Source organism: Drosophila kikkawai, chromosome 3R, assembly GCF_030179895.1.
Source record: "Drosophila kikkawai strain 14028-0561.14 chromosome 3R, DkikHiC1v2, whole genome shotgun sequence".
Lineage (NCBI taxonomy): Eukaryota > Metazoa > Arthropoda > Insecta > Diptera > Drosophilidae > Drosophila > Drosophila kikkawai.
In genome coordinates, this window is record NC_091731.1 from 36,800,242 (window position 1) to 37,048,853 (window position 248,612).

A 248,612-nucleotide genomic window follows, 5' to 3' on the forward strand; every position below is an offset into this window, starting at 1 on the left:
AGTCTCTTGGTGGATTTTAATTAAACAAATATAATATTTTTGTACGATTTAAAAGCTTTTGTGTGGGTTTTGTTCAAGTATTTGGTTTCCAACTGTTCGGCGATATTAAATTTCCAACTTTTCAAGGAGCCTCTTGAAAGCCTTGCTCAAGTATCACTTTTCCTGCGGTCTGGCCGAGTATAATTGATGATTTATTTCAATCAATATTGAATGTAAGCAAATTTCGGGGCATAATGGGTTAAGGCTTATGGCCGCTGCCACGCACATTTATCATGTGCTCGCCATTTCTTTATTTTTTTTCTTCTTTTTTGTTACGACAAATTCCAAAGTCAAAGTCAAAAGGGGGTGCCCCAAATAAACCCGAATGGAATGTGGAGTGGGGCTGGCAAGGCCATTCCGTGTGTGCCATAAAGCACTCTGAGCCTGTGCGACCCGCCTCTGGTAGCCCAAAAAAATTCCAAGCCTTTTTCCCTGCCAGTCTGCGAGCCTGCGACACGTGCAAGTCGAGTTCGAAGTTGAAGTTTGAATTGATTGCGTGCCAGTTGTGGCAATGCTGCCGCTGCCGATTGGGGGCGTTCCAAGAGGCGTATCTCTGTGGGCGTGGCCGCCTCGATAACAAATGCCGCTCGCTTGGCTCTTGTGCTGTGTGCGTATTGTAATTAAAATGACGAAAGCAGCAGCACCAAAGTTTTAATAAACTGCCAAAATAAATACGAAAAGGAGAGCGAGAGAGTGCGAGCGAAAGGGAATCGAATAAACAAAGACTGAAAAAGTTGTAAGCGGATTGCAGGGGATAGAAGGTGGAGAAGAGGCCCCAGGATGAAGGACGCAGGAGCAGGGGCAACATAAGTACTTTGTATTAATAACAGAACCCGGCAAGGACTGAGGCAAGAGTTGCGGCATCCGCAAATAACTGGAATTGAAACTGGAGTGCCTGGGAGGGAAAAAGCCGAGCAGGAAAAACACTGAGGGAAATATTATTGTTATTACAAGAAACCTGTGAGTGCAAAATAAATAAAACAAATATATAAATAATATACGTTATTAACTCTACTATCGTTCCTCTTAAAATATTTATTTAAATGGGTAATCAATTCTGTAGAATATTTAATTTATATAGCTGTATTTCAATCAAGAAATCAGGAGCCACCTTTACCCCTTGTTTTATTTATCGTCTTATTTATGACTTTATCAAAAGAAGACAGAAAACCATAAATACTAAATACTCTTTGTTTATTTTTCTCGCCGTGCTGGCATAATTTTTCATCATGGCGTGAAGAGCAAACTGTTTACATTTGTTTTCCTCACTCAGGATTCAGGACACAGGACAGGCAGAGGCGATGCCTGGGGCAACATGTTCATTATGCCAACGGGCAGCAGCTGAGACGACCTTGTTTTCACAGGTGCGGCTCATTAAATCACCACCGGTAATCAGTGAGTATTTTCCGAAAAAGGCTACGCGGGTTAAGGTTAACCTCTCGACTCCCTGCCCCACCAACACTTTGGTGTCAATCACAGTTGGCTTAATTAACATCGTTGGCCCGCCATTGTGGAACAGATTTCAGCGCATAAATTCAAATCAGTCTGCAAACTTTGGCCATAAAATGCCGGGAGAGGCACTCCGAACTAAACATAACATTTACTACATAGCGGGGGCTTTAGAGTGCTCGCGATAATAATAATAAGAATAACAACAATAATCATTTTGCATGATTTACGAGTGCAGCTGGCAGACCTCTGCTGCTGTTCGTTCAATGGCCATAAATTCTCATCAATAAATCAAATGTAAAAGCGTGGCTGCCGCGATGCATGAACCGGTGTTGGTACCTCTTAGTGGGGGATATAAGTTAGATAAACGATAACCACAGTTTCAGGAATATATAATTCTCATTTAAATATTTTTCTATTCTTAAAAAAATAAATAATAGAGGTTCGCCTTGAGCAATTTAGTCAACAGGAAATACTTTGAACCCAACACAGGGTATTTCATGGTCTGCCAGTTCTTCCCCAGCTTGAGTGTGTTGTGTGTGTTGTGTTTTGTGCGTGTTTTGTGTGTGTTTCTATGCGGGTGAGAAGTGTGGCAAGTGACATGTGTCACTCCATAATAATCGCATTTGCATGGAGCCATGAGCGGCAGCCATGAATATCCAAACAGAAACTTAACTACATAGAAGCTCTTCGCTGATGGGCTTTGAAGATCTTAGACCTAATCACGTTTCGGGTTCAAGTGGGGGCTATTGGGTTTTATTTTTTTCTCTGGGGTATCGATTTCGTTTTTCGATATCCTAGGGATACTTACAGCTAGACACTCGTACGATTAAGTATACGCATAGTTGATTGCTTAGTCTCGGGGACGCGCTGATAATACTTACAGGTTTGCAGAGAGGGGTCGGTCGTAGGAGTAGGGGTACCAGGACCTGGAAGGTTGCAGGGAGTCACAGGATTGGGAATAGGAACCTAGAGCAGCTCCGTCTCCATCTGTGCGGCCTCCACGGTCTCCACAATGGTGGCCGTGGCCGCCGTGACCGAATCTCATGGGACGTAGCGCGTGGTCAGCGCTCCATCGTCGTCGTCGTCCACCCGCAGGCCGCCGCATCCGCAACATCCGCCGGCACAGCAGGCGAGGCTCAGGCAGCCGCCTCTTGGTCAAATTGCGGACACCTGTTCCAGTTCTGCGCTGGAGCGACCCGAGTTCATCACCACCACATTCTTGGCGGCATAATCCGTGATGAAACGGTCGCTGTTCCGCGGATGAATATTGCCCACGTCCTGGGCGCAGCACCAGGGATTGCGCATGGTCAGGATGCGTTTGAAGGCGTCACGGAACTCCTTGTTGAAGATCGAGTAGATGATCGGATTGAAGGCCGAGTTCGAGTAGCCCAGCCAGGTGAGGATCTTGAAGGTCTGTCCCCCAATGCAGGTCTTGCAGAAGGCGGCCGTTATGTTGACGCAGAAGAAGGGCACCCAGCAGATGAGGAACACGCCCATGATGACGCCCACCGTCACAGCGGCCTTGTGATCGGACACATGATATGGCGAACTATGATGCAGATTCCTGACCTTGAACTTCTTGGGAGTGTTCTTGGGTCGACGGATGCTCTTGTAGCGCTGCTTCTCGGCCACCTCGCCGGGCCGGGTCACCGCCTTGATGGACTTGACATGCTTCTGGGCATAGCAGTAAAGCCTGGAGAAGGATTTTACAGGAATTTAAGGTTTAAATCTTTATTAAAAAGTATTTAAAATATATGTTTAATAATGATTCAATAATTACAAGGCTAAAGGTTTTAGTTTGCAGCTATTTAAATACCATAATTCCATATCTATATCATGTCTACAGTTGTCTCCTGTGCAAGCCCAATTAATGGCAATTATTTTGTCACCTAATTGAATGGCTTGTCGTGATTTTGCTGTCAGCTTTGGTTGATAACTGGCTACCAGTTACCGGGGCTTTGTAGTTACTGGTTACTGCTTGTAATTGATATGATAATTATTCACTGGGGCCACTTGGCATGTCAATTAGATGCGATCTGTGCTCACCCGCCGCCAACAAAGGCTCCAGGGAAGCGAACGCAACCTACAAACTATCGCATATCCCATCTTCCACTCGAGTTGTTGTTGCTCTCAAAGTCCTTGCCCTGCGGCAGCCAACAAATAAAGAGGAGAGGAGGCATATGTGCCTGGTAAGAGTATTTGTTGGCCAATGGCCAATGGGCACATAAAAAGGATAACACGACCTAAGCAGGCCCAGGCACAAATTATGACGATAAAAGTATATTTATTCTGTAATTTAACCGAAATTTGATAGAAAATTCCAATGCCCACCGCCGGGGGATCCATTTGTGCGGACACAGAAGGACGTGGCAGGAGGCGGGGTCCTGGCCAATGGCTGCAAATCTCGTTAAGCTAAAATGGCAACGTGCCGCTGGGCGAAACGTTGATGAGCAGCTATCGCTATCCTGTTGCTGTGTGCGGGTGTGAGTGTGAGTGGCAGTGTGTCCTTGCCTAGTCCCTTTGCACACGCCCAAGTCTTTTTCCTCGCCGCTCCTGGGGATTACTTAGACGGACACTAATGCGTGCGCTTATTTGCTCAACCCAACGGAGAACCCCAACCCCATCACGAAACCCTCAATCCTCGAGCCTCCTTCCTGTCTTTCTCTCGTGCCTGGGGGCCATTTCGGAGCACGAAGTCCTTGTGGCATTTTTCTGATATATTCAGCATTGCGATAGCGCAGCTAACTTCGTCAGTTTTTACAACATTTTATTATTTACTTTTTACTACTTCTGCCTCGGTGGCTCTCACCATTTGTTTTGCTTTCCGTTGGTAATGCCCTATCGGGTAAGGGTACTTTAAATGCAGAGAGGTGTTTGGTAATCCGAATATGAAAATTATGTAAAATTAAATTAAAGTATCTTGCTACGTAAGTATAATTTTTAATGTTAATTGAGATTGATCTTAAGGCAGTTTTGCCTTTATAAATATAATATCTTAACTGCATCTAAATTATGGAATTGAAAACTATTTTTTTCTATCCCTTTTATAAAAAGGTTCAAGTTTATTTTATAAAATGCATCTTAAATATTTCACCTAAATTATAATTAAACTTTTTCAAATCTTTCGCTGATATTTTTACATATAAACATAACTATGTAGTTCCTAAATAAACTCAAACTTCCTTAAACTCTATTTTCTTTACCCTAAACTCTCTGCAACATTTAGGATATATAACCTTTGAGATATATGTATGTATGTAAATAATCTTGCATTTATTCTGCTTCCTGTATTTTTTCTTTTATTTTTTGTAAGCGCATAAAAACATTTGAGTTCACGCTTTGTTTTCATTTGTAAAGATTTCGGGCAAAACTTTTGGTTTGCCTGAAGGAAGTTTTCCTGCCTTGTGGTTTCTCTATGGGCAAACATAACGAAAACCCTGGGCTATTTGTATCTACATAATTGCAGGCTGAAGGCGTTTTGGAAAATATCTTTCCTTCTTTTATGCATTTCATGTTTTATGCACAGCGAAACTTTTGCCGCAATCTGGGAAGAGTTTCTACATGGTGTAGGATAACAAAATAAATGCACAAAAAAAAAACAACAAATGGGGACAAGTCTTAGTCAGCTTACTAAAATAATAACAGGAAAGTTGTATTTAAAAATAAAATGGTACAAGAGCCTTAAAAAGCAACAAGAAGTCAGGAAAATAAAATTTAAAGAAAGAGTACAACAATAAAAAGAGCTAAAAGTTAGTCCCAAATTTCTTATATTCACTTACCGACAGTAGATGCCAATCATGACCACGCAGGGAAAGTAGAAGCTGATGCAGCTGGACACCACGGCATAGGTGGGCGTCAGGTCCAGGGCGCACGTTGGATACTTCTTGCCGTTGTCCTCGAAGATCAGCGGCTGGTCCGGCCGATGGATGCCCAAAGAGATGGGCACGAAGGAGACGAAGGCGGCCAGCAGCCAAATTGCCGCGATGGTGATGACGGCCACGCGTCGCGTCACCCATCGGCCATATCTGCAAAAAGGGAACAAGAACAGGAGGCGTCACACAGGGTTAAGCGAAAGGGTTTCATCAATTTGCGGCCGAGGAAGCGGAAATACACGCGCCGCCATGCTGGGTAGCCCCCGTTGTCTCCCACACGTTCTGCTAATGCCGCTGCCCTTTTGCCCTTGTGAAAACGTGAAAAGCCACAGGCCACACTCGAGAAAAGTTTTCCCTTTACTTGTGATATTTTACCAAGCATTTTGTGCAGCTTTTAAAAACTCTCGTTTAATTAAATTTAAACTTTGACTACTAAGAACTGAAGTATTTATTTAATATTTAATAATAGTTACAGTCCTAGAAAGATGATGCATATGGGAAATGTGACAAGCTAGTTAACTGATATACTATGTTACTAATATTTAAGGGTATTCTATATAGTTTCTTAAAATTTAATTGCACGGTAATATACTTTGAACACTTACTACTTTCTATTTAAATAAAAAATTTACAAAAACAAAGAGCTTAATTGATTTTCTTTAAAATAACATTAACATATAAAGACCCTGTTTTATGCATTTAAATGATAATTTTTGGAAAAATCAAAGCTTTAGAAGTCTATAACTAAGCCAAAAATGCATTAATATTAATTCCCAGGGCATTTTTGTGTTTGTTTTTAAAAGGATAATAAATCTGCTTACTGAATTTAATTTTCTTTTTAAAAAAATTTTTTGTAAATTTTTTACACTTTTGACGATGTAACCCCTTATAAAATTTTGAAAAAAATTGCTAAAAAATTTGTTTCCCCCGGACATGCCTCAAATGATTCGTCTGCTTATGCTGATTAAGAATATATATGATTTATAGGGTCGGAAATGACTCCTTCATTGTGTTTCGAGCTTTTCACTGAATTTATAATACCTGATAAGGGTAGCTTAGGAGTCACATAATTAATAATTTATATAAATATTCATAATTTTTCTGTGTGTAAAACAGCTGTGGCAACACGTTTGATATAGGGAGATGGGAAACTGAAAACAGGGAACTGGCTGCTGGGAACAGGGACTGAAGCCGTGGATAACATGAACATGGGACCGTGTTGCGATGTCCTGATATGCTGATGTCCTGATTGTGGCTTAGCATGTTGCTGGCAATCCCTCAGCGGCTCCAGCAGCCATTAGACAACATCATTTTCGGGGTGTGTGCGCGACAAGTGTTAAGGTCCGCCCCAGCACAGGGAGTCCGAGTCCTGTAGCCGGGATCAGGTAGATGCTCCCGGACTCGAAACCGAGTTCGGGTCAGTCAGCATGTCATTAATTACTCGACAAATCGCCCAAAACCCCGAGAACAAGCCACACATACGCATTGCGGCGATGGCGAATGCCAATGGCATATGCAAATCATTCTCGCTCGCCCTTTTCCAGCACTTCGATTTCGCTTTTTCGGGCAGGAAATGAGCAGTCTGCACAAAACCCAAAAACCAAAAAACCCCAAAAACCAAGGAGTGTGGGCAAAGGGATCCGGATCCGGATGAGGGTCTGGGTCTGGGTGCCATATGCCGCATCATTTTGGCTTGTGCAGGAAATCAAACAGAATAATTCAATTTCAATACAAAGACGCACTCGCTGACGCTTACTCAAGGACGGCGGCGGCGGTGGCGGAACGACGACGACGACAAAGCGGAAACGGAAGTTTATGTAATTGTATTCACATACAAATTCAATTTCGTTTTCGGCACGAAAATTGATTTCCATGTGACGAAAGCCCAAGCAGTCTCCCCAGGCACCTAACCGCCGATGCCAATGGCCAACCTGTCAAGAGTGTTGCAGAGTAAGGATACTCTAGTTTATTTAGCTAGATTTTTTATGAATATTTGAGAAAATATTTAAGATTTAGATGATAACTTTTTGTTCTGTAAATTAAATACAATTTTATTTTGAATAAAGAGAAGAGAGTCATGTATGTGTATTTCAATGTATCCCCTAGAATTCCCTCTATGTTAAACCCACTTTGTGTGTTTGTTGTGCCACAAAACTGAGGTGAAAACCGAGCAAAGCCAAGTACTGAGTACCATCACTGCCAGACCTCACCTGGATCCCTATGGCCCGCACACTAATTCAGTGTCTTAGAGTGGCTGAGGTAGCGCTTTGATATATGCACATAAACCTGCAGCCATTAGGTGACACACGATTTCCTGGCACAAGAACGAGGACCTCCACTCGGCCTGAAGCACCATAGCACTGGCGGAGCCAATCAGCCATCGATGGGCTAATTGAAATCGTGTGTGAGGGTGTTCCAGGTGGCTGAAGCAGCAGGAGAGTGAGGCGAGGAGACCAAGCCAAGTGTGTGCCAGGAACAGGCATTTGCTCTGGCTCTTGCTCTTGGTCTTCCTCTTGCTTCGAACCGAAGGACATTTGCATTTAACGCTGGAAGCTTGACTGGCTGCGTGGCATGCGGTGGCTTTTGTGTTTGTCCCACATGCACTCAAGAAATTACCACAAGGCACGCACAATGATCCTTCCGCAGGGGCTCCCCGGAATCCTCCTCATTTCATCCCCGTACCGCCTTCTTTGTGGCCATCATTTGCATAGTTTGAGTTGCTTCTTTCGCTCTTTATCCTGCTCCTGCCACGTCAGCTTGGCCGCCAGCTTGTTTGTATTTTGTTTTTTTTTTTGTTTTTTTTTATTTCAGTGGTCCTGGTCTTGCCTCCTTCTGGGTCCTGGCAAATTTGATGACTCTTTATGAGCGTTTTCGTTACTGTCATTGCTAGCACGTGCTTGCTGCACCGTGATCCAAAAGGTGACGCCAGTTACTGAGGAGGACTCCTCTTCCCTTCGATTTATACCTGAGTCCTGATAGCTGCCCTCCTTTTGGTCGCTAAGCCGGTGATTATCTTGTCAGCAAAAGGACGTAAGTATTAAAGTCTGACGGAGAAGAGTCTGTACTTTGAAGCTCTTTAAACTGTGACATATTTTTTAATATTTTCAAAGACCTTTCAGTGTTGAGAGAGAGTATTTTTCAGACAAAGCTGAAAACCTATTTGTTCCCTAACAAGATTTCACTTTCCTTCTTTACAACCGTCTGGGAGTAATAGAAAATACTTCTTCCTTACATTTCATTGATTTATCCTCAATAATCCCCAATCTAGTTTCAATCTTTGCGCAATAAAAGCATCACAGGTATCCCCTGCGATTTGGGGTTACAACCCCATAGTTTTGAGTTTGAAATATCCTCGACCACGACCAAGACACCATTGCAAAATACAATTACACAAATATTCCCAAGTGCGTCATTGTAGCTGGAAACCGAAAAGGTTTTGTGCGGTGTGCGTTTAAGTGTGGCAGCTCCTACCCCCAAAACGACGCAAAAAAACGAACCCCCGAAAAACCTCGTCCTGTCGCCTGCGGCAAACTTTCATTGTTCTTTCAGTTTTTATTGCAGTTTAAAATGAATTTCACATATGTGCCTGACAGTTACGATGATGACAGGCGCCAAAGTCAACCGACAATGCCAGGAGAACGCGAAATAAAAAAAACAACAGCAGCTAAAGCAACTTTGAGGCATCAACTTGTCACATAAAGTACGCCAAAATTTCTCATCTTCTGGGTTCTGGGGTTCAGGACGTCGCTTCATCTTCACTTTGTCTGCTACTAATTAAATTTGCACGCGCTTTTTATCCAAATTGTTTTTGCCAATTTCCAGCGCCACCTCCCCACAGGAAAATCCACGGCGAGCGCAATTAAATTAAACGCCTGCAATTATTCTAAAACGCTAAGAAAATATACTGAATCAGCGATTCTCTCTGCCTTGAGACAGCTCCTAGATGAATGGGCCTTGGGGGTGTCCTTTGGGTAGGCGCAGGGTCCTTCTATGTGGGAGTCGAGTGGGCGTTATCCTAATGAGACGCCGGCAAGGAATGCGCCACGCTGCTGCCTCCACTTTGACATGCAAATAAATCAGATTTACATAAAGAGCGCGTCTGGTGTTGGACCAAGGATAGCGATATATATATTCTAGACATAGAAAGACACTCAGAGAAAATACCAGAAATAGTCCGAGAGGGAGAGTAAACCAAAAGAGCCAGAATTCAGGTGAAAAAAGTATTGATAAATATTTAAAACCAACATTTCCTTTAAGAAAATTCCCTCAATTTCTCTCAGTGCATGACCAACAGCTACCATTTCTCAGGCACAAAAGGTGGCCAACTGTGCGCTGAGTTATCCTGCAGTCAAGTTGCCGTTGGCGTGGCTCCTTGAGATTCAAATTCAGACTCAGACTCAGGTTCAAATCCTTCTCACCCAGATTCAGGCACAGCCTCAGTCCCCGAGAGAAGATGGTGAGGTGTGAGCGACAGCTTGACATTTGAAGTGTAGGTAGGTTGGTAGGTACCTTGCCCTGGCCCAAGGTGCAAATGCAAAACGGATCCAGGTGGCTAAACTCAATTTCACAACGTCGCTGACGGAACTTGGCCGGCGGCGGCTAAGGGTCTGAGGTCTGAGTGTCTATGCAAATGTCATTAACCCAAGGGCTCAAATTAATATTGGACAACATTAGGACGGTCTTAATCAGCGTTTGAATTGCACAATTTACATCAAGAGTAAAGCTATTATTGAATTTGGATGAGGGATAAGGCAAGTTAGATAGATTTTTTAAGTACTTAATGAAGAAAATGTTGTAGAAATAGGGAGGTTGAGAGAGCAACAAGGACCAAGCTTAGTTTATAGTTTTTGTCATGTAATATAAATAATTTTAATATATTTTGTATATATTTAAAGCTTTTCCAATCGCAAAGGAAGATTGTTACTGACTATCTTCTAGTTTTTAACAATTTTGCAGTCCAAATACCCAAACCTATTGCTTTGTTCAGAGGTCAGTTTCTCTAATAAATATTCCCTGATATTGTAAAAACATATTCCTATCCAAGTAGAGGACCTCTCAATGCATCAAGCAATCAATCAAGCAATTTGTGTCATTCACCGCGTCATCAACCTTTCGATGTCAACTCTGTCTGATGCTTTGCCCTCGCTCTCCCTTTCTACTACTCGTAAACTGCAACCTGGTGAAAAATCTATGCCCTTCCTTACTTAATTTCACTTTCAATTCCATCTATGTTTGTACCGCCCCCTTTTCCCTGGTCGAAGGACAAACGGAATTCAAAATCAGGGAAAAATGTTCCATGAAAATTGTCAGGACAGGACTGCTCCGCCTCCTCCTTCCCAGACCCCCGCCAGGGGGAGCTCATTTAAATCCTTTTGCCGTGGCATACAAAATTGTGCAATCTGAATTTTCAGCTCGCTTCGGCATCAACTTGCCACATCAATGGAGCGTTATATGCTCGCCAACTCGTTACGTGAACCGAGCCACACAAAAGATACACAGATAGAGAGATAGATGGATTGCCGGAGGGAAGGATTGGGATGGGAGGGAAGCTGGGATGCTGTTAAATTCAGAGAATGGCGGGGGGAGGAGAGATACAAATGTCGCACAGCATTTTTCATAAGCGAATAAGCCACCCCAGGTGGCAACAGGAAAGGCAACAAAACAGTTACGGGATGGTGGTGCCTGAAATAAAAAAAAAAATATATATTTTTCTACTTTTGGCTTTTGGCTGAAAATAGCATCAAAGGATTTATTATGGCTCTTTCATGGCGCATGGCGCTGTGGTGGTGGGGTTAGGTCTCTGCCAACTGTCTCGATTTGCCATAGTTGCCTCCTGTTGCCTCTTAGCTGGCGAGGACCCTACATAACCCCGCCCCATCCCAAACGCTTCCTGCAATCATTTCGTCGGGTTGCTCCCCAACTGAGCCAGCACCGACCCCTGGTGGCTGTCAGCGACTTGACCAACGTCATTTTTAACTCAGCTCTGGGACACTCAGAGAAATGTTGTGTAAATAGAGTTAAAGGGTTGTAAAAAAGCAATTAGAAGTTTTTGAAAGAGTGCTACATCTTAGGGAGAAAATATTCCTCAATTTTAAAACCTCTTTTTATAAGCCTTTACATAAAATTCCCTTACTTGCAACTACTAAATTTTATTTCCAGTGCCTACACACACGTCAAAATAACAAAAGTCTAGAGCAAAGTAGAGACAAAGGCTCACCCACTCAGAAATGAAGGAATTCAGCTGTGGCTGCTGACACATAATAAATTTTTGCGTTTGTTCTTGGCCGCAAATGTAATATTCGTATGCCAAAAAAATGTTTGCTGGCCAACAGAAGCCACCAGCTAGCAGTACTTGTGCGGTTGGTCGTCTGAGGCATTGTTGAAAATTTAATTAACACACAATTGTTGTGGTCCAGACGGACCGAAGTGAAGGAGAAGGGAGGCTTTGGAAACTGAAGAGGGACTGGGCACTTGATAAACTAGTTTCAAGTTCTGCCGAATGCCTCCTTTGTGCGAATCGCTCGCTTGCCGTTGGAAATCAATTTGGGCTGCCAACAGGCAGCACAACTGCTGACTGCTGACTACAAAGCTGGCTAACATGGCAGGCTGACAGGCAGCATTTTAGGGCCCGACGGCAGCAGGACAAGCTCATTGTCGTTGACAAACACACAGACTCCTACACTGTGAATACACCTGAGGCAGCAGGATTTGATTGTCTCCGAGGCTTCCTGCCAGGATAGCGCCGGGGATAGCAGCTGGAGGAACGTGCCGGATGCGCAAGGTAGATTGAACGACGATAATGGAACATTGGGTCTACCCACAGCCGGTCTGAGAGATGAAGTCATTTTCAGCGAGGTGACACCAATACCTGCCAGCAGGTTAGCTTATATATTTAAAGGGAGCTAGGGAATAAATTAGGGGTTCTAAATTTATTGGGTATTACAACTAATTTGAGTGGGTTTTACAAATTTTAAAGGAAGAAGAATAAGGTGAAAGTTAAGAGAAGCCTTTAGGAAAAGAAGGAGAAATTTAACATCACATGGTATACGAAATGTTTTAAATACTATGCAATAGCTAACAAGATTCAAGCTGTAATATATCCTTTAATTTTATCAATTTAAAGTTAGCCCCTCCTTTGTTTATTCTACTTTTTTCTACAATTTTCTATTATCTAGAGAAATCATAAAAGATTCCAAAAGATTGTGCAAGAAACTGCCAACTAGTAACATTTTCTATAGCAACTCAATTATGGAGAACCCCCTCTCTCTCTTCCCTTTGTTGTCCAAACTGCCCTTACTGCCACTTTTCTCCACTTTTCACCAGCTGGTAATGACACTTCTTTTGTTACTTATTTTCTTGGCCTCACCCGAAGAGCATGACTTGGCTGAACTTAGTTTGGCCCGCAAAACCACAGCTGAAATGCTGATCCAAAAGTGCTTAGTGCCAACTTGAAGATGAACTCGCAAGATGAAGTGCCAAGAGAAAAAGGAAAAAAAGTAGAGGGGCCCTCGTAATGCCACATAAATCTGTTACTAATGAAACAATTATGAGCCTCGATTAATGAGCGTCAGTGCCATAAACAACTCGAGTGCTGGAAACGGTGGTACAAAACGTGACGGGCATGACAACGCGGCGTATGAGTAACGTCCATACACACACACACACGGCGTATGAGTAACGTGCATACAAAGCACCTGCGATGGTGGCCAGCCCCCCCTTGAATCCAAACGAACATTAATGAATCGATTTTACCCGGATTCTGACAGCCCGGACAATTAGTTATCGATGGGATATTTTATGCAGGTGACACAATCACTCACCTGAGCGGATCCTTGATGTGTATGTAGCGGTCCATCGAGATGGCGCACAGGTTGAGTATCGACGCCGTCGAGCACATGACATCAAAGGCCACCCAAGTATCACAAAATTGCGCTCCGAAGATCCAATATCCTGCAGGAAAGAGGCGATTCAAAAAGAAACGAAAGGGAGTGTGAGTGAAACGAGGCTTTGATTGCTTGTTTAAAATACTTAATAAGTACTTTCTGTCTGGACGTGGCGGAAATTGCCATGTTGCGGCCGGACGGAAAAAAGTTGTTTCATTTGCACGAATCCAACAGGGGGGTAGGACAAGCGGAAAAGCAACTAGTGTTGCTTTCTGTGATTTTTTAGCTATTTTTTGTGGAGTTTTTAGAGACTTTTTACCTTTGAATTAAGATATTTACATAGAGATTTCATTGCTTAAAGAGCTTATTACCAATAATTTATGGTTTAATAATTAAATTTTCCTATGAATAACAAATAAATACTTAAGAGAACATATAAATTATTTTTGTTTAGTTTGAAACATTTTAAATGAACTACATCTTTTATTAAAATATTTCTAGCCTTGTATTCTTGTCTTATTTAATTTTTCTTAACTTATTTTAGCTCTAACTTATATTCTCGTATTATTCTAGCTAGTTAAGCCATCTTTTTTAAGGACAACACTGAAAGCAAGGGCAACGACAACGAGTGACACAGCAAGCATATTCTTGTTTTTATTTATTCACGACGTAAATTGAGTTTAAATGATTTCATAAATTCATTTCCGTTTCCTGGGCGCTCTGCCTTGCAGCACTCTTGCCGCCATGTGAGCCATTTAAATTTCATTCTCTGGCCGAAAGTGAAAACAAATAATTTATTTTCACGGGCTGCCTGGTAAAAATTTCATACATAAGTGCGTTGCAAGTCGATTGATGTCCTGTGCGTGACCAGAAGCGGATGTCCTTTGAATTTCAGCATACACACATGAATTCAATCACTGATTTGCCACATAAAAAGCTTATTTATTTATTTATTCCTGGCTGGCTTTCGACCGATGATTTGGGGGCCGGGATAAGAATATGCATATCATGCTCGTTGCGGCTTTCAGGCCAGTTAATCAAGCGTGTGCCAGGATACGGGATACGGCACTTAAATGGCGCAGGAAATGCCAACGCAACTGGTCAAAGCAAATCCGATTGGATACGATCTGAACCCAGCTCCAGGCCGACAGCCGGATATGGCAGGACATCAGAAGGTTGGGTCATTAGGATTTCAAATGTAATAACAGCCAGTCAGCATTAATGGCTGGACTGGGACTTAAGTTAGATGTATTTATTTATAGTAAATATAAATATAAATAATATAAATAAATTCTAATATTATTTATATTATTAATTATTTAATTTTAGACTACAATATTTCCCATCTTTCATCCTAAAATTAAACCAAATAATGACTTAAACAAAACAAAGAATTCATATTCACTGCATTTATTGTAACGCCACTTGAAATGTTTCATCGTATCTTTGGAAATTCCCAAAAAATGCTCTGCATTCTGTCAGCACGTCACTCAGTTTCTATTTCGCCTGCCAATGTCGATGGTCTTTCCATAACTCCTCGGTTGTCAAATACTTTCAAGAGCTTTGTTCTGAGCAATGCATTAGATTTGCAAATGGTTGCGGAAATACCGAATTTGCACTCCACACGAAATCCGTTTGGAGATTCGGAGCGGGACTGAGCCGGAATCCTCAGCATTTTGGCCAAAAATGTGCTCATGGCCCCGAAAAAAGCATTTTTCGGGAGGTGTGTGTGTGTGGAAGTGGGGGCCGTGGGGTGTTATTCAAGTCAGCAAATAATTCATGCCGCTTTCAATACACACCGAACATATACATATGTGTGCATGTACATTGCTGCTGGCCAAAAAGAAGTATGCTTTATATGTATATGTTTTTCGTGATTCCTCCGGCTGCTGGCAGCATCTGTCGGTTCTCGCCACTCGCCTTCGTCCTTGTGCTCCCTCTCCTGTTGTTGTTTGAATTTGTCCAATTGCGTACGATGTTTATTTGCTGATTTGCCTGTCTTCGAGCGTGCTAAATGTTGCCTTGGCGAAAATAATTTGCCTCCGTGTGAGTGTGTGTGGGTGTGCTGGTGTTAGCCTTAGCGTGGGTGTTGGCCCCCAGAGGCTGGCATCTGTTTGTCTTGAGCAGCTGAGCATTTTTATTTATTTTTTCACACTTTTGCTAACGCGGCGGCAGCACCGTCGTCGCTCGTCTCAGATTCGAGTGCCAATGTCGTTTATTATTTTCACACATGCTGGCGGGCAGGGGGAGTGGGTGGAGTCAGGGGAGCAGGCGGAGTTTTCTTTTAAAGGATTTTAGATCATTTTTTAAACATTTTAAACATTGTATCAGAAAATTGAAAAGTATTTAAAGGGATACCAGGAAATATCTTTTAGAGAGTCAAATAATTTATGTTGGGATTGGGTTTATTTATAATATTTTCTAAGAACGAAATACCCAATAAAAGACCCCCTAGTCCCCCTTAAAAATTTCCTGCAGTACGCCCCTGTTCACCCTGGTTGACATACTTGTGTCGCCTCATCATCTCCTACCTCCTGTCCTGTCCTTACCACCCTCTCTCCCATCTCACCGCATCTCATCTCTCACCGCATCGCTTTGGATTCCGCTCACATTTTCCGACTCCCATATCTGCTTCTTTTGTTTGATGTTTATGATTTTCCACTTTTTTGCAGCGTGCGTGCGGGAGTCCTTACACACATTGATGCCAGCTGCATGTTTCCTCAGCCGGAACACGCTGTTGTTGTTGCTGCTGCTGTTGCTGGCTCTGAACGAGCGAACGAGCGAACCCCCAATTACCCTCGACCTCTCGGTTACCCATAAGGGCAAAGTTTTGCCGCCTTTCGCCTAATTTGCCTCTTATTTACTTAGCCCGAGTTTCCTCCCATCTCCGTTGGTGGAATTAATAAAATGCAAGCAAGGAGACGGTCGAGTCCTTGCAGCTGAAGCCTCCTTCTTCACCCGCCAGCTACAAGGATAACTCGAGGAATGGCTAATGGAAAATAATCAGAATGTGTGGTTGCACTCGGGATCTGCATGTTAGCCGCCGCCGTCACTGGCACTCGCAGAGCCGGAATAAAATGAAATTCCTGTTTGGCCTGACTATAACCATTTGTCCAACGATGTGGGTGACACGAGGGATGCTCAGAAAGTTGTGTTTTTTAAGTTTAAAGTTTAATATTTATAAAAGCAACTAACTCATCAATATTACATGTGCCTAAGGGTTTTTATTTTTCAGTTCTTTAAATCATTATTAAATATATATATTTTTCAAAATATATAAATATCCTGAGAAACCCCACGAAAAACCCTCGATCCTTATATACATATAGCGCAGGAGGAAATCTTGTGCAATCACAATGGACCCCATCATCAGGGAGAGAACTCGGGAACACTCGAAAAAGTCGGGAAAACTCGGTAAACTCGAAAGGCTGAAGCCAGAAGCTCTTGGGGAACTCGTGCGTCGCCTCCTTGTGCAGCTGACACTTTAAAAGGCATTGACAAAGCCACATAAAATCCGGCTTTAAGCGCTGCCAGGCATGTCGAATGAGCTCGAGTGGGTTCCGCCGCCATCGCCGAGTGGCGCGGAGGACCCTTCGTCCTTAGTGCTGGCACAGCCTGCAGCATTTTACATAAATTTCAGCGCCAATTTCAATTGCAATTTCCCATTACCCAGGCTCAGAGTTTCCCAGAGGAATACATATAGGAAATGAGAATTCTCAACCTCAGAAAATCCTAAATAATATCAATATCAAGTGGAAATAACTCGGTCACATTCAAGATATTATTTATGATATTTAGAGAACATATATTCAATTTTAAATATTATTTATACCATTTCTTAGAGCTTCTTAGATCTAACATGTATGTATCGTTTATATTTATTTTCTTCTCACCCAGCAAATCGTTGACTCCGGCAAAGGTCATCACCAGCGAGGCCACAAAGAGATCCGCTATGGCCAGGGAGGCCAGGAAGAGGTTGCCGATGCGTCGCAGGCTCCGCTCCGTGTAGATGGCCAGGCAGACGAGGATGTTGCCGGCCACCGAGAGGAATATCAGCACCGAGAGGAAGATGCCTGCGGCGAGTCCAAGTCAAATGTCACACCAATCGCGGTCCACTTCCTCGACGGGTCATGGGGTATCATGTGGTAAAGCATACTTATGTGGGCAGGACACAACGAACAGCGAGTGTGCGATGGGTGGGGTGTGCCGGTGAGTGAGTGTGTGTGCGTGTGGGCGGAAAGTGGCGTTTGTCACATGCAACATGCAGTTTTACGGATAATTGCCGCGTGTGTTGTTGTGACTCTGTACATGGTACATGATGCAGTAGATGCAGTGGATGCAGTGAGGATGAGGTGGACACTGCTGTGCCCTCTGCTATGGCGTACATTCAACGACATTTACTTTACCAACAACTACAATTGACACAAGTGACAGCGGCTCCGGTTCCTCACCAACTATTGTATCCATTTCAGAGGCGTTTGTCCAGCTGCTCTCATTGTAGAACGATGTCAGCTGCAAGGAGGAGAGAAAGGAACTCTTAGAAGATGGCAAAATAGTATATAAGAATTCCATAGAAATGCATATTAATGTCTGTGTCAAGCCAAGCAAAAATATCATTGAATTGTGGAAGTGATTGGTTATTTTATTATACATTTATAGAAGGTTTCATCTCTTAGAATAAATAAATTAATAAATATTTAAGGTTCCAAATTGTTTCTTCTCAAACATTTGTTAACCCATTCGAACTCTATTCAAAAACCCTTTGTGGTTAGACCCCCTTCCTTTGATCTAAATCTAATCAAATTTTTGGAAAACCTTCCACAAATTTAATTAACTGGCATCTTGCTGGCATTCTTGGATGTTCACTCCCAACTCCATTTATTATTTCGTCTTGACTCTTGCCTGCTGCCGACACGCATGTCCTGGCCACACACACACACTCCGAAAAAACTATCAATCATTTGTGGCATCTGTGGCCAGAATCCACTTGGCAGGGCTGTTCTGCGGCATTATTCATAATTAAAATTGACAAAATTTTCAAGAAAATTGCCAGGGTTCGTAATGAAATTAATTTGTTTGGCTTAAGCGCCTGCCATCATCCCGCAGAATGTGTCTCTCTATCTTTCTGTTTGTGGAAACTTTGAGTAGGCATTTGTCTTGCGGTTTCTTTGGCAGACATGTTGGCATTCCGGCGGTTGCCTTTCCCTTAACATAAGCCAAACTATTTGCCTGATTTAACCACACACACCACCGCCACACCACGACCTTGAGCTGTGCAAGTGAATTTATTAATTAATAAATAGGAAAAAACAGAAAGGCATCCTTTCACCAATAAAAAGCAGACTCGAAACCGCTGACGAATGCAATTAATTAATTCAAAAATGAAACTGCCGAAGTTGCATTAATATTTTCACTCCCTCACCAGAGCCACTTTGCCATAAAGTTTGTTTAATTAAATTTCTGTTGGCTGCACATAAGCGGCTTATTAACTTTAAAGTTGTTAATTGTCTGAAATGGAAACAACTTCCTTTTAATCGCCTCAACTGCGGCTGCAAGTGTAGCATTCTTTTGGGCTGAGCGGGCCACGGGGCGTATGCTTAATACCCTGGCATAAGCCAGATAACTTATTTATGTTAAGGTTATGGCAAACATCGGAACGCTGGCCATTAACTAAATTGCGTAAATATTTAACCGGATCGCCGGCAACTAGCTTACAGCAATATAAACGCACTGAGGTGCGATTATTCATTCATAAACATGAAACTCGATTGATTGGCCCGGCCAGAGGATGGGGTTGACTCCAAATGGAATCGAAATGGATCGTAAACGGGGCAGTAAACAAAATTAATTGAGGCTCCGCCGCATTACGATGGACAGTAAAAGACACTTAAGATTATAAAAATTACATCGAAATGCCTTTTCTCTCGTGTCAAGTGAATTTTCATTAAAAATCCCCGCCGGCAGCTGCACAGATTCTGCTTCACTGACATTATTTCGCGATGTTAATGTTTATGTCCATGTTGCTTCCATTGGCGCAGTGTCATTAAAAAGCAGTTAACAGCCAGGATGTGGCAGCGGAAGTGGAAGTCGATGGTGAAGTCGATGTGGAAGTGGCAGTGAGTCAGCGATGTCATAATGAATTCTCAATTTCCCAAAGCCCCGCAAGTAGGTGACCCTTTGCCAGGCCAAGCCCCAACTTTATGCATTAAGAATTACATTAAATTAAATGAACAGCCAACAGCTGCTAGCTTTAATTATTTCTGGCATTTATTCTGCTCTCAATTTCATGCCACATTTTCTTTTAATTGATGGTAAAGCAAAGGAATAATAATATTTTAATTTTAAATTATAATTAAAGACTATATTGATAGTTTTTATAGTTTAACAAAGTATTTAAGTCTCCTTAAATTCATTCTTACATCCCATAACTTGGTTACTCTTACTTAGAGATTTTAATTCACTTGAAATAAACTTTGCCACATAAGTTTTTAAGAGAAGCTCCCTCACACTTTCCACTTCGATACCTTTCCTTCTATTTCCCAGACTGCCCACTTAAGCCTCAACTGAGCTCCCTTGGACTGCAATCCCCATCCTGAGAGCCATAAGTGAGAATTTAGATGTTCTTTCACGGAACAGCGCGCAAAGAGAAAGCATAAACAAAGCATCTGCCAAGTGTGTGCTAAAAGAAGTTTAAACCAAAGAAAGGGGGGTGGAGAGACAGCCAGCTACTGCATTTAATTGGCAATAAAAGTGGACAACAAATGCTGCTGGACAACGACAAAGGAAGCCAGGCAGGCTGGCCAGAAAGGAAGCACGAACAGGGCTGGGAGAAGAGCCTTTCGTTCTGTTTGCAGAGTTAAATGGGACAATGCGTTGATTAAACGTCAACACACACAGACTAACACACACAACAACAACAGCTGGAGGAGGTCCTGCAATAATAAGGCGCAAAACCTGTTGTCTGAATGGCTACAAAAGGCGCAATGCCTGCCCACCTGTCCGAATGTCCTGTCTGTCCTTTGTCTGGCCTCCATTCGGTCTGCCTCACTGTCTCTTTCTCTCTGTCGCTGTCGCTGTCTCTGTCTCTGTCTCTGTGTCCCTGTCTGCGTGGGCGGAAGTAGTGTGATTTACAAGTGGAGGAGCGACAAGCCTGAATAATAGGCGAACTCGCACACTTTACTTTACAGTGTCATTCCAAGCACTTCCGCCTCTGGCAAAAACAGGACCTGCTAGCTACAGGATTACTTCGAGTGGGCGCAACAGCACAGTTGTTAATTAAATGCCCTGTACAATTACTAGACCGAAAACACATTCTAACAATGGTCCTGCCAGAGGAGGACTGGCTGGGGGAAAACATAATTTTCATCGTTCCGCCTTTGTTTCACTTCAAAGAGCATTTATGCAGGAATAATGCGATTCTCTTCTGTCAAACCTTATAGAAATTTGCAATTCATACACGGAAAACAATAGTATTTTACTAAAATTAATTTAACTTTTTTTTCCTAAAAGATAAGATAATTTCTACCTGTAATAAATTTTCCAAATTTATACTACAACTGTTTTAAAAACTGTTTATTACATTCAAATCATCATCATAAAATATACCATGAACCATTTTAACATTTTCCGAACAAGTTATTTATTTTCCATATATTTTTCGCTCAGAAACATAATAAATTTTCAATTTCCTTGCACTTTGAACTTTGCCACGCTCGAGTTTCGAGGCGCATTGAACCCAGAAAACCAACTAAACTCGCTGCTTAGCATACATTTAAATTTGCACAGCCAACAGGCAATGCTTGGGGCGGGGCTTGGGCAAGATATACATATAGTATGCATATATAAATCCAGGAACGATAATAGCAGAGCCTAGACTGCTGATTTATGCGCTGAGCAAATATTTATTGTTTGCTTTTTGTGAAACTTTCTCGGAAACTTAAAGTTTTTGCTCGTGCCTCGTTAGGCAACAACGTCGGCGGAAGGGCAAGGGGGAAAGCCAAGGAAAGTGTGGAAAAATAAAGGAAATTGCAAGAGGGAGCGAACGACGACAGCTCCCAAGGTGACGAGTGATGTGGCAATAGAACACTTGAGCAGATGCTAACTGCAATGACAATTGCGAAAAGTCTACGCCCCGGCTATCTGCCAGCTCTGGGCCACCATTGTCGAGCTGTCAATGCCCCGCCGACAATTGCAGGTTCCCATGTCGCCTTTCTCCTTCTTGGCCTTCACGATGATGCAGGACTCTAGCCATTCCAAGGAGCCGTGGAACAGATCCTGCAGACAGCTGTCAACAAGGCAGCTGAGCTCGAGTGTGTATATGTGCGCATTGTTGAAATTTCGGCTTAATTAAACGAAGCTGAAAGTCAAGAATTTGCAGCTGCCCAAGGAAAGGGTGTGGAGGCTCCTTACACATATGGATTTTTCCAGAGGAGAGTAAAGGAAAGGATTTTAAAATTAATAACGGAGATATTCTGTTGTGAAAGAAATAATAATATAATTATAGGAATACTGAAACAGGTTTAAATAATGTTTCAGAGCTACAAAAATTATTCTCTTTAACTTATTTATTATATTTTATGGAAATGCCCATATATGTTTTTATGCCCACTTACACATATGTCTGCCTATTAAAATCTACGGCATTTACAGACTACGAGAACTCGTGTATTCGTCCTCGTATGTAATGTTCTGGCATTAAATGCAACAGAGCGCCTGATGGCTCGGAAAAGTGTGTGGCATTAAGTAGGGATTTTGGCTCCTTCAGTTGAGCGGCTCCGCCAAAATGAGCAGCGACCTCAATTATGAATGAACTAATTAGATTCCCTGCCTGGCGCCTGATGGATGAAACATAGCAAGTTTTGGCTTCCTGCCCCTCGAGCAGGGTTTTCACACTTGGGGCGAGAGACTGGCATTTTTCAGAGACACGCTCCTGTCGAATTTGTCGACGGATAAATAATTAAAATAGCCCCAAGAAGGAGGCAGGGAATGGACTACGGCTAGTCCGTGTCCTTGGCCACTTGCTGCGGCAAATTGCTATTAAAAATTCATTTTATTTGGGTCATGTGCCACATCCTGGGGAAATTCTCTTAGTTGATTGCTTTCTCGCATCGCTACTTTATTAAAGATCGTTAAGCCATTAATTACAAGTGGACTTTTGGCATTTAAGCCGATGGAAAAATGTAAATATGGTGGTGTCTTATCAATATTTTGATACCACCTTAGCTAAAGGTGTTTCACGGGTTCAGTGCTTGGCTTAATCATGAAGTTCCCTCTGTATTCCCCTTTTGGTATGCTAATTAGCCAAGCCCTCTCCGTATTTGTCTCCAATTCTCCAGAGTGCCAGTGTGTGTCTTGGACAGGGAAGTCAAATGTGGCGGCTGCTGTTTGCCTTATCCTTGCTACTCCATTGCCTGCCAATTTTCGACAGGGGAACCCGAACCGGCGATTGTTTGTTTTGGCAACAGATTGCCATGTTGATTTGCCTCCGGCTCGGACTGTCAACGTTGGGATAATTAGCTGCAACAGGAGATGACAGCGTCACAAGAGGAGGAGCAGTGGGAGGACTGCGGAGCCTTTTAAGCTGATTGTAAATGCAGTCTCCATCATTCACTGCTGAAGCTCTCTCCTGGTTAATCTCTATGCTGGCTCTACTCTGGCATCGATTTTATACTTTTACCGTTTCCCTTTACACTGTTTTTTTTCTCTTTGAGATTTTCCGTGGAAAACTTGCCAAGTGAACGATGTCACTGGGTTGTGTGTGTGCTCAACACACACATGCCGTTAACTCGCACAAGTGTCGTCGGCACACAAACACTCTGCCAGGCAGACACACACACATATGGCACAAGAGAGTGTAAATACAGATACATCAATGCAACTGCTGCACTTGTTTCAATTGAAAAAACTGGAGAAAAATGGCAACGAGAATGGGAGATAAGGGTGGCAGAACCATATCTCATGGATTTTTCTTAGCCGTGTCAAGTTGCCAGAGGCAAAGGCACAGTGGTTTCAATGGCACCAGGATTCTAGATTCTATATTCCGCCATCATCCTAAGGAGTCTCTGCAGAGTCTGTTACAAGCTGAGAAAATCCTCTGAGGATGAGATTGAAATGATGTTCTGAAATCTGTATCTATAAGTCTCAGGAAAGTCAAAGGTACATACTTTTCTTATTAGTAATATTTATTATAATTTAATTTATATTTATTATAATACTTTAGCATTGGAAAAGTATTAATATTTTCGCTAATTTTTCACAGTGCCAGCCGTGGAAAGCTCAGATGCCGGCGCAATAAAAATGTAGTCAGTCGATTATCTTGATTGTGTTTTGGCAATAGCTGGCAAAGTTGCACACTCGGCGCGGATGATTGACATGACCCCAGGACAGAATGGGACAGGACCTCCCACTACTCCATGTAGGTATATGGTTGTGGCCCCATTAAATTGACTTGTCACGAGTAATCGCTGTGCACTTTTGTGTCATTGCCGCAGAGTCACTGATATGCCAAGGGCCTCAGCTCGGGCTACAGCCATAAAAAATGGCTGCGAAAAGGACCAAAAGGACCAAGAACAGCACCCAGCTCTAGGGTATAAAAACAGGGTTTATGGTCAATCAGCAGCGGGCGGGCCTTTTGACGAATCCGCAGCCAAAGCCGCATCCGAATCCGAAACCCTTTGATTGCCCATCGAAAATCCTTAGCCTCATTCACCTGGCCGTAAAATGAAGGGGTAAAATGGAGTAAAAACCAAATGTAGACAGGATAAAAATCTGGAAAATTCAGCTATTTTCATTTGCTTTGCTACCTTTTCTACCTCGATTCTCCCTTCTTTTTTTCTTGCAATTAAATGGGCAACACCTAGACAAACACATTGTGGCTGCTGTGGCCAAAGATTAATGTGGAATGTCGGGATGCAGGTCTCTGTCCTGTCCCTCCTGGGTTTGTGGTTCCTCCATGTGTGCATATATATACTGTCCTATTCGCGACCCGAATCCAGCTCATTTGTACTGCGGCCAGACCCGTGATTATGGCAGCCAGCTGTCACACACATTTAATTAGGCGAAATTGCTGACATTTATCCAGCGTGTGTGTGCTGCCAGTTTTTGTGTTGTTTTCTAATTGAAAATTGCAGCGTAAGGAAGCTTTTCGGTTACTAAGCTGTCTAAAATTATAATTCTTCACAAATTTATGAGGAAAATTAAATACTTGTTGCATTTTTTTCGTTAAAAAGCTAAACCTGTCTAAAGAATTTTAATTAAATCTTTGCGTGGCAAGAATAAAACTTAAAGTTGAGACTGTAAATACTTGCGAAACAAAGTTGTTTCAGTTAGGGCAGCACATACACTGGAAGATTAATTGCTTTAAATATTTTTAAATAATATAATAGATTCTTTAATAATATTCAAAACTATTTCAATAACTCAAAATCGTACGCTCTATAACATATAAATTTTGGGACTATAATTTATCAGATTTAAACCGATTTAAAGAATTTGTCAGAAGTATAAAAAGTGTGTTTTAAATAAAATACACTTGTAAAGTTCGTTTATTTTAAAACCCAGTAAACTTAACTAATTATATTATAAGTAGTAAATACAATTACCAGACTTTACTGAGTTTCCTAAACAATTAAATAACAGTCTCAACTTTACTAATCTCTTATTTTAGACACATTTAATATTATTTACAGATAAACTTGTTTATCTTTGCTCAAATACTTTTAAAACAAACTTTCCCAACAAATTGTTTATTTGTTTCGTATTATTTAAGGATATATAAATGTTCCAAAACTTGATTTCTTCATGTACAAATACTTGTTAAACAAAGTTAGCCATGAAAATGTTGCATATATGTAGGTACATATCGTTGTTCCCCCCGAGGGGCATGAGTGAGAAATGGCTCTGATTTCACTCAAATGAATTGTTTGGCTTAGTGCCCCTGCCCCCTGCCCCCTGCAGCCGCCGCAAGCCATTACACCCGGCCTGATAGGCCCGATTTCAATTGGTCAGACCACATGGCTATCGATAGCTATCGGGCCGCGCCCTGTTGCGCCCTTCGCTGTCCACTGATTTGGACAAATTGCTGGCGGAAATTTGCACAAATTCCAAAAGGATATCTGGCCAAGGGCGTGTGCTTGTGTGTGTGTGTGTCTGTGTGCGGCGGAACAACAATAGGGGCGATTTGTTGAATGGAAAGCGCAATCCCATAGTCCGCAATCCGCAGCAATAACAAATAATGCTATTAATATTTTATTATTATTGCTATGCAAAGTCTGCGAACAATGGCAAAGTTTTTCCATGCCACGGCTTTTGGGGCAATAGAAAATGCGGAATTCCATCTAAGAACGCGAAAGCACAATGGATCTCTCTCCCTCTCTCGCACTCTAGCGACAAAAAACGAACATAAACCCCCGAACTTTTTTTATGCATGCACATTTTCCGTGCAAGATTTGTCGAGTGCAGATTAATAATTCAATTAGATTGCACAACCCGGCGTATGCGTGATGCATTATGCAAATGTCGGGGGAGGGTGGGAGAAAGAATGAGAATTCCTATCCCCTACCCCAACCCCCCGAAAAACAATTTGTTGCTGACACACACACACAGAAGACCGAGGACAAGTGTCAGTGTCAACTTGCGGTTAGCTCACAGCAATTGAGCCCCCGTCTCAAGTTGTCTTTATCAACTAAGTGGCTTTGGGGAAAATAAACTCGGATCAGATCTACATACATAAGTACTAAATTATCAAGTCAATAGTTGTGTTTATTAGGAAATGTTTATAAATAATATGTCAGCAATAATTAGGCAATAGGCAATCTACTTCAACTTCTTAGAAAATTCTCTTTAATATAAGAAACTATAATTGAATTTATAATATTCATTTATTTTATTTACTTATTTATTTCGTCTAAGAGGAAAAAGCTAAAAGCTTCATGATTTGTCTAAAAAATTACTATTTAAAATATCGATAAGTGAGAATTAAAAGGTTATACCTTTCTAACATAGTCAATCCTTTTTAAGAAAGAATAAAAAAGTACAAAAAGTAAAGAAACTCCTTTGTATTGATTAGTTCTGATTGTTTTAAACCTCTTTAAATGCTTTTAAATATTTTTATAGTTATACAAAAGTTTTATAAATAATTCCTAATTAAGACTTCTTGTATACTGTGTTATTTTGTGCGATATAATTTTACTATATACTTTAGTTTTATACCCCACTTAAATCCCATTTTAAGTTCCACCTCATGTTCAACTGGCAATTAGCCAAGTTTGATAGATGACAGGACTCTCGAATTGACCCAATTACGTTAGCATTAGCTGGGACAGGGTAAATCACAGTAAATGCCGTCGCTCAACTGTTTATAAATTAGTTGAAAATCTATTTATGCGGAAAATGTGCGGAGCATAAACATGTTGACAACGTGATCCTGCGATAAATGTCGGCTGCCCCTCCTCCATATCCTTCTCGTTTGCCAACTTACGTGATACTCATTATTTACATTCGATTGAAAGTTAAACGTGCGAACAGATGAGCACAACTTTGTCGTTCAAACACACACACTCATTCACTAACACACACCCACCCGCACAACAAGTATTTAGATCTATATCTCATCCCCACCACACACAGACGAGCACGAGTATCCTCATATCCTTTGCTGCCGCCAAACCAAGCACGTAAATTGCTCGTTCTCTTACCCCCAAAAAAATACAACAAATAAAAACGAAGATGTGAAAAAAGGGATAAACTTTTGGTTTTTCGGTATACATCCTTGACGCTGGAGTTGCCTGGCAGGACGCTTTTTGAAAACTGGATTATGCATCGATGAAGGTGCGTGGCGCGTGAGAGTTCTATGAAACTTTCTCCATGTGCTGGCTGCCTGCTAATGAGGCTCACATTCATTTTCATTTACCAGCTGAAAATAAATTAAAAGGAATGCCAGCCAGAGCAGGAAACTTTGTCGAACGAACTGCCAGTCCTTTGTTATAATTTAAACTTTGTATTAAATAATATAAATGCGAGTGTGATGTGTGATGATAATTGTGTGTGTTAATCACCTCGGCTCAGGCCAGCACAGGGAAAGTTTTAGAGTTTAATAGATCATGATGGCAGGCAGCTGGCTCAGCCCTTTGCCTTTTGTCTTTGCCTGTCTTTGTCTTGACAATTCATTAGGCACAATCTGACGCTGGATTGCGTATACGCCCCATAAACCAGCGGAGCCAGCACGACAATGTTCGGGAAATATGCCAGCACGTAATAAAAATGGCATGTTCATAAAGGCCGGGCCAAGCCATCGTTATTACCCGATCGGAGGCACAGACATTGTAAATTATAGTGCCAGCGAAATGTCTACCTGAAGTCACACAGCAAAAAACCGTGTCCTGAAACGTATTGGTAGTGAGAGACATGAAAAAATAACCTACACTGAGAAGTTGAAATGAAAATAAGGTAATATCAAAAGAATTACAAATATATAGCTCTAATAACCTTCCACAAATTGTAATCAAAAAATTTAATTTAAACTTTCATTATGTTAAAGAATAAATTCAAATAATCATTTATTTTCAATGTCATAACACCCGAAACATCAAAGATTTGATCTCTGCAACATTGCTAATGCCTTTATTTTAATAAAATCCATTTCCTTTTACACCTTTTCCCCCAGTGCAGCGTATTTTACGAGCTGCGCATCGGACATAAAGCCAAAGCCAAAGGCAAAGCCCAATGAAAGCCTCGTTGGCAGCCACATAAATACAATCGACCCGCCGGGTCCTCATCCACTCACCGTTGTGCCATCATAGCCATTCGTCAGCAGTTGGATGTCGATTTCAATGTCCAGGTTGTCCACTTTGGCGGTGGTCAGCTGCAGCGGCAGGTGATCGGCGTCCAGCAGCGTGGCATTGGAGGGCACAGAGAAGAGGCTGCTACTGTTGCCGCCATTGCGGTGGCTTCCATCGTTTGACCCGTTCCTGCTGCCGATCCCTATGATGATGCTGTTGCTGCTGCTACTGCTGGGAGTGGTGGGGCTGGAGGAGTTGCTGTCGCCGAGGAGCGGACTGGCCACCACGGAAACCACTCCCGCACTGGCGGCGGTTAGGGCGAGGGCAGCTATCGCCCTCATTGCGTTCGTCATTAGGAATGGGAATGGGTGCAGTGGAATGGGTTGGGTTGGGTTGGGGTTTCCTGGACTAGAGGAGGTGCTGGGTGCTGGGATGGGTCTCGTTGCCCGTTGGACTGTGCTGCCTGTGCGATGTGTGTGCGATTCTCAGCGACGAAGAATTAGCATTCCGCTAATAGACTGGGGGAGTGCCTCCCTAGGACTCGAGGACGACTCGCTTCCTCCCGAGCCAAAGTCATGTCCAGCCATCAAACTGGCCAAGTCACTGGTTACTTCACTTTGGATTCTTTCTGGTTTTTCGTATCCGTTTCGCACTCGGCTCACTCACTCACGACGCACTCACGCATGGACGCACGGTCGTCCGTTCTTGGCGAGAACTCTCGATCGGCACACCGGACACTCTCGGACTGGGTTATCATCGGGTGGGCTCCAAGCCCGTGACTAACTGTTGGTTTCTGGCTCTAAGAGTTGCCCAGTGGCTGCCGCCGTTGCCGAACCGTGCGAACTGAAGGCTGAACGTCGACTGTCCCGATACGCACGAGTGCCGTCGGTCCGCAAACCATTCGTCAAGCAAGCCGGACCCGGAGCCGTAGCCAAAGCCGGAGCCGAGCATCTATTCAACAGGATGCGGAGTATACCAGGCGGAATACCTGCGCCGCGCATCTCGGAGAGCGCCAGAGAGCCAGAATGAGCGGCAAGCACCTGTTGTTCCACTAACGCGTTTCTGCAGCAACTAGCGAGCGTTTTCTGTGCGACTTTAGGCGCATGCTGTTTCTGCGCGATTTTAAACGCCTGCTGTTTGTTCAGTGCAAGCGTTTTCCTCGCGACTCTGAATGCTAGCTCTTTTACAGTGAAAAGAAATTTCTATTTTGAATAAAATCTGAATGAAAGCGACTCGAAATTTTTCACTAATTTTACAAATATAATATTGGAGTTTCGGTTTTTCATACTTTTACAATTTTACCAGGTTTTTCAACCCTTTACACCCTTTAGAATGTAAAGTCATTTCAGAAAGCAAGGAATTTAAATTTTTAGTTGTAATAGGTAAAATAATTAAGAAATTTGTAGAATTTTTTACATTTTTTTAAATATTTTAACTGCCAAATTTGAATTTGAATTTAACTGCCAAATTTGAATTTGAATTTAACGACGATCAGTTTCAGTGTGACCAGGTGCACTTGTAAAATATCACCTAAATTTGGATTCAAAAGGTTTGAGTCTCCGCTTACTTGCGCCGGCTCCTAAATGGTTCGAAACTTGGACTGCTGGTTTCTGTTCGCCTGTTACCCCAATTTGGGAAACGGGCAATTTGCATGGAAATGTTCGGAAATTTGGATGGGCTGCTGTAGGGATGTTGTTGTAAAAAGGTTGTTGTTGCCATCAAGCTGTTGTTGTCGGCAACAAATAGGTATAAATGCATAAAAATGGAATATAACAGTTTATACCAATTATTTTTTTTTGCCCAAAAGTTTTTATAACAGTTTATACCAGTTTTCAGTTGCTTGCTGCTGGTTTCTGTTCGCCTGTTACCCCAGTTTGGAAAGCGGCCAAATTTTAGAAATTTTGCTCACTTGCATCAGTGATACTCATCTCCATCAGTAATGCTCATCTAGCTATATTGCAATATTGGGAGGCTATAAAATCGGGCTTAATGGCAGTGATGCTCATCTGGCTATATCGCAATATTGGGAGGCTATAAAATCAGACTTTGCATCAGTGATGCTCATGTAGCTATTTTGTAATATTGGGAGGCAATATATCAGGCTTAATGGCAGTGATGCTCATCTAGCTATATTTCTTTATTGGGACAAAATAGATAGATGAGCATCACTGATGCAAAGTCAGTTTCAGTGTGCCCAGGTGCATTTAAGCAACATTTTAGCCAAAAAATTTACAATATGGTCACATCTGGTTTGAGTCTTCGCTTACTCCAAGATCAATGGTTCGAAACTTGGACTTTTTATAACAGTTTATACCAGTTTTCAGTTGCTTGCTGCTGGTTTCTGTTCGCCTGGTATCCCAGTTTGGGAAACGGCCAATTTGTATGGAAAATTTCAGAAATTTGGATGGGCTGCTGTAGGGATGTTGTTGTAAAAAGGTTGTTGTTCCCATCAAGCTGTTGTTGTCGACAACAAATAGGTATAAATGCATAAAATGAAATATAACAGTTTATACCAATTATTAATTTTGCCCAAAAGTTTTTATAACAGTTTATACCAGATTTCAGTTGCTTGCTGCTGGTTTCTGTTCGCCTGTTACCCCAGTTTGGGAAACGGCCAAATTGGATGGAAATTTTTTGCTCACTTGCATCAGTGATGCTCATCTGTATCAGTGATGCTCATCTAGCTATATTGCAATATTGGGAGGCTAGAAATTGGGCTTTGCATCAGTGATGCTCGTTTAGCTATATTTCAATACTGGGAGAAAATAGCTAGATGAGCATCACTGCCAGTGAGATGCCTATAATTTATTAAAAACCCTCATAACTCGGCCAAAAACGCATGAAATTCAATTCGGAAAGCTGTTCTGAGTTGCCATTTCTATGCTTAACAAAACTGCATACTAGGTTTCATGCATTTTTGGCCGAGTTGTGTGGTTCACATTTTTATAGGTAAGTATTTTAGCAAAACTGAGTATGCAGTTTTGTTAAGCATAGAAAAGGCAACTCAGAACAGCTTTCCAAATTGAATTTCATGCGTTTTTGGCCGAGTTATGAGGGTTTTTCTCATTTTTTGTTGATATTTTTTATAAATTATAGGTAAGTATTTTAGCAAAACTGGGTATGCAGTTTTGTTAAGCTTAGAAAGGACAACTCAGAACAGCTTTCAGAATTCAATTTCATGCGTTTTTGGCCGAGTTATGAGTTATATAGCAAAATAGCTAGATGAGCATCACTGGCAGTTAGTGGCAAAATTAAAAAAAATAAAGCATACTTTTGGGGATTTCTATTAAAAACATGACATCTTTTAGGCGGAAGTTCAAACTGAATCTCACTTGGTCCAGTGATTGTCAAACTGTAAAAGTGGAGTTGCATTCATCCCCGCCCAAAAGTATGCCTTACTTTATATTTTAATCAGACTTAAAAATTCAGCCCAAAAGATGCCAAGAAAAATATGTGGACCTGCATTCATCCCCGCCCAAAAGTATACCTTACTTTATTTATTTTTTTATCAAAGACTAAAAAGGTCAGCCCAAAAGATGCCACAAAAATTACCAAATAATATTTTAAAAATGCCTAAAAGTATGCAATTAAAAAAACTTTTTGATTTGTACCCGGAAAATAAAAGAAAAATTAGGAAAACGCCTTTTAAAGCGGCAATAAAACTAAGAAAATAATTAAAATACACTTATGAGGGTTTTTTATAAATTATAGGCATCTCACTAACTGCCAGTGATGCTCATTTCATTGTTCTTATATAGGAAAAATAAAATAAAACAAAATAATATAAAATAATGTATTTCATTGTTTTCCGGAGAATCCAGACTGCTCAGAACAGAGTAGCCAGAATTATCACTGGCTGCGAGTGGTACGTCCGCAACTCCACCCTGCGCAAGGACTTGAAGCTTCCCCTGGTGATGGAAGAAATCAGCATGCACTCAAGTCGCTACCATGACAGACTGGCGCAGCATCGAAACTGGCTGGCCAATAGGCTGACTTCAGGGATAAACCCCAGAAGACTGAGGAGGAAGTACCCTGGAGACCTCATTTTTCGGTCGCCTGGGGCCAGAAGTAGACGACCTACAATGTGATGTTTCTGCTATTTTGTAATTATGAAAATGCTAACCAATAAGGTTGCCGGCGCGCCCGCTTTAGGGCTGAATTAACAGACACTAAGGACACAAAGGGGTAAACAGTACTCCCCGTATGCCTTAATAAATAATAGGAAAAAAAAAAAAAAAAAAAAAAGATCGAATAAAATAAAGTATTTTAAAATTAAAATGTTGCTTGTTGTGTTCGTTGCTGTTGTTGTAAAAGTAGCCGGCAGACCTGACTGCCGGTGCTCTCTCCTTATCCCTGATTCCTGATCCCTGTTTCTCCATTCCCATCCCTTATCCACCATCCTTTTGCGTGTGTCGTTGGTCCTTTCCCTTGGTTCTTGTCCGGGGTGGGTGGTACTGATGACTAGGAGCGATGGCGATGGCAATGACGATGGAAAGTCTGTAATTGAAATGAGAAAAATAGCAAATTAAAAACTAAAAAAGGCATAACTCTGTCAAAAATGCCTTTACTTGCATTCGGAAAGCGGTGTTATGTTAGTTTTTATAAGGTTAACAAATCTGCATACTTAGTTAAAAATTCAAAATTTTATCAAATTTTGAGAATTTTTATGATGTAACCCCTTATAAAATTTTCAAAAAATTGATTAAAAATTTTGTTCTTCCGGACTCAACCAGAAAGATGCGCCTGTTAATGCTGATCAAGAATATATATGGTTTATGGGGTCGGAAATGACTCCTTCAATGCGTAATGAGCTTCGGACTGGAAATAAAATACCCTGCAAGGATATAAAAATTATAGCTTATTTGTTTTTCAACGTATGTTTATCTACTCTCAGATATAAGCTTTTTTTATTATTCTAGAATTTTGGTATAAATTTTATAAAAATCGGACAACTATATCATATAGCTGCCATAGAAGCGATCGGTAAATGTATAAAATAGGTAAAGCCTGGAATGTAAAACTGAAACTGTCAAACTGTAAACATAATAAGTATACATAGGTAAAATTTAATGAAACTCTGTTTTGTGAGTGTTTTCAGCATTTAAATCTATAATATAAACATCGAAACCAATCTGCAAGGGTATACAAACTTCGGCGTGCCGAAGTTAGCTTCCTTTTTCGTTTTTATATGCATTATTAGCGGTGGAGAAAAATACGATTGCCTCAACTGCATGCAAATGAAGTGCAATTGCTTCGACAAATTGCTGCTGAAAGCAGTACGAGCTGCAGTCTGATTTATTTTTTCAATTACGACACCCGGGACACAGAGGGTAATCTCCATTCGATCAACTTAACTGAAGTATTGTCTGGACTCATTGTGCACAGAGCCAACAGTTAAGTAAGTTCTCCACAGAAAGTTCTCCAAATTAAAGAAAACTGAAATCCATTTTATACATTTCCAAAATTTATATTGAACTTTCAACTAAGTTATTTAAAATTTGGTATACGCTATCGTTTATTTTGGCACAGTTTTCTATTTGTCTATAAGGTAAACCCTCAGAACCACATGGTCCTAAGCAGCCAGTCAATGTGCCTGGCCACGTCCGTGTAGATCACCGGCTTTGTCAGGTCGCATCCCTTACTCGTCCTCTGTCCAGAGGAAACCACTCCGCGAAGCATCCATATATCCTGCTCCTCCAGCATTAGGCCTCCGCCGGAGTCGCCGCTGCAGGGACCAGAAGCCTTGGCATTGCTGGCGCAGATGGTGTTCGAGGTGACGAAGCGCACGTTCTCGAAGGTGAGGTTGCCCCGGCACTCCGTTTGCGTGATGATGTCCGTGCTCGTCATCTTGGCCAACCGCGTGTTCTTGTTGCCATGCTCGTCCTCGCCCCAGCCGGCGACGTACGATTTGTGACCAGAGGGAAGGTCCAGCAGGTAGTTATCGTTCCACAAACAGATGGGTTTAATGTAATCCGTAAATCTAAAAGGATATTTCAATAAGGAATCCTTGAAGGAGAAGTCAATGGTTACTTACTGAACTTGATTAGTCAGCTGCAGCAACGCCAGATCGGCGTCCGTAAAAGTATTGACATCGTATTGCTGGTGCAGCACCAGCTCAGATACTCCTTGCAACTCCCCGGGCGAGAATATGTCAAGGCTATTCCGACCCAGGGAGACCACGGTGCGGTCTGCTGACAGACTCTTGCTCCCGAAGCGGAAGCAATGCGCCGCCGATATCACCGTTCTGGCCGAGATCAGGGTGCCGCCGCAGGTGAAGCTGTACTCATTGCCGATCCGCTCCAACAGGGCCACCATCCAGGGGAACTGACCCTGCTGAACCACCTCGCCGAAGTGGATGAAGGCCGTCTGGATGGGTTTCTCCCGCCCGCAGACCGTTCTCAGCTGGCCAATGGTCTGGGGAGCATTATTTACCCGGCGGATCGTCGGTGGGTTGGTTGAAGTCATAGGCTGCGTGGGCTGTGGCAGAGGCTGGGGGCGTGGCGGTTGTGGGGGTGTCTGCTGAGGGCGCGGTATAGGACTTGGAAGCTGCTGGGGTCTTTGAGGCAATGGCTGCGGACGCTGTGCGGGCTCAGGATTAAGATTAATCGGGGGTCTCTGTCGAAATGGAATATCCTGGGGCCGGGCTGATAGTGGAACCGACGTTCGCAAGGTGCGGGACAAATACAACTTAACGCTCGGTGGATTGTCTGCAAAGGAATAAATTATAAATATATAATTTATATAAAGAATTTTCATAATTTGTTTATTATTTATTTTAAATCAAAACACTTTATTTCAAAGCTGTGTGATTCATAGAATTATGAATTATCATTAAAAAAATATTTTTAAAATCCAATAAATTCTAGCATCAACTCGGATGGTTAGGTCTACTTTTCTACTACTACTACTACTTTACTTACACTGATTAGCCTGACATAGAGTTTCTCCATTGACGGCGACCTTTATCAGCTTGGGCACCACCCCCGGCGTGGGGAAGTCAACGCGGTAGTTGATGAGCTCACCGTTCCTCAGGCGGTAACTCAGGGACTCCTCGTTCTCCAAGAAGTTTAACTCTCCCGAGTAGGTCTGGAAATAGCAGATATGCAGATACACTGGTCAGGGGGCAGGTCAAGCGATGGATGATTCGATGCCGAAGCTGAACCCAGAGGCCATTAATAATTCCGGCCGACGTCATGGGGCAGATACCGCGACACCATAAATACGTAAACATAGCTCAACTGGTAAAACCGCAGCTCTGCCAGAGCAATAATAACAATACTAAAGTCGCAGCTGAGCTATGGCGCTAAACCGGTCCCGCAACTTTGGGGAAATCTTGGGGAGATCGGAGCACAGAGAACAGAGAACTGAGAACGAAGTGAATCGCGATCCGAGGGTGAGGAGAAGGGGTTTTCCCCAGGCGGCGCTCTGTCTTATCAGAAATGCAATTCCCATGGAAATCGATTCACAAGCCCTAGTCGACACGGGAAATCTCGCTTCCAATCTGAGAGTGAGGTCAATGCATGATAACGCTCGATGACATAACATAGATTGGAGCTGGGATGCCTTACCGGGGGCCTCCCTCGCTGGGAGAACTCCACGCTCACGACATTCTCCACTAAGGAGGAGTCTAGAACCACCTGGATGTGTCCAATGTACTGGCCCTGGTACTCCAGGTACTCGAAGATTTTGGGACATGCGATGTACGGTAGGTTTTGACCGAAGACCGAGAGGCTTTGCAGAACGAGGGCGAGGATCAGGAAGCAGAGGCCGCGATCGCGAGGGCACATGGCGATGAATAAATATTAATAAACAACTATATTCAACTATAAACAATAAATGCGATGCAGGCGAGGACAAGCGAGCTCCCAGAAACCGAACACGGCGAGAGTCGAGCGATGAATGATTAGCCAATGCCAATTAGTTTCCGATCTGGCTGAATAGTCTCTGATCGCGGCGAGACAAAGCTCGTGGCTGGCTCTCCCAACCTGATTAGAGCTAGTTAACTCGGTTACAAGCATTTACTAATTCGGGGAGGGGAGGAAGGTCTAGTCAGCTCAAACTGAGGTAATCAATGAAATAAACTATTTGTACAGGAATGTCTCCTTATGTTTAAATCGTCTTATTATTAAGTAAATATTAAATCTAATTTCTGTAGCAAACCCTCTAATATTTATTTTGGCACAATATTCAAGTGATGCCTCAGAACCACATGGTCTTCAGTAGCCAGTCAATGTGCCTGGCCACGTCCGTGTAGATCACCGGCTTTGTCAGGTCGCATCCCTTGCTCGTCTTCTGTCCAGAGGAAACCACTCCGCGAAGCATCCATATATCCTGCTCCTCCAGCATTAGGCCTCCGCCGGAGTCGCCGCTGCAGGGACCAGAAGCCTTGGCATTGCTGGCGCAGATGGTGTTCGAGGTGACGAAGCGCACGTTCTCGAAGGTGAGGTTGCCCCGGCACTCTGTCTGCGTGATGATGTCCGTGCTCGTCATCTTGGCCAGCCGCGTGTTCTTGTTGCCATGCTCGTCCTCGCCCCAGCCAGCCACATACGATTTGTGACCTGAGGGAAGGTCCAGCAGGTAATTATCGTTCCACAAACAGATGGGTTTAATGTAATCCGTAAATCTGAAAGGATATTGCTCGATTTTATTAGCTGTTGATAAGGAATCCTTGAAGGATAAATCGATGGTTACTTACTGAACTTGGTTAGTCAGCTGCAGCAGCGCCAAGTCCGCGTCCGTATGGGTGTTGACATCGTATTGGTGGTGCAGCACCAGCTCAGATACTCCTTTCAAATCCCCGGGCGAGAATATGTCCAGGCTATTCCGACCCAGGGAGACCACGGTGCGAGCTGCTGACAGACTCTTGCTCCCGAAGCGGAAGCAATGCGCCGCCGATATCACCGTTCTGGCCGAGATCAGGGTACCGCCGCAGGTGAAGCTGTACTCATTCCCGATGCGCTCCAACAGGGCCACCATCCAGGGGAACTGACCCTGCTGCACCACCTCGCCAAAGTGGATGAAGGCCGTTTGGATGGGCTTCTCTCGCCCGCAGACCGTTCTCAGCTGGCCAATGGTTTGGGGAGCATTATTTACCCGGCGGATCGTCGGTGGGTTGGTTGATGTCATAGGCTGCGTGAGCTGTGGCAGAGGCTGGGGACGCGGCTGCTGGGTAGGCGGCAACAGAGGGGGCGGCGTGACAGCTGGGAGCAGCCGAGGACTATCGAAAACTGGTATCCCCTGGGGCCTTGGAAGGGGTTGAGCGGCAAGCGGAATGATTGTGCTCACCGTGTGCGTCAAGAAGATCTGTAGGCTAGGTGGATCATCTGGAATTAAATTGATATTAAACATAGAAGATCAAAGTGTTTTGGTTAGCTCCCAATCTTCTTCTCACACGGTGAAGCCTGGCAAATGGTTTCTCCGTTGACGACAATCCCTGTAAGTTTGGGCACCACGTCCGGCAGGGGAAATTTGATTAGGAAGTTGACTTTCTCGTTGTTTTGCAGTTGATGCATCACAGTGGCCTCGTTCCCCATTAACTTAATTTCTCCCGGGTCTCCCTGCAAGAAAAATAAGATTAAACGGAAAATATTACAACTGAGATCTAAATGAGAGAGCACTGCAAACCGGACTGGGGAATGTCTTACATCGGCGCTAACATCCGGCTGGGAGAACTCAACCTGCACGAGATTCGCCTTGGAGCCGTCTAGGACCACGGACACCCGTCCTGTGATCTGATGGTCGATCTTCCGGTATTCAAAGTTGTCAGGACAGGCCACAGGTGGCAGGTCTTGGCCGAAGCCACAGCAGAACGACAGAATGAGAGTGACCAGGAAGCAGAAATATCGGCGCATGGCGCTAGCACAGCCCATGAATATTTATTAAAAAGTAACAACAAATTGCGATGCAATCGCGTGTATTTTTCTCAAGAAAAACCGCACTCGGCGAGAGTCGAGCGACGAATGACTTACTACAGTTAAATCCAATTAATTTCCGATCCAGTCGAGTTGGTTCTCCCAATCTGATTGAGCTAGTAACGCGGCTTCAAGCATACTCTAGGTTGGGATTGAGATCTTTACTCTTTACTTTTGACCAAATGCAATTATTATAAAATTTTAATTTAAATATTACTAGGGACAACGTAGAAGCCGAATTTGGTAAATTATTTAAAGTAATTAGCAGTCAACTAAGTAATAGTACTTAGTTATTATCTTATATATTGCTCTCAATGATTAATAAAACCACTTGGAATAACCCTGAGATGTCAGAAAAAAATCCTTACTAAGCTTCGAGCTCATGTAGCTTATAGTTTCTCAGAAATGTCGAAACCCTGCTCGCAGTTGTTTCTGTAAATTTAAGGATCGAAAACAGTAAAACAAATTTAAGACTGCTTTATTTATTGCGTCATATATTGTGCTGCCTTAGCCTAGTGTTGGTGCCACAAATTTCCCGCTTATGTGCTGACAAAGGTGCTTCGTACTTCCAGCTAGCTCCTGCTATTTTGTTTGCTAATTGCTGTCCAAGGTGTCCTCTGCCTTGTCCTCGGCCTTTAGCGACTTTTTTGTATGGAGGCCCAGGGTTCGGATGGCCAATGAGAAAGGGGGATCATCTACAAGGATAAAATACAATATATTCACTAGCTGATCCCTTGAAACTTTGCTCACAAATACTTATTTCTTTTCGAAAGCATAGTTCATTTGTGTAAAATGTTTCACAAATTAACAGGACACTAGATTCTGTTCGCTCTACTTACACGGCACTCCTTGGCAAATAATTTCTCCGTTGACAGTTATTTTCAGCAGCTTGGGCAGGACGTCTGTTGCATTTAAGTCCATTTGCATGTTGATTTTTTCCTTTTTCTGTAACTTTTCCTCTACAGTTGGAACGCTGTCAGATAACTTGATTTCTCCCACTGATTTCTAATTAATGAAAAAATGTTTAATTCAAGATCCGATTAAGCAAACCGGACTGGCGAAAGTCTTACCACAGCACCCACACCCCGCTCAGTGAGCTCGACCGTCACAGTGTTATCGGACCCATTCAGGACCACGGACACTTGTCCCACGTACCGATCGTTGACTTTCAGGTAGGCAAAGTTATCAGGACAAGCCACAGGAGGCAGCTCTTGGCCGAAACCATAGCAGAATGCCAGAATGAGAGAGACAGGAAGCAGAGATTGCGGTCCATGGTGAGCAGAGTATTTTCTCTAGGGAAACCGCACTCGACAAGAGTCGAGCTATGAATGATTTAGTTAAATAATATTTCTTTTCAATCTTGTCGAGACAAAGCTTTTGCTTGGCTCTCCCAACCTGATCCCAGCTGAGCTTGTAACTCGGTTACAAGCACACTTTAACTTTTCACTTTCAATTCCAAACAAATAAATTAAATAAAATGCAATTTTCAAATCGACTAGTTTCTTTCAAAAAGGTTTTTAAATTTTTTAAAATGCATTATTAAAAAAATTACAACAAAATTTCAGTGTGTAGTGATTCTCCTCTTAATTCCCCTCAATGATTAATGAAACCACTTGGAATTACCCACGGCGCAGTAACCTGTTCAGAGGCTGCGATGGGATTCTCTAATCCTAATCCCGCTCCAGACTCAGTCCCACATGTTCCGGCGCACCCAGTCGATGTGCTTGGCCACATCAGTGAAGACAGAGGGCCTGGCCAGGTCGCAGGTGGTTCTCTCCTTGTTCAGCGCTCCGCCGGCAATGACGCCGCGCAGCACGAAAACGCCGCCCTCTCGGAGCATCAGGGGGCCGCCGCCGTCGGTGCTGCAGGGTCCGGTGCCCGCCTTCTGGGCACAGAGCGTGCTCGGTTGGAACAGAGGACCGGGTGGCAGCTGCCGGTGGCAGTTGACCTCGGACACAATGTTCATATCGGCCAGCTTGGCAATGTCCGAGTTTCCCGTACCAGACTCATCCGGACCCCATCCCGCCACGTAAGTCTTCTCGCCCTGGGGCAAGTCCATCCTGTTGGCGGTGCTCCACAGGCAGATGGGTACTATATAGTCGTTAAGGCTGCAAAGGATTAGGCTATCATTAAGAGGCTCTGACCAAGATACTATCCCAGGGATAAAACTCACGGCACAGGTGTCTCCAGTCTCACCAGGACGAGATCCGCCTCCGTATACTGCTCGTATTTGTACTTGTCGTGGATTAGCAGCTGGGCAACTCTGCGGAACTCGCCATCCGAGAGCAGGTCCAGGCTATTCCGGCCCAGCGAAACGGCTGTGCTGCTGGCGGGCAGATCCCGGAAGCCCGGAATCCGGAAGCAGTGGGCCGCTGACAGCACCGTGGAGGCGCCAATCAAGGAGCCGCCGCAAAAGAAGATTGGTCCGTTGCTCTCCCGCCGCTCGAACATTCCCACCAGCCAAGGCATCTGACCTCGCTGCAGACGCGTTCCCTGAAAGACCAGCGGCGTGGTGGTGGCCCGTTCCCGGCCGCACTGGATAGTCGCGCTGCTGGATGGAGCCTGCTGCGAGACCAGGGTCTCTCGGTTATGGACTTCAGGGTGAATTGTTGTTGGTATCGCTGACGGCTGTCTGCTTTGAGGTCTGCCTGGAACTGGGGCCGCCGGCTGATTGGGCCTGGACGGGCTATTGGCTGGACTAGGCTGGAAGTGTCTACCAGGTTCGAAGAGAGTATCATTAAGGGTCAGGGACACGTTGCTCGGGCTTCCCATCCATTCCCAGTCATCGTTATTGTTGGTAGATGGTTGGGAGGGTTGCCTGGTGGGGGTCCTAGTCGGGAAGCTCTGTTCCCAGTCACCTGTATTAATGATATGCGTGGGGGGGTCTATAACTGGTCTATCCCAATTACGGGGAATTCCACCAAACTGGGTCGGCACGGTCAGCACGTGCACCAGGGTTATACCCGTTCTTGGCTTGGGATCTGCAAGATAAAAGTCCCACTCAGAAATGGATACATAATCACCAAATCAGCAAGCTACTTACACTCTGAAGCACTGCAAATCTCCTCGCCATTAATTTTAATCCTGGTGATCTTTGGCGGCGATATCGAAAGCGGAAAGTTCACACGGTAGATCACTGGCTGGTTCCGTTGCACTTTTTGCCTGATCGTATTGTCGTCATCCACCATGACTATATGCCCAACATATTTCGACTTAAAGAATAATCGTTAAATTAGTTACATACATGAGAAAAGCTGACAATTACATTAGTTAAATACCACAATTTCGAGAGCTCAAAGCTCTCTCTCCCCCTGAGACTTGTTTTGCGCCAACCTTTGTTTATTATTTTTTTACTGGGAAATAACATCCGGAAGCTGATAAGGCCAAAGCCAGCTGCACTGCCCCATCAGATGGGAAATTTCCCAACCACAAAGGAAAAACTTACAAAGTCATGATATCCCTGCTGCGAGAACTCCAGATGGAGCTGGTGGTTCATTAGGTTCGGATCCAGACGCACTGATACCAGGCCAATGTACTCGCCTTGATAGCTCTCGTACATAAAATTCGGGAAACAGCCATTCGGAGGCAACTGACTCAAGGCCGGAGAGACCAGGAGAAACGCCAGTAGCAGGGGAAGAGCCGTCACCACCAACAGCTGAGGTCGCCGCATTGCAACTGAGCGGGCACTGCAGTTGTCCAAACTATATGAATAGTATTTTACGATCTCGATTGAGAACCTCACTCAGTGAGCACCGACTCGCGAATGATCCAAGTCCAAATTCGATCCAAGTCGCTCGTCAGTGGTGGAAATCGAAGCCAATCTCTAAACGTGGGTTTTGAGAGCGTCAATAAAAGTATTTTTACGTTTTCAGCACTCAGTTATGCAAGCATCTCACTCCTACGGCGTCTAGAATTCCATGGGGATTTCGCCTCGATGGATGTATCATTTTTAATAGCAAATTGCTACGGCGATGAGTTAATATATCTACGTTGCTTGCATTCATTTCTTAAATACTTAGAAACAGGCTTAAGGAAATTATTAAGGAACCTCTCTGAGTGCTTGGAAATCCCTTGAGTCCTTTTGCCTTTTTGAATACTTTTTAAGAGCTTGGGCGTCCCTTCTACTAAATAATTCTAAGGATTTTAGCCTTGAAATTTTGAAATTATAAAACAAATAAAAAAATGCAGCTTTCGCTATTTGCAGTTCCCTGGTTACTTGTCTTGTTTGTGATGTATTTAGGCTCCTTGGCATTGGTGCCGCCAGGAGCAGGAGCAGGCACATGCTCCGCTGCCCCGTTCTAACATCCTCCAAAAAGGCTCGCCAACATATGCGGATTTTTTCTTTAAGATGAGACTCTTTATAAACTCGATTATTTAAAAATATTTATTTCTATAAATATTTGTTCTATTATATCTATATTTTTTTTGATTAGTGAAACCACTTGGAATTGTCCAGAGTCTGGGATGGGATTCTCTAATGCTAATCCCGCTCCAGACTCAGTCCCACATGTTCCGGCGCACCCAGTCGATGTGCTTGGCCACATCGGTGAAGACAGAGGGCCTGGCCAGGTCGCAGGTGTTTCTCTCCATGTCGACTACTCCCCCGGCAATGACGCCGCGCAGCACGAAAACGCCGCCCTCGCGGAGCATCAGGGGGCCGCCGCCGTCGGTGCTGCAGGGTCCGGTGCCCGCCTTCTGGGCACAGAGCGTGCTCGGTTGGAACAGAGGACCGGGTGGCAGCTGCCGGTGGCAGTTGGCCTCGGACACAATGTTCATATCGGCCAGCTTGGCAATGTCCGAGTTTCCCGTACCAGACTCATCCGGACCCCATCCCGCCACGTAAGTCTTCTCGCCCTGGGGCAAGTCCATCCTGTTGGCGGTGCTCCACAGGCAGATGGGTACTATATAGTCGTTAAGGCTGCAAAGGATTAGGCTATCATTAAGTGGCTCTGACTAAGATACTATCCCAGGGATAAAACTCACGGCACAGGTGTCTCCAGTCTCACCAGTGCGAGATCCGCCTCCGTATACTGCTCGTATTTGTACTTGTCGTGGATTAGCAGCTGGGCAACTCTGCGGAACTCGCCATCCGAGAGCAGGTTCAGGCTATTCCGGCCCAGCGAAACGGCCGTGCTGCTGGCGGGCAGATCCCGGAAGCCCGGAATGCGGAAGCAGTGGGCCGCTGACAGCACCGTGGAGGCGCCAATCAAGGAGCCGCCGCAAAAGAAGATTGGTCCGTTGCTCTCCCGCCGCTCGAACATTCCCACCAGCCATGGCATCTGGCCTCGCTGCAGACGCGTTCCCTGAAAGACCAGCGGCGTGGTGGTGGCCCGTTCCCGGCCGCACTGGATGGACGCGCTTCTGGTTGGAGCTTGCTGTGAGACCAGGGTCTCTCGGTTATGGACTTCGGGGGGACTTGTTGTTGTTATCCAGCGCTCCGACGGCTGTCTGCTTTGAGGTCTGCCTGGAAGTGGAGCCGCCGGCTGATTGGGCCTGGACAGGCTACTGCCTAGACTAGGTTGGAAGTCTCTACCAGGTCCGAAGAGGGTATCATTAAGGGTCAGGGACACGTTGCTCGGGCTTCCCATCCATTCCCAGTCATCGTTTTTATGGGCAGACGGTTGGGAGGGTGGTGTGGGGGTCCTGGTCGGGTAGTTCCGTTCCCAGTCACCAGTAAAAGTGGTACGTGCTTGGGAGGGTTGCCGGTTGGGGTTAGGCATTATTAGCGTGTGCGTCATGGTTATGCCCGTTCTTGGCTTGGGATCTGCAAGATAAAAGTCCCACTGAGAAATGGACACATAATCACCAAATCAGGAAGCTACTTACACTTTAAACCACTGCAAAGCTCCTCGCCATTCATTTCAATGCTGGTGATCTTTGGCGGTGATCTCGGGAGTGGAAAGTCTACGCGGTAAAGCACCGGCTTTTCCCGCAGCACATTGCTAACGGATGTGTCCGTGCCATCCGCCAGGACTATATTCCCAACATTTTGCGACTGAAAAAAGAATCAGTAGATTAATTAGCAATATATGGGAGAAACTGTCCTTTACAATTATTTAATAATATTATTTAGAAAGCTCAAAGCTCTCTCTCTTTCTCTCCCTGAAACTTGTTTTGCGCCTTTATTTACCATTTTTCGTACAGGGAAATAACATTCGTAAGCTGATAAAGCCAGCTACAATGTCCCATCTATGGAAAAAGAAAAAAACTTACAAAATTATGATATCCCGGCTGCGAGAACTCTAGATGGATATCGTGGTATTCCTGCACCGGATCGAGACGCACTGAAACCAGACCAATGAACTGGCCTTGATAGCCCCGGTACACAAAATTCAAGAAACAGGCATTCGGAGGCAACTGACCCAAGGCTGGAGAGACCAGGAGAAACGCCAGAAGCAGGGGAAGAGCCGTCACCACCAACAGCTGAGGTCGCCGCATTGCAACTGAGCGGGCACTGCAGTTGTCCAAACTATATGAATAGTATTTTACGATCTCGATTGAGAACCTCACTCAGTGAGCACCGACTCGCGAATGATCCAAGTCCAAATCCGATCCAAGTCGCTCGTCAGTGGTGGCAATCGAAGCTAAACTCTAACAGCGGGCTTTGAGAGCGCCAGCAGCACTCAGCACTCAGTTATGCAAGCATCTCACTCCTACAACATCTGGAATTCCATGGGGATTTCGCCTCGATGGATCATTTACATTTTTAATAGCAAATTGTGGGGGTAATGAGTTAATATATCTTTTTTGCATGCATTAATTCTTTAGATATTTAGAAAAAAGCTGAACGAAATTGTTTAGGAACTTCGCTCAATGCTTAGAAAATACTTAAGTCCTTTGGCTTTTTTAAATACTTTTTAAGAGCTTGCTCCAAGATATTTATGTGGTTTTTGACCTTGAAATTTGTTGAATTTAAAATTATAAAACAAATTGAAAACTGCACGGTTAATGCGGATTTTATTATGCTGTCTTAGCCTAGTTTGGTTTCACAACTTTCCTGCTTAAAGGTGCTATTAATGTCCTGCTTTTGTGCTTATTTATTGGTGCTCTCTATGTCCTGCTTATGTGCTTGGTGCATGTCCTATGTGTTTCTTAATCTTCCATTGTATCCCCTATGCTCTCGCGATAGTCCTGGATAACACCCTGTAGCGAGGTCTCCGTAAGCAGGCGCTCCTCCGTGTACTCCTCCAGGGCCTGTTCCATGCAGCGAACTGCCGTGGACTGGCTTTTCTCCAGCTGACAGGATGCAGACCAGCGTTCATCAAGGTCCTGTGGTGCCAGCATGAGTCCTCTGAGAGCATCTCTTATTGCGTTCCGGCACTTCTTGGCCCTGAGTTTGGAACACCCCTCGCTAGCCTCAATCAACTGATTCGCTGGACTCTGCAGACTGTCGAGGGTCTTGGCCAGGTCTAGGTTAAATCGGATCTGGAGCCAAATAAACTCCCCAGCGCAGCTTCGCAGTCGAGAACCGTAGCGTTTGTTCACCTCTTCGGTGACGGTGACAGCTTCCGCAGTGTGAAGACCTTCCGTGGACTCCATCACCTTCCGCACTTGGTCCGCCGCCCAAAAACGCCACTCCTCCTGGTGCCTGAAAAGCCTGACAATCACCTTCTGCTGCTTTCCGATGGCGCTGAGACTCGTCTCCAGTTTGGGCAGGGCCAGACTCAGGCCAGTCAGAGTGTCCAGTGCCTCCTGCAAGGCTTGCCTTCTCCTCTTCTTGGAGGTATTGGGCAGATCGGACAGAATCCCTCTCACGGAATTCTCAAGCTTCTCCCGAAGTGTGGTAATCGCTTTGGCATTCTCGTTCTGCAGGTCACTGGTTGGTTGGATTATCAGGTAGCCACTTTCGCTCAGAGATTCCGATTCCGGTTGCGGTTCTATTTCTGCAGTTCCCTGGTTTCCTGACTCGAATGTTATGTGCTTAGGCTCCTTGGCATTGGTACCGCCTAGAGCTAGGAGCAGGAGCAGCCACATGCTCCGCAGCATCGCTCCAACCGCCTCCTAGGAGGCTCGGCTACGTACTGATATTTATTTGAATTTTTTCCATAAGATGAGACTTGTTGGAAACTCGATTATTTGTAAATATTTGTTACCGCAAACATTGGTTCATTGATGTTCAATTGCCTGCCTATTGAACATCATCACCTGAACCAATGTGGTAATGTGACATGTGGTAAGTGTGTAATTATAAAAAAATAATTTTTTAGTAATAAAATATGTATAAGCTATTAGCTCCCTTAATTTTATTATAACATATACAAAAATGCTCTAATTAATTAAAGAAATTCTTTGAGAGTGTTTAACTTTAAATTCTTTAAAAACAAAAAAAAAACAAAAGCAATGGTAAATCTCACAAAATATAAACTCTTTTAACCCTTTCCATTAACCAATTACTTCTCCAAAATAGCATTAGACACAGTCTACGTACTCCATGATAATGACTCTAGATGTCTTTTATTGTTTCCAGGAACTGATCAAATAAATACTTACAAACTCCTGGCGGGTATTTAAAACTTTTTTGCTAATTCTGATTAGACAATTTGTGTTAAGCGTGTTAATATTTTTTCCCTCCAAACCTCAGGGAGTCATCCATCAAAGCTTGAGAAATAATTGAGAAAGAAATATATGAGTCGCAAACCCGTTTCGCCAGAAATCACCATACAATGGAACGCACGCGTCTTGGTTTGTGCAAAGTGGGAGGTGTATCTTTAATCTAAATGCTTGCATATACAGTCCGGACTATCCGATATTGTCATAAATCCACTCGAGATGCTTGGCCAGGTCGCAGTACAGCACATACTGGGTTAGCTTGCAGGAGCCGGAGGGATCACGCTCCCCGGAGGACACTATACCGCGCAGCATCCACCGGCTGCCGCGGCGCACCATCAGTCCGCCGCCAGAGTCGCCCAGACATGGCCCTGATCCATCCATGTTGCCGGCACACAGCGTTCGATCCGTGACAGCCGTCGCCCGCCACGTGCTAGCACAGTCCGTGGCGCTGGCAATGCGAGCCTCCACAACCCGGGGGTACTTGGTGGGCAGGTTGCCCGCCTCGTCGGTGCCCCAGCCGGCGATGCTGCCGTAAGTGGCCACCGTGGTGCTTGCCTCCGCCGTCCACAGGCAAATGGGTCCAATGATGTCGTTGAACCTGCAAAAAAGATAATATTTAAGCATTATTGAAAATATTCACAAACTTTGAACATGCGCTCGCTGGGCATTGGGTGAGTAATTAATTATCACCTTTTTGTCAGCAGTTTGCACACATTAAATTGGAATGCTAATTCCAGATAAATTAGAAATAACTACGTATTACTTCATAGTCACTCTTTAAAATTAATAAAGTTACTTTATTTATGCTTTTTATTTACATTCTAATCATCGCAACAATTATTCAGCTTGCGCAACATAATATTTCTGCATAGAAACCTTTATTTCAGCTAAAGAAATCGTGTAAAGAGCTTAAAAAAATTGTGTAATTTATTTATTTATTATTTTACTACCACTTTGAGCATAATATTACCGCCAAGTATGATTAAATAAAAGCAAAACCTCGAATAGGTAATTTTATCAGAATGAAAATGTGGCTTTTTACTCATAAACTAAACTCAAAATTAAAGTCCAACACGGCCACAGGTCGTATACGCAATTTGTCTTTCGAAAGACTTCTTAGCCTTGCAGAAATAATTCAGAATTATTTTAATTTTAAAAAAATCTAAAACTTTTTTAAAAATATAAAAAAAATCAAGCAATATACTCACACAACTGGCCGCACCATGGTGACCAAGGCAATGTCCGCATCGGAAAGCACCCGTGTATTATACTCCGGATGCCAGACCATCTTGCGCACATTCCGCATCTCCGCTCCATCCTCGGCGTAGTCCAGCAGATCATACCGTCCCAGGCCAATGACCACCCGCGTCTCGGACATCTTGTGGACACAGTGAGCGGCGGTGATGACGATGCTGGCCGAAAGCAGGGAACCGCCGCACTTAAATTCCAGCGACGGGGTCTTGTGGAAGATGGCCGTCAGCCAGGGATAACGCCCGCGTGGAAACTCCTGGCCATTGTGAATGAATGGAGTAGTGCTGCCCTCCTCTCCGCAGATCTCACCTGCCGAGGGCGGTCGGGGATTGAAGCGAACCGATGGAGGAGCCGCAGGAGGAGTGGCAGAAGGAGCAGCCACAGTGGGCGGAGAAGGTGGCGACGGAGCAGCACTTGGAATGCTGGCCACTGGCTCTAGTGGTGGTGGGGGTGCCGGTGCCGTGGCCGCTGTTACTGGTCTCCTGCTGGCTGGAATGTTGTTCACTGGCGTCTGCCAAAACACCTGCGTTGGTAGCCTCCTAGTGCCAGTGAAGCTGGACCAGACATCATTGCTGCTGCCGCCGTTGGAAGGGAAGAATATGCTCTGTATATCCACATCGAAGCCATCTCTGGGAAAGGGAGTGAATCCCGAAGAACTGGTGGGCAGAGGAGCCAGCGATCCACTGATCTGGATCTCGTAGAATCTATTGAAGAAACTATTCGGGGGACCATCTGAAATTAATCTCAAAAGTATTTAAAAACGATTTAAAAATACATAAATTTTAAATAATGATAAATTATTAAATCATTTCTCAATTATTATTAAAAGGAAAAAATTGTTATACAACCAAAAACTTGATTGATTGATTGCTTGCCACTCCTTTTCACTCTTATTTTAAAAGACTTCATTAAAATGTTTAATTTTAAATAGAATTGCGTACGGAATTCTATTATTAATATCAAATAATTGTTTCACAGAATTTATGGAAGAAGATCAACTAAATCTTTGAGATTTGACAAAGAAAAACAAATAAATAATTAAAAAAGAGAAGCTGATAGATTTCAAGTTCTATTTAAATACAAAATTCCAGTTAATCTTTGTTTACATTTATCTGTCTACTCTCTTTTTCATATATGTTTATATATGTACATACACATAAATTTGGCTCAAAGTTGCTATTTTTGGCTCTCTACTCACATTCGCTGGCCGAGCAGAGCAGCTGGTCGTTGTAGAAGAGACGTGACAGCTTGGGCAGCAGGCCAGTGGTGGGGTCCGGTCTCAGGTGGAGCCGGAATCGGGAGGGTCCGTCGCCAGACCGAGCCGTGTTCTCATCCGGGTAGGGGCTTAGACCGCCCACGGCGGAGGCCTGTGGAAGGCAGAGAAGCAGGGAGAAGCAAAGTGGTTGGATAAGTTGTCCATACGGCGGGTAGGTAGTTCGCGGCCAGGTCGTACATCATGATCACCCCGCTGCGTGAGGCGCAGATCGATGCGGTTGCGACCCCGCGTCAAGCCCGGCAGCGTCACCTCGCCCTGGAGGCCACTGAAGGCATCATTCACATACTGGAAGTACTGCGGGCAGGTGTTCTCCGGCAGCAGCTGGCCACTGGCCAAGGCGATCAGCGAGACGAAGAGTAGTGCCCACGCCGGAAATGACATGCCTTTCCGGAATCTTGAATCCGCACGCTACGAGTGACGGCAGTTAAATGAAGCCGCCACCACCAAGTGGATCCGCTCGAGAACCACGCAGAGAGTCTCAACGGGCGGCGGAGGCTGACTCACTGAGAGCGCAAACTGGAAATTCCGCATCGTGCAGAGCCAATAAGACACGGCTTCCAGCAAAACAAATAGAAGTTATAAATGGAGACTGAGCTACTCATTATGCTTAAGAAAGAAACTAAATTTTTTGTATTTCTAAGAGATTTCAGTAAATGATAAATCCTAAGAGGCATACCTTTCAATCAGGGAACAATTTTTAAGAAAAGGAAACTGCAAACCATTATTGTTTATTTATTTAAATAATTAAAAAATTAAGAACATTATTTTTAATTATTTTTAAAACAATTTCTAAGCTCATAAGCTGATATAGCCTAATATACCCACTTATTTATTAGCGTTAATCCCGCTCAGCTGCTTTTTGAGTGGAAAATAAAAACCCCCCACAGATAATAAACGTGGGAATCGCTATATAAACAAAACAAATCAATAATATACATCTCTTATTGCTCTCCGATACAGACTGAGATCTTGTCTTAATTTCTCTCTGATTTCTATGAATTAATATGATTTCAAATTCCCAGACTGGCTCACGATCTTGGAAAAGCTGGAAGACGAAATCACTCAACAACTGATAAGCCAGCTCGCTCTTGAGTGAAAGATTAAATTATAAATTATAATATAAAAAGGTATCTACAGCTTTTTAAATACTTGATGAATTCTCTTTGGGTGTCTCGAATAAAAGAGCAGCAAGAGAGAAAGGAAAACCCATTATTAGGCAACTAAATAAAACTATAAATACAAACATAAACAAAAGCTCTGATAACCTAATTGTAGTTTCTTAAATATATAATATTTCAATAAGAAACCGATAGGGCGTAGTAAAATTGCAATTAAAGCTTGTAAAACATGACTATTAATTATTATAATAATTATGCAAAAAGCCGGTATTCGAAACTAGTAGCGTTTATTGGGAAAATTCTCCGGACATCTTGAACTGGTTGTTGGAGACAATCGATTCCACAATTCAATTCAATTGACCGATAAGAATATCTATTATAAATTCGTCTTTCTCGTCTCCCCGATCATCACCCTCAGTTATCTCCAAGAACACATCCTAATATACCATGTTCTGCTGTATCCAGTCGAGATGCATGGAAATATCGCAATAGATGACATACTGGCTGAGATCGCAGCTTCCTCCCTTACTCGGCGATAGGGAAACGATGCCCCGCATGACCCAACGATTATTCCGCAGGACCATTAACGCTGATCCAGAGTCACCGAAGCAGGGACCGTGCGACCTCGTGTTCCCAGCACAGACCGTCTTTCGCGTGATAAAGTCCTGGGCCTTTTTCATCTTCTTCAGGCACGTGTCCCTTGGCACCAGCTGCACACTCACCGCCTTAGGGAAGCGTGTCTTTACACCGGTCTCATCGTATCCCCAACCGGCCACCGATCCAGTGTCACCCTCGTTTGCCGGCACCCGCATCCCGGAGCTCCACAGGCAGAGAGGTTGGATATACCTGGTGTACTCCGTCACCTGCTTCAGCACCAGCAGACCCACATCCGAGTCTGGGAGGGGATTGCCGTTGTATAGTGGGGCAGTGAGCACATCTGACACAGCCACCAAGTTGGCGTGGCTCTCCGGGTTCTCGAAGCGGTCGTGCCGACCCAGGTACACCCACAGCTTGCTGGAGTTCTTGCCGTGGATGCAGTGGGCTGCCGTGATCACGGTCTTTTTGGAGATGACGGACACCACACATTTGTAGCTGACCGTAGAGCCGCCTTCGTAGAGTGCCGCCAGCCAGGGGTATTGTCCTCGGGTAACAAGTTCGCCCCCGAACACGGCTGCCGCAAAGCCCTCCACGCCGCACTCGCTGTAATCGGTATCTTGGACGTGGGGAGTAATTTCAGGCTGGAGCTTGGGTTTCGCAGGCTGGGGCAAGAAGGGATTCGACTGGGGGTATGGCGTTGTATTTGGCACCGACTTCTGGATTATTGCTGGCCCTGGCTCATACTTCTGGCGTATGGGCGAGGTGGTGGACATGGACTGGCGTCGGGTCATCGTGCTCGAGGGGGCATCATCTGTAAGAGGAGAGGAGGAGAGATGCTTTAGATCAGAGAAATAATGAGAAAATCTTGGATTACTCACACTCTGCGTTGGAGCAAAGCACCTGATCGTTGAGCTCCAATCGGATTAACTTGGGCAGCTCGTTGCCAAAGTCCTGGAAGTCCACAAACACCTGACCCCGCTCCCCATTGTGTATGTTCTCGAAGGCCTCATCCTTGCTGGGATAGGGCTTCAGGCTGCTGACAGTGTGTGCCTGGAAAGCACAGTAAGGGTCAAATCTGGAACGGGCTTATCCGCCTTTCTCATTTACCTGCCCCGTTCCATGGGCATTAAACATGACCTCCCAGGAAAAGCTGTTGATTCCGGCTCGCGGGGCCGTGAAGAGTCCATAATACTCCCCGTTGCCGCGGCGGTAGTAAGAGAAGTAGCTCTCACAGTTGTGACTAGGTACCTCCAGCGCCTCCACACTGAGGAGACAAAGGCCGAGAAGCAAGGTCAAGAAACGGATAGCCATTGCGCGTTCTAGCACCGTTGCTGATGGAGGCCGAACGAGAACTGAGGCCGGAATGCAGTCGGCTCGACGCTCGCCTGATCTCTCGCCAGATTGCGGAACAGCCCCATTGATAGATTCCGGGCTTTGCCCGCTCGCTGTTCCAGGTGAGCTGCTGCTGATCGCGAGAGAAAACGCTGGGCTTATCAGCGGGCAGGGGAATCGATTGGCAAACCCAGCCGGGCCAGAATCTGGTTTATACAGATAGCGAATTCTCTTCTCATCGGAAAGCGCTCTTTCGAACACAAGCATATGGGGTTGCAGCTGAGCATATCTTTTATTTTTATTCACAGAAATCCCAAATGTTAATTAAGCTGGAACTGAACGCGAATCGATCTTGTCGAGACCCAATACTGCTGTAAGCCATGCTTCTTAGTACTAAACATAGTAAATACTGGTAAATAATATAGTAAATAATAGTCATTTCTACAATATTGCTCTCATCAACTTAATGTCATTACATCATTTTCTCACAGCACAATATTCTGCTGGATCCAGTCGAGATGCGTGGAAACATCGCAGTATATTACATAACTGCTTAGGTCGCAGTTTTCGCCGTCACTTGGCGATAGGGAAACGATTCCTCGCATGACCCAGCGGTTATTCCGTAGGACAATAAGCGCTGCTCCAAAGCAAGGACCCTGCGACTCCGAGTTTCCAGCACAGATCGTAAGTCGCAGTCTTGGACTCTCGCTCACCCGCTTAAGAATGTGATCTACCAGTTGAATTGATAGATCCCCGTTTTGGAGGCTTGGAAGATTCCAATCCATTGCCCACTCTGCAGCTGTCGGTAAGTGAATGCCGAGCAATTTTGATTCGGTACTTCCAGCGCCAACCGCTGCCAGATCCGATAATAGCAGAGCCTGGAGGCGAACTGAGCTTAGACCCGAAGATCCATTTCTGATTACTAGTTCTAAATATGTTCCGAGAGAGTAAAGAACACATTAAATATATAGAATTTAACTGATTAAGTTCTCTTAGTTTCAAAAAATAAAAAAATTGCTTTGATTTCAAGAGATGTTTGGGTGTGTTGGGGGAATTTAATTTTTTTCGGCTTTCTTTTAGTTAGTAAAAATACTTTATAGGTCCTCTTATCGGCACAACTTTTAATAATATAATGCAAGGTGATGCTTTATGCGAATGTATTTGTATGGAAAGTGAGGCAAACTTTTCCTTTTCCCGCCCAAAAAATAACCAAAACAAAAAGAAATAAGGAGGCAAATGCCCCTAACTTGGCGACACCCGCAACTCAATTTTCTTTGCATTGTGGCCGCGTGCTTCCCATTTTCCATTTCCCTGCCGCCTGCCTTCTTCAACTTTTATAATCAGTTCCAAGTTTGTTAAGCTTTGTAATAATTTGTTGAGATTTGGCGCGAAATTTTCGCTTCTTTTTTCTTGCTGCACATATATTTTTGCCAGGCAAATTGTTGTTTGCGAGAAGGCTCAAGTTTTTGGCTTGGCAGGAGGCACTTTGACACCCCGTCGGAAGTCGGTGGCGTCAACAATCGGAGGCCAAGTGGCTAGTGGCATGAGGCAGTGCGTCTCCGGCCTAATTGGAGCGCCACTTCAACGTGAGGAAAATCGAATCGAACCAAATTAGGCAGAGTTAATGGGGAAAGCAGCGGAACTAGGTCAATATTACAGGCCTACAATAAATATTGGGGAGGAAAATATTAATTTTTTTACATTTTTAAACTTATTTTCTAAGAAAATGCCAGAATCCCTCCTAGAAAATAATTATTTACAATTTATAAATATTATAACTTTAATTTGTTTTTACACATTTCGAATTTAAATAAAAACTTTTCCTCGAAACACAAATTAAATTTAAATTTCAAATAAATTTCTTTCGATTTGAAATTAAATACCGAATCGAAACCAACGCTAGGTCCGCCGGATCACCTTAAATTGGTCACAGGTGCAGATGCCGCGGAATCGGGAAAAGACGAAAGCCAGCGACTCGCCGCACGCCTTGAGCAGCTTCATCTTGAGGGCGTGGGTGTAGCCAGTGCGCAGGGAGCACTGCAGCTCATCGTGCCAGGAGTTCTCCACAGACTCCTCCACGCAGAGCGTATGGAAGACATTGAGCTGCTGTAGCGAGCGCTCCATACGCGCAGTGTGGCACAGGGCCAAAAGCTGGACGTAGGGCCGGAACTTGACCCAACGCCGGCAGTCCTGGATCTCCACCTCGGTGCCCAGGTCGATTATCATCAGGTGGCACTCGTGGTCATGGATGGCCTGCAGCAACTGCAGCTCCATAGGATTCCCCTTGAACTTCTCCTTTAGCTCCGCGCTGATAGTGAAGCCCAGCTCATGGCTGGGGGTCTGCATGGTCCAGGGAAAGCGCCGATTGGCGAACTGATAGGCCAGCCTCTGGCGGCGCTCCTGCTGCATCCTTAACTGGTCCACCTGCTGGTCGATGGGCAGTATGGCCTGGGAACCATGGCACATGTAGTCTGTCTGAGCTTCCACCTCCTGGGCAGCCAGGCACTCCTCCTCCGGTTCCTTAGCGCCGCAACGCACCTCGTGCGGAGGATCATAGCCAGGATAGCCCACCTGGGCCAGGTAGGCGTGCCACTTTAAGCGGGGAAAGGGCTCTTGGGGCACGAAATGCTCCTCCGGCTTACTGGCAATAATACGACAGCGATTGTTGTCCAGGATCAGCGGCCACAGGCCGTCGAAGAAGGAGCCATCCAGGGTGCGGCTGTCCTTGAACGACTCGGTCTGGAGCTCATGGCATTTCACACGATGATCGCTCATGGCGGCGGCCATTGGGAATTTGTATTCTATTAATTTAGCCCGCTTAGGGAGGCAATCCAAGGGGAGACGAGGGAGCTGGCTTCCAATCAAATGCTCAGTCGATTTCACTTCTCAGCTGACGAGTCACAGACGGCCTCCTGAGGCTTGAACACTTTTAGAAACAAGTCTTAACACTTGCAGAAAATTTACAAAGAAAATGTGGGTTTTTGGAAAAGAAATACATATTTAATACGAGTGTTAAAAATAGTTAAGTACTTGTTGGAGAATTATTGTATTTTTCTTATTAAAATTGACTCTAAGCAACCTGCTCTTATTCCCTAAGAATTTCAATTACTTTAATAAATGGATTAATAATTAGAAATCCTAAAATTTAAAAGATTTCCCTCACTGTATGAGCCACAATTTCGTTTTTATTATCAACACATAAATCAGGTACCTTCCCGAGGCCCCTTATATGGCAGGTTCCCTGAGCCTTTTCCTAGACATTAACTTGTTTGTTTGCCTGCGCCACTTGTACCTCAATTTATGCGCACTCACAGAGGCAATAACGGCGAGAACGGCAGGTATTTTCATCATCAGATGAATCGCAGGGAATCAGCATCACATTTTATGGCATTCCCAGCCGTAGGTAGCCGCCGATCGCCATCATTTTATGGTGGATTCGATTTTACGAAAGGAATGCAGCAGGCGCAACAGCTTCAGAGCCATCTCGTTCCCGTCCTCCATATATATGTATATTTTGGTTGGTCCAAATCGGAGGGCGATGCGATGGCTGTGACAACGGCGACGAGTTTTCGGGCTCATTAGCTTTTATGGCTCTGATTTTATTGCTGTCGCGACGGCGGGGCACAGCTTTAATTTTTCCACAGCGAAAATTGTTGCCTATCGCCAGGAGGCGAACGTCTCTAATCAAAAAGGGAAGCTGCCACAGTGGTTCAAGTAAAATATATTTATTACAATTACAATATAGAAACATTCATACTGTTTTATTATTAAATTAAAATTTTTTAACATCTGTTCTAAGTACTCCTAACCCCACATTACATTATTGACTTTGAAAATGTTATCCTCTTAAACCTCGAAGCACTGTTCAAGGGTTCGGTGTCCTGGTTTTCCGCATGTGTGCAAAAAATTTTCATAAATCAATTGTGCGTGCTGCTCCTTCAACACAAAAAAAGGTTTGATTTTAGATTTATGCAAGCCCAACAAAAAAAAAGGAATATAAAGACAACTGAGTGACGAATGCTTATTTTACGCTTCGATGTTTAGCAAACTTATTGCAAATTTGATTTGCCCTTTTGCAGTGTGAAGATTTGATTTGTATTTTAATTCGGATTCGAGCTGCCAGCTGCCTAAATGCCCCTAAAAGATTTATGGCAGCTGTCTTGGCTGAAGCTGAAAATTTAAGCTGCAAAAATATATACGAACTTTAAGTGACCCAAAAGCAGTGTTTACATTTTCTTTCTTTTTATATTTTGTTTATTTTTTTGTTGGCCTATTAAAACGCGACAACTTTTTTGCGGGGCCTTCAAGCAGGACCTCTTCTATATATATATATATGCGTGATGTACTATATAAAAATTTATGTGTATATTTATTGTATTTTATTGAGGGCACTTAAGCAACGACAGACTGTAAGGGAATACCGCGAGTGCAAAAACCAAGGGAAAAACCAAAAGAAAAGGCAGGAAAAAAGCCCTGGAAAAAGCGACAAGCAACAGAAGAAAAGCCAGGGGACAAAAAAAGATGGAAAGAAAAAGAAACTAAGGACAGCTGAGACGCTTATTGACATAAAAGCCAATCATTTTCAAATGGCTTTAAGCATTCGACAAATGGAGAAAAGCAGCAGCCGCACAACATCAAACGGACAAAATAAACACAAGTTAAAGTAGATATTTTGTTCGTATATTTTGTTGTTTTTGTCTATTCCTTTTTATTTTTGACAGCCTCATCCTCAAAATAAACCGCTGAAACTTTTCCAGTGAGTGCACTTTGACCCCGTTCGCGGTTCGAGGTTTTCCCTCTATGAATAATCACTCTGAGGCCATTTTTTTATATTTTTCTGCTAGTCTCAAGCGGAATGCTTAAAAAGCGGCGATGAGGTCTCTTCAGGAGCAGTTGAAGTGTAAGTATCAGTCATAAATTTATGGCTAAAGCGCAGGAGGCGTGATTGATGTAGACGCCTTCCTGCCATCAATCATCGAAAGATTCGGGCTACAAGCTTTCCTTCTCCTTTTTGGAAATCAGTAACTCACATTTTCAGATTTATGAAACTGCAGTTAGCAAGTCAAATATATTCTATATATATTTTCTGTATAATATTTCAAAGGATAAACCAAATAAATTTAGAAATAAACCCCAGGCAAGTTCTTGTTATTTTTAAATATTTATACTTTCATTTTTCTGCACTTTTTCCTGGGTCAAAGCTTAAAATCTGTAAAATATATTGACTGTAAGCAACTTGTAGAGGGAAAACACTGACTTATGAATTTTAGCTGCCGAAAAGGCCAAGCTTTTGGGCCATTGATAAATAGGCTCACAACGCCATATACATATGTCGTGAACTTGTATATTCAGTTCTTGTTATTTTAGGCCTGAGAATGGACAACGTTCTGAGGACATAAATTGCGTGGGACACGCATGGACCTCGATCTCATTGAAATTTCTCCAGAGGGTGTGAGTACAGGCACCCTTAACTCGGCTCAAGGCCAGGAATTCATAAGGAAAACAAGAGCCACGAACAAAGCGACATGGCTCTAAGGAGATTCCTTGGGTCGGGGCAAACCTGGACTGGTTTACAAATGAGACTGCCACCTTAAATGGCAAAGCGAGGGCGGCACGCACTCGTACACAGAGAGAAAAGTATAACAGTATATTTTTAAACTGTGTACAAAAAATTTTCATATAAAAATATAAATAAATATCCTTTTAAAGAATTAAAATATTTCCTGTCTTCTTGAAGGCTATTCTGATTTTAGCCAGTATAAATAATAAATAAATATATAATACACCAACAATATTCTTAAGGTTTTTAACTTTTAAGGCCAAAAAAAATCTCTAAGTGCTTCTCTGCCAGCCATAGGTTTGTGGGCGTGATGAATTTCTGGCTGGTCCTGGCATTAATTCCATTTAATTATTATGACACTGGAGGGCAGCGCAAAACAGGCTTCAATCATAATAACACCTTGAGTGTTGAGTGCTGGCAACCCAGTCCCCGTCGTACGCCCAAACCCACTCCAAGTCCCAAAACCAATCCCAGTCCCAGTCCCAAGACCCCCACAGCTGCTCTAATCCATTCTAATGGCTAGTGTTCGGGCACAGCGATTTGCGAACATTTGTCATACGCCATGTGGGCGCTTCTTGGTCGTACTACGCGGCGTATGCGCAACGTGCTCGAAGGGGAAAGTTTTTGCCGCAAGTTGAGCAAAGTTTTTGCAGCTGCAGTCGAGCGGGAAAAGCGCCGACTAGGACAACATCGCTTTCACGCTTGTCCTGCCAAGTGAAACCAATTTGCGCATTTTGTCTGCCTAGCCAGCCAGGACGTCTTGTGGATCTAGTCCCAGCATCCTTGCATGTTGCATTGCCGCATCCTGCAGGCATTTCCCTTTACCCCTGCACTTGACATTCAATTTTAGCCCCGGAGCCGGAACAGCCCACAGTCTAATGATTGCAATGGCAAATCGAAATTTGCCCAGTGTCTGGCCCAGCTGCTGATTATTCCTTTGTGGCCATCCAGCGTGTACTCTGGCCTGCAGACGATACGGGGGATACAAAGATCAGGACAGCCTCATAAAGGACTCACTTTATGGACTCACTTTGTGGGTTTCACTTGGCTTATTGGCAGAGTCTTAGGTCTTAGCCAAAGGCATTGTCATTGATGGGAAGGAAGCTATTTTGAGCTCTCTGAGGTATATGAGTACATTTAGCTAATTTGAAAGTCTAAATAATAATTTGATAAGCTTTCATGAATTTAGCAAGTTATTATACCAACATTTAAGCTCAAAAATCATTATTTGGCAGCCATTAACGCCTTAACTCAACACTTAAACTCTTTGTCTGCCTGAGGGAAAATTTCATATTGCTTGTACTTAAATAGAATTTCTCGTCTGGTCATAATTTAAAATACAAATTCCAGCTGCCTGGCATTGTTTTGCGGTCGTCCTTTGTCCATTTTCCATCCTCTCCCTTACTCCCTCTCGATTTGTGTGTGTGTGTGTGTGTGTTGGTCGTAAATCAATATTTAAACTGTGTTCGCTCGCTTAGTCTTGGCCTGATGCTGCTTCGGCTGCTCCAGCTTCAGCCGTCGTTTTAAAAATAAAAACCCAAACTCATTCAACTCGTTCAACGACTCAATAAATGTTGCAAATGTGCGCTGTGTTCTCCCGGCATTTATTTATACAGCAGGGAAAGGAAATTGGAAAGGGATGGAGGAGAAAACACTGGGAAAATAAAGCTATGGAGACTGAGAAAATCAGTGGGACATTATAAAAAATATCTATTAAATATTAAACATTAAGTTTAACATTTAAAACATTTTTAAGCTTGAAGAAAACTAGAATCTAGTTAGGTCTTTCCTTTAATTCCATGAATATGCTTTCCCTTATAGAATAAAAAATATGTAGACTTGCGTATTAAACTCCTCGTTCGGTCAAGTGTGCAGCAATTTGCCATTTTATCTACGGAGGCAACATGAAAACATTTCAAAGCTACACTATTTGTCCTTATTTCGTTGGCTCTGCGCTCTCTCTCTGGCCATGTCACAGTCAGTGATATTTGTTATTTGTTTGCTAAACGAAATGTTATATACATATACACGGGCGTGTACAAGGCTGGCCAAAGTTGTCATTAGTCATGCTTTGCTGCACGTCCACACACACACTCATGCCACTCTCCTTGGCTGGCCAACGCTGCGTATACTCGATGTGCCCCCGTCGCACGCATTTCACATCCGCCCCATCGTACACAACTCAACTTATCGATTATGGCATAACTTGGCCGCACCATAACTTTATTCATAATGTTGCCCTAACCCTTTACCTTTGCTTTGGGGTTGGGGTTGAACTCCAAACTTAACGCACAATTCATGCAAAGTCTATTAAAATGCAAACGTTTCTGTTAATTACGGCAAATTTCAGTTGCTCAAGTCCTTGAGGGAAATTAGCGAGCAACTTTTCAAATATCGACGGCAACAATAACAAGAAAGTTTTGTGCCTTCGGTTTCCCTCCTCGGTTTTCCCCCTAGTTTTTCCCCAGATTTTCTCTTCTTCCCCCCGGAAATCACTCGCCAGTTAACAGCCCTAAACGTTTTATTACCATCAGCGCGCAGCATGGGTTGCAGAGGGAAAACTCGCGGCCACTTCGCTGGGGAAAACCCTCAGAATAAACTGCACTTGACGTAGATTTTTTTTTAGTTTTCTGAAAAAATCAACAGTGGTTTTGGTTATTTATTCTTAGATGAATATTTATGACAGACACTCCTTTGAGTAAGGCTTAAAATAATGCCATTTCAAGTATGCTCTTGAAGGAAAATGATTAATTATTCACACAAAACAGAGCAACATCGCAAGCAATATTGGTAATTGAAGTGCCAATGGATTAATCGTTTGGATACATACTGCCGGCACTTGGCCAGGCTGCACGCCAGCCATTAGAACCTTCGAGGTTGACATAAACACGGACACGGATGTACACCGCCATCTTGGCCATATTTACGCACCTAATCAATATGGCCCAGGGGGCGGAAACACTTGTTTGCTCGCTCCCTTCATAGTGTTTGCCCAGCTGGCACGAGTTCGCGAATCGCCTCAAGCCGTACTCTTACCATAAATAATTGGGCAACCTAATTAGGACGACTTTAATGTGAAAACAACTGCTCTTTCAGCTTTAAGGCTGAATAAAGCACAGATAAGGCTAATAGGGGAGAGATACCACAAAAACCAAGAAAACAAACCAAGATATATAAAGGTCAAAATGCAGACTCTCCTTTTTTGGGGCGGGCACTCAAAGGCAAATGCAAATAAATCGGATTTCCACAACAACGGCAGCAAAGTGAAAGAGAAGAAATAAAAACAAAAACAGAAAACTGGAAACTAACCAGAGACCAGGACGAGTGCCGCCACCAAGAACAGGACACTGAATCACAACTGGCCCACGGGCAAGAGCTTGATTTGTGCCTAATGCGGTGTGGGAAAGAATACATCCTGAGAAAAAATATTAAAATTGAGATTTAGGGATTATAGACTGGCTAATGAAGTTTACAAGAAAATATATAAAAATATTAAAACAATAACGAAATGCAAGACAGTGATTACTGCCTATTAAAGCTCTCACAATAAAATCTGTAAATATTTAAATAAATTTCTTTTCAAACTCAATCTAGCCATTATGTCTGGTCATTTGTCCTTTTGCAAGTGTAGACCTTCAGAAGGGGTCCTGGTTCAGCTAGGCTGGCCTTAACAGATTGAAACAATAAACTCGAAATTGCCCCAGCAGACGAGGAGAAGACAGAGGGGGCTCCAAGACCCCGGATTCGGATTTGGGCTCGGGTTGAGAGTTATCTGCTGTAAGTTGAGCCGATAACTTTATGCGCACAATTCCATTTGATTGATGAGATTTATGCTCGCTACGCCCACCGTTCACGTATTTTGATTTTATTTTTATTTAGTCGTCTTATTTTATCTCCCCTTTTGTAGCTTGTTGCTTGTTGTCTGGAGCCTGGCTGTTGCTTCTTTTATTTTATTTCCTCAAAAGAAATCAGAGGCAAACAAAAACATTTAAAGCCGCTCAAACGGGATGCCGAAATTCCCTTATTTTATTCCTTCTGGCTGGGCGGACAGTAAGTCAAGTGGATTTATTGTCACAGAAATGTAATCCGCATCTTTGTTTGTTTCATTTTTAATTGGCTTCCATCGGCAGCAGGATTGAGCCACTTTCATTAACTGTGGCAACTGCACAGAGTGCCCTCAGCCTGATAATGATTTCCCTGATTGAGTGCAATGCTCTCAAGGATTAAGATATTTCAGCGAGAGACTCAGCCGTAGAGTGGTCGAAAAAATTCGAGGAAGTGCGTATGTAAGCTGCTTTTACGGCACTTAAGATAATTCCTTATATGACCTTTTAAGAGTTAATACAAACAAAAAACACATTTAATGAATTTAGAGCTCTTAGTTCTTGTATATTTCAATAAATTTTTGATTTGACTTTAGTTTTGCTAAAGAAAACCTTTACCCAAGTCAATTTATAAACCAATTCCAAGCTCTTAACTTCAACTCGCACATAATATTTTCACCTTTGCTTTATATTTCATAGCTGAGTCATATAGCTGAGGTCCATTTCCCACCCGCAAAAATGAAGAAAGGCATAAATTCGTGCCACCTTCCGATGTCGGGACATTTCAGAAGGCGCCGTTCCCTACAAGAATTCCACTTCTTGAGTGCTTTCTGGTTAAGCTGCTGCATCCGTTCTGACGCTGTGCTCCTGTCATCGCTCCGGATTCATTTCCAGCATTCCGAGATGCACTCGCCAAAGGACTCACTGCTCCTGGTCGGAAATTGCCCGTATCGTTGATTCATTTGATCGCTTTGCAAGGCAAATGGGCTGCACGAACCAAGCGGGAGTCCTTCGGCGCAGGACTTACGGTCATTAATATGCATGTTTATTGGATGGGGATGGAGGTGGAAGCCACCTGCTGAGGAGCGCAAATAACAAGGGGCTTTACTTCTTCTGAAGCATCGGCATTAGCCACCTTCCGCTTGTAGCATACTTTTCAGCGCCCGGCAGCAACGAGAAAAGTTCCCCGGCGACGCCATTTTAAATGGCTGTCAAATATTCGCATGCAACGTCAAGTAAAATATAAATAAAAGATGGAAAACAAGGGCACACAGACGTCCGTGTTCCCAGTTCAGGAATTTTTGTAAGAAATTTTTGGTATAACATACTAAATAAACATAAGCATAACCTGTATATAAATTCAAAGAGTTTCTTTGTTTAGTTTAAAAATTTACATTATTTATTGAAAAATTCTTTTGAAAAATGTTTCCCTTATAAATATAATTGTTATCAACACATTTCTTTATATATAAAATATATATTCATTATGTAGAGATTGCGGTTGCATTCTGAGCACAAGGTTTCTTTTCCCTTATCACAAATATATTCATATTAAATCTCACAGTAGCTCTTGTCGATGGAGAGTCGTCTGCCAGAAAAGATTATATAGAAAAATCACTGAGCACTCTTTAAAATTATTATTATTGTTTACTCACATCCCGAATTTTGGCAGAGCGTCTCCCCATTTACCTCCAAATGTACCAGCTTGGGCAGTTCCGTGGTGATATTCACGAAACGCACAAAAGCCTGTGCCCTCTGGCCATTATAAATGTTTCTGGCTGCTCCCTCCCTGCTGGGATACGGCATCATAGACTCCATGTGTAGCTTGCAAAGTTTAGAAATATTAAAATATATATTTTTAAAGTGATTTTAAGGAAATGTTTCTTGAGTTACATTACGGTTTCCATGGCAAACGAAAGCCGCTGCCCAGGTTATATGATAAACACCGGTCTTGGGAGCTGTGAAAATTCCTATGTAGCCCCTTCTTCCTCCTTCCTCCGTGGAATATGTGAAGTAATCTCCACAATTGTGCCTTGGAATGAGCAAATTCACAGCTGAGCCCAGAGAAAGGCCGAGGCAGATCAGCAGCGAGGTGATTAAACGCATATTTCAAAGACGACTAAAACTGATAGTCGCTCACAGAACTCGACAGGCTGTGAAGCTATTCTTATCAGAATATTTTGTGTACTATAAAGCAGCGATGGGCACGCAGTGGCTCAATTTGCTCACGCTGCTCAAACCGTTATCTTTTTTCGGAGGCGCCAGCATGTCGCACAATTGCAGACGCACAAGTGCAGTGCTCGCGACCAGCAAACCGTGAAGATTTACAAAAACAACCACACTGACCTTTGGCGCAGGTAGCGAGCCCATCGCCGCGATCCCGAGTTTGCAACAACAAAACACAAGCGACCCGAACTCGCACATCGTCCCAAAAACAAGAACAATGTTAAAGGGAATTGTGCGGCTAGCGTTGACTTCTGCACTAAAGAAAAAAGATTGGATTTTTTTTGCAGTCGTTTTTCTTAGGCGGACATAAATGCACGCAAAAATGGCTGAAGATATTGATCTACTCAAAAAGTTTTTGTCAGTGTATTTTCTCGGCTCGCACATTCTGTGTGTCGCGTGGGTGCGACGCTTCGCGACGCTGGGGGTTGTTCTTGTTTTTTTTTTTTTCAGCGAGCTGCTGCTCAAACCGTTAGATCTCGTGCCCATCGCTGCTATAAAGACAGCAAAATAATGGAAAAAAAAATAATAACAAAATAATAGTCATTAAAAATATAATATATACAAATATAATTAAAAATATATTTTATATACGACTTTCTTATATATTTTTATCAATATTCCATAGCCATTTTCTATATCTCTAAAGAACTAAAAAATGGCGATTTAAAATCTGAGAACACAAAACTCTTAGCCTGTTCAGGCCATGCCAGAGTATTTTTCGAAGGTGAATTTCATTTTCCTGCTGCTCTCATTTGTTGTCTGTCGTCTACGTCGTCGTCGTTGCCTTTTGTCGTCGTTCAAATTACATTTTTCATTTTGTTTTTTTCTTTGCCATGGCCTTACCCTTTGTCTGCTCATAAATCCTGCATTGTCATGCAAAAGTGCAGCAAATTAATTTGTCTTACCCATCAACGTCCTCATCAAATAGGGGACTCCCCTGGTTTTCAACTCAAGCAGGAGTCGGGAAAAATTCCTGTTTTAGGCGTCTTTAAAATCAGCTTACGCTGCTTTGACGCTCACTTTGAGTGGCCTCTTTCCAGGTCATAAAACACAAGACCCAAAACGAGGATACTCGACGACTCCCACAGCCAGGATAACGATCCTTGGACATTGGGCTGCAATGCAAAGTCCGCCTCCGTACTCCGTCCTCCTGTACTCGAAGCGCATTCGGCTGTTGACATCCCCAATATAAGTTATCAACATGAGAGACCCAAACACTTACGCCCAACGACCGACGACACACAACACTAAGCTACTTTTAATGTTTAGACACAAACACAAGCACGGGCACAAGGACGACAGCAAGTACAATCACGCACAGGGACACGGCTGCACTGGAACACTGAAGATACATTTTAGGGGGTTTTTCGTTAGAATTTATTCTTTTTAATTGTGCTGTAATATTTTTTTTTTGATTTGCAGATAGATCTCCTGAAAATATTACCCAATTTTCGTAGTTTAAGTTGGGAAATTTAAATATATTCTCCAAATATTTAAATTATCCCATTTAAATATTTTTTGTTGGAGGAATGATTAATACTAAAACCTTTATATTTTATTTTATTAATTTTTTGAAACCCTTTTAATGAATTTAAAACTAATCTTTCCATTAATAAGACATTAAAAATGTTAAAAAAAAACCAAAGCTTTTCTTTCACTGTTCCGAGGTTTTGGCATGAAGTTAATAAAAGTTCTACGACATTTTGACCTGGAAAATATTGCAAAAATAAAATGGCTGCCAGGCTGTTGCTTCAGCAGCGTTTTCCTTTACCCTTCGTCTGGACGCAGCAGCCTGCCTTGCCGCAGGTTTTCCAGCTGTGGTTTTCCAGCTGTGCCGACAGCAGTCTGAAACGGCTGAAGCGCCTGAAAGCATGCTTTAAATAGTGGCATAGTAAAATATTTACTTTGGGTGCAAAAAAAGGTTGCGGGGGGTGGTGATGGGTGGGAGGGTTAAGGGAAAACAAACTTTGCTCTTGCCCCGGCAAAATGAAAAGCGGGGCCAGCAAAAAATTCATTAAAAGGGATAACGACTCGACATAGTTGTTGCCTGGCTGCTGTCCCTGTCTCTGCGTGTGTGTGTGTGTTAAAGGATTAAGGATTTTGGCTGGAATTTTTTAGTGCAATTTAATTACAGATTATGTGAAGCAGCAGAATTCTATGCCGACCGACCTTCCTTGGACTGTCGCAGCTGCGGTGGCCACTCAACATAGCATTTTGCCCTAATTAAATGCCTCAATATGCTCGATTTAATTTCCACATTTAATTGCTTTAATTGGAGATTTACAACATCAACAATAACAGCAACAACGGCTGCCTGTATTATGCTTTGTGGCTTTGGCCGGCGATTCATTAAACACTTTTGAGCCGGCTTAATGAATTAGTTAAGCGGCAATTGCACATCAGCCATTGCCATGGCCATCATCATTATTGCATTTATCGGATGTTTGTCGCTGCTGTGGAATTTCCATTTGCACATACATATATATATTTATATGTATATATGTTAAAGGACTCTCAATACAATTGCAAAATCCAATTAAACATTTTAGCCGTGTGCTTTGCTTTGATTTTTGGTGGCCAGAAAACAAACTTGCTCTGATTTGTGGTTTTGATTTATGACTTGCTTGGGCATTATTAACAATTTTGAAAGGTTATCAATAAATATGATTTGTTCATTTCAAAATATATATTTTCATTGTTCTCTTATTTATTATTTATTCAAAACTTGACCCTCCTTCTTGGAACTATTGTTGGTAAAACAGGAATCACTTCGCGGCGTGAGTTGTCAATATGTGTGATTAGCTTAGTGGCCCCAATTCCACGAGTTGATGTGACCTTAAATCCCCCTGTAGAAATACAGATATATTATCATAGAATATCCCTTCCGATCCCTAGTTATACTCACATCCCGGATTGCTGCACAGCGTTTCGTTGTTGATCTGGAGATCTACGAGCTTCGGCAGCTCCTCAGAGATGTTCTTAAATCGCGCTATGAGCTGGGCACGTCGTCCGCTGTTAATATTATGTATGGCCTCCATCCGGTTGGGATAATGCTCTAACGAGGCTACAGGATTTTCGGTAATCGAGCCATGCCACAAGAAGGTTACATTCCAGGAGATCCTATGGAGGCCAGCCTTGGGAGCGGTAAAAAGGCCGATATAATTCCCATCTTCGATGCCGTATGTGAAATAATCAGAGCAATTGTGCTCTGGCAAAACGATGCCAGAAACTGAGACCAACAGCAGCAGCAGCTCCAAACCGCAGATCAGATAGGGTTTCGTCATGGCGAAAAAATCAAGATGCAGAGACGACGGAGACTGGTCAGGGACTGAGGCTCTTGGAGATAAGCAATACAATATATTTGCCACTGTGAGGTGCGGATATTTTATATATAATTCTTTGAACTCTGAATAATAAATAATACAAATCACATTTTTCTACGAAACAGTAAAGCATCATTTAAAAATTTAAAGAACTGTTAATCTTTTGTCATATACATTTTTTCCTGGAAATATTTTTATATTTGAATCGATTGTTATTATTTAATACTCTATTCTAATATTTCCTTATCTCAAAGAGTGTATAGTAAAATGCAAAAAGTCCTGCCTTGACACAGTGCTTAAGCCGCCGGACAACAAGTGGAGGCTAATTCATTTACAATATTGCGCATACGCCACGTGGCTGCTGGCAGGCAAATTAAATTATGCATTGGCAAAGCGGAAACGGAAGACGACAGGCGCTGGGAGAGTAGTAAACGTCAGTCCCGACAAAGGGCGCCAAGGCCATCGAGCAAACTTTGTAATTAATCAAAGTGCAACTCTCGGCCACCGCAACAACGCGCCCAGCATCGATGCATCCATCCGCAGGGAACAACAAGAGCAATAACAACAAAACAGACTCGAGTTTAAGCAGCCTTTAAAGTGAATCATTAACCTTATTACCTGGCTTTGGCCAGGGTTCTCGGCGTAGGAGAAACGCCTTGATGCTGCGCCTGCATAATTTCATTTTAAATGCAAACTTAACAACTTTTTACAAGTCAAGCATGTTAATGCGCTTGTTTATGTTTCCCTGCTCTGCCCTTCCGCTGTCTCATTAACGTCAACTTAATTTGCTTGCCGTATAAATTTAATTTCGTTCGCTTGGATATTAAATTATGCTAGGGCAGGGTTCAAAAAAGGGGGCAGAAATTCTTTGCCAAGTTCTGGACATATTTTCTTGGAATTTTCTCTATTAAATTAGCCTTAGCTTTTGTTTTCTATGCATTTGAAAAGTTTGTTTAATTGCTTTTACAATCGACACGGTTTTTGTTTTGTTTTGTTTTGTTAGAAATATAAGCCATTATTCGATTGGAGGCCACTCCATTGTCTTCACCCAAAAATTGGCTTTGTATTCCGACAGAGTTCATGTCAAAAACGAAGCCTTTTATTATTCCATAAGTCTAGCAGCCTTTGTGTTTGGTTTTGGGGGTCTTTTGAAAATTTGCTAAGAGGAAATACAAGGTAAATAAATAAATAATTAATTGTGGAGCTCTTTGTCTCTACTTTTTAGTTTAAGAAACAATATAATAAAATATATCCCCTGATTTCTGATTGAATAAATATATTAGTAGTCAAAGCTAGGGATGTATATGGAAAGAAAAAGATCAAGAGATCATTAACATTAAAAAATCGATCCAGTATCTTTATTTTTGCCAATGCATCAATGTCTAAATACCTCCCATTACTGACCAATTCATGAAACTTCTAGCTAACATTACCCCAAAAGCAGACCATACAGAGCAAGCTGGAAACTCTACCACTAATTGACCGCCCCATTCGGTGGCCATATATCCATCTATCTATCCCATATCGTGCGTTAGCTTTTCAGGGGTAAACAACACTAAAGTGTCTGCATCAACATGGAACATCCGCATCAGCATCTGCTGCAACCCGTATCTGCACTTCAGGCCACAGCAGCAGCAGCGGCAGCAGCGGCAGCAAATTGCAAGTTAACTGGGCCCAAAAGCCCGCACATTTTCGGCTGGCTAATTGCCAAACCCGGCTAGTAGGTAAGAGGAAAGGTAGAAAGGCAGGGGGATTAAGCGTTGGGAACCACACGGGGCCACGGCAAAGCGGAGTTAAATTGTTGTTTACCTGCAGCTGATGGCGTTGGGAAAATTTCAACCATTCAAGAGCAATCAACTGGGAGGCAAATGGATGGAAGCAGGAAGGAAGCGCCTTTGATATTTTTACACTTTTGGTGAGGGTAAGGTAAGGAGAATGTTTCAATATAAATAAGAAAGCAATCACGATCAATATATAAAATGTATATAATACAAATTATAAAAGGGTTCAAGGAGAGTTTACAGTTTTGATTTTTACAATTCAATTGTCTTTACTTGCAAACCTTTGAAGATATCTTTAATATTATTAAATATCGTATAAATATCGTACCTTTTCCACCACTGACACACAACTTAAGAACAAACTGAGAAAAACAAATAACAAAGAAGAAAACTGCACTCTGTTGGCCAACTTCTGGACTTGAGACCTGATTGATGCCGCCATGCTTGAGCTGGAGCTACGAGCTGCGAAGGAAATCTTAATTAAACTATTTGCCCGAGCGGAGAGCGAGTAGGATCTGGCATTGGCTGCTGGCGCGTAATCTAATTAGCTTTGTCTACTCCTCTGGGCCGGCAGCCAGCCAGGCAATTGACTCTAATGGCTGCACTTGACTTGGTCCACTCGCTGGGCTCCTTTATGGCCACATGCACTTGGCTCGAGAGCCATTTATTTTGATTACCACGCGCTCTTCGTGTGGGGAATCGCTTTCCGTTATTTTTTTTTTTTGGCAGTTTGTGGGAAATTAAAATAAATTAACAAATAAAAGTCTGGCCTCAAGTCGGGTTCGGGTTTAGCAACCTGTCTCGCCAATTGAAGGCCATAAATAAACGCCTCCCCCATTCGGCGGCACCTGATGCTGACTTCAATTACACGTAATAAATTACAAAGGAATATGAGACAGCGATGCTGGCTGGCTCTGCCTTTTCCTTCCTGCACATAATTAAGTGGATTTTAATGAGACTCGGCGGGCCAGAGGTGGCGTATGAAATCCCTGCCCAAAAGCTAGCTCCAAAATGTTTGCCAGCATTTTTTGATTTGCGGCTGCTTGGGAAATTTTGTAAAAGTTAACAGAGATTTCTTATCAACAAAAAAACGTCAACTAGATTTTCAATTAACTAGGTTTTCAATTAAATTACTTGGCTTTTCTTGAGATGCTTATCGAGCGAATAATTACACTTAAAGAAAGATACCTTTTATAGGTCTCTAAAAGAGGTAATCAAGATGTAACTTACCTTTCTTGTTCAACTTTTATACTCCGCTGACTCCAACTGTAATTGAAGCCACAAGAAAAATGCTAACGAATTGCCTAACCCAGTGTTATTAACCTCCCACCCAGCCGCCTTGAATAAATGTGCCTTCCCTTGGCCTGACTTTCGAATTAGTTTATTATGACGGCTACTTCAGGACATTGTTTCGCGGCGCTTCTCCTTGTTCTTCGATTTACTACGCTTGGCTGCCTGCTGTGGTGGCTTCTCCACCTCCTTCTTCTCCTCCAGAATCCGCTGGAACAGCAGTGCACTGGTCTGGCCATCCAACTGGCGAGGACTCTTCACAGTTGCGGTGGCAAAACTCCCAGAATCCAGAGCATCCCAATGGCGCTGTGTGGCCGGAACACTGAGCTTATCGAGCAGCCGCTGGGCCAGCTGGGGAATTATGGGCTGCAGCACAATGCCGCAGCGACGCAAAGCGTCCATTGTCATGGCGATTATGGTCTCCAAACGTGCCTCATTTCCGCCACCAGGCGTCCCGCTCTTGAGCAGCCACGGCTTGGAGCTCTCGAAGAAGTTGTTGGCCGCGTGAAGAGTCGCCATAACGGTGTCGGCCACCAAGTGGAAGTGATTGCAGTCATAGTGCGTGGCGCAGCGATCTGCGAAACCAAAAACAAGCAAGTATTGAAAACACTTTGGGAAAATCTAGAAAGCTTTAAAAACTATTAAGTTATTAATTAATTAAAAAGGGAATAAAAACCCCACTAAACATAATAAAAGAAATAATCTAAAATGACTCTCAACCTTTTAAATATTTTTAAAATAATTTCTTTCATAATTTTAAAAGATTTCCTTTGAATTATAACTTCTTTTTCGTTTTCCGTATAACTTTAAATTGCTCTTAAATTGCGTCAAGTGCACAGAAACACAATATACGAAATGAAGGCTTCACTTTGCACTTGGAGCAGCTACAAGCTCCGACGGCTTGGCCACACTCTCGAGTGCACTTGCATCTCGGTGATTGGCCGGAAGTGCTTCGGGCAGATGCGGATGCCAGTGCAAATGCAGATTATAAACCATCTCAATCTCAAGCCATCTCGTAGATGGCTGGCGCCACTTCAGCCCTCGAGCCTGACTGCTTAAATATTAAAATGACAAAGCAGCTGCTGGTGGATGCTGCTGTTGCTCCTGCTGCTTCTGCACTCCACTGCGCTCCACTGCCCCTCAATCCAATCGCATCCACTCCACTCCCTCACTCAAAGAGAGAGAGAGAGGGATCCACTCACCTGACAGCTGCAGCAGCTGCTCCTGCAGTCGTTTGGCAGAATCCAGGCTTTGGAGCAGATCCGCCAAGTGCTCGTCGTGGACTGATGGATAGATTTGGCGGGGATTCAACGACTTGGCACAGGCTCGCGATAGCAAATTGCCCAGGGTATCCGCCAGCTCCGAGTTGAGGATGCGCTGGGCCTTGACATGGCTGTAGTCTGTAAGTAAAGAGACAGCTTGTCAGGATTTTTTGTTTTGTATCCCAGAAACGAGATCTAAGAAAGTATATAAAAAATTAAGAGGATACCAGGGCGTATGAGTGATATTTGCTTATTTTTCCGGTCCTATTAACTACTTACAAATTCGCCTGGTCATTAAGGGGATTAGCAGGGAAGACACAGAATCAAGGAGAGGAGAAAGGACCTAAAGCTGGGCCAAGATTAAATCGGAATAACTTAACAACAAAAACAGCAACCAGCTGGTGCTGAGGAAAACTCCTTGTAGCTTGAGTTTTCCCATTTTCTTGGCCACAACAAAATGAAGCTGCAGGTGGCTTTTGTGGCAGCAGCAAAGCAAAGCCGAACACGAAAGGATTTAAGCTTCGCTAATAGTTGCACAATCTTTGGCCCTAAAGGGAAATTGAACCGAATGAAGGGGATAGGGATAGTGTAAAGGATAATGGAGTGTCTCGGCGAAGGACTTGGACTTGATTTCCAGCATAATAAGCATAAAGATGAAGTCTAACCAAAGAGGGAAACTTGAAAAGAGTTAACTAGATAAACGCTGAACAATTCTTCCTTACTTGGGGATTTATACATCCTTAAAAATTATAATAATATTATTGTTATGCTTTTATGGAAATATTAAAATTAATTTAATTTAGAGCCCTTTTAGTTTCTGAGTTTTATGCTTTACTTTATGCCCTAATTGAAATGCAACCCATCAAAATGTAATCAAAAACTATGACAATCGACCCTCTGAATTGCACTGCAGACTTTTGGTAATTAAAACCGGAACACTCTACCTGCAAGGACAATAATCGTATAATTGCTGCTGGCCAGCTACTGTTTGCTGGTCGAAATTCAGCCATTTGATGGTCGAATTTCGGATTTTGTAGTGGGTAACAAAAACCCAAAATGGCTATAATTGCCAGCACACACACACACACCTTGTGTGCCTTGGCAACTTTACCCATTTTCCCTGTTCGGGAAAATGAGGTTTCCTTTCTCTTACCTTCCCCCTCCCTGGGGAAATTCCAAAAAAAAAAAAAGGAATGCCAGCCTGCAACATTAATTTGTTGCGCAAATGAAAGAAGCAAGGCAGCAGGAAAGGAAAAGGAAAGTTTCCCCCGCTTGTCAACTGAAACCAAATGAAAGAGTGTGTCGAGTTGAGTTTCATTTTCATTTGCATTTTCATTGCGTTGAATTCGCATGCATAGACGTTAGTTTCCTTCAGCCAAAAATCAAATTCGTGTCAAGCAACTGAAAGGGGGAATTTTGGTATGGGACAAGGAGTAAAAAGGGAACTACCTATTAATTTCTAAGAAATATGTAACTACTTATTCGGAATATATAAAATAAATATTAAATGCTGTAAATACTGTAAAAACTTTCTAAATTCCAATAAATAACTTACCTCCCTCTACAATTTCCAAATCATTCCATCAACAAATGAAAACCAAACGAAAAGACTTTGAAGAGGTAACCATCAAGTCCAGTGGCCAACTTTTTTTATGGACTCAACGAGAAACCGATTGGCAGCCTTTTCATTTTGAATGCATTGGAATTTTGATGGCACTGCAAACGTTCGACTCCCGGACTGCCTGACTGGCTGCCTGGGCCGTGGGTTTGAAAATCCAAAATGCAAAATGCGAATTGCATCAAACTTTATTAGCTGCCATTCGCTGCCAAATCGAGTATTGCGTTCTAATGAAATTGTTCAAGGAGGCCGCCCGCAACACGTGTTGTGTTTCAACCTGCCTTAGTTCCTCCGCAGTCCGTACTCGGTTCCGGATCCGGATCCGGGCAACTCTTAACTGCTTACGTGTGCAACTACAAATTGCAGCGAATGCAGCAAAAGTTGCTGACGGGGGGCCACCAGGAAGCCGTGTACAACACTTGCCACTCTGCCTTTAAAGCACACAAATGTTGCACATGTGGCCACGTGGCCGGAGTCGAATGGGATGCAGGTGGGGATCAGTGCTACCAAGATTCTAAGCCAAAAACAAGCAGTTAAATTGAATTTAATTTCATTTAACAAAAATACAAATTAATAGGAATTTAAAAACCCAAAATAACACTATTAAACTACTTATAATCTCAGTTAGAAAATCTTTTAAAATAACCAAAAATAAACTTAGTTATTAGCCCAAAATCGACAGCACTGTTGGACTTAGGGAGAGTTCCTTCTCCTGCCCTCAGACGAATACCACTCTGCTCTTCCTGGCTGTATTATAAATAATACTTTTTTACGTGCCCCGAGAGCTGCACTTCGAATGCACAGGCTGTTGCCTGTTGGCTGCACCTTAAATAACTCGGGCAACTTGTCGCTGCTCCAGTTTGCCATCTATGGCCTGCGGAACTTTGACACAGTTTTTCTCGTATTTTTCCAGCAAAACTTGGCTTTAAGTGTGGAGGTGTATGTGGATATTGGATGTGGAGGTGGGGCACAAGTGTTGCCATCAAATATTTAACAAGTCTCTCTCTCTCTCCCTTACTGTATGCAATCGGAGACAGGCAAATTTGCCCTGGCAACAACCCCAGTCAGTGTGGGTTATGTGCCCAGAAAAACACTAATTTCTTGTCTGCCCTTTAACGGAATTAGTAGCCAGATTGGATTGGATACCTTCAGAGCCTAAGAGGTGTGAAAAAGATGAGGTTAAATAAGTGTTAAAGGGGCCATCAGAGGACAGAGAAAGGAGCACTTTAATTGTGGCAAGGATGTTGCGATCCTCCGTAGCGATAATGGATATGGCCGTGTCTGCAATTCGTACGATGTAATTCGAGTAGAACGCCATTCGGACATTTAATGACCTGCTCCTTATAGGGCGGTGTCAGTATGAGATTTGTTACCTTATATAAAATTAAGCTTTCCGAACTAAATTTCATGCTTATTTAAAGAATTTACATTTTCCTGCCTTCTTGAAGTATAATTATGGGAAGTAAAGCCCTCCTTATTGATATCAATGCATTTTTGGGCTTAGTTATGATAGATGATTGTTTCGATGCCATGACAAACTGCATACAAATTTCGGCTTCTCGAAGTTACTTTATTTTCTTGTTTTAAATTTAAATTTTACGTTAATTCCTAGAATAGATTAAGCTCGTCTGTGAACTTGCTGATGGCTGACCCTCTTCCGATAAGCAGTGAATCGCTCAGAAATTCTCCGCTTTCAATCTCAGTTCACATCGAGCCTCTACCACTGACACTTCTTGAAAATGTCGATCGCTCTGCTGGTTTGCTTTCTCATTGGCTTGAACGTAGCTCTTGCCGTGGGAAAACCAGAAAACAATTGCAACTATTTCCGATATAGCGTCACGGACCACGGTAGAAACCATATAGGCATCTTTACAGCCGACAAAGCAAACATCAAGAGCTTTTATTGGCAGGCAAAGTTCTCGGTACACGGCGCTCACAAGGTATTATAAAGAAAAACATACCAAAATAACTGTATAACTAAGATAAAATTGTATCAAAAGGATCAAGTAGATCAAATCGATCCGTTTCCTTCTACTCGGGAACTGGCTGACGACATTAAGGCAGGAAGGAAGGCTGAGGTGTCTGTGCGCTTCCAGAACATTGAGAACAATGAGCTGCCCAAGTTGATCTTCTTCGCGCTGAATGGAAAAACCCTGTGCAGAGACACGGGATGTGAGTAAAAGCTATACGCTTTTTATTTTATAAATTCATTATATATATCCATTTACCGCAGATGAGGCCCCGGTAACCACAATAACCGTGGGACGAAGAATGTCTTTCCAGCCTAAGGAGACGCGCACCCCCCGCCCTTTGGAAATCTTTTAAAATAATTATTCAATGCTTTAATATTCTTTAATATTATTGAATTGTACGTAACGTAAAATGTACAGCGCCTGCAGTTACTTTTACTAACAATATAGTGAGAAAAATAAACATGTAACACACGAAAATGTAATATTTGTGTTTTTAAATTTATTGCAAATACAATGAAGAAAATTCCCTCAACAAAATGCACAGAATTTACCAACAAGTATTTAAGGTATTCACAATCAATTTTTGAAACATATCTTGTAGTGTACAAAACAGGACGAAATAGCCTTCTCGGTCTATAAGGACCTACCAACTATGATCATTCCGTAAAGGTGGTTCTTTAAGACGCTAGGTTCGAGGGTGCGCATTCTCGCTGTGCTCGGGTCCAGCTCGTCGGATGGGGCGGGGTTTTTTTCTCCCCTAGCTATCTTTGTTTATAACACAAATCATATAATGCGCGAGAGAAACTAAATGAATCGGGCTCTAAAGTGGTAATGGAACAAATCAAATAAAGTACGGAATCCGCGCCGCCGCGCGTAATCACCAATAAGAAAGGGAATCCTGCTCGATTAGGGATCACAGGTGTTATGTGTCCCGTTTCACTACCCACCCAACCTTGACAACATATCTAAATTTGGCTGTTGCCCCAAAATTAAAGTAAAATTTACCTTTACTTCCTCTTAATAAATCTTGGCATGAGTACTCGACGAACGGAGATAATAATAATTTAAGCGACCATGTTTATGTTCATAAGAGTACAAAAAGGTTTCATTTTAATGTCATATTCCCTTAACACAAACAACTAACAGCTATATTTACATGAAACATTAATTCAATACGAGGTAATTTTGTCAATGACTAAGTAATTAATTGGGCGGAACATCTCATCTCAAATCATCTTACATATATATATATATTATAATAGTATACGCATATAAACGCTTACAAATACTCACAATAGCTCTTACTCTCACCGATGTATCATTGGGCCCAAGATGACTCCGATGTAGTTGCTGTATAATTAGGAATTTAGGTTACATATATATATATATATATAGAGAGAGAAAGATATTTCAACAACTTCCCAATTTCATATTGCTTAGTCTTACATATTAATTTCTTTAAATAATTTATGCGCTAATTCATAGTTTAGAAAAAGAAACAAAGTTTAATACAAATCAGAATCTTCTAATTAATTTTTTGTAAGAATTTTATAATGAATCTAACAAGAACAAAACAAAAGAGAATATATATAGATATTTAATTCAGGTTGTCGAAACAATCACATCGCTCGGCCGCTGCAAGGCGTTTTAGTTGTAACTCATTTATTCTTTCTTAGCTCTTATGCCTCCAAAACTCCTACGCAAAAGTTTGACTGGTGCAATATGAATTGGGTTTAGGGGTTAGTTACGTAATACTGTGTAACACTGCTGCATCTGCTCGCCGTTTTAAGCTGGTTTCGGGGTCTAAATTCCGTTTTGGAGCTGAATTCCATCGATCTTTTGAGCCTCCCAGACCCTTTTCCTAGGCGTAGATAAGGAGCGGCTGCCTCGGCCACTTGACCGCGATCTTGGTTACGTAATCCCTCAGTCCAAGTGTCGGTAGCGGGGTGTACGCGGCTATAGCCAAGTTAGAGAGAGTGATGAAAAGCGCTGTCTAAGCCCTCTGGCCTAAACTAACAGCCGATGCCTGAATAAAATCAAATTAGAATTTGGACGGCACCTATTTCTGAGACATACCTTCGGCACAGCAACTAGCACTTTTCACTCTGATAGTTCCAATAATATTTCCTTTTATTAATCAGTTTATAAACTTTCATATAACATTATATAATTGAAAGTCGATCACACGTGTATGTTGAAAACCACTCGCCACGAAAATATATAATGACTTCTATATGGTGTTTATAGCTCGCCGAATATAAATGGAATGATTTCAAGTGAACCTTTTTATATTATGCTTAAACTCCCAAAAAAAAAGCGGTTTTAGCTTAAAGCTTTGATATAGCGGTGAAATCGGGTGATGTTCTTGCATTCTTTCATTCCACCTGTTCAAGTGCAAGTGCATTAGCGAGGGTAGTTATAATAGTTTGCTAGCTTAATTGTACCTAAACAGAAGCGTTACCTTAAGTTTTGTTTTTCCAAAAGGTGGATACTACAACCACAGATAATGGAACAAGACCAATTCGCAGGGGCATTATCTGAAAATTTGAAGACTCTAATTGTTTGTTTTCCTGGTTTGCATATCTTTAAGATGGTAAACACCCAGCTTTTTGCCTTCCACGTCAACCAATTCATAATAAAACGGACTTCTCTTCTTTTGAACTTTAGCTGGTATAAAAACTGGAGCTAACTTTGAGCTAAATTTCTTACTGGCATTGCTCTGTGTAAAGTTCCTGGCAAAGACGTCATCGCCTATCTGAAATTGTACATTTCGACTTCGAAGATTGTATTGCCTAGCGTTTAGTTCGTGTGATTTAGTCATGTTACTCTTGGCTTCTTGTCTTGCTAGTTTTATCATATCTGGGTATTCTAGGCTAATGTCATTGCTAAGCAGATCCAAGTTACGCAGCAACGCATAATCTTTTCCATTGAGTATCATGTTTTGGCCAAACGTAAGAAAATAGGGAGAGTAACCCGTGCTTCGGTGCAACGCAGCTCGAAGTGCACCACTGATAGCGTTCAAATTGACGTCCCAGTTGGTGTGATCATTTCCGATGTAAGCGCGAATTGCAGCCAAAACTGATCGGTTTAGTCTTTCACTCGCATTGGCTTGTGGCGAATATATTGCTGTGCACTTATGTGTTATGCCAAAACTAGTTAAAAATGCCTCAAAGTAACTGGACTTAAATTGGGAACCGTTATCCGTTAAGACAATTTCAGGCACCCCAAAGGTGTAAAATATAGAGCTCTGTAGGTAGTCACATATTTTAGGGGAGGTAAATCTCTTGAGTGGGCAGAGAAAGTGAAATTTCGTGCAGTGATCTACAATTATCAGTAATCCAATGTATCCATTCTTTGTACGCGGGTACGGACCTAGAAGATCCATATATAAACATTGAAAAGGACGATCGGATGTCATTGGTCGGCCCATAGGTGGCTTTAGAATCCTATTCGGATTTTTAGTGGATCGACAAATATGACAACTGGAAATGTATTCACGGATTTGGCTAACCATTCGTGGCCAAAACAAATAGCGTTTTACCTTTTCGACTGTTTTACCCATTCCACAGTGTGCTGAGCTTTGCGCATCATGTGCCTCCTGTAGTACTTCTGGAACGAGGGCAGATGGTACCCAAAGTTTCCAAGACTCGTGTTGTTCGTCACTGTGACTATTAAACTCGGTTCTCTTATACACGTATCCATCCTCTACCTTTAAATCATTAAATCTTTGTTGGTTTTCTTTTATTCGCTCAATCAAGTTTAGGTATTCTAATGATTTAAAATGACTAGACTGTAGATCAATAATTGGGCCACTCGCAACAATTGCATCTAAGCCAGGCTGTTCTTGACGGGACAAAGCATCTGCAACTACGTTTTCTGAGGCTCTGCGATGTGTAATCGAAAAGTCGAATGATTGTAGTTTCATGGACCACCTTGCAAGCCTTCCTGAAAGATCTTTTTGCCTCATCAGCCACTGTAACGCGGCATGATCAGTCACCACCAGGAAGTTCTGTCCTTCTATATACGGACGAAACTTTTTAATCCCTTTTATAACTGCAAGACATTCCAACTCACTAACCGTGTAGTTTCTCTGGGCTTTTGTTAATTTTTCCGACATGTATGCGATGGGCAATTCTACTCCATCTCGAGCCTGCGCCAAGACACAACCAATACCATAAGTGCTGGCATCGCAAAGCAAAATAAATTGCTTCGAAAAGTCTGGAGTAATCAAAATTGGAGCTGAGGTCAGACAAGCTTTCAATAGATTAAAGGCCTTTTCAGCATCTTCAGTCCATACTAGTGCCTTTTTAGATTTTAATAATTCAGTCAGAGGAAAGCTTACTGTCGCATAATTTTCAACAAATCGCCGATACCAACCGGATAACCCTAAAAATCTTCGTAGCTGCTTTATAGATATAGGTACTGGAAACTCATTAATCGCAATTATTTTCCCAGGATCCGTAAGAATTTGGCCCTCTCGAATTATAAATCCCAAATACTTGATTTCGCGCATACAAAATTTTGACTTTTCGACGTTTATAGTCAAATTGGCTTTCTTTAAACAAAGAGCAATCTCTTGGAGGGTAATCAAATGCGACTCAAAATCTTCGGAAAGAACAAGCAGGTCGTCTAAATAAACGAAAACTCGAGTTCTTAAATGTGCAGGAATGACCTGATCCATTAGTCGACAAAGAGTTTGGGGAGCGTTGCAAAGACCGAATGGCATCGTTTTGTATTGATAGAGAGGCCTGTTTGGCACAGTGAAAGCTGTATATTGACGGGATGGTTCGTCGAGGGGTATCTGCCAAAACGCATGCTTCATATCTAAACCAGTTATATATTTAGCTGCAGGAAGTCGACTTAAAATTCCATCAATATGAGGTAGCGGATATGCATCCTTTTTAGTAACCTTATTGACCTCTCGCGAATCTAAACAGAGCCTGTTCTTTTCCCCTTTCCTCACCAATACGCAATTACTGCTCCATGGGCTTGTAGACTCTTCAATGACGTCTAGCGACAACATATGGTCAACCTCAGCAAACATAAGCTTCTCTATAGCAGGAGAAACTGGCCAATGTCTCTGCTTGATGGGACAAGCTGTTCCTACATCAATTTTGTGTTGAATCAAATTTGTTCTGCCTAATCCTTCCTTAGCAAATGACGGAAATACTTCAACGACAGCATCTAAACAACGTTGTTGGTCCTTGGACAAAATATGCCACTTTGGCAGTTCCTTTTCAGGGCTCTCTCCGCCAACATCCAATTCAGAAACCTGATTTTCAATAGAAATGTTCTTGTCTAACCCAAATTTACGCCAAAAGTCTATTCCCAGGTATATTTCTTGTTTCAGATCCGGAATAATGAAAAGTTCTAACACATCCGTTTTCTGCCTATATTTTACTTCCGTTACTAATTTCCCTACCACTTTACTTTGGGCTCCATTTGCAGTTCGAATACTTCCAGCACATTTCTTTGTTTTGCCTAATGCTAAGAGTTCGAGTGCTGCCTTGCCTCCCGCACAACTTAAAGTTGCTCCTGAGTCTAGAAGGGCATTATATTTCTTTCCTTCGATGCAAACTTCAGTATAGAGTCTATCATCGGACTTGGACAAAATTGCGGATATTATCTTTCCTCGGTCGGATCGTATAGTTTTCCAGTGCTTTCTCAAACGTTTTGTGGACCTCTTAGGACTCGGACTAATCTTAGATATAATAGATTCTGCGAATAACTTTTCCTTAAGCTTGTTATAATTATCTAACCTAATATGAAGAGGTATTGTGGAATAGTGTCGTTTTAAACCTTCTTCAGACTGTCCTCTTGTACTCTCTTCAATCGGTTTTTCCTGACGACTTCCAGATACAACTGGATCTATTAGTTTTTCGGACATGTCTGCTTTTTGTCGAGTGACATGCCCGGTGGTCGGTTTCCCAACGGGTTACATCTCGGACATCGAGGCTTTCGAATATCCTTAGCGCCACACCCAAAACAAAATATAGCCAGCGGCTCTAAGCAATCATCAAATCGATGCCCAGATTTTTCACAATTCCAACAGACCAGATTAAATGGTTTGTGCTGAATGGCTAAGATCTCTTGGTCAGATAGGTTCTGATCAGCTTGGTTTTGACCTTCATAGGAATCAGTTAGCTCATTTATATAGGAACGGAGAGTTCGAGGCTTATAGGCTTTAATCTCATTGTAAAATTGTTCATGTTTACGGACTTCAACACGTAATTGTGACCTATTTAGAATTCGTAAGTGAAGTAGCTCGTGATGCAAACTTGGTTTACCATTTCTTATTAATAAATCCACTAATTGGCTTTCGGACATGCCTTGATGAAGCCGGTCAGCTAGGTCTTCTATTGCATATTGATAGTCATCAAAAGATTCATTTTCGCCCTGTCGTCTCTTCCTTATCTTTTCCCAAATGTCAAGATCAGTTTCCGCTTCCTCAAAACGTTTACGAAATTCTATACAAAATATATTCCAAGTAAAATTGGTATGGTTGCGGTGAAATTTCCAAAACCAATCACTTGCCTTATTAGCAAATAAAAGATGCAAGTGATCACAGAGAAGCTGATAATCGTTATTCAAGTTCTGTTCCGTCAAAGATCGTATCCTATAAATAAAATCTTCCATTCGCATACAATTCCTAGAACCATCAAATTTTATTCGCCAATTTTGAATTATATTCGCAGCTTTTTCTGGAGATATTTGTGCATTCGATCGATTTCGGGAACTACTGGTACCTGAATGGTTACCTGAGGCAGAAACTGGTATACTATTTCTAGTATCGCGATCTCCAAAAGGAATAGAAGCTGGTATCTCGGATATTCCGTTTCTGTCTCGATTTCTCAGCGATGAATTACTACGAGTTAAATTCAAAACAGCCAATTGTTTGCTAATAGTCTCCTCAATATTGTTCGTTAAGATCTCAAGCATATCATCCATCATATTAGCTTGTTGAACGCTTAACGTTTGTTGAATATACCTCACTATTTCCGCCTGTGATTTAGGTGAATTAACCCCATCTTCCTCAGTTCGTAACTCTTCCAACTGTCGGGTTTTAGATCGAGTAGACACGCCTATTTTTGAACTAAAAGGTCTTCCTCTACCTCGATTTCTAGTGTGAATTCTTGCTCTTACTGGATTACTTCCTTCTTGAATTCCACCTGCAGTCTCCTCGTTTCCTGAAGCCACGTCTCCAGTTTGATCTCTTATTTCTGCTGCTAATGTGTTGTTATCATAACTTAGTTGTGAAAGAATACACCCTGTAGCACATATTGGACACGCGGGTGTAACTTTGATTAATTCAACTATACAGTTCTTATGAAACCGGTGCTGACACGGAGCGCTAGCAGCTAAATCATTAAGCAAAAGTACTTCGTTACAAATAGCGCAAAATGGATCGACTTGCTGGATTATCGCGTCGATATTTTCGTCACTATGCCCAATAACCATTTTGGTTTTTATTAATTTAATTTATTATCTTTAATTTAATTTAATCATCTCCTAATGTCCGTCTTTCCTCATCCACAGATTCTAAAAATCAAGCCAAGTATCCTCTTCTTTTAGGTTATTCTATTGCAGTTAGTTGAAGGTTGAAATTTGTTCGCGAAACTACTCAAATTACTGGACAATGTCTAAAGACACTCTAGAACATTGTATTTCCTAAGCACTTAGAGTTTGCTTTCTATAAGACTTCCTTTAAAGAAATAACTATTAATAAATTGATTTTGGCCAGCCTAGATCTATTAGGGTCGATCAATCCGAGCACCGAATTGCAATCGCTATATCCACTAACTGAGGTAGCTAGAATCCGCCATCAACAATAATTTGTTGTTCTTTATGGAATGTGGTTATGGCCAGGTAAAGTGTATGTATTTTTTTAGAGCTTAAATGGGACGAAAAAATATCCTTTCAGCCCCACGTTGGGCGCCAGAATGTGTAGTGTACAAAACAGGACGAAATAGCCTTCTCGGTCTATAAGGACCTACCAACTATGATCATTCCGTAAAGGTGGTTCTTTAAGACGCTAGGTTCGAGGGTGCGCATTCTCGCTGTGCTCGGGTCCAGCTCGTCGGATGGGGCGGGGTTTTTTTCTCCCCTAGCTATCTTTGTTTATAACACAAATCATATAATGCGCGAGAGAAACTAAATGAATCGGGCTCTAAAGTGGTAATGGAACAAATCAAATAAAGTACGGAATCCGCGCCGCCGCGCGTAATCACCAATAAGAAAGGGAATCCTGCTCGATTAGGGATCACAGGTGTTATGTGTCCCGTTTCACTACCCACCCAACCTTGACAACATATCTAAATTTGGCTGTTGCCCCAAAATTAAAGTAAAATTTACCTTTACTTCCTCTTAATAAATCTTGGCATGAGTACTCGACGAACGGAGATAATAATAATTTAAGCGACCATGTTTATGTTCATAAGAGTACAAAAAGGTTTCATTTTAATGTCATATTCCCTTAACACAAACAACTAACAGCTATATTTACATGAAACATTAATTCAATACGAGGTAATTTTGTCAATGACTAAGTAATTAATTGGGCGGAACATCTCATCTCAAATCATCTTACATATATATATATATTATAATAGTATACGCATATAAACGCTTACAAATACTCACAATAGCTCTTACTCTCACCGATGTATCATTGGGCCCAAGATGACTCCGATGTAGTTGCTGTATAATTAGGAATTTAGGTTACATATATATATATATATATAGAGAGAGAAAGATATTTCAACAACTTCCCAATTTCATATTGCTTAGTCTTACATATTAATTTCTTTAAATAATTTATGCGCTAATTCATAGTTTAGAAAAAGAAACAAAGTTTAATACAAATCAGAATCTTCTAATTAATTTTTTGTAAGAATTTTATAATGAATCTAACAAGAACAAAACAAAAGAGAATATATATAGATATTTAATTCAGGTTGTCGAAACAATCACATCGCTCGGCCGCTGCAAGGCGTTTTAGTTGTAACTCATTTATTCTTTCTTAGCTCTTATGCCTCCAAAACTCCTACGCAAAAGTTTGACTGGTGCAATATGAATTGGGTTTAGGGGTTAGTTACGTAATACTGTGTAACACTGCTGCATCTGCTCGCCGTTTTAAGCTGGTTTCGGGGTCTAAATTCCGTTTTGGAGCTGAATTCCATCGATCTTTTGAGCCTCCCAGACCCTTTTCCTAGGCGTAGATAAGGAGCGGCTGCCTCGGCCACTTGACCGCGATCTTGGTTACGTAATCCCTCAGTCCAAGTGTCGGTAGCGGGGTGTACGCGGCTATAGCCAAGTTAGAGAGAGTGATGAAAAGCGCTGTCTAAGCCCTCTGGCCTAAACTAACAGCCGATGCCTGAATAAAATCAAATTAGAATTTGGACGGCACCTATTTCTGAGACATACCTTCGGCACAGCAACTAGCACTTTTCACTCTGATAGTTCCAATAATATTTCCTTTTATTAATCAGTTTATAAACTTTCATATAACATTATATAATTGAAAGTCGATCACACGTGTATGTTGAAAACCACTCGCCACGAAAATATATAATGACTTCTATATGGTGTTTATAGCTCGCCGAATATAAATGGAATGATTTCAAGTGAACCTTTTTATATTATGCTTAAACTCCCAAAAAAAAAGCGGTTTTAGCTTAAAGCTTTGATATAGCGGTGAAATCGGGTGATGTTCTTGCATTCTTTCATTCCACCTGTTCAAGTGCAAGTGCATTAGCGAGGGTAGTTATAATAGTTTGCTAGCTTAATTGTACCTAAACAGAAGCGTTACCTTAAGTTTTGTTTTTCCAAAAGGTGGATACTACAATCTCAATGTGTTTCAATGTCCGCAGCCAATATTGCTACCGGAAATTCAACAACTTTACTGCCATGTTGCCCAGGATGACGCTATTGTAAGTCCATAGAAGGAAGCAAGAGAAGTGAGTGCAACAAAAATAATAGTTTTAGCAGAAGAAAATAGAAAATAATACTTGACACACCCAAGATTAGTACTGACTTAAGCTAATTTCTAACGAAAATCTTTATCAATTCAAAAAATGCCAAAAAAGTGATATAGCTAACACAGTATTTACTATATTATATTTCCATAATGAAAAAAATATATATAAAGTAAATAAATAAGGTTATTTGTTTTTTGGATTTTTTAATAAATTATACATTGCAGATAAAATCGCATTGAAAATCGTCTTTATTCACAAATCAACAAGCGCAGTTAATATTTCTTATCAAAATAATCTGAATCATAACTAATAAAGCGAATAAAGAATGTTTGTTTCTTGGAATTAACTTCATAAAGACATCAAACCGCATTAAAGATGTACTTCAAAATGTATAAGGTTTTCATTAAATATATTTATTAAAAATGTATTATTTATTAAATATGACAATCAATTTTAAAAGAATTTAGCTTTTAGTTTAATTGTTTTTGTCTAAATATATATTATAGTCCGTAAACAATTAAAAAAAAATAGTTTAAAATTAAAGCTTCCTGTTTTTATACCCTTGCAGGGTATTATAATTTCAGTCAGAAGTTTGCAACGCAGTGAAGGAGACGTTTCCGACCCTATAAAGTATATATATTCTTGATCAGCATCAACAGGGGAATATTTTTAGATATGTCAGGAAGAAATCGTTTTTTTGGCCATTTTTGCAAAATTTTATAAGGGGTTACATCATTAAAATTGTTGATTTTGATAAAAAATGGAATTTTCAAAATTTTTAAATGAAGTATGCAGATTTATTAACTGTAGAAAATCTTACACAGAACAGTTTTCCGATTTAAAATTAATGTTCTTTTGGCCGAGTTATGATATTTTTAATTTTAAAAAAATCAAGAAGTTTTTTGATATAAAAAATCCGATTTTATAATACAAAATAATATTTTTTTAAGTCAAGGAATCATTTCCGACCCCATAAACCATATATATTATTGATCAGCATCAACAGGGGAATCTTTCTGGACATGTCCGGAAGAAATCGATTTTTTGGTCATTTTTGCAAAATTTTAAAAGGGGTTACATCATTAAAATTTTTGATTTTGATAAAAAATTGAATTTTCAAAATTTTTAAATGAAGTATGCAGATTTATTAACTGTAGAAAATCTTGCACAGAACAGTTTTCCGATTTAAAATTAATGTTCTTTTGGCCGAGCTATGATATTTTTAATTAAAAAAAAATCAAGAAGTTTTTTAATATAAAAAATCCGATTTTATAATACAAAATAATATTTTTTTATTATTATTATTATTATATTCTTGATCAGCATCAACATGCGAATCTTTCTAGACATGTCCGAAAGAAATCGATTTTTTTTGCCATTTTTGCGAAATTTGATAAGGGGTTACATCATTAAAATGAGGAAAAATGGCAAAAATTTTGATTTCTTAAAATTTTAAATTGGTTATGCAGTTTTTTTAAATTAATAACAACTAACACAAAACTGCTTTCCGAATCGAAATTAATGCATTTTTGGCTTAGTTATGATATATTTTAATTGTTTCCTGCAAGGGTATACAAACTTTGGCTGGCCAAAGTTAGCTTTCTTTCTTGTTCTATATCCAATATATATTCTTTGTATGTAATTTCCTTTTCTAATCAAACCAGCTTGACCTCGAGTTTGTTAAAAGCTTTTTATGGTAAGAAAAATATCTAATAATGATAACTACAACTATTTGAAAGGATCAACTTTTCTTGAAAACCCATATAATATAGAAATAAGAACCTATAAGTGTTGTTTCCTGTTTACTCAGAGAAAGACTACAACTGGCAAGCGTTTCCGTTGGAAGAACAACAACTATGGCCATCCTGGGAGACAAGTTTAAGTATTCAAATTTCTTAAATTGAGTGACGCCCCTAGGGAAGTTGATTGCATCTCAAGGCACCCCCAGGTCTCTCAACTTTTTTTGCGATCCAAGAACCGCAGGATGTTGCAGGTCCTGCCTTTACTATTCCTGCTATTCCCGTGCCCCCAGGCTGCCATGTTCGACAAAGTCGAAATGCAATTTCTGTGTTAGCGGAAGTTTGCGGCCTGTAATGAAAACTTGAGCATTTAATGGCGTTATGACGAGCGGATGTCACACAAAATCGAATTTGGTGGCAACTATAAGTGATTTTTCCACCTAAAAACGAACCAAATGGCCGGCCGTTGGACGCGAATTAAAGAAAATAAATCATTCATGGCTCGTCCCGAAATGAAATATATGCAAAATGTGCTTGTAATTTAATAATGCGACGCACTGTATTTTTTCGTTTTCCATTTTTGCTGCTGGCAGGCTCAAATGCAATAAAAAATGCAATTAAATTAGCCACAAGGCGGGGGGCATATAAAAAAAATATATATAATAAAAAAAGAATAAAAACATCAACAAGCGCAAATTGAATAAAGGCAAAAACGTAAAAAGCAGCCGCCTGGCGTCTGGGAAAATCCATTGCGGAAAAGGCAAAGAGTCAGCAATAATTGGAAATTAAATTTTAAGAGCTGGCAAGAGGGGTAGTTGCACACATACATCATACATACATACATACATTTATACATAAGCAATTTATGTAAATTGGAAAAAGCTGGGGAAAGTCAATCCAAAATGCAGCCAAAGGTGACAGTTGGCGGAGTGTATTAATTGCTTTTAATAGTCCCAAAATATAGATGGGAGTCAGGGATGGCTGAAAATATTTATAAACCGATACTGAATCGATATTTTATGCGAATGTCGATTTATAAATCGATGTTAAAAATATTATGGAAAATTTTGTGGTTAATTTTATATTGTGTTTAGTGTATCAGGCTAATATAATCAGAAAAAGAGGCAAATAAATAAAATAAAATATTTTCCGATTATTTAACGATAAATGCGATATTTTTCTATTATTACTTTTTTTATATATTATATTTAATGTATGCTTGTTGAAAACACATAAGTTTTGAGTTCTTTACAAACGTCCAAGTCCAAATCTTTTTTAAAGTTGAATTTTTCTGACATTTTTCTATAATATTTCTCTAAAATATATCAAAGCCTACGATATTTTCGATTGAAGACGATATTTTTGCACATATATATCGGTCTTTTCCCCTTGACATATGAATGCACATCCCTAATGGGAATCCCACATCCTTCAAGCCCATACCAAAGACCAACCTTATGATATATCTGTGACCAGACAATCCAGGGGGGATAGAACTTGGCACAACTGTTTTTCCCAGGACGTATGCAAATTCCAGAGATTCGTCGTCGTCTTCTCAATGCGAAAACTTTGCGTGGCAAATAAACAAAAGTCAGGCTGGGCTGTGCTCCCAGACCAGATGAAAACTTTGTTCCCCTTTTTCGGTTCAGTTGGGGCATAAAATTGAAATGCAAATTTAAAGCAAAAGGTAAAACTAACGACCAGGCAAACCTCGGAACAGTTTCGGTTGATAATTTGATGGAAAAACTATTTGAATAACCGCAGGGTTGGCTCCTCCCCCCTTGGAACCAATGCAGCCACAAAGTGAACAAGCCACAGAGACACGACATCAAAGGTAGAATTTTCACTCACTGCCATCGCTGTGGGCCACGCCCTCGCGTAGTAGGAAGTATCTCAATCCCTCCATGGTGTACTGCTGCGATGCCTGGACAGGGTCTACCACATTGTGCCTGCTCTTTGACATCTTCTGACCGTCCACCGTCCAGTGCGAGTGCACATACAGTTGATGCGGTGGCTCCAAATCTGCGGCTAGCAGGAAGGCCGGCCAGTAAATGCCATGAAACTTGAGGATATCCTTGCCAATCACCTGCTGTGCGGGCGGCCACTGAGCAGAGAACTAAAAGGGAGGAGCAGAGAGATTACAGGATAAGTTGCCACAGGAGCAGGCACAAGTCATACTAACACCCTCATCCGGATAGCCCAGGGAGCTCAGGTAGTTAACCAAGGCATCCAGCCACACGTACACCGTCTGTGTATCGTCATCGGGCACTGGAATGGCCCAGTGAACACGATTCGAGGGCCTTGAAACCGACACATCCGGCAGCGGTTCACTGAGAGTGTCCAGCAGGATCTTCTCGAACTTTGCCGGGCGTATGCGTGCCTCCTCCTTGACCCAGTGACGCACATCATCCTGGAATTGCGACAAACGAAACATGTAGTTGGTCTCCTCGGTCCACTCGACGGGGTGGCCCGATTCCAGGGAGTACCGCGTGCCGGAGGCCTCATCCAAGCGCAGTTGGGAGTCGGTGAGGAAGGTCTCGTCGGAGACGCAGTACCAGCCGCTGTAGGCCGCCGAGTAGATGTGTCCACGGGAGTTTAAGGTGCGCTAGGGAATCGCAATAAACATAAAGTTGATACAAACGAAACTAAAGGAGGAATATGACTAATCTCACCCAGAAATGGGCCACCGCCCGCTTGTGTCGCTGCTCTGTGGTGCGTATAAAGTCATCCGTCTGGATGTTGGCACTCCGGAAGACCTCCCGATACCGTTCCGATATCTGGTCGCAGTATGTGGCCACTGGTATTCCATGAACCTGCGCCGCCTGCTGGATCTTGGTGCCGTGCTCGTCGGTTCCCGTGCAGAGACGCACCTGGCTCTCTGGTTGTCTCAAACGCTGGTAGCGACAGTGGGCATCGGCTATCACCGCCGAGTACAGGTGGCCTATGTGTGGGGCTAATAATAAGCAGGAATATCTTTTATAATTAATTATCTAATATATGTAATGTGCTTCTCACCAGCATTTACGTAAAAAATAGGCGTTGTCACGTAGTGCGAACTGCTGTGACGTATGCCCAAGTATCCCAGGCACTTGATTCTTCGTATTAACATGGCTCTTAAAGTTGTATTAATATAGAAAATAAGAGTTATTTACATAAACTTAAAAACAAAACACCGGTTCTGGTGGGCAGTGTGACCGTTTTCCACTTGCTACAACAGCTGTTGTTGCTATAAACAGCTGTTTTGCTATAAAATGCTCGTACAGTGTGGCAACTTCTATGTGAAAAGTCATTTAAGTGTGACCAAACTGAGTTTGTTTGGCGGAAAATTTTAAAATTAAACATTTTAATTAAAGAAAGTTCTGTTTACGTTATTTGCAACATAATCTGCTCATCCATATTTTCAGCAATACAAACCAGGTTCGAATACCCCTGAAATAATTTTTTTAAAAATAATACACAAGTACTCAATTTTAAATTTTAATCTGTAGTTTTTATTAAACTTTTTTTCTTTAGGGAATAAAAAATATAAAATTCCTTCGACAACAGCGTGCCAAAAAGGGTGCGCGCGTGTCTCATTGAATGGCTGCCAGAAAAAATGCTATGGAACTTCTTTTTGTGTGTGTTTGCCTCTGTACAACGTCCGACCGATCGCGCTGGTTAGGAATATACATGATACAATTTTGGACAAAATACCAGGAGCGGACTGTATAATGCTAGAGTCTTACGAGCGAAACATAAATCGTGTTAAACTAAGTAGAATACAAACGGGAGCTGCTGAAGAACTAAGGTTATTACGATAAATCAGCAGGCGGGCCACAGGTAGTCGCTGATACAAAAAGTAATATATTTTATAATATTAATTGAATTATTATTCGAACCTTTTCTTTGTAATCATTTTCTAGCAATTTCTGTGGCACTCCTGCTTTGTGTGCTCCGATTTTCTAGGCAAAAAAAATTTACATTTGCTTAAAACTTACAACTTAGGGTGTTAAATAATAAATATACAATTACGATTTGTGGTTGCTGTTCGGTAATTTCATTGGGGAGTGATGCTTGGTTTCCTTCTCTAAATATATAATATATATGTGTGTTTATATAAGCATTGTTTTTAGCGGTTATTAATTCGTAGCTTCAATCAAACATAAATATACGCCCCTCGAGCTCTTTCTACATTAAAATAGTTTTCTTCTTATACACATTCGTGGTTAAACTTAGCTTTAAGTTTAATAATCTTGTACATTAATAATATGTAGAGATATTTATTATGATTCCGTATGAAATATATATTTACAATCTAACACAAAAGCCCCTGTAAGTTAATCGTTCGCCTAAGCACAACAAGTGTTATATATGTGTATATTTATCAGCTTAGCTTAGTTAATTAGGCGTTGAGTTTATATATAGAATCTGTTCGGAGCCCAAGTGATATCTACGTAATGTAACATATTAAATATACAATTAATTCCATCTTCTCTGCCCTCCCGAATACTGACATCGTCGAGTTTCTCTGTTGCCTTCGTTGCCATATGCTCTTTGTCTTAGATATTTAGGATACATATACTCGTAGAATATAATATCAACTGTTTTCAACTGTTTTATCTTAACTGCTTAAGAAGTATATTTTGGGGACTACATTAAACGAAAAAGTATATCACGATTGGACCAAAACATATACATAGATCGAAATAACTTTCCATCTTTCGTTAACTACAAGTGTTTCACATTTCACAATTCCAGGTGTGTGTGTTTTGGGGTTGCGATTCTAGGGAGAGTAATCTCAGGGCAATGTCTTTTAAGATTTTCATTCTTTTTAGAATACAAATTGAAATCCTATTTTAAAAACAACAAAAGGATCATTATATAAAGTTGGCTTCACAAGAAAAATCTGAGTTTTTCACTTAGTTTTTGCCAAGTTTGTCATACAAATTGAATACTATTTTTTATTATTTTAATAAAAGTTTTTTTAAAATGTTTTAAAAATGTGCTTACACTTGAATAACTGTAAAAAACTACGTGTTGTTTGTGAAATTGATTTAAGGATTCAACTTTTAACTATTTTGTAAATTATTATATCAATAATTATTATGAAAAAGTCATGATTTTTCCTCTGGCAACAATATCAGTAAAAAAACAGTATCAAAAGTGCTGCATGTAATGTACTGAGACTAAAATATACTAAAAATCAAATATAGAAAAATGTTGATCAATAAAATTTTCAATTTTTAAACAAGATTGCAATATAAATTAAAGAAAATAAATTAATTTAATATTTTTCAAATTTTTACGATATTATTTTAATATTTATAATATCGAAAAAAAATATTATAAAATATTAAATTAATTTATTCATTATAATTAATATTCTAAAAAATCCTTAAAATATTAATTTATTGCAACATTAAAATCTCCATGTATGGTTCAAATTTGGTGTCTTAAATCAATGCAGTATATAACAATATAAACTTTTCTTTTGATTCCGATACATTGCCCATAAGATTACTCTCTTTTTTGGAACAACAACCCCTAGATTCTCGCTCTGAGTATGCAGATTTCTTACTGGACGCCCAGCGTTCCTTTTCGTCTTATACCATTTTCTAATTTAAGTACTTGCGACACCTTTTGGAGCCGCATGAGCAGGGTATTTTCTCCTCCTCGAAGGGGAATTTGTAGTCGTAGGTAAGCTCCTCGCCCTGGACAATGCGGCGCAGGGCAAATATGATGATGTGCTTGTGTCCGAGTATGTCCACCACCTTGGAGTAGCAATTTGGCTGCAAAAAAATAGAGATTTAAGGATCCTTTTTCACAAACATAGAATGAAGTAATTACTTACCTCACAGGAGTGATTGATAAAGCGGGCCGCATTGCCGCGCATGGTGGCATCCACCACCAGATTGTCATCGATCTTGAACATGTAGCAGCCAATGCCGCGGCCATCATAGTAGCGTTCCCTCTTGTCCGTTAGCGTGGACCGAATGAGTTCGCCGGCATATTCAATGACCATTTCACCTGCAAAGAAAACTGGTTTTATAACCTGTCTGGTTAAGTTTTAAATATATATTCCTACCAGCTTCAATATCCTTGGTGCAGTAGAGACCACGTCCATGGATGTGCGAGCGAAAGACGCCAACATAATCCTTGTAGGTCTCCTTCAGAGTCCTGTACTTCATGGCCATGGGTAGATTGCTGCCAGTTCCTCGCCTGAAAACCATAAATTAATAAACCTTTTTCCCAAAAGAAAACTCTCTCAGGACTCACCTAGGCACCAGTTCATTGTCCGACGGCTGGACAAACACCTGGATGGGCTGCTTGCGATGCCGGGAAGCCAGCCAGCTGAACATGTCGTACTCGCTGCGATTGGCATAAGGCTCACAGCGAGCACACTCGAAGGCATTCTCCTGCAGCTCCAGTTCCTGGTCCGAGCCATAGTCGAGCAGGCTGTGGTGGGAATCGCCGCCGCCAGCAGCAGCACCAGCCGAAGCTGTCCTGGCACTGACACCGCCTCCGCCTCCACCAGTGCTGCCTCCACCAATGCTGGCCGCTATGGAAACGTTACCATTCCGCTTGTGATACTTGGGCGTATACTTGGAGCACTTCTCCACGCCCGGCAGCTGTTCAATCAGATACTTGAGGGCGTTGGTCTTCAGGCCAATCATTTGAATGCCGCCCATATCCGCCAGAGGACCCTCCGGCAGTGGAGTGAGGCCATGGGCTCGCCTGGCCACCTGCACCGCCTCAAACACCTTCTCCCAGATCTCCGCTATGGAACTGGACTTGTAGGTGAAGCCATCTTCACTTTGGATCTCGTACAGAAGATGGGGGCCACTGATCTTCCTGGGCTCTCGAACAGGTGGCGGTGGCGGCGGCACTTCGGGAGCAGCTAACGTGGGTGGCGGCACCATACTCGCTCCCTTTTCAGGCTCCATTTCCTGCTTCCGCCTGAGCTTGAGCTCCAGCTCCACACCATTCTGCAGTTGCTTGAGCTCCAGAACTTGGGCATCGGCCATTTCGTTGATGTAGCTGGCAGCCGCTTCCACGGCAGCCGTTTCCAAGGGCCCACCCTCGTCGAACTCTGGGGCAGCTGTGGTGGCCAGGACATCCTCCACCATCTGCTGATAGCCCGCTGTGCTGGCCTCCACCACTTCCATTGTGGTGGCCGTGGTTATGGAGTCCGCACAGTCATCGTTGGTCAAGTTGTCGAGAATCTTGCTAATCTTATCCTTCACTGCCGGCTCTTCGCTGTCGGACATCTCGTGATCGTTGCACGCCGAGGTGGCCATCTTCAAGCTAAAGTCATCCTCCTCTTCGTCCTCCTCGTCGTCGTCTTCCTCATCTTCCTCATCGAGCTCCTCATCGAGATCATCTTCTCCGTGGTTGTTGTAGGCATCCGTTTCCATGGCCTCCATGGCCTGGAAGCTGTGCTTCTCCAAATGCATACTGTAGCCATTGGCCAGCTGCTGAGTCAGCTGCTCCCGCTGCTGCTGCTGCAAAAGCAGCTGCTCTGTCTTGGCGTCGGCCGGTGAGTGCTTCTCGTACAGTCCCTCCGTATAGATGGACTCGGTGGCCGGTTGCTCCTCCAGAATAGTATCCATGTGGGCAACTACAGGCACAATGCTTTCCAGGCCCGGCACAGACTTTAGTTCCGTCTCGTAAACGGGTGAGGGAGACGAGGCTGCCTTCAGTTGAGCGTAACACTTGGAGGCAGCACTGGGAGTGGTGACCTGGTGCGGGATTACCTGCTGCTCAAGAGGCTTGGGCGGCGGTGTGGGTGAGGGAACCACGGGACAGTCGTTGGCCAGAGGAGCTGGCTCCTGACGCTGCTGCATAGGCAGAACTCGGTTGGTGGGCCGCGTCGTGGAGCTGCTGCTGCTGGTTGGTGGCGGCTGTTGCTGCAGAGGATTCACCACATTGGTGGGAAGGACACTGTTGCAGTTGCTACTACTTCCTGTGTTGCTGGTGGGGAAGTGCTGCACCTGCACGCGACTCAGCAGATCCTGTTGAGGCTGCTGCTGCTGCTGCTCTTCTATGACGAACTGCGTCTGATTCTGCAGGACTGGCACTGGCGTTGCCTCGGCAATGCTTATGATCGGCATGGAGGGCTGGACTTGCACTTGTTGCTGCTGCTGTTGCTGGAGATGCAGTGTTTGTTGCGGCTGCTGCGGAATGTGGAGCAGCTGCGCTGTGGCCTGCGTTGGCTGCTGCTGCTGCTGCTGTGGTTGGGTTGGAATACGCTGCTGCTGCTGAACAATCTTGGGCACCTGTTGACTGCTGATCACCACGGCAGGATGTTGCAGCTGCTGTTGCTGCTGCTGCTGCAACATCGCCTGGGTCTTGGGCGTGGGCTTCATCAGCTTGGGCTTCACCTCCAGCTTGTGTATGGGTCGAATCATGTTTGTTTTCTTTTGCAGCGGCTTCGAGGCAATGCTGGGCGGTGCTCCGCAATTGGTTCCAGTTCCTCCCGCTGCCCCCGCAGTTGCCTTCATGCCCTTCATCTGCTGCTGCTGCTGAGTCACCTGCTTGAGGCCGGAGGCACTTTTCATTTGGGCCATGCTGGTGGGCAGCACCTTGTTGACCACCACCTGTGGCTGTGGCGGCACCTTGGACATGCCCGCCGCCTTGGCCTGGGCATTCGTCCGCTTCAGTTGCGTCGTCACCGGCGGAATCTTGGCCGTGACGACCATAGGTGAGCTGTAATCCATCGAGGCAGAGGAAGCTGCCGATGAACTGGGCACTGAAGTCTGGAACTGGAAGTTGGCATTTTGGAGCAGCTGCTGCGTGGTGGTATCATCCTGAGATTGCTGCTGGAGCACACTTGCTGCATTCAAGAAGGTAGTCCCGGCACTGGAGGCATCTCCAGGATTGTTGAGCACCACATATCCAGCTGGCAGATGATCCACAATTGGCTCTATTTTGCTCGCTTGGAACACCTGCGTCGTGGTGGCCGAGAAACTGGCATTCTGGCTAAGCACACCGGGCATGGCGGTGGACACAAACTGCTGCGACGACATCACCGTGTTCTGGACGATTGTCTCGAGGCCATAGTACATGGGTTGCGTGGCCAGGATCACCTGTGGCGTGGTAGTTGTGGCAAACTCTAGGCCAGTGGCTCCTCCGCCTGTTCCGCCCAAAATCAAAGGCTGAACCTGCTGCTGATGATGATGGTGAGTGCCGGCCGCCTGACTTCCATCGGTGGCTCCGCTTAGCTGCAGCGTCTGCGGTTGGATCAAGGTTCCAATCACCTGGGGCTGCGCTGTCAGCATCTGCAGTCCGGAATTGGTCGGTGTGGTGGTGAGCATCAGGTTCCCGCTCGCATCCGTTTGCAGATAGGTCGCCCCACCGCCCGCAGGGGCTGTGGTCAGGAACTGCGTTGGCTGTGGCTGCGGCTTGTACTCCCCCGTCGTGGGTATGGAGATGTACTGCAGCGGCTGACCTTGACTGCCATCGCCAGTGGTTACAAAGGAGATGATGTTCTGCGGCTGAGCCTGCGGCAGGATAAGCTGCGGCGCCTGCGCCTGGGCACTGCTCTGGAAGAGCAGCTGTGGCTGGAGGAGATTCTGGCCCATCACAGTGATGGGCTGCTGGACCTGCTGATGCACCTGCTGCTGCTGCTGCTGCTGCTGCTGAGGGTGCGGCTGCAGCTTGGCCTGGATGGGCTTCACCTGATGGTGGCCGGACTTTAGCTGCTTCTGCTTGGCGGCCGCCGCCTGCTGTGCCGCCTTGGTGGCCACTGTCTTCAGGGGTTTCCCCGCCGCCGCCGTGGTCAGAGGAAGCATTATCTTCTTGTCCGTATTGGTGGCCTGCAGCGTCTGATATGTGGCCGTGGGCGCCGCCGTCGTTGTGGCCTGCATCTGCGCCTGGGGAATCTGTATGAACTGCTGGGTGCCGTCTGGATTCGTGGACACGGCTATCAACTGAGGCTGAGGCGCTGGGGCAGCCGTAACCGTTGGCTGAGCCAGGGTAAATCCTCCTCCAAGATTGGCCAGACTTTGCAGGGAATTGGCGTACAATTGCAGCTCATCCGTATTGGTTTGCGCTGTGGGATTCGGCTGCGAGATGAAGAAGCCATTGCCCAGCGACTGGGGCTGCAGCTGGAGAGGCTGCAGACCCTGAAGACCAAACTGGCCTAAAGAACCCAGGCTCTGAACCTGCGGAAACGAGGCTGTGGTGGTCTGCAGATAGTTCAGACCGCCGGCATTGGCCAGGAGCTGCTTCTGCAGCTCATTCAGGCTCTCGGCACTAAGCTGGGCGGGATTATTGCTGCTGGTTGCCGCTGCATTCACATCCGAGTCCGACTCGCTGGTAGACATGGCGGGATCACAGCAGGTGGGCAAGTGACGCTGGAAGGAGTCATAGTTGCGGTAGGTGCATTGGCATCGCTCGCACTTTACCTGCCCGGTGAACTGGGCCGTGGACAGGTTCCCATCGCCAGCAATGATACGGAACTCAGTGATGGAATCATCCACGCCATCCATTTGCATAATCCGCATCTTGGCGGGCTCCTCGCGTCCCTCACTCTTTTCAAAATACCGCTTGGCCGCACTCCAGGTGAAGCTCTTGCTGCGCATCGATCCACCGCCGGATGTGGTGGCTCCTCCCTCCACGGAAATTGTCTCGCTGATGGACTGCCTCCGTGACACACCGGCCACATGCGCCATCTCCTTCTTGGTGCGCTGCTGATTGCTCAGCGTGAGCAGCACTCCCTCGGCCAGGTTCTTGGAGAGCTTCCGCCTTTTGATGGCATTTGCCATGGCACTGTTCCCGTCCAGCTTCGGCCAGGCCAGTGTCTTAAGCATTTGCACCTGACTCGAGTTCCTGGCCGCCGAGAGCATGGCATCTTCCACGGGATTGCTGGCCGGCCAGCCGCCATTACCCAGGCTCGTATTGGAGTTCCTAGTATCCTCGTCGCAGATGCTCACCTGACCCTGCGTCTGGCCTTGCGCCTGGTTGGAGGACATCGCCTGAGTGCCGTCCTTGGACTGGTCGCTGATGGCAAACAGGTCCGTCTTGTCCGCCAGATCCTCGTACATGAAGATGTCCAGCATCGAGATGCCGTCCAGCAGTTCGTGCGGCAAATCCTCAAATATGGCATCCTTGATCTCGGGCGGCAGCAGATCGGCCTGCTGTTGCGGCTCCTCCTCCGTATTCTCGTCGGGTGGCACGCAGGAATTTGTGTTGGGGAAATCACCAGTGCTCCAGTCGCTCTCCAGGAGGTCGCTTCTTGCCAAGCTGCTATGCCAGCGTGCAATCTGGGCCAAACCCAGCTGAACCTCCTTGCCATTGGGATTCGTGTGATCCACAGTGTAGTTCCTACCCACATCCAGGGCTGTCAGGGTGGAGCAACTGTTTTGGATGGTGGTGCGGACCGTGTACTCCACTATCTTCCAGGGTTCCTTCGATGACCAGTACAGGCGGCTGCACAGGAAATTGATGGGCACCACAGCCTCGTAGGAATCGGAGAATCTTGGCACAATGGCGCCCAGTTGGCGAACTTCCAGAGATCCAATGTGGAACTGCACCCTTGCGGGTTCAATAAGCTTCTTCCGCTTCCTGTCCAGCTCCACGTAGACTGGACGGGACACCTCAAAGTTGGATTCGTAGGTGACACTGGGAGAACCGTTGGCCTTCAGGGCATTCCCGTTCTTGGCATGCGCTGGACAGTACATGGACTTGTCCGTGAGAAAAGCACACTCTATGCTCCTCGCACAGGGATAGTGATAGTGCTCGCCACAGGATCGTACGTTGCAGCCAACGGTGGCTCCGCGATTGCCGCACACCGTGCACTTGATCATCCTGCCCCTGGCCACTGCACTGTGCACATTCTGGAGCGAACCATCGATCTCCTCAAACACCTCCGCCGACCACATGGCACAGTTGGTGTGCACCCAGCAATCGTGGCCGCAGTACAGGAGACGCGCCTCCTCTCCGGACAAACCCTCGCCACTTTTGCGACAGAACAGACACATCCGGGTGTCCAGACGCATCTTGATTCCGCAGCTACCGCCCAGATCGTCCACCTCCTCGAGGGGTATATCGAGCACTCCCGATCGGGACTCTGTCTGCTGCTGCGAGTGTTCGTTGTACACGGAGGCACTGCCTGTTCCACCATCCGGCAAGTCCTCATAGGAGCAGGACTCAAACATATCCTCTTCCAAGGCATCCGTGCAGGCCTTGGTTTCGTTTTGAAACCAGGGAAACTGCTCGCTCAGTAGCTCCTTGTAGGCAATGTCCAGTTCGTCGCAGTTGCTCTGCTGAATCACCTGGCTCATATCATAGTTGAACTCGGCGAGGGAGACGTACGAGTTGCCGGCAATCTTTTGCTTGATCTCCACCAGACTAAAGGATTGCGGGTGACTGCTGTGACTACTACCGATGGCTGAGGGCGGCTGGCAGGAGCAGGGCAGTGATTTCGCCCGCGACTTCTTAAGGAGCTGCTGCTGTTGCTCCTTGAATTCGTAGACATCGTCGCTGTTCTGAGACTCACCATCACTGCCCAGGCCATTGTCCGATCCGCTGTTGAATTGCAAGGCCTTAGGCTGGAGCTTGCCATGGCTAGCAGCTCCACAAGTGCAGCGCAGTTTCTTGCGGGGACTTAGCTTGAGCAGGGCACAGGCCTGCCTTGACTTACTGAGCAGCTTCAGCACACTGTACAGGCTCGCCTTGAACTCCTCCATCACAGCCTGACGCCACTCCTCGGCCTTGATCCTGGAGCTTTCGTTCCTCCGAGCACACTTCTTGCAGATAAACTCTATGGACTCGGGGAGCGTGCTCAGCAGGTTGTACTGCTCGTCGCTGAGGCCCTCGCACTTAGAGTGCACCCACTGGCCGCAATCGCCGCACTCCATCATCTTCAGATCAAAGTCATTGTCGTCGTAGCATCTCTGGCAGATGGGACAGAAGTTGCCCTTCTTGCGGAGCTTAAAGCAGCCCGTGCACATGGGCAAGTTGCCCACAAATTTGGACACCTTAGTCGTGGAACAGGACTTGCACTTCAGGCAATTAACACAGATCAGCGGACGATCGGCACCCAGGAGGCGCTTGCTGGTGCCCAGGCAAGTGCTGTGATAGTTCTTCTGGCACTTTTGGCACTTGACCTTCGATCCGGAGGACATATTGCAGGTGTAGCAGACAGTGCAGCGTGGACATAGCCAGTTCAAGCGCTGCGTCAGCTGATTGAGCGATGAAGATCCGCCACCTACTCCGCCAGTGGAGGCATTTATCGTCGTCTCCAGCAGGCTGCCCATTAGCGTGGTCTCCTCAAAGGAGCCGTGCTTCAGGTTGTACTCATCCTGGACACAATACTGATGATACGGTTCGCAGCAGCAGGCGCAGAAGATCAACGGATCCAGCCCCGTTGAGCCGCAGAGGAAGCACAGCGCTCGCTGAGCCACTGTCTCCGTTACAATTAATCCGAAGCCCGATTGGCACACCTCGGCCGGATCGTAGTTCTCCCAGAAGTCGATCGATATCAGGGTGCGTTGCTGCTGCTGCTGCTGCCTAGCTTCCTTCGTCCTGCGTCCTTGCGTTTGACTCTGGGCTTGAGTGACGACGGAGCTGGCGGAGGAGGAGGTAATGATGTCTCCGTTTCGCTGCTTTTTGCTGGCCGCCATCACTGTTCTGGTAGTAACCTTTCCAGCTGGCATGGCTCCTGCCTCCTTTCCGGCTACCTTTCTAGCCTCTGCTGGCGAGGATTTACTGGGCTTAGGCTCCTCAACAGGCGGCGTCTTACAGCTGGCACAGTTGTCGTTCTCATCTGTAACTGCCACTGGAGCAGGATCAGCTATTGCTGGCTCTGGACCAACAATCTCCTGACGCTCCTGCTCATCCACCTCCTCTTGATCTTCTCCAAAGGTAGCCAAGGGTTGGCCCAGCACAATGGAGGCACTGCGACACACATGCTTAACGCGAGGACCCTTCAGGTCAATTCTCTGACGCTTCAGGCCATCGCCTGGGGCATTACTGGCTTCCCCTGGAGTAACTTCTGAAGCTTGAGCAGCTGCTGCTGACTGAGATGTTCCCGCGGATGATGATGATGCAGGCGCAACAGCTCCTGTCTGCGGCGTCTCCTCCTTTTGGGATTCCGTGGGAGCAGGTTCAGCTGATGCTGTTGATTTCTTGGCAACTGCCAACGCGGGGCTGAGAGGCTTCTCACTCGGCAGCTGCTCCTGCTCCTTTTCCTTTTCCTTCTCCTTGGCCTTCTCCTGCTTGATCGAAGCCTTTTTTCCCGCCAGACTGGGACTGATGGCCTCACCACCTGTTAACTTCTGGTCCGCCGCATTGCTTATCTTGAGGAAGAGCGGCTTCTCCAGGATAGCGGGACGCAGCAAGGGAGTGCTGCCAAATGTCACATTATTTTCCGCCAAAGGATTGGCCTTGATGGTGGGCAGAGCCGAAGCTGAGTCCGGATTGGATTTCCACTTGACGCCGGAGTTCGAAGTTGAAGCAGAGGCGGAGGACGTAGAGGAGGCGGCAAATCTCAAGCTGCCCGTGGGCGACAGCAGTTCCGTGGAGATCTTATCCTCTCGGGGATTGGTCTCTGGCCGCATTCCTGCTGGAAGAATGGCACCCAGACGACTCCTGTGCGCCGCCGGCAGCTGAAAGGAGTTGAGACATTTTTTCAGCCAGCAGGCCAGGCACCTCTCCTTGTACAGCTTCTTGAAATTCTTCAACTGACTCTTCCCCGAGTGGAAGATGCAGGTGGTGCCTTCGCTACCCTTGCATTGCAGCTGCTGCGGCTGCTGAGGCTGGTGGCTCGTCGACGAGGAGGAAGCAGCATTGGCATTGGCACTGCTCGAGGTGGCCGATATGGACTTCTTGGTCATCTTCGAGATGAACTTCCGGCAGACGTCGCAGGCCACAACACCGTACTTACGGGCCTGGGTCATCTCCTTGACAGTCGTGGAGCACACGGCACAGGAGCTGGGACTGCTGCTTTGGCCGGCAAGCGCTCCGAAGGTGGATACCGTTAGGGCTCCTCCTCCTCCTCCTGCAGCTGGCGTCGTGGGAATGGCACTGGGTCCCAGCTTGCTGTCTCCCTGGAACTGCAAGCGCGGCTGCCTCAGCACAAAGATGCTGGAGCTTGAGCTCGCGGCTGCACTGGTATTTGATTTAAGGCTTCCAAAGCTGGGGATTTTCAGGATTCCAGGTGAGTTGGAGGACGCCGCGGAGGCTCCCCCAAAGAGGCTTTTGGCCGGCGGCGGTGGCAGAGGCTTCTTGCTGATGGCACCCTCTTCCAGCAGCCTCTTGTTGGGCTTGATAATGCGCGAGGATCGGGTGCTCCTCTTGGGCAGCACAAAGTGCGAGTCCATGACCAGCTGCTGCTGTTTCTCTTCGCTGTCCTCAGCTCCTCCTTCACTCTTCTCTGTTTCCGCGCTCTTATCGGAGGCTGCCTCATCGAGTTCCTCTTGATCGTTGTCGTCCTCCTCATCTTCGGCATCCTCCACATCGTCATCTTCGTCCATCATTTCATCGTCCATTTCCTTGTTTTGATATTCGTTTCGACGAAAGGTTACGCCGCCCTGCTCGTCGTCATCCTCCTCCATGGGAGCCCCGAAAGCGCGGGATAAGCCAAATACATTGGGAGACGATCCCGATCCTGAGTCCTGAGAGGAGGAGGAGGAGGAACTAGTAGCTGGCACGGATCGAAACTTGAGCGAATTGAGCTTGTCGATGTTGGAGTTCTTCTTGTTGAGTATCTTGGACAATATTGAAGGCCGCACGATGCACTCCCCGCCGCGGGAGTAAGTCAGTGGCCGGTTCAGCGAGTCCTTCTTCATGATCGAGACCAAAGGTATGCGATTGTCCGGATTGTAGAATCGCTTTACCACGGACTTGTCGTCGCTCGTCTCCAGCACATTCCTGAAGGTCACCGTCTTCTTTTGCTTGGTTGCCGTCGCGGACCCTGCTGCTGCTGGTGCAGCTCCTCCAGCTCCCGATACTGATCCTGCTCCTGCTGCTGAATTGGGGCTACTACTTCCCGCAGCAGCTGCCCCTGCACCTCCTGGTGCTGGAACAGCATTTGGGACTGCTGCTCCGGATCCTGCACCATTTGAAGATGACGCGGAGCTTGATGGAGCGACATCCAGGGCCCCTTCATTGGGCATTTCGCTAGCGACTCGCTTCTGAAAAAGTACACAAAACAAGAGGGTTAGCGAGGGTTGAAGAAGGGAGAACTTGGGAAAGGGGTTCCCGGCCAATCAATAATTCATGCAACTAACTACGGGCTCATAAAATGCGAAAAGCGGAAAGCAATACAGGCAAAATCAAAAGCAGGCAAAGGGGACACACAGAAACAAAATCAAATGGTTTTCTTTTTATAGAAATTAATTATAAATTTAGTTGAAATCTTATAAATATAAGGGGTTAGTTAGAAATACAACGAATATAATATAATATAATATAATGTAATATAATATAATAAAAATCCTTCAAGATATAATCAGGTTAAAATATCGATCAGATTTAATGGCACTTGACTATAATTTATGTTTTAAGAGGTAACTTTTAATTTGCTTGACAAACCAAAAATTAAATGAATTCAATGGGTTCTGTTTTTTTTTTAGTGAAGAAATAATTAAGATTATTATTCATAGAGCCATAAGACCAATAGTTTAGATTTCGTGTATGTCAAAGTTAAAAATCCGTAAGTCCTTTAACCATTGTGTAGAGTATCATATATAGGATTATTATTATTATTAAACATTAACCAATAGTTTCTTCCCGTGTAAAGTTAAGTAAAACACTAAGAAGCATGCAAAGGACCAGAAGCAAGTGCTGCTCTTCGAAGGGGATCACTTGGAAGGGGGCTCTGGGTGCAAAAAAACAAGTTACTAAGCAGTAAGTATGAGTATAAGCAGGGGCACAGACACCACCACCACCATTGCCATCAGCGTCACATGACCGTCAGCCGTCTGGGGCAGACACACGCATACACATATGTATGTATGTGGGGAAGCAAGTTGAGTTGCAAGCGCTAAAACGTCATAAAAGCCAATTAAGCAGGTAAGCGAGCAGGTAACAATGGCGTGGCAGAAAGGGGTGACCAGGCCAGAGACCAGAGACCCGTCCAGACCAGACCAACTTGAGGGGGTTCCCCTTGCTCGTATTTACATTGCGGGAATCGCAAATCGGAGTGCAGAGTGTTTGTTTGTGAAGGGTGCACGCAACGCAGCTCAACTCGAATCAGTTGCGGAGCTTAAAAACTTAAGGTGGCGGGAAAAGCGGCTTAAACATATTCATAAAAATAAAAGCAAGAGGGGACGGACCCGCGACCAGCACCCAGCCAGCACACCCGGCTGGAAATCTGGAAATTAACTTACCGGGGCCGCATCCTCGACCGGCTCGCACGCTCCCGCCCCTGCCGCAGAGGGACAAGTGGTGGCTGCCGGCGCAGAGGAGGTTGAGGTTGAGGAGGAGGGGCTGCCCGCCACTGGGCAGTTGAGCTGCAACTGCTGCTGCTTCAGCTTGGAGGTGGAGGGCAGCATTACTTCGGCCCTGGCCAGGTTCAAATTCTTGAACTTCTTGTTGCCATTCTTGCGGGCGCGCAGCAGAGCCGCGCTTATTGCAAAGGAACCGCCAGGGGAGATGGCTCCAGGCGAGAGTAATCCTGCGGATGAGGCAGACGATGCACTGGGGGATAGTCCGGGTCGGGGAGACGCTGCTCCGGAGCTACCCTCACCAGTAGTTCCTTTATTAGACTTTCCGGACGATGTACTGATGGTTAAGCTTAGAGATTTCCCAAAGCCTGACCCCAGCGCTGCTGCAGCGGCTACATCGGGTGTTGTTCCACCCGGTACTCCAGAATTGGATGCAGATGGCAAGACAGGGGTGGCTAGCACTTCCGACGATCTTACTGAAGAGGTCCCAGACAATATCGTGGTCCTTGAAGACTTCCCAGCAGTTGATGCCGTAGATTTTCCCCCAGCAGATCCAGCAGAGGATTTCCCAGAGCTTGCCGAGGGTTTTCCGTTAGCAGCTGCTGCAGTTCCTGCTCCAGCAGTGGGGCCGATCGTCACTAGACTTCCCGTGGAAACTCTCCTCGAACTGCTGCCCTTACTTTTATCACCATTTGCATTTTGATCCTGCTCTCCTCCGTTGGCTGCACTTTTGTGATGGGTGCCGCCATTTACTCCATTGCCATTGGTTGAACCCGATCCCGAGCCGGATCCTGAGCTGGAACTAGAGCCATTGCTCGTGGATTCCGAGGTGGAGGATGAGGAGGTTCCGGTCGCATTGCCCGAGATTGAGGCCCCGGCACCCGGCGGATTATCGTCCTCATCGTTATCACAATTGTTGTGGCCGCCCTTTTCACGCGCTGGCGCGGATTCGGCGCCCGTTTGAGACTCCGTCTGCTGGGGTGGCGGCGGAGGAGGCTGCTCCGAAGGCGGTGGAGGATCGGAATGCGGACTCGGATTGGAGCCGCCTGCGGTGGCAGTGGCCTCATCCTCCAGCTGCAGGACACTGATCCGCTTACGGTTGATCGACTTGGATGGCTTGCCGGGAAACTTGGAGCGGCCCATGGTAGCATTTACTTAGCGCTTGTAGCCTTTGCATCTGCATTTGCTGTTTGCCTCTTCAATTTTTGATTTTGAATTGCGATCGCGAATTACCAGGAACGATTTTTCGATAACGATTGATTTCCCGTTCGGTTTTCGTGGAGACTTTGAGATGCTAGATCGCCACTGTGGATAAGAGAGAGGGCACACAAACTTGGTTGATGTAAAAGAGAGACCAACTAAAAAGACCGGTATTTAGTACTAGCAAAAGCACAAACAACAACACAAGCACTAACAACAACCGCGTTTGGAATGCGTCAATTTTGCGCCCCTTTTCCTTGTTGTTGTCGCCTTTGGCAACTCGTTTTTTTCGCTCCTGCCTCACTCCCCCGCGCCCCCCACTCACTTCTGGCACTCTTTCTTGGTGTATTTATTTACTTATTTTCGCCTTTTTTCTCTCCGTTGCGCGCTCCTTGCTTTGCGAATTACAACTACAAAGCCGAAGGTGACGTCGCTGCTCCAGAGCCTCGGCTTTGTGCGGCTCTCTTGCCTGAACGCGTTCGCCCGCTTTCCCCTCCCACTACCACTCCCGCTCTCACACGGCGCTACTCTCCAAGCCCACTCTCTCAGGCTCTCCCTGGCTCTCCTGGACGAGAAGCGCGCTAAAGGTGCAATTGCATTTGCAGCTGCCTCCTTCTGCCGCGCTGCTTCTGCTACGTCTTGCGTGACCACCGACACACAGCCTTCAGTGATGGCAGCCTTAAAAAATAGCCAAGCTATGGGAGTATCTAAAATCTTTTAGGTTGAAGGAGGATAAGATGTTTGAAATCTTAGAATGCATAGATAAATTCAATTTTTGATTAAATAAGAAACTTAGGAATCCAGTGTTTATTAATTTTAATTAATTAAACATCATAAAATGTCCAATTAAAATGGAATTGATATCCTAAGGTTAAGATACAAATATTGAGAAGTAATTTTGGAGTTTATACAAATTTCATAAAAAGTCCTTAAGAGTCCCTATATATTTTCCAACGAGAAAACGTCCAAGCTGACAACACTGACATCACACCACCACCTTTACACGCCTTGCCACCACTAAATGTGTGCAGTTAACAAAAAAAAAAACAAAAAATAAAATAAAGAATGGGATATAGGAGGCAAAACAACTGCTCCTTAAACTCAATTCCTTGGCTCTCTCTTACTCTCGCAGACTCCTTTTTGGGAGTGCGAGAAAAGACTCCTGCTCTCTCTCAACGTCTCTCTCTCTGTTGCACTTCTCTGGCTGCTATCTCCCTCACACCCGCTGGTTTAGTTGTCATCGACGTTTAAGTGGTTTTTCTACTTCGAACGTGAACTTTTTCTTTTCTTTTGTTTTGTCTTTGCAGGATTTTCTCGTTTTGAGTTGTTGTTGTTGCTTGAGTGTTTTTTTTTTTTATATTTTTGTTTGCTGGAAATTGAAATTCTTACAGTTTCTGTTGTTGTTGCTGTAAAGTGGTGGGTTTTCCTTGCTGCCTCTTCTGCGTTTTTTACGACAGTTTTCCTTTGTTCTTTTTGCTATTTCAGCTATGGTTGTTGTTGGTTTTATGGCCTGATGAAAATTCTTCTTTTTGCGCGTTTAGTTTTTCTGCGTTTCTGGGAGTTTCTGGTCGACGAATTCACAGTTTTCCACATTGCTGTACTTTCGCGGCGGCAACTTTTCTCATTTGTAGCGGCTCTAGTTGTTGTTGCTGCTTGGATCATTATCATTAGCATCATTATCGCGCCATCATCATTATCGCTACATCATCATCGCCACTCTACTCTCCACTCCTCCCTCACACACACACTGGCGCGCAGTTAAGTCTGCGTCTTGAAAAATCTGCGAAAAAAATCATTAGGGGGTGGTGTTTGGGTGAGATTGTAAGGAGTGGGAGGGGGGAGAAAGAAAAAACAAAAAGTAGAAATTTATTAGTTCGCTTCGTCGCAGTTGGGCAAACAAGTTGAAAGTTGACTTTTTCGAGTGTTTGAGAGTGTGTGTTGGTGACGATGTGCGATGATTATGCGTGTGCGTGTTTGTGGGTGTGATGAGTGTGTATGAGTGAGTGTGAGTGGTGCACAGGGAAAAAATCTTAAAACTAATCAGATAGGGGGTTCTCCCTGCAGCTTAATTCAATCAACAATTTAATCATAAGAATACAACAAAGCGTTTTTCCAAAAGGATACTCTTAAATTTTGTTAAAGTAATGTCTGTGATTATAAATCTCGTTAAAATAAACTAATTTAAACGTATTATATTAATAATACTACGCATCTATCAGATATCTTATCTCAATCCTATATCTTTGATTTAAAACATTCTTGAAAAGTACTAAAATACTTGTAAAGCAAACCTTTTAAAATATTTAGTTCTAAATTTTTAAAAATTAAACCAAGTAACATTTTTAGCTACATTAAATATTGACTCCATATAATTAGGTCTCCTTATTTTATTCCGGTGTGCTTGTGTGCGAGCTTAAACACTCGAAATGAGGTGAAAATACTTTTGAGTTTTTTTTTTGGGGTGGACTAGAGGTTTACGCCGATGGTTAAAGGCATCGGCGGCGGCGTAGAGGTCAAAATGACTCGGCGGCGGCGGCGTAGTAGTCAGAAAGAACCGGCGGCGGCGGCGCGTCAAATAAGGCAAAAAGGCCATTTTAATGAGTTATTTATTTTTTTTAAAGTTTTATAAAGAACAATGACACTGAAGGCCGCGCTGAAGCTGCGCCGATGCCGCACCAGCGGCGCGCCGCGGCGCGCCGTTATTTTCATAATGTGGCGGCGGGGCGTCAAATAAGGCAAAAATCGGCGGCGGCGCGGGCGTGGCGCGGCGGCGTATATGTCTAGGGTGGACAAACGGGTGTATGAGACCCAAACCCTTCACCTTCGCCACACCCACACCCACAGCCACTTCCCTTTCCCGTGAACTTTTTCTTTTTCCCACATTTCCCAAATGCATGACTCAGTGCGGCGTAATTGTTTTCCGTTTCGCCTCCGGTTTCCACTCAAAGGTGTTTGGCAGTCAGTTAGTTTACCTGGCTGGGTTACCTGCCTCGTTAGTTAGTCAATCTTGTCAACTGTACAGCACACACACGGCTCCCAAGCCAAGCAAGTCAATTTAAGCTGCACTCGTGTAACGCCGCACACACACACAGGCACTAAAGCACAGTGGGCATTAAGGACTTGCGAAAAATAATAAATACTTCATAAAATATGGATTATGAATCTGTATTTGTATCCATCTATAAGATGTAGTATCTTTGGCGAATAATGATGTTTGCTTTGGTCTATTTGGTCGAATCGCAATAATATGAACGATCTCTAAACCATGTTAATACTTCTTTTCAATTTATGATTTTATCCCAATTAAATCCTTATAAATCGCCTAAGCCCATACCTTTTGCCAACCACTGTGCCCTGAACTCATGTCTTCCTGCCACTACTGTCTCTTGCCTGTTTGCGATTTGTGATTTTATTTGTCGATTTTTCTCGTTTTTATTTTTTATATCGCATTTTGCTTTGGTTTTGTTTTCTACCATTGAGTTGTATCTTTATGGCCCGGCCGAGATGGCATGATGTAAGCTTGGAACTGGGAACTGCAACTACGAGACTACGACTTGGGACGACGACGGGAACTGGGACTAAACCGGGCTTAATTGGACAACACTCCTCCTCCGATTCCGTATTTGCACGGCGATTACACTAATTGCTGTGGAGTTGCCGTGAATTGAATACTTAATAACTGAATATATGCATATGGATAATTTGCATTTGAAATCAATGGTCAGCGTTGGGTGGAATGGAGAGTGTTTAAAAACACTTTATAGAGATCTTAATCCGGGCAATGATGCAAGTGATTTGTGGTTTGGGACGTCGTGAATTATATATTATCTTATAGGCTGGTTCAAATAATAAGCGTTTCTCTGAGGATTTCTTAAAATGTTATAACTTTTAGAATAAAAATACTTCAGTATTTCATAAGTTGATAAATCACTAGGCGCTAAATTCAATTAAAATTAATAAGGTGACATAATATTAATAAAGAAAATTGTAGTCTATATTAATTTACATATCGTTAATTCAAATTACAATCATTCAAAGCCGCTTAAGCTCGTAAACTAGCTTGGTTCATTGGGCACCCAACAGAATTCAATTATCCAGTCGTATTAAGGTATATTAATAACTTTAGTTATGTGATAACTTGGTTGTTATTGACAGATTCCATTCAAGCCAATTCCATTACACCTAGTGATTGATGACTACTGTGAGTCGAGTCGAATTACCCGAGCCGTAATTATAGATTTTCACTATTAAAGTTATTTGTGGAAATCAATCAAGATTCGATTATTGCAATTCTAAAACGCACCGGCTGGATGGGTGATATAATCGTAAGACAAAAAGCAATTAAACTACACAAAGGCGATGCAATATATTTGTGGCTATTTAATGGCGAACGAATACGAAACACTAGGCAAATATCATGACATAACCAGCAACTAAAGGTTAATTCTCTCAAGCTCAAAACAATTGTCAACAATTTAATACCCAAGCAGCGCGCAGGGGCAGGGGGGTTGGGATGTGTGTATGTGTGTCGAAGAAACAATCACAAAAACACTCGGCTACAAATTGCACACAAATTGTGTCTCTGAGAAGCACACAAACGTGCTGGGGAAAATGCGCAGACAGCCGATGAATGCTAACTACGCTGTGTGTTGACATCAATTAACTAAATCGCTTTAATTATGTGCCACCAACCGAACGGCAACAACAATAAGAGCAACAACCACAACATCAAAGGCCCAAGGAGAACTTGGCATGAATAAATATTTAAACGAATCAATAAAATCCCACAGAACGATGACAAAAAGCGCGATGATATAGACGGCAACGAAATGAGCAAATTCAAATGGAAAATCAGCCTGCACAGTGGGTGCCAGTCAATTAGTAACATGAATGACACCTTAATTTAAATTACGTTTAATTTTAAGAAAATTAATATTTTTATTTAGAGTTTGTCAGTGCACGCCAGTGAGAGTACATTTTTGTACATTTGTTAAATCTTATTAGGTCGTAAATTAGATTGAAAGTTTCCACAAAATTTGTAATAATTGTATAATTGATTCACCTAACAAAAGAAGGTACGATAATTGACTAGAAATTGATGGATAGACGATCTAAAAGCATTTGATTAACCCAAGTTGTCAAATTTAAATGAATCTGCTAATTAACGAGGTAAATATTTATATCTGTCCATCTGAGTCATTGTGATCGAGTTACAGGCTTTTATTTAAGTCTCTGGGGTTTTTAAAATAAACCATTAAGATTTCTGTTAAAAACATGAAAATTTGATTTTTTATCCCAAGGGAAAAACCTTTTATAATGCACAATATGGTTGTAAATGGAAGCCTGGCGAATTCCATTGTGTCCGTCCTCAAATTACCGAGATTCGATTTTTATCCTGAAATTAAATCGTCGGCATTTAATTGGCGGCTTCACTGTAATTTGAGTGCAACAACAAAACCAGAGACACCGATGAATGCGTGAAGAGGGTGGCAACAAAGGGAGGAGAATAAGGAGGTAGAAAGGAAGCTGCGGGGGTGACAAAGGGGCCAAAACCGAACGAACAATCTCTTAACGAATAGCGACGAATAACGAAGCGAAGTAAACTGGCCTGGCCAATTCGAAATTCGAGTGCAGCGTCATCGTCGTCATCGTCATCGTCTCGGAATTGAATCGAAATCGACAGCCGAGCAAACGCGACGATAAACGAGTGGCCAGTGGCGGGGAATAAGAGGGAGACAACCAGACGCGGGCACTCACACACCTTTGACTTTAATTGCCATCAATTATGGTAAAAAGATTAAGAAATCAAAACAAGCGCAAAATGTACAAGAACGACAAAATAACAAGAATGGGGCACAAAAACTGAAATAGAATACGGGCACTGTGCGAAATAAAACATTTTCCAAAATTTGTTATAAACTAACTTTAAAGGTACATTTATTTCAAAATCTGTCAAAGTATTCATAAAATCTATTTAATATTTCTAATGTCCATGATGTATTTGTCCCTGACGATGTGTAGTTTTTGTTTTGATTTCGTTTGTTCAGATTAGCTATGCTTTATTTCATTATTAAAAGCTAAATTAAATCCCTATAACTCTTTTCACATTTTATTAATTCCCTGATTATTCTGTAAGTGGTTGTCTTTAAAAATTGTTGACTTGATTAGTTAGTCTTTTACTTCAACCATGAAGCGTTTATTAATAAATTATTAAAAACTAATTTTAGATATTTTGCTTATAAAATGGATCGATTACCAAAATAAACTCTATTTTTCCTTCTCAATCTCTGTGGATGACAGGTTATCGATATACATGACTTTTTAATCGCACAATTACACGTTGCGGCTGCTAAGTGATATGAAGACTTGCGAATAAATTGGTTAATTGATTGAAATTGACATCTAATTATACTTTTCTTGTTGTGTACACAACCCTCTCTCTCCCTCTCTCCGTGTTGCCGTCTCTTTCACGCTGCATGCCAATAACCCGCCTAAGGAGGCGCGAGCACAAAACTTGCAAATTGCGAGTAATTGAGAAGATTAAAGTCAAGCACACGAGAGCGAGACGGTTGCGGTGGGTGGTAGGGGGGGTGGGGAGGAAACCGAAGTGGAGAAGAGAGCGAGAGCCAGGTAACGAATCGGTTTGCCGAACGATTAAGAGCCCTAAACACGAGCACGACAATCACAACAGCAACAAGCCCGCAGCAGCAGCACCCACTCACACACACACAGAGGCAGATGCCAAGCGGCGGCAAAAGACAACAACTATCTGCATACCTACAAACAAGATTGACAAGTTAGGGAAAATCGAACTCGGCCTCGGCCCGACATAAAATATGTAAATTTTTTATGAAATTATGCAAAAATGCCTGAATAAATACGTGTGTGTGCGGGCAACAAAAACAAAGAGAGCAGTGAGGCTGTCTCTCCCATCCATACTCTCTCTCTCAGAGAAAGCAGCTGAAAAGGTGAATCAACAAATTAGAGAGGCACACAGAGAGCGCACGCGGGGGAGTACCTTTGCTGGTGTGCGTGCTGTGTGTAAATCAAAACACGCAGCCAAAGGTGAAACATGAAAAATGTGCGCGCCAATAATATTCTCTCTTATGAATGAGCATTGAAAGCCGAGAGCAACGGCAGCAATTCGATGTCCAATTTGCCACGAAACACAAACTAAATACTCGAGAGTGTGTTTGTGTGTGTGTGGACATCTGTCCCACCTTGGTAGTGGTGATGGTGGTGGTTTGTAAGGTAACGAAAGGTAAGTAAAGACTAAATAACCCAGTTAACACAGTTAACGGCAGCTGCAGCCTCTTCTCCGCACACACACTCCAAATAAAGGTGTAAACGCTAACAAATAGCCGCAAACAATGTAAATACTTCAGAAACAGTAACAACAATGCGAGCGGAACAACAATGCAAACTATTATTTTTGTGCTGGCCACTGAAACAAATAATAATCGCGCACGTAGTACAGGGATTGCTGGCTAAGCGGTATTCTTCCTATCGGGCGGGAGATCTAAAGATAGCTGTTCTTTAGCTAATTGTTCGAGGGCATGAATTCAGATAATAAACCTCAATTGATTTTATCTATACCTTTTGATTTCATATATTCCTAAACAAATGAAAAGTCCACTATTTATTGCATACTTGTGGGCATATAAGTATTGTGTTTAAAATCCTCAGATCTCTGTGTCTTACTAGCCGTGCTTGGAAATAAATCAATTTAGTCACTCCCATGGGCGCATGTAAAATATTTATAATCCTCAGAAAGAACACTTTGAATAATTGGTTATATCTAATACAAATACCAATTATAATTTGTAATTTATGGCTGGTATTTATAGTTATGGCAGTTCGTTTGTTGGATCGCAATTAAGCGAGGTGCGTTCAACGAAAATCAGTGAAGTGTAAAAGTGCATTCGCTCAATTGTTTATTTTCGAAAACCCATTCAAGATCTCGGCGTCGAGCGTCCGAATAAGCGAATAAACGCCGCATTAGCTCACGGCTCAGTGGCTGTGTGTCAAATGGGCCGAGTTTTTCGAAAGGCAAATTTTAATATGCGCAATTACTCATTTTATTTGCGCCTCGAAACTCAATGCTATTTGGCGCGTAGTTTCCCACACACACAGACACATCCACACACATTTACATGAGATTTGGAATTTGCCTTTTGATGGCAAAAATGGCGTCAACAAATACACAGCCTATTGTATAAATATATTTTATTTTGTAATTATTCATCAGCAACAGCCGGGGCAATCGATTTTCAGCTCTGATCGCTTCTCATTTTATTGTATAATTTATTAAAAGCCAGCTAGCAGCCAACAACAACAGTTTTTAGTTATACAAACACTTGGCCATGTGAGCGCCAGAGCGAGAGACAGAGAGCGAGAGAGCGGCTGAATTTGATTTAGAATTGAGGCGACAACAAAAGCAATTAACTGGTCTCACACATTAACTTTATTTATCGATGCTGCCTGCCTTATTATTATTATTGTTTTGTCAGTGTCTGAGTGCTGAGTGCCTGTGTTTGTTTGTGTGTGGGAGTGGCAGCGACTGTCGTTTACCGTTTGGTTTATGGGTGGCAAAAGGTGGTAAGTAATGGAAAACGTCGTAGTTGGCCTCAGACTACAGAGCAACTTGAACAAGTTGAACTTTAATAATGTTCCCAAACATAAATTTCTGTTTTTAGGTAAATTTTCTATAGGGGAACTATCATAATGCTTTTCCTGGTTCAAAGCATACTTTAAGGCTAGAGTTATTAGATCTCTTCAGAGAGATTGGGAAATTAATGACGAATTTTTAAATCTAAAATTTAAATAAAAATACAAAAAATTAAATTACTACATTAAATATTGTTAATTGTTAATCTGCAACTTTTATCTGGGCTCCACTGTAGCCCGGTCCCACAGAACTAACAGTATTTGTTGTGCCGCCTAATTTGCATTATCAAGTGAATAATAATTAACAACGTTCCGTTTGTTCCGCGGCTAGAAAACAACAATCTCTAAAAACTACTCACTAAGGTTAGTCGTCAAAGGTAACTAAAACTATGGAGATATGAGTTGGTGTGTATGAAAATGAGGTGACATGAGAGAAGTATGTGTGTGTGTAATGCAATGTAAAGTATCTCCTGTCATTTTTTGCATTTCAAATCAATATCTGGCATGCACAGAGGCACACACAGATACACAAAGTGCATTGGTGTGTGAGTCATCCATCCGTCAGCCGGCGACGGCGACGCCTTAATCGCAGCGGCGATCTCTTCTAATTACCTTTTGTGTGGCGAAATATCCAGGATTCCAGATTCCCAGCGGATTCCGGGCTCAGATGCGCTGCCGGGGGTTGTTCTTCACCGTTAATAGTCCGCGTGCGGGATGTCGCATTTTCCGGGCATTTTCCACGCGAAATGAACGCAAAACACACAATAAACTACATAAACACACTCACTACAGGGGTGGAGATTGCGATTTTCGTTTTTATTTTCGTTCACTTATTTCTTGGTTTTCTGCTTTGGCTTCACATTCGCCGCTCTCTCGCTCTCGACACAAAACAAACGCACAAAAACACGCACACAACTACCGCTCGCTCTCTCTCACTCTCTCGCGCCCGCGCGTTTCATACACACACACATATATATTTCGGCACACACACGTATGTGTGCGAGTGTCTGTATGTATGCGTTTTACGACGACGAAAAAATGCGCTCTTCTTCTTCACTCGAAATCAGGTTTGCAGCCACGATTTTCGCACTTTTCCGTGGAAAATTTAATGCTTTTCCATCTGCAAACACAATAAACACCACGAATCGACACTTTTCACCAGAATTTGGCAGTTATTTCCACATTTTTCGACACTTTTGACGAGCGAACGGCCGTTGAGAGAAAAGAGAATAGTATGACTGTAGTAATATAATCCATTTTTCCTGAAAATAAATTTTTTTGCCCAATTATCGAAATCGAGATATTTTTTTTTATTTTGGACTTGGTCACTCTGAATTTAACAGAATTTTCTGTTCCAGCGATCTGGCACTTATGGTAGCTGGGACCGAAAAGTCTGGCAACGCCCGTGAACGAACGACCAGCGTTGCCAGACCAAAAGTGCCAGACTTTTCGGTCCGAGCGACCAAAAGCTGACTGCTATAGAACAATTTGAATTTAAATGTCTTGTAAAACGGACATTTCAAACAAGTTTAAGCGATAATTGGTTTGATTTGTGGTAATTAAATTGTTTAGATCAAAGATAAGGCGAGACCTTGACTTACTGAACGATTAGTGACGCCTTTCATTGAGTAGAATTTGCCAGTTTCAAAACCAGCCCTGGATTATTCCCAAATCTAATTACTGAAACCAATGGCAAACATCAATCACCTCATTATCGCTTATATTATGTGTTGTTCGGATTAGTTGCGATTTCATAATTAAGCCATAATCTGCAAATAAACAACTTGTCAGCAGCTGCCAGCGAGTCCTCTTCAATTTCGAATTTTGCCCAATTTGCCCAAACTATTAACCGAAAAACATCTTTTTTGCCAGGCGCGAAGTAAACAACATAAATTTTTGGTCAACGATTTGGACGTGTCGTCGCAATTAGCACATTTTTGATTCACAAAATAAATATTGTTGCCTGTTGCCAGGTTACGGGTTAGGGCTTTTTTATCAGCGTCACTTTGTGGCCGGCGTTTCACTTTTATTCGCAGGAAAATTGATTCACTCTGTGGGGGCGATGACAACGATCGGATGGGTAACCTGGATTCAGGAAAGATCGGATTTTATTGCATTCAGGGGATTTCTTTTTGACGACCACAAAAAAAAAAAGAAATGCTAAATATTTTGGCCTAAATTGAGGCCATAATAAAATACTTAGGACGTTTTAAGGCATAATTAAGTTCTAAAACTTTGATTGATATTAATTTTTAAGAGAAGTTTTTGTACAGTTTGTCTTGTAATATTTTATGGAAGTTATACAAAGAAATATTTAAAAATAATCATATTTTTATAATTTGCATGAAAATGAGTTTTTTTTTATAAAACATTTATTCATTTTATTTATAGAATACAAAATATTCTACGATTATTTTTAAAACTTTTTTTTAATAAATCGGCTTGTTTCTTAGCAAAATTACATATATGTAGTTTTACTTCAAAGGTATTTACAAAATAAATATAATAAACTCTCTCTTTTGTAAGTATCTCAAAACCTAAGTTTATTGTATATTTTTTTAGCACAAACTTCATTTAAAAAGTCGTCAACTATTATTTAAATTTATTAATTTTTATTTAACTAATTTTTTAGAAGAAGATACTGAGATTTTTTGCTTAAAGTCTTATTTCGAATTGCATAAGCCCTTCTTGTTAATTTTCGTATAAAATCTACAAGTTATATATAATAAACTAGCTTTAAAACAAGTTGTATGCAACCAAAATTGTTTTTAAAATATAATTAAATGAATTGCCTGCTTGGTAAAACAAACTCCTTGCTCGTAACTCTATCTACCCTTGACAACAGGGCTTTTTTGGCCAGCCAGCAGCTGACGCATTCGACATGTCACCGTTAGTCGCTCCATCTAACTTTGCCCAAGTCCAAGCGATGATAAGAAAAAGAGTACAGGATCGATAACAACAGTATATCTAACATGGATTACCTTGTAGCTCTGACAATGGGTTCCGGGCTTATCTTGGCCACAAAAAAAAAAGGCAAAAATCAACACAAATCAGCCGCCTAACCATAATGAAACTTTTGTTTTGACAACATGCGGGCGACGCCGGATTTCTATAAATAGTTTTTGCCAACTTTGCCGCAATCTGCAAGGTAAAAACAATGACGTCCGTGTTGGCTGGAAAAATTCCCTGCTCATCATCGCTGGTGAAAAAGGGATTCCACGCATGCTAATTACGCTTATGACGAACTGACCCCAGAACAAAAACAAAAAAAAAAAAACTAATAAAAGCACAAAAAAAAAACCAGAGGAGCTTGATGTGCACCTGTCACCGTCATTCAGTTATCATTTAATAATACAGGTGAGTGGCGCAGCCAGCGAGCGAGAGAGGAGCTGCCCAAGTGATTATCACAATTTTTTTTGCAGGTGAACATCATATTATTGTTGACTACAGTAATCGCAGCTTCAAATTTAAATAATTAATTAATATTTATAATATTAATAGTATTGATGTAAAGGGAATAAAAAAAGCACACTTCGAAGCGAGAAATATATAATTCTTAAATACGTATACGTAATAAAGTTGCTTGTACCGAAGCCCATATTAAGTATACGCCATGTCAACCTAAAAAATGTATCTAAAAATGTAACCCTAAATTTCCCAGTAAATTCACATATAACAAACAACAAATTCTTCACCAACGACGAAAGAAAATCTAGCCCTAAATACACCAACAAATTAAACATCGAATGTTGACCAATTAATATATAATTTAGTATAAGTTAAGCAACTTAATTTCAAGCATATCAAGGAGAACACCAATATAATAAATAGTACAATTTTTCGATTCGAACTTGATTTATTAAGAAAAAGGAAATAAATATATTGATGAAACATAATATTCACCACTCAATACACCAATGTACACCAATGCCTAGTTAATCATGTATTCCCTCACCTCCCAGTGCCCACTGTATCTGTGTAAGGTTCTCCTATTCCTCTGGCTCATTGGACTAGTGTTTGCTATCACTGTTATCACTCGAATTAGGCACAATCAGCAGTGGATTTGAGTGCGGGTACTGGCAACATGCTTGTTGCTCTTGTTGTACTTGTACAAATGCCAGATCACCAGAGCAATGAAAGCGTCGGGAAGTGAATAATAATGAGTTTTGTTTAAACAACATAAGACCATATTTATTTATTTATATTTACCCGCCCATTTTCTTATTTGTTGTGTGTGCATTTCCACCGGTTTGCTTATTTTTTCCATTCTTTAATTCCAGCCAAGAGAGCAAAGAGCTTTTTTCGCCTCGGAGCTTTTACTGACGATCGCACGTCGACGGTGGTTGTGTCCAGCAGTCACAGTCATTTCATTTGTTTTCGAGTGCTGCTTGGAGTTGGTTCGCCCGCCGATCCGCCGTCCGTCGCTAGTTACTGGCTATAGTTTAGTGCCTGCGTTTAGCTGCGAAAAGCCGAGCTGCTCTCTCGCGTTGTCGCCGCTGTCGTCTGCTTGTGAGCGAGTGTGAGTGCCGAAAAAGCAAAGCCAAATTCAAAGAAGAGAAATAGTTTAAAATAAAATGATAAAAAGAGTTGCTATTAAGTGAAATATATACATTAGAAAACGAAAACACTGACGAAAAATGGTTACTGTGTGTTGTGCTGTGTGTTGCCAGGCAAGCATCTGTTCTGGAATAAAGCCTCTCGATTGTGTATTTGCATTGTGGAAAAAAACAACAAGCTGTCGTTGTCCCACAGTCAAAACAATAATAACAACAGCTTAAAACAATAACAACAAAAAAATAATAACTTAAACTAAACACGAACGAACACAGCAGGGCGGCAGTAATAATTATAACAAGAAAAAATCTTTAAAATAAATGAACTTTTTTGTGTAGATAAAAAAAGAAGGCGAAAAAAACACAGAAAAAGTCAACTGGCAAAAGATCACGAAACGCGGTACACCAACACATCTCCATGATTGTCACCAGACGGAAAACGAATTCACACACAGTGGAACAGTCGAACTTCTATAACTGGGATATAGTTTGGGGTGTATTTATGTTATTTAAGGTGTCTTAATTGTTTCACCAACAGATGGGTTCACCAATAAATTTGTTGTAAAAATGATTGAAAGATAAACTCACCAATAAATATGAACTTCACTAGTGAGTTCACCACAAAATAAATACACCAACAACAATTAACTCCATCAGCTTAAATTCATTTCTTGATTTATTTTTACCAATTTAGAAGTCTTTAAAAATTTCTAATAAATTCACCAATGAATTCTTAATAAAAAGAACTTACTAAAGCGTTCACTGTAGTCAATGATATTATTATAATTTAAAAACACCAAAAACTAGTTCAATCTATAAAAGTTCGACTGTATCTACTCACACACAAACACACCTCCCACTGGGCACACACACTCGCTGTGACATACACACGCCCACGAGGCAGCTCTGGAGATTTGCACAAGTGCAAAAAGACACAAAAAAGGCAGAAAAAAAGAAGAAACGAAAGGGGGAAAAACAAGAGATCCGATGCCAGCCTTGACTAGAGCCCAAATTAAAGTAAAGTCTGTTAAATAATTGCTCGGAAATTGCACAACAATTTGTGATTGCAGCCACCGAAAAAGAGGCAGATACCAAGAAATTTGAGGGAAAAACCCCCAAGCAAACGAAGCTTGATTATTTAATAATTGTGGAAATAAATGAATATATTCAGCTGATTATGAACAAATGATTTCTTATGTTCTTCGATGCAGGCCATCCAGTAAAATAAACCAGCAGACAAACTCACGGAAATGGATTACATTGTGAAGGCCTACAAAGATTGGAAACTGCACTCGCAGGTAAGCATTTAATAGCATTAAAAATAACAATAAAAAAGAAACAAGGCTAGCAAGGTTAGGGATTGGTGTCAGTCATAATTATTATTGCCGAGCCAAGATCAGGAAACAGACAATTAGGTTGTAGAAAAAATTACAACTGGAAGGCGACAAAACTACTTACAAATTAATCCGAACAAAAGCTACAAATGAATGGGGTGAAAAAAAAGTACATAAACAAAAGTTCTATTGAGCAGAACAGCTAATTTACTGGCATTAATTAAAACAAATAAACTGTATTTATTTATACTTTTAACGGCTTTGAAAAGTGAGTGTGTTTACCTGGATTTAGCTGGCTGACTTTTAAGATTTACTTTTACTATACAGTTTACTATTATCGTAAAAAGGTAAAGGCAGGTTAAAATAAAATCATTTTCAAAGCAGCAGAAAAAATATATGTGATTTTTAACATATTTTATTATTATTTTTATTAACATTTTCACATAAATGAGACTATAAATATTCGTCTTTATATACAAGTTTATTTTCTCCATAAACTATTATAATTTTTACCACCTAAAGTTCTATTTAATCTCAAGATTTCTTTTACCTCTCTTTTATAATTATAAATATGTAATTCTTTTATAATAATTTCATACAAAAATATGTAGATACCTCTCATAGATCTCTCTATAAGCCCGACTTAACGGCTTTTTGCCAATCCAAGAGAGTGTGTGTTGGCCTGTGGCAAATCGGTTAAGATGACGCCAATACTTTGTGGCTTTCCTGCAGAAGTGAACTCAACTTCTGGCTTGGCTCTTTGCCGATCATTAATATTTCTGTTGTTTTTTTTTGCACCTTTTCTGTGGATTTGCGGGGTTTCTTGGCTTGGCTGCGAAGAATTCGAATGCGAATGGGAATGGGAAAGGCTGTGGAGTCACGGCAATAAGCGGTCGTTAGCTCTTGACTTGGCTCCGCTCCCTGCGAGTTTGTGGCTTTTGGCCAAAGTCTAACCAAATGCAATATACAGGCGGGGTCGCAGTTATAAGATATCTTGGATCAATTCAATGAAAAAGGAGTGAAGAAAGGGTACTATTACCCTTTTGAAAATGAAATAAATTATAAAATTAACTATATACTTTTTCATTTTCCAAAAAATATAATTTATATACTCCAATAAATATACATTTACGGATATAATCAATATAAATTTACACATGAATTCGCCACTAAGCATATAACAATGAATTCATCAATAAATATTTCCTAATAAATTCACCAATAAATATTTTGTGATGAAGTTATTGAAGAGTTTGCTAAAAAAGATATTTTATTACAAATTCATGAAATTGCTTAAAAATACATTGATCTTTCTACCTTAACCCCGTCTGTTAAAATACCCCACGACAAACATCGCGATCGGTGGGACACAGAACACGACTTGGAGTGGAGGAGCCGGCTGGCTGGGTGCTTAACCGCATTTAAGAAAGACCTGGCGGAGAGGAAAGGCACTCGGCAACAGGCGGACAAACAAAATAAAATAAACTATTCTGTGAAACACGATCATGTCGAAATGGTCTCGCATTACCCAAGAAAACCACTCCGAAACTCTGAATGAGCGCTTACCTCTTTTTCTCTCAGCTGAGCTCCCTGTGAGTGCTTTGAGTTGTTTATTTTTCGTTGCGAATATTTTGCCATTGCGATTAATCCGCCGAGTCCGAGTGCGAATGCCACCAAAGTGTGCTAAGATCGTGGCCAGCGAACCAGCGCGATGAGTAAGCCGCCAGCCAGCAACGAGCACATCTGGCCAAAAGCAGCAAAAGGCAGCAGCAGCACCAGCAGCGGCCACTAACTTATGCGGCTCTCTGGTTGGATTGCAAATTGCTAAATTGGAAAAAAAACACATAGCAGTGCTGCAGCACTGCCAATGGCACTGCCAGAAAGTCTGGCTAAGAATGCAGTTTTTACAACATAAAAATTGCTACTATAATTTTTTTTTATAGAAAAATGTTTGGGTATAAAAAAGTCTCAAGGGGTTGTCCGAAATCTGTAGAGATAATATAATAGAATAATAATAATAAATAAATAATACATTTTATGAAAATATAGTTAATTTTGCTATATATTTTTTTTTGTGCTGAGTCGGAGTCGATCACAAAATGCATTTTATACGCTGGACTGCAGCTGCTAATTGGGCCAATGCACATGATATTGCACACAAAAAAAGTATCAAGTTAATACTTGCCTCCGCTCTGCATTCCATTTTCGATTCTAAAAATATATCCTTAGCCTTGAAGATCCTCCTCCTCCAGCGGCGGCGGCGGCGGGTTCAATGCTCGATGCATCCGGTTTTGTTGTGTGGCCAATGGCCATCTTGAATTCAAGCATTAGCCAAGTTTTGTCCTTCAGTTACCTTTGGGTACACACTTTATATTCATTTAAATAACACACTTGTAACGGGGCGACTGATTGTGAACACCTTAACGGAGCAGTGGGTGGCGTTGGCCTTCGTTAATCAGTTAAATACAAAAAACTGTTCCACACACACCTGCAGCGATCCGCTATGTTGCCCGATTTGGTAAATGGAAAAATGTTAACATGGTAAATTGGTTAAATGTTTGCATGCGGGCGTGCTAACGAAACGAGGTTGGGTCTACGCCATCGTCTATTACTCATGGTTATTTGGTTATTTTGGCGATAACTTTAGTATAATTAAGTTCCACCTCAATTTGGGTCACGCGCCCTGTGTTTAACTGTTCGTTTAGCTATTGTAATATATAGTTTTTCATAAGGGAAGCAAGACTTTTATTGTTTAAATTAAATATTATTAAGAGGTTTACTTATAATCAAGTTTACCCAAAATCATCCTACAAAAGCAGCTTTTTGAAGGTATATTTAGAAATTCACCCTTAAAAAGGAGCCCCTAAAGGTCGCCCTTGATGTGAGATATAGACATTGAAAATGACAACAATATCCGAGACTATTTGCTTAATATGCAAATAAATAAGTCACGAAAATGTTTTAAGTAGAGTCGGAAAAGATATTCTGACTATCACTGACTTGGTTATGTGTTTAGGAAAAATCACCTTTTTTTCTTGGCGCCATATAGAAAACATTTCTAGACTCAAAAAAACCCAACCCCCAGATTCAAAACCCCATTAAAAGTTCATTGGGGATGCCAGTGAGTCAATCTCCGAGATGAAGATAATAATTATCGCTCGAAATTCTCTCGGCTTCCTGCTGCACAGTGTGACTTTAAATACTGTTTTTTGTGTTGTATTTATTTTTATTTTTGTTTTTTTGGGTATTCTATTTTTTCCTTGGGTTTATTTCTGATTACCAGCTTTTCTATATTTAAGTTTAGGTTTTTTTGTGTATCGTGAAGCGGCTGCAACCGGTTCGAATTGCTTTGAATGAGCGTCGAAAAGTCAATCTACAGAAATTCTACGATTGATATGCGTGATTGTCTCGATTGTGATTGTGACGGCATAAGAAATACTTAATAATCAGCATAAAAACGGAGAAAACAATTCACAAAATGACAATGATAAGTCCGGGCACTTTGTTTCTGAAAAGAAGAAGGCGGATATTTTATAGATTTTTCATTCAAAGAGGTTTTTGCTATGGATTTTGTGCACAGAAAGAAATATTGAGATGAAATAAGGAGAAATTTGGTTTTGTTTTTATAATTATTTTTAAATAATTTAATTTATTTAAAAAATATTATATATAAAATATAGAAAAATATCAAAATATCAAAAAATCGTGGTTAATGTATTTAAGAAATCAAACAAAAAATTTATAAAAAAATGTGCATTGTTTTTTTTCTAAAGTTTTCTATAATATAAATTTCTGGTGTAAAATTTATGTAAAAATTCTACTTAAAATAGATACAGAAATTAATAAAATCTCATTTCTTGGAGTGCCATACATTAGCCTTGACTTTTACCCATTGGTTTCTTATCAGGCTTTTGGAACGTGCTGATCGAACGATTTTGTGGCCCAAAAAAAAGACGTCAAATTCCCTCGAAAAGCTCTGTAAAATGCCCTTGTATGTGTATTGTTTGACTCACTATATAATATAATATATACCATATACTATATGGGATTGATCATAAATTGATCATTAACAAAGGCGGCAAGGCAAAAGGCAATCTTATCATACGAAATCGTTTGTCATCAAAAAAACAAAAGAGATTAAAGAAAGAGAGAAATAAAACAAAAGATATATGAACAGAAACAAGAACATTGAGAACGGGGAGCCATAGTGTATAATTAATAGGTGAATAAATCATATTGATAGTCATCTGATGGCTTCTCAGTTGTTTTTTAATGACAGAGAGAGCGTTTGTGATGTATTATGAAGCCAAGCCGAACAATCAATCACACGCTCAAGTGCAGCGTCATTAAGAAATAAAACAGCATTTTATAGAGATTGATAATACTTGTACTTTGCTGCAAAGCTGAAGGGTTCCGTTTGTTTCCACTTGTCCTCAAAAAAAAAAACCTTGTCAAAGTATTTTTTTGACTTTGTAATATTATTGTGAGATATTTTTTCTGAGTTTTGCACTCAGTCCCAAAGAAGTCAAATGAAGTGGCAACCACAAAACCGCAGAAATAAACTTGTGAAAAATAGCCCGGGTAGATGATCTTAGGAATATTGCCACAGTCTCGTGACACATAATATTTAATCGTTACATAAACTGTGTTAAAATGTGTGAAAAAGTCTACTAATACCCAAAAATTACCAAAAACTAATCAAGTTTTTTTCAAGGCCCCAGACAAGTCAAAAGATAAACTATTTCCTTCTTTTAGTTTTATCTGTTTAGTTTACTAATTTTGTAAAATTTTTCTAGACCTCTAAAAATGTCTTAAAATATGAACTAACTTATTTTATATTATTTTCCTCTGAAGAACAGAATTTTTTACAAAATTTCCTGTAAAAACACGAATTTCAAAGACAGTTTTACCTTATTTCCTCATTCTAAATCTATGTTATAAAATTTTCACAACTTTGTGGGTTTATTATAACTACAAAACTTAAGTTAATCTTCTGTAAAAATTAAAGTAGTTATTTTTTAACTATAAATATATAACTTTTGAGTTCTTCCCTTCCGTTTTAGGCCCTTAGTTAATATTCCCCCATCTAAGTTAATTACAGGGTAAGCTCTAACGCCTTTTGCACAAATAACTTGTACTTTTATTATTTTTTTGTAATTTACTTTGTCCCTTAAATACCTTGAATATCATAAAATGTCACGTTGATAAATTTATGAAAGTACAGCCACGTGCAGTTTGCACGTAGACCTCAGAAACCAGAAGCATTTAAGAGTTCCAGAATATATATAATATATATTAGAATCAGACAAAGACAATATTTTAAGGCATTTACCAGTCATCCATTTTGTTTATCGCGAAATATAAATAAACTTAAATCAAAACAAGACCACTTAAGACTCTGGACACTTGACTTATGGGCCTCGGGGGTTATACAAGCGGCGACAATTGATATTGATATTTTTGTCGTAGACAACTTAAGTCCCCTTAAGTCAATTTCCAAGGGGACTTTCCTGAGTAAGTCCCCCTGATAAGTTAAATTTAGCTTAAATGCAAATTTTCAGTGACTTAAACATGTGATTGATCTTATAAGGGAGGAGAAAATATCTTAACTTGTGGCTTTAGCTCTTCTAGAGTTTATATAATCTGAGTCACTATCTATAAGTTTTATGCCAAGGATTGTTTACCCATCAAGCACTATTTGTTTATGATTAAAACAGGTAAAGAATCGATGTTAGTTGGTGTTATATATGAGGTAAATAATGACTGTCTTTAGACCAAGGATTGTTTGTTTATAAGAAGAAGTATAAGCTCTATTTTACACGGAGCCATATAAATATTTATGGAGCCATCAAGTGATCAAGAAAAACCCACAAGAACTCACGTGTTCCTCTTTGTTTTGGCTTTATATCACAATATTTCCCCCCCTATATCATCAAACATGCTCCAGATAATGAAAATATCTGAATAGATATATGGAGCTTCTTCTAGCTTCTGTGCCGCTGTGCTGCTTCTCCGTCACGTATTCGTACATACAAATTGTTTTTGGTGCTGTTTATCAATTTGCAATTCCCCATTTTTGGGTGGCTTTAATTAATACTAAAGATAGTGGCTCGGCGGCGGTGTATTCAACCTTCGGTTGTAATTTTTCCGAGCGCACAATTGCACAATTCCATAAATTTTTGAGAGCTGCTGCTCCGAAAGGCAACAACAAATTGGAATAGATTACGATGAACGATATCATTAAATTTATGAGTATGTGCGAGACGGCATTAGCTGGATAATTTATGGCTCTGATTATGGGCCATTCGATTGGACGAAAAAAGTGGACTAAAGTCTTTGAAACATCTTGACCTTCAAGCACTCGCATGGAGTTCTTTGAACGCAGGTGATAATTAAGCGACGAACCCCGAACTTGATGATCTTCTCACAACTCAGGTGACTCACAGCAGAGCCAAGAAGCCACTGAAGCATGTCTGATGTCTCAATTTCTGTTAGAGCCAAAGTGCCAAAAAAAAAGCATTTAACATTCATTTCTGCGCCAATAAACGCGCTTCACACAGGCGATCATGTCTGGGTTTATATAGCTCGTGGGCTGATCATTAATCAGGTGTTTCGCTGCGAATGGATAATTGTGTGAGGCTTTCACCCGGTACATCACGGCGTATGAGAATTTTCCCCGACCATTAGAACGAGTGAAGTGGCAATTGCTCGCTGGCGCTTGCGCATGTCAATGACACCTGCCCTGCCCTTTGGACTGTTTTCTTTTTCAATCCGTGCTATGATCATTCGATAAAATCCTAGAAAAATATGCGAAGAACTGCGTGAAGTGTGTTTGTGCCGCTTCCTTATCTGCCTAAGCTTATCTGGGGAATATTGGCCAAACATAAATAAACTGGCGACCAATACAAAGAATGACGGTTAAAAAGCGGCAATAGTGTCACCAGTTCTTGGTAAAATATAAAAATAAAATAATAAATAATAAATAAAAATAAAATAAAACCCCCTTTTCTGTAGGAAATGCCAAGTAAAGGCAAGAAAAAAATAGTTATTTACGTGTTGTATGAGGTGTTTAAGGCTTAACAAGTTCAACAAGTTTGCTTTTAAATGATTTAAGTTAGTTCAATCAATAACTTATTTCTATTTTTTATACAAAAATTAAACCTGCATTAAAAACCCCCCTAAAAACAAATATAAATGACCACAAAAGAAGTACATTTGTACCACAGAGCAAAACATGGCAAGAGTGTATTAACAACTTTGTTGTTGACCTTAAACGCGCCCGGTTTTAGCCGCTGCTGCTGCCTCTTAAAACCATACATACAATGCAAATATGCGGTAGTAATAATAGTACAATTGTCCGGTGGCCATAATGCAATAATGCAGCAATATTGCTCAGTGCTCAATGCTTAGTGCTCAGTGCTCCGGTGCCTGGTGCGGTGGCTATCATTAATAAATAAAGTCACATGTTAATTATCAGGCAACGGCAGGCGCGCTGCTAATTTCAATATTTGCAGCCGCAGCACCAGCAGCAGCTGTTACTTTGTTGGGACACAAAAAACAATAACAAATCGAGCGACCTGCTTTGTTCAAACAGGTTCGAAACCGACTAAATATATACAATACATTAAAAGACGTTTACGTAGCCGCCGGCGGATCACGTGAAAAAATTATCCACCGCCAGGCGGAGAGACACAAGTAACACGACTGGGAAATGAGCAATGTTTGACACAAAAAGGGGCTATACAAAATATAAAGCGGTTCGGAGGTTGCCTTATAAAAAAGCTCCCAATTCTAGGAAAAGTGTGCCAACATCGCTGATTACTGTTAAGGAGTATAATTGCTGTAATATGAGTATTTCTGTTTAAAATATATATAGAAATATACATTAAAATAACAACAAAAACATTCAGATTCAAAAACTTGCATTTTCAAACTGCGCGCTCTTAGCTGTTCAACAGAGATGGCAGTTCCGCAGCCTCCTTTGAAGCGATATGTATCGCCTTTCCCAAAAACATCGATAGCACCGATTATTACATCGAGGCTTTAGCATCTCTAGTAAATATGTAAACAGAAAAAAAATCAAAGTCACTAAAAAAAAGGGTGCAACGGCGAAATTGCATTTAAATCCGGGCCTAAACAAGTGTATATTAGTTCGAAGTAACCGCAGCAGGCGGGGGGAGGTGGCAGAAACTCGGTGGGAGGTTATTCCCTCCCACTCTATATCTCAAGCTCGCCTGCTCGCTCTCTCCCACACTCTGTTTTGAATGGCCATGTGTGCGTGCGAGTGAAAGGTGGGGAGCTTTGGCTGGCGGAGTAACTGTAACAGTTGCAGTTACCTGTCCAAAGCGCCAAGGAGCGGCGCCCAGGTGAGTGGACGCTAAATGAGTTAACTAATGCGGAAATTAGCCACGCCACACTCGCTGGTCCGTTGCAGCGCACATATGTACATGTGTATTTACATATGTTTCACTCTGAGTGTGTGTGTGTGTGCGTTACGTGTTGGCCATGACATCACTAAAAATAACGGCAACCATCTCCAAAAATCTGTTGCAGTTTAAAAAAAAACACATACTTTTCATAAGGAGTATGTTTTCCCCATTGACCACTTTCTCTTTTCTGCAATGAACGAGTTTATTCTTCAATTCACATTCAAATTATTAATAGACGAGCTTGGTTATTTAAGGAACACACTTAGTACTTTATTCATTCCCTTAAAATTCATGTTTTTTGTTCAAAATAAACAAATATTCAAAAATTATTTTTAAAAATACCTTTGCAGTTTCAAGAGATCGTACCTGACATGGATGACACGGAATTTATGTTTAACGAGAAGCAATCAATTCGGGACTCTTCGAGGACCCTCAAGCGCTACGGCAGCACCTGCTGCAACAGCATGCGAAACAATGAGACACTCATCCGGCACATTGTGGAGAAGACGGACACATTGCAGGGCATTGCCCTCAAATACGGATGCACGGTGAGTCTTCTTTGTGACAACCAGAAGAATCATCATCGGAATAGATAGAGCTACATCTATGCTCAAAGATCAGTGGATTGCTTAGTTCTTGGAGAAACTTGAAGTTTAGATACTTTAAAACAAGAAAATCTATTATTTTTCTAAATTTCTTTGAAAGAAAGCCTTTCAATTGCAATTGTAATTGTGAATGTCAACTGAGCTGCTATTGATTTTGGAATTTATGGCTCATTATTATCCACCTTGACAGAAATTGATTCTAGTTTTTTTTTCTGCGCCAATTACTGTCACGCTAGCCCTTCACCTTTTTTAGGCAACTCTCAAGCTCTGCACTGGTTTTTTCATATTTTTCAAGATTAACTTACATTTTGCCATATTCATTGATTTCTCGACGCTTTCTCTGGGGGGGAGAAGCTCCACTAGTGCAGTAAGTCCAGTCACGCAAGCCCCTTTAAATTTTAAATGTCAACTTCACGGGGATTTGAATATATCGATTCAATAATGGCAATTGTTGCCCCCAGCAACTCCTCTAAAGCTCTACCACCCACACCCCCAAAGTTCTTGGAATTTACGACCGAACCCACACCTTCACACGGCTGGCTCTACAGTCCGGAGTGACTTGGGCAAACAGAAGATAGCGAGTCATGATGTGGGAAGGGCCAACCAGACTCGCTATCTAGCATCTAGACTCTAGAATCTTGGATGTTTATCAGCGTTTCTTATCTGTTCTGGGGGACCCGTGGAAAATGCTGCAGGCGAGTCTACGACTGACAGGTTACTGCATATGATTTATGTCCACATGATGAGCTTCGTTGCTTAGTTAGCACTTGGCCAATATTTAACTAGAGTCCAGATTTTGGGTTTTGAGTTTATTGACTTGACAAATCTTGAAGCAAACGTCTACAAAAAAAGCACTGCATTGCCACTTGACCCGATTGGCCATATATGCGTCGTTGGGGGGCACTCGGTTATCCAATCCAATCGATCAATCATCCGTCATTCGTCAATCAGGTGTCAGCGCGAACAATTGCCCGTAATTGATGATGAGCTCCTCCGTGTATTGCCTTTCCAGACGGAGCAAATAAGACGCGCCAATCGGCTCTTCGCCTCGGACAGCCTGTTCTTGCGTCAGTTCCTGCTGGTGCCCGTGGAGAAGAACTCACCGTATTATCCCCAGGTGCCTGGCGGTGGCGATGCCATAGCCGCCTTCGATGCTGTGCTGGCCACGCCACCGGGCACTCCTGATGCCAATGGACAACGGGAGGCGCATAACAATGCCAACAACCTGAGCCAAAGCCACAGTTTCATCAACAGCAGTGGGAACAGTACCAGCAGCAGCAGCACCAGCAGCAGTAGCAGCAGCAGCAGTGGTAGCAGCAACAGCTGTAACACCAGTGGCGTCCCTCCCACAACCGGTGGATCGCGCTCCGGCAACGGAAATGGCAGCCAACAGCCGCCACAGCGTCCCTACTCCATCGCCGGTGAGCTGCTTATGGGACAGACCGGTGACGAGGATCCCGCCATGATGCATGGACATGGCGGATGCAGTGGCAAGCAGAGCAAGAGCCTGGACTCGGTGGCTGCCATGACGCCGGAGGAGGAGAACAGGAAATGCATGAACGACTTCCTTAACAAGATTGACAACACCATCTCCGAGTCGCGCAAATATGTGGAACGCTCCAAGGAGTAAGTGTTTGTAAGTTTATCTTAAAAATCTCTCTAAATCTTCAACCTTTTACCGCTCCACAGCCTGGTCAGCAGTCAGAGTGATGCGGACATCTGTGTCAGTGCCAGTGCCGACATATTCCCGCAGCGCCGTCATCCCCTGAACAACTCCTACAAGACCAACAATAACGACCGTCCGCCGCAGTATCAGCGTCACAGTTCGACGGGCAGCGGGAATTCCTCAGATACGGCGCATCTGCTGAACACGACGCAGACGCGCAGAGTGCAGAACTCGCTGAAGCGACTGGAGAAGCAGCAGGACGACTTCTTTGAGTTGTAGCAGCTGCCGCAAAAATCTAGCCTAATTACGCTGAGGAGTTAATCTAATAAATCGTTTTAATATTGCCGCGCATTCGGGGGTAGAAGCGCGCATTCTAAATGTAATTATATATATATATATATAATCTGTCGACACATATGCGATATACCTTACCGATACGAGAGATACCTATTAAACATTAAACATAAGCTGTAACACTGAGCTAAAACCTCAAACTAAAACTTCAAAAGGAAGCCTAAAACTAAGCGCTGCGCTCTGTAAACCTGTAGTACGATGACAAGGCAGTTCCGTTCCCCATTTTTTGCCGCCAATTTGCTTGCAAGAAAGCCTTCTATATTGCCCATTGTCCTCCTGCCCCACATTATGTTTACTTTTTTTGTATGACTTTTAGCTTTAATCGCACTGTGTATAAATTTAGTTATGAGAATTATTAATGTTAATTGTATATATATCTATATATAGTCGCTAGCAACATTAACAACACGAAATTGGCCAACTGTTGACGTGTATTTTTAATTTATTTCATAGCCTTCCCCAAGTATTAATTCCCAAATTCCATTCTGTGCAATCTAAACCTACAAAAAAAGAAAAGCAAAAACTGTAACCTCCACGAAAAGAACCTATATCCCAGGAAACACTCAAATATCGAACTGTGTGTGCACTCATATTCGAGCCAAGTCATGTTGTATGTGAGAATGTTTTATAAAAATACAAATAAAGTGAGAATTGTGTTGGAAAAATGTGGTGTTTGGGAGATTTCTATTTATATTTATCTATTTACTTATCGTCCTTGGCTTCAAATATCGATAATTCCTTACATCCTTGTGGTGAACCACAGGAATTTCCAGGTGGCAGAGCATGCGCAGTTCCAGGCTTAAAGGCAGTCGAACTTCTTTAGTTAAAACTCTAGGATATAGAGTATTAATGATGACTTCCAAATTGAAATCATGAAAAGCCACTTCCTAGAAATGAAAACCAGCAAGAAATCTACATATCCGAAAGGTCGAAGGTTGTTTCACTTTACAGAAGTTCTCCTGTATGGTTGCCAGGACAACGCGATTCTTGGCAAAACAAACAAAAGCCTGAATTCAAATTTTGGAAAATCTGTCACAAAATAAAAAGATACAAAGATGTCAGACAAAGATCTGGATGCCATTATCCAGGTGACCCAACAGGTGGTGGGCAAGTTCATCAAGAAGCCTCCACTCACCGAGAAGCTGCTAAAGAAGCCCCCATTCCGCTTCCTCATGGATGTCTTTAACAATGTAAGTGGTTCTATCAAAACCCCGAAATCCTGCTTAATGGCTCACCAGTTTATCAAGCAAACCGGCAAGTTTGATGGCTTGTACACCTCGGAGGAGCAGGAGTTTGAAAACATAGCGTCGCGGGAGGATAAGATACGATTCCTGCAAAAGATGATTGATGCAGTCAGTGAGTATTGCGTCATTTCCTTTCACCGAATCCCTTTACACCTGCTTACGTTCCCATAGAACTCACCACCAAGCAAGACCTCAAGGTGCGCACCTCCAAGATAGTGGCTGGCCAGGAGCCAGAGCTCACCAATGAGCTGCTCCAGGCAATGGCCAGTGTGGCCGAGAAGAACCTAGACTGGGACAGCGCCGTCGACCAGGTGGTGATTGCCCACAGCAAAACCCCCATCGCCCTGCCGAAACCCTCGAAAGAGACCAAGACCTCCAGCAAGAATCCCTCCCCTGCCAATGGCAAGGAGGAGGAATCAAAGCGGCGCAAAGAAAAGCGGACATCGCCACAGGAGCAGAAGCTGCGTAAGACCACCACCGAGCCAGGATCTCGGTCCACACCCACTGACAAGGAAAAGGACAAGACCAAGGCAGCCTCAAAGAAGGCGAAGATACCGGGAGCTGAACCCAAACTCAGTCGGCAGGGTTCCAAACAGAAGAGTCCCTCGCCTGTCAAGCTTAAGTCCAAGGGCAACAAAGCCCAGCTCTCCACGGAAAGCGACAATCCCAGCATGTCCCTGTCGCCACCAATGCCAGCCAAGCATCCTGCAGCTCCTGAAACAGTTCCTACCGTAGTACCCAAAGAGTCAAAGGCAGAGCCTAGCCAGGAAGCAGCTGCACCTCCACCTCCCACTTTATCTCCACCCACAGAGGCACCAGAGAGTAGGAAATCCTCCGCCCAGCGTCGCAGTTCCGCCTCCTCAAACCGGAGTCGCCGCTCTAGTGGCACCCAAAGGCAGCCGGAGCCCAGTCCCACTGAAATCCCATCCCAGCCAGCTCTGCCGAAGGCTGAGGCCAATCCTCCAGCAGATTCCAACAACAACACTAGCGGTGAGCTGAAGCGGGAACTTACCATGTCCAGGGAAAATTCAAAGGAATCAAATCAGCGACCTAGGACCTCGCTGAGACCACCCTCTGCACGTCCTGCCTCCGCCCGTCCTGGTGCTCCGCGACGTCGCAATGTGGAGATCGTATTGCAGCCCAATGACCAGATCAAGATGTCAGGCATCAATGTGAAGCTGGAAACCTTCGGGGACCTGGACGATGATGGCGAGAACTTGGTGATTATTGAAGATGCCAACTCTCACGATATTGTAGAGGGCAATAAGGCAGAAGATCCTTCGCTGGAGGGTCCGCTAGATGCCCAGCAGGGTCGATTGGTCCAGCAGATCCTGGAGACCCAGAAGGAGTTGGTTCACCAAAACGCCGAGGTAGTGGAACCGTCTCCCTCGTCGGCGACCGTTCGCCAGAGTTCTGCCCGCCAGGTGAACGATCTGCGTGATGTGATCCAGAGCCTGACGAAGGCAGTGAATCCGCTGGGCAAGCTGCTGGACTTTATACCCGAGGACATTGATGCAATGCAACTGGAGCTGACCATGTGGCGTGACACCTACACCCAGGCTGCCATAGAGCTGAAAAGAGAGCGGAGCCTCACAGCCTCGGCCACGGAGCCCATGAAGCACCAGTTGCAACAGATCGAGGCAAGCATTGTGGAGTACCAGGAGCTGGTCGATGAGAGTCGCCACAAGATACTGCAGAACAATGCACGCATCCTCAAGATGCTGATGGAGCAGTAGCTGATTAGAAAGCCTAAATATTAAAGTTTTCTGGCACATTTTCTGTGCCACCATTTAATATTGTAATTTGCAATACAAGGTCTTTATAAAATTAGCAATATTATAATTATCGTATTACTCCTGGTAAAATTAATCGAAACCGTAAAAATGTGTTTAAATGTGTACAATAATATCAAAAATCCTATAAATGATTGGGTTAATTTGTAAATTTGCAGGTTTTCAAAGGCAAAACGCAATAACAGGCGGTAATACTTACTTATCTAAGGCCACTTGGTGTTTGAACCCAAAAACATGCTTAAAAGGTAAACTATCTTAGCCAAAAATCAAGGCAAACCCTTTTTCAGTTTCCTTAATTCCGATATCCTTTTTGTGCTAAACAGGGGGCTATTTCAAGCCTTTTTTCCAGCCTTTTTTCCTTCTTTTTCAGCTGTGTCCTTGTCTTTTTCGACCGTTTCCTCCATCTCCTCGTCAGAATCCAAATCATCTATGATTGTTTCCGACTTTTTCTGCTTCTTCGCTTTACTTTTTTCATCCCCCTCCGAATCTCCTTCTTCGTCGTCCTTACCCATGCCACCCAAGCCACCGCCATCCTCCTGATCCTCATCGCCCAGCACATACTCGATGACATCGTCAATGGGAAAGTTGTTGAGCAGCGACTTGATGGAGTCGTTGTGTATGACCACGGTGAAGAGCAGTTTGCAGTACTCGCGCATTCGGCTGCCGTAGTCCAACTCCGCGTAGTTCTCAGTACCTTTGGTCAGATCATGGCCGCAGTTCTCGATCACCTTGCAGAGCACTGTCTCCTCGGGGGCATTGGGCCAGCCATACTTCTTCAAGATGGGCGGATCCACCAGCATGTCGATCAGCTTGCCAATGTTTTCCTTAAGCCTGAGGTCCTCCTCGGTTAGGACTTCGCCGCTGGCATCGTCCTCGCTGGATGGCTCCTCCTCTAGATTATCAGCGATGGCAGCCGCCAAGCTGGCAGCCAACGACTTACGCTTCTCCTTTTTGACCACCGGCGAGACCTTCAGGCCACCTTCTTCCTTTTTGCCCTCAGGCTTCACTCCCACCGAGGTCTCATCCGTCAGCTGCTCGCCCTCAATGTCCAGCGGGAGAATCGTATATGTCTCGTTCTCCAGGGTAATGGTCTGGGCGGCCGACTCATCGGTCTCGTCCACAAGATACTCACGCACCACCACGCCATTGCCATCAGTTTGGCTGGAAATCAACGAACCCGCTGAAGTATTCAGCGCCACTGGTACAATCTCCTCGGCATCCTGTTCCTGCTCTTCCACTGGCGCCAATTTGGCTCTCTTGCCGCGCTTGGCAGTTAGCGGATCCACACCAAAGATGTCATCCGGATCGCATTCGTGGACAGTGCGGATGTGCCGGCGAAGAGTTTCGCAGCTATCGAAGTTCTTGTCACAAATGGCGCAATCCGTGCGCTCCATTACCTTGGCGGGCGAGCGCTTGGTGGCACGCGTGGGCTTGGCTAGAAGGGAGATTTAAGATTTGACATTTAAGGTCAAAGGTAAAGGTTAGAATCAGTATTCTCTTACGTGTGTGAACGCCCACATCCATGTGCTCCTTGAGCTGAGCTGTGCTGCGGAAATTGCGCTTGCATTCGGTGCAAGAGAAGACGGGGCGCTTCTGGGAGGAGTGCTCCTTCACATGGCGCTCTAGTCTAAGGGAGTAAATTTTATGTTTATAAATGTAAATTCTGTTCTTTTGGTTATTTAGCTACTTACTGCTTCTGCGTCTTGAACTTCTCCTCACACTGATCACAGCTAAAGGGACGAACGTGGGTCTTGGAATGCGTGCGCAGCTGTGTGGCCTGGATGAAGCTCTTGCCACACTCCTCACACTTGTGCGGACGCTCGCCCGTGTGCCGTTTCATGTGGCGATTGAGCACCTCCTTCACAGCAAAGGCTTGGTTGCACTGCAAGGTGGCAGGATCAGCCATTAACCAACAGTTTCCAAAGGATTAAAAGCCACATCTACTTACCACAGTGCAGCTGTAGGGCTTCTCGCCCGTGTGATAGCGACGATGCTTCTTGAGGGCCACCAAGGCGGAGAACTTCTTCTCACAAAGATCGCAATCAAAGGGCTTCTCCCCCGTATGTGTGCGTATGTGAATGCTGCGGGCGAGAAACCATTAGTTTCTGTCAAGGATCTAAGGAGCAGACACTTACTTGAGTGTGGAAAGGCTGTAAAAGCAATTCTTGCAAACGTGACACATGTACTCCGGCTTCTTCATCACCTGCGTGCCCAAATGCTGCTTCAAGTGCGATCGCAGGTTGTCCAAACGATAAAAGACGCGATCGCAGACCTTGCAGCTCATGGTATCGGTTTCATTGGCCGAGCAGGCCGAGTACTTCTGATGGCGCTTCAGGTGATAGGAGCGCGTGAAATCCTTGCCGCAGATCTTGCAGGCGTAGGGCTTGCCACGCGACTTGTGCTGCTCTTCATGGAGCTTCAGCAACGCCTCGCTGCGCAGGTTGGCATTGCAGATGGAGCAGGGAAAGTCACAGAACTCCGAGTGGGTGATGAAAATGTGCCGCTCGTAGCTGGTTTGCGTCTTGAACGACTTTGGGCAGTCCGGACAGTTGATGTGGCCCAACTGTAGAGGAAATAGGATAAAGTAAGTCTTGGAAAACTTAATTTTTTAATTTTAACTCACATGGAAGGTGTCGTAGCTCTCGCTGCAGCAGAAACAGATATCCTTCTTTTCCATCACCACTGCATCCTTCTCGATCTTTTCCAGATTCTTGAGCATGTCCGCCTTGCGCAAATGGTAACCACTGTCATAGCGACAGAACTCCAAATGCTTCGTTAAGCTCTTGATGCGCCGGAAAGTCTTGTAGCACTTGCCGCACACATGCTCCACAATCTCCTTCATTCCGCCCTTGCCAGCCTCGTCTTTATCAGCATCGCCGCCTTCCTCCTCCTCCTCTTCCTCATCGTTCTCGGTTACTACGATCTCCTCCTGACCATTCGTGCGTTCTAACGTGCCGGGAACCACCTCGTCGTCGTCCGCCAGTATGAAGGCAATGGTCTCTGTCTCCTCGTTTTCCGACGTCGCCGCACGGTGTGCCGTGGTGACTGCTTGCTGCTTGCTGTTCTCCAACTTGACTGCTTGGAGCACGTAGTGATCACTCTTCTGCTTCTTGCTGGGTGAGGCGCGAATCTTGGTTTCTAGGGGTGTGATGACGTTGGTGGAGGCAGGGCGCTTTACATTTAGGATCTTCACAGAGGTGGAGCTGGCGGTGGTGTTGCGTGGACTGGTCTTGGATGTGGAGCCTCGTTTCTCGGTCTTTGGCAGGCCTAGTGCTTCGTCATTGAGTATTTTGATGCGGGATCCCCCGCCCCCGCCGCTATTGCGCTTTTCCGTCTTGGTTGGGGAGACTGACGATGACGGAGCAGCGGCTCCTGCTGCTGCAGCCTCGTTTAGCAGCTTCATGCGTGTGGCGGGGCGCGACGATTCCTTCGGCGGCGAGACGTTCTCCACGCCCAGAATCTTGATTCCGCCCTTCTTGTCCTTGGACGCGCTCATCGTGTCCAGCTCAGAACCTGCGGGAGAGGAGAGGAACACGTAAGAGGATTTCGATGCCGGGTCTGGAGAATTTTGCAAGGATCAGGGGCCTGGATTTAGCCTACTTTTAGGCACGTGATTTATGAAAATCTGATTTTGCCAGCGTCAGCAACGCCTAGAAGCAGTTCACAGAGACCAAAATGGCGGCCGACACGATCAATCGCACGAGTGCGAGCGGGACGACTCTACTCCATGCCCCCCGACGCACAGCAACAAGTTTTTGCTCGCTCTCGCCGCCGCGACGTCTTCTCAACAAAATATAATACAAAAAAGGTTGAAAATTCTAATACACACCCGGGAATTCGTTGCATACTTTTTAATATTAATTATTTTGCATAGCTCAGAAGGATGTGACGGTTTCGGCCCGGCTCCTGTGGCTATACCTTTCTCAATTCTGTCCCGAAGCCACGAAAGAAAGTTGCGCCCGCAAAGCAAAGAGCAAGCCAACGCCAATTGCGGAGTCACCAACGTCGTTTTCTCGGTTCCAGGGGCGGGGTACTTATCACAGAGTGTGTCACTTGGGGGCTTAATCTTGAAAACAATCACAATTTACCTAGTTTTATGGTTTAAATTCCAACACACAACGCGGAGACTGCAGGCTGTCAAATGCGATCGGACTGTGGGAGTTATCGATGAATCGATGGCCGGTATGATCGAATTGCCCAAGTATCGCGATAGTAAACAATAATAATATTTTAAAGATAACCTTAATTAGTCGGATGGCTTGCACTTGATCAAAATATTTTATGTCTGAAAGGGTGTAAAAAACATCAGATATTTAAATATATAAAAACCGCCTTCTTTTTTTTAGTCACCCTGCTATCGGTGCAGTGACATCTCCTTCGACTGCTTATCGATCTATCGATACACTCGGAGCTGCTTGACTCACCTCTATTCTGCCGTGCCGCTTGTTTTCGCCAAATCAGGTAAATAAATCAGTAAAATGCAAGGAATCGTTGTTAAATAAACTCTATTTTAGTAACTACTAAGCCACAATGACCACCGCCTTCGACGCCGCACACACGGAGGGCCCCGGCTTCGTGGGCATCCGCTTCTGCCAGGAGTGCAACAACATGCTGTACCCCAAGGAGGACAAGGAGAACAAGATCCTGCTGTACGCGTGCCGGAACTGTGACTACAAACAGGAGGCGGACTCCAACTGCATCTACGTGAACAAGATTATGCACGAGATCGACGAGCTGACGCACATTGTGCCCGATGTGATTTCGGATCCGACGCTGCCGCGCACCGAGGACCATGCCTGTCCCAAGTGCTCCCATCGGGAGGCGGTCTTCTTCCAGGCGCAGACCCGGCGCGCCGAAGAGGAGATGAGACTGTATTATGTGTGCACCAACCAGAATTGCACCCACCGCTGGACAGAGTAATTGTAATTGTAGCCCTATGTAAGTGTAAGCAAGCAAGCAAATAAACAACAAATCAATATAAAACGATTTACATCTAGTATTCCCAAATGGGACGCCGCCGCGTCGATAGTGAGCCGCAAAGAGGTCTCATTTGACGCTCAGTATGTGATTGGCGCTTCAGTAACAAAATCAACTTATTACAGTGGATATTGACTTGAAGGAACAAGATGGGGATTCATTTTGTTATAATCTTAAATTTCAGCGAACAAAATTAGGTTATTGAATTCACCCTCTATGCATTTGAAAGGTTTATTTTTTTTTTAAATAAATAGTTGCTTATTTATCTGCTACTATTATATATTTTTATCTACAAATTTATTAGTACGTTCAAAAATATATTTTCAAATTTTTAAACTTACAAGTGTGTAGTTTAAAACCTTAATTTTCCGGAATAGGAAAATATCTTACAAAATACCTTATACTTTTATTTACTAACTAAATTAAAACATATTCTTTTTGACAAATACCTTCTCTTGTCTGCTGGAAATAAATGCAATTTATTGTTCTTTTAACTATAAAAATCAACACAAGAATAAGCCTTTGTAGACTACAAACTTGATTAAAAATAAACCCCAATACAAAGCTAATATTTCGTATTCCTATAGTGATCATTTATAGACCACTTTCTTCTTCACTTCTTGCAAGACTTCTTAGGAAATATCCACTGTAAATGTTGCCGAGCGGGAAACACGAATCATGCCTGCGGAGCGCATGCAAAATTCCAGATTTCTCACACGGTGACAATAAATTCTCCATATATCTATATCATTGTTCTGCCGCCTCTAATCGAAGCTGACAAAAAAAAAAAAAAAAATAGGGGGCCGAACGAGACGAAGAAATGATGGGACAAGTTTGTTGTGCGTATCAAGCCGATTCGGCGGATTATGTGGACTTGGCCCGCCTTACCAAGTTTAGTTTGAGCTTAGAACTTGGCGCGACGTGTTGATCGAATCGCTTAGAAATGTGCTAGAGCTTATAACCACATATCCGTGAATCGAATATATAAAAGCAAACAGAAATCCCCAGCCAGCGGTTATTAAATAATAACATAAAATGGCCAAGCCAAGGTCGTCGCCGGATGCAGCCGCAGCCGGAGCCGATGCAGAGCCCAAACTTAACTATTTCCAAAAGCTATGGCGCTACCGGCACTACCTGGTCATCGAGCCCTTCTTCTTCTTCTACTTCATGGCCTCCATTTTCAATGCGGTGGCCATGCAGAATTTTCCCCTGGAGAAGGCCTGCCGGGTGAACTTTGGCTACAACAAGTTGGTATGCGACACAATGCTGGACAAATCCGAGCTGGGCATCGAGTGCGATGACTTTGACTTTGCCAATACCACGCTGGGAGCCACTCCCGACCTGGCTGGCCTGGTGGTGGCATCGCCCGGCTTCAACTATACCGTCTGCAAGGCGGAACTCGAGGCACAGATCCTCGCCTCCGATGTCTCCGGAAAACGAGCTCCGATGGGTAAAGAGAAAGAGATTCGCCAATATATCATCTGCTCATAACACGAGTCGTTCATTAAATATACGCGTTTGGTGTTTGGCATTAGCATTGCTTAAAAAAATTCAGGTTTGTGCTTAAATTAAACTCGAATTCCCATCTTAACTCCTCTGCATATTAACAGACTCTCGCCTACCCCTTTTTGGGATGCACAGAGAAAAATGAAAGATTGTAGAAGCTTTTAGAAAGTAGATATTTAGTTTAAATAGTACACACATTTTTTAATAGATTTTTAGAGCATTAAATGAGTTATTTTATTCAACATAACTTTACTTTAAAAATACTATTTCATATGATTTTTTAAATATTTTTAAGATAATTGTCTCTCTCTTAAAATATCTAGATTTTTTACAACTTGCTTTGTTTTCTTCCGAGTGTGCATTTCTTGACCAGAAGGAATCCATGTCTTTTGATGGATGTCGTCGGAAATTAGCGGTTATCCGAACATCTAATTACCTTCTTTAATTGATTCGCTCGTGTGTTTGAGTTCTCTTTCGCCATCAGCGTCTGATGGTGCTAAAAAAAAGAAGAAAACAAATTCCCCCATTATATCGTTTGGTGATTAATTTAGAGCCGCGTCGTTGAGAGAGGCCTTAGCCTAGTAGTAGCTGCTGGATCGTAATCGTAATCGCAATAGCTCAAAGTTCGAAACCTGTTCTTACATTGATTTGTCTCGAGTGACTTTCGTGGGTTCACTGCCATTGTCATAGTCATTGCCATTGCCATGGATAATATTATTATTTTAGATTCCCAATCCAGCGAAATCTCCAACCGAATATGTCATTTGCATAACGCTAAACGGAATTCCGGTTCTCAAAGCCACACTCTAAGCATCTTCTATTCTTGTTCGATAGCTTAGTTAATTATAGCTTAGATAATTATAATTACTTTTCAATTGCATCTGAAAATAATTGAAACATCGTGTCATCTATAAAGATTGCAACTGGTATTATTCTATTACTGCACTTTTTCACTAAAATATTACCTACCGTAAAATCTTTGACGATAACAAGTTCCAATTGAAGAACAAGTTCTATGCATATTTAATGAATTTACCTTAAAGAAATTTTTCGAAACTTGCTAAGCTTGTTTAATTATAAACAAAAACAATAGGATTTTTGAATAAGACACGGACAGCTTCATAAACATTTCATAAAAATATATAATTCCTTTTATTAAAGTCTCAGGGAAGTTTAACTTTATGTGCGTGACGCTTCTGGGTATTTATTAACTTTATAATATGTGTTAAATGGGTTCTAGTATTTAAACCTTGACCTATTACTATATATATCCCATTTTTCATGCTTTAATATTCTTTAGTTAATTACAAGTGAGAATTAATATACAAATTCTCAGCTGAGCTTGCTTTTACTTCTAACCAGCTTAATTCTTAGAAACGAGTTTGTATTTTTGTCAAACATTTTTGGCACCTCTAAACACGTCTATATTCCGCTATAAAATGTGCTAAACTTTGTATAAATATGGGAGATATAGTACTAAATTTATGTATAACTTGGAAATCTTATCAAAAAAACCTAAAGATTCGAAAATATTTCACTAAAGAGTTTTAAGTTTGCACTTGTTCACCTCAAAATGCATACCTAAATTCGCTTTAAAAGTCGCTCGTCGTGTTTATATTACACATCCAAAGATAAGTAAATTTATAATTTTTTATTCATACTATTATTTTTTCTCCACAGCTGCCATCTTTCCCCTGATTGTCCTGCTTTTCGCTGGAGGTTGGGCTGATAGGTACAACAAACGAAAGCCTTGCATGATTATGCCCATTGTGGGAGAGGCCTTGGGTTTCACTTGTAAGTTTTCCTAATACCTTTAATTTAATTAATTAAAAATTAAAGGAAATTCCCTCTTTAGGTCAGATTATTTCCTCTATATTCTTTGATTCTCTGCCCATGGAGTTTGGCGCCTATTGCGAGGCCATAGTGCCGGCCCTCTTTGGTGGATTGACTTTCTGTTTGATGGCCATTTACAGTTATATCACCATTGCCACCCCCGAAGAGGATCGCGTTTTTCGATTTGGAATCTTTGCCATGTTCGTCACAGGAGTTCCCTTTATAGGTCAACCAATAAGTGGATTATTATTCACCACCCTGGGCTATACATGTGAGTTGAATTGAGCTTAAAAGTAGTTTTAAAACTTCTTTTATAACATTTTTTTTATATTTTCCAGGGTCCTTTGCCACAGCCATTCTTTTCCAAATCATTGCCATACTCTACATTATCTTCTTTATAAAAGAGGTAAAGACCACACCCCAGACCACCGCCACGACCACAAATGGAACCCAAGCGAATGAGCCTCCGCCGCTACCCACCACCTTGCCGCCAAAGCAGGGCGCCGAGAATATGGCCTACGAGACCACCAACATTGACGAGCTGCAGGGCAACAAGAACGTCAACTTCCAGCTAACACCGCACATGGTGGAGCCCAAGGTAGAGGCTGTGCCTCCGAGAAAGTCCCTGCTCAAGGAACTCTTTGATCCCACTCTCGTGATTGACTGCATCAAGTTCCCGCTGGTCAAGCGACCCAACAACGGGCGGATGTTGCTCATACTGCTGCTGTGTGCCTACTTCCTGACCGTGGGTCCCGTTTCTGGCGAGAACGACTACTGGTATCGGTTCACCCTCAAGAAGCTTTCGTGGAACGGCAACGATTTCAGCATCTACCTGACCCTGTCCAGTGGAGCAGCCTTAGTGGGCACCTTTATCGGTACCGCCATTCTGAGCAAGCTGCTCAAGGTCTCTGACTCCATGATAGGCATGCTCTCCGCTTTGTCCATCGTCTGCTCCCGCGTCCTGTTTGTAAGTGACTTTAAAATCTTGCGAAATTTTAGGTCATTGATTGAATTTCTTTATTTCCCCAGGCCTTTGCCAGCAGCACTGCCTCTTTTTACGTGGCCGGAGTGGTGGACATGTTTGTCAGTTTGCGTGTGATTGCCATTAAGACTGTCGGTTCCAGCATCGTGGCTGGTGATGAGCTGAGTAAGTTTGATAATCTTTTATTAAAATGAAGAGGAAATAAACTAATTTAAATTTAAAATTAATAAATAAACTAAAAGCACAAATAAATGTTGCTGAAAGATGAACGGATAAGCATTAATGAACAAAGCTTAAATGAACCCTTTAGAAGAAAGCAAAAATGAACTCGGAAGAATACAATTACAATTACAATACACATCCTTTTTTCATTTTAAAATGAACTTTCTTTTATTTCAGGCAAAATGTACTCAATTTTTGGAATTAGTGAACCAATTGCCCAATTCATTTTCCCACCCATCTTCAGTGAGATTTATAAAAGTACAGTAGACACATTTCCAGGTGCTATTTGGCTCTTTGGCGAAGTCTTTTATATTCCGAATGTCCTGGTCTTTGTGTAAGTTTCCTAAATCAAATATTAAACCAGAAAAGTTTTCTAAATTACAAATTTTTCTTAAAATTATAGAGTTTGCTACTTCCTCCTGAAACGACGAAAGGCAACGGATGCAAAGAATGTTGTGGAGCTAGAGCAGAATGCAGCTAATGGAGCTAATGGAGCTAATGGTGCTAATGGTTCCAATGGTGCTAATCGCACAAATGTGCCCGATAGTGAAATAACTAGTCTATAAAGTAATTTATGCCAATGTCGTGTTGCTTTTGTATATTTAATAATATTAAAAAAAAACTTGTATATTTTTTGTATTTATTGATATTTTTATTTCTTATCCTGCGACATTGAAAGCCAAAACAAGCACGAGCATGCCTTGAAGGTGGTCCTGCGATTGGAGGACTTCCATTTTCGCGGCATCTAAATAAAATAAATGTTTATTTTTGGAAACACAATAAATCCGCTCGTAAATCAAATTACCCTTAGGTGAGCTTTGAACGGACACTTTCCTGCCCATGGCACTGGTCGCAAATTACTTTTTTCGGCCACTTTTAGTTTAAGCCTTTCACTTTTCCATCCCAACCCCCACTGCAGCCCTCCACACCAACTTTTCCTGTGAAAAGCAGGGCAAAAACGGGTAGTTTTCCAATCAGCAAATGCATTCAGTATGAGCAGCCAGCTGGCGCAGAGTGGGCGTGGCCATATGTGTGGAGGCGTCTGAAACAATTGGGTGCTAATAATCCCGGTTAATCTGCGTAAGTGTGTGTTTCTGGGAGCATCGAAGCAAGAATTACCCGGCAAGGAAGACACCATCACAGCCATGGCCCAGCATCGATATAAAAGCCCAGCCGCCGAGGCTCCTAGGCTCAGACGTAGCTGTGCCTCGAACGCGTACCCATCTCTAGCCATCGCGTCGAAAGTGTCGAGTCCTCCAGAGTTCCTGTGTGCCGGGACTTTCCTTCTCCTCCGCGTCATGATGCGTCTCCTGTTACTGCCACTGTTCCTCTTCACCCTGTCCATGGCCTGCATGGGCCAGACCTTTCAGTATTCACGGGGCTGGACCAATGGCAAGAGGGCTTTGAATCCGGCCGCATCACCGCTGCTGGGCAACGGTGGCCACTTTCACCGGAGCAACGAGCTGGGCTACACGGATCTGTACGATCTGCAGGATTGGAGCAGTGAACGGCGATTGGAGCGGTGAGTTTGGGGATATTTATTAATATTGATTAGGAATTTAATAGAGGATAATAATATTATTTTTCAAGCTGCCTGTCACAACTCCAACGCTCTTTGATCGGTCGCAACTGTGCCCCCGCTACAGACTTAAATCGAGTTGGGGATGCCGACTCTGGGGACAACTCCCATCTCCTACCCAGGCTCAATGGCAACCTGAACAGTGAAAATGTTCTGTACTCCAACATCAATTCAAACTCCAATCGACATCGCCAGTCCAACGAGCTGCTCGAGGAGCTGAGTGCCGCCGCCAGTGGCGGAGGAGGAGGCTCCTCCTCCGAGCCCAATGTTTTTGGAAAGCATTAGCTCGGATCTCTTAGTGTCTATTAGAAAAAGTATTGTTAAACTAGCAAAAAGTGCTACAAAAATGTAAAAAAAAGAAACCAAGCCATGTTGTTTTATATCTTTAAATTAAATGAGAATTTTTATTGAAAACATGAAGAGTATTTTAGCTTTATTAGATCACTTCCTATATATTGCACTACCATTCACTCTCTGAGCATAATCGGAACAGGTAATCAGTACTCTGATCTGGTTAAGAGTAAGCCCAGCCATAGCTACTACGCTCAGTTCTCGTTGAGCCTCCGCCATCATCGGATCTAGATTCTAGAATGGGAATGACGATCGATTGGCTGACCTTGCTGGCTCTCTATCTCAGTGCATCAACAAACTGGGCGCTGGAAATACCCCAACACAATTGCTCGCACTTCACCTATCGACAGCTGCCAAGTGGCCAGTGGATCGGAGTCTTCCAGGCGCCCAAAAGCGGAATCCTTGAATTTGACTGGAAGGTCACATTCATTATACCCGGGGCCCCAGAGGTAAGCAAGGATTAAAAGCAATTAAATAATGAAATTAAATGAAATGCGATCATTTAGGGTAGGATGAGATTTCTCCAGCACTTTCCCAATGAAGAAGAAAACCTGGCTAATATACGGAACGGAGGCAGGGCCCAAGTATTCGCAACTTTGCAGGAATCCGACAACAAATTACCCGCGCTTCAAATAGTCACGCTGAATGACGAGTTGCTTTGTAGGAACATAGGAACATTTCCAAATTACTCTTCCAAAAACGTAGGCATAGATTTTGCATTGTTGTCTTGGGTCGTCCAGCAACCCCAGGTCCGGTCGGACTTCGAAGAGTGCGGACAGGAGGGCTTTGCGGCGACTCAGCATGGAGGTAACCTCGTCACAAGGGGCCAATACCCTTGGTTGGCGGCCCTTCTCGAGGGCACCTCCTCAATTAACTACATATGTGTGGTTTCCGTCATCTCCAAACGGACCGTGATCACGGCAGCCCACTGCATCTATGACAAGCCCGCCAGCCAGCTGTGGGTCTATCTGGGCCGGCACGACCGCAACCAGAAAACAGAGGATGGGGCCAAGTTGGTCAGCGTGTCCAATGTTCTAACTCCACCACAGTACAGCGGCAATCCCCTTCCAGACTCAGATGTGGGTTTACTGGTGCTGAAACATCCGATTTGGTACACAAGGTACATTCGGCCCCTGTGCCTGTGGAGCTCTGAGTTACCTGTGCCCCCGAGAGAAGGTGACACCGGATCGGTGGCTGGATGGGGATACGATGAGTCTGGCTTAAAGACACGCTATCCCAAGGCAGTGAGTGTGCGTCTGGTGCCCAGGGATCAGTGCGTCACGAAGATGAAAAAGGCCCAGGACTTTATAACGGAACGGACGGTCTGTGCTGGTAACTCGGAGTCGCAGGGTCCCTGCTTTGGTGACTCTGGAGGAGCGCTGATCGTCCTGCGAAATAACCGCTGGGTCATGCGAGGAATCGTTTCCCTATCGCAAAGTCGGGGAGAAAACTGCGACCTAAGCAATTATGTCATCTACTGCGACGTTTCACAGCATCTCGATTGGATCGAGCAGAATATTGTGAGATAATGATATCAAAATCAATATCGACTCACGATAAGTATAATTAGTTTATAGATTCAGTTTAATTTCATTTTAAAAATTCTAAATATCAAGCAATAAAAATACACATTAAATACTGGCTTACTGCTCGCTCCCTCCAGATGCCTTGGGCTACATTTCGATGTCTCGGAGCACACTATCGCTGATATTTTGCAGGTCATCCTCTTCGTCGCCTTGATCAAAATCGAATTTGTGGGAAATATTTAGGAAATTCATGTTATTCTCCGAATTCAAATCGGCTTCAAGGGACTGTGAATCCTGCAGGGAAATTGAATTATAAATTGAGTTTGTTTTGAGGGAATCCAGCTCTACTCACATTCATGGTTATGTCGTTGAGAAGTATGCGAGGAGACGTTCGTGGAATTCCCTCAGCTGGCGGACCCGTCACCAAGGCATCCAGCCTTCCCGATGGCGAAGTGCTATGATTATGGGTGTTCCTTGAGGCATTCAAAACCTTCATCACCGCTGCGTTCATTGCCACCAAGGAACTGTTCGTTTCGGATTTTCGGGGAAGGCGTTCAATGCGTGTGCACTCACTGGCGTCTGTCCCCGGAGAAACTGTCTCTGGTGAGAAGACCTCTCTGGCTGAGGCCTCCTCATTGAAGCCAAACGAGGCCTGCAACTCCTTCCACTTGCTCCCCAAGGCGGAAAGGTTAGGCTGCGGCCCTGCTCTGGGCTTGGCAGCATTCTTTTGGATGGTGCGCAGCATCTGCAGGGGATCATTGATCTTGGATCGGTTCATGGTGCCATTGAGATCGTTTCCAGCCAGGGACTGATCGGGATCCTTTGGTTTCCGGGCTGAGCGTGGAGGAGCAGGAGCTGGACAAGGAAATTACTTGGTCTTAGTATCCTACAGCCAAGAAGGCAAACATGTGCTTCTCACCCAACAAGCTGCCGTTGAATGTGGCCTCGTACTGCTTGGCATTGAAGTCGCCCTGAAGAGCCAGGCGCACAGGAGCAGTGCGTCCACTGCCGCCGGCCAAATCGATCCGGATGGGTGGCGTTGATATAAACTTTAAGCCAATGCCTTGGTGGCGTGCATCTAAGCGGGGAGTATCTGGCGGATGGTTCCCTTGAGCTGATTCGGTCTTTTGCTTCAATACTCCGAGCCGCGTAATCAGATCCTTCTGCACATGGCTGAGCTGGCCCTCGATCTGGGAGACCTCCTCGCGCAGCTCCTGAAGATCTTTAGAGACGAATGCATTCGACTCGTTGCAGTGATCGTGGGCATCCAGTTGTTCGGCCATTGATGCGCTGACCCTGTTGAGTGCGTCTATAAGGGCCTCCACCTTAGAGCCGCCCGCTTGATGGAAGAAGTCTGGCGGGGAATAGGCATTTGTAATTATTTTACTTGAAATTGTCATGGTCATATCACCTCCTCCTCCATAGGCTTCCCCGTCGAGTAATCCTCGCGTGCCGCGTAGAGTCTGGTCCACCTGCTCCTGGCTCTGGTTGTGCTCTGCCTGCTTGGATTGAAAATGCTCAATGTCTTCCTTCACGCCACAGAGAGCCTCTAGCTCTGCCGCTGCCAACTTGGCGGGTTGGCTCACTATCTGCTCAAGGCGACGCCAATTGGTGGCCTCGCAGTCTTCCAGGAAGCCTTCATCTAGGAGTTGCGCCTCGGGCACACCTACCTCCGCCGATATGTCGGCAGTGAAGCGACGGATCTTCTGGATATTGTGCCGCAACAGGGCCATGTTCTCTTCCAAATCCGTGAGGTAAGCCGAGGCATACTCCTTCATCAGCGAGTTCTGGCGAGCCATCACCTTGGCACTCTTGGGCGGCATAGAGGTCGCGTCCTGAGCGAGCGCCTTTTCGCGCAGCTTGATCTGTTCCTGGATCACAAAGCTGACCAGCTCGAGTAGGAAGTTGATGAAACGCATGCCGCCAGGCATTACCACCAGGTAAGACTGGATGTTGGGCCAGCACTGCAGCTGGTGCTTCTCTTTCAGATGCTTCAGGTACTCGACCGTGCTGGAGCGAAAGTTCGCCTCGGACTTCTTGTCCGTAATGGGCCAGAAGAAGCGGCGCTTGAACTCGGCGGGGTCCAGCAGCCGGAAGAGGTAGTGCATCACGTGGAAGAATGCCAACTGGTTGGGCTTAAGGAACATGTCCCACGCCAGCAGTTTGCGCAGATCGTCGGAAGCCGGGTGGATCAGGGCCAAGCCCTGGAGCTTTCTGAACAGCTTCTCGCTGTGCTCCTTCTCCTCCGCCTTCCAGGTGGCTGCGCGATCCATGGTATACCTTGATAGACCTAAATGGAAAGCAATTAGTTGATATTTCGCCTTTTTTTTATATTTTACCTTCGCAAAATGGCGGTTTATTTTGAAGTTATCCTCTTCTTTATTCATGATAGTGTGGCCAGATCAGGAAATACCTTCAAATTGAACATGTTCTCACTATAATTTTATTTTTAAAACAAATTAAATGAAATAATTGTTTTTATATATTAAAATTTTTATAAAATTTGTATTATTAAAACTATGTTTATTAATAAAATAACTCTAAAAAATAAAAAAATCGTAAAAAATTAATTTTAAAAATAGCTAAATCTAGCTAAAAAGCAAAGAGCTAGGATTGCCCTCTCTGCTGAACATCTCAATGATTTGTTTACTTGTTTGCTCTGGCCACACTAATTATTTTTCTTGGACGATTCGGTTGCTGCTGGAATCTGTGGACGAATTTATTTATACTCTTAAGGAATTGGTAATTAATTACTCATGCCTCAACGGAAGTGGACACTTTGACAATCCCAAAACGAACAAGATAGTGAAAAAGCCAGGTGTCTTAACCACGTTTCCATCGCCGCAAACCTTTGGCATCCGGGTCCAACGTAGCACTTTCTTTATTGAGAAAAATCAATATGTTCGTTGGGTATAGAAATCGAGTCTGCGACCGCATATACTATATAGATTACAGATATCGCGACATCGGGAAGGGGTGGACAAGTGGACGTCCGCCCCAGAAGCGATAATCAAATCGGAGTGAATATATACATATGTTTTCATGACAAAGCCGCGATTCTTTCCAGGAACGGGAGAACGAATGTGCAGATTGCGGCCGTGGTTTTTACGTGACCGTGAATCATAAATACATACAGAGAAAGTGCGCGGATGTATACATATATATATTATATGGCTATGGCTTCTTTGCATTCGCAGATACCAGGCTGCCAAGATGGGTTCCCTGTTCCGGAGCGAGGAGATGGCACTGTGCCAGCTCTTCCTGCAAAGTGAGGCGGCCTATGCCTGCGTCTCGGAGTTGGGCGAGCTGGGATTGGTCCAGTTCCGTGATGTGAGTATTAGTCATTGCATAAAATAAAGATTTTTATGGATGCTCCACAAAAAATAACTAATTCATGTCTCCTAACACAGCCTGGTTTATTAAATGCCAAAATTTATTGTTTGTGGGTGGAACTTCAATAATTAATAACGAATTGTGCTCTAATTTTCCAGCTTAATCCGGATGTGAACGCCTTCCAGCGAAAGTTCGTCAATGAGGTTCGCCGCTGCGATGAAATGGAGCGCAAGCTGCGCTACCTGGAGAAGGAGATCAAGAAGGATGGCATACCCATGCTTGACACTGGCGAGAGTCCCGAGGCTCCTCAGCCCCGAGAGATGATTGATTTGGAGGTGAGTGGGCTTTCTGACACTGAAACTGATATATTGTGTCTCTCTAAACCGCTGACTTAACTTGTTTGGCTTCTGTGCCCTTTTCTTTCCCTCCAGGCCACCTTTGAGAAGCTGGAGAACGAGCTGAGGGAGGTGAACCAGAATGCTGAGGCTTTGAAGCGCAATTTCCTGGAGCTGACCGAGCTTAAGCATATTCTCCGCAAGACCCAGGTCTTTTTCGATGAGGTAAGTGGTCGCAACTAAGTGGGCATTGGCAGCTAATTTATGCTGATCGGCGAAACCGATTTCGAATTAACATATGTGGCAGCCGGAGAGGCTTCGGCCACGCCAACCAATTAACCAACTGTTCTTAGCATATAACATAAGACACAACTGTGTGGCAGTCACGGCTTCCCTCCCTCCCAGAACCACACACACACTCTCCAAATAGTTTAATCTCCGTCCAAGTCCACTCTCTGCACGAAACTCCTCCTGCTCCTTTTCCGCTTCCCCACAAACACAATGTGCTTTTTTAACCCCTCTCCGTTTGAGTTTGTACAAATATTCCCTAGTTGTGCGTTTGATATCAGTTGTTGATGGTTATTGTTTCTGTTTTATTATTCTAGTATGGGTGTATTTTAAGAAATAATTAGAAAATTGGGGATTTTACATGTAAAATTATTGTCTAGAAAAATTTTAAAATTAATTAGGACTCTGGCAAGCGTTTTAGGCCAAACTAACGGGGGGTTTTCAACTAAAATCAGATCGAAAAAAATGTTTTACATCTAAAAAAGTTTAAATATTTTGTTAATTTACTTAAAAACTGCACCTTAATGTATTTTAATATTTTATATTGCTTGAAATTTGAACACAACACAATTAAAAAAAACAATAAATAATTAAAAAATAAAAATAATAATTTATAAACCCTTGTAAAATTTGAAAATATAACATTTTTAAATGATACATTTTCAAGTCAAATAAATTGCAATTTTAAAATGTTTGGCCTTAAAATATAAATTTTTTGAGAGGCAGGAACCAGAACTTAACTTATAAAACTAAAAAAAGCGGTGTTCTCTTTATCGTATGTTTTTTTTTTTTTTAATATTTTTGAGGTCCCATATTTTCCTTATATTTCCTTTCTATTTTCCCTCCTACACAAAACTTTTATAAATATACCTGGATGTTTGTATGTATATATATGTGCCAGAATTATTATTTAGTTATTATTGATTTATTTCCTGATATATTTGGTTATTTTATTATGCGTTTTCTTTACATTTTTGTTTTTCCATCAATAAATCAATCGATTCAATCAACCCAACCCCGACCCCTGACGTTACAACACCAAAAAAAAAAAACACACACTGCAAAATGCACAACACGAAAACACACAACAATCTACTGCCTCTGCCTCTGCCACCTGCCACCTGCTCCTTTTTTTGGTTTGGTGTGTGTATGTGTGTGGACCAAGTCGGTGCCCACGGTTTACAAGTCGAGTGGCGCAACGTACTCATCCAGCAAATATCGGCGATATCCGCAGATGGCCGACAACCAGAACGAGGACGAGCAGGCGCAGCTGCTGGGCGAGGAGGGTGTCCGAGCCAGCCAGCCGGGACAGAATTTGAAGCTTGGGTAAATATTCAAAAAGGACGCTGAGATATGACCACCGGACTTGGGGGGAAAACTAAATCTAAACTCAGGCCAAGACCAAGACGCGCTCTCGCTCTCCGCCCTCCTGCTCCTCCACTTTCACTCTTTTGCTGTTGTCGTCGCTGTTGTTGTGTTCCATGTCCTCCCCTTCCCATTCTCTCTGTGTCGATGATAGGCTATCGAAATTGATGTCAAACATAAAGCACACATAACTCCTGGTGTCGGTGTTTCCATATGCTATATTCTCTATCCTCTACCCCCCAAAATCCCCACTCCCTTAACCCCAAACAATCTTAATACGGAGGCGGTTTTACTAATTGCCAGTACTAACCCCTTGCCCGAGTCGAGCCGTATGAATGAACTTTTGCCCAAAATACCATTACCAATTTCTAGCAAGAAGGCGGCGTAAACCAAACTACCGAGTCGATGACCCGCGCCTTGATTACCGACGAGGCGCGCACTGCCGGTGCTTCCATGGGTCCCGTTCAGCTCGGGTATGTATCCAGCATCGAGCAGTTAGAAACCAAGATTGGGCCAGGCATAGCCTTAGACCTTTGTTCTAATATGCACTAAGAACTCGGTTTTTTGGGTGGACAAATATTTGTATTTCTTGTAAATTTTTTTCATTTTTAAGGTGATTTTTTTGTAAATAATGGTTTTTCTTTAGGAAATATGCTGAAGTTTATAAAATATTTAATGAAAACTCAAAGTAATATATTTGGCCATTGTGGAAAATTAGAAAAATTGTCTATTAACAAATTCTAAATTTGCTAAAAATATTATTTATTAGGAAAATTAAAAATTAATTTTGAATTATAACCTTTATCCTAAACTTTATCTCTCAATATTCTTTAAAAAATGAAGCTCAGTTAGAATTGAGAGAAAAAAAACGATATATCGATACTGTATTTATATCTAATGACAAACCCGATTTATAAATAGATAATTAAACATTGTGAAATCGATATAATCTACAATATATTCTACTTATTTTCACTTTTAAAGAAGTTATCAAAAATAAAGTTACAACGATCTTTTAGTATAATCAGTAAACAAGATCAATAAATAAATGATTCGATAATATCGATATTTTAACTTTAAATGCGATATCTTGCATTTCGATAAATCATACTATGGTAAAATGGGTTAAGATCATAATTTATGTTATAGATTCTTGTAATAATACTAAGTTATAGAGCTTTTCTTTTATAGTTAGTAAGAAGTAGTGTCCACCCAAGGGGAGCTCTTCTTGTATATATTTTTTACCTGTTTTTTAACTCTTAACCAAACGAAATGCCACACAAAATTATTGCTTTACTTGCCGCCAAACTAATCAAATGCTGCGCGCCGCGCCAAGACTAACTAAAAACCATGCCAACAACCACATGTTCCATTTAGACCAGCTTGAAGTCTCTTTTGGAGTTTCTCAAGCAATAATTTTCTGTGCCAAGCTGTTCCAAAAAAAAAACCCATAGCAAAAACTAAATTAAACGTCGTTCTCTTCTTATGCTCCTCTCTCTTCCCCCAAAAACAAAACAAAAACCAAAAAAAACGTGAAAAATTATGTTAAATGTGTGTTTAGTTACATGGAGAAATCGAACGAGCGTGAGGATTATCTGCCATGGTTGGTACCCTCTGACCCTACCAGACTATAGGCCAATCAATCAGTCGCATAGCAGCGCTCATCAATCGTATCCGTATCCGTAACCTCCGTAACTGTTTCCGTATCCGTTTATCGATCGATCTATCAGCTGTATATATATAGAGACATCTGCCATTAGCTTCGCTCGCCTTGCCTTGCCTCACGTCACCCAGCACCGCCCCGCATCTCGTCCAGAACTCAGTTGTCCACCTAACCACTCCCATTTATCCCAGGGATCCTCTCTCATACAACCCGTTTCCCTGTTTCCCCCGCTCTTGCCTCGCGCGTCCATTGGTAACTTGTGCTTGAGAGTTTAGTTTTCCTTGTTTGTTTCGTAAATAACAACCGGAATGACTCTGTTTTTTTTGTACTTTTTCACCTTTAAAGTTGCAGTTTTGACTAATCCTTCTTCCCCTTTAGCTTTGTGGCTGGCGTCATTCTGCGGGAGCGCCTGCCGGCCTTTGAGCGTATGCTTTGGCGCGCCTGTCGTGGCAATGTGTTTCTGCGCCAGGCCATGATCGAGACACCGCTGGAGGATCCTACCAATGTAAGCAATAATGTTTCTCAGTAAATTCTATGACATTTTTTTAAATCAAATTTTTATAGGGCGACCAGGTGCACAAGTCGGTGTTCATCATATTCTTCCAGGGCGACCAGCTGAAGACGCGCGTCAAGAAGATTTGCGAGGGCTTCCGCGCCACGCTTTATCCCTGTCCCGAGGCCCCGGCCGATCGTCGCGAAATGGCCATGGGTGTGATGACACGCATTGAGGATTTGAATACGGTGCTGGGCCAGACCCAGGATCATCGCCATCGCGTGCTTGTGGCCGCCGCCAAGAACCTTAAGAACTGGTTCGTCAAGGTGCGCAAGATCAAGGCCATCTATCATACGTTGAATCTCTTCAACTTGGATGTGACACAAAAGTGTCTGATTGCCGAATGCTGGGTGCCATTGCTGGACATTGAGACCATTCAGCTGGCCCTGCGGCGGGGTACCGAGAGATCGGGTTCGTCGGTGCCGCCGATTCTCAATCGAATGCAAACGTTTGAGAATCCACCGACCTACAATCGAACCAATAAGTTCACCAAGGCCTTTCAGGCCCTAATCGATGCGTATGGCGTGGCCAGTTATCGGGAGATGAACCCGGCTCCCTACACCATCATCACCTTCCCCTTCCTGTTCGCCGTGATGTTTGGTGACCTGGGTCACGGCGCCATAATGGCGCTCTTTGGCCTGTGGATGATACGGAAGGAGAAGGGTCTGGCTGCCCAGAAAACGGACAATGAGATTTGGAACATCTTCTTTGGCGGACGTTACATCATCTTCCTCATGGGTGTCTTCTCGATGTACACGGGTCTCATCTACAACGACATCTTCTCCAAGTCGCTGAATGTTTTCGGTTCCCACTGGCACATGTCGTACAATAAGTCAACGGTGATGGAGAACAAGTTCCTCCAGTTGAATCCCAAAGTTGACTACGAAGGCTCTCCCTATCCCTTCGGCATGGATCCCATTTGGCAGGTGGCCAACGCCAATAAGATTATCTTCCACAATGCCTACAAGATGAAGATCTCCATCATATTGGGTGTCATCCACATGATCTTTGGTGTGATTATGAGCTGGCACAATCACACCTACTTCCGGAACAGGATTTCCATGCTCTATGAGTTCATACCGCAGTTGGTCTTCCTGCTGCTCCTCTTCTTCTACATGGTACTGCTGATGTTCATCAAGTGGATCAAGTTTGCGGCCACCAATGCGAGTGAGTAATCCTTGAAAGTTGAAGAATATATCGGAGGATATATCTTGTTATCTTTTACAGAACCCTACTCCGAGGCCTGTGCCCCCTCCATTCTGATTACATTCATCGACATGGTGCTGTTCAATAAGCCCAAGCCGCCGCCTCAGGACTGTGAGGTGTACATGTTCTGGGGCCAGCACTTTATTCAGGTCTTGTTTGTTTTGGTGGCCGTTGGCTGTATTCCCGTGATGCTGCTGGCCAAGCCGTTGCTCATTATGCAAGCACGCAAGCAGGCGAATGTAAGTAGTAATTCCAGAGTTTACTGTAGTTCATCACAATCCTCGCAAAAACCTCACAACAAATCAACATCAACGTACATCCCTCTGCTCTCCGCATTATTCTTATTATTACTAACCGCTTCTCGTTTCATTTATGCTCCCCGATTAACAACAAAATTAACAAAATCCCAAAACCAAAATCCACACCAACAAACTAAAAAAACAAACACCAATTCACAAATCCAAAGGAAGAGGTTAGTCGTGTCGTTTGTTGTCCATGTCACAGTGAAGCTTCCCTTTACTTCAAACCCTTGGAATTTTCAATTTTGAAGATTATTTATAAAGAAGTTATGTCAAATATAAATACAGAATTAATAGATCGTTATTTTCTGCCTATGAAAATATTTGAAATTTTAATTTAAATATCAATCAAGTATCGTTTTTTCTGCCCTCCGTAAATTGTAGAGATTAGTTTTCAATGAAATTTTCCATCTGCTGTTTGAAGTTCAAGGAAGTTTGACTGTAGTTCGATAAAAAGAGTTTCCCCAAGAAAAAAAAACACTACTTAAAAACGCTAAATAATGATTTATTTTTCAGGTTCAGCCCATTGCCGGCGCCACGTCTGATGCGGAGACTGGCGGTGTGTCCAATGGCGGCTCTCATGGCGGTGGCGGTGGCCACGAGGAGGAGGAAGAGCTTTCGGAGATCTTCATTCACCAGAGCATCCACACCATCGAGTATGTGCTGGGATCGGTCTCCCACACCGCATCGTATCTACGATTGTGGGCGCTCTCGCTGGCGCATGCCCGTAAGTTTCAAGGATTACTTTAATTCTCGAAAGTTTACAAGTTTAAAAGAAAATTCGTATCAATACAGAGCTGGCCGAGGTGTTGTGGACAATGGTCTTGTCCATTGGCCTGAAGCAAGAGGGCTGGGTGGGCGGCATCGTCTTGACCTGCGTGTTTGCCTTTTGGGCCATTCTAACCGTTGGCATTTTGGTGCTAATGGAGGGTTTGTCGGCCTTCTTGCACACGCTGCGTCTGCACTGGTAAGTTCTGTAGATTCTTTAGCTTGAGAGATTCGCTGATTCCCTCTTCTATTTCCTTCAGGGTGGAGTTCCAGAGCAAGTTCTACAAGGGCCAGGGCTATGCCTTTCAGCCCTTCTCGTTCGATGCCATCATTGAGAACGGAGCTGCCGGCGCCGATGCGGAGTAAGCGCCACAGGGAATGCAAAGCCCAAAGTTGGGTGAAAAACAACCAAAGCATCTTCAGAGTCTCATTATGCACATGAAATTAACAACTTATCCAAATAAGCAGAATATATATCGAGTGTGGAATTTAATAACCAAGTAACCAGTAACGCTTTCGCCGTGAATTTATCTATCTCATTTTAGCCCCCAGCAAGCATTGAGCCTTGCCAATAATAATTAATTAATGTTCTTCGTAGACGTGTTTGCCGTGTTTATTAAATGTACTCTATATAAACCTATAAATAAATAGCTAAAGCTAACCCCACTGGGGGTTGGCACCAAAAACAAAGATTTTGGTTACTTTTTGGGAATGTTTTCAAGTTTGTTTAGATGAAAATAAGCGATTTTTTAACCAGTCATGAGATCATTTAAAGCTTGAACGAATTTTTGCATATTCTCGGGCTGCGTTTCGTAGGGTCTCAGGGCTTGAAAGTCCGACGTGGCCAGCTTGGCGTCCACATCCGTGACCCCGCAGTAGTAGATATAGTTCTCGGCGGCCAGTTGCCGGGCCAGCTCCAGTTGATGATTGTCCATTAGCTTGTCGTTGATCACAATCAGTCCATATTTCCGGTTGTTCAGTATGTCCATGCAAGTGCCAGCCCCGGCATGGCCAATAATGAGGTCAGCAGCCCTTATATCCTCCAGATTCGGCCGGAATTTATATTGTTCGACCTGGATACCATACTTTTTGCTTATCAGTTGAGTTTCTTCGGCCGACAAGGGCTCCGAATTGCCATGCTGCACGATGAGCTTACGGCATTTTCTGGCCTGCAGAGCTCTCAGGGCAGGTTCCGATTTAACGACGCCTATAAGGTCATCGAATTTGGTGGTGCCCACGGTAATATAAACCGTATTTAACTGCATTATTTGTAACAAATTTAAATGAAACACAAAATTGCAGTCAGCTGTTTGAAAGCCCTTCTTCTTTCTAGAGGTGGAGAACTGTCGATGGCACTATCGACACTATCGATTCTCCACCTCTACTTCTTTCAGTTAATTTAGTATGACCATGTCGGCTTTGGATTTGAAATCCGCCTGGAATATATAGTTGCTTGGAAATATTTATAAGTTATGTGTTTAAATCTTTATAAAATAATTAATAAATATAATATAAATGTAATCATAAATAAATAAAAAAAAATTTAAATGCAATGAAAGGCAGACAAACCAAAAGGAATTGCTCTCCCTCTCACTCACTCGCTTATGATCTCTGCTCGCCATTATGCTGCCGACGAAAGCTTCCACCTCGCATTCTGTTTATTCCGTTTTGAACCGTTACGCGTAACGGTCGCGCCGCTCCCGTGGTAAAATATTTAAATAGTTCGGGATAAGAACTGTCCTCCGTTTAGTGATTAGTTAGTGCCAGTGATTTGTTTACGTTTTATTCAATTAGTGCAACGAACTTAGCCGTGTTGGGCTTAACTGTGAAGGTGCAAAAGAGTAATAGTTGTCGACTAACGGTAAATTAAATTATTCCCACGTTTCTGCGGTGTGTGTGCAAGTGTATGTTAGTGAGCGCCTGCGAGTGTGTTGGTGCCGGCTGCTGTTTGCACGTCGGAAGGTAATTGACTAATCAACACTTCATTTAATTCAGTTTTTATTTCTGCACCCTCGCCGTTTATTCTTTGTTTATTTTGCAAACGCTTCTCAAGTTTGCCCGTGGCAGGCGGCATCTGGCAACGATTAATGGGGAAAGGAAAAGACAACAACAAACAAATAGACTGAGAGTTTTCCAGCGCTCAAGGCATTGGAATAGACTCGAATTATTGGCCATTCACGCAGGACCATAAACACCTTTGCCGGCCCCGAAAACTTTCCTCCCCTAAAGATCACCAATTTATGGCCGATCGCTTGCCAAATTGACTGTCCAAATTTGTAGAAATCATATTGGATGCTGCTGCGGTTGCCTCTGCCTCAAAATCCAATTAGAGCACCCGTGCAAATTATCCGCCGGACTAGCGATCGCGATCGGTTCTTTATATTCCAACCCCACACACACCCACACATGGACACACAGCCATCCCATCACTCAGCGGTCAATAAATTGTCTCTCTCTTGGATTTTTTGGACGGGAGAGAGACAGCGATTAAAAATTAATGTCTTAATCGTGGGTGTGTGAAAAGAGGCAATATTTACATGTCTTCTGCTCTTCTTCGTTTTCCGTTCTGCGTGTCTCCAGCGTTCCCCCCTACTTTACCCCCTTGGGAATCTTTCCAATGATTTGTCAATGTTTGCTTTTCCGTTCCCCGCAGTTATCCATGTCCTTGTGTTAATTAATCGCACTGCACTGCGAGAAATTGCATAAGCGACATCGAAAAAATTAAAATAAATAAGCAAAAACTATTTAAAAAAAAGATTTCCTAGTTATTCAGTTGTTTTTGGTTTTTTTATTATTATTATTTTAATTATTTGAATAGTTGAAGTCTTTGCTAGATTGCAAATATATTTGCTATACTTTTATTCAGTTTTTATATCATAGAACGTAAAAAATATTACAACTTTCAAATCGTATTGTATTAATGTTCTTGGTTATCAGTTTCTTTACTATAAAATAATAGTAATTACTTAAAAAGAACACCTAAATAACCATTAAACTTGTTGATTTTGCCAGTGCTTAAACTTTATCCATCGCCATATGCTTGACACATAGCCGGAGGCTTTACGCGCAGTTTATCAATGAAATATTGCTATAAATTGGATCCCCAACGGGGGACCCAGGGACTCCCACCCGCAAGGGGGATGGAGTAAAGCATCAGTGGGTGACATCGTATCATTTGCAGCAGCGAAGGTCACAGTGTCGACGGGGTCTGACTTCTGTACGTAGTTCGGCGGCGGCGTTTAATTGCAGTAATTTGCAAAAAAAAAAAAAAACAAAAAATATATATATAACCCGAAGGAGAAGAGTAACGCAGCTCAGCAGCAGAGGCTGATCAAATTAATGTCATAACTCAATTAGCCCGGCGGACGAATTTGCATGAATATGAGTTGATTTACGACCATGTTGTTGCCCCGCTCAATTTGTGCTTAAACTTTTGCCAATTGATAATAGCAGCGTGCTGGGAGTTCTGTCTGTCTCTTTAGAGGCCCGACCCGGTCTTCTAGTTAAGCTCACAATCTCTGCGGGAGAAGAGGAATCACACTTGTTCATATATAGATTATAATAGCAGTCTAAAGAAAAGAAGGTTCACCGGGGGCGTTGACATTTTGATAAGCTCAAAATTCAAAAATTGCAATGGTTTCAATAGTATAATTTGGTTTATATATATTCCAAGGCAAATTCTACATAATTAATTATTTTTATGGTTCTTCTTTGCAAGTTGTAGATTCAAAATGATCCTAGTTCATTATAAGATTTATAGGCAATTCTTAGAAACAACAGGTAAACCCCCATGCTTGCTCCGTAATTTGGAATAACCTACGCACTACGTATCTGATCTCTTGGCTAACTTCAAGCTCAACTTCTCTGTTGAATGGGAAATAAACAAGAATTTAAATATATATTAAACTTGCGCGACTGACGTTGCGGGAAACACCCCTTGGCATACGCCATCTAACCAGATGCATGTCTAGAGAGATCTCCATACAAAAACCAGCCGGGTGACATAAGTGTGTGCTCCTCTAGCCGAAGCCAGTTATCAACTGGGACAGTAACTTTAGCTGTTTTTTTATGGCCATTGTTCTATGGGATATATTCTATACTGCATTGTTAGGGAGCAAAGTAGTTTGAAAGGTTTTTTAAATATTGTTTTGGTTTTAATTTGTACAAAAAGCAGTACACAAAAGAAGTTTACTTTAGTTATCTTATTTTATTTCCGCTCTTAAAATGGCTATAAATAATATTATAAGACTCTTATTACATGAACATTATATTTTTTGCTATTAAAAACCATATAGTAAGTCGTTCCCTCTGAGAATGAGCTAATGAATCAGTTACATTCTCGATAAACTAAGCGATTTGCCCCTCGAAAAACAAAACTCTCTTGGCAAGGAGTCCTTCCTGTTTGGCTTCCCCTTAGTTGGTCGACCGCAAAAGGACACGGCGGCTCAGGGACAATTTACGCAATTAAATCGAAACCCCCGCAGATGATGATGACACAAGACAGCCAAAGGGGTTGGCCTCGGGGCCAGAGAAACCACTTAAGTGGATCTGAGATTGCAAAACGAGCAACCTGCAGTTGGATATCACATTACGGAGCTTCCAGGGCGGAAGTGGATGTGGATAGAGAACAGCAAGTGGAAGTGGATGTGGTGGTGTGCTTGAGGACTTAACTAACCGACAAGTTCTTCCTGCTTACAGGATCGGGGATAGGTTACAATTCAAAAGGATAACTGGCTTCGGTTCAGGACATAATTTAAGATTACTGAAACCCTTTCAAGGTATTATAATTTCAGTCAGAAGATTGTTATGCAGTGAAGGAGACATTTCCGTTCATATAAATATTTATTTAAAAATTAAAATATTTCCAGACTTCTTGAAGGACAAGAAAGGAATTGTAACTGATTTCTTGTTTTTATATAATTTATTTAAATAAATATCAAAAATTAAGTTTAATAATTGATCTTATCGTTCAGCCTCCGCCATGGTCGTCAAGGAGATACCACTCCACGAAAATCTGAGCATGGAGAATCGCTCTACCAATGCGGCCACGCCCACTACCACCACCACCTTCTCTAGGCCGGGGCGTCGCTTTCATCTCTCCCTGACCACTGCCATCCTGCTGGCTTCCTTCTTTATCTGCACCCTGCTGGCCGTAGGCTTTATCGTCTACAACTTCGCCACTTGTGCCCAGCTAGAGCCAGCGCCGGGCGAGGACATTGTCTGCACCAGTGTCCATCTGAGGAACAAACTAAAGTCAGGTCAGGAAGATGGAAGGCCCAAGTACGACCGGGATGTCCGACTGCCGCGCTCCATCCGCCCGCTGAAATACAACATTACCCTGGAGCCGCTGCTTAGCGGCAACTTCAGTTTCAGCGGCAGCGTCCAGATCCGGATCAAAGTGCTGGAGGATTGCTACAACATCACCATGCATGCCGAGGAGTTGAACATTTCGCGCCACGACGCCGCCGTTCGTCGGGTATTGGCCAATGGGGAGTTGGATGGAAACACTCTTAGGATCCACAAGCAGTACCTGGTGGGGGCGAAGCAGTTCTTCGTCATTGAGCTGTACGACAAGCTGCTGAAGGGCGTCGAGTATGTTGTGTACCTGCGCTTCGGCGGCATCATTGAGGACTATCTGCAGGGATTCTATCGCAGCTCCTACGAGGTGCAGAACGAAACAAGGTGGGTACTTCTTTGGAGATTTAGTGTGGGCAGCATTTAAACTTTCTTGTGCTTTTTGTAGATGGGTGGCCTCAACACAGTTCCAGGCCACGGATGCCCGAAGGGCCTTTCCGTGCTTTGATGAGCCCGCGTTGAAGGCCAACTTTACCCTACACATTGCCCGGCCGCGGAACATGACCACTGTCTCCAATATGCCCATTGTGGCCACCAACGATCAGTGAGTATTTATTACATTTTGTGTGGAAAAGTAGGAAATATAAAATCTACATATGGAAGGGCTTAAATAACAAATCGTCCAAATTGTACCCGTTTTTTATGCGGCTTCTCTAAGGGGGTAATTTATTTATTTAAAGAAAGCATTAATAATATCGCGGGAATATCGCTTGCTTTGGACAAAACAAAATATATAAAAATATAAAAAACAAAACCTATACCCAACCGGGCACTAAAAAAGCACAAGAAGATTTATAGGGTAAGTTTTTTGTCAATGAACGAGAGCCTTTAAGTGTAAAAAACAAACCTATACATCATTGGGCATATATTTCACGCGGTTAAGTTTATGGATTTCGTTTTTTAAGTGTTTTTTTTTTTTAATGCAATTTTAAACAAATTTGCTCAGCTTATCAAATAGCTTTTAATGGTTTTTCTGGAGAAATAAAAATAAACCCAATTATCCTTGCCCGCAGTGCCACCCTGCCCAGCTATGTGTGGGATCACTTTGCCGAATCGCTGCCCATGTCCACTTACCTGGTGGCCTATGCCATATCCGACTTTACGCACATTTCCTCGGGCAATTTCTCAGTGTGGGCCAGAGCTGATGCCATCAAGTCGGCGGAGTATGCCCTGAGTGTGGGCCCCAGGATTCTCACATTCCTGCAGGACTTTTTCAATGTGACATTCCCGCTGCCCAAGATCGATATGATTGCCTTGCCAGAGTTCCAGGCGGGGGCCATGGAGAACTGGGGTCTCATTACCTTCAGGGAGACGGCCATGCTGTACGATCCTGGTGTGGCCACGGCCAATAACAAGCAGCGTGTGGCCTCGGTGGTGGGTCACGAATTGGCCCATCAGTGGTTCGGTAACCTGGTGACTCCCAGCTGGTGGTCAGATATCTGGTTGAACGAGGGATTCGCCAGCTACATGGAGTATCTGACGGCCGATGCAGTGGCTCCCGAATGGAAGCAACTGGATCAGTTTGTAGTCAACGAACTGCAGACGGTGTTCCAGTTGGACGCTTTGTCCACATCCCACAAGATCTCGCACGAGGTTTTCAATCCGCAGGAGATCTCGGAGATATTCGATCGTATCTCCTACGCCAAGGGATCGACCATTATCCGCATGATGGCGCACTTCCTCACGAATCCAGTGTTCCGCCGCGGACTCAGCAAGTATCTGCAGGAGATGTAAGTGGAGATGAATGCCAAATCCCTCAGAGATTATAAGTTCCTTCTTTGCAGGGCCTACAACTCCGCCACCCAAGACGATCTGTGGCGCTTCCTCACCAACGAGGCCAAGTCATCGGGTCTGCTGGATCGCAGCCGGAGTGTCAAGGAGATCATGGACACGTGGACACTGCAAACGGGTTACCCGGTGGTCAAGGTATCCCGGCATCCCAACTCTAATGTGATTCGATTGGAGCAAGTGCGTTTCGTGTACACCAATACGACCAGGGAGGACGAGAGTCTGCTCTGGTGGATACCCATCACCTTTACCACTGCTGCGGAGTTAAATTTCGCCAACACCCGTCCCACCACATGGATGCCACGCACAAAGCTGTACGAGCTGGAGAATCGAAACCTCTCCACGGCCAAGTGGTTCATCTTTAACATCCAGCAGACTGGCTACTACCGAGTGAACTATGACCTGGACAATTGGCGGGCCATTACCGGGCATCTGATGGATGAGCAGCACTTTGAGGAGATAGCTCCAGCCAATCGGGCCCAACTGATCGACGATGTGCTTAATCTGGCCCGGGGATCCTACCTTTCCTACGACACTGCCATGAATCTTACCCGCTACTTGGCCCACGAGACGGGTCATGTGCCCTGGAAGGCGGCCATCAGCAACTTTATCTTTATTGATTCCATGTTCGTCAACTCTGGGGATTACGATCTGATTAAGGTTGTATAAATTTGTGATATATTGTTGAGGGAGTTAATAATTGGTTTGATTTTTCACAGAACTATTTGCTAAAACAACTGTCGCGAGTCTACGAACAGGTGGGCTTCCAGGACTCGGGGGAATCGGAGGATATATTGGTGCAGCTTAAGCGTGCTGATGTCTTGGGCATGGCCTGTCATTTGGGCCATCAGGAGTGCATAGCGGAGGCCAGCAGGCATTTCCAGAACTGGGTGCAGACCCCCAATCCGGATGCCAATAATCCGTGAGTAAAATCAATAAATCTTCTAAAAAGGAAAGAATTTAAGCTTATTCTTCTTAAAAAATATATATATTCCCCTAATTATCCCAAAATCTTTTTAAAATTCCCTAAAAATCCTAAAGATTTGTATATTTCTTTCTTTCCTCTTCCAGCATCGTGCCCAATCTCCGTGGCGTGGTCTACTGCTCCGCCATCCAGTATGGCACGGAGCATGAGTGGGACTTTGCCTTTGAGCGTTACCTCAAGACCAATGTGCCCGGGGAGAAGGATCTGCTGCTGAGCGCCCTTGGCTGCTCCCGGGAGCCCTGGCTGCTCTATCGTTACCTGCGCCGTAGCACAGCCGGCCAGCATATACGCAAACAGGATCTATTCCGGGTATTTGCTGCCGTTTCCAGCACGATGGTGGGTCAGCAGATAGCCTTTGATTTTCTGCGCAACAACTGGCAGGAGATTAAAACTTAGTAAGTAACTAACTAAAGTAGTATATCCTTTAGTTACGATTTGAATCCCTTTCCAGCATGGGCAACCAGATGTCCAACATCCACACACTCTTCAAGTTCGCCACGAAGCGCTGCAACACAAAGTTCCAGCTGAGCGAGTTCGAGAACTTTGTGAAGGATGCCCACTGGGACTACGACAGGCCCATCCAGCAGATTGTCGAGCAGATCGAGACGAGCGTGGATTGGATGAACAGGAACTACAAGTCTATTGTCAAGTGGTTGGAGAACGAAGCGGGAAGGGCGTAAAGAGGGAGTGGTAGGGGGAGCGGATAGCGATGATCCGGCGGCTTGGCTGGATCAAGCAAAAGGCAGCCAGTATTAGGATGTTCCGCAGCTGCAATTACGCATTTATGTCTAGTTTTTTTATCGAGTTTTCGCCAAAGATCGATCGTCCAGAGAGAAGAGAGAGAGAGAGCATCATCACGTTTTTTATTAATCCCTTGAGTCTTTTAATTTTAATTTTAATTTTAATCTGTAATTACTTGTACTTGTACTTAAATGTAAAATGTAAATGGAATTATATAACATTGTTCGTCACAAAAGCGTAAAGTCTAATCCTGTTTCACAGCCTCCCTCCTCGGAGCTCTTATCACATTGGCAAACATCAAGGTGCCCACAAAGACCAGCACTGTGCCCAGCCAGTGGTACAGGGTGAAGGGATTGCGGAAGTACACGATGGAGAACACCAGGGAGATGAACTTGCGTAGGGTCAGGATGAGGGTGACCGTCAGCGAGGTGCATTCCGTGGTCAGTGAGTACACAGAGCTAATGCACAGATGCTGGGCCAGCACATTGCCCACCAAATAGAGGAGGATAAGGGGCACAGCCACGCCCAGCACGGGCAGACGGTAGGTTTCCCCCTCGAATGCCAGGCTCCAGTGCGTCCTTATGTTGTCCTGCATCAGGAAGAAGGCGGGCAGCGGCAACAAATGAGTATAGTAGAGAGCTTCTCGCGCACACTGGCTGCCATGTCGCCGGTACAGAAGCTCCTGGGTAATGCCCATGTAGGAGGAGATGAACAGGGCCAGCACCAGGAGAACCACGCCCACCAGCCACCAGAATATGTCCGCCTCGCTGCTATCCCTGTGCTCCGCCACATCCCGGCTGGAGAAGTAGGTGCAGATGAAGATACCTACGCTGATCATGACCACCGATATGTACTGGCTGAGGCGGTAGCTTCTCTTCAGGACCAGCGTGCCCAGGCACATGTTGGAGATAAGGGAGCCGCCGCGTATTATCATGTGCAGCGTCATGGGTACATTGAACTGGAACACGTAGTTATTGCAAACGCTGGTGAGGAAGAACATGGCCACCAGGAGGACATAGCTCTTCAGGTCGATAACCCGTTTGACCCGACCGAACTTTGAGGTGAAAATTAAGCCTTCGAGGGCTATGAAGGCGAACTGGGCGGCTGTAACCAGGTTGCCCGCACCCGGATCCAGTTTCACCAGAAGTTCCAGGAACACCACTCCGCTGCAGCAACCCAGGAAGACGCCGCCGATGGCCAAGACAGAGCGTGGGGATAAGCCCATGGGAACAACAAACTACCAATACTACTGTGACCCTCTAAATGGGCCATTACGAGCTTTCAAGCCAACTTTCTTTTTGGCCAGGTAAACGAAAACGTAAACAAAGCCAACAGGTGGTTATCGAGAAGTTATCGATAGGTTGTCTTTGAAGTAACAGCTGATTTCTGGTGGCAAAATTCAAATTTCAGTTTAGCTTCTTAATTTTAATCACATTCGAAATTTATGCACCAACAAAACAGTCTTTTTTTGTTTACAAAATTACAAAATACAATGATTTATGATTTTCACGAACAAATACACGTATGAATGAATGGTAAAATTATTATTACGATTGCTTCTTTTCCAGCAGGGCAATGATTTTGTCCAGCTTCTCTGCCTGCTTGGCCTCAAAGTCATCCATGCGCTTGGTCACCAACTGGTTTAGCTGGAGGAACCTCTTGTCTATGAGCTCCTTGAGGGTTGACATATCAGCAGAGAGAGCAGCGGGCGTTGGAGGAGGAGTAGCAGTAGCCTCCGCCTGCGGAGAACCACCTTTAATAAGTGACATGAAATGCTGCAACTTGTCGGCGTGCTCCTCGTCCTTGGACTGGCTGCCTCCCTTTTGCAGTAGCTCCTGGATCCGCAGCAGATCCACTGGCCTCGGCAGCTGGGTGGTGATGCCATTCGGATTTGGAGCCACATGCAGCATAGAGCCGTAAACGCAGATCTCGTTGGCGGAGGTCAGCAATTTGAGATTTATGTCATTGATTCCCGAACGGTCGATCTCCATATCGTAGCGATAGGGACGCACAGGCACCTCCGCATCGTCCTCCTCCACGCAGATTCCGTAAATGGTTTCAAAGTACTCCTGCGAGGGCCCAAGGAACAGCTCCACCTTGGGGGCACTGCAGACCAGCGTCAGAGCGGCAATTTTGTAGCGGGTTGCTATCTGGAACCTCAGCTCGCAGGGCGGCGGGGGACACTCCGAGCTCGCAAATAGCACGGCACGCTCCTCGTTGATCACATCGTCCAGTTCCGGCCTGTGAGTGTGCAGACAAAGGAAGTTGCTTAATCAGTGTCGGCGGAAAAACCAGTTTTCAGGGCGTGAATCCTTTGTTTCTCACTTCATAAAGACATCGTCGTCGGATATTCGTGTGGCCACCAGTTGGGACAGCTCGTTACCCGCCGTCTGGGGCCAATTGCATCTAGCCGTCACCTTATCGCACATGATTTTATTCGGAGATTTTCAAAAGTTTGGGGGTGGAATTTGAAAAAAAGCGTTTTCTCGGGAAAGAAGCGCAAATCAAAACACAGCTGGGGATGGACAGTCAACGATAACAGCCGAGGGGGCGCTGCCAACCTGTTGGAGCTTGGGGAGCCTGCCAACTGGGGCGTCTGGCAACACGGCTCGCCGTTGACCGTGGGCAAGGTCAATCACTTACAAGGGTTTTTCAAAGGATCTTGGCATTTTTAAAGAAGTAAATATGGATTAGGAGATGCTGTAAAAGTAATTGCACATTTCAAAGGGCATGGCATAACCAAAAAAAGGTCCAAGGCCCTGAAAAATGCGAATAAAGGAAGCAGCGACTCTACCATAGTCTGGCAGCCCTGCCAGGCCACCCCCAACGACTAAGTTTCCGCCGAATTTTCGCACTTCGATTAGTTAAGCCAAGGCGGCTAGGTGAAAGTGTACACAATTTTCCGCAGATTTTTACGCACAGCTAACAACACCATGGGTGGCAAGTACAAGATCGTGATGGTGCGCCACGGCGAGTCCGAGTGGAATCAGAAGAATCAATTCTGCGGCTGGTTCGATGCCAATCTCAGCGAGAAAGGTGATTATTACATCAAGGACAGTTTGTTCCGCTGCAATAGGGAACCTTTGCACCGTAGAACCAGTCCCAAAATACTGCTTATCCAACGCGTCGTATACTTGATATTGTAATTTTGAAATCAGGCAAGGAGGAGGCTCTAGCCGCCGGCAAGGCCGTCAAGGAGGCCGGTCTGGAATTCGATGTGGCCCACACCTCGGTTCTGACCCGCGCTCAGGTTACACTGGCCAGCATCCTGCAGGCCAGCGGCCACAAGGAGATCCCCATCCAGAAGACCTGGCGCCTAAACGAGCGCCACTATGGTGGACTCACTGGCCTGAACAAGGCAGAGACTGCCGCCAAGTACGGTGAGGCTCAGGTGCAGATCTGGCGTCGCAGCTTCGATACCCCGCCACCACCAATGGAGCCAGGCCATCCGTACTACGAGAACATCGTGAAGGATCCCCGCTATGCCGATGGACCCAAGCCGGAGGAGTTCCCCCAGTTCGAGTCCCTTAAGCTGACCATTGAGCGTACGCTGCCCTATTGGAACGATGTCATCATTCCCCAGATGAAGGAGGGCAAGCGCATCCTGATTGCCGCCCACGGCAACAGCCTGCGCGGTATCGTCAAGCATTTAGACAGTGAGTAACGAGAGTATATGGAAATATTTATGGTATTTTGGATACATTTTAAGATTGATTTAATTAAATCCTTTTATTTTTTTCCCCTCCAGATCTGTCTGAGGACGCCATCATGGCTTTGAACCTGCCCACGGGCATTCCCTTTGTCTACGAGCTGGACGAGAACTTCAAGCCGGTGGTGTCCATGCAGTTCCTCGGCGACGAGGAGACCGTCAAGAAGGCCATCGAGGCTGTGGCTGCCCAGGGCAAGGCCAAGTAGAAGGTGTCATTATCGAATCCCACACAAAAGCCGGCACAAATCAGAAGCATGTGAGATGGCGCCCTCCGTGTTCACTATATCCTACTCGTTGTTGTTGTTCGCGTAGCAGAATAATTGGTTTAAATCCCAACTAAAGTTAATAAATAATTTATTATTACACACACCCAACACACAGTTTCGGAGTAAGAGTCTCTCTTGGTTTATTGAGGGGATCAGGATCACTTCTTCTTGTTCTTCTTGCCGTCCTTGGCCAGTTCCAGGCCCAGGATGCACTTGGGCGGCACCTTGTACGTTTCGGTGAGAAGCGTGTGCACGAACCGCACCTGGTTGCCCTGGATCTGGAGCTGTTCGTGCTTCTGGTGCGGCAGCTTCACCACACTGGTGCTGGCGGCGGCTCCCTGCTTGCACAGCTTGATGAACTCGGCCAGGATGATGCCGTATGCCTCGATGTTGCTCACCAGCGTAACCTTCTTGTTGCCGGAACGCGTGGCCAGGGACATTTGGATGAGGGGCTTGCCGCTGGTATCCTTGCCACTGCACATCTGGTAGGAGTGCTCCATTTTGCTGGTGATCAAGGAGCACATCTCGCTAAGCGAGGCCTCCCGGTCGCCGTAAAGCTCGATCAGCGTTTCGTCTGGCTTCACCAGCTTCGTCAGGGGATGGAGCAGGCCGTGCTTGCTCACATACTCCCGGACAATCTTCTTGATCTGCCCCGCGGGGATGCCCTCTCCGCGCTTGAAGTTCAGCTTGGTGAAAAACGCCGCCGTCGCATCCGTCACCACGTACATCTCCTTCAGCTCCGAGTGGAAGAGAGGCGTCTCGGACGCCGCCCCATTCGCCTCGCTGGCCTTGACATCGGTGATGAAGTTCACCACTTCGGGATGCTCCAGGTCCACAGAAGTGATTTTATCCACACCTTTGCTCTCCTCGCGAACCACAATGAATCCCTGGTCTACCATCTCGGCCAGGAAGTTGGAGAGCTTCTTGTAGCGTGTCTTCTTAAGGTCAATCTGCTCGGCGGCCTCGGTGACCACGTAGAGTCGGTAAAAGTTACTGGTCAACAGGGGCAGAGGCAGTTTCTTTCCATGATTTTTCAATGCAGCGAGGAAGGCGTTCTTCAGTATTGTATCGGGTGAGGACTCCTCCTCTTTCTCATTCTCCTTCTCCTCCTCGGCTTCTTCCCAGGAATCGGGGACCAGCGACAAGGAAGCAGTGCCTGCTTCCACATCCTCTGTTTGCGCCACAGCGGCGAAGGATGCAGGAGCGGCAGGCGCAGCCTTTTTCCGCTCCAGCTCCGAGCCGAGTGCTGGGAAATCCTCGCCGGACAAGGCCTTGGTCCTTACCAGTGGAATTTGCTGCACCAAACTGGGCTCGTGGGACCATAACTTGTCGCCAAACAAATGCAGCATCTTGATGGCCACGCCATGGCCACCGCACATGTACAACTCGTCGCTGGAGCGTGCCAGCTGGCCAAGACCCACCGCCGACTTGTTGTTGGTGAGGTTCACAGCCACTGAAACGGGTCAATGTTAAGGGCAAATCCTTTAGGACCTCCCTTCCCGGTACTCACTCAACTGCCCCTTCTTGTAGTGACCGTACATGTTCAATCCCACGCCCAGGGGCACCACGCCTGGCAGCATCAGGTCCGCTCCGTTGGTCAGCTTCGGCAGCACACCCTCGTGCGTGGTGAAGTACGGCAGGAGGTCGGGCACGGACCACAGCGCGTACAGAGTGGGCACTAGTTGTCCGCCATCTAGTTCAAAGAACATTGGTTGCTTCTCCACACAGTAGACGATGCTCTGGACGCCGCCGTGCGTGAGGATCTTTAGCTGCGTCACCGCCGCCTTTGCCGGCACGAGCAGCTCGATGGACACATGCGGGAACGCCGCCTCCAGGCGCTGGCGGAACTTCTTGCTCTCGGATCCCTTGAGCGCCGCACTGCTCTTGGGTCTGTAGGGCTTGAGAAACATTTGTTTGGTGTCCCGATGTGGTGGTGTCCGCTAGAAAGATTGGCACATGCCACAGTGGAAAGGAAAATAAACAATGTGCCAGCCAGGGATGTACGCTTGGCTTTTTTAAAGCCAAATCGGCTTAAAATTGTTTAAATATTTACTATTAATATAAAAAAAATTCTACATTTTTAAATTAGATTAAATTGCCCGTTTTTAAAAATAATATAACGGGTATTTGTTCACAAACCAATTTAAAACATTTCAAAATATGCTAAAAAATAACCAACTTAAATTATGAATTATTTTAAATGTTTGTTTAAATATTTTCTATATTTGTTTAAATTGTTGAATTTAATTTCCTGGTTCCAAAAATAATACTATGAGTGTTTCTTTAAGATTTATGTAGTTTAATTGCTGCAATAGGACAATAAAACTATTTGTTAGAAATATAACTTATATATAAATTCATTCCTATTCACAATTGATTTCTAAACATTTTCAAAACTGTACAAAAAATAACCTGGTTAACTTTCCACCCATAAAAACTCCCTTGAACTTCCAGATAATTTACTCACTTAACGCCGATTCCAAGAACCACAGTTCACAATTAATGGCCACATCCTTCCCACAAGCGCACATTCACAATGAAAAGTCCCGCTTGCCGTGGAAATTTTCCTGTTTTTCCTCATCAAAGGACATCTTTTCCCAGGTAGCCGAGAAGCCAAACGCACAAGATCTTGTAACGACGCCATTTTTTTATTCAACGAAACATCTGTGGTAACAATATTCTCTTCGCACACGACTCTTGTAACTTGAAAATGCGCGTTTGATTCATAATTTTTAGGTTTAGCTACGTTTTTGTACTTAGAAAGATACTTGGTAAGCAGGTATAGATTCCCCTTTCTTTTTTAACATTGAAGCCCGGCCCCGGAAAACAAGATCCTAGTCCGAATCCGAGTCGGAGTCGTTGTTGCCCTCGCCACGTTTGGACTGAGTGGGCGGATCGTAGAAATGGAGACTCTTGCGCCAGATCTTCACCAGACCATCAAAGGCCCGGCGACTATACTTTCCGTACTTGTTGGGCGTGCGCGGATGCTCGCGGCCGCGCTCCGCCTTCGGCACCATCTCCATATAGCGTTCGTAGGCCGCTGTGTTCTTGCCGTAGTCTATTTGCTTCTGGCGGCGGGCGAGCACAGCCGGGTCGGCTTCGGTGTAGGAGGACGAGGATGAGGTGGAGGATGTGTAGCTATTGTGGCGCACGCGCTTCTCCTCCTTGTGGCCCCTGAAGTTGCGCTGACGGGGATTGTGGCCGCCCTTACCAGTGGCAGCCATGGCATCGCCGTTGGCCGAGGAGTTGCTGCTGCTGTTCGGACTGTTTGAGCGGCTGTTCTCCTCGTTGCTGGGCGGTGTTTGCGAGTGGCGACGCTTGAACGGCGTCTTTAGCTTCTCCTCCTTGACCAGTCTCTCGAATTTCTCCTCGTTGACGCCGTCCAGGAACTCGAAGGCCATCTCACGGTCTGTGATCCCCTCGGCGTTCTCCTGTTTCACCTCGACCGCTTCTTTTTTGATCAAGGAACCGCAGCTGGCAGCGCTGCTATTCAGGGAGCTGGAAGCCTGTAGATCAAAGTGAGTGTTATTAACAATAGTTATGCCAAGAAGCTGCATCTCACCTCGTCGCTGTGGCCAAACTCAGCCCGGACCTCCTGGGCCCAACTTTGCATCTGGGGCTTCACATCGATCGAGATGGAAGACGCCGAGGAATTCAGGCTGGCGGAGCCCTTTATCGGTGTGTTGTCCACGGACATTAGTTGGTCCTCGCAGAGCATCTTTGTACTGTGTTGGTGTTGCAAGTGTTTGCTGATCTGGAGGATGCTGTATTTCGCTGCGAGGATGTTGTTATCACCGCAATGTTTTGTGCCCGACGACTGCTTCGCGCGTTTTTTGTTGTGATGCAGGCCAGTCCAGTGTGGCCAGGTGGTGGCCATGGAACAAATGCACTGTAATGCCAGAAAACTTATAACCACACTTGCATTTATTTAAATAAATAAATTAAGGAAGAAGGAAAGAAACTTGTGTAGGCCGAATTTTTTATACCCTTTCAGTTTCGAATCAAAAATCGATCATCATAATTAAGTCAAAAATGCTTCAAATTTAATTCGGAAAGCTGTTTTATGCTAGATTTTTCTGCATAATAAATTTTAAATTTAAAAAAAATCAAAATTTTTGCGAAATTTTTAAATTTTAATGATGTAACCCCTTATGAAATTTTGAAAAAAATTAAAAAAAATTGTTTCCCTCTGACTTGCTTATAAAGATTCGCCTGCTGATGCTGATCAATAATATATATGATTTATGGGGTCGGAAATGATTCCTTCACTTCTTTGCAAGCTTCTGACTGAAATTATAATACTTGCCAATAAATTGTAAATTAATTTATTTTAAAAAATCGAGTGGAAACAGCTTATTATTTTAAGCTTCAATCTAGCTATTTTTCTTTTCTCTGGTCATTTCAGATGGTATTTCCTAAATCCGGTTGTAAGGTCACACTGTCTGCTTATTCGAGTGATTTAGCATTTTTCGGCATAAAGAAAAAAATTGAAAATTGAAACGGTGCACAATTGTTGGTTAGTACGCATTAAATTCACCTGCCTACATTAAAAGAAAACTCGATCGGTGTCCCTGCTAAACATATGTCAATTACACATTTGTAGAACATAACTGTGAGTGGAAACAACGCAGCTGGGAAAATGAGTCTTACATCCGCCGCGGGGATAATCTCCCTACTCGATGAGCCGATGCCGGACTTGAAGGTATTCGCGCTGAAGAAACTGGACAATATCGTGGACGAATTCTGGCCGGAGATCTCCGAGTCCATTGAGAAGATCGAGATGCTGCACGAGGACCGCAGCTTCCCGGAGAACAAACTGGCTGGCATGGTGGCCTCCAAGGTGTTCTATCACCTTGGCTCCTTCGAGGACGCCTTGACCTATGCCCTGGGTGCTGGCGATCTGTTCGATGTGAACGCGCGGAATGAGTACACGGAGACGATCATTGCCAAGTGCATCGATTTCTATATTGCCCAGCGCGTTGAGTTCATCGAGAATCCTAAGGAGGCCACCGTTGTGGACGAGCGACTGGAGGGAATTGTGAACCGCATGATTCAGCGCTGCCTAGACGACAACCAGTTCCGTCAGGCCTTGGGCATTGCGCTGGAGACGCGACGCATGGACATATTTGAGGTGGCCATCATGAAGTCGGACGACGTGCGTGGCATGCTGGCCTATGCCTACAATGTCACCATGTCGCTCATACAGAACCGGGGCTTCCGCAACCAGGTGCTGCGCTGCCTGGTCGGCCTGTACCGCGACTTGGGCGTGCCCGACTACGTCAACATGTGCCAGTGCCTGATCTTCCTGGAAGATCCACTGGCCGTGGCCGAGATGCTAGACACTCTAACCCGCTCCTCCGTGGAGACGAACAATCTGATGGCCTACCAGATCGCCTTCGATCTGTACGAGTCCGCCACGCAGGAGTTCCTCGGGAATGTACTGCAGGCCCTCAAGGACACCGCCCCCATTCCCACCGCCCTGCCCAGCACTTTCAAGCCACAGGGCACCAGTTCCGAGAACGGCGCCAAGTCGGAAGATGACAAGGCCAAGGCGGAGGAAGATATCACAGAGGAAAAAGAAGGTAGGCTGCGGTTTATTTTCCAATCTCTGAATTTGCTTTACCATTGATTTTATGTCCACAGCTGATGTTAAGGTTGAGCGCACCATCGACTCCCTTAACGAGGTAGAAAAGCTGCACCAGAAGAATATAGAGAAACTCATCTCCATCCTTTCCGGCGAGGTGTCCATCGACTTGCAGCTGCAGTTCCTCATCCGCAGCAATCACGCTGATTTGCAAGTTCTGCGTGGCACCAAGGAGGCCGTCCGTGTGTCCATTTGCCACACGGCGACGGTGATTGCCAATGCCTTCATGCACAGCGGTACCACCTCCGACCAGTTCCTGCGTGACAATCTCGACTGGCTGGCCAGGGCGACGAATTGGGCCAAGCTGACGGCCACCGCCTCGCTGGGCGTCATCCATCGCGGCCACGAGAAGGATTCGCTCGCCCTGATGCAGAGCTACCTGCCCAAGGAGGCTGGCCCGAGCTCGGGCTACTCGGAGGGCGGTGCCCTTTATGCCCTGGGCCTGATCCATGCGAATCACGGAGCTAACATCATCGATTATCTGCTGCAGCAGCTGAAGGATGCTCAGAACGAGAATGTGCGTCATGGCGGCTGCCTGGGACTGGGTCTCGCCGGCATGGGCACTCACCGGCAGGACCTGTACGAGCAGCTCAAGTTCAATCTCTACCAGGACGATGCCGTCACAGGTGAGGCAGCTGGCATTGCCATGGGTATGGTGATGCTGGGCTCCAAGAACGCCCAGGCCATCGAAGATATGGTTTCGTATGCGCAGGAGACGCAGCACGAGAAGATTCTGCGCGGCCTGGCCGTTGGCATCTCTCTGACCATGTTTTCCCGCCTGGAGGAGGCCGACCCGCTGGTTACCAGTCTGTCCACCGACAAGGATCCCGTCTTGCGTCGCTCGGGCATGTACACCATTGCCATGGCGTACAATGGAACTGGTAGCAATAAGGCCATTCGTAAGCTGCTCCACGTGGCCGTCTCCGATGTGAATGATGACGTGCGTCGCGCTGCCGTCACCGCCATTGGGTTCATCCTGTTCCGCACCCCGGAGCAGTGTCCCTCGGTGGTGAGTCTGCTGGCCGAGTCTTACAATCCGCACGTTCGTTATGGTGCCGCCATGGCGCTGGGTATTGCCTGTGCTGGCACAGGATTGCGCGAGGCCATTGCTCTACTGGAGCCAATGGTCAAGTTCGATCCGGTGAACTTTGTGCGACAGGGCGCTCTGATCGCCTCGGCCATGATCTTGATCCAGCACACGGACCAAAGCTGTCCGAAGACCACCTTCTTCCGCCAACTGTACGCCGAGGTTATCAGCAACAAGCACGAGGACGTTATGGCCAAGTATGGCGCTATTCTGGCTCAGGGTAAGTGGTGTTTTGTTGGTTTTTTTTTGCTAGGGAAAATTACAAGAAAGGGGTTTATAAATATAGAGAGGAAAAGTCCCTTATTATACACATATTAGGTGCTATATAATTTCATAATTTGAAATATTAATGTTGAAAAATATTCGTTATCTGAGGTGATTGCCTCACAGATAACATTTTCATTCATTAATTTGTTGTAAAACAAATCTAATAATCAAACTAGAACTTTACTCTTGACGTAAAAGTATCACGTTTTGTGATAATATAAGCTAGAGCTTTTTTGTTTATCAAATTGTCTTATGTTTAACCATAAATGCAATGATAAGATAACTTAGACTTAAAAATTCTTCCCCATTGTTGTGTTTTCAAATAGTTTTCATTTGAATTTAAAGTGATTCATTATGATTTCATGAACATAAACCCAAAATAATCATGGGGCATCCCCGTTATTCCTTAACAAATAGATTCCCCTAATTAAACTATTCATAAATAACTACTTTTCTAGGCATCATCGATGCTGGCGGTCGCAATGCCACCCTTTCGCTGCAATCCAGGACGGGACACACCAATCTTCAGGCCGTGGTCGGTATGCTGGCCTTCACCCAGTACTGGTACTGGTTCCCTCTCGCCCACACCCTTTCCCTAGCCTTCACGCCCACCTGCGTCATTGGCCTGAACTCGGACCTAAAGATGCCCAAAATGGAGTACAAGTCGGCGGCCAAGCCCTCGCTGTACGCCTATCCCGCTCCGCTGGAGGAGAAGAAGAGCGAGGAGCGCGAAAAGGTGGCCACCGCCGTTCTGTCCATTGCCGCCCGCCAGAAGAGACGTGAAAATGCCGACAAAAAGGAGGACGAGAAGATGGATGTGGATGAGGATAGCAAGGAGGGTGCTTCGGCGGCCAAGAAGGAGGATGAGGCCAAGGCCGACGACAAGCCGGCGACAGAGGAGAAGCCCAAGAAGAAGGAGGAGAAGGAGAAGGATAAGAAAAAGGACGAGGACAAGGAGGCGGCGACAGCGACAAGCGACAAGGAAAAGGAGAAGGAGAAAGAGAAGGACAAGAAGGAGAAAAAGGAGCCCGAGCCCACCTCCGAGATCCTGCAGAATCCCGCCCGCGTTCTCCGTCAGCAGCTGAAGGTTCTCAGCGTCATCGATGGCCAGTCGTATGAGCCACTAAAGGAGGTGACCATTGGCGGCATCATCGTGTTCCAGCACACCGGCAAGGCCGAGGATCAGGAACTAGTAGAGCCCGTGGCCGCCTTCGGCCCGATGAATGACGAAGAGAAGGAGCCGGAGCCGCCAGAGCCCTTCGAGTACATCGAGGACTAAATGGGCATGCTTTTCGTCATTATCTAAGTAAAGGAAAAAACTGTTTGATTTTTCAACCGCTTGCATACTTTTCACGGGAAACCACAACGCTAACCCCTAACGCTAATTATAAAACAAATAAAAATGTTCATCGTTTATGATGTAAACAAGGCGTGCGTACTTTGCTTTATGGAACCCCCAAACTTGGGATTACCGGCGACGCCGCCACTGTCACCGGTGCCAGCTTCTCAGACTTATCTTTGGCGGAGGAGAGCTTTCGATCAAGCGAGATTGTTTCGCCATATGCTGAAAGTTTGCTCCAAACATAAAGATTTCACAACGCTGCGCAATTGGTGGGTTCTCCATTGGTATTATCTTGGCTCTCTGTCTCTGCTCTCTCTTTGGAGAGAAACTGGGGGGTTTATGGGGGGTTTAAGGGGGAGCTGTAGCCCCAAACATAACCGAAACCCTTTTTAAAAAATATAGATTGGTTTCACGGGTTAAATGTTTAATATATTTAAAAATAAACTAGAAGAAAACAGAATATTTTTATATGGCAATATTTTGTTACATATTAAAGTTTAAAAATACCATAATTGAGTCAAAAAAGCATTAAATTTAATTCGGAAAGCTTTGCTATGCTAGTTTTCATAAGGATAATAAATCTGCATACTAAATTTAAATTTAAAATTTTTGTCAATTTTTAACAATTTTAATGATGTAACCCCTTATAAAATTTTCAAAAATTTTCAAATTTTTGTTTTTAATTTTTAGATGCTAGATAGATTCGCCTGTTGATGCTGATCAAGAATATATATGATTTATAGGGTCGGAAATGACTCCTTCCCTATATTACTAGCTTCTGAGTGAAATTTAAATACCCTTCCAGGCTAGAAAAACGGAAAATAAAAACACAATTTTATGAATTTTTAAAACTACAGAAACAATATAAAAATAGTAAATTCTGTTATACTTTAAAAGACCAGTAAATATTTGTATCTAATAAATGTTTGCCAAACATCTGACCCCCCTTGGTCGCGCCCTTGCTTGTTGTCATAGTGTTTAGTACGCGCAAATGACGAATAAAACAAACATTCAACTAGTGAGTGACCGGTACCTTATTTTTGTGACACAATTTTAACACCTTTGGAGAGCCTTATCAGGCGGGATTTGGAAAACAAACGTTGTGCCGCCACCGAAATCACAGTTGTAAACACGAAACCGCGACGGGGTGGCAACTCTGCCGCAGCAAACGGTATAAATAGGGAGCGAAATGCTCTCTCTCGCTCAGTCAATTTTTTTTGTTTCTGCGGTGCTCTCCGCCGCGTTTTCGTAAAATATAAATAATAGTAGTGAATAGTTAGTGTGTGTTGACAACAAAATTAGTAGTCTGGCTGCGCCAGAGCACAAATGTTAATTAGCTTATATACAACTTACAACCCGAAACAGCGAAACCAGAAATATTCGCAGCCAGTTCTTTGTGTAGTTTCTCGCCAGAAACGGTAAATTGCAAGTAACGGTGCAGCACCTGACCTCGACCTACACAACAAACACATTGAAACACCGCAGTGATTTGTTGTTGCCGGCTGTGTTTGCTTCATTGATTTTCACGAAGAAGAGGAAGGAGGGGAGAGAGAGCAAAAGGAGAAACCGAGTGCAGTGCCCCTCGCCCGCGTGCGAGTAACGGTGAATCCCGGACCCAGATCTCCCAAAATCACATCATGAACCGCACCAGAAAGAAGGTCGTCCGCCCCAAGAATCCCTACACCGAGGCCAGCTTCTTCTCACAATGGAGCTTCTGGTGAGTGTCCCCAAAAACCCCCAGTGCTCCCGAACCCTCCCTATTTGCGTTAGTCATGAGCCCCATTATTTACGGTAAATTATATAGTTTTGTAGCACGTGCTCAGACCATATTGAGCGAGCAAGTAGTATCAGTTTTTGGGCCTCTTTATCAGGGTTGCTCGACTATAATTAGTTGATTCGTATTAGCTTGTCCGGCCGATAACTGCGGCCAGATAAGAGTGCGCCATTCTAATGAGAAATGGAGCGAACATCCCATTAAATTGGATGCCGCCTTTATTAGATGTCAATGCCTATGGCAACAAGGTCACGCGCATCGATGGATTTATGCCAATCTAATATATAGGGGCGGTCATAGTCTAACTCAGCTTTATGAGCGATAACACCGCAGCATTTGAATTGAGCTTTACTACAATGTCACATTTACTACAAAGATTGGAATTGGAATCCCTCTTGTACACCCCTATCGGCAGGCACTTCCACTATGAGCCCCACACAATTAGGCGGAATTGTTTTTCATTAACAAAGACTTGAGGATCCCACAGTGGTGACTGTCACATGGCAGACATATTTCACAGAATTCCAGTTTTTGTTTATGGTATTCTCACGAGTTTACAGTAGGAACTGTTGGATAAATTATAAACAATATCAAACTATGTATAAAGATAGCCCTCAGCTTTAAACTTTTGAATATTTTTACGACTTTACTGTAGTAACTCCCATAAAGAATTGTTAAGTTTAAGAATATTGATATAAAAAAATAGTGACATTAAAGAACATTAAAAACTCTATAAACCTATTAGTTTGGTCCTTTAAAAATTAAAATCTAATAAGATGATCTTAAAATATCAATTTACCATCCTTTTCTCACCTCAATCTTTGCTCTTATTATCACTTGTCTCGGTAATCTTAAAAAAACAATTTATATGATACAAAGATAATTAAAAATATTTGCCTAACAAGTGCCTTATCGACTTTTCTGTATGGAAATAATCAGAGTAAGGCTTGCCTTCTGAGATATCGCAGTCTTTATTTTATTTGACGTAAAAGTAACATACACATTAGTAATTAAGAAAAAACAAGAATGCTTATTTAATAAAAAATGCTTACATTATTATAAAGGAAGTATAAACCCCATATATATAAATAAAATAAATAATCCCATTAAACTCTCATTTTACAAATTTCTACTGTATGTGCAACTACAAGTCTAGTCAACCACAAGTGTTTGATTAATATGTAATCAAACACAGTGTGTCTGGGTTTTCATTTTCACAGATCGTGGGTCTGACGAAATTCCCAAGAATATTACTCTTTGTTCGCAATTCTGTGTCTACGTTTTATCAGAGGACTTTCCTATGGCAACACAAGCACACATTTTTAGTTGGTTATCTTATTACAAAGACTTTACCTAATTAAATCCCAATAAAGCCCCAGGAAATCGTAAAAGATTTTCGGGGTCTTGACAACCAGAAGGTCTAACCTTGTCTGCCCTGAGCTATCGGAACAATTAAAGGGTGTCCCAGGGAGCAATTATAGAGTCATTATAAACTTTAAAGATTACAAAGCTACTGCTTAATAATCTTTTTTAGAAAAGGTTCCAATTTCCCTTCAGACTTTATAATAGCAGAGTCCTGTTGGGAAATCTAAGGCTAACCCTTTTATTTAATTAATTTTGCATATTTAATTATTATTAATTTCCCAAACTTTCTGATAATCCTTTCCAGGTGGATGCGAGATCTGTTCAAACGTGGCCTCAAGGGTCCCTTGACGGACGAGGAGCTGTACCAGCACAGGAAAACCCTGGACAGCGAACGGGTGACGAACAAGTTCGCCGAGCTGTGGGACGATGAGCTGAAGCGAGATGATCCCAGCGTGGTGAGGATGATATTGCGGGCATACGGAAAGATATTTGTGCCCTTGGGATTGGCCTTTTCCCTGGCCGAGACGGTTTGCAAGTAGGTAGAAAACATTTCCAACCCAGAGATTAGTTTCTAATCCCATTCCTATTCCCTTTGCAGATCCTGCATGCCGCTGTTCCTGGGTAACCTCGTCGGCTACTTTGCCGTAAATCAAACGGAGATTAGTGAACAGACGGCGTATCTGTACGCCATAGGAATTGTGATATGCATGCTGGTGCCGGTGCTGACCTTCCATCCGTTCATCTTCTACATCTTCCAAGTGGGCACCAAGCTCCGCCTGGCCCTGTCCGGTCTCATCTACCGCAAGGTACTGCAAGTCTCCAAGAGCAGTAGCAACGACGGCCTGCGCGGCAGAGCCATCAATATCCTGTCCAATGATCTCGGTCGCTTCGATGTGGCGCTATGCTTTCTCCACGACACGTGGAAGGGTCCGATGGAGTCACTAATCATTGGGTTCCTCATGTACCGCCAGATTGGCATATCCGCTGTGATCGGAGTCTCCTTCATGCTCAGCTTTATACCGCTGCAGGCGTGGGCCGCCAAAAAGGCAGCTTACTATCGCCAGATGACGGCGGAACGGACGGATCTCCGAGTGAAGCTGATGAACGAGATCATTCAGGGCATCCAGGTGATCAAGATGTACGCGTGGGAGCGTAGCTTCGCTCGCGTCATAGCTGAAGTGCGCCTAAAGGAGGTGAAAGCCATTCGGGGCACAGCTTATATCCATGCCGCTCTTGGCTGCACCTCCATGATATCCCCATTGTCCGTGTTCCTGGCCTTGTGCTCCTACGTTTACCTGGGCGACCCACTGACCGCCCAAAAGGTGTACACCGTTTCCTCGTACTTTAACATGCTCAACGACTCGATGGTGACATTTTGGCCCATGTCCATTACCTTTATTGCCGAGGCCTTGGTGTCCGCCAAGCGCTGCAAGGAGTTCCTGCTGGACGGAGACCGAGCGGAGGTTCCCATTAACCTGGAGGCCAATCAGCAAACGGCCAAGAACAAGCGCAAGATCACCAAGGAGGACAAGCAGATGAATGTCGAGCTGAATGGCTCTCTGCTGTCCAATGGCATAATTACTCAGCACAATCGTCTGCGGGACTACGACCCGGAGGCTACCAAGAAGTGCGTGGTGCTCAAGAATGTCTCGGCTTCCTGGGACACGTGCGACGGTCATGCCAACTGTGCCATCGAGGACTTTAGTACGGACATTCCGGATAAAACGCTGACTGCTGTCGTTGGACCCGTGGGGGCGGGCAAGTCCAGCTTCCTGAACGTCCTGCTCGGCGAGGTGGGCATCGACAAGGGCGAGGCCATGGTCCACGGCAAGGTATCGTACGCCTCCCAGGAGCCCTGGGTCTTTGAGGGCACCATCCGGGATAATATTGTCTTTGTGGAGGATTACAACGAGCGGCGCTACAAGAAGGTGGTAAAGGCTTGCGGTCTGGAGCGCGACATGGAGCTGCTGCCTCGCGGAGACTTGACAGTGGTTGGCGAGCGCGGAGTGAGTCTGAGTGGCGGGCAAAAGGCCAGAGTAAGCCTGGCCAGAGCTGTCTACCGCAAGGCGGATATCTACCTGCTGGACGACCCGCTCTCCGCCGTGGACACGCACGTAGGCAAGCACATCTTTGACCGTTGCATACGTGACTTTTTGGCCAACAAGATTCGCATTCTGGTCACGCATCAAGTGCAGTACTTGTTCGATGTGGAGCACCTGCTGCTGATGGGCAACGGCAAGATTCTGGCCCAGGGCAGCTACCAGGAGCTGCAGCGTTCGCGGCAGTTCCAGTTCCTCGAGCAGACGCTGCACGACGAGAGCGGCATCGGCGATACGCACAGCCTGAAGAGTCAGATATCGCGTAGCGATTCGGAAAAGAGCATGGAGCACCATCATCAGCAGCTGCTGCAGCCGGGCGAGGAGGTGGAGGAGCTGAATCAGGAGCAGCAGTCGGTGGGGGCCATCAAGCTGCATGTCTATGCCTCGTACATCAAGGCCTTGGACAGCACCTTCTTCCTGGGTCTCATTGTGGCGCTGTTTGTCTGCGCCCGCGTCATGCTCACTGGCGTGGACTACTTCTTGTCGCGTTGGGTCATTTGGGAGGAGAAGATTGCCATTAATGGCACTGCCGCCTTGCTGAGTGAAAGTGAACCCATGCCCACCAATGATACGCTGGCCTTAAATGCCACAGATACACCTATAACGCCGCTGATTGCCGACAAGATCGAGGCGGGGATACGGCAGGAGCTGGTCCTCTTCTATGCCACCATACTGGGCGCCACGTTGATTGTTTATCTCCTCCGCACCTTTGGCTTCTTCAAGATGTGCCTGCGCATCTCGCTGCATTTGCACGATCGCCTCTTTAGGGGCATCACCCGGGCCAGCATGTACTTCTTCAATACAAACTCCTCCGGAAGGATACTGAATCGCTTCTCCAAGGATATCAGGACTGTGGATACGGATTTGCCGCACACACTGCTGGACTGCATGGCCTTCATCATCGATGTCTCTGGAGTGGTGATCATAGTGGCCATCGCCAACTACTGGCTGCTGGTGCCCGCTGCCATCATAGGCACAGTTCTGGGTCTGATACGTTACCTCTACGTCAATACCAGCCGAAGTGTCAAGCGCATCGAGTCGATATGTGAGTTCTAAAATCTCTTTTAAATATTGCTAATTATAATCCATAAACCCTTCCAGCTCGCAGTCCTGTTTTCTCGCTGACAAACCAGACCTTCCAGGGTCTCACCACCATTCGTGCTCTGCAGGCTCAGAGCGCCTTGGAGCTGGAGTTCCATGAGTATCAGAATACCAACACCTCTGCCTGGTTCCTATTCCTCTCCTGCACGCGTGCCTTTGCCCTCTGGTCGGATCTTCTGTGCATTGCTTATATGGCGGCTGTGACCTTTAGTTTCCTGCTGCTCAAGGATGAGTTTGAGACCGGCGATGTGGGTCTGGCTATCCTGCACTCCACCACCATGACAGGTATGTGCCAGTGGGGCATGCGTCAGACGGCCGAGCTGGAGAATCAAATGACCAGTGTGGAGCGTGTGCTGGAGTATATGGAGCAGCCACCGGAGGCGCCACTGGAGACGCTCGAGAAGTTCAAGCCAAAGACCGAGTGGCCGAGCAAGGGACGCATCGAGTTTATCAACTTTAAGCTGCGCTACTCACCCAAGGAGGCGCCTGTGCTGAGGGACCTCAACTTCACCATTGAGCCGCGTGAGAAGATCGGCATTGTGGGCCGCACTGGAGCCGGCAAATCGTCCATCATCCAGTCCATCTTTCGTTTGGCCTGCAACGAGGGCATGATCCGGATCGACGATGTGGACATTGAGCACTTGGGTCTGCACGATCTGCGCAGTCAGATCTCCATTATACCCCAAGATCCGGTTCTATTTTCGGGCACACTGCGCTACAACCTGGATCCGTTGGACGAGCGTACGGACGAGGAGATGTGGAAGGCGTTGGGCGATGTAGAGCTGCGCTCCTACGTGTCCACGCTGATTGGTGGCCTCAACTGTCGCATGTACGACGGCGGCTCGAACTTTAGTGTGGGCCAGAGGCAGCTCGTCTGCCTGGCGAGAGCCATCCTAAGGCACAACAAGATTCTGATTATGGACGAGGCCACGGCCAACGTGGATCCAGAGTGAGTTTAACTGCAAATTTGACTGCTAATCATTTTAAATTAATTATAAACCCTTCTCTTCTTCAGAACCGACAAGCTTATTCAGCAGACCATCCGCTCTAAGTTCGGACACTGCACCGTCTTGACCATAGCCCATCGCCTGCACACTGTGATGGACAGCGATCGGGTGCTGGTAATGGATGCCGGCGAGGCCCGTGAGCTGGGACATCCCTACGAGCTGCTGCAGCGTTCTGGCGGCTACCTGCGCCAACTGGTGGACAATACGGGAGCGTCCACTGCCCTTGCCCTGCAACAGGCCGCCGAGCAGAGTTACAGCAAGCAGCTGCTGGGAGATGACGACGACACTGCCGCCCAGGATTTGAACATAACGCTGGCGATGGAGGAGAAGAGCCAGTAAACTGTACTTGCTGAAAAGAGGAAGTAGAGCATAAGAACTGAAAGTATTATATACATAGCAGAATATGTACTTAAAGCTAACGAATTACCTGTTGCCTTGTACTTACGGTATATACATTTATGTATAAGCTAGCTTGTTTATCGCCACGAATTTATGTATATGTATCTGTATCTGTATCCGTTTCACTATTATGTATCTTGTAAGTTTTGTACATCAAAGTGTTCAATCGGCAGGCGCACAAAGTTCAATCAAAATATATAGGACATGTATAGTGTATTTAGGTACTTTTTTTAATTAAATCCATGTAGCTAATGTAGGATTACATTAGAGCATACTTAAAGATACGTACAATCTCAATAAAGTGCCTGAGAGTTATTAACTAACGAATGTCAACGAAAAAGAGTCGAGTGTTTTGTAATTACAGCTTTCGGGCGGTCTTTTCTCTTTGATAATTGGAGTGGGTATTAATTAGGGGGGATCTTTTGAAGAACAGAGCCGTGAGAGGTAAGTAATAGAGAGCAAGGAGAGCGAAGATGAGCTCAAGCGCTGATCTGAAGGAGTTTGAAATTGGGTCAAAATAGGTTTTAAATTCTTTAATGCAAACCGGACAATCGATCAAGATGGGACAAAATGGTATTTCAATTGCGTCAATTAAGCTATAATAATAAATAATTATAATAATAAATAGTTTATATTTATTAAATCCCCTAAGAAATTATTAATGTTTCACAATGCTAATCAATTTAATATTTAACGATTCCCATTTATCTATCATTAGGTGGAATTTTACACATAACATGAAAGAAAGCCAGCCAAAGTTTATATACCCTTGCAGGTAACAATTAAAATATATCATAACTAAGGCAAAAATGCATTAATTTCGATTCGGAAAGCAGTTTTGTGTTAGTTTTTATTAATTTAAAAAAACTGCATAACAAATTTAAAATTTTAAGAAATCATAATTTTTGACCATTTTTGCTAATTTTAATGATGTAACCCCTTATCAAATTTCGCAAAAATGGCCAAAAAATCGATTTCTTCCGGACATGTCTAGAAAGATTCGCATGTTAATGCTGATCAAGAATATATATGGTTTATGGGGTCGGAAATGATTCCTTGACTTAAAAAATATTATTTGGTATTATAAAATCTGATTTTTTATATTAAAAAAACTTCTTGATTTTTTTTAATATTAAAAATATCGTAACTCGGCCAAAAGAGCATTAATTTTAAATCGGAAAACTGTTCTGTGCTAGATTTTTTACAGTTAATAAATCTGCATACTTTATTTAAAAATTTTGAAAATTCAATTTTTTATCAAAATCAACAATTTTAATGATGTAACCCCTTTTAAAATTTTGCAAAAATGACCAAAAAATCGATTTCTTCCTAATATATCTAGAAAGATTCCCCTGTTGATGCTGATCAAGAATATATATACTTTATAGGGTCGGAAACGTCTCCTTCACTGCGTTGCAAACTTCTGACTGAAATTATAATACCCTGCAAGGGTATAAAAATAGCCCTAAATAACTTAAGGATTAACCCACATTCATTATTTATGACGCGTTTAGGTTAATAAATACCTGGCCATGACTGTGCACAGCCACATCCATGTGAATCATGTCGGGTGGGGGGGATCGATAAGGATGAACCTTTCGAGGCTCCCAATTAAAATTGTCAATTGCTGAAAAGTGTAATCAAAGTAAGTCAACATGGTAGCTGTGATTACGATAAGATACCGCCACATCGAAGAGGAGGAGGCGAAGTGGTCACTACTCCCGTGGCAGCCGGGTTGGATAGGAACTTCGTAAACAACAGCGAAATTCACTTAGCCAAAAAGTGGCCTGCTGTAGCGTCTGCTGCTCCTCCGATGGCTGATGGGTGGCTGTCAGCGGGGAATTAAGATAAAACGCTGGGCTGCCTGCCCCGATAGGCCGGCGGATCATTGATTTATAGCGATGATGATTCGCCAGCACCGACCACTAGTTGGTTGGTTAGTTAAAATTGAAGTGTCCAGCTGGCAGGCAGCCAGTAACGAGTGGAGCGGCGCAAGAATAGCACGCGAGCGCGGTCTTGAGTCGTGTTGAATCGAGCAAGGATCTCAGTGAACCTATGTCTACGCGCAGTGCCTTTCGATATTATAGTCGGTGACCACCATGAGTGCGGTCTATGAGGAGCGAAAACCGAATCCGGTCACAAAGGCCAACTTCCTCTCCAAGTGGTTTTTTATGTGAGTGCAGTGTGCCCTTAAGTATACGTAATATTCGTGGCGTATACGTAATGCTTCTAAATATGTTAACTCGTGTGGAGGCGACGGGCTGACACGACCCCTCTTGAAGTCCTGCGCTGATAAGATATCTCTCGTCGCCTGTCGCTTTGACGAACTGCCCATCGCCACCGCCTCCGCCTCGGGCCAGCACCTTGGCCGTCATTCGGAATTTACGGCGCGAGTGGATTTGCCTTCGGTGGCGATAATGGCGATAAAAGAATCCGCGACAGCCGGGCGACACCTGTCACAGCATGTCCATCAATAAACAAACCCAACCCAACCTGGTGCTCTCTGTCTCCTTCCAGCTGGACGCGCGAGATCGTGGTGAAGGGTCTGCGCCGCAGCCTCGATCCCGCCGACCTCTACGCCCCGGAGCCGAGTCTCGAGAGCACCCATGTCTCCGGCTACCTGTTGGGTTTCTGGGAGCAGGAGTTGAAGCGCAAGAAGCCCCATGTCCTGCGCATGATATTCAAAGCCTACGGATGGAGCTTTGTGCCCATGAGCATCGTCTACTCGATCCTGGCCATCGCTGTGCAGTGAGTATTTCTAGAGTTTAAGGAGGGGACAGTAAGGAGATCATAAGTGGATCTAATTTCGTGGCTTCCGCAGCACAACGCAGCCCCTGATGCTGGGCGGTCTGGTGTCCTTCTTCTCGGAAAGCACCGACAACATCAGCAAGCACTCGGCCTATCTGTATGCCATGGGCGTGGTGCTCTGCTCTTTGATCTCGGGCCTCTTCTTCCATCCCTTCATGAAGTACCTGTTCCGCGTGGGTTCCCGCGTCCGCTTAGCCTGCGCTGGATTGGTCTACCGAAAGTTCCTGCGCGTCTCTGTGGCGGCAGACAACAGCGGAGTGAGTGGCTATGCCATTGCCCTGATGGCCACGGATTTGCCCACCTTCAACGAGTCCTTCTACTGCTTCCATGAGCTGTGGCGCGGTCCGCTGGAGGGTGTGGTGTTTGTGTACATCATTTACCAGCTGATTGGCTGGCCGGCGGCCGTAGGACTGGGTACCATTGTGGCCTTCATCCCGCTGCAGGCGTGGGCGGCGCGTGCCATAGCTAGGTACAAGCGTCAGTCGGCGGATTACGGGGATGAGCGGGTGAAGCTGATGAACGAGATCATCGCGGCAATGCAGCTGATCAAGATGTATGCGTGGGAGAAGTCCTTCGCCAAGCTGATTGGCAAGGTGCGCAAGGAGGAGATGAAGTCCATCAAAGGATCGACGTACATCTACGCGGGACTGCAGTGCACGGGCATGATCTCCAAGCTGTCGCTGTTCCTATCCCTGGTCACGTACGTCTTCTCGGGGGATTTGGTCACCTCGCAGAAGGTCTTCATTGTGGCCAGCTACTACGATCATCTGAACGACTCCCTGCTCCACGCCTGGCCTTTGGCCATCAACATGTGGGTGGAGACGTTTGTGGTGGCTAATCGCGTCAAGGATTTCCTTCTCCAGCAAGAGAATCCCGCTGATGGTGGAGTGGATAACTTTAAGGATCCGGAAACGGATCCACAGCATGGAAACTTTCCGGGACGCACCAACAACCCTCGGGCGGAGGTCAAGAGCATAACGGTGCATAAGCTCACCGCCAGCTGGGATCAGGCGCAGCAGGAGAAGCGGCATCGCCACATCGAGGACGTGAGCTTTCAGGCCAGCGATCAGCAGTTCGTTGGGATTGTGGGCACCGTGGGTGCCGGCAAGAGCACCCTGCTCCAGGCGATTCTCGGCGAACTGGACATCATCAGCGGCAGTGTGGAGCTCAATGGTGTGCTAAGCTATGCCCCCCAGGAGCCCTGGTTGCTTCGGGGCAGTCTCCGCGAAAATATACTCTTCACGGAACCCTACGACGAGCAGCGCTATCACGAGGTCCTGCGGGTGTGTCACCTGGACAAGGACTTGGAGCACTTGCCGGCGGGTGACAACACCAGAGTGGGCGAGGGCGGAGCTAGTCTCAGTGGAGGGCAGAAGGCCAGGGTCAGTCTGGCCAGAGCTGTCTACCGCAAGGCAGATATCTACCTACTGGATGACCCGCTCTCTGCCGTGGACTCCAACATCAGCAAGATCCTGCTGGATCGCTGCCTCAACGAGTTCCTGTGCAAAAAGATTCGCATCCTAGTCACGCATCGGGTGCAGCTGCTCCGGCATGTCGACCACCTGGTACTGCTCGAGGGCGGGCGAATCTCCATTCAGGGCCAGTACGATGCTTTGAAGAAGCTCATTCGCTTTCGGATGTCGGTGGCCAACGATGCCGAGGTGGCTAAGCTACGAGCTATGCGCACGGATAGTGTCTATGAGGATCCGGAGCCAAGGAAGTCTTTGTCTCAGGAGGAGCATCTTGATCGCGATCAGCTGCAGCAGCAGTTCAAGGAGCAGCAGCATCGAGGGTCTGTGAAACTCAATACCTATCGGGCATACCTAAAGGTCCTGGGGCATCCTGTAGTGGTAGTAATGATCCTGGTGCTGTTCGTGGTGGCGAGGGCCTCGGAGGCTACTATGGATATCTTTTTGTCCAAGTGGTGAGTTTTATTAAATTTATTATCAATTATGAATTTAGATTGAAAGTTAAACTTTAATTTGTGAAGTTTTCATTTGGTAAAAAAGGGTTCTTAGGGAAATCTCAAAAAATCTAAATGTAAATCAAATATTTCAGAAGATTTTTTAATAAAATCTAATTTCATTTTGTCTGAAATTAACCTGAAACCATGAGCCACAGTGTTAGATTGTGTGATTTATAGATTTATAGCTACAAGCATAATAACACGAGAGATTGATAAAAACAACACTCGTCTACCTGTTCCAGTTGTTGATTGCCATAAATATTGGCGGTATTTCCGAGCAGACGGGGCAGACTTTATTATCTGGACGCCACATGTTATATGGTTATTCCGGAATCCAGAAATCACTTCGTCATAGGTTGCTCATTTAGCAAAAATTAGTTAAAACTTCCCCTTTTATTTTAGAAATTAAGTAAACAAAATCCAATAAGAGCATGACAAGAAAGAAGTGTGTAATTAATTTAATAATTTAATAGGTTTAAAAAAGCAGCAAAATAAAGTATACATAATACCTTTATTTATCCTTCAGGGCCACTTGGGAGGAGACGGAGCCCAACCAGCATGAACCCATCCCGGAGTACCACAAGACTCGCATGCATATGGTCATCCTGTACACCCTGCTCATCCTGAGCACCCTCATTTTCTATGTCCTGCGCACCTTTGGCTTCTTTGCCATGACCTTAAGGATATCCTTGAGGATTCACAATTATCTCTTTCGGGGCATCATTAGTGCCTGCATGCAGTTCTTTAACCTGGCCACCTCCGGCCGAATCCTTAACCGCTTCTCCAGCGATATCCTGGCTATCGATATCAACCTGCCCGCCTCACTGATGGATTCTATAGAGTTTGTGGTGAATGGACTGGCTGTACTGGCGGTGGTCAGCACGGCCAATACTTGGCTGCTCATTCCTGCCATCGTAATAGTGGCTTTGCTATATGGATGTCGGTGTTTGTACATAGGAGCTAGCAGGAGTCTGAAGAGGATTGAAACTATCTGTGAGTTATTGAAAGGATAACTATTTCTATACTTTTTAATTTACTTTAAAAATTCAATAATATTTCCTATTATTCCCAGCCCGCAGTCCCATCTACTCCCACACGAATGCCACCTTCCGGGGACTGGCCACCATCCGTGCTCTCAATGGGGCCAAACTTATGGAGCAGGATTTCCATCATTATCAGAACGAGAACACCTCGGCTCTCTACCTCCATGTGAGCATCAATCGTGCCTTTGCCTTCTGGACGGACCTGATCTGTGTGCTCTACATCCTGGCGGTGACATTCAGCTTCCTGATCTTCGACAAAAGTCGTGATTATTACAGTGGGGACGTGGGCTTGGCCATTACCCAGTCCATGAAGCTGGTGCTGATGTGCCAGGCGGGCATGCGCCAGACCGTGGAGCTGGAGAACATGATGACCAGTGTGGAGCGCGTCCTGGAGTACGCCAATATACCCTCGGAGCCGGCCTATGAGACGGAGGAGTCGGTGAATCTGCCAGCTCAATGGCCTAGTAGCGGACAGCTGGACTTCCGCAATCTAAGGCTCAAGTATGGTGATCATGGACCCTATATCCTCAAGGGCCTGAACTTTACGATTCGCGGCGAGGAGAAGATCGGTATTGTGGGTCACACGGCGGCTGGCAAGTCCTCAATTGTGGCAGCCCTTTTCCGGCTGGCTCACATCGATGGCCGCATTGCCATCGATGGTTTCGAGACATCGGAATTGGGACTGCACGATCTGCGTCGCAGGATCTCGATTATACCGCAGGATCCTATCTTGTTCTCAGGCTCGCTCCGCTTCAACCTCGACCCGTTCGAGGAGAAGTCGGACGCGGAGCTGTGGCAGGCCCTGGAGGCCGTCAAGCTCAAGGAGTTCGTCGCGAACCTCAAGGACGGCATCTACTGTCGCGTCCACGACAGTGGGGCAAACTTCAGCATGGGCCAGCGGCAGCAGGTCTGCCTGGCCAGGGCCCTGCTTCGTCAGAATAAGATACTCATTATGGACGAGGCCACGGCCAATGTGGATCCACAGTGAGTGTATAGAGTTTACCTTTCTATTTTATATAAAATTAAGTTTATGTAGGTTTTAATATTGGTGGGTTAAAGTTTTATTGATCAAGGGTATGCAAACATTGGCTTAATGAAGTTGGTTTGCTTTATTTCCCTTAATATCTCTTATATACCCTTCCAGGGCATTATAATTGTAGTCAGAAGCTTGGAAAGCAGTGAAGGAGTCATTTCCGACCCTATAAAGCATATATATTCTTGATCAGCATCAACAGGAGAATCTTTCTAGCCTTGTTCCGAAAAAAAAAATTTTGGGCCATTTTTTCAAAAATTGATAAGGGGTTACATCATTAAAAATGCGAAAAATTGGCCAAAATTTTGATTTCTTAATTTGAATGCAGATTTGTTAGCTTAGAAAAAACTAGCATAGCAAAGCTTTCCGAATTGAAATTAAAGCATTTTTGGCTTAGTTATGATGCATTTTTGATTCGATGCCTTGATCCTTTTTAAATAAAATTTTACAAATTAACCCGTTGCAGGACCGACAATCTCATCCAGGAGGCCATCCACACCAAGTTCGCCCACTGCACCGTCCTGACCATTGCCCACCGCCTGCACACGGTTATGGATAACGATCGGGTGATGGTGGTGGACATGGGCCGTGTGGTGGAGCTGGGGCATCCCCACGAGCTGCTCCACAACAGGCACGGCTACCTGCATCGCTTCGTGGAGAAGACGGGCGTGGGCACTGCTCAGCATCTGCGTTACCTGGCAGAGCAAAGCTACAGGAAGCGGGTGCTGGGCAAGAAGACGGAGGAAAGGAAATCCTTGCTGGAGGTGGGCTACAAGGGGACGACGCTGTGAAAGACTGCGGGAAAGGGTGGGATATTTTTGAATAAAACAAAAGAGAGAGCCTTGAGGGCCTTGTTTTGTTCTGTAAGGTATGGTAATTATAGACTTTATTATAGTGAACTGATCTTTAAATATAGTTTATATATATGTATATATATTTAATATGTACTTTATAATATATACTCGTACTTCTGCTGTCTTTGTCTTCTTGAATGAGAAGGTTTTTTTTTTGTTGGAAAAAGCAATTATCCTTGCAGCAGGTTTTCATTTATTTTTGTTGTATGTCCTCTAATTTCAGCTACTCGTACTGTCTGGCTTTGATTCGCTCTCTCTATTAACTACGAGATCCTTGCTAGTAGTTGTCCTTTGGTTTCAAGTCACATGAGAAATATCGAAATGTTTGTTTTTTGTTTTGTTTCGTTTGTTGAACTCTACAAGTTGCCTCCTCCGCTCGTCTGTTCTTCTAGGCTTAAAGATTTAGTTTTAACTTAGATGTGCGACAATATATATGGCATTTGGATTCTAGATGTATATAAGATTAGCATTCATATATAAAAGTTCCCTTTTTTGGTAGAGTGTAAATGAATTTATCGCATTCTGGTTTTGTTTAATACAAGTTGTCCTTCCTTTCATATAATATATGTTAGTTGTATGCATGTAGGTTGTTCTTGTTGTTTGTTGTGTATATAATGTAAATATTTTTAAAGTAAATAAAGCATATTCATGTATGTATATATAATTGGTTTTTAAAATATTCTCTTCGTTCGCCGCTTGTTCGTTTTAGCTTATTTAAAATTCGCTTAAAGTCTGCCTTCAACATTATTAATTTACTTTTTGATGTAAATAGAAAAATCAGTGATTCATCTTGTGCTTAAATGTAGAGTGTTAAAAAACAAAGTTAAACCTTGGAATTCTTCCCCAAATTCCAAAGTCTAAATTGTTTTTTGTTTGTTTTTTTTTTTATATTTTATATTATATTGAATGTAAATAAGTAACTAGATTTGGTTTGTCCTAGAAATAAGATTGTTTGTTTGCTCATTTTTTGTTTTTCGTTTTTTTGTTAAGAAAAATTCGATGCTTTAATAAAATGTTTTTTTTTTTTTTGTCTTTTTACGTTTTTTCTCTAACTGTAATTGTTTTTAGCTAGAAGTTCTCCAAGCAACTCTACGTTTTGTATTAATTTGTTGGTATTTTCTCACAGTTAAGCTTCTTTGATTGAGCACAAAAGCAAAAATGAGAATTGTTTCGGTTTGTGTAAGCGGTTTCCTGGGGGTTTTCCTCCAACTAAACCTTATCATCGTATCTATAGTCAAAGTTCTATATATTCCTATGGCTACAAAATGGGAGAGAGTCACGAGCTCGGCATTGGACAGAGCCCAGAATCTTCCCCTATTCTCGACTAGCCCAATGGCAAGTCCGCGTAAAGGTTACCTCTATTTCTCGAGTGCTTTTGTGAGACTTTTGTTTTGATTTTGGAAATGATTTTGATAAAGAAAACATAATAGTTAGTAGCTTTTCTATATAGCATTCAATTGGAAGTCAATTTAGATTTTTTTCGATTTTCTTTTTTAAGAGTGTTCCCTATAGTTGAATCTTTATTTGTGGAACCAAAATCAAGAGTAATGTGAATGTGCGTGCTTCGCAATGAAACGCATATTTTGATTATAAAATATGGTCCCGAGGTTGTTAAATATTTCGTCCTTCTCCCACCGACTTGTAATTCTCCTTCTACTTTCGGTTCTTTTTTTGTTTCATTTTTTTAAATAATTTTTTTTTGGGCTTAATAACATCCATATTTTGGGAGCTAGAGCGGCGATTTGGAGAGCTAGAGCTTTGTCACTATAAAGTACTATATAGATAAGGCGTTGTGTGTCAGCTGTCCGGGCCTGTATTGGCTCTATGGGAACACTACAAGTGAGATCTGCTCTCTAGGCGCTGCCTCTACGCGGTGTGTGTTTTTGTTTGGTTTCTCGTTTAATCCTTAAAGCCTTTAACCCAAAGCTTAGTTTAATATATATATAAACTGCATTACCGTATTATTCACTATGTTAAATTAATAAAGTTTTGCCTTTGCTTGGTTTGTTCATTTTTTTTGGTTGAAAAAAATAGAGTAGTATGAATTTGTTATGCAAGTTCTTTTTTCTTTCTTTCAATTATTTGTTGTTACGGTGTTAGTAATTCATTTAGCGCTTAGTTGTGGTTGTAGGTGTGGTATGGTATAATTATATAATTACTTTTATATAATTGTTTGCCCTTAAAAAAAATTTGTGTTCGAAAAAAGAGAGTCTAACGAATGGCATCGTCATGTGTGTCGTGTGTATATATTTTGTGTTTGTAATGTTATTATTATCGCGTGCGCATTATCGTGATCTTGAAGTGTTTTCCGTGTCCAGAGAGTTAGCCAGTTAGTCGTGTCTCGCCTTATCCTTGAATTGTTCTTAGCAAACCTTCACATCCTACTTGTGTCCCGGCTCTATGATCTCCACGGTGACGCTCTCGGCCACCGGATTGGTGGTGATGTTGGTGGTCAGCGCCTGCTGCTCCTGGGGCGACTCCAGCTGCTGATGATGGTGCTGCTGCTGCTGGTGGTGGCCATGTGGATGGTGCTGGCGATGGGCCGAGCCATGGCGCTCATGGTGGGCCGCGGCCACCTTGCCGGGTGCCACCGAGTTGCTGCGATTGGAACGCACTGAGGTGGCGGAGGCGTTGCTGGCACTGCCATGCGATTCGGAATGAGAGCCTGAGAAAGTGGAACCGGAAATGGAAACGGAAGGAGCATTAGTATCCACGAGATCACTGGCAGCAATAGCTACACTCTACGGATAACCGGCTGACAGGGAAGTTATCGTTGGGCATCACAACAGGACAACAGCAATGTGGTCTCAACGGGGGCACTCGCACTCGAGCCCCCTTCTACTTGGTAATATTAGTTAACGAAGCCAGAGTTAAGTAAGGAAACTATATGTAGCCGTGCTAGAAAGGAAGGAAACCAAAGGCGGTAACTCAACTAAAGAGGGGATGCTGCAATGGTTCAAAATAGGTTAAGAAAGAGAGAGGTTTCGATGACGAGTTAGAGTTAGAGTTAGAGTATCTACGATCGTTTATTTTTGTATCTGTATCTTGGTATCTTGTATATCTGTTGGGTGTTTCACTAGGGAGCTTCTAGTTAGCGGTGGCAGGAGTAGTGGAGGTTGGAGTATTTGGTAGTACATACAGGTTCAACCGCAACTCTCGACTACAGCTTACATTCTAGGGTAACAACACTGCGAGCCAAGAACAAGAACAACAACGAGTACAACGAACGACTACGAGTGGTACACTGGGGGAAAAAGGGAGGCCTTAAATCAGTTATAAACTAGGGAGATCTTTGAAACTTAAAGGGAGGTTTAAGGGGAGATATAAGATCTTTACGAAAATGTTTTTACTTTATGAGAAATAGTTTTCTTTTTCTATTTATATACCCTTGAGGGTATTATAATTTCTGTCAGAAGCTTACAAAAGAGTGAAGGAGTCATTTCCGACCCTATAAATCATATATATTCTTGATCAGCATCAACAGGGGAATCTTTCTAGCTTTGTTCCGAAGAAAAAAAATTTTGGGCCATTTTTTCAAAAAAATGATAAGGGGTTACATCATTAAAAATGCCAAAAATTGACCAAAATTTTAATTTCTTAAAAGTTTGAATTTTGAATGCAGATTTGTTAGCTTAGAAAAAACTAGCATAGCAAAGCTTTCCAAATTGAATTTGATGAATTTTTGACTTAGTTATGAAATTTTTAAACATTGATTTTCTTAAAAATTCCCAAGATAACCCTTTTTATAACTGATTTAAGGAGCCCAATTTCCCCCCAGTGTACGCTTACGAATTACGGGTACGATTACAACGATATTTTTGGACACAACAACGTTCGCTAGACGAGGACATCAACGATTACGAGAACACTACGCAGACTGGTGGGTTTTTTGAGTGGGTTCTTCTATATTTTTTGTGGGTTTATAAGCTGCTCGCAGGTCTGCCTACCTCTTGGAGCCCGATATGGAAGCGTTTCTTAGCGTTTTCTTAGCATTTCTATGGTGTGATACGTTTTACAGACAGATACACATGATCTATGATATAGTTTTGTTTGCGATATATTGGCGACTCTAGAACTTGTTCGTTCTGCCGCAGGCTGCTGAAGCCATTGTCCCCGCCATGGACACATCGTAGGTGGTGCTGCTGGTGCTGGGCAGGGGCGTTGGCGTAGGCGTGGGCGTGGGCGAAGGCGTGGCCGAGGTGGCAGCATACGTTGTGGTGGTCGTGACTGTATGGGCCGCGACTGTAACAGTGCTGGGCAACGTTGTTGTTGGCACATAGGGCAAAAAATGGCTGTGGACCAGGTTGTGCTGGCTGGCGGCGCTCGGATGCGAATGCGGATGTGAGTGCGGATGCGGGTGCTCCAGCAGGCGGGAGCAGGTGGACACGTCGCTGACCCGAGAGTCACTGGAGCGCGTGTTGCTCTTCGAGCGGATCATGCGTCCTTTTTCGGGTTTTCGAATCCGAGTTGTTTGGGTTTTCCGTTTTCCGTGGGTTTTATTTGTGTTTTGTTCCGAGTTTGTTCGTGTTTGGTTGTTTGGTTTCGTTTGTGTGTATATTTATTTTTTTGGTGGGCGACGGGGAATATGAGCGGTTGGAATACGTTTAATATTTTCGCTTTCAGCACGCGACATTGAGGGTTCAGAGGGGGGCCAGAAACTCAAATAACAATATAAATAACCCAAAAACAGAAAAAAAATGGAAGGTAATTTCAAACAACTGTCCGCTGGGCTTAGCACAACAACAATTATCGCCGTAATGGCGTTGAGTAAAACGCTTCTTAAACTGTCAGTCAAATTGATTGAGCCCCCAGCCAAAAAAAACAAAAAAAAAAAGGTGGAAAAAAGGCAGAACGGTGGCTAATATGACCACTATGCTGCCCAGTGCATTAGCTGCGAGCCACAATAATAAATTAAAGGATTTTCAGGGCCATAAATCATGGGAATCGGTTATACAAGTTTATAATCACTTAAAGCCTTTTAAGTTTTAAGGAATTTATAGATAATACTGACCAATTATTTATTTTTAAAGTTGGTTTATGGCTGGTGTATTGCTTTAAAATTTTTTAAATGGGTTTAAGTTGTTATACTCTGTTTTTTAGGTACAAACTTTGATTTGTCTAAAAGAAATATATCGATTTTAAAATGTCAAAAATGTTTTTTTATTTCAAATTTAATGTGCAGGCTTATTAACTTTAACTTCAGAGTTAAATATTAAAAATTGCATTAAATTGTACCCCTTTCCAACCATTTACTCTTCATTTAACATTCTAAGTTAACTTAATTCTGTTATAAAGTCACTTGTAAGTTCACCAAGTTCTGGTTTTCATTTATAAACTCTTGACAAGAGTTGTCAATTATTCTCCCCTGAATTATTTATCTATGCAAATGTTTCCACCACTGTATAAACTTAACTTTTCTGTCCAATTTCAAGGGGCTTTCATCATACTACCATCACGTTTTTCGGGTGCAACCATACCCCCCGAGTGTCTTTAGTTTTGGGTTGGTTTTTTGGGTGATTTTGGTTCGTTTCTTGTTTTTTGTGACTGACTGATCAATTGCTGACTGATTGACTGACTGACTGGCTGACTGATTGACTGATTGATTGGGTAAGTATTTAGGGGTATCTCTTTCTCTTTTCGTATAGTTGGGCTGTAATAAAAAGTTTTGACAAGCTGTCGACAAATGAAGGGCTCGGAAAATGACAAATAGAGGGGAAGGAAATCAATTTTGTAATGAAATTAAATAAGGTTTTATTTTTATTTACATTGAGGTTTGTGACACCAATTTTTAGGTTCTTAGAGGTCGCATTTTTAGCAATAAAAATTTGAAATGTCATAAATAAACTAACATTTTAAGGATGTTTATTGAGAAAAAAAGATTAATCCAATTAATATTATATCGAAAATATTGTAAAGTTTTATATATCGAAACTTGAAATACTGAAATTTATCGCACTTAACTTTAAACTAACCGAAAAGTTGTATAAATATTTTATACCAAGTATATCAATCAGAATTGCGATATATCGCACAAATATCGCAACATTAAAATATCGATTTTATCATTTATATATTGATAAAGTTCGATAAATCGTTAAAAACCTACTTTTTGTCCCTTCCCCACTTTAATCATTTTCCAAACCTTCTAGAAAAAAACTCAGATTAAATGATGAAAACATAAATCAGGGAAAAATGGAAAAACCAAAAATGCAATCGCGGCAGACCACAGCGACAGAGAGAGAGAAAGAGCCAGGGCAAGGACAATCGATATCGATTCCAACTCCAACTCCAAAGGAGATGGAACCGGAACAATGGAAACACTAGGAGTGGATACAAACCTGTCTTACCTAGCGACGGATTCGGCGAATGGGGACGCAGCGAGGCCATGCTGGGCTGACGGGATGGCGCCCGCACCGACATCCGGGAACCGCGACGCTCCTGGCCATGGAGCAGCTTGCTGTCCCTCAGCAGAGAGACGTTCATCAGGCGCGGATTCGGCGTATTGAAGATGGTCCGGTTCTCACGCCAGCGAGCCCTGCAAAAAAGGAAAAATTGGTAACATTTCAGGGCAGAAAAGCAGCCAGATGGAGGAGGAGCATGGCAAGCCGATGTGCTGGGGTGTGTGATAGTGATAGGCAGCGCCGCCAATTAATGGAGCTTTCTGTTCAACAGACTAGAAAATTAATTGGTGCTCGAATTATGTATCGCTTTGCCCCAGCAACCAACCACAAATTAATGAAGAAGCCCCATCGAAGCATCGACAGGCCAATTGACCCGGTTTATGGGCGAGCAAAGCGGTTGGGAAGGGTTTGCAGAGGTGATGAGATGAGATGAGATGAGATGAGATATTTGGAACTAAGATCAAAGGTGGCTGGTTAGCATAGTGGATGCAAGGAGCGGGCTTATTGGATTATAAAAGAGAGAGTCTCAATTAAGACACAAGTTAATCTTTTATCAAGGAACTATTTTAAATAAAAAGAAAGTTAAATAAAACAAAATTAATATCAAAGAAGAAGATTAAATTAATAAACAATATTTTAATATATGCTTATAACTTTTATACCAAAAAACCCGTCATAAACTTGAGCTCAAGAACGTTTATTAATCTCTCTAATAAATATATTTTTCCTTTGAAGCCACACTCTTCCGTAAAATTCATAGAAAGTGACTATTGACCTAGATTCTCTGCTTAAATAGTGTGCAAAAGTGCTCGAGTGTGTGTGCTTAGTGTGTGCGGTGCCTGGGGGGCGATGAAGATGTTTGCATTGCAATTTACTCACTGGCTAAACAATCGCAGGACGACACAAATAATAACAAACATCAATGCCATTCCTACCAGCACGCCAATCATGGCCGGATCGATGTAGGTCTCGGGTCCCCGCTTATCCTGGCGCCCTGCAACAACAACACAGCAACAAGACATCAGTCCATTAACCACACACAGTTCCACATCCACTTCCATATCCACTGGACAGTAGCCACCGACCTTTGCACTCCACGGACCCATCCTTGGCCCAAATGGGTGACATCTCAAAGCGGCAGACGCAACGTCCATCCCGGCATTCCGTCTGGAAGTAACGCATTTCACACTGCTCATTGAAGAAGCAGGACTCGTTTACGGCGGCCTCTAAGGAATCCAGAAATCCAGGGTGTACACAAGGGATACAGGAAGAGAATCAGGAAGGCCATCAGGAACGTAGTTTGAATCGGAAAGGAAGAGAAATGGAATCAGTTAAGCTGACAAATGGAAAGGATTTGTACACTGAAGCAGGATAAAAAGGAGGTTAGAACTTATAACCATTAACTAGTATTTCTTATTTTAATTTTGAAATATTTGTACACACTTTTAATTGTATAAAATCTTTTCTTAAAACCTTTAAAACAATACAAAATCTCATAATTTATTTTTCTTGTAAGGCAGCTATAAAGAAAGAGCTGTTTGGAACGTTGTCAAGCATCTGTATTATATCTTAAATATTTTACTAAATATTTTATAAATTTCTACCTATTTTTCCGCAGTGCACTCTACCAGCCCAGGCCAAAGACCAGACCTCCATCCGCCCTGATATCTGGCGGAAAAAATATTTGTTAACTGTCGCTCCTGTTTGCGGATTGATTTAAAGGCTTCGATTGAAGTGCGATTGACTTTCCACTTCTTTCGGCCACTTTGTCCGCCGGTGACAAAATATTATCATGGAACAACCAGGAGATTACGGGTGAGATACAGCGACAGAGTCTACATCTGACTGACTGACTGTCATGGCTGTCAGAAGCAGATGTTTTTGAGTCACACCCATAAAAATAGATCATCGTATGACAGTGGCTCCTCAATCGCTGGCCCGGCCATAAATATGCATTCGGAATGTCCAACGATTTCTTGATTTCTCAATTTGATATTAATTTACAGAAGCGCACGTGTCTATCTCTAGTTTTTAAATTATAATTATGTCAAACTTGCCTTAGTTGGGGGCTTCCGGAACCCAAACCCTAAAAGTCCTAATGCTGCTGCCAAGTTTTCTATTTTAATTTACAGAAAAACAGGATTTGTGGCAGCAAGGTTGTGGGTAGCTGCTGCCGTTGCATCTTTTTTAATGAAAACTTGGCAGAGTGACAGCGGAAAATCGGGGGATGGGGAGGAAAAAGGTTCAACTGTAATGGCCTTACCTTTGCCACATTTATCAATGTGATTGGTGACGGGCAGATCCTCGGTACACTGGCAGGACTTCTTCTTGGGATCGCATATGGAGCCCGGGAAGCCGCACTCCAAGGTATTCTCGCACTTGTCCCCAAACTTCTTCTGGCCGCGGCTTGCATAATCTGTACAAAAGGATAAGGCAAGGATTTTGGTTAGCGCAAAAGAAAACGTGACTAATCCCAGGCGTAAAATTTGTAATGAAAAACAGCCGCACAAAAACTTTCCCATATCAATATACAAAAGCTTGGGGGGGAAAACTTTAGCAAAGTGTTTGTTTTTTTTGTATTTTTAGAAATCCCCCAACGACTTTGGCGGCAGATTAAAATGTAAATTCTTTAGCAGCCTTGGCTAAAGGTGTTTGTGTGTCTGTGTGTGTGGATTTTTTTCTTTCCCCGAGGATATGGGGCTTCCGAGGATTGGAGGATACTCGGGGCTGCACTAGGAATCCTTCATTAAGTTTGAATGGAATAAAAACATGACTCACGACGACGCACACACTCGAGTCGGCGGCGGCGGCGGCCCTTCACATCTTAATTAAGCTCTTGGGAGCAACTCTACTCTCCAATGGGAGGCCCAAGCCGACAATGTGTGAGAAATCTCAGGTTTTCACACGTGAAAAAATTGAGATATAATATGAGTTTCAGAAAGGCTCTAAAACATACCAAAATAAAGCTTACATCTACTAGATGTTTTTATGAATTAACTATATTTCTGTGCTTTAAATAATTTATTATTAAATTTTTGTATCTATAAAGATCCCTATTTTTTTCCAGTGTTTAGCTGTGGCTGCCTTTTCAGTTGCCTCACTAATTTTGTTGATACTCCCGGCCCGTAATTACCGCGACCAAGACCGCGACGTCTGAAAAGGCAGCAGCAACGGATGCGATGCGCCCCGCCATTTAAGCCAGCGGAAGCGGAAGGGCAAAGACAAAAACAAAATGGCTGCTCATGCAGCTAACGGGGGTGCGCCATTTTCCAGCTGCCTGGCCACAGTGTGTGTGTAAGCCCGACCCAAACCCACCTTTATGTGTTTGTTAGCAGGCCCAAGTCTATTTGCTTGCGGTTTATTTTTAAATGCACTCACTAACCGGGCTATGAATAGGGCTTTGCCTTACAAGGGGCTCTAAAAAAAAATACAAAAATGAAAAATGAAATGAAAAAATATACCACATACCAAGGCGAACATAGGCAATGCCTGACTTTTGACTACCTCGTTTTCAGTTTATTTTCTTGCTTTTAATTATAGGTGCTGATTACCTGGTTTTATGATTTATTTTTGTGCGAGGGAAACCCCTTTCAAAGACATTGAACATGAATAAATGGTAATCTAATCAATGGCAGCTACTTTCCAGAAATCAATACGTGGTTTTGGTTTATCAGAAAATAAAACTATGAAATTAAAACAAAAAAAAAAAAAAACAAGGAATGTTAAGACTTTAAGAGGACAAATAAATTAAAGAATAAAAAAAGCTTTTTTAAGGCTTTAAGTTAATGGGGATAAATTTAAAGCTAATGTATGGCAAGTCAAAAAGGCAATTAGGAAATAATTTATGTTATAAATATTTATTTTTACATATAATTGAAAGATAACTATAGTATAAAATCATTTGAAAATACTTATTTGCCTTTAATAAAAAGCATTAAATGTTTAAAATTCTTATAGTCAAAAAATATAATTTTAAATCCTATATTAAAGCACAATTCTAATGTATCTTTTCAATTACTCACTTTAAATAAAAAGTACAGCCCGTTTAAGCCCAAAAAAGTTCTTTTAAAAAGCCGAAGGACTCCCAAGTTTCCAACTTAAGCTAGAAAACCCATGAAAATAAGGCTTAATTTCAGAGGATGAGTGGTTAGACATCAAATTGATTAAATCAATGGTCCCTTAAAGTGGGTCCTTCTGCTCCATTCCGCAATTTTCAAAAGCCAGTAGGCCCAAGAAGAAGGTTATCCCATCAACAACTATTACACATGCATTAAAGCCAAACTCGACCCCTAATGGACCCCTACATACCCTCCATGTAAAACAGGATCAAAAAGGAAGCAAAAAATAAAAAAAAAAGAAGAGAAAACCCAGCTGGCTCTGCCTCGCAGCTAAATTTTATTTGGTTTCCGTGGAAACTCGGTGGGAAAATTCTATGAAAGTGTTGACAAAGTGGTGGCTGCCTGCCGGCAGGCATCCTATGGACCATGTCCGTGACCCGAGGCCAACCTTTGTGATAGCAAGTGGCACCAAAAAGCGATTACCCAATTGCCATGGCCCACAAAATCCCTCTACAAATTGCACATATCAGTGATTAAACAGCCAGCGAGCTGCATTAGCGTACGGCGCCATTTATAATTAACCCAAAACTGGGCCAACTTTGCCTATTTCGGGGCTATCATTAACCCTACTCTACCCTAGTGAGTGTCTGTACAAAAAAGAAATTGCTGGGAGTACTGGGAAAAACTTTGCCACATTTTTCCCATATCAAGTCTATTTAAGTTCGTATGAGAAAACTACTTTAATGCTCGACAAAAGGATGAGTGGCTGAGTGGGAATAAAGAAGCCCAAAAGCACACTGGCTTATGGGCTTACCGGCAGAAGATGCTGTGTGGAAATTATGTAAAGAAATGTGCCTTGAGGCAGGCTTTCCTGCTGCTACCAGAATTGACTTTATTAAAATGGGAAAGGTTTGACACTTTATCAACTGTGGGAAGTATGAGAAAGAAATATAATATTTCATTTTCAAAATAATAAATTTGAGGGCCAGAATCTGTGGTTTAATTTTTGGCATAAAAAGAGTCTAACAACCACTTAATATAAAAATATTAGGCATATTTAAGATAAGTTTGCCAAGTTTTTATTAGCCACAAAAATCGAAAAACCATAAAGAAGAACTCAAATCCCCAATTAAACCATCGATTCTTCATGAAACAGAAGTGACATCTTCTCACAGAATTTATCCTGGCACAAAGTCGCATTGCCACTGAATTATTTAGCAGACCTTTTTCGCCAAAATGTGGGCCACTGTCTCTGTCTCTGGTTGCTGCTTATGCAATTGCAATGGAATTGCCTTGCCTTCGGGCGAAAAGGGGGAACAAAAGAGACTGTCAAGGCAGCCGCATCATACATATATGACACCTCCTTTGCGGTGACGTCAGTGTGCGGTCTATATTTCCCACTCAATAAGGCCAAGCCTATGGGCAGGACTTAATCCTACTGGTGGTGCTGCAGTCTTATCTTGGACTACTTACCAAACTCTGGCGTTGTCGTCTCCGGGCCCGCGCTAAAGGCATTCACGGCAAAGAAATTATCACCGTCATCGGCCAGCGTCAGTGTCGGCAGCAGGGCCATAACGGATATCAGGCATAGGAGCTGGCCTCCACCCTGGCTCCATGCCCATGACCAGGACCTGGCCCATCCCTGCGACGACGACGACGACGACTTCCGACCCACGTTGGGCGCCATGGTCATTAACGATGGCTGGGCACGCGTTTTCAGGGTGGCAACAATGTTGTGTCCTCCTGTTGCTCCTTTTGTTGGTGTTGCTCTGGGCGCTGGTGTAGCTGGTGTCCTTGTGGCTGTTAATGTTGCGACACCCACTTTTTGGTTTAAGTACAAGTGACTTTCGCTGCTGTTGGTCAAACACTCGGCATCTGTGGCCTCGTCGTCTTCATCGACGGACGGCGGCTGTTGCTGGCGACGGTCGGGCGTCTCACATCGTCCGCGGGTCAAGCGCCTCGATGGCAGGCGGCAATTGAACGACGGTTCAGCTCCGTAGCGGGGCCGGGGCTCTAGAGCCCCATCTAATCTCATATTACTCGATCGTCGTCGTGCTCCTCATCCATGCTGCTCCAATGCCCCCGGACTATATCAATTTGCACACACACTATGTTGTTGGTCCCCGTTTCCTTTGGGTTTCCCACGCTTCCGTTTTCACATCAAAAGTCGGCTGTCACTGCATGAAAAGGGAAGAAGAAAAACAAACGGAAAATGGTTTAGTTTTCTTTTTTTTTTTTGGTTAGTTTTGGTTTTGAGAAACAGAGAAAGAAAAGGTGGGAAAATATTTATTTAGGGAAATTGGAATCAATTTAAAATGCTGTCTAAAAGTAGGCAATAAAAAATCTTTGGTTATATTTGGTGAAAGTAATTGGTATTACATATTGTAGTCTACTTTTAAGTGCAATTTAAATTGATTTTAAAACATTTTTAAACTCCTTGAATTTGTTGTAAGAGAAGGTTTGAGTTACGGGATTCATAAGGATACTTAAAAATATAATTAAGAACTAAATTATAATCAAAATTCAAAGTTTAGCTTATATTTTCTACCCCAAAGCTAGTTCTTTACAAACCAATAAACAAACAAATCAAGTATTGATATTTTCTCAGTGCCTTGCCCAGCTTTTGGTTAGATTTGGTTTTACTTTTGGGGTTTCAATCAAGGACATAAACGCTGGGGAGGGCCCCAGGACAAAGCCAGGCTAATCACTTTGCGGCGTGTGAAATTACAAACCGTTGTTGAAACAATTTCCGAAAGTGCCACCAACAGTCGGTAACTGAAACCGAAAATTGACACATACAAGGTGGTGCCGGCGGCTACTGCCTCCCCTTCACTGACCTCTGATCCTGGCCCCTCTTTTGGGGCCTGGTCTAAACTGTCAGTTGTCCGCCCCAAATTGAGTGACGGCAAATTTGTGTGTCTATGACAGTTAATTGGATTAGGCGCGCCCACAGCAGGACGGACGGATATATAACGGATATAGACGTCTATTCAAATCCGTTTTTCAAGCTAAAAATATGGCAGCGTTTAATTAAAGCCCATTTTCAATTATTTCATTCATAATTGCCCGACATTGAGTTGTGTGTGTGTGTGTGCGGTGGTTGTGTTGTGGCCTATGCATAAATCATGGATCCCCGAGCATGCAACGCATGTAGTTGTGGCACCCAAAGTGGCGCCTTGTTTAGTTCAGCGATTATAGCCAGGGCTTAAAATATGTATGCCAGCCACTCTGCATGTCGGCTTGTTTATATATCTGCTTGAATCTGGCCGGAAAACATGCATTGCAGCTGGCTTGTACAATTTATTACTCGACTTCAAAGACCTGAGTCAGGCGTCAGGAGGAAAAGTTTGATTTTAGGTTATTAAAATTATCTTATTTGTATGTTTTTCTTCCTAAAATATTGCCTAGTACACATTTATAAATTCAAAAGACAGCATTTGTGGTTGATTTGAAATTAAATGGAATGCAAACAAACGAACTACAATAAACATTAATAACCTTCAAGCTGCAACGAAGCTTTCTTTGCTTTTAAAGTCTTAAAATGTCCACACGGCTATTTATAAAGCTTCTTCTTTTTTTGTGTGTCTTGACTATAAACAATGAAAACCACAATTATTTTTAGAACTTTTGACACACAGGCAAGTAGACAAGGAGGCCTTGTCAAGCAAATTCCATTGTCTTAGGCCATTTATACGTGTGTGTATATGTTGGATCAGGGTTATGGCTTAAGTGGTCAACGCTGAGATGAAGGCTGGATGCTGGTCTACGCTATGTAGATGATTTATAAACATTTTTCTAGCCTTTGTGGGTATGTTGTGTTATCTTACGTTTTATATTCAAACCATAAAAAGTTATTAGAAAATAAAAAACACCTCAGAAGTCTAGCAACTGCAGATTTACTATGAATTTTAATATATAAAGTTTGTGGCAGAGCTTTCATAAACACGTTCTATTCTCTGCTGTTTTTTTTTTTGTGGCGAATTTATTAACATAGCCTTGCCTTTGGTATTATTCCATGTTATTAACATAATCTTTGCTATAGTTGCCAGATATTTTAGAGAGATTTTAAAACTCAATGATTTAACATTTTGTGTGCTATTTGTACAATTTTTTAATATTTTTAAAATCCCATTAGGACATATTAAAGCTCTCTTCTATTTATAAAGATTTCCTTTTTGTGGGCTAATCAAGATTATTTACTAAAACATAAACCCACACACATGAGAGAGGCAGCAAAAGTCCCAGCCTTGACAGGAAAATAAAGCCTTTGTTTTTTTTTTAGGGGTCCTTGGTTATAAGCCAAATGAGCCGGCTTTGGGTGCCGAGTTGTGAATAAATGGTTTCGTTGCCAGGAGACTTTCAGGACTTTGCAGTTAGGCAGCCAGGCAGACGACACTGGAAATCCGCATTCAGTGGTAATTTATGCATTACTCCTAACGAGAATGTAGCACAAATTCATTGGTTTTAAGTTGGGTTTACGCTTTACGATTACTGTGGGAGACAGGATATGTCCTGGGACATGAAGCGCAGGAGGCACGCACCGAAACATGTTGCATATTTATGCCTTTCGCTCCAAGGACCTCAATTGTTTTTCGCTTCGTCCATAAATACGTTCCGGGCGTTGTCAATTGGCTGAAGAGTATTCATTACATGGCGTATACGCAATATATTCCATGTGACTGCACTCGGAGAGGTCCTGCGAAGCGGATGCCTGACACATGAAAGGCAACAGCATCAGCCAGGACAAGGAAAAAGGAAATTACAAGCATAATATCTCTGGCAAACGACGTCCCCGAAACTTTGTCGCTTTTCGGTTGGTACAGTGAAAGTTCGTCCCGTGTAATCCAAGCCGAGCTCCTCGCTTCAATTTCCTCACTAATTACTAATTACGGCGAGTAATGAAATCAAATTGGAGTTCATTCCACGCCGGCACTTCTTTGTTCTCGCCGAGCCTTTGTTCGCCGCCGGTCGCTGAACTGGATGACTATGCTTAAGTCTCAGAAGAAAAAAGGGCAAGGTGAATTAACTTTCTGAGAAAGTAAATTAAATACTTATTTGCTGACTTCCCTGACCATTGCGAAAGTTCGACAAGAAGTATCCAGGTGTAAGGGAAATTTCTAGAACCTTTTAAGAAGGATTTTCAAGCTGGGAAATGTTTATTTTCTTCTACATAAAACTTTAAAAGCTTCTTAAATAAATACAACAAATCTTTAACCATTTTCCCTAATTTCAGTAAAAATATAATTCCAAATTGTTTCCAAGTTTAATCCGTAAATTAACAGCAGTATTTACTGTGTGTGCTTTAACGTACATGCCTCTCATATTAGATTAGCCTGTGGCAGGAAATTTTCTCTTTTCGGCTTTTGTTTTTGTGGCGAATAATTTAGGCCTGCGACAACGTGTCGTATGCGCAACGCGGGCAACCCTAATCAGGCCGGAGATCGTGCTAATTAACATGACACAAGCATAAATCATAAAGCAGCCACCTGGCTGCCCTTCCCTGACAGGATACAAGGATGCCCGAGAAACCGAGGATGTGTGATGTTTTGTGGCCGCCTCAATAAATACTTGGACAGGACAGGAATAGCCATTGTTTTTAGCATAAGCCTCAAGGACACGCGCCTCTGTCCACACACGCTTTTATGTGGGTATAAAAAATACACAAAAAAAAAATATAATAAAAAAAAATACAAGTAAAATAAAACTACAAACAGTCGCCAAGAGCCAATTCAGAAATTCGTGCAATAAATTCAGCAAACAATGCCAAAGGACACACATGTGTGCGTTGTCGAGTATTTGCAGTAACAACACTGCGCTTGCCATAGGCAAACAATGGTCTCGAAAGGGAGGCAGGGGGCGGCAGGATATGTGTGGGTAGCTAAGGAGGAGGAGCAACCAGAGGAATCGCCAGAGCGAGGGCAAACAAAGCGGCGTCCAAAGTGGGCTCGACAGACGCCGCCAAGCAGCGAACGCACTTTGGCCAAGCGCCATTCGGATATCTATCAGATATTCAAAGGATACAAGAGCCCCAGATAGACAGGATACAGTTTAGCTCATTGAAATTCAACCAAGAAGCAGGAGAATATGATATTTTATTTTTTGAAATTTTCGTTTATTAAATAAAAGGACTCAAGTCTGTGGTAAATCATAGCCTACTTTTGAGTGATAGTACTTTTTCGTTCACTTTACGCACTTTCCACTGTACCCACTGTGCCTGCATGCTAAACTTTATTGATTGCTGGATCATGGGACCAATCTTGGGTGCAGAATCTAAAGACCAAAGCCAAAATGCATATTTTAAGCGGGGCTCTCTCTCTCTCTATCAAAATGGGGCCAGCAGCAGAAATCTTTGCGAATGCGTGCCATTACAGCAATTATTTGCCAGGATTTATGTGTTTGGAACAAATTGCTTGGCATTTTGGCACAGCAAAACACAGGCACACACACACACTCACACACTTAAGACACAACCACAGCACACACTGCAAAGAGCAAGCCAAGACAAAAGGGCCAAAAGGGACGAAGACGGATAACCGCACAATTGGTTCTGGCCAGCCAAGGATGAAGGACGCCCACACACAATGTGAGCCGTTTAATGGGCTCTGAAATTCCAGCCAAACTAATAGAATCTATCTATATTTTGGCTCCAAAGCCTCCACCAGCACTGACACATCATTAACGGCAGCCGTAGATCCAGTTTTGGGGATATAATTCAATGATTAAATCAATCTTTCAGTGTCCGAAATGAAGCTGGAATCGATTACGTCTATAATTGAATTCTTGTTTATTTCTTTGAGCAGATGGAATGCTATTTTTGGGGTTAAGAATAAAGGTGGCAAGATTTATTAAGTTGGAAAGAATTTATAAACATGCTAGTAATTTTGCTTTAAAAATATAGCAAATTTTGCTTATTTAATTCCCCGCTTTCCAGGTTACTTTCTCCATAACCCACAGCAATTATCAGCAAATTGTAAAACGAGATCAAGTCACTCTGGGCTCAGCCTCAATTATTAAATCAAGGCTCTACCTGGCCGCAGCGAGGCCTCAATTTCGGATGGCAGTGATTGAATTGGAATTTCCAGAATCAGAATTAATTAAGACCAAGTCCGAATCCGACTCGCTGGGAGATATGAAAAAGATGACGTTGGCAGGGGAAAACTGCTGAGAGGAATGAAATTTTGCTAATTGAATTTGCCTTCGCAGCTCGTTTACAAATTGAATGCGTCTCTCGGCTCGTTCACCTGTTTCCTTTGGGGATTTCCCTGTGTGGAAACTGTGCGGCGAAAATTAAACTCAAATGAATTGGGCGATTGAGCAATCAATTCGAGTCGATTACAGGTCATAGAATGCCCAGTTCTTACAACACATTTCAGTGCAACGTATGTATATCCTTGAGCTCACGGAAGGTGCAGCCAAAGGAAAATAATAATAATTATAAGTACATTCCCTATGGCCTTATAATTGTTGTGTTGTTTTGCTTGCTTTTTTAGTTGATTTACATTTTAAATTAACTTGAAAGCTTCTTCCTAATAGAATAATAAGAATATTCTAGTTAATTTTCATGACTCATTTTGAGGGAAAATCCAGAAAGCATTTACTGAGTCGCCTTATCGCATTCATGGTCAAATTATATTACATTTTAGTTTCATATTTCAAATGTCCCTTCGCCATATTAAAACCCAATTAAATATCGCATGTTGTCAAATGTTTTCGGAGGGAAACCATCGCCCAAAAGGTATGCAGGCCAAAGAAATGCGAAGGCTCCGCCGCTGCGCCTCATTATGAATTAATTTAGGTTCGCATTTCACGCGGGGGGCGGCGACCCATGCCCGGATTACTAAGTGGTTATATGTAGGACTCCAGGCTCGAATATGAATGAATTATGATCGCCGACGACGAAATTGTTGAGCATACCAAAGGGAGCAGGGGTGCTACCAAGAGGAGCTGGAGGTCGGTCGGTCTTGGAGCTCTCTCGCCTTCGGTTGCCACGTGAAGGGCAATAAATAAAATGGCGAAAAATGCGAAATACAATAAAGTATTGCCAGCGAGGCGAGCAAACAAACAAACAAACAAAATGAGCCGAAAATCCGCCGACAAAAGGTTACCCACGTTCCTAAGCACTGAGAGGAATTGGGGTGAAGATAGATGGCAAATAATTAGAAAAAATATTCAGTTTAAAGATCCTTATGGTAGGTTTACAATCCTTGAAAAATTGGGGTGAATTTGTAGAGTTTTCAGACAGATTTCTAGCCCAAAGTTTTGAAACTTTTAAATCTTGTTTTACATTTTTATACCCTTAAAATCCATTTCTTTTCCAAAAATTGCTTCTATCTTCAATCGTAAGCAATTTCCCCATTTTGTATATAAATTCTTTATGCCACTTTTGATTTGTTTCACTGCACTGTGACGACGATGACGACGACAACAGCAAAGGCGACTGGCAAGCGGAAATGGCGTGAGTTGTACACGTTGTCGGGGGCGTGTTCCGGAGGCTACCCCACCCTTTTCCCTCTCAGCTCAACTCCACCTGCTCCATCTGGTTCCTGCCCCCTCCTCAATGACCCACTACCTCTTCATCCATTCCATCCTTTGGCGTTTTTTTCAGCGTTTTTGGGGGCTGAAAACGCATTGAATCAAAGAAAATCACGAAACATGGCGTGGCAAGCGGCGGTTCAGTTCTCCTGGCCTGCACTATTTGCCTGCTTTGTACACTTTCTGGAAACTTTCAAGCCACCCCACCAATTAGTAATGGCCTGCGAGGGTCGCCATTTGACTACTGGAATACTACAAAAGATTGGATAGAATTTCTTGCCGGAACGGATGCATGTCGTCCCATTGCCCTTTGATAATAAATATATTTTTGCCGCCTTTTGTCGTCGGCGGTGGCGGCCGCTTGCCTTTTGCCTTTTGTGCATTTCCGTTTCCGCTTCCTTGGGGGAGGGAAGGGGGGAGGAGGAAGTGAAGGCGAGTTCAATGTAAACGGATTTCCATCGAGTTGGCATTGCAATTGATTTTACAGAGAGAAGAAATGTGAAGCCTTAAATTTTATAATAATTAAAGTCATACTCAGACTTTCTAAGGTCAAATGGAATATTTTAAAATTTATAAATAATTTCTGGAAGTTATACATAATTTTAAATTTGTATTTAATGCCCAAATTATACTGAAAACTTGATTTTTAAAAGTATACAAAGAATATTAACTTATTTTTTTGCTGTGTGTATAAACAGAGACACCGACATCGTGGAGTTGGCAGTCGATGGGCAACTTTTAACCTTTGCCGCCACCGACTGACACATTATAAATAAATGCTTTGACTCTCTCTGTGCGCCTGCAGCTGTCATATATATTTTCACGCTGCAAATGCCACATGGCGCCACTGTGTGATAGGAGCTGCTGTGCTTTGCCACATCGTCCATACGCCCTGTGTTTGTGCCACATTACCCATACGCCCTGTGTGCACTGAACCGAACGCCAGTTAATGAGACCGCCTAATGCACACGCAAAGGCCGCCCCATTTATTGGTCATGTCAGCATGTCACACTTTTGCGGTGAGATTCCATCAATGGAAGGCCCGCCGGGGGCGAGATGCGGAAATGAGAGCGGATATCGGGGCGTTGATTTTGATTTGCCGTCGCAATTTTAACGCAATTTCCCAGGGAACAAAAGCGAACAAAAATTGAACGAACAAAGCCATTAAATTCGCTTGCCAGGCTAAAAGCCATCAACAATGCATCCGATTTTTGGTATGGAATTCGCAGAGCGATTTTTCCATTTCCCATTTTTGTGCCACGCTGCCATTGCACTTTTGGCCGAGTCAGCTAACGGATACAGTTTTACAGTTGCAGTTGCTGTTGCCGTTATAGCCAAGATAAATAGATAGACAGATGGCCAGAGTCAAGGCTAAGCTTTCAAGTCGGGCTAAACCATAAACTATATGTCAGAGATTGGTTTAAAAGCATTTCCTTAATGTATTTAGTTTTGAAATTTAAGATTGAGGGAAATTAAGAGCTTAAAAGAAGCTAAATTCGTAATTCTTATGACAAAATCCCTTAGCTTCAAGAGCAACATTTGGGTCAAAAGGCAAACTGCAAGGGTAAACAATCTATAAACATCTTCAAGTTTTCTTTCCTTCTTATTTTCATCAAAATTTAAACTTTTTCTGAATGAATTCAAAGGAAAACCTCATCAGAAAACTTTTTCAATTTGTTTTTAGCAAAACATACACCAAGAAAGCAAACAAAACGAGCTACCTAAATTACAGTGGCAATTTTTTTCGCCGCGATTATCACACGGCCCATTAGGCAGCCAAAAGAGGACCATAAATCTGGATATACCCATTAATACCCATCGATTGGCCCATGCCTCACATTCATCCTCGACGCTGCCGGATGTGCCAGCGGATGTGGCTTCCAGGAATCGCATGGAAGTGCTGCAATATTTAAACTCAGTGCCAAAGGGCTCCAAGTGCAATGTGCAATGTGCGCTAGGTGTAGTTGCAAAAGCCTACTTCCTGCCAGGACACGTGCAGGCGTGTGGGCGTCACTAATGCGCTTTTATGCCAGCTTTTCCCGTGGATTTTCCCCTTAGCTCAGGCCATCAGCTTGGGAATCCACTTAGTGGAACTAAGCGTGGCGAAAGTGGCGCTAAGCGAGTGCCAAGAGCGACGGCCATCGGTCATTTTAATTGCTCATGAAATGCCTGGAACGCACACTCAATTGATCATCACGCACGGAAAATATGAATTTTTCGTGTTTGTTCTATAAATAGAACACGGCCGAGTTCGGAGTGGATGCACTCGAAGAAATGTAATTACATTTATGCGTTATCTAATGAGCGTTAATTAAGGATAATTGTGATAATATTAGGAAAATGTGGTGGAAATGTAAGATATAATATAGCGACAAAGATATAGAACTTAATATTATATCAAATATGTTGACAAGTTCGTAATTTTACATATAATATTTATATTCATCGAAAAATACTTGTTTCATTTCCGATTTATAAAAGAATACATCGATATATCATCATGTTTTAAAATCTACTTTTTTCAAACTCACAACTTTGACCTTATTTTAATTAAAGTTTTAAAACACAAAATAAAATCTCTTTCGTTTTAAATTTTGCCTTAAACTTCCCTAAGGCTGCCCAGTGTAGAAATCTTTAATCCTGCCCAAGCCAAAGGGTCGGGGATGATAGACTGGCATATGCACTTGCCATGACATGGTTAATGTGACAACGACTGTTTGCACAGTTTGCTTAATATTCCACACGTGCAGCTCGCACATATATATATTTGATTACACACACAGGATATATGTGCCCACATTTATGTAGCCACGAGTGTACACATAATAATGAGGGGCACTTGGCGGTGTCAGGAGTTTCTACTCCTCCTCCTCGGAGGTCTGTGTCATCATCAGCAGAAAATGAGGGGCGACTTAGACGACCGCTGGCTATTGCAAGTATTATTTAACCCAGATCCTAAAGCTACTTAAGGATAGACAAACTCACCTCGGCCAAAATTAATTAATGCAATTAAGCTAACCGCGCCTAGGGGAGGCGCCTGTCAACTGAGCCTGGGCCTCTGGCACTTCTTCCCCTTAATTATTTAGCTTGGCTTTAGGATAAATGCGGTTACAGCTCATTGGCAATTATGCTGACCCACCGGGAAGTCCGGGAGGAAGTGGAAGCAAGTTTCCAGCACAAAAAGGAAAGGATTCAAATGCCGAAGGAAAACCGATTTTCCAAGCGGCGGCAAACAATTTATCTTTGCAGCGCTGCTGGCCTATAAAAATGGCAATCATTATTATAGTCATGTACCAGGCAATGGGGCGTTACGGCAATCAACGCCAGCCAGAGAGCCAGCGTCTCGAGAAGCCTTCCCTTCCATAAATAAGCGCACAATTTCAATTTTCAACAACGCCCCAAAGGAACACACACGGAGACAGACGCAGGCAGAGAGGCCTCATCAAAGATTATACGTTATATGTATATATGCTATATATGCGGGGTCTCTAGGTCGCTCTCTCTCTCTCTCTCTCCGTGTATTTAAATGCATATTTTAATAGTCATAAAGCGGGCAGCCCAGCTCCTTGGGCTAAGCGGCACAGAGAGAGCCCCGAAATGCCATCGGGGCGTACTTAAAGGCCTCTGCCGCAGGCACAGATACGTTCACAGACATAAAGATACTTGCGATTCAAACAGGCAGAGAGAGAAATTACGGAGAATATTAGGCTATAAATTAGCAGCCCACTTAAAATAAACTTATTTGAATTTAATTGAATTTAAATGTTGTTAAAGCTTTCTGAAGACTTGATAAAATATTATTGCTAAGACAAAAATTCAGCAGAAAATATTGGAAAATATATTAGGGTACAGGAAGATCCTATATGTCAAGAGGAAAGATCCTTTATAATGTATCGTGCTTAATATTATTAACTTTTTATACATAGCAATTTTTAAGAATTAAAAAAGTTACGTTATAATATTAATAATATCGAATAAAAATTCCTTAAAGAACTTTATAATAACTTAAATTAGAATTCGTCTCTTAAATGCCAAAGATTAATTAAAATTAGTTGAAAAACAATAAATAATATTAACCAGGAGGGTTGAGCATCAAAAATCAAGCTCAGAACTGTATAAAAAAAAATTAAATAAAACATAAAAACATAACTCTCTAAACCTCCAGTCTCATCCTTTATCTGGATTATAAAATAATCTTATAAAAAAGTATAAAAATATTTATAGTTTTATTACAAGCCAGACAAACTGGGTTTTCTATGACTTTATAACACCCTCTTAGATCGTAAAACCTTCGTTTTCCTTCCCTTTTTCTCAGTGTAATACTACTTGGGCCAAAGACAAGGCCGAATGCGCAACTAAAACAAGAGAATACACTCGTACATGTTGGATGAATGTAATATAAATTATAAACGCAAACTGTGCGACAAGGATTTCTGGTTTTTCTGCTCTCGGTTTTTGTTCTTTATCCTTTTTTTTTTTTGTCGTATTACTTTTGTTTTATTTTTTTATAGTATTCTTTCTTTTTTGTATTATTTTTGTTGCGGGGCGACATGCGATTTTGGATGGCAAATGATTTTGCAGTTGCATTCGGCGGGCCGGCGGGGTTTTTCTAATGGGGGGAAGGGGGTAAGGGGAAAGCAAAATCGAAGCATAAACGGAGGGCCCAATCGAGCACATGGTGCAAGTCGAAGGTCAAGGGTCATGCCGGCATTCGTCGTCAGTCTTTGTCGAAATTTACTGCAACACTTGCCCCGTCGCCGTCAGGCATTTATTCATCCCTCAAATATTTTTTGTTCGTTTTTTTATAGATAGCAAAAATTGATGACGTCTCCATCGCCCTATTGGCACTCTCCCCACACCCCCCACTATATCGGCTATAGGGTCTATATATTCTATATACATATATGTATGCTAGCCCCTCTCGATGTCATGTCGCATGCAGATTGCCGTGCAAAAGTAAGCACAGTAAGTGAGCGAAACTGCAACGGCTGTCAAAGGCACTGGGAAATATAATTTATATTATAAAATAATTTAAACAAAAAATTATAAGGAAATATGAGCGGAGAAATTGAGCAGTATGTTTATCCTTTTAATTAATTAATTAAATATTTAATTTTATGAAACCTGGCTCACAAATTTATTCATAAATCATATTTTTCAAGGATATTTAAGGATATTTAAGGTTATTTTTGAGACTAGATTTCAAGTCTATTAAGAAAACTATTGGGTGCATGATTGGTTAATGCTTCTTTAAAAAGTACAACAAATACATAGATTTCAAGAAAATAAAGGAATTATTTCAACTCCCTCCAAGTCACCCAACTTTCCGCTCAGTGTGTGTGAGCTCGTGGCAAACTGCCGCAAAGTCTGTGCTAACAGAAATCGATCCAAAGGAGAAAGGAACTCTACGCTCCGTATAACTTCACGCCACACAGTGTGTGCATGTGGAGGCCAGGAGCCTACTAAGCCTACTCTGCCAGCCCGGCCTACTAGTGTGTGCCAGGATATGCCCTTGCTACTGCTCCGGCTCCTTTGGCTCCGCTGCTCCTCGAGCTCCTCTCTAGCCCTCTTTGAGTGCCACGCGATGTGATTGTGAATGCGAAAATGTGGCGACGCCAAAGGAAGTCAGCCCGGGGTTTCAGTTTGGTTCGGTTTGGGTTTGGTTTCGCTTTGGTGTTGGCTGCTGCTGCCTTCCAAGGATGACGTAGTCCTCCGGCCAAGTGTGCCAATGTGTTGGTTGGACTTGGGGTTGCAAACACACACACACACACAGAAGGGGCATTAAATGGTTCGTGTTTTTTCTCTTTTTTTTTACATATACAATATATATATTTTTATTTTTGCCTCATCTCGAGCTTGTCGACTATATTGGGGTCGCCTGACGGCTTGTACTTTAAAAAGCGTCATTTAGTCCGCAGCGCGCTAAATTATTAAAAGCAAATCCAACGCACCCGCCAGCCAAACACACACACAGGGCAGTTCATTAAATTCAATGTATGCAAAATAGCGGCAGCAAATGCGCCAAAAGAGGCAATGGCCATCTTTTGCCCCCAGAAACTCCTCATCCTCTCCACCCGCCAGCTGTTGTCATTTGTCGAGGCTCGAAGCCACGAAAGTACGCCAAGACAGGCTCATCATAATCATATGCTGCCCTCGAACACAGAGAGAAAATGTTACTAAAGAGTAGAATCAACAAAAATAAGAAAGAACATTTATGATTGGGAAAAAATAAGGGAAAAGGTTCTCAACAAAGTCTTACAAAATATTTGTAAGCTTTGCAAGTCGGTAAAATGATTGGAAACTGTGTTTGGGTATGTCTTTCAAGCCTAATTTAGCAAAAAAATATTAGTTTTTTAAATATAGAGATCCTTAAATCTTTGAATTGTTCCTTCTAATAAGAAATTTGTACATATGGGACCAGCAACATATTATTTCACCACAAATTGTGAGATAAAATGTTGTATAAAATAATTGAGAGCCTACTTTTGGGCACCAAATAAAATGTTAATAAAACCACCTACTTTACTGATATCAAATATACCAATACTTGACATGTTAGAGTTTCAAAAACCATATTTCACCATAAATAAACCACATTTTATGGAGATATTTCACAAAAAACAAGACATTGCCTACTTTAAGGCAGCAAAATAAATGTTTTAAAAACCACAAACTTCTGGTAAACAGTCAAAACTTAGCATATGGCCTATATTTAAGATTGAAAATACGAAAATTGTAGGAAATTGATCTAAGAAAATCACAAAACACTATGTTATAACTAATATCAAGGCTTCTTTTTCGCTCTGTGCATTAAGTTTGCTGCGCAAATATGTTTCGCAAACTTCAATTTGTGTCCCAGGTATGAAAGTTCTTAAGAGTGTGCTGGTGTGTGTTTGTGTGTTTTTTTAGTATTTGTGTCTGATTTGGGGTGAGTTGCCGTGGGTTTTTTATGCGTCACGTGTGAATTTCCTTTATTATTATTTGACTTGGGCTGGCGTTTTGGTACATATCACGTATACGCAACGTATAATTCCGCAAAAAGAGGCATTGATTTTTTTGATTTGCCTTCGGAGTGGCTTCGCCTCATGGCTGCCCCACTTCATTTATTACTTTGATTGCTTTTCACTTTTCCGAAGCACGGATAGCCTGCAGTTTGTGCTCGCAAAATATTTACTCGCCTCGAGTTGGGGCCAAGTTGGTTATATATATATATATTTTTTTGTATTTTGTTTGTGTTTGCCACGTTTTTCGCATTTTACTTTTTTTTGTTTGTTTATTTGTTTGCCTGCTTTTTGTTTGTATTTTCTTTACTTTTGTTGCTCTGTTGCACGCTGTTCGCTGTTCATCATCGCTCGCACTCACTCACTCACATTCACTCACTCACACTCGCGCTTTTATTCCTTACTTTACTAGTAAAGTACAAATTGCTCACACAATTTCCTTTGCTCTAGTTAGCCGCTGTTGTTGTTGTTGTTGTTCCCTCTCGATTTCCCTCAGCTTTTTTTCTCGGAAAAGTCCACGACCACGCGCTACAACGTCTGACCACGTTCTGAAGCCGAGTGTCCTGCCTTTGAAACTGCAAAGCTGGGAAAATGGTGAAATAACAACGACACACCAACATTTTTCACCAACAGGCGGCACAGTACCGCTCACAGGACCTGCGCAGTCGCTTGAGCGGCTACCCCACCGCAGGTGACACACTTTTCCGCGCCAAGCGTCGTCGTCGATGAAGTGGATTTTCCGACTTTTCCTACGGCCCTAACGTTCTGGCCCTGCCGAGCGTACTATTTACATGGCACATCGGTTTAAGGCGGCAGCAGGCAGGCCGCCTTTTTCTTCATTCCCAAAACTTTTTTTCCTGAACTTAGTGCCGAGTGAATTTCGCATGCATTGCCCGGAGGATGGGTGCACTGAACGAAAAATATTATACGAAGAAGCGAAAGTGAATAATGTAGTGGGGAGGGAGAGTATCAGCAATGGCTGGGAATCAAAATTCTTTATATAATTCTTTATATAAATAATAAAAGAAAAATCCTCCAAGGAAAGATCCCACACAAATAGCTATACAATATTTTTCTTAAATATTTTATTCATTATTTTTTATCAGTGTTTCAAGTACAACTCCGGGTGATCCTGGCGCAAATGTCATTTTCGATGGCCAAACATTTTCGGGAAGCTGCTTTCTGCCTGGACTACGGCAGTTCAGGGAGTTGAAAGTTCGCATTTGCCGCATCCATAATGAATGAATACGTCCTTGCGCCCTTTCATCCTATCATTCGGTGGGGGTAGCCTCGTCTCCTCTCGGTTAAGTCCCTGGGTTAACTGACCTTTTGCCATGCGGCTGGGCTGACACAATACAAAAATGCAAATAAAGCGCAATACTCAATTGTAAAGTTCAGCGAGTCCCAGAGAATACTGCAATCTAAAATAATATTTATCTTGCTGCTCAGAGGAGTAAACAATTTAATTATGGCTTGCCCGAAAAGTTGCTGATGCTGGGCACTTTCCTTTTACATATTTAAGCTAGCATTTTAAATAATAGAACGGGCTTGAAATTGTGTTTGCCTAGAGCGTGTGCGTGTGCATTTCGGGGTAATGTGTCTGGCAATAAAACTAAAATAATAACAAAATGTGTGGCCAGGAAAGCTTTACTTTGCTGCTTTTTATATTTATTAAATGAACATTTTGTGAGCGGAAAATGTGTATTTTTAAGGGAATTGAAGTTTAACTGCCAAAAATAGGAACAGTAGTTTTTTTTAATTTTATGAATACATTTAAAAAAAATTAGTAAAATGATTAAAAAAAGCTGATTGTTTGCTGATTATATTGTTTTTAGCTAACAAAAGATATTCTTTTAAATTTATTTTCCTTTCAAAAAAAGAGATTGTATTCAGTTTTAATGTTATTTTTTCCAAAATTTTATTTATAATATCTTTTAGTTAGATTATATATTCTTTAAACCTTTTTTTACTCCCCAAATAAAAGTAAAATCTTGTCTCCTTTGATGTATAATTAAGAAACCACTCAATACTCTTAAAATTTCATTAATAATTAATGAAAATAGGGACAAGGTCTTAAATGTCTTTCTCAAAAAATTCAAAACATCTAAAGAGACCCCTTTTTTCTTTTTATTTTTTACTCAACCCACTTCCATTGATTTCTCACACCCCCAAATAATAAATTTAATTAACTATTCGCTAGAAAAGTTTACCAAAGACCAAATTTTCCGCACGAAAATGGCGTTGGCGGTGACCAGAAAAGGAAACCGCGGACTGCAACTGTGCAAAATGCGTAGTACAAAATGCGAAACGCAACAGAATTCAAAGAGGAAAAGGCCAGAAACCGAAATAGAAAATCCAAAAAATCAACGCCAACGTCGTCGGCTGCCTGTCAATTAAAACATTAAAACGCGCTGGAAAAAATGCAACAAAATAAGCTAAAAATCAAACAAAAATTGAACAGACGAAGCCGCGGCACGACGGTAACTATTTCAGCGATTAGAAGCATAGAATTTCGCAATGGAGCACTTAGAGCCGCGCGGAGTCGCACAGCCACGGAACCCAAGTGTGACCCAGTTCGGATCGGTGTGTGTGTGTTTAGCAGGAAAGGAACTGGAACTATGTTTTGGCTATTTGCTCTTTTGATCATTAAAAACTGGTTGTCAGCCGTGGAGGCTGCCACAGCCCAGCTGAGCGCCTACATTTGTGGTCAGATTTATAGCAGCGCGGTTATTATAATATAAAAATGCAATCATAAATCACTGAAGTTAGCTGACCATTAACTATCAGGGGATTGTAGTGGAAATGATTTATTTATAACATAAAAAACTCTCTTTTTTTACAAAGATTAAAAAAAAAAAAGTTTATAACAAAGACCATTAAACAGTAATTAGTTCTGCACTATTAAATGATTTCAAATAATTTTTTTCGAGGGGAACAGAAATGTATGACATAATTTATTATTAAAGTAACAAAGGTAACAAATAAATAAATCAAAATAAATTAAAAATAAATTCTAAACTTGGCAAACAAAATTTTTAAAAAAATATGCATCCTATTTTCTTACCCCCCGTTGTTCCTTAACTTTTCTCACCGCTCCAAGTGGCTTTATAAACGAACGGCCAAGGCGGCCGCGAGCCGAGTTTTGACGTTAGATTAGTCGAGCGTGCGCGCATATTTTTCCCACGATCAGGATACACCCCGAGAAGAACCACACTACCACCATGAAGGATCGCTTCAACAGGATAACCTGGACGGAAGTCCTGCCAAGCATGCTGCTACTCATCGTGCTAATGGCCACCACAACCTTAGCCTTTCCCGACGGAGCACCCGCGGATACGTGTGTGAAAAAGCGGGCTAATCAGCCAAATCACGGCACGGCCAGGAGCCAGCCGGCGGAAACGAATCCCTTTGAGGTGGTGGCCGACTCTCAGACCTATCATCCCGGCCAGCAAATTTCAGTGGTGGTCTACCCGCACTCTGGACATGGTCAGGTCTTTCGGGGATTCTTCCTCCAGGCGCGCGATGCCAACTCGAATGAGTGGATCGGCGAGTGGGTGCAGAGTGAGAACACCAAGACCATTCCAGAGTGCTCGGCCATAACGCATGCAGACAAGAAGGACAAGTTAGGAGCCAAGCTCATCTGGAAGGCGCCGCAAAACAAGCGAGGAAATGTCTACTTTACGTGAGTTTATAATAGCTAAATTATATTAAATTAATTAGGAAACTAGCTAACATTTACTTATTAGTAATAATAAAATAAAGTAGTAGTGTTACATCCGCTTGAAAGTCTCTTCAATTAAATGAAATGCATGACCAATTTTCACGGTGCAGATAAATTCATTAAATGACGTTTAGCACCCCCTAATTCTTGGCTCTTCCAATGTTAACACTTTGTCACACTTCTGGCACAGTACGTGTCTCCTATCGCCCCTTGCCATCATCATCATAATAATCATCATCATCATTATTAGTGGAAAAAGTAGAAGCCGCACAAGCAGCACCATCATCGCATCGCCCATGAAGGGATTCATTAATCATACGCCACGTTGACCCACATAATGTAATGCGCGGCATAATTGTTGTCAGGCCGACAGAAAAAAAACTTGCCGGATAATCGCACAAAAGGCATTATGTAATTGATTTATTATGGAGTCAGAGAGGGAGCCGAAAAGAGTCTCTAACAAAAAAGGCATCAAATGTCTTCGTCAAAGATGCCAAACGCCAAAAAGAAAAGTTGTCAATGCTTTTTGCTGCTACCAACCAGCAACTTTGTCAGCTGTTTACACTGGCCAACAGGGAGTGTTGAAGTGTGTATTAAGTCAAAACGGAAGTTATTCCCTGGTCACTTCCCTGTCATTTATCACTTTGTGCACAGCTGAAGATTAATCAAAAACAAACACGGGAAGACAAGGAAAGTTTCGGGCATAAATTTACATCCCACTTGATGTTCAAAAGTTTAATCAATGATTTACTGAAGGGGAAGCAGAAACTATGTACTTGATATATGCGGAAATTAACGAAATTGGGTAATTCTTTTTAAAGAGATTACCCCCTGAATTTCTATAAATAATGCCAACATTTCCCCTACACCCCATCAACTTTAATAACCAAATTAAAATGTAGGCCAGTGTTGCCTTAGCCCCAATAACTTAATCTCCTGGAAAATTGCCGACTCATCAATTATTACCTATTTATAGACTCTGCCTCTCACATTACATGCAATCTTGTCTTGTATAAATTAAAAACAATCGTGACTTTGCTGGATTGCGGAATCTTCTTTACCATTTTCATTTTCATTTCCCTTAGTTGATTTATACCTCCTCCATTTTCAGGGGCACTGTGCTTCAGCAGTACGGCACCTTCTGGAGCGACATCGTCAACAAGGTGCAGGCGGAGCCGCAGTATTGAAATTATGTACTTTTACTTACTTAGCATAAGGCAGCTGTATCCCGCAACTGATGCCGGGCAATAAATTGTAAAGACCCTAATTAGTCAAGACGAAAAACGAAATTGTTGTTTAAAGATTTTTCAAATACCAAATGGACAGACGGACGATAGGCCCCCCCATTGAGCCGTGCAATCAACATTACGTAGCCAAAATTATTGACTTTTTAGCTTAACGTTTATGAATGACCAGCCGGTGGGAAGGAAAGAGGGAAAGAGCACACACATATAAGAAGGCAAAGACTGTTTCCACTTGGACCCACCTACACGGCCCACTTAACCCCCCCAATTCCGGAGGAGGCCGAGCACGTTTGGGTTTCCAGACACGTTGTGGCCCACAGCTTCTCTTCTCATTGGAAATTCGTTTCGTTTGCGTTTTCGTTTAGGTTTTTCGGTTGCGGGCGTGCAAGTAAATTGGAAACTTTAAGCACCTTTCAGGCCAACTGTGCGATAAAGTAATTAGAACAACGGTCCGGGCCGCCCGCAGACGGTCAACGAATTTGATTTGGCCCAAAGAAACATAAGCCTGCCTTGACATCGACATCCGTTACGTTACGCCTTGGTCCAGGCTTCTAATCGCACAGAGCGAAGGATAAGGAATCAATTGCAAGAAATTAATTACAAGTGTGCCAAGGGGTGCCACAGAAATTTTTTGTGGTGTCGCCAAAGGTCCTTCAAAATATTAGACACTAAAAATTGGGGGATGACTGGGAAACTATGGTTTAGAAATTCTTTAAAAAGGTGTTTTAAAACAAATAAAAATTTCGAGAAAATAATTCACACTACATTTGAGTTCGTAGGATTGTAAATAATTTAGAACCTAACGATTTCTAAGTATTTTTAGCTTTAAAAAGTTTATACTGAAAAAAAAAAATTAAGAAATAGAAAAAAATAAATATATATGCAAATTATTAATACTCTTAATATTCAATACAAAATAATATTATTCTCTAGAAACTAAAAAGGTTTTTAAAATCATAGTAAAGGTTTCAAAAAAAAAGAGAAACCATTTATAAATTCCTGTATTTTGTTTCAATTAAAAACTAAACCAATGGGTGATTAAATCTTTAAAAAGCATAAAAAGTACATACCTCCAATGAACTATCCTGGTATGATTTGCATCATCATTTATAATCATTTTACCAAGTTTTCCCTGCAGAAATTGTCACTCATTTCAAGGCCTCACTGTACTTAAACACAGTACTTACACACACACTTTGTATGGAGCTTGTTTACTCGACTGCGAGTTCTGTTATTCACTTGTTGTTGTTGTTCAATCGAGAAATGTGCATGGCAACCCACGCGAATTCGCGAAAGGGGGAAATGCGGGGGTTGGAAAGGGTATGATGTTTTCGTGCGTTGCATATTTGCCGTGCGGTGGGGCGACTTGTTTTGATCGAATTCGCGAATTCGCCGCATCGTTTGCCTTTGTCTGGCTTCGCCGGCTGATCAGGGGCGCTGTGGATAAAGAAGGGATCGTATATTAGTGAATATATAATTTTTAGATTTAGATTAGATTAAAGATGCAGTTTAAAAAGACTCTTGTAATACAAAATAAATTATTATTTAAAGATCACTTTAAAATGCTTAAGAAAACTCAGAGTACTTTAAAAATATATAAGAAAAAAGTTCAATTTAATGTTTTAATAAAGAAACATATTTCATAAAATATACCTTCACCCCCTTTGACTGCGCCCCTGGTCCAATCAAGTTCGTTGTCCAGTCAGGCGAGTTTTGAGTCTGTTTTTGCCCCACGCTTTTCGCCTTTTTTGCACACAGTGACAATGACTTATTGCTGTTTCTCTGGCTCTCGTTTATCAGCGTTCGGCGAGCACTTGTCTTTTTTAACACTTTTAGTTCATATTTTGCGGCTTTCCGGAGAGGTTCACAGATCGCAGACGTCTTAGTAGACGACATAAACAACATGGTTATCAATTTTGCCGCCGGTCCAGCCAAGTTGCCTGAAGAGGTCAGTATGTTTTTTGACTTTTAACACCCTATGCAAACATGTGATCTAATTTTAAGAAAAGAGAAATTTATTATTTTTTTGTAATATAAGGTTTTTTGCATGCATTTCATCTTAATTGCTAGCAAAGTATATTAATTCCGCTGCAGTCTCAAGTGTCTTTTGTTAAGTATTAGCTTAGCTGCCTTTTCAGTTTGCACTTTTTTACTTTTATTATTAGTTGATATATAACATTTTACATTTCTTATTATTCTACTTAGAAATGCTTCTGGAGAAATCTCAGCGACTTTAAATCCGTTTAAAATACGCTCCAAAAGTATGCTACAAAATGTTAAAGCAATTTTTTGCTATTTTAGATACTTTTTAAATTAATAAAAAAAAAATTTACATTATTATGCTATATTTTTAATACTATTTTTGTTACTATTTAACATGATAATAAATAAACCAATTTCTCACCTTTTCTCTTTATTCCCAATATGATTTTCCACTCCCAGGTCCTCAAAGAGGTCCAGACCAACCTCCTCGACTGCAATGGCAGTGGCATTTCTGTGATGGAGATGTCCCATCGCTCCAGCAACTATGCCAAAATCCAGGAGACAGCCATCAATGATCTGAGAGAGCTCTTGAATGTGCCCAGCAACTACAAGATCCTCCTAATGCAGGGCGGCGGCACTGGACAGTTTGCGGCAGTGGCTTTGAACCTGATAGGAATCACTGGCACCGCGGATTACGTGATCACCGGCTCATGGTCCTCCAAGGCGGCCAAGGAGGCGGCTCAGTATGGCAAAGTCAACGCCGTGCTGCCCAAGGTGGACAGGTATACATCCGTGCCGCGACAGAGCACCTGGAAGCTGGATCCGAAGGCTTCATATGTCTACTACTGTGACAACGAGACTGTGGAGGGCGTAGAGTTTGACTTTGTGCCCGAGATTCCAGCGGGTGTTGCTCTGGTGGCCGACATGTCCTCGAACTTTCTGTCCCGACCCATTGATGTGTCCAAGTTTGGTGTGATCTTTGCCGGAGCACAGAAGAACATTGGACCAGCGGGCACCACAGTGATCATTGTCCGGGAGGATTTGATAGGCAAGCACATGAAGATCACACCCTCCATCCTTAACTTTGAGCTGATGGACAAGAACGCCTCGCTGCTGAACACTCCGCCTACTTTTGGGTGAGTTATATTCCTTGATAAATATATATTTATAATTATTAATCTTATCGTTTGGCCCTTTTCAGCATCTATGTGATGGGCTTGGTCTTCAAATGGATCAAACGCAATGGCGGTGTCGAAGGCATGGCCAAGCTGGCCGCATCCAAGTCCAAGCTCATCTATGAAACCATCGAGCAGTCCAATGGCTTCTACTATTGTCCCTTGGATGCGAATGTCCGCTCGCGCATGAACGTGCCCTTCCGGATCGGCAGTGCCACTGGCAACGATGCTTTGGAGAAGGAGTTCTTAGCCAAGGCCGAGGCGGAGGGCATGATCCAGCTGAAGGGTCATCGCTCAGTGGGCGGAATTCGAGCCTCGCTCTACAATGCCATAACGTTCACAGAGACCCAGAAGCTGGCCAGTCTCATGCTGAACTTTTACAAGAACAATAAAAACTAGAGGAGTATGTTCCCGTGTGTGTAATTGCTGTTGTTTTTGGGGATTTACAACAGGCCTCGTTGACGGAAGATCTCGTCTAGCTTGAGCTCCAGATTGGCATTGGTGCCCCGCAGGTTGTCCACAACCTTTTTGGCCCAAACAAAGTACTGATTGCGGCGTTCCTGAAATGGGTGAAATATTTAGGATAGAATTCCTTTTGCAGACTTTTCTAATATGTCACCTCTGTCCAGCCCGTTGGCGTGTTGACCTGCAGATCCCTTAGGTTATCCAGCTTGTCTGCCAGCTTAATGAGCTTGGCCCTGTGACTTGTTTTAGCTGCCTTTTCGATTTGCAAGCGCTTTCGTTCCTGCTTTTCCAGGGATTTATCATCCGTAACCTCGCGCACCAATCCACAAATATCAGCGCCAAAGAGCTGCTCCACATCCGTAAACGTGGCGTCCGTATCCTCGACCACATCGTGAAGGAGAGCAGCCATTAGGACAGCCTCGTCCGTGATGCAGGCCTCCACGGAGAGGATGGTGCTTACATTTATTACATGATTTACATACGGGGTTTCCTTGGGATCCTTAAATGAAAGAGGGAGGAGCATATGTTATTGTTTATTAAAGGAAAAACCATAGAAAACCATTCTTATTTCGCTTACCTTGCGACGTTGTTCACGATGTTTAAAAGCCGCATATTGCAGGCACTCCATAAACTTGGCCGAGGGATAATTAGCCATGAGAAATTGTTAATTAATTAATATTCTATGTGATATTTATGGCAATTTGTTTTGATGGAAGTTGTTTTGTTGTTTGCGGTACAAAACAGCTGATTGAAACCTGTAACACTGTAAGTGCAGCCCTAAAACAATCGATAATCGATAAGAACGCAAAACGATAATAAAGTAACCCGCAAAGACTGTTCAAATTCAAAATAAAAATAAAAACAAACAATTAAAAACAAACTTTTATTTAATTGTATATTATTCCATAATAATTTGACATATACGTTTTTTTTTTTAATTTTTTAATTTAGTTATTTCCATTATGTCAGTATTTAAATATTTAAAATTGAAGAATAAGCTCTAATTTTATTTTTAGAAATATAACTGTTTATCATTTTATTTTTACAATGCTAAATTAAATTTTTAATATTTAGTTAACCTCAGTTAAAAAATAAGTTAGCTTAGAAAATTATTTAAAACTCACTTCCGCTCTTTAAGAATTTATTAGGCATATGCTTTCTTTACATTTCAAACTCCAAACTAAAGGTCTAGACTCTAGACAATAAGATAATAGTATGTAAAACCCCATCAATCACTTCACGCCGTTGATTTTGAGAATATTAGAAACACCAGGAACACCGGACTTTCTTCTTCCAACTAAAAACCAAAGCGCAGCTCAGATTCTTATCCGAAATCTTTCTCCATAAACCATACTTGGTATGTAAGTAAGCCAAAAACCCACCCAAATTGCTGTTATTCTTACAGCTAAAAGGTTTCCCCCTTCTTTGTTGTAAACATCGCCTTTTCCTGGCTTTTCTTTCCTGCCCAACGAGCAGTGCAACTGGTAAAAGAGTAAAAAAAAACAAATGCCAGGGCACTTTCATTTGTTATCTGGGCTCAGTAATCTGTAAAAATCTGTAACAGCCCACCAAACAACGGTGCATACAATATTTCCTAGCCATTCTTCACACTGTGTGACCACGAAATCGTCAAAGTCAGGCCCACAGTCTCTTTACACCGGCCAACAAAGTCACGGAGCGTAGTCTGGGGATATGTCACAGGGGGGTTGCCTGGGGGGTACAGGGATTATAATTAAAAAACTAAGTTTCTTCAGTTTTTATAAACTTATTTACTAATTTGGTTATGCGGAACTTTAGAAGAATTTATTAACTATCATATTTAAAAGAATTTATTTAATTAATAGTGACTCTTAATAAGCTCAACTAAATTCTGAAGAAATTATTTCTAATAATTAATCAATTCTTATAAATTCGGGGGAACCCCTTTAAAATTTCCACCCATGCCAAACCTATAATGACAATGCAACAGTCGACGCCGACAGAGCGAACGATGTAAAACTCTTTATTTTTTTCTTATTGTTTTTGGTGAAAATTTGTACCTGATTTTATATTTCCCTTTTTTGTTACACTGTTTTTAGGTCTGTTTTGCTGTTGCTTTTGCTGTTGCCTTTTTTCAGTTATTACGTATTGCCATGTTTACCATATTTTACACGCGCTTACAGGCACACATAGGCAATACACTGAGAAGAAAACGGTGTATGAACAAAATAAGTACTCATAAAAAAAGATCCTAAATATATGAAATATATTCTTTGCATATAAAACAAATCTTGAAATGTTAAAAGAAATGTTTAAAAAACAGCTGAATACCTAACCGAATTCGGCTTCATCTTAAGTCCTTATGAAGATCTGTATTTCTATTTTTATTTACTTAAAAATATTTCCTTTTTAAAATTATTGGTAAGACATATAAGACTAAAGTAGTTAATCTATAGTTAGCATTTTAAAAAACAATAATAATAGTAATAACAAATAAATAAACAACTCATTTAAAACCATTTCTCTCAGTGTCCATTTCCCCAACTGTGCGCTTGTGTTGGTGAATGTTCTGCTTCTGCGCAGCGATGCATAATTCCCACTTTTTGAAATTTGTGTGCGGTTGGTGGTTGTTGTTTTTGTTTTTATTTTTGTTATTGTTGCTGCTGCTGTTGCCGGTTGCCGCTGCGCAATTAATAATTCTTTTCGACTGGCGTGAAATTTTCGTAAGGCAAGAAAAGGAGGAAAAGCAGCAACCGCACCAACTTTCCATGAAAATCTCCCGGCCATTAGTAGCAATCGCAGGCGCTTTTCACCGTGGAAAAGCAATGCGAATGGGTGGGGGGAGGGTATGAGGGGCAGGGACAGGGGCACGATGCGATGGCAAACCGCAGAGATTGTGCGACCCCGTAGAAATGGGCTCACGTCATAAATTTTATTCAAATTACAAACTCATTAATAAATGGCGTAGTTTAGTTTTAAAATAAATAAAAAGAGCAAAGATGATTGCTTAATCTTTGCAGCGTTGAAAGAGTCCAAGATGGAAAATCAGCAGGAAGCTTTATTAATCAAAAACGTATTATAATTACTAAAGATTAAGAAAACTAAACAACTTATAAATTGGTTTTTAAAAATAAAAAACTAAGATATAAATAAGGTTCCCAAAAGTATTTCGGATTACAAGAATAAATGATCGATTTTTTCCTATTTTTAAATTAAATGTAAACAGAGATAAAATCATTTAAAATTACCATCAATATCCTCTTATAGTAGTTTTTCCAAGCTCAAAATCGGTTCAACAATATTTTAAACCCAAGCCTTAAGACCTGGCTTTTGTCTATGAGATATGACTTATCAACTGAATAATTATTCGAGAAAAAGATGGTCCTGCAAATAAGAATACAAATACCTGAATATGCTGAGCTAAAAAAAAAAAGTGTGCATAATTTAGCAATAAATGTAAATATTACTGGTCCGCTGCTTCCTTTGGGAGAGGAGCGAGCGCCATGCTGTTGCTGCTGCTGCCTGTTTCCTGTCCTGTGGAATCATCTCCTCCTCCTTGCCGTCGTCTCCAAGGAAAACAATGATGATCACGTTGGCCGCTGGGATCGCAATGATGAGGATGCTGCTGCTGCTGTACGGAGTGGGGGCCTGTGTGCTTGGCCCATGTCCCACTCCTTATCTTGGCAGCACGAAAACCAGAAACAAGAATTATAGACCAAAAGCCAGTTGCAGTTGTGTGTGGGTGTGTGTGTGTGTGTGTGAGTATCTGTGAGTGTGCCTTTGGCTAGAAGTGAATGCTGAGGATGGCTGTGCCGAGCAGATGCAGTTGCTATTGCATCTGCCGCCAAAAGTCCAAAAGGAACACTATAGAGCCCAGCTTGGATCCGGAGTTGGGGGAGCGATTAAGCGAGAAGACTTTAATATCCATCAATTAACCTAAAGATCCAACAAAAATAAATCACATTCAGCCCCATTTAGGATTCGGGAAACTAAAGCAAAACTGACTGTGGTGTATTTATATTATTATTATAAAAAATACAATTATCTTTATAAAAGATTTAGGGCTTGGCTCTTAAAGGTTTTACTTGTATACCAAAATGTTATAAATTTCTGAAAAATACTATAAGCACTAGGAATATCTTAGTAATTCTCTGGAATAAACCCTGTACGGAGCAGCTTCAAAGTAGGCAATGTTTAGGGAACAGCAAGGTTTGGAAGAGGTTTACTTGAAATTTAAATACTTGTATTCACAAATAAAATTTAAAACTATTTGTTTAAGAACTAAAGATCCCTCTAGATCCTCCTCTAGAATAATATACCTACACCCAACATCACTTTATTGGTTATTATAATGTTTTATATTTTAAAAATATATAATAATTATAATAATAATTTATTATATAAAATTCAGAAATTGCATAAACTTAATTATCCTATAACCTTATCATTTCAAAACAAAACTTAACAGCGAAAACGTAAAGAATCTTGAAATCACAATAAAAATCGCATGCGAGAGAGGCTTTTGCGCGCTCAGTTCTGTTCTCATTCTGACTCTCCGGACTCTGGGAATATATAAAGCTATGCTCCCTTATATACAGTATATATACCATATAGACAACAACATCACGATCCGGCCTAAGTATGGGTGAGTCGCTTGCGATTGTGCTTATGTGTAGCATGCGGTTTTGCTGTGGATTTTGTGTAAACTTTTCGCAGTCGTCAGTCAGCGAGCGAGCGAGCGAGCTCCAGGAGAAAGATACAGATACAAGATAGAAATGGAGGTGGAGGTGGAGATGGAGATGTTGTAGAGGAGAAGGGGCTAAAGGAGAAAGGGGACTTCATTATGAGGTTGTAACTGTCTTTTCAATTTCTCGTTCTGCCCGATTCGCTTTGCCAAATGGAGCCTACTAGATACAGATACGGATGCGGATATATGTACATATATATATATATGCGGCGGCCCTTTTCCTTCTTCGCCGAGCTGTTAACTGAAATCCCCGATGTTTCAATGCACTGAGAATAATTTTATGAGCTTAAATGAGACCTAATGATCGTATTTCCTATAGGGTTGAAAATTATATGTTAAAGATATCAAGACTTTAGGGGTGACTTTTGCTGTTAAGCTTCCATCTTAAAGTTTTTTTTAACATTTTAAGATTTTAAATTATTTAATAATTTGTTGCATGATCATATCTGTGATATTACAATTGAAACAATTTAAGTTTGAGATATTTATTTAATTTCAAAATTAGTTCAAAAGTTATTTTTATCTGTGTGGCTCTGGGTCTGCTGGAAGACACTCTTCTCTGGCTGTTCTGATGCTGAAGATGGATCTCTGTCTTCCCGATATTCTCTTCCCCCCTCCGCCCTAAAGACACACGCACACAATGACGACAATTGACGGGTCTTCTGCTGGGTGTGTGTTTGTGTCCGTTGATGTTGATGAGTTTTGTTTTAATTCTGCTTCTTGACTTCAATTTCTTATAAAAATTGTTTATGTGCACGTAATACAGTGTGGCCCAGATAAAGAGGATATTAAGAAAGGGGACTTTTATAAAATTAACAAATGAATTACTATTACTTTCAATTATTAGCAATTTATTTATGATACAAACAATATTTTGGCGCATTAGTGATCATCATAAATCAATATTCTGTTAAAAGAAACATTTTGCAATACGATAAATTCGATAATTTTCGATTTTTAATATTTCAATAATTCAAAGTTTCATTTCATATTTATTTTGTAAATGTAAGTAAGTAATTTTTCTTCTTTTCTACTTATTTTAACTGTAACTTACCCCCTGGTATCTCTCTGTGTGCGATTTCCCAAGTATCTGTATCTGTGAGATGTTGCTGTTGTTGCTGTGATTTGGTGAATCGCGCGTAGCCGATTGTAATTATTGTAATCGAGTCTCGAACCGATCCAATCCGATACGATACGATCGCAATAGCACACGGAGGAGCACACGGCGGAGCAAGGAGATCACATCTTCGCCGCCTGATTTGATTTTGTTTTAGCTTTTAGCCATAGCTTTAGATGCTCGCTCCGATCATTTTGTAATAGTTTTCTCAGTGCTCCGCTTAAATCATCTTGGCCAAGACCGCTCCACTCCCCACAGCTCCGCTCCGTTCCGTTTCATTCCATCTCGTGATGGTTTCGCTTGAGCCAAGCGCGCGCTTTTCTCTTTGAAGCCAACGTCATCGACAGTACCACCACACAGTCATCATCATGGGTTGTTTTTGGTTTTTCTTCTCTGTTTTTTATTTAGTGGGGTATTATGACTATGATAAGGAGTTTGGAAAGGGGCTTGGCTGGACCCCGAACTTCGAAATCAGAGCACTATAGGATTACAATGAAATCTATTCTAAAAGTAAAGCCAAAGTTTAAACTATATGTATTTCTTTTTTGTAGAACCCATCTAAACTATAAAGAAACTAATTTTCTGTTCAGCAACCCCAGACGCTTCGATCTAGCAGGACATAACTTCCAGCATAGCATTATATTTTCAGGTATTCTGTTTTTATTATAATTTTTAGGACATCTTTTCATAGAAATTAGGACTTACTTTAATTTGTTCGTTGGTTTAGAACATTTCTTTAGCTAAACTACATAAAAGGGTATACAAATTTCGGTTTTCTGAAGGCTTACCTAGTTTTCTTATTGTTGTTACTGTTGTTATTGTGGCTGTTGCTTTTTACTAAAAGTTGATTGACTGTCTGTTCATTTAGCCGCTTGTCCATGGCTCGCTCCGTTTGTTGGCTTTGCCATATCTCTGTGCTACACAGAAAGAAAAATTTGAATACCAAAATAAGCTTAAGATTCAGTATCTAAGTATCTAAGAGATAAAGGATAAAGCTTTTCACCCTATGTAATCAATTGTTTAGCTTAAGAATTTCAGTTTTATTTTTTCAAAAATCATCCTTTTTTTGTTGGTAATTATTCCCAGTGTAGTTGCGTTGCCAAGGCACCCCGTCGCAAGCCTCGGCTAGCGAGCTCCTCTTGCACATTTCGTTTTAGGCCATTATAGTTTTGAACATGTTCAAGTGCCATTCTCACGATTGTTTATAGTCTTTTAATTTCAGCCGAGGCACACAAGAAATAAACAGTGAAATTTAGCAGCAACAGCAGCAGAAGGCGATTTGAGCTTAGGCCTAATGTTCTGGAAATGAAACCAAGCCGGGTCTCGGTACGGTTTCGGGTGCAGTTTCATTTTACTAGCGGGTCTCGGAGCTTCAGCTCCGATTTTGGCTCCAACTTGAAGCACAGAGAAGCAAGAGATCCCAGCTGGCAGCGGTGAAAGGCCTCAAGTGGTCAATAAGTACCAGGGAGCTCGACAAGCGGTCCTCTTCCAGTCCACAAAATCGAGTACTCGAAATGTTTGCCTATTAAACAGTCATCAATGATTGTTACATTCTACAAATAGAAAATTTTAAGCCAGAGATCCGAGCCGAGAAAGAGATCAATCTGAATGATGATCGTGGCCAGGTTTATGAGTCATGATCGAAGCCAGAGAGCTTAGGGGGAAACTGGCACAAACTATATATTGAAGAGAGGTAATTCTGGGCTGTAACGATCTTAACGATCGCTTGGTGAGCTGCCTGATCCATCTAATGATATGCTGATCTGTTAAGATTCTGCGAAACTATGATTAACCGGCAACAGTTCTGGGAAATTTAACTCTCTCATATGAAAATATAAAACAAGTAACGACTTTGGGTTTTACAACTACGATCGACAAGTAAAAAACGGTAGCTTAATACAGCAGCATTTAGTAATTAAATTGGGAAAAAGTAAGCTTAATATTGCTGAAGATTTTATGCTAAAATAATATTAAGAAAATCGTTTGGGTATAATTAATAATGAAATACTCGGTCAGAGTATACTATAATCTATAAAGAATTTTTGTGATATATTTACTAAATAAGTAACAAGAGAACCTAAATTCTGCTTAAATAAATAATCAAAAATAATATGATACTTGATACTTCAATACTTGAACCCAAAGCAGACCACTACCACCCCTTGCCCATACAAAAATCGTGTGTATATTTTTGTGCACTCTGAATTCCATCAATTAAGCAGCCCGTCGATCGTTCAAAAAAAATCATTCCCAAACAAGCATCGCGATCGATCGGTCGATCGTTAATTAACTCCCATCGAACTGCCACCAAATTGACATTCCCGGCTCGGAGCTCCGTGCTCAGAGCTCTGAGAGAGTTTACCATTTCCATTCCCAGTCAGAGTCCCGTCCACGGTCGCATTTCCATTTCCATTTGTCCATCGAATTGGGCACCCTGATCGTGGGTATCACGATCATCTTGGGCAATTTTCGCGCATGGAACTTTCAACTCCAAAATGGACTGACAATTGATTTGTGCCAGCGACTAAAAGAAAAAGCAAAACAAAAACAAATGCAAAGGCAAAAAAAAGCCAAAGCTGCCAGCAATTTAAATTAAAAGCGCAATTGAACTGGAAAATTCGTCTAAATTGTTTTCACAATTACCCACACATACACACACGGTAAGCTCTAGAGCAGGAGGAGGAGTCGGCCGGAGAAATGGAAATGCAGCAGAGTTCACCACTCCATCTCCATTGCCAAGCAATCCAATCCAAAACGAAACCAATCCAATCCACAATCCTCTGCAATCGCAGCTCTAACAACATGCAATACCCGAGCACAATACATAAAAATTTCAAAACTAATGATGCCGAGAAGGAGGAGAGAGCCTAGGAAGACCGATCCGCGGATGAAGCTGCTTTCGTTCACAATTTATGCATGAGAAGAAAGATCTTTTGGCAGGGTAGCCGCCGAAGAAATGGTCCGCTTTTTTTTTTGTGGGAGTTCTTCTTCGGCACTGCTGTTTGGTTTTTATACAGGGTACGAGTACAGGTCAAGGGGTATGCTGCACTAGAGGTTGTATGTAACGGGAGGATTCTGTATTATATTGTATCTCAGGACCTAAACAGCCTAAACCTTTTCTTTTAAGATATAAATTGGAACGATCAATATCAACGTACATACCAAAAATTTAAGAAATCAGAGGGCATATACATGTATGTAGTTGCTATTGCATTGCCTGGATCTCAGGACCTATTGAAGCTTGAACCTTCATTCTAAAAAAATAATTTATAAGTATCAACATTAATCCACATACCAAAAATAAAACAAATCGAACTATATTCAAGTTGGTAATTTTTGCTATTAATAAACCTCCTGATGTGATCATCGGGTATCCTATAGTCGGGGCTTTCGACTATTGCGCTTCTTACTGGTTTTATTTTGCGCTCTGAGCCGCGATAAAGATCGGAAAAGCCCGAAGTTTAGAAAGGCAATGGCAAGAGCAGCATCCGAGTAGCGAGTATCTATGTATCTATGCAATACATAAATTGTATGTATCTATAAGTTCTACAATGTATCTCTACGGCCGGTGTGTGTGTGTGTATCTATGTAATGAGCATTGTAACTAAACTTCTGTGTAGCCAAAACTCCTACAACAGAGAGACAACAGAAACAAAAAGCATAGTACCAGCTCTGGAACTCCCTCAATACCCGTTTGCCACAACTTCAATTCAACTGTACTGGCTGCTGCTGCTGCTGCTGCCGCCGCTTTGCTCTTTGGGCCGAACTCTTCGGTCTCCGGTCTCCGGTCTGCAGTCTTCTGGCTCCGCTCTATCTGATGATGGCCGTTAACGTTGAACGTTAAGGCTGAAGAGCGCCCCGACCCGACCTGCTACCCTCCTGGCTTCCCCCGAACCCGATCCATCGGGTTCTTGCTTCCAGTGACTCGTAAACATGAGCTACGTTCTTCTTCCCCGGCCCCTTTTTCTTTCTTCTTTCGGCCGGGTCTTGTCTTTACCCCGTTCTCTAAGCCCCGTCTTGACTTGACTTCATTTGTTTGGCTTTTTTGGGAGACAAAAACTGGTTATTGCTCTCTGTCTTCTCCTCTGCGCGGTTACTCGCTTTTTTGGCTTTTTCGGTTAGGTGAGCGGTGGTATCTCCTCCCGGTCAACACTCCTCCTCTCTCCGCTCCTTTTGGGTTTTCTCATTTTTTCCCCCTCGTTTTTTTTCGGGGGGGGGGCCCCAGTGGCGTTGCATATGCAAAGGGGCCCGTTGGCCACGTTTGAACGCAGAGGTCCCGGCGACCAAGTCGCTGCAAGAGTCGCTCAGCCTCCGAGTTTCCTAGGCTGCAAGTCTCCAATTCTCCTAGCCAGCAGCAGCTACCACATACAGTGGTCAGTGCTAAGATGCTTTAAATAATTATAATGGTTAAATACAACAAAAATATTTACAAAAATTGATCAATCAAATGGGTATTAAAATTCAAATATTTATCCATAATTTTATATGATAATTTTTGAAAAAATTTAAAGCTTATTAATATCATATCTAGGCCAAAAGAGCATCAAATTCAATTCGGAAAGCTTAACTGTGCTAGTTTTTTCGAGTTTAATAAACCTGCATACTAAATTTAAAATTTTAAGAAATCAAAATTTTTTTTCAAATTTTTGACAATTTTAACGATGTAACCCCTTATAAAATTTTGAAAAAAATTAAAAAATTTTATTTTTGCCCGTACATGTCTAGAAAGACTTGCCGGTTGATGCTGATCAAGAATATATATGATTTATAGGGTCGGAAAAGACTCCTTCACTGACTAAAATTTTAAAACCCTTCAGGAAGACCTGAAATATTTGAATTTTTTATCCCTACTTTTATTGACCATTTAATTCCCCTTTGGCAGTGTTCATGCTAACTAGTATCCACTGTAGGACACCCAATGACAGCCAAATCTCGGTGGTGCTGGCAGCAGCAACAGCAGCTTCTAAGTGGAGGCTTGGTGGGCAGCGTGCAACAAGTAGGAAGTGGGCGCGCTTTGGCACAGGCTTGGCCTGGACTTGGTCCAAAACTGAGAGATCGAGACTGGCCACCTTCTCCTCCACCTCCTCCTCCTAGCCCAAAACCACCTCCTCCCCGTTGGGCAACTTTTTTTTCCGCACAACTCCTTTGTTACATTTTGGCGAGAGAGGTAAACGATCGTTAGAAAGGTTTTATATGAAGCCATGGCTTCAGATTTGCGCTCACGTCTATTTATTGGACTTGCCGTTTGCCGGGGCTGATGCTGGCCTGGATCTCTATGTGCTAGGAGCTAGGGATTCTCCACTGAGAGAAAGAAAAACTAAAGGTATTTCGTTTTTCTAATTTTAATGTAAAAAATATGTCATATTTCTTTAAAAAAAATTGATGTAACCAAATAGATATGTTTTTGATAAAATGTACATTTTTGTCACATTAAAAGTTACTTTTATAATATTATTGCCAACAATTTCTTGCAGTGCTTGGTCATGTTACCACCGCCTGTCGTTTAAGATGGCTCTTGGCTCTTGCCTGGCTGTTTGTTTTGTTTTGGCCTGCACAGTTTTTTATCCATTTTGGTGGCCTGTCCTCCGCCGAGCTGTGCTGTGCTGGCAGCTCAAGCCAAAACTGCATCCTCCAAGCTCCAGAGGAGCTCCCAACTCCAGCTCCTCATCCTCAATAGGTCCATCCAGCCTCAACTTCAATGGAAGTGGAAGTGGCATGAAATGCTGTTAACCTCGTTTGAACTTTGCCATTTATTTTGAGCCATTGGATAGGCCCGATCTTTCTTCTTGGCAATGGTTTTTTTTTTCGTTCGTATTTTTTTCTGTTTTTTCGGACTGTTTAGACAGGCGGCCGGGCCGAGCAATTTAAATATATTGCAAACAAAAGGAGTGTATGTAATTTAATGTGAGTGGACGTCGGGCCTAGAAATGGGATTGGGATTGGGTTTGGGATGGAAATGGGGATGGAGATGGGGGCTGCCAGTTGGGCAATGGCTAACAGAAATAAAAAAAAAAAAAAACAAAACACAACTGGCATTTGCCATGCCAGAGAGAGATACGGGTCCGAGACACCAGCTGGAGATTGCCGGGGTCAAACCGAAGACACTCCTTCGCCTCTGTCGCACCTCTACGCCGACCGATAACTCCTCCGGAAAACCCCCCTTTTGAACACCTCTCTGTCAATGCAACAATCCTGCTGCCTACACACACCTCGAAAATTTTCGCAATGACAAGTAGCCCAGGCGTGTGTGATTTTTTTTTTACGTTACAATAATCTACCCGAGCCGAGCTGGTGTTGCGGAGCTGCGAGCTGCGAGCTGCGAGCTGGTCTTCCACTAAGGCTGGGCTTTTGAACTGGGTTAGACCAAACTGTGGGAAGAACAGAGCGTTTAATTGGGCCAACAAAAGATTGCGGAGGGAGTAACTAACATAAACAGGGGGAAAAATTGCACAGAAAAATATTTAAATTAAACAATACTATACAAACTGTTTAATGTATGAAAATAAAGTCGATAAATATTTATTTTTAAGTTAAAGTTATCTTGGATATTAATTTTTATATTGTTAACCTAAAACTAATTTTTACTATTTTCCCAAGATATTACAAAGCAATATAAATTCAATTATCATATAAAGAATTTAATTTAAACAAAAAATTAAGTTGAAATTGACTATTGATTTGCATTTTTCGTGACGGGTAATAATATGAAAAGAAATAAATACACTGTATATTAGTCTTATGATGGGGTAGTTTTTGCTGACAGAATATAAAACTTTATAATTAAAATATTTTATAAATTATATAAGTTATTCTGTATTTATAAATTACATTACCATATACCATTGTATCTTTGCATTTTCACATAAAAAATTCAACTAACACATTTAATATCTACATAAATTTAATATAAGATCCCAACATAAACCCATTTTTTCCCAGTGCTCAGGTGAGCATATTCAAGAGCAGCGACCATAAAGACGTTCTAGATTGTCAGATGAACCGAGATTAGTTTATGTTTTTGGGGGAAGAACGGTGGCAAACAAACGGTAGCGGATGACCTGATCCAAGACCATTACCGTAACCCATTTCAGTCGCTGCTCCTAACTCCGGACTCTAGAGTCAACCAATTAGCACTATCTAAAGTGGAGTGTGGAGACTCTCTGACTTGAATGCTTTCATGCTGGGGGACATTTTTACGGCCGCAGTTACAATATTGTATGGATGGTTGGAGGATACTATGGTAGAGACGCCCACGCGCTGGACAATTAAGACGGTTGTGTAAACGCCAACCGAATTTCAATTACAGGAAGCGGGAAATGAATGAAAATACGCGTATGGAAATGCAAGTTCTGCACAATTTCATTGAGTAGCAACAGCACGCAAAAAACTGTGTCACCTTGACGAAAAAAAAAGGTAAAATAAAGAACGGAAAACAGCAAAGCACAGGGCACATCCGATATATGGTAAACAATAAGAACTTTTTTAGATTTAGTTTTCTTATAAATACAATAATTACTGCTAATAAATCACTAGACCTGAAGACCGAGAACTGCCCAATTCTAAGAATTCTTAAACAAGATTTTGGTTTTCTGTTTCGAAGCAAAAAAGCTACAGGCTCTTATGCTTTAATTTGATTTTTATATTAATTATTATATTATCTTAAAATCTTTTTTATTCACTTCTTCCAGCGTTTACTGTTAAAAAATTAATAAAATAAAATAAAATTCTTTCCGTATAATAGGAGAAACAAGAAGAGGAAGAGCAGCAAAAACAAGAAGGAGCAACAGCTGCGCAAGCGCTTTGTAAAGGAAAAAGCAGAAGAGGGTGAAAAGGAAAGGCAAAGCTAAGACAGACAACAACCCTTCTTCCTTGGTTTTTATTTTATTTTTTGGCAAAGCCATTGACACAGCGAGTAAAAAGTATAAATTCCCTTATTTCTGTGTGCCTGTGTGCTATACATTATTTACTAACCGACGACGACATTCGGCTGTCTGGAAAACCTTTCCACTACAATTCCTCAAGAAACCACCCCATCGCAGGGGGGAGGGGGCAGATCGAGCTGAAAAGGTGCGACGCGTCGCTCTGGCTCTCCGAAGTCGAAGTCGACGGCCGTTGTAATTATTTTAATAATTTTTTTCACTGCGTCATCATTATTTTTCTCTGCCTTTGATATAATTCTTCTTTGTATCATTTGCACACGATTGCACACAGACGAACGAAAGAGAGCGGAGCCGAAGTTGCGCTCAGCAATAAATGTGTATGTGAGTAGAGTTCAATTACCAGGGATCGAAGGGTTGCCAGCTCGCCAAAGAATGTCTAAAGTCAAATGGAAAATTGTAAGAATTTTTGTTAAGGTTTCCTTCATTGAAAATTGATCTCGGTGGAATGGCAAAATAAGAAGTTTTTTAGTAAGTTATTAGGGCATATTATTAAAAATGTGAAAACAACAGCGAAAAGGCACTCGACAACCCTGAGATCGTGCGAGAGCGCGGCTCTGCTCAAAATGAGCCAGATCCGCGCACCGTGAGCCATATAAATGAAGAGCGTCGCTCGCAGCGAAACAGTTAATTTTTTTCTTCTGCGCCGTCGCGTCTGCTCGTCCGCGAGGCTCTGCGAGCCGAAACCAGAAAACAGTCAAATTCAAGACACAATTCTATAAACAAATGGTACTTACAAGCATTTAACGCGCGTTTTTGTCACTTCGATTCTCCGCATTAGCGTGTGTGTGCCGTTTTTTCGAGTTGCCGTTGATTACAAGCGGAGCTCACACACACGGGCGATCGCACGCACACACACACTCGACTTGCCGATAAATAAGCGGATGCACGCAGCATTTACAGTTGAGCTCAAATGTGCCGTCGTCTAATTAGAAATGATTTAATTTCAATAGCGATTTAATAAAAACGAATTTGCGAAAAGAAACGAAACGACGCCGAGTTTCTGAGTGCCCCTCGTGTGTTTTGTATGTATATGCATGTGTTTGTATGTAATTCGCCATACTTCTTCAATTCAAAGAACAGACAGAAGAAGAGCACAAAAACAACAACAGCAAGGCAAGACATACTTGAAAAATAAAAGCAGCAACAACAACTATGTATATCGCTCCCTATCTCTCTCGCGCTAGCGCTGTTGCTGTGCGCGTGTGTAAGCTCGCTCGCCTGCGCCTGTGTGTTGGTATGTATGTATATAAGCGGGCAAAACAAAAAAAAAAAACCTATATATTACGCTCAATTTTCCCTATATTTTTTGCGCCTGCCAATAAGCGGTTCTTTTCGGCGGAGTTGCCACACCGCCGCTCCGAGCAAGCCGATCGTGGAATTTTTAATTGGAATTGGGAAAGAGATTCGTTTCGTCCGTTGCGTGGAAATACATAGTACTTGTGTGTGTAGAACTCGGCTGATAAGCCGCAGAGAAAGCAGAGACGCCGCTTATCAATTCGACAGAGCAGCACATAAAAAAAAAACGAACAAAATGGGTCGGCCACATTGTCGTTCGTTTTGTTGTTTTCCCCCCATTTTTGCACTATCGCTCAATAATTGAAATTAAAAAAAAAGGCGGCAGGGCGAGCTGAGATCCCATTATAGTGAGTGGCGGCGGCGATATCTCGTGTACTATTCATACTACTACTGTTTTTAGTGGGTGGGGGTCCAGTGTTTCACATTTGATTTCTTCTGATATTTGTGACTAGATCCACACTCATTAATAACGGTAGTTCAGTCAGCAAACACGTGTCGTTAATCAAACTGAAGCGTACGGTATATCGGGATAGTCTTCCATTTTAAAAACCTTCCTGTAAAAGGGACAACAGGTGGTAATGTGTTCTTCCAGAAGAACAAACGGGAAGCAGAAACACACGAAAAGTTAAAAAAAAAGGCAATTAGTCAATTCACCTCACGCACACGCATACAATAGCGTCGTCACTCAGACAGAACGCGAGAGAGAGCACCTGTTGTTTGCGAGGGCCAAAAAAAAATAAAAGAGAGGCGAAGAGGAAGAGCGGCCCAAAGAGGACGCGGCGAGGAAGAGAGACTTGACTTGCCTGGCCACCGAAAATTACCATTAATGCTAATGTAGATCACTTTTCGGGCCATGAAAAAACAAAAACAGAAAGAAAAAACATGAAACGAAAAACGATCCCCCAAAATTTGAAATTAATTGCGGCCCCGCGTCTTGGGAAAAAAGTCGGAAAATCGTTAGACCAACAACTTTAACAACAATAGAGGTGAAAAGTTCAACAATTGTTGCCAGCTGAGTCACCCTTCATATTTTTTCCTTTCGCTGTACAGTTGCGGTTGAAGCAATAGAGGTTTTTATTCAAATATTTGTAACGTAGAGTTCTTAAAAAATATGAACCTGAAGCCGTTTTTTGAGTTTAAATAGTTTAAATAAAAAATATATATAACAAATTCTGTTTGATTGATATTTGATAATTGCAATATAATTCTGTAAAAACTAATTACATTTTATTTAAAATGTTATTATGTTTAAAACTTCTATTTGATTATTTAGTTTTGCAAAGTATTGAAAGCTTAACGTCTTGGTTAAATTATAAAAAAAATCTATGTATGCAGTCTTATAGGACAGAATCGTAATGTTTGTTTATTTAAAGTTACTGAATTTGTACTTTTAATAATTAGGCCACACAGAAAAAAGGAATACATATTTATTCTGTATTGATTATTAACCAAGAACCTTTTGAAATCGCAGTTGTATGACTTTATTCATTTTCCTATGCATATGAATATTTGTATAGTTCCGCCTTAACTGCTTCGCGCCGTACTTCTTCGGCTTCTACCGGAACAAATTGCTGAAAATACCAAGTTTTCTGAGAAGGCAACCAACGCTAGCTGCTGTGTCGCATAGTTCAGATTAATGGCTCCTCCATATATAAAACACAACACCCCCGGCTTTGGCAAACAAACAATACAGTTTCCGCCGAATCATGTGGTTTTCAGAGAGAGAGCTGAGCTCTATATGTATCGGATTTTTTGTACCGATCAGCAGAAATTGAAACTGCAGCGACGCCACAATTCTTAAACAATTCTCAAAGACGACGGCGACGTCGATGTCGGCTTTTCGTCAGTTGATATACTATATATTATTGTAGAAATCAGCAGAAAAAAAAAAAGCGGGAGAGAGAAGGGGAACAAATAATAAACCTTAATTCGAAGCTTGAAGCGGCTTGATTCATTCTGGGATTGAACTGACTGACGACTAACTGACCACCCAATTGAGCTATGAAAACCGATCAAAAACCGATGGCGCAATTGTTGTGTTGCCAGGCACGAGAAAGCAATGACAGCGTCAGGAAAATTCAAACTTGAGGCCTAAAAGTATGGACTCCAGAGGCAAAGCCAAGCCCAATCACCAATCACAAACAACAACAACAAAATGCCGCAGAAAGTCGTGCTGCGGCAATAATCATCGTTCCAAAGGAGGAGGAGGAGTAGCTGGAGATCGGGGCAGGATGCTCTTTTCTGACTCTATTTTGTCGGCGAACATGGATCTAGTGCACGGTGTTTCATGATTAAGTTCGTGACTAGATTTCATGCTCGTCTATTAAGTTGGGTCAGCACAACAGAACCACAAGAAGAGAGTTTCCTTAGCCCTAACCCTGGTCCGATCTCTAGGCGAGTAGCCAGCCCGTCTGAGTGGCCAATTAGCAGACGCATTAATTATGGGAAATACAACATATTCGCCTGATTGACCCGTGACCCACATAACGTACTGGTGGCACACGCCCCGCAGAATTATAACTCCCAAATGAGGGCGTATCCCCGGGAATCGTGCGAAGATATATATAAACAAAAAATGAAGGAAAAAAAGTCAATGGCCTGGCTTAAACCGCCCCTCTACCCACTGCCCTTCACTTCACCCACCCGCATGCTGGTGCTGCTGATGGAGTAGCCTTTGCTTAATCTGCCAAAATGCAGGAGTAACTGCAATAGTCCACGAATAAATGTGTGGAAAACTCGAAACCCGCGACAAGCCAAGCGGCCCACCAATTTATGGCCTGGTGACATGCGATTAAAAATCGAATAACACATGGAACTGCAATAGATTTCCGCGGCAAAACTCCAGAGCTGAGCTCAGCGTGTGAAAAACTCACCGGAGGGTTGTTTATTTGTTATTGCTGCTGCTGCTTGCTGGCAGTGGCGCCTGCGGGTAAGTAACGGCTTTACCCGCTCTGTTGTGACACCGGGAAAAAATCAACATGACAATAAATATATTGGTTTGGCTTGCACATAGATTTTGTATAGAAGATAACTGGTTCTTCGGAGTATCCTGAGAAGAATAGCTTGAGTTTATTTATAAAACTGATTTGATGTTCTGTATATTAGTATTTTGTAATCCCCAATTTGATGTTCCAATAGGGATACTCATTCATAAACTATAATTAAAGATAATAAAGAGTTATGTTTTTATTTTAGTCAGGAACTCGGGCTTTTTAGTTTTAATATCTACATTAATTTTACTACTTTAAGAAACGTTTATTTAGATTGGTGTCCAAGTAAAAATAGCTTATAGTTTCCTTGTTTTATGCAAACCATTCCCTTTTTTTTATTATTTTTATTATTTTAAAATTAATTTTCCTACTAATGAAAAACCTAAGGAAAAATGTTATTTTTTGCATTAACAAGTTTTATTCTAGGGACTTAAAATAGTAAATATTACTATTATAAAGTTACATTGAACATATCAAGTTAGTTTCTGTAATTCCAATGCCAAGTTTAGCCTAGAAAGAAGATATTTACCAAGATCATAAAGATATACAAGTTAATTTATAACCTGAGAATTTCAGTGTTCTTTAGCCTTAACGGATATTTGTTTATTAAGCTTTTACATCATTTTACTAACAATTTAAATATGGCAAAAAACGATTCTTGGGGTAAGCCTAGTTTTTTACTGTGCACTTATTGTTGCCAACGACAACAGACTGTTGCGTGGGCGTTTGAGTGTAACTGTAACACCTGCTGCTGCTGCCGCTATTAACACAACAATTCTCTGCTCTCTCTCCAATTTTAATTTCAGCTCTCGGCTCCGAAGGAATGAAGCCGGAACACAACCACCTTTCAACCCTGCGAGTAGAGCCATTGTTATTGCCGGTCGGAGGTACTGGCTGCTCCGCCTCCTACACGATCGCATTCGCATTTAGCTTCACGCTCATTTAAATGCCAACGCACCAGAGGAGTAGCAGGAAAGGAGGACAGTGCGGCGATCTAACAAAACATTTTCTGCTTGCCTATTTTGCATATTTTCTAAACGAATACCGCTGCTGCTGCTGCTGTTGTGCTGTTTTGTTGTAGGTACGCGCGAGAAACGGAGTGGAGTCCCCCCGGTACCCGCAAGAAGCGCATTCGATTGCAACGGCAGCTGCTAACGCTGACTTGGCTTTCCCTCCTGCACTGGTTTTTCACTTCCTCCCAATCCCAGAGCAAGCGGCCGCGCAATCAGGAACGACGACAAGAAGCCAGCCGAGAGCCGTCAAACGCCGCAACTAATTGATATAATAGTTAAAATAACAAACTAACGAGAAAGCAGCAGCAGCAGCGGCAGCGTTGGTGAAGTGCAAAACCTTTCCAATTTGAAAATAGCTTTTCCTGCTATGTGTGCTCGTTCCCACAAGCCAGCCGTCCACCGCCACCAAGTAATACTAGGCAACATGGCGCAACATCTCGGCTCAGAACAAGCACCAACATCAGCAGCAGCAACAATGCGAAGGAGATGGAGAAGCAGGAGCCAACGAGGAGGAGATCGGAGGGAACGGACGGAGAATGATGACAATGCAGCGATTAAAGCAAAGCAGAACTTGAACTCTACAACTCTACAGCAGCAGCATCGTCATCATTATTATTATCAGCATCATCATCATCATCCTCGGCGAGCAGGCATCAACAGCAAACTCAAGCGGCGGCAGCTGGAAAAATGTTTCTAGTCCCAAGCCAAGAGTCCCAATGCGCGGCATTTCCGCCAGCGGAGGATGCTGTGCTGCATCGATACCGGGAGGAACGGGGGAGAATTAATCACATTTATTGAATCTGAATAAAATGTATATTTATTAAAATGGATTTAGCTTTGTTGGCTAGGAAATAAGACTTGGAAATGTATTGAAGATTATTTAAATTTGTATTCTTGAAGACTTGCCACAAATTTCTTTTAAAGAAAATGTAAATTTTGTTGGAAAATCTTGAAGAATAAAATATAGTTCTTTTCTATATATTTTTTAAACTGGGTTTTGCTTTGTTGACTAGGAAAACACCACAAAAATATCTTGAAGATTATTAAATTTGTATTCTTAAAGACTCCACAATAGTCTTTTAACAGAAACTGTAAATTTTGTTTAAAAATTGAATTAAAGATAAAGATAAAGATAAGATATTAAAAAATGCTTATAAAATAAATGAATATAACAAAAAACAAAATAAATCTTGCTGTATTATTAATTTAAAAAAATTCTTTAAATAAGCATTAGTAAATGGGTGAAAAGTAAATATTTGAGCTGTTATATTTTTAACGGTTGATTGTCGATAACAAGGCTAGTGTTATACTTTTAAATTCCGCTTAACAACACTGTCGAAACAAACACAACTTCACCACAGTTGTGGTAAGTAAGCAATTCAAAATAAGCTACATTCAAAAATATATACTATAATTATTTAATATTAAGATTAATAGGCCTTAAGCATTTAAAAACGAAATATAAGTCATTAAATACTACATTTATAATTCATTTTATTTAATAAGAAATAACAAATGTGTTATAAAATAATGTAAGCTAAACAGTTTAATTTATTGTTTTAATTACAGTTTCCTTTGCTAATTAATTTCCGTTTGATAAATTATTAAATAAATTTTATAGTTGTCAAAGTAATAAATAAAAATTCAAAAAATGGAATAACCCCAAAATGGAAATTTAGTAATTAA

At 42.9% G+C, this 248,612-nt stretch overlaps 37 protein-coding genes and 2 long non-coding RNA genes across 54 annotated transcripts; 16 read left to right on the forward strand and 23 right to left on the reverse strand.

Annotated features, from left to right (window-relative positions):
* Positions 1-2,646: 2,646 nt before the first annotated feature.
* Positions 2,647-29,319, reverse strand: Dop1R1 (Dopamine 1-like receptor 1). The gene is made up of 6 exons (XM_017168239.3): positions 28,029-29,319; positions 17,653-17,758; positions 17,140-17,319; positions 13,184-13,313; positions 5,271-5,516; positions 2,647-3,184 (listed from the first exon to the last, which is right to left on the reverse strand). Exons 1-6 carry the CDS (start codon positions 28,374-28,376, stop codon positions 2,647-2,649), a joined length of 1,548 nt encoding a protein of 515 aa, XP_017023728.2. The 5' UTR covers positions 28,377-29,319.
* Positions 29,320-33,465: 4,146 nt separating this feature from the next.
* LOC108075648 (brain-specific serine protease 4-like) lies at positions 33,466-35,924 on the reverse strand. The gene is made up of 4 exons (XM_041774404.2): positions 35,592-35,924; positions 34,944-35,109; positions 34,058-34,730; positions 33,466-34,003 (listed from the first exon to the last, which is right to left on the reverse strand). The coding sequence occupies exons 1-4, from the start codon at positions 35,808-35,810 to the stop codon at positions 33,580-33,582; spliced, it is 1,482 nt and encodes a 493-aa protein (XP_041630338.1). The 5' UTR covers positions 35,811-35,924; the 3' UTR covers positions 33,466-33,579.
* Positions 35,925-36,121: 197 nt separating this feature from the next.
* On the reverse strand, positions 36,122-37,965 carry LOC108075706 (brain-specific serine protease 4). The gene is made up of 4 exons (XM_017168235.3): positions 37,668-37,965; positions 37,415-37,580; positions 36,719-37,346; positions 36,122-36,646 (listed from the first exon to the last, which is right to left on the reverse strand). Exons 1-4 carry the CDS (start codon positions 37,890-37,892, stop codon positions 36,223-36,225), a joined length of 1,443 nt encoding a protein of 480 aa, XP_017023724.2. The 5' UTR covers positions 37,893-37,965; the 3' UTR covers positions 36,122-36,222.
* Positions 37,966-39,412: 1,447 nt separating this feature from the next.
* Positions 39,413-41,685, reverse strand: LOC108075703 (serine protease gd-like). Its single transcript, XM_017168230.3, has 4 exons — positions 41,380-41,685; positions 40,978-41,146; positions 40,108-40,915; positions 39,413-40,042 (listed from the first exon to the last, which is right to left on the reverse strand). The coding sequence occupies exons 1-4, from the start codon at positions 41,602-41,604 to the stop codon at positions 39,622-39,624; spliced, it is 1,623 nt and encodes a 540-aa protein (XP_017023719.1). The 5' UTR covers positions 41,605-41,685; the 3' UTR covers positions 39,413-39,621.
* Positions 41,686-42,300: 615 nt separating this feature from the next.
* LOC108075705 (enteropeptidase) lies at positions 42,301-44,447 on the reverse strand. The gene is made up of 4 exons (XM_017168234.3): positions 44,148-44,447; positions 43,761-43,929; positions 42,918-43,698; positions 42,301-42,852 (listed from the first exon to the last, which is right to left on the reverse strand). The coding sequence occupies exons 1-4, from the start codon at positions 44,370-44,372 to the stop codon at positions 42,432-42,434; spliced, it is 1,596 nt and encodes a 531-aa protein (XP_017023723.1). The 5' UTR covers positions 44,373-44,447; the 3' UTR covers positions 42,301-42,431.
* A 425-nt stretch (positions 44,448-44,872) lies between these two features.
* On the reverse strand, positions 44,873-45,942 carry LOC108075709 (uncharacterized). The gene has a single exon (XM_017168240.2). It carries the CDS (start codon positions 45,918-45,920, stop codon positions 45,027-45,029), a length of 894 nt encoding a protein of 297 aa, XP_017023729.1. The 5' UTR covers positions 45,921-45,942; the 3' UTR covers positions 44,873-45,026.
* A 671-nt stretch (positions 45,943-46,613) lies between these two features.
* Positions 46,614-49,422, reverse strand: Sp212 (Serine-peptidase 212). The gene is made up of 4 exons (XM_017168238.3): positions 49,189-49,422; positions 48,934-49,102; positions 47,693-48,467; positions 46,614-47,082 (listed from the first exon to the last, which is right to left on the reverse strand). Exons 1-4 carry the CDS (start codon positions 49,390-49,392, stop codon positions 46,674-46,676), a joined length of 1,557 nt encoding a protein of 518 aa, XP_017023727.1. The 5' UTR covers positions 49,393-49,422; the 3' UTR covers positions 46,614-46,673.
* A 977-nt stretch (positions 49,423-50,399) lies between these two features.
* On the reverse strand, positions 50,400-53,052 carry LOC108075760 (clotting factor B). The gene is made up of 3 exons (XM_017168318.3): positions 51,834-53,052; positions 51,605-51,776; positions 50,400-51,537 (listed from the first exon to the last, which is right to left on the reverse strand). The coding sequence occupies exons 1-3, from the start codon at positions 52,323-52,325 to the stop codon at positions 50,567-50,569; spliced, it is 1,635 nt and encodes a 544-aa protein (XP_017023807.1). The 5' UTR covers positions 52,326-53,052; the 3' UTR covers positions 50,400-50,566.
* A 768-nt stretch (positions 53,053-53,820) lies between these two features.
* LOC108075710 (uncharacterized) lies at positions 53,821-54,946 on the reverse strand. Its single transcript, XM_017168241.3, has one exon. The coding sequence runs from the start codon at positions 54,843-54,845 to the stop codon at positions 53,958-53,960; it is 888 nt and encodes a 295-aa protein (XP_017023730.1). The 5' UTR covers positions 54,846-54,946; the 3' UTR covers positions 53,821-53,957.
* Positions 54,947-62,842: 7,896 nt separating this feature from the next.
* Positions 62,843-63,548, reverse strand: LOC108075699 (uncharacterized). The gene is made up of 3 exons (XM_017168223.2): positions 63,336-63,548; positions 63,098-63,266; positions 62,843-63,030 (listed from the first exon to the last, which is right to left on the reverse strand). The coding sequence occupies exons 1-3, from the start codon at positions 63,546-63,548 to the stop codon at positions 62,927-62,929; spliced, it is 486 nt and encodes a 161-aa protein (XP_017023712.1). The 3' UTR covers positions 62,843-62,926.
* Positions 63,549-66,386: 2,838 nt separating this feature from the next.
* Positions 66,387-66,968, reverse strand: LOC108075698 (uncharacterized). Its single transcript, XM_017168222.2, has 2 exons — positions 66,574-66,968; positions 66,387-66,514 (listed from the first exon to the last, which is right to left on the reverse strand). Exons 1-2 carry the CDS (start codon positions 66,950-66,952, stop codon positions 66,387-66,389), a joined length of 507 nt encoding a protein of 168 aa, XP_017023711.1. The 5' UTR covers positions 66,953-66,968.
* A 3,174-nt stretch (positions 66,969-70,142) lies between these two features.
* Positions 70,143-89,823, reverse strand: MetRS-m (Methionyl-tRNA synthetase, mitochondrial). Its single transcript, XM_017168316.3, has 6 exons — positions 89,647-89,823; positions 89,304-89,584; positions 88,814-89,236; positions 88,483-88,747; positions 71,265-71,462; positions 70,143-70,637 (listed from the first exon to the last, which is right to left on the reverse strand). Exons 1-6 carry the CDS (start codon positions 89,738-89,740, stop codon positions 70,171-70,173), a joined length of 1,728 nt encoding a protein of 575 aa, XP_017023805.1. The 5' UTR covers positions 89,741-89,823; the 3' UTR covers positions 70,143-70,170.
* LOC138928907 (uncharacterized) lies at positions 74,682-75,329 on the forward strand. The gene is made up of 3 exons (XM_070287199.1): positions 74,682-74,882; positions 74,943-75,114; positions 75,176-75,329. Exons 1-3 carry the CDS (start codon positions 74,682-74,684, stop codon positions 75,265-75,267), a joined length of 465 nt encoding a protein of 154 aa, XP_070143300.1. The 3' UTR covers positions 75,268-75,329.
* Positions 89,824-90,095: 272 nt separating the features above from the next.
* trx (histone lysine N-methyltransferase trithorax) lies at positions 90,096-115,090 on the reverse strand. Of its 2 annotated transcripts, XM_017168258.2 has the most exons (7): positions 114,480-115,090; positions 106,590-106,980; positions 103,944-105,305; positions 92,887-102,746; positions 92,696-92,829; positions 92,462-92,637; positions 90,096-92,399 (listed from the first exon to the last, which is right to left on the reverse strand). In XM_017168258.2, the coding sequence occupies exons 3-7, from the start codon at positions 105,141-105,143 to the stop codon at positions 92,226-92,228; spliced, it is 11,544 nt and encodes a 3,847-aa protein (XP_017023747.1). In that variant the 5' UTR covers positions 105,144-105,305; positions 106,590-106,980; positions 114,480-115,090; the 3' UTR covers positions 90,096-92,225. The 2 variants fall into 2 exon arrangements, with proteins under 2 accessions (XP_017023747.1, XP_017023748.1); XM_017168259.2 differs by lacking the exons at positions 106,590-106,980; positions 114,480-115,090 and having other exon boundaries at positions 103,944-105,317.
* A 3,154-nt stretch (positions 115,091-118,244) lies between these two features.
* red (LysM peptidoglycan-binding domain-containing protein red) lies at positions 118,245-131,473 on the forward strand. Of its 2 annotated transcripts, XM_017168311.3 has the most exons (5): positions 118,245-118,386; positions 119,632-119,718; positions 128,534-128,731; positions 129,801-130,414; positions 130,478-131,473. In XM_017168311.3, exons 2-5 carry the CDS (start codon positions 119,671-119,673, stop codon positions 130,731-130,733), a joined length of 1,116 nt encoding a protein of 371 aa, XP_017023800.1. In that variant the 5' UTR covers positions 118,245-118,386; positions 119,632-119,670; the 3' UTR covers positions 130,734-131,473. The 2 variants fall into 2 exon arrangements, with proteins under 2 accessions (XP_017023800.1, XP_017023801.1); XM_017168312.3 differs by lacking the exons at positions 118,245-118,386; positions 119,632-119,718 and adding an exon at positions 127,831-128,120.
* Positions 131,474-131,811: 338 nt separating this feature from the next.
* IFT54 (intraflagellar transport 54) lies at positions 131,812-133,830 on the forward strand. Of its 3 annotated transcripts, none has more exons than XM_070286344.1 (3): positions 131,812-131,998; positions 132,047-132,164; positions 132,224-133,830. In XM_070286344.1, the coding sequence occupies exons 1-3, from the start codon at positions 131,864-131,866 to the stop codon at positions 133,786-133,788; spliced, it is 1,818 nt and encodes a 605-aa protein (XP_070142445.1). In that variant the 5' UTR covers positions 131,812-131,863; the 3' UTR covers positions 133,789-133,830. The 3 variants fall into 3 exon arrangements, with proteins under 3 accessions (XP_070142445.1, XP_070142446.1, XP_017023775.1); XM_070286345.1 differs by having other exon boundaries at positions 132,056-132,164; XM_017168286.2 differs by having other exon boundaries at positions 131,812-132,164.
* su(Hw) (suppressor of Hairy wing) lies at positions 133,809-138,021 on the reverse strand. Of its 3 annotated transcripts, none has more exons than XM_017168279.3 (7): positions 137,934-138,021; positions 136,469-137,358; positions 135,981-136,408; positions 135,794-135,926; positions 135,537-135,727; positions 135,348-135,472; positions 133,809-135,280 (listed from the first exon to the last, which is right to left on the reverse strand). In XM_017168279.3, exons 2-7 carry the CDS (start codon positions 137,339-137,341, stop codon positions 134,178-134,180), a joined length of 2,853 nt encoding a protein of 950 aa, XP_017023768.1. In that variant the 5' UTR covers positions 137,342-137,358; positions 137,934-138,021; the 3' UTR covers positions 133,809-134,177. The 3 variants fall into 3 exon arrangements, with proteins under 3 accessions (XP_017023768.1, XP_017023769.1, XP_017023770.1); XM_017168280.3 differs by lacking the exon at positions 137,934-138,021 and adding an exon at positions 137,694-137,808; XM_017168281.3 differs by lacking the exon at positions 137,934-138,021 and adding an exon at positions 137,675-137,793.
* A 170-nt stretch (positions 138,022-138,191) lies between these two features.
* Positions 138,192-139,036, forward strand: Polr2I (RNA polymerase II subunit RpII15). 2 transcript variants are annotated; one of them, XM_017168285.3, is made up of 3 exons: positions 138,192-138,306; positions 138,360-138,783; positions 138,843-139,036. In XM_017168285.3, the coding sequence occupies exon 2, from the start codon at positions 138,376-138,378 to the stop codon at positions 138,763-138,765; it is 390 nt and encodes a 129-aa protein (XP_017023774.1). In that variant the 5' UTR covers positions 138,192-138,306; positions 138,360-138,375; the 3' UTR covers positions 138,766-138,783; positions 138,843-139,036. The 2 variants fall into 2 exon arrangements, with proteins under 2 accessions (XP_017023774.1, XP_017023773.1); XM_017168284.3 differs by lacking the exon at positions 138,843-139,036 and having other exon boundaries at positions 138,360-138,828.
* A 675-nt stretch (positions 139,037-139,711) lies between these two features.
* Positions 139,712-144,004, forward strand: LOC108075736 (probable peptidoglycan muropeptide transporter SLC46). 2 transcript variants are annotated; one of them, XM_017168283.3, is made up of 7 exons: positions 139,712-140,272; positions 142,009-142,122; positions 142,184-142,432; positions 142,500-143,128; positions 143,191-143,308; positions 143,543-143,699; positions 143,769-144,004. In XM_017168283.3, the coding sequence occupies exons 1-7, from the start codon at positions 139,858-139,860 to the stop codon at positions 143,929-143,931; spliced, it is 1,845 nt and encodes a 614-aa protein (XP_017023772.1). In that variant the 5' UTR covers positions 139,712-139,857; the 3' UTR covers positions 143,932-144,004. The 2 variants fall into 2 exon arrangements, with proteins under 2 accessions (XP_017023772.1, XP_070142447.1); XM_070286346.1 differs by lacking the exon at positions 139,712-140,272 and adding an exon at positions 141,116-141,254.
* On the reverse strand, positions 140,557-141,509 carry LOC138928756 (uncharacterized). 2 transcript variants are annotated; one of them, XR_011445098.1, is made up of 3 exons: positions 141,298-141,509; positions 140,971-141,209; positions 140,557-140,824 (listed from the first exon to the last, which is right to left on the reverse strand). It is a non-coding gene; the product is annotated as an uncharacterized lncRNA (long non-coding RNA). The 2 variants fall into 2 exon arrangements; XR_011445097.1 differs by having other exon boundaries at positions 140,971-141,236.
* A 545-nt stretch (positions 144,005-144,549) lies between the features above and the next one.
* Positions 144,550-145,358, forward strand: Crz (Corazonin). Its single transcript, XM_017168244.3, has 2 exons — positions 144,550-144,887; positions 144,956-145,358. The coding sequence occupies exons 1-2, from the start codon at positions 144,664-144,666 to the stop codon at positions 145,227-145,229; spliced, it is 498 nt and encodes a 165-aa protein (XP_017023733.1). The 5' UTR covers positions 144,550-144,663; the 3' UTR covers positions 145,230-145,358.
* Positions 145,359-145,493: 135 nt separating this feature from the next.
* LOC108075754 (chymotrypsin-like protease CTRL-1) lies at positions 145,494-146,931 on the forward strand. The gene is made up of 2 exons (XM_017168309.2): positions 145,494-145,744; positions 145,802-146,931. Exons 1-2 carry the CDS (start codon positions 145,535-145,537, stop codon positions 146,822-146,824), a joined length of 1,233 nt encoding a protein of 410 aa, XP_017023798.1. The 5' UTR covers positions 145,494-145,534; the 3' UTR covers positions 146,825-146,931.
* dgt6 (dim gamma-tubulin 6) lies at positions 146,862-149,222 on the reverse strand. Its single transcript, XM_017168308.2, has 5 exons — positions 149,161-149,222; positions 148,233-149,111; positions 147,741-148,175; positions 147,174-147,676; positions 146,862-147,115 (listed from the first exon to the last, which is right to left on the reverse strand). The coding sequence occupies exons 2-5, from the start codon at positions 149,092-149,094 to the stop codon at positions 146,969-146,971; spliced, it is 1,947 nt and encodes a 648-aa protein (XP_017023797.1). The 5' UTR covers positions 149,095-149,111; positions 149,161-149,222; the 3' UTR covers positions 146,862-146,968.
* A 257-nt stretch (positions 149,223-149,479) lies between these two features.
* Positions 149,480-157,321, forward strand: Vha100-1 (V-type ATPase subunit a family protein Vha100-1). 4 transcript variants are annotated; one of them, XM_017168288.2, is made up of 12 exons: positions 149,480-149,563; positions 150,019-150,151; positions 150,313-150,489; positions 150,586-150,714; positions 152,515-152,615; positions 153,704-153,745; positions 154,184-154,310; positions 154,370-155,525; positions 155,586-155,803; positions 156,380-156,590; positions 156,659-156,830; positions 156,892-157,321. In XM_017168288.2, the coding sequence occupies exons 2-12, from the start codon at positions 150,035-150,037 to the stop codon at positions 156,995-156,997; spliced, it is 2,556 nt and encodes an 851-aa protein (XP_017023777.1). In that variant the 5' UTR covers positions 149,480-149,563; positions 150,019-150,034; the 3' UTR covers positions 156,998-157,321. The 4 variants fall into 4 exon arrangements, with proteins under 4 accessions (XP_017023777.1, XP_017023776.1, XP_017023779.1 ...); XM_017168287.2 differs by lacking the exons at positions 152,515-152,615; positions 153,704-153,745 and adding an exon at positions 151,943-152,103; XM_017168290.2 differs by lacking the exons at positions 152,515-152,615; positions 153,704-153,745 and adding an exon at positions 152,012-152,103.
* On the reverse strand, positions 157,220-157,978 carry Alg13 (Alg13 UDP-N-acetylglucosaminyltransferase subunit). The gene has a single exon (XM_017168291.3). The coding sequence runs from the start codon at positions 157,894-157,896 to the stop codon at positions 157,381-157,383; it is 516 nt and encodes a 171-aa protein (XP_017023780.1). The 5' UTR covers positions 157,897-157,978; the 3' UTR covers positions 157,220-157,380.
* A 266-nt stretch (positions 157,979-158,244) lies between these two features.
* Positions 158,245-165,735, forward strand: superdeath (Suppressor of ER stress-induced death). Its single transcript, XM_017168261.2, has 8 exons — positions 158,245-158,593; positions 161,605-162,313; positions 162,375-162,530; positions 163,000-163,716; positions 163,771-164,434; positions 164,494-164,696; positions 164,846-165,154; positions 165,211-165,735. The coding sequence occupies exons 2-8, from the start codon at positions 161,613-161,615 to the stop codon at positions 165,437-165,439; spliced, it is 2,979 nt and encodes a 992-aa protein (XP_017023750.1). The 5' UTR covers positions 158,245-158,593; positions 161,605-161,612; the 3' UTR covers positions 165,440-165,735.
* LOC108075724 (UDP-xylose and UDP-N-acetylglucosamine transporter) lies at positions 165,720-166,824 on the reverse strand. The gene has a single exon (XM_017168264.3). It carries the CDS (start codon positions 166,723-166,725, stop codon positions 165,745-165,747), a length of 981 nt encoding a protein of 326 aa, XP_017023753.1. The 5' UTR covers positions 166,726-166,824; the 3' UTR covers positions 165,720-165,744.
* A 91-nt stretch (positions 166,825-166,915) lies between these two features.
* Positions 166,916-168,032, reverse strand: LOC108075725 (uncharacterized). The gene is made up of 2 exons (XM_017168265.3): positions 167,826-168,032; positions 166,916-167,741 (listed from the first exon to the last, which is right to left on the reverse strand). The coding sequence occupies exons 1-2, from the start codon at positions 167,927-167,929 to the stop codon at positions 167,048-167,050; spliced, it is 798 nt and encodes a 265-aa protein (XP_017023754.1). The 5' UTR covers positions 167,930-168,032; the 3' UTR covers positions 166,916-167,047.
* Positions 168,033-168,341: 309 nt separating this feature from the next.
* Positions 168,342-169,583, forward strand: Pglym78 (phosphoglyceromutase 78). The gene is made up of 3 exons (XM_017168266.2): positions 168,342-168,536; positions 168,659-169,156; positions 169,249-169,583. Exons 1-3 carry the CDS (start codon positions 168,434-168,436, stop codon positions 169,413-169,415), a joined length of 768 nt encoding a protein of 255 aa, XP_017023755.1. The 5' UTR covers positions 168,342-168,433; the 3' UTR covers positions 169,416-169,583.
* A 15-nt stretch (positions 169,584-169,598) lies between these two features.
* Positions 169,599-171,464, reverse strand: eIF2D (eukaryotic translation initiation factor 2D). The gene is made up of 2 exons (XM_041774517.2): positions 170,986-171,464; positions 169,599-170,928 (listed from the first exon to the last, which is right to left on the reverse strand). Exons 1-2 carry the CDS (start codon positions 171,383-171,385, stop codon positions 169,634-169,636), a joined length of 1,695 nt encoding a protein of 564 aa, XP_041630451.1. The 5' UTR covers positions 171,386-171,464; the 3' UTR covers positions 169,599-169,633.
* A 638-nt stretch (positions 171,465-172,102) lies between these two features.
* Positions 172,103-173,456, reverse strand: Slbp (Stem-loop binding protein). The gene is made up of 2 exons (XM_017168263.3): positions 173,038-173,456; positions 172,103-172,981 (listed from the first exon to the last, which is right to left on the reverse strand). Exons 1-2 carry the CDS (start codon positions 173,350-173,352, stop codon positions 172,310-172,312), a joined length of 987 nt encoding a protein of 328 aa, XP_017023752.2. The 5' UTR covers positions 173,353-173,456; the 3' UTR covers positions 172,103-172,309.
* A 407-nt stretch (positions 173,457-173,863) lies between these two features.
* On the forward strand, positions 173,864-177,901 carry Rpn2 (Regulatory particle non-ATPase 2). Its single transcript, XM_017168299.3, has 4 exons — positions 173,864-173,991; positions 174,079-175,057; positions 175,119-176,426; positions 176,932-177,901. Exons 2-4 carry the CDS (start codon positions 174,115-174,117, stop codon positions 177,750-177,752), a joined length of 3,072 nt encoding a protein of 1,023 aa, XP_017023788.1. The 5' UTR covers positions 173,864-173,991; positions 174,079-174,114; the 3' UTR covers positions 177,753-177,901.
* Positions 177,902-179,021: 1,120 nt separating this feature from the next.
* On the forward strand, positions 179,022-185,879 carry rdog (red dog mine). The gene is made up of 5 exons (XM_017168298.3): positions 179,022-179,532; positions 181,259-181,489; positions 181,553-184,098; positions 184,155-185,103; positions 185,170-185,879. Exons 1-5 carry the CDS (start codon positions 179,453-179,455, stop codon positions 185,498-185,500), a joined length of 4,137 nt encoding a protein of 1,378 aa, XP_017023787.2. The 5' UTR covers positions 179,022-179,452; the 3' UTR covers positions 185,501-185,879.
* Positions 185,880-187,556: 1,677 nt separating this feature from the next.
* On the forward strand, positions 187,557-193,402 carry LOC108075730 (probable multidrug resistance-associated protein lethal(2)03659). The gene is made up of 6 exons (XM_017168273.3): positions 187,557-187,733; positions 188,078-188,308; positions 188,382-190,292; positions 190,861-191,327; positions 191,407-192,361; positions 192,877-193,402. The coding sequence occupies exons 1-6, from the start codon at positions 187,660-187,662 to the stop codon at positions 193,199-193,201; spliced, it is 3,963 nt and encodes a 1,320-aa protein (XP_017023762.1). The 5' UTR covers positions 187,557-187,659; the 3' UTR covers positions 193,202-193,402.
* Positions 193,252-219,807, reverse strand: jus (julius seizure). 4 transcript variants are annotated; one of them, XR_011445137.1, is made up of 8 exons: positions 219,688-219,807; positions 205,197-205,900; positions 201,929-202,081; positions 200,751-200,891; positions 200,545-200,659; positions 199,612-199,799; positions 197,212-197,707; positions 195,856-195,929 (listed from the first exon to the last, which is right to left on the reverse strand). XR_011445137.1 is itself a non-coding variant. In XM_070286623.1 (7 exons), exons 2-7 carry the CDS (start codon positions 205,756-205,758, stop codon positions 195,646-195,648), a joined length of 1,452 nt encoding a protein of 483 aa, XP_070142724.1. In that variant the 5' UTR covers positions 205,759-205,900; positions 219,688-219,807; the 3' UTR covers positions 193,252-195,645. The 4 variants fall into 4 exon arrangements, 2 of the variants coding, with proteins under 2 accessions (XP_070142724.1, XP_070142725.1); XR_005990882.2 differs by having other exon boundaries at positions 199,603-199,799; XM_070286623.1 differs by lacking the exon at positions 197,212-197,707 and having other exon boundaries at positions 193,252-195,929; positions 199,603-199,799.
* A 1,907-nt stretch (positions 219,808-221,714) lies between these two features.
* Positions 221,715-224,234, forward strand: LOC108075697 (putative defense protein 3). Its single transcript, XM_070287285.1, has 3 exons — positions 221,715-221,736; positions 222,357-222,938; positions 224,089-224,234. The coding sequence occupies exons 2-3, from the start codon at positions 222,478-222,480 to the stop codon at positions 224,162-224,164; spliced, it is 537 nt and encodes a 178-aa protein (XP_070143386.1). The 5' UTR covers positions 221,715-221,736; positions 222,357-222,477; the 3' UTR covers positions 224,165-224,234.
* A 1,808-nt stretch (positions 224,235-226,042) lies between these two features.
* LOC108075732 (probable phosphoserine aminotransferase) lies at positions 226,043-227,802 on the forward strand. The gene is made up of 3 exons (XM_017168277.3): positions 226,043-226,169; positions 226,664-227,340; positions 227,406-227,802. The coding sequence occupies exons 1-3, from the start codon at positions 226,125-226,127 to the stop codon at positions 227,776-227,778; spliced, it is 1,095 nt and encodes a 364-aa protein (XP_017023766.1). The 5' UTR covers positions 226,043-226,124; the 3' UTR covers positions 227,779-227,802.
* Positions 227,784-228,589, reverse strand: Mesh1 (Metazoan SpoT homolog-1). The gene is made up of 3 exons (XM_017168278.3): positions 228,422-228,589; positions 227,999-228,343; positions 227,784-227,939 (listed from the first exon to the last, which is right to left on the reverse strand). The coding sequence occupies exons 1-3, from the start codon at positions 228,497-228,499 to the stop codon at positions 227,823-227,825; spliced, it is 540 nt and encodes a 179-aa protein (XP_017023767.1). The 5' UTR covers positions 228,500-228,589; the 3' UTR covers positions 227,784-227,822.
* Positions 228,590-245,208: 16,619 nt separating this feature from the next.
* On the forward strand, positions 245,209-247,614 carry LOC138928984 (uncharacterized). The gene is made up of 2 exons (XR_011445395.1): positions 245,209-245,852; positions 246,720-247,614. It is a non-coding gene; the product is annotated as an uncharacterized lncRNA (long non-coding RNA).
* The last annotated feature ends 998 nt before the right edge of the window (positions 247,615-248,612 follow it).

What these genes read in the sequence shown, in the direction of transcription:
- Dop1R1 (XM_017168239.3), bottom strand. Translation starts at nt 28,376, where the DNA reads ATGACGAACGCAATGAGGGCGATAGCTGCCCTCGCCCTAACCGCCGCC. An exon ending in ATGGCTATGATGGCACAACG is followed by an intron (nt 17,759 to 28,028) that starts GTGAGTGGATGA and finishes TCCTCCTTGCAG; the next exon opens with CTGACATCGTTCTACAATGA. An exon ending in CACATCAAGGATCCGCTCAG is followed by an intron (nt 5,517 to 13,183) that starts GTGAGTGATTGT and finishes CCCTTTTTGCAG; the next exon opens with ATATGGCCGATGGGTGACGC.
- LOC108075648 (XM_041774404.2), bottom strand. Translation starts at nt 35,810, where the DNA reads ATGTGCCCTCGCGATCGCGGCCTCTGCTTCCTGATCCTCGCCCTCGTT. An exon ending in CCCAGCGAGGGAGGCCCCCG is followed by an intron (nt 35,110 to 35,591) that starts GTAAGGCATCCC and finishes TGCTATTTCCAG; the next exon opens with ACCTACTCGGGAGAGTTAAA. An exon ending in TCTATGTCAGGCTAATCAGT is followed by an intron (nt 34,731 to 34,943) that starts GTAAGTAAAGTA and finishes ATTCCTTTGCAG; the next exon opens with ACAATCCACCGAGCGTTAAG.
- LOC108075706 (XM_017168235.3), bottom strand. Translation starts at nt 37,892, where the DNA reads ATGGGCTGTGCTAGCGCCATGCGCCGATATTTCTGCTTCCTGGTCACT. An exon ending in AGCCGGATGTTAGCGCCGAT is followed by an intron (nt 37,581 to 37,667) that starts GTAAGACATTCC and finishes TTTTTCTTGCAG; the next exon opens with GGAGACCCGGGAGAAATTAA. An exon ending in CAGCTGACTAACCAAGTTCA is followed by an intron (nt 36,647 to 36,718) that starts GTAAGTAACCAT and finishes ATATCCTTTCAG; the next exon opens with ATTTACGGATTACATTAAAC.
- LOC108075703 (XM_017168230.3), bottom strand. Translation starts at nt 41,604, where the DNA reads ATGCGGCGACCTCAGCTGTTGGTGGTGACGGCTCTTCCCCTGCTACTG. An exon ending in GATTTGCAGTGCTTCAGAGT is followed by an intron (nt 40,916 to 40,977) that starts GTAAGTAGCTTG and finishes TTTATCTTGCAG; the next exon opens with ATCCCAAGCCAAGAACGGGT. An exon ending in AGACTGGAGACACCTGTGCC is followed by an intron (nt 40,043 to 40,107) that starts GTGAGTTTTATC and finishes AATCCTTTGCAG; the next exon opens with CCTTAACGACTATATAGTAC.
- LOC108075705 (XM_017168234.3), bottom strand. Translation starts at nt 44,372, where the DNA reads ATGCGGCGACCTCAGCTGTTGGTGGTGACGGCTCTTCCCCTGCTTCTG. An exon ending in AGCCGGGATATCATAATTTT is followed by an intron (nt 43,930 to 44,147) that starts GTAAGTTTTTTT and finishes TTCTTTTTTCAG; the next exon opens with TCGCAAAATGTTGGGAATAT. An exon ending in AGACTGGAGACACCTGTGCC is followed by an intron (nt 42,853 to 42,917) that starts GTGAGTTTTATC and finishes AATCCTTTGCAG; the next exon opens with CCTTAACGACTATATAGTAC.
- LOC108075709 (XM_017168240.2), bottom strand. Translation starts at nt 45,920, where the DNA reads ATGCTGCGGAGCATGTGGCTGCTCCTGCTCCTAGCTCTAGGCGGTACC.
- Sp212 (XM_017168238.3), bottom strand. Translation starts at nt 49,392, where the DNA reads ATGTCATTTCCGGCGTGGGCACTACTCTTCGTCTCGCTGATCGCCTTG. An exon ending in GCTCTGCTCGGCCAGCGAAT is followed by an intron (nt 48,468 to 48,933) that starts GTGAGTAGAGAG and finishes GATTAATTTCAG; the next exon opens with ATGGTCCCCCGAATAGTTTC. An exon ending in ACCATGGTGCGGCCAGTTGT is followed by an intron (nt 47,083 to 47,692) that starts GTGAGTATATTG and finishes TCTTTTTTGCAG; the next exon opens with GTTCAACGACATCATTGGAC.
- LOC108075760 (XM_017168318.3), bottom strand. Translation starts at nt 52,325, where the DNA reads ATGCTTGTGTTCGAAAGAGCGCTTTCCGATGAGAAGAGAATTCGCTAT. An exon ending in ATGCCCATGGAACGGGGCAG is followed by an intron (nt 51,777 to 51,833) that starts GTAAATGAGAAA and finishes TGTGCTTTCCAG; the next exon opens with GCACACACTGTCAGCAGCCT. An exon ending in GCTTTGCTCCAACGCAGAGT is followed by an intron (nt 51,538 to 51,604) that starts GTGAGTAATCCA and finishes CTCCTCTTACAG; the next exon opens with ATGATGCCCCCTCGAGCACG.
- LOC108075710 (XM_017168241.3), bottom strand. Translation starts at nt 54,845, where the DNA reads ATGGCCGCCGCCATGAGCGATCATCGTGTGAAATGCCATGAGCTCCAG.
- LOC108075699 (XM_017168223.2), bottom strand. Translation starts at nt 63,548, where the DNA reads ATGCGTTTAATCACCTCGCTGCTGATCTGCCTCGGCCTTTCTCTGGGC. An exon ending in TTTGCCATGGAAACCGTAAT is followed by an intron (nt 63,267 to 63,335) that starts GTAACTCAAGAA and finishes AAACTTTGCAAG; the next exon opens with CTACACATGGAGTCTATGAT. An exon ending in GCTCTGCCAAAATTCGGGAT is followed by an intron (nt 63,031 to 63,097) that starts GTGAGTAAACAA and finishes CTTTTCTGGCAG; the next exon opens with ACGACTCTCCATCGACAAGA.
- LOC108075698 (XM_017168222.2), bottom strand. Translation starts at nt 66,952, where the DNA reads ATGACGAAACCCTATCTGATCTGCGGTTTGGAGCTGCTGCTGCTGTTG. An exon ending in GCTGTGCAGCAATCCGGGAT is followed by an intron (nt 66,515 to 66,573) that starts GTGAGTATAACT and finishes GTATTTCTACAG; the next exon opens with GGGGATTTAAGGTCACATCA.
- LOC138928907 (XM_070287199.1), top strand. Translation starts at nt 74,682, where the DNA reads ATGTCGATCGCTCTGCTGGTTTGCTTTCTCATTGGCTTGAACGTAGCT. An exon ending in CGGTACACGGCGCTCACAAG is followed by an intron (nt 74,883 to 74,942) that starts GTATTATAAAGA and finishes TTGTATCAAAAG; the next exon opens with GATCAAGTAGATCAAATCGA. An exon ending in CCTGTGCAGAGACACGGGAT is followed by an intron (nt 75,115 to 75,175) that starts GTGAGTAAAAGC and finishes CATTTACCGCAG; the next exon opens with ATGAGGCCCCGGTAACCACA.
- MetRS-m (XM_017168316.3), bottom strand. Translation starts at nt 89,740, where the DNA reads ATGTTAATACGAAGAATCAAGTGCCTGGGATACTTGGGCATACGTCAC. An exon ending in TGGGCTATCCGGATGAGGGT is followed by an intron (nt 88,748 to 88,813) that starts GTTAGTATGACT and finishes CCTCCCTTTTAG; the next exon opens with TTCTCTGCTCAGTGGCCGCC. An exon ending in CGTGGCCCACAGCGATGGCA is followed by an intron (nt 71,463 to 88,482) that starts GTGAGTGAAAAT and finishes CTTTACTTACAG; the next exon opens with ACTACAGCCATGTCAAGGCC.
- trx (XM_017168258.2), bottom strand. Translation starts at nt 105,143, where the DNA reads ATGGGCCGCTCCAAGTTTCCCGGCAAGCCATCCAAGTCGATCAACCGT. An exon ending in GACAATGAACTGGTGCCTAG is followed by an intron (nt 92,830 to 92,886) that starts GTGAGTCCTGAG and finishes TATGGTTTTCAG; the next exon opens with GCGAGGAACTGGCAGCAATC. An exon ending in TTATCAATCACTCCTGTGAG is followed by an intron (nt 92,400 to 92,461) that starts GTAAGTAATTAC and finishes ATTTTTTTGCAG; the next exon opens with CCAAATTGCTACTCCAAGGT.
- red (XM_017168311.3), top strand. Translation starts at nt 119,671, where the DNA reads ATGGATTACATTGTGAAGGCCTACAAAGATTGGAAACTGCACTCGCAG. An exon ending in ATTGGAAACTGCACTCGCAG is followed by an intron (nt 119,719 to 128,533) that starts GTAAGCATTTAA and finishes ATACCTTTGCAG; the next exon opens with TTTCAAGAGATCGTACCTGA. An exon ending in CCCTCAAATACGGATGCACG is followed by an intron (nt 128,732 to 129,800) that starts GTGAGTCTTCTT and finishes TTGCCTTTCCAG; the next exon opens with ACGGAGCAAATAAGACGCGC.
- IFT54 (XM_017168286.2), top strand. Translation starts at nt 131,864, where the DNA reads ATGTCAGACAAAGATCTGGATGCCATTATCCAGGTGACCCAACAGGTG. An exon ending in AAAGATGATTGATGCAGTCA is followed by an intron (nt 132,165 to 132,223) that starts GTGAGTATTGCG and finishes ACGTTCCCATAG; the next exon opens with AACTCACCACCAAGCAAGAC.
- Polr2I (XM_017168285.3), top strand. Translation starts at nt 138,376, where the DNA reads ATGACCACCGCCTTCGACGCCGCACACACGGAGGGCCCCGGCTTCGTG.
- LOC108075736 (XM_017168283.3), top strand. Translation starts at nt 139,858, where the DNA reads ATGGCCAAGCCAAGGTCGTCGCCGGATGCAGCCGCAGCCGGAGCCGAT. An exon ending in CACCACCCTGGGCTATACAT is followed by an intron (nt 142,433 to 142,499) that starts GTGAGTTGAATT and finishes TATATTTTCCAG; the next exon opens with GGTCCTTTGCCACAGCCATT. An exon ending in CGTGGCTGGTGATGAGCTGA is followed by an intron (nt 143,309 to 143,542) that starts GTAAGTTTGATA and finishes CTTTTATTTCAG; the next exon opens with GCAAAATGTACTCAATTTTT.
- Crz (XM_017168244.3), top strand. Translation starts at nt 144,664, where the DNA reads ATGATGCGTCTCCTGTTACTGCCACTGTTCCTCTTCACCCTGTCCATG. An exon ending in AGTGAACGGCGATTGGAGCG is followed by an intron (nt 144,888 to 144,955) that starts GTGAGTTTGGGG and finishes TTATTTTTCAAG; the next exon opens with CTGCCTGTCACAACTCCAAC.
- LOC108075754 (XM_017168309.2), top strand. Translation starts at nt 145,535, where the DNA reads ATGGGAATGACGATCGATTGGCTGACCTTGCTGGCTCTCTATCTCAGT. An exon ending in TTATACCCGGGGCCCCAGAG is followed by an intron (nt 145,745 to 145,801) that starts GTAAGCAAGGAT and finishes GCGATCATTTAG; the next exon opens with GGTAGGATGAGATTTCTCCA.
- dgt6 (XM_017168308.2), bottom strand. Translation starts at nt 149,094, where the DNA reads ATGGATCGCGCAGCCACCTGGAAGGCGGAGGAGAAGGAGCACAGCGAG. An exon ending in GGAAGCCTATGGAGGAGGAG is followed by an intron (nt 148,176 to 148,232) that starts GTGATATGACCA and finishes ATTCCCCGCCAG; the next exon opens with ACTTCTTCCATCAAGCGGGC. An exon ending in TCAACGACATAACCATGAAT is followed by an intron (nt 147,116 to 147,173) that starts GTGAGTAGAGCT and finishes ATTTCCCTGCAG; the next exon opens with GATTCACAGTCCCTTGAAGC.
- Vha100-1 (XM_017168287.2), top strand. Translation starts at nt 150,035, where the DNA reads ATGGGTTCCCTGTTCCGGAGCGAGGAGATGGCACTGTGCCAGCTCTTC. An exon ending in CCCAGGTCTTTTTCGATGAG is followed by an intron (nt 150,715 to 151,942) that starts GTAAGTGGTCGC and finishes GTGTGGACCAAG; the next exon opens with TCGGTGCCCACGGTTTACAA. An exon ending in GCTCTCGCTGGCGCATGCCC is followed by an intron (nt 156,591 to 156,658) that starts GTAAGTTTCAAG and finishes GTATCAATACAG; the next exon opens with AGCTGGCCGAGGTGTTGTGG.
- Alg13 (XM_017168291.3), bottom strand. Translation starts at nt 157,896, where the DNA reads ATGCAGTTAAATACGGTTTATATTACCGTGGGCACCACCAAATTCGAT.
- superdeath (XM_017168261.2), top strand. Translation starts at nt 161,613, where the DNA reads ATGGTCGTCAAGGAGATACCACTCCACGAAAATCTGAGCATGGAGAAT. An exon ending in AGCAAGTATCTGCAGGAGAT is followed by an intron (nt 163,717 to 163,770) that starts GTAAGTGGAGAT and finishes CCTTCTTTGCAG; the next exon opens with GGCCTACAACTCCGCCACCC. An exon ending in TGGCAGGAGATTAAAACTTA is followed by an intron (nt 165,155 to 165,210) that starts GTAAGTAACTAA and finishes ATCCCTTTCCAG; the next exon opens with CATGGGCAACCAGATGTCCA.
- LOC108075724 (XM_017168264.3), bottom strand. Translation starts at nt 166,725, where the DNA reads ATGGGCTTATCCCCACGCTCTGTCTTGGCCATCGGCGGCGTCTTCCTG.
- LOC108075725 (XM_017168265.3), bottom strand. Translation starts at nt 167,929, where the DNA reads ATGTGCGATAAGGTGACGGCTAGATGCAATTGGCCCCAGACGGCGGGT. An exon ending in GACGACGATGTCTTTATGAA is followed by an intron (nt 167,742 to 167,825) that starts GTGAGAAACAAA and finishes GCACACTCACAG; the next exon opens with GCCGGAACTGGACGATGTGA.
- Pglym78 (XM_017168266.2), top strand. Translation starts at nt 168,434, where the DNA reads ATGGGTGGCAAGTACAAGATCGTGATGGTGCGCCACGGCGAGTCCGAG. An exon ending in TGCCAATCTCAGCGAGAAAG is followed by an intron (nt 168,537 to 168,658) that starts GTGATTATTACA and finishes TTTTGAAATCAG; the next exon opens with GCAAGGAGGAGGCTCTAGCC. An exon ending in TATCGTCAAGCATTTAGACA is followed by an intron (nt 169,157 to 169,248) that starts GTGAGTAACGAG and finishes TTTCCCCTCCAG; the next exon opens with ATCTGTCTGAGGACGCCATC.
- eIF2D (XM_041774517.2), bottom strand. Translation starts at nt 171,385, where the DNA reads ATGTTTCTCAAGCCCTACAGACCCAAGAGCAGTGCGGCGCTCAAGGGA. An exon ending in CTACAAGAAGGGGCAGTTGA is followed by an intron (nt 170,929 to 170,985) that starts GTGAGTACCGGG and finishes GACCCGTTTCAG; the next exon opens with TGGCTGTGAACCTCACCAAC.
- Slbp (XM_017168263.3), bottom strand. Translation starts at nt 173,352, where the DNA reads ATGGCCACCACCTGGCCACACTGGACTGGCCTGCATCACAACAAAAAA. An exon ending in AGTTTGGCCACAGCGACGAG is followed by an intron (nt 172,982 to 173,037) that starts GTGAGATGCAGC and finishes TTTGATCTACAG; the next exon opens with GCTTCCAGCTCCCTGAATAG.
- Rpn2 (XM_017168299.3), top strand. Translation starts at nt 174,115, where the DNA reads ATGAGTCTTACATCCGCCGCGGGGATAATCTCCCTACTCGATGAGCCG. An exon ending in TATCACAGAGGAAAAAGAAG is followed by an intron (nt 175,058 to 175,118) that starts GTAGGCTGCGGT and finishes TTATGTCCACAG; the next exon opens with CTGATGTTAAGGTTGAGCGC. An exon ending in TGGCGCTATTCTGGCTCAGG is followed by an intron (nt 176,427 to 176,931) that starts GTAAGTGGTGTT and finishes CTACTTTTCTAG; the next exon opens with GCATCATCGATGCTGGCGGT.
- rdog (XM_017168298.3), top strand. Translation starts at nt 179,453, where the DNA reads ATGAACCGCACCAGAAAGAAGGTCGTCCGCCCCAAGAATCCCTACACC. An exon ending in CTGGCCGAGACGGTTTGCAA is followed by an intron (nt 181,490 to 181,552) that starts GTAGGTAGAAAA and finishes TTCCCTTTGCAG; the next exon opens with ATCCTGCATGCCGCTGTTCC. An exon ending in ACGGCCAACGTGGATCCAGA is followed by an intron (nt 185,104 to 185,169) that starts GTGAGTTTAACT and finishes TCTCTTCTTCAG; the next exon opens with AACCGACAAGCTTATTCAGC.
- LOC108075730 (XM_017168273.3), top strand. Translation starts at nt 187,660, where the DNA reads ATGAGTGCGGTCTATGAGGAGCGAAAACCGAATCCGGTCACAAAGGCC. An exon ending in CTCTCCAAGTGGTTTTTTAT is followed by an intron (nt 187,734 to 188,077) that starts GTGAGTGCAGTG and finishes GTCTCCTTCCAG; the next exon opens with CTGGACGCGCGAGATCGTGG. An exon ending in GATATCTTTTTGTCCAAGTG is followed by an intron (nt 190,293 to 190,860) that starts GTGAGTTTTATT and finishes TTTATCCTTCAG; the next exon opens with GGCCACTTGGGAGGAGACGG.
- jus (XM_070286623.1), bottom strand. Translation starts at nt 205,758, where the DNA reads ATGAGATTAGATGGGGCTCTAGAGCCCCGGCCCCGCTACGGAGCTGAA. An exon ending in CATTGATAAATGTGGCAAAG is followed by an intron (nt 200,892 to 201,928) that starts GTAAGGCCATTA and finishes TGGATTCCTTAG; the next exon opens with AGGCCGCCGTAAACGAGTCC. An exon ending in TGGGTCCGTGGAGTGCAAAG is followed by an intron (nt 200,660 to 200,750) that starts GTCGGTGGCTAC and finishes TTGTTGTTGCAG; the next exon opens with GGCGCCAGGATAAGCGGGGA.
- LOC108075697 (XM_070287285.1), top strand. Translation starts at nt 222,478, where the DNA reads ATGAAGGATCGCTTCAACAGGATAACCTGGACGGAAGTCCTGCCAAGC. An exon ending in CGAGGAAATGTCTACTTTAC is followed by an intron (nt 222,939 to 224,088) that starts GTGAGTTTATAA and finishes CTCCATTTTCAG; the next exon opens with GGGCACTGTGCTTCAGCAGT.
- LOC108075732 (XM_017168277.3), top strand. Translation starts at nt 226,125, where the DNA reads ATGGTTATCAATTTTGCCGCCGGTCCAGCCAAGTTGCCTGAAGAG. An exon ending in CAGCCAAGTTGCCTGAAGAG is followed by an intron (nt 226,170 to 226,663) that starts GTCAGTATGTTT and finishes TTCCACTCCCAG; the next exon opens with GTCCTCAAAGAGGTCCAGAC. An exon ending in AACACTCCGCCTACTTTTGG is followed by an intron (nt 227,341 to 227,405) that starts GTGAGTTATATT and finishes GGCCCTTTTCAG; the next exon opens with CATCTATGTGATGGGCTTGG.
- Mesh1 (XM_017168278.3), bottom strand. Translation starts at nt 228,499, where the DNA reads ATGGCTAATTATCCCTCGGCCAAGTTTATGGAGTGCCTGCAATATGCG. An exon ending in ATCGTGAACAACGTCGCAAG is followed by an intron (nt 228,344 to 228,421) that starts GTAAGCGAAATA and finishes CTTTCATTTAAG; the next exon opens with GATCCCAAGGAAACCCCGTA. An exon ending in CGCCAACGGGCTGGACAGAG is followed by an intron (nt 227,940 to 227,998) that starts GTGACATATTAG and finishes CACCCATTTCAG; the next exon opens with GAACGCCGCAATCAGTACTT.